Source organism: Nomascus leucogenys, chromosome 1a, assembly GCF_006542625.1.
Source record: "Nomascus leucogenys isolate Asia chromosome 1a, Asia_NLE_v1, whole genome shotgun sequence".
Classification (NCBI taxonomy): Eukaryota; Metazoa; Chordata; class Mammalia; order Primates; family Hylobatidae; genus Nomascus; species Nomascus leucogenys.
The window spans coordinates 29,128,887-29,417,244 of record NC_044381.1 but is presented as its reverse complement, the minus strand read 5'-3'; the positions used below and the strand labels follow the sequence as shown (position 1 = coordinate 29,417,244).

The 288,358-nt window shown below is 40.0% G+C and overlaps 1 protein-coding gene across 4 annotated transcripts; it reads left to right on the top strand.

Annotated features, from left to right (window-relative positions):
- The first annotated feature begins 77,601 nt into the window (after positions 1-77,601).
- SLC44A1 (solute carrier family 44 member 1) lies at positions 77,602-279,540 on the top strand. Of its 4 annotated transcripts, none has more exons than XM_030826507.1 (16): positions 77,602-77,907; positions 133,885-133,974; positions 144,338-144,480; positions 176,385-176,521; positions 189,256-189,349; positions 196,673-196,842; positions 198,801-198,890; positions 201,651-201,790; positions 203,282-203,468; positions 205,000-205,165; positions 205,937-206,093; positions 206,806-206,889; positions 215,094-215,231; positions 223,792-224,028; positions 226,114-226,194; positions 279,317-279,540. In XM_030826507.1, exons 1-16 carry the CDS (start codon positions 77,872-77,874, stop codon positions 279,329-279,331), a joined length of 1,965 nt encoding a protein of 654 aa, XP_030682367.1. In that variant the 5' UTR covers positions 77,602-77,871; the 3' UTR covers positions 279,332-279,540. The 4 variants fall into 4 exon arrangements, with proteins under 4 accessions (XP_030682367.1, XP_030682317.1, XP_030682270.1 ...); XM_030826457.1 differs by lacking the exon at positions 279,317-279,540 and adding an exon at positions 229,730-232,098 and having other exon boundaries at positions 77,610-77,907; XM_030826410.1 differs by lacking the exon at positions 279,317-279,540 and having other exon boundaries at positions 77,610-77,907; positions 226,114-227,314.
- Positions 279,541-288,358: the final 8,818 nt, after the last annotated feature.

Here is a 288,358-nt window from a genome sequence, read left to right as displayed (position 1 = left end):
TGTAGCATTCTTTGTTTGCGTAAGGCAGAGACTAGAGACTGTTAGGCTCATCAACCTCACCAGTACAACAATTCAAGTGTACTGCTAACGCAGATCAAATTTGAGTCCCAGTTAAATGTTCTAGGGAATCCAGCACTGAAGAGGAGGGCTTTATTCAGGAGTCTTTGGGTTCCAAGTGAAAAAAAATCCAACTCAAACTAGCATGGGCAAAAACATGGTAGCCAAATTCAGAAAGAATGATAGCCAGCTGGGCCTCAAGGTAAGACTGGATTTAGGGACTCACATACTCTTAGCCCTCCCTTTCTGTCTTCCATCTCTACTGCTCTCTGCTTTGTCAGCATCTTTCTCAAGCCACCTTTTTCCAGCAGGAGAATGGAAGGGAAAAATGACCCCAAGGAACTCTAGGCTTACAACCAGAAGGGAACCAAGGGTCCTTTCTCACCAGCTCTACTTAGGAAGATTTTACGGAAGCCACTGAAGTACTAGCACAACCAGGCTTGTGCTTTTAAAAGATGCCCCTGACTGCCGCATGGAGAATATACTGGGCAGAGGCAAAAATGGAAGCCCCGCTTGACCCTGCTGTTCCTCAGTGAAATCCTCTCTTCTCTTGCCTTCTGAGACATAGAAACATTCCTGGTCTCTGGTAGAGGCTAAGAAGCCCTTTAGATTCATTTCTGTTGTTACCACAGAACACCTCCTGGGTACTTCATGAGTTGCACACACTGGGGAAATAATTCAGAGTATTACTATGCTGATTCTGAAGCTGGAACTCAAGTGGAAAATTTACTCAGACTGATCCTCAATATCGCTTCTTTCCATAGGTAAATCCAAACCATATTGTTCCAACCTACTTTTCTCCTGAGCCCGCTGTTACTACTTAGTTCAAACATATCCATAGCTCTTCAAGTTTATTGATTTAAATACAGACTTCTCAGGCTCTCCACAACACTTCCCTGATTTCATTTTCTAAGCAGTTTTTTTTTCTTTTTGGAGATGGAGTCTTGCTCTGTCGCCCAGGCTGGAGTGCAGTGGTGTGATCTTGGCTCACTGCAACCTCCGCCTCCTGGGTTCAAGCAATTCTCCTGCCTCAGCCTCTTGAGTAGCTGGGACTACAGGTGCCCGCCACCACACCCGGCTAATTTTTTTGTATTTTTAGTTGAGATGGGGTTTCACCATATTGACCAGGCTGATCTCGAACTCCTGACCTTGTGATCCCGCCTCGGCCTCCCAAAGTGCAGGGATTACAGGCGTGAGCCACCACACCTGGCCTTTTCATTTTTATTACCTAGATATGTGTGAACACCTTTTCATAGAAGACAAATTCAGAAGTGTACAGAGAAAAAGGTGGCAGCTCACCTTTAGCCTTCCCCATCCCCTCTCCGGAGGTGACCACTCTCAACTGTTTGGCAGGTATCTTTCCAGTCTATTTTCAATACATTTATCATGTATATGTATGAAAATACAGATGTCTCTTTTTATAAATATAACAAAGATAAGGCAATATGTACTGTTCGGTCAGTTGCCAAATACTGTAACATACATAGTATTATTACTTAACAATATACCTTTCCATTTCAGTATATATAGATCTAGCTCATTCTTTTTAAGGACAAACTAGTATTCATCAGGTAGATGCATTAAAGCACAGATCTACAATCCCTTATATGCAATTTTAGATCCAAAACATTCTGAAAACTGAATGTTTTTGGTACATTTACAGCAAATTCATCTGGTGGTAAAACCTGACCTGAACTGACATGAAGCTATTTGGAGTCTTCATTTATCCCACTTAGTGAGTATTCATAATTTTCAATGCAAAAATAATGTGTTTCATTAGGGAGGTTTTCCCCATACCCCACTAGTGTTGTTGTATAATATACAACCCAAAATTCTGAATTATGAAACTTATCTTCCCCAAGAGCTTCAAATAAATGATTGTGGATCTATAGTTTTGGGATTGGATATATACATGCTTTCACTTTCTTGAGAAAAGCTTATGAAATATGTAAAACTACTACTAAAAATAATTAATACTTATCAAGTGCTTATTATATACCAAACATTATTCCAATACTTTACATAAACTAAGTAATGCAATCTTCACAATACTGTCAATAAGTATTATTATGATCTCTATTTTATAGTTGAGAAAAACTGAGTCACAGAGAGACTAAGTAATTTATGCAATTTCTATAGCAGTTTACTCAGTCAAAACTGAATCTAAACCAGTCTGGCCCCTGAATGTGTGCAGTTCATCCATTGTGCCATTTTACCTTTATGCCCTCTGGGAATAATATAATAAATATCTAGTTAGATCTAAGCATTTTTCCCCATTTCTCTGACATCATTTAAAAAAAAATAAAACCTGGCTGTGCATGGTGGCTCATGCCTGGAATCTCAGCACTTTGGGAGGCCAAGGCGAGAGGATCACTTGAGGTCAGGAGCTCGAGACAGCCTGGCCAACATGGTGAAACCCCATTTCTACTACAAATACAAAAATTAGCCAGGTGTGGTGGCACATGCCTATGGTACCAGCTACTTGAGAGGGTGAGGCACAAGAATTGGTTGAACCTGGGAGGTGGAGGTTGTAGTGAGCCAAGATCGTGCCACTGCACTCCAGCCTGGGCGACAGAATGGGACTCTGTCTCAAAAAAAACCAAGCCAGACTGGGCACGGGGGCTCATGCCTGTAATCCCAGCACTTTGGGAGGCCGAGTTGGGTGGATCACGAGGTCAGGAGTTCAAGGCCAAGATGGTGAAACCCCAGCTCTACTAAAAATACAAAAATTAGCCAGGTGTGGTGGCGGGCGCCTGTAATCCCAGCTACTCAGGAGGCTGAGGCAGAGAATTGCTTGAACCTGGGAGGCGGATGTTGCAGTGAGCCGAAATCACACCACTGCACTCCAGCCTGGGTGACAGAGCAAGACTCCGTCTCAAAAACAAACAAACAAAACAGAACAAAACAAAACAAACAAAAAACCTTACAAATGCAGCTGAACCACCGTGTACTCCAACCGAAACCCATTCCCCTTCCTTCAGAGAGGTAACCACTGTCTTGAATTTGGTGTTTATTATGTTATGCATGTTGTTTAAATGTTTATTCAACAACATATATACTTTTTTTGTATTTTAGAGCTTACATATAGCAGGAAGAGGGACATAATTGAGAAAAGGACATCAAATGGGACATCAAATTCATAAAACTCCAAGTTACTACTAATCACTAATATTCTGTTTCTTAACCTAGATGGTGTGGGTGTGAGTATTCATTTCATGTTACTCTTTAAACTGCACATGTACTATCATTTTGTATTTTATACATACCATAATTTTAAGTTTTAAAGGAAATTTAATATTCATATAAATAATATAATATTTTGTAAATGTTGAAAAAATTTAAATCCCTCATTGGCCTGGCTTGAATATGTTCCTACCCCTCAGGTCAATCACTATGCCCAGAAGCGTGGATGCTTGTTAGCTAAATTAACTAACAAGCATCATGTATCCATTCCTGTGGCCAGGGAGTGGGATTTATTGCTCAAAGAAGGTAGGTTGGACAATGTTAGACAAACCAACAAATATAAAACAATGGCCATGGTGGGAGCCAGAAGTGTTGGAAAATATTAGAGAAGAAAAATGTCATCCAGACTCCCTTATTTAGAATGTCCATTACCTTCCCCACTGCTACCCAGATGGATACACTTTCTACCTGTCCCTTAAACGTTAATTTTTAAATGAAAGCCAAGACTCTAAAAATTAGAAGAATAAAATAATCCAAACAAAGCTATTCTGGAAAAATAAAGAATGAAACTTCCCTCCCCACCACTTCACTCCCTCTACTCCATCCCAGACCACAGGGCAAGAGGATAGAGCCAGCCAGGCATAGTGGCTCAAGCCTGTAATCCCGGCACATTGGGAGGCCAAGGTGGGCGGATCACTTGAGGTCAGGAGTTTGAGACCAGCCTGGCCAACATGGTGAAACCCCATCTCTACTAAAAATACAAAAATTAGCTATATGTGGTGGTGTGCACCTGTAATCCCAGCAACTTGGGAGGCTAAGGCACAAGAATTGCTTGAACCTGGGAGACAGAGGTTGCAGTGAGACTCTGTCTAAAAAAAAAAAAAAAAAAAAAAAAAGAAGAAGAAGAGGATAGAACTTTGTTTATGCCCACACAAGCAAATTCAAGGGTTTCACTGTCTTTAGGTAATCTTGGTAGTGGCCATCAGGTAGCATGTGGTTCTCTAATGGACACAATGTATTATTTCTGGCAAGCTTGACAAGAGGCAAAATTTTGAAAGCAGGAAGTGGCCTAATGAAAGACATTAATATTCCTCTACAAAATAATGAGAAAGATCAGCTCCACTGTGGGCAGTGGTGGATTTGCCAATCATGAAGCAGCTCATAAAACATGATACCCTTCTTTTTTGTAGGGTTGATCTGTACCTTGGTGCTTCCCCCAAAATGGAAGGAGATTAGGATGGTAAAGATTTAAAGAAATAAACATATCTTAGGATGAGATCAAGAATAAGAACTGGTATTAAATGCCAAAGTACAATGCACCTCCCAATACTTTTCTCCAGAACTTAACCTACCAATATAGTCACAGAAAGATCTGGACAACCATCATTCTTTTCCAATCCCATCTGACGCAAAGGCTTACTTTGTGGCAAAGAATACAGAATGCATGCATTCTCAATTATCTATTAGTTTAGGAACTGAGAAACCAACAGGTGCTCAACCACCATGCTCATCACAGCAACACTTTTGCCCAAGATCACTAATCATAGAAGTTCCTTCTCATCCCTTGGGAATAATGAGTAAAGAAACACAAAAAATACTCTACATGATTGTGGAGTAGAAATGTCTTCCCCTCTACAGAAACACAAGAATTGAGGAATAAATTGATCTCATCTCCCAAATCAACTGTAAATTTCTCAATATCAGGAAAATATGACTTATATTAACTTATGCATTGATCACAGTTCCCAGTGGAGAGCTGGGCATATAATAGACAATAAGCAAATTTGAGTCAATTTGACCATTTGCATTAGTCAGGGGTGTCCAGAGAAACAGAACCAACAGGACATAGTGTATTAGGCTGTTCTCACGTCGCTATAAGGACATAACCAAGACTGGGTAGTTTATAAAGGAAAGAGGTTTAATTGACTCACAGTTCCAAAGGTCTGGGGAGGCCTCAGGAAACTTAAAATCATGGTGGAAGGGGAAGCAAACACATCCTTCTTCATATGGCAGCAGCAAGGAGAAGTGCTAAGCAAAAGTGGGAAAAGCCCATTATAAAACCGTTGGATCTTGTAAGAACTCACTCACTGTCACAAGAACAGCCTGAGGGTAATCGCCCACATGATTAAATTATCTCCTACTGGGTCTCTCCTATGACACGTGGGGATTATGGGAACTACAATTCAAGATGAAATTTGGGTGGGAACACAGCCAAACCATATCAGATAGTTGATAGATAGTATGGATAGATAGACAGACAGATAGATAGATAGATAGATAATTATAAGGAATCGGCTCACAGAATTATGGGGGCTGAGAGCCCCAAAATCTGCAGTCCACAAGCTGGAGATACAGATGAGCCGATGGTATAGTCCCAATTCAAGTCCAAAACACTGAGAACAAGGAGAGTCAATGGTTTAAGTATCTGTCTGAGTCTGAAGGCCTGAGAACTAGGAGAGTCAATGGTGTAGATACCAATCCAAAAGCCAGCAGGCTCAAGACCCAAGAAGAGCTGATTTTTCAATTCAAGCCCGAAGACAGGAAAAGACTTATGTTCCAGCTCAAACAGCCAGGTAGGAGGAGCTCCCACTTCTTCAGACCTTTTGTCCTATTCAGGTCTTCAATTGATTAGGTAAGGCCCAGCAAATTAGGGATGGCAATCTGCTTTTTCTTTTTTTTTTAGAAATCAGATCTCACTCTGTTACCCAGGCTAGAGTGCAAGTGGCATGATCATAGTTCACTGCAGCCTTGAACTCCTGGGCTCAAGTGATTCTCCCACCTTAGCCTCCTGAGTAGCTGGGGCTACAGAGGCACATGCCACCAAGCCCAAACAATTTTATTATTTTTTTAGAGACAGGATCTCACTATGTTGCCTAGGCTAGTCTTGAACTCCTGGACCCAAGCAATCCTCCTGCTTCAGTTTCCTGAATAGCTGGGATTATGTCAAATGTAAATCTCATCCAAAAACACTCTCACAGACATGCCCAAAATAATGTTTGACCGAACACCTGGCTATCCCATGACCCAGTCAAGTTGACATGTAATTAATCATTACACTATTCTATACTCTGTGTGTATATGTGTGTGTGTGTGAGAGATGAGGACTAAATGTAATTTTAATGTATTCCAATTATACCTAATAGTTGAGCAGTGCTCTACAGTTTATAAAACATTTCCATATACATTACCTCATTCAGTCTTCACAGCAGTCAGTATTATGAGTATGGAAAATGAGGCTCAAAGGGGTAGCATAACTTGCTCAAAGTCACACAGTTAATAAGAAGTAGAGTTGATACTTGATCCACGTGATCTGACTCAAATCCAATTCTGTCTGCATCACACCATAGCTGCTTTACTGTTGATATGTATTTGTTAAGCATTTTGACCTCCTTAAAGAAGAAAAGGCTGTTGCAAATGAAGTCTGGGGCAGCAGCTGTATCCCCAGCTGTCTGAAATGCCTCCACCAGGTTTGGCAACAGCTGTCTTAGCTTGACATCTCACTGGGCTTCTGTCAGAGCCCCACCTTAGGGAATGACAAGTTTAATGAAGAAAAATCCAACCTTCCACCTGAACTCCTAGTTTTGCAGATGCAACTGACATCTGACAGGCTTGGAGGCCCTCACTGCAGGGAATGGGGTGACCCCAGCCTCCCAGCTCATAGATTATATGTTTGGCAGCTTTCTCTGCAATTGGTTGGCAACATTTGTGCCTTCTCCAGATTCTACTCCCTAGTCTCAATACTAATTTAGATGCAATTCAAACAAACACTGAGTATTTCATATGTGCCAGGCACTGGGGATATATAAAAAGATGAGTAACACATCATTTCTGCCTCAGGGACACCCAAAGTCCTACAGAAGAGTTAGAAACTTTATATTGTCAGTATGTCTATGGAGACAACACCATTACCATGGCAAATGGATCCCTTTTGAACAGAGAAACTCTAAGGAGATTGCTCAAAAAGTTAAATACCGACCGGGCACAGTGGCTCATGCCTATAATCCCAGCACTTTGTGAGGCCGAGGTGGGTGGATCATGAGGTCAGGAGTTCAAGACCAGTCTGACCAACAGGGCGAAATCCCATCTCTACCAAAAATACAAAAAATTAGCTGGTCATGGTGACACATGCCTGTAATCCCAACTACTTGGGAGGCTGAGGCACAAGAATCATTTGAACCCAAGAAGCGGAGGTTGCACTGAGCCGAGATCATACCACTGCACTCCAGCCTGGAGTGCAGAGTGAGACTCTGTCTCCAGAAAAAAAAAAAATTTAAATACCATGTTAACAATTTCCTTTGGGAGGAACAAATTCAAATGCCAGCAAGAATCTCAGAAGGGCAAGAGCTGTGGAAAGGGCACTTCAAAATCTCAAACATCAAACACCTTTGTTCATGGGTACATAGGTGTTTGTTATTTGAGAACTAGAACCTCATTTTTTATCTTGCAAAACAAGACAGTGGTCAGCATGTCAAAGGTCACATGAAAGCATGATATGTTAGGGGACAAAAAAAGCAAAGCCACGTTATTTGGAGGACAGGGTACACAGAGGACAATGTCAGGAGGTGAGATTAGAAAAAGGGTGGTGAAAGGGCTGGGTACAGTGGCTCATGCCTGTAATCCCAGCACTTTAGGAGGCCAAGGTGGGCAGATCACAAGGTCAGGAGTTCAAGACTGGCCTGGCCAATATGATGAAACCTCATCTCTACTAAAAATACAAAAAAATTAGCTGGGCGTGGTGGCGCATGCCTGTAATCCCAGCTACTTGACAGGCTGAGGCAGAAGAATTGCTTGAACCCGGGAGGTGGAGGTTGCAGTGAGCCAAGATCGCGCCACTGCACTCTAGCCTGGGTGACAGAGCGAAACTCCATCTCCAAAAAAAAAAAAAAAAAAAAACAGAAAGAAAGAAAAAGAAAAAAAGGTGTGAAGAGGCTTCAATGTCATGCCAAAATGTTTAGAATATATCCTGAATGGAGCCACAGAAGATTTATAAGTTGGGGCTGGGGTTAGCATGTTTTGATAATGTGATTTAGAAAAGTGATGCTAGTACTTAGCAGAGGAAACAGCCATTGGAGACTAGTCAGAGGGAATATTAGAATGTCCCAAGTGAGAGATGATGAGGGTCTTAACCAAGGGGGTGGAAATGGAAACAGGGGAAGGATTGGAAAGATCATTCAGAAGTGGAATAGTCAGCTCTGGGTAAGGAGAGGTATACAATATCTAGTTATGAGGCAGGGTACTGGAGAAGGTATGAAAGAACCCAGAAATAGAAGTGGAGAGGGAGAAGGTTCAAGAAGAAGTTGTGGAGTTTGGCTGGGGCTGGACATGCTCAATGTGAAGGGTTTACAGACCTCCAAGTGACAATCCTTAGTGGACAGACAGAAAGGATAGCCTAGGAAAATGGAGTGGGCTCACAGATTAAGCCATGGGAGTGAATGAGACCACTCAGGAAGGCAGCATAGAGAGAAAGAAGATGGTGAAGAACAAGGCCAACCCTCAGGAACACTGACATTTAAGAGCCAGACCAGGAATCAAAAACTGGAAATGGAGAGCAGTCACAAAAGATAAAAGAACTAGGAGACAGCAATGGCAGATTGGCAAGAGTGAGCAATAGTAGCACATGCTGCCAAGAGATTACAGAAGATTAGAACTACGATAGAATCTCTAGATTCCTCTGGAATTTGAAACGTCATTAGATTTAGAGAGAAAAAAAAAAACAGTAGGGGAATAGATCAAATAATAGTGGCAAAATGTCCATCATTGTTGAAACTGGATCATGGGTACATAGATGTTTGTTATAATGCTATCTCTACTTGTGCATATGTTTGAAATGTTTTCCAAATAACAAGTTGAAATTCTAAAAACTAATACATTAAAAGGATAAAACAAGACCTCATGATGAGCTTCTAAGATAAGGGTTTCAGTTTAAATAGCAAATGGGAAACAAATGGGGGCAGGGGCAGCTGGTCTCAAGTGTAGTATTTTGAACTTTTCCTGACAATATGACATGGCAGTGGGAATGGGCTGGGCCCAGTGCTTGTATCATTCATTCAGTGTCAGTACAGGAAACAGCTGACACTCAAATTAGGATGGTTCCCTGAGGGCTTAGTAAAGGGAAGATTTATGGAGTAGAAGCAGAGTGCAGCGAAAGAACAAGGAGTACTGCAGGGACGCCTGTGCTGGTGGCAGCGGATGTCACCAGCTTTCTCTCATGCTCGTGGTGGAATGCAGCTATAAGCATGTATTTCTCATGGGCATGCTGGTAGACTGGAGGTCAGCTGGGGGCTCTGTTTCAAGCTGGTGTCCACCTGCGCTTGGCTCCTCTTTGTGGATCAAGCTCTGGGCTACTCCACATGTGTTCATTCTGGGCCCCAGACTAAAGAGGCAGCAGTTGCCCAGGGGAAGCTCTTCCCGTGAAGATGACAGGCACCAAAACAAACCCCATGCAATAGCTTTCCTCTTAATGCTAAGGCTTTTCCTTAAGGCTTAGGCTTGAAACTGGCTCAGATGGTTGGGTGTACCCACAACTCATGGGCCAAAGCTAGTCATAAAACCAAGCCCAAATGCAAGGGGCAATATATCCCTCCTTTTTGGCGGGGAGTAACTACAAAGTCATATTCAGGCAAAGAGCATGGAAACCAGGAGGGGTGAAGAATTAAGTCCAATAATTCATCTGCAGCACACTCTGAAAGCAAGGGAGGGAAGCCCGTAATAGAATCCAGAAAGTCATGAGAAGACCCCTTGAGAGAAGGCCTGATCTTCCATCTGAAAGAATGTGAAGAAATCCCACAAGGAGGATGCTAGGGGAATACGTGTCCTGACTCCCTCAGGTCTTCTCTCTGGCTGCTCACTCCCTGAACCCAGACAGAAGCCAAAAAGCAAAAAAGCCCTTTGATCCTTAAAGGTCAGGCCCCCAGGACAGGTAGCAGCCTGGAGAACAGCAAGAGTGAGTCTGTAGAGCCAAAAAGAGGATACAGGCCCACACACACAGTTCGTAGTAAGCAGATGAGCTGGGACATGAATTCTGGCAGTTTACTCAGAATACATGCTCTTGATGACTATAATGTAACATCCTTTCTAATCCTTGCTTGGGGGTCCCACTTCAATCTTTTTTTCTTTTTCTGTTTTTGTTTTTTTTTTTTTTTTTTTTTTGAGACAGAGTCTTACTCTGATGCCCAGGCTGGAGCTCAATCTTGGCTCATGGCAACCTCCACCTCCCAGGTTCAAGCAATTCTCTTGCCTCAGCCTCCTGAATAGCTGGGACTTCAGGCAAGCACCACCACACCTGGCTAATTTTTATATTTTTAGTAGAAGTGGGGTTTCGTCATGTTTTGGCCAGGCTGTTCTTGAACTCCTGGCCTCAAGTGATCTGCTTGCCTCGGCCTCCCAAAGTGCTGGGATTATAGGCGTCAGCCACTGCGCCCGGCCCTACTTAAATTTTTTGTGGTCTAATAAAGCAGGTGAGCCCTGATTTTAGGCTCTGGACATACAAAACTTAGAATTTAGTTTTAGGGGCTCATTCCCTCTACCCCATAGAAAGTATTCTTTGCTTATAAAAGAACTTACTGCTACTAGAGCAGGACCAAGTGAAGGTGGTGTACAGGCTAATAGCAGAGACTCAGTGTGTGAACAAAACCCTCATCTCCCTCCAGGTCCAGCCCAGGAAAATGGGGAACCTGTGGGATCAGAAGTTGCAGATGATCCTGTAGGTGGCCTGGACCGCTACCTGGGCTTCTGATCCAGGGGGATGGGCAGTGCACCGAGAGAGGCTTTTCCACCCACAAGGAAGAGACACAGCTGGAGGTGGAAACAGGCAATTAAGACTGATTGTCTGACTCAGCAATCAAATTAGGCTGTGACAGCTATTGATAGTCAAGAGGAGGCAGGTTGCCGGTGGGAGTTGAGAACAGGCAATCAGTGCAGATTGACGCTTGAGAGGATCTGGGAGCAGATTCTGTGTCCAAGGGCTCTGGGGAGCCACCTCCCAAAAGGGAATACTTTGCTGAGACCCACCAACACTCTCCTGGTAGGCTGTAAGGAAGCTCTCAGTGTTTGTGCTGATTGTGTTTCTTGGAGGCAAATTAATGGCAAATGAAGCCAAAGTAATAATAATTGGCAGCATTTTTTTTAAGCAGTAAGTTGTTCTTTTATAAGCAAAGAATCCTTTCTTTGCTTATAAGGGTGGAAAGGATGAACCCCTCAAACTAAATTCTAAGTTTTGTATGTCCAGAACCTAAAAAAAGGACTCACTTGCTTTATTAGGCCACAAAAAATTGAAGTAGGTCCCCAAGCAGGCAATAGAAAGGAGGATGTTACATTATAGTCGTCGAGCGTGGATTTTGAGCAAACTGCCAGAATTCAGATCCCAGCTCAGCTGCTTGCTGTGAACTGTGTGCGTGAGCTCAGACAAGCTACGTGCCTCTGTGTCCTTAGTTTCTCCATTTGTAAAATGGAAGCAATATTCATACAGCCTAGAGTTGTGGATTTAATGAGTTAATAGATGTGAGCACTTAGTAGTGTTGTATACATAATGATATTCAAAGGTTAGTTCTTGTTATTATTGGCCCCAGTAAGCAGACTCAGGGACAATCCCCTGTCCCACATTCAGGCAGCGTCCCTACCTTCTACCGCTGCACCCTGTGTCACAGTTGGGAGCCTGGGAAGAGAGCGGTCCAGCCCTCTACCTGAGCCTAACTTTCAACTTGATCTTACCCCAGCACTGAATACAACTGAGACAGGATTGCTGTCATCACCTAAGGCTAGGATCCAGGGGAAATTTCCTTTCTCAGTGAGTGCCCTGACCATTCCATCCACCATTGACTCAAGTTGATGAGAACAATTAAAGGAAAAGGTGCTAGCTGCAGAAGGAAATCAGTAGCTTAATGAAAGGCAAAACAAGCCTACTAGAAAGACCAGTCCAAACAAAAAGAAGGAATTGACAAAGGCAGCTTAGCTTCTTACCGTGGTGCTTCAGGAGTTATTGAGTCCCCTGTCTCCCTGAAGTTTCTGTCCCTGTGTTTTCACAGGGTGGCGTCTCTCTCCTCCTTCACTTTTTTTTGTTTTTTTGAGCAGATTCTCACTCTGTCGTCCAGGCTGGAGTGCAGTGACGCGATCTCAGCTCACTACAACCTCCGCCTCCTGGGTTCAAACGATTCTCCTGCCTCAGCCTTCTGAGTAGCTAGGACTACAGGCCTGAGCCACCATGCCTGGCTAATTTTTATACTTTCAGTAGAGATGGGGTTTCATCACTCACGGTGGCCAGACTGCTCTAGAAGTCCTGAGCTCAAGTGATCCACCCACCTTGGCCTCCCAAAGTACTGGGATTACAGGCGTGAGCCACAGCACCTGGCCTCTTCCTTCACTTCTTTTCTCTTCCTCTCCCTCTCACTTCTCTCTTTCTCCTTCACTTTCCCTCTATCCTTTCTCCTTTAGCTTCCTCACTCTCTCTCTTTTTAAAAGCTGCCTTATGACAGTTTTTACATGTATTTTGCCCTTGGTTGTCTGTGGATCCATAGCTCTCAGTACAAATACACGGGGTTTTTTTGGCCTTTCAGTTAGGACAGCTTGGATCTATTTCACTAGATCCCCTGTATAATTGTCAGCAATAATAACAGCAAACACATGTTACAGTTAATGCACATCACTGTGGCCGGGTGCGGTGGCTCATGCCTGTAGTCTCAGTGGGTGGATCATCGGAGGTCAGGAATTCAAGACCAGCCTAGCCAACATGGCAAAACCCCGTCTCTACTAAAAATACAAAAATTAGCTGGGTGTAGTGGCATGCACCTGTAATCCCAGCTACTTGGGAGGCTGAGGCAGGAGATTCACTTGATCCTGGGAGGCAGAGTTTGCAGTGAGCCGATATTACTCCATTGCACTCCAGCCTGGGCAACAGAGCAACACTCTGTCTCAAAAAAAAAAAAAATGTACATCACTGCATCACTCGCCCTTCTAAGTTCTTTCTGTGTAATAATAACTCAGTTGTCAGGACATCCCACAAGGGGGTCTTTTATTATCATTATCATCACCTGTAGTAAACTAGATGCCTATTCACCAAATACTTTGGGTTCCCTTCTTCAGAATTCTTGCTGGTAGGAGGTTTAAACCATCTCCACCCTGTCGAACAGGGGAGTGACCCCATGACTTTCTTTGGCCAATAAAAGTCATAAAGGGTCATGTGACACTTCCAAACAAGAAGCATTAAAAATCAGTGAGTGCTTGGCTGTGTTCTCTTTTCCTGTGCCACGATGACTGGCAGTGTCCCAGCTAGTGGCTGCACTGTCTGAGGATGAAGAATGCTTGGAATGGGCCAGATGCGGTGGCTCACACCTGTAATCCCAGCACTTTGGAAGGCTGAGGCAGGCAGATCACCTGAGGTCAGGAGTTCAAGACCAGCCTGGTCAACATGGTGAAACCCCGTCTCTACTAAAAATACAAAAATTAGCCGGGCGTGGTGGCACGTGCCTGTAATCCCAGCTACTTGAGACACTGAGGCAGGAGAATCGCTTGAACCTGGGAGGCAGAGGTTTCAGTGAGCTGAGACCATGCCATTGCACTCCAGCCTGGGCAACAAGAGTGAAACTCCGTTTCAAAAAAGAAAAAGAAAGCTTGGTATGGAGCCATGGCCAACTCATGAAGGACAGAAAGTATGAACAAGAGATAAATGTTTGTTGTTATCTGTCTTGGAGATTTCTGGAGTTGTCTGTTACCACAGCATAACCTAGCCTATCCTGACTGATAAATCCTCATTTTCAGGTAAGAGAACTGAAACACATTTAGAGCGTGTCTTGCAATCTGGCTCCAAAGTCTGAGCTCCTAAATACTATTCTATTTTACTTCTATGAGCCTCAGTTTCTGGTTTATGAAGCAAGGTGATCTGTACCCTAGTTGAGAGTGACAAATGCTGTTTCTTTCAGTCTTGTCTATTTGATTCTCACTCATTCCATTTCCTGCTTTTTTTTTTTTTTTTTTTTTTTTTTTTTTTTTTTTTTTCAGTTTGAAACATTGCCGGCATGTTTCTTTTACCGCTGATGGCTGTAAAGGGAACTAGATGGGAACATTTGTTTAGGACCAGAGACTCCTACTACCATTGTTCCCAGCTCAGAACACCCTGAGGAAAGAATTCCTAAACCTCCTCTTCTCCCCACCAGGTCTCCTAACTTTGGTCTTCTTGGAAGGATGATAATAATTGCTTTCATTTATTAAGTAGCTGCTATGCTGCAACAACTATACAAACATTATTTCTAATTCTTAAAGCCGTACTATAAAGTAGGTATTATTCTCATTCTTTCTGATGAGGAAACAGGCCCAATAACACTAAATAACATGTCTAAGGGCCGGACGCTGTGGCTCATGCCTATAATCCCAGCACTTTGGGAGGCCAAGGCAGGCGGATCACCTGAGGTCAGGAGTTCCACACCAGCCTGACCAATGTGGTGAAACCCTATCTCTACCAAAAATACAAAAATTAGCCAGGTATGGTTGCAGGTGCCGGTAATCCCAGCTACTTGGGAGGCTGAGGCAAGAAAATCACTTGAACCTGGGAGGCGAAGGTTGCAGTGAGCTATCATGCCATTTCACTCCAGCCTGGGCCACAAGAGCAAAACTCTGTCTCAAAAATAAAAAATAAATAAAAAAATAACATGTCTAATGTCATATACCTAGTACATTTAGACTCCTGATTCCCTTTCAGAGCCATCTGACACAAAAGTTCTTTCCACCAGGCTGCTTGTTGTAGAAACCATCGCTCCAGTTGATCTTCTGGTACATTCCCTTTTATTATTTGTGACCTCAGAGGTATCTGAGTCTTTCAGTATATTCTATGTTAAATAATATTTAAAATGCCCCAGGGGACACAAAGAAGAGGCTTCTGAAGAAGGAAGCAGAGGGACGGTTAGCTGGATCTAGGCAAATTCCTGAGGAAGTCTTAATGTAGCGACAACAACAAAAAACAGAGAGGCTTGAGAAATAAAGTGAAACAGACTAAGCAGTTTGAGGTAGGTATTTAAATAAGGCCAAGCACAGTGCTGAGGAGTCTGATTCCAAGCTTTCTGAGCTCTCAACCAGATATTAATGAAGCAAACCTCCAAGGGACACATCCCAATTAGAACTGTTTTCCAGATGATCGACTAGGACCCCAAAGTCCGATTCCTGTCCCTGGCACTCATCTTGGAACAAAATTATCCCTGTTGAGAAGCTATGCACCAAATCCCGCTTGTACAAATAACTGCCTGATTTTTACAACAGGCCTATGTCTTAGGAATACTTGGCTGCCACTGTAGGATAATGAGCTCATTGATCATTGCTGTGTTTCAATAAATATTTTTTCCTGATAATGAGCCAATTTATAATCTAAAGCCAGACATTGTCAGGCCTGGGATCTTTTATAAAAAATGTATCATCATAATTGTTGTTATTTGGTATTGCCATCTGGGTCTCATTTCACAAAATAAAAGGCTTTCTTGTGCTTCTGGAAGCCACTTCTTCCGGGATAGTGTGTCCTCAAAACACCCCCTCACAGCATGGCCTTACGAAGAGCGAGTTGTTCATGCAGCCTCCTCCAAACACTTTCTCCTTCGTGATCCCATTTTTAACAAAACCCACAAATGATAATACCCCCTTATTCAGGCAGCTGCCATTTATAGAGTGCCTACAATATGCCGGGCCTAATGCCAGATGCTGTGGAGAATGCAAAGCTGTAGAAGACACAGCCTGGCCCTCAACACTCTGTCTGAAAGGCATTAAATAAAAATTCATACAATTGCGCGATGTTAAAATTTGGAAGCCGTGTTAGGATATTTTGCTTTCTTGAGGAAAATCAAGGTTCTATCACACCATCAAGCCTCATTTTACCCCACCATCAAGGAACAGGATGTTGATATAAATCAATCAAATTTAGTATTTCTTGGCCGTGGCTCAAGCCTGTAATCCTAGCACCTTGGGAGGCCGAGGGGGGTGGATTATCTGAGGTCAGAAGTTTGAGACCAACCTGATCAACATGGTGAAACCCCACCTCTACTAAAAATACAAAAAAATTAGCCAGGTATGGTGGTGGGCACCTGTAATCCCAGCTACTTGGGAGCCTGAAGCAGGAGAATTGCTTGAACTCAGGAGGTGGAAGTTGCAGTGAGCCAAGATCGCACCACTCTACTCCAGCCTGGGTGACAGAGAGAGACTCCATCTCAATCAATCAATCAATCAATTGATCAGATTTAGTATTTCTTGGACCACTCTGCCAGGAAGTGGTACTTTGGGTATGAGAAGAAAAGAAGCTAAAGTTCTATAGCCCTCTGAAAGTTCTCTTCGGCCCCTCTCAGATACCTGTTTTGCTGTTATCTCTTCACAGTCTTCTCTTTCTTGCTAGACTAGGGAGAGAGAGGCATGGAGCTACCTCCCCACTGGGAATGACCTTCTGTTTCCTTGAGTGGAAACAAAGTGAAGCCTAGGGAGAGGCCACCAGGTCGACACAGGCTGGCAAAATGCTCTCTTGCAGTTTCATAGGAGGTGACATTGGGGTATGACATGGTAAGAAAAATACCCAAAACATTGGTTCAAGAGAGTACAACCTGTCCTTTATTTATTTATTTATTTATTTAGAGACAGGGTCTCCCTCTATCCTTCAGGCTAAAGTGAGGTGGTGAGATCATAACTCACTGAATCTTTGTCCTCCTGGGCTCGAGTGATCCTCCCATCTCAACCTCCCAAAGTCCTGGGATTACAGGCATAAGCCACCACACCAGGCCTCTTTTTTATTTGTTATTTAAGACAGGGTCTCGTTCTGTCACCCAGGCTGGAGTACAGCGGCACAGTCAGCTCACTGCAGCCTCAAACTCCTTCACTCAAGGGATCCTCCTGCCTCAGCCCCCAGAGTAGCTGGGATTACAGGCTCGAGCCACAGCACCTCGCCCTAAAGCTGTCCTTTTATGACCTGCTGAACCATTCATTGTTTAAAAGGCTCATCCAAGAATTATGTAACATGCAGTGAGACAGTATCATCTATGACTTTGCTATTTACTATTAATTAAGGTTGAGAATCATCAGTGATGTTGCATGTTAATTTGTAGATTTTTGACTAGCAGAGAAGCAAATGATTTCTGAAAAGTAGAAACTCCAAAGGTTATAGTGTATTGCCCCGTAGGATATTAACAGCCCAGTGACCTTACTCTGATGTTCTTTTTTAAAATTGCCTTCAAAAAGCCCATTCCTCAAATAGCCTTGTCAACTTGCTGGGCCATGATGCCCAAATATTTGGGCAAATGTTATTCTGGATGTTTTCATGAGGGTGTTCTTAGATGAGATGAACATTTAAATCGGTGAACTTTGAGCAAAGCAGATTACTTTCCATAATGTGGGTGGGCCTCATCCAGTCAGTGAAAGGTCTGAATAAAACAAAAGACTGACATCTCCCCAACAAGAGGGAATTCTGTCAGTAGACGGTCTTCAGACTTCATCTGCAACATTGGCTCTTCCCTGAGTCTCCAGCCTGGCACCTTACCCTACAGATTTTGGACTTGCCAACCTCCATAATTGCATGGGCCAATTTCTTAAATCTCTCTCTCTTTTTCTCTATTTATATCCTAGTGGTTCTGTCTGTCTAGAAAACCCTGACTAGTACATTATCTTACCGGTTCCTTCACTAATTAATGAGTTAAATAACATCTTTAATACATGTTTATTCTGTTGTTTTATACAAGTCATATTTTTATTTCACTTTTGAAATTTATAATTTAACAGAGGGTAGAGGCTGATCTAGTGATAATAAAGGATTCCTTTGTCCTGGCCTTGTCCTCTGGCAGTTATCTCCCCTGGGAACCTCAAGGAGGGGAGGCTGAGGCACAAAAGGATGCCGGTGCATGCAATCTTAGATCTTAGCTAAATACTACTTCCTGTCATCTCACTGAGAACGCAAGCCACACATTGTTAAGAAGCAGAGATTTGAAATAAAATTATACACAACAAAATAAAGTAGTATTGGGCTGTCATCCAAAATATAGAATAAATATCCATACATTAGGCTTGGTGCAGTGGATCATGCCTATAATCCCAGCACTTTGGGACACTGAAGTAGGCGGATCACCTGAGGTCAGGAGTTCGAGACCAGCCTGACCAACATGGTGAAACCCTGTCTCTACAAAAATTAGCCAGGCATGGTGGTGCATGCCTGTGATCCCAGCTACTTGGGAGGCTGAGGCATGAGAATGACTTAAACATGGAAAGTGGACATTGAAGTGAGCCAAGATCACAGCACTGCATTCCAGCTTGGGCAACAGAGTGAGACTCTGTCTCAATAAATAAATAAATAAATATCCATATGTTCATACAGATAGAAATAAATGATTGAAAAATAAATGGGAGAAGGTTCAAATCTGTGCAGAAGTACCAATAGTTTATGTAGATACTCCACCCTTAAGGAAGTGGAGCATAACTCCCAACTCTTTCAGCACAGACTGTACATGTAACTTTCTGCCGACAAGTAGAGTATGAAAATAGGGAAGATAAAGAGGAACTTGATGGTAGACAAACCTGACAAACACTAACTCAGACAGGCCATCAAGGTTAACGTCAACGGTGACAGTATGTACCCTTGCCATGATATAATGAAAATGGCATTTTTAACTCTGGTTTTCCTCTCAAAAACACATAGCCCCAGTTTACTCATGAAGAAAACATTAGGCAAATCCCAGCAGAGGGACATTCTACAAAATACCTGACCAATGCTCCTCGAGATATTCAAGGTCATCAAAAGTAAGGAAAGTCTTCTCCAGAGGAACACAGGGAGACACTCTGACTAAATGTAATACAGTATCCTGGATGAGATCCTAGAATAGAAAAAAAAAGGACATTAGGAAAAAACAGAGGAAATTTGAATGAAGTATGGATTTTTGCCAACAATAATGTATCACTATGGGTTTATTAATTGTGACAAATACACCATGCTAATGGCAGATGTTAATAAAGGAGAAACTAGATGAGGGGTATATGGGAACTCTCTGTACTATCTTCATGTGTTTTTTTTTTTTAAAGCAGTCAAATGAAACTGAAGAGGAAATATATTCTATTTTGCCTGGAAAAATATCTCCTTTGCACCTTCTTGAAACTCGTTAGCAGTGCCAGGTACAGGGCCCACCCCGAACAAAGCTGAATAAATGTAACCTCAACACAGTTTCCAAAATACAGCTCTTAGTGCCCTCCCAGTTTCTGAGGTTCTTGGCCTACTAAGAACAAGGGGTGGTGTGAAAGATGTAGCTGAGCTTGCCTGTGCTTGCAGAGCAGAGTAAAGCCTAAGTGAGGTATATGTAGGGTCCGTCCTCACTTAGAATATACCTGAGGGAGACTTTGAGGGTTGATTTGCCAAGGATACTGAGCCAAGCTTCTTCCCAGGAGCTCCTGTTTGAATGAAATGTTAAATAGCACACACAGGGCCCAGAGTTAGTGGGGTGTAGCTTGCTGGGCAGAACTGGATTACTCCCTGGCGTACCTCCCTGATCCATGGATGAGGCAGTGGGAGGATGTCCCTCCTAAGCCGTCCCTTTTTATTAAAAAGAAAAAAAAAACTTTTAGGTTTGGGGGTACATATGAAGGTTTGTTACATAGGTGAACTCATGTCATGGAGGTTTGTTGTACAGATTATTGCATCACCCGGGTATTAAGCCCAGTACCCAGTAGTTATCTTTTCTGCTCCTCTCACTTCTCCCACCATCCACCCTCAAGTAGACCCCAGTGTCTGTTGTTCCCTTCTTTGTGTTCATAAGTTCTCATCATTTAACTCCCACTTATAAGTGAGAACATGAAGCGTTGGTTTTCTGTTTCTGTGTTAGTTTGCTGAGGGTAATAGCCTCCAGCTCCATCCATGTTCCCACAAAAGATAGGATCTCATCCCTTTTTATGGCTGCATAGTAGCCCATGGTGTATATGTATCACGTTTTCTTTAGTCAATCTGTCATTGATGGGCATTTAGTTGATTCCAGGTCTTTGCTATTGTGAATAGTGCTGCAATGAACATTCAGGTGTATGTGTCTTTATGGTAGAATGATTTATATTTCTCTGGGTATATACCTGATATATGCCTGGGAAGCAGAGGTTGCAGTGAGCCAAGATCATGCCACTGCACTCCAGCCTGGGCAACAGAGCAAGACTCTGTCTATAAATAAATAAATATCCATACATTCATACTGATAGAAATTCCAAATAATGGAGTTATCCATTATTTGGAATTATCCATTATTTGGAATTTCTATCGGTATGAATGTATGGATATTTATTTATTTACTTATAATGGGATTGCTGGATTGAACACTAGTTCTGCTTTTAGCTCTTTGAGAAATTGCCATACTGCTTTCCACAACGGTTGAACTAATCTACACTCTCACCAACAGTGTATAAGTGTTCCCTTTTCTCTGCAACCTCTCCCCATCTGTTATTTTTTGACTTTTTAATAATAGCCATTCTGACTAGAGTGAGATGGTATCTCATGGTGGTTTTGGTTTGCATTTCTCTAATGATCTATGATATTGAGCTTTTTTTCATATGCTTGTTTGCCACATTTATGTCTTCTTTTGAAAAGTGTTTGTTCATGTCCTTTGCCTACTTTTTAACGGGCTTGTCTGTTTTTCTCTTGTAAGTTTAAGTTCCTTATAGATGTGGATATTAGACCTTTCTCAAATGCATAGTTTGCAAATATTTTCTCCCATTCTGTAAGTTGTCTGTTTACTGTGTTAATAGTTTATTTTGCTGTACAGAAGCTCTTTAGTTTAACTAGATCCTATTTGTCAATTTTTGGCCTGGTGCAGTGGCTCATAGCTGTAATTCCAGCACTTTGGGAGGCCAAGGTGGGTGGATCACTTGAGGCCAGGAGTTTGAGAACAGTCTGGCCAACGTGGTAAAACCCCGTCCCTACTAAAAATACAAAAATTAGCCAAGCATGGTGGTGCACGCCTGTAGTCCCAGCTACTCAGGAGGCTGAGGCATAAGAATCGCTTGAACCTGCGAGGCAAAGGTTGCAGGGAGCTGAGATCTTGCCATTGCACTTCAGCCTGGGTGACAGAGCAAGACTCTGTCTCAAAAAAGCAAACAAAAAAACAAAAAATGCTTTTGTTCCAATTGCTTTGGGTGTCTTCTTCATGAAATCTTTGCCCATGCCTATGTCCAGAATGGTATTGCCTAGGTTGTCACCCAGGTTTTTTATAGTTTGGGGTTTTACATTTAAGTCATTAGTTCATCTTGAGTTGATTTGTATATATGGTATAAGGAAGGGATCCAGCTACAATCTTCTGCATATGGCTAGCCAGTTATCAGAGCACCATTTATTGAACAGGGAGTCTTTCTCCATTGCTTGTTTTGTCAGCTTTGTTGAAGATCAGATGGTATTAGGTGTGTGGTCTTATTTCTGGGCTCTTGATTCCATTTGATTGGTCTATGTGCCTGTTTTTGTACCAGTACCATCCTATTTTGGTTACTGTAGCCCTGTAGTACAGTTTGAAGTTAGGTAATGTGATGCCTCTAGCTTTGTTCTTTTTGCTTAAGATTGCCTTGCCTATTTGGGCTCTTTTTTGGTTCTATATGAATTTTAAAATAGTTTTTTCTAATTCTATGAAGAATGTCATTGGTATTTTCATAGAAATATCATTTATTATGTAAATTGCTTTGGGCAGTATGGCCATTTTAATGATATTGATTCTTCCTATCCATGAGCATGGACTGTTTTTCCATTTATTTGTGTCATCTCTGATTTCTTTGAGCAGTGCTTTACAGTTCTCATTGTAGAGATCTTTCACCTCCCTGGTTAGCTGTATTCCTAGGCATTTTTTTCTTTTTGTGGCAATTGTGAATGGGATTGCCTTTCTGCTTTGGCTCTGAGCTTGGCTGTTGTTGGTGTATTGGAATGTCAGTGATTTTGTTGTACATTGAGTTTGTATACTGAAACTTGCTGAAGTTGTTTATCCGCTGAAGGAGCTGATAAATAGTTCTCTTTTGGGCCGAGACTGTGGGTTTTTTTGAGATATAGAATCATGTTTTCTGCAAACAGGGATCGTTTGACTTCCTCTCTTCCTATTTGAATGCCCTTTGTTTCTTTCTCTTGCTTGATTGCTCTTGCTAGAACTTCTAATACTATGTTGAATAGGGGTGGTGAGAGAGGGCTTGTGCTGACTTCAAGAGGAATGCTTCCAGCTTTTGCTGATTCAGTATGATGTTGGCTGTGGGTTTGTCATGGATGGCTCTTATTATTTTGATGTATGTTCCTTCAATACCTCATATATTGAGTTTTTAAGATGAAAAGGTGTTTAATTTTATTGAAAGCCTTTTCTGCATCTATTGAGGTAGTCATGTGGTTTTTGTCTTTGGTTCCTCTTGTGTGATAAATCACATTTATTGATTTGTATATGTTGAAGAAACCTTGCATCCTGGGATGAAGCCTATTGATTGTGGTGGATTAGTGTTTTGATGTGCTGCTGGATTCAATCTGCAAGTATTTTGTTGAGGATTTTTGCACGAATGTTCATTAAGAATATTGGCCCAAAGTTTTATTTTTTTGTTGTGTCTTTGCCAGATTTTGGTATTAGGATGATGCTGGCCTCAGAGAATGAGTTGGGAGGAGTTCCTCCTCCTCTGTTGTTTGGAATAGTTTCAGCAGGAATGGTACCAGCTCTTCTTTGTACATCTGATAGAATTCAGCTGTGAATCCATCAGGTCCTGGGCTTTTTTTGGTTGCTAGGCTATTTATTACTGATTCAATTGTTGATCTTGTTACTGTTCTGTTCAGGGAATCAATTTCCTGGTTCGGTCTTGGGAGATGTAGGTATCCAGGAATTTACTTGTCTTTTGTAGGTTTTCTACTCTGTGTGCATAGAGGTGTTTGTAGTAGTTTCTGATGATTATTTTTATTTCTGTGGGGTCAGTGGTAACATTCCCTTTATTTCTAATTGTATTGATTCTCTTTTCTTTATTAGTCTAGCTAGCAGCCTATCTTATTAATTTTTTTCAAAAAACAAACTCCTGGATTTGTTTACCTTCTGAATGGTTTTTTTGTGTCTCAATTTCCTTCAGTTTAGCTCTGATTTTGGTTATTTCTTTTCTTCTGCTAACTTTGGGGTTGATTTGCTCTTGCTTCTCTAATTCTTTCTGTTGTAATGTCAGGTTGTTAATTTGAGTTCTTTCTAACTTTTTGACATGGGCTTTGAGTGCTATGACTTTCTCTCTTAATACTGCCTTAGTTGTGTCCCAGAGATTCTGGTATGTTGTATCTTTGTTCCCATTAGTTTCAAAGAACTTCTTGATTTCAGCCTTAATTTAATTAATTACCCAAAAGTCATTCAGGAGCACGTTATTTAATTTCCATGTAATTGCATGATTTTGAATTATTTTCTTAGTCTTGACTTCTATTTTTATTGTGCTGTGGTCCAAAAGTGTGTTTGGTATGATTTCATTTCTTCTATATTTGCTGAGGATAGTTTTATGTCCAATTATGTGGTCAAATTTAGAGTATTTGCCATGTGGCATTGAGAAGAATGTATATTCTGCTGTTTTGGGGTGAAGAGTTCTGTACAGGTCTATCAGATACAGCTGGTTCAATGTTGAGTTCAGGTCTTGAATGTCTGTTAATTTTCTGATCTGATTATCTGTCTAACGCTGTCAGTACAGTGTTGAATTCTCCCATTATTATTGTGTAGAAGTCCATGTCTTTTTGTAGGTCTCTAAGAACTTGCTTTATGAATCTGGGTATTCCTTTGTTGAGTGCATATATATTTAGGATAGATAGGTCTTCTTGCTGAAATGAATCCTTTACCATTATGTAATACCCTTCTTTGTCTTTTTCAATCTTTGTTGGCTTGAAGTCTGTTTTGTCCAGAATTAGGATTGCAACCCCTGCCTTTTTCTGTTTTCTGTTTGCTTGGTATATTTTCCTCCATCCCTTTATTTTGAGCCTATAGGTGTCATTACATGTAAGACAGGTCTCTTGAAAACAGTGTACCATTTGGTCCTGCTTCTTTATCCAGCTTGCCATTCTGTGCCTTTTAAGTGGGACATTTAGCCTGTTTAAATTCAAGGTGAGTATTGACATGTGTGGCTCTGGTTCTGTCATTGTATTGTTAGCTGGTTATTAGGCTGGCTTGTTTGTGTGGTTACTTTCTAGTCTGTGTGTTTTGTTTTGTTTTGTTTTGTTTTGTTGAGACAGTTTCGCTCTTGTTGCTCAGGCTTGAGTGCAATGGTTCAATCTCGGCTCACTGCAACCTCCACCTCCCAGGTTCAAGGATTCTCCTGCCTCAGCCTCCTGAGTAGCTGGGACTACAGGCATGCGCCACCACGGCTGGTTAATTTTGTATTTTTAGTAGAGAGAGGATTTCTCCATATTGGTTGGGCTGGTCTTGAACTCCTGACCTCAGGTGATTTGCCTGCCTCGGCCTCCCAAAGTGCTGGGATTACAGGGGTGGGCCACTGTGCGTGGCCTTGGTCTGTATGTTTAAGTGTGACTTTGTATTAGTTGGTAGTGGTCTTTCTTTTCTATATTTAGTGCTCCTTTCAAGATCTCTTTTAGGCAGGCCTGGTGATAATGAACTCCCTCAACATTTGCTTATCTAAAAAGTATCTTATTTCTCTTTCCCTTAGGAAGTTTAGTTTGGCTGGATGTGAAATTCTTGGTTGAAGATTTTTTTTTTATTGAGATGGAGTTTTGCTTTTGTTGCCTGGGCCGGTGTGCAGTGGGCACAATCTCGGCTCACTGCAACCTCTGCCTCCCAGATTTAAGTGATTCTCCTGCCTCAGCCTCCCGAGTAGCTGAGATTACAGGCATGTGCCACCAGGCCCAGCTAATTTTTGTATTTTTATTAGAGATGGGAGTTTCACCATGTTGGCGAGGCTAGTCTCGAACTCCTGACCTCAGGTGATCCATCCACCTCGGCCTCCCAAAGTGCTGGGATTACAGGTGTGAGCCAGCATGTCTGGCCCAAGATTTTTTTGTTTAAGAAGTTAAATATAGCCCTCATTTTCTACTGGCTTGCAGGGTTTCAGCTGAGAGGTTCACTGTTAGCGTGATGGGGTTCCCTTTATAGATGACCTGTCCTTTTACTCTAGCTGCCTTTAATATTCTTTTGTTCATTTTGACCTTGGAAAAATCTGGCAATTATATGTCTTGGGGATGGTCTTCTTGAGTGGAATCTTGCAAAAGTTCTCTGAATTTCCTGAATTTGACTGTCGGCCTCTCTAGCAATGTTAGGGAAGTTTCCTTGGCCAATAACCAGAAATATGTTTTCCAAGTTGTTTGCTTTCTCCCCCTCCCCTATGAATCATGCCAGTGAGTCATAGATTTGACCTGTTTGCATAACTCCATACTTCTAGGAGGTTTTGTTCGTTCCTTTTTATTCTTTTATTTTTTTCGTCTGATTGTCTTCTTTCAGAGAGCCAGTCTTCAAGTTCTGAGATCCTGCTGTTGATTTATTCTGCTGTTAATAGTTGTGATTGCATTGTGAAATTCTTGTGTTGTGTTATTCAATTCTGTCTGGTCTGTTAGGTTTTTTTTTTTTTTTTTTCGAGACGGAGTTGCCCAGGCTGGAGTGCAGTGGCACGATCTCGGCTCACTGCAAGCTTCGCCTCCTGGGTTCATGCCATTCTCCTGCCTCAGCCTCCCGAGTAGCTGGAACTGTAGGCGCCTGCCACCACGCCCGGCTAATTTTTTTGTATTTTTAGTAGAGATGGGGTTTCACCGTGTTAGCCAGGATGGTCTCGATCTCCTGACCTCGTGATCCACCCTCCTCAGCCTCCCAAAGTGCTGGGATTACAGGCATGAGCCACTGCACCCAGCCTAGGTTCTTTTTTATACCAGCTATTTTGTCCTTCAGCTCCTGTATTGTTTTATTGTGGTTCTTAGTTTCCTTGAATTGGGTTTTCGCATCCTCCTGCATCTCAATGACTTTGTTCCTATCCATATTCTGAATTTTATTTCTGTTATTCTTGCCAGTTGAACCTGGTTAAGAACTCTTGTTGGAGAACTGGTGCAGTTGTTTGAAGGACATGTGACACTCTGGCCATTCGAGTTACTAGAGTACTTGCATTGGTTCTTTGTCATCTCATCATGTGGATTTTCCTTTAACTGCAGTGTAGATTGAGTACAATCAGTAGACTTCTTTTCTGGTTGTTTTCACTGGGCCATAGCTTTGTGCAGGGTCTTTACTTGAAGCTGGCTTTTTGTCTCTGGTTTCAGAGGAGGGTATGTTAGTGAGGTGTTTTTTGTGTTGAAGCTTTGAGATGTAATCCAGCAGGTGGCACTTAAGACTTATTGGTCAGTTGGTAGACTCTTGCTAAGTTGTACGGCCCCTAAGTTTCCTCACAGTTGCAGCCATGTTCCCTCTCAATGTTCTGAAAGTGGCTCTGAAACTGTGGGTTCTTCTCCCCCTTGAGCGCTGGCTGCAGATTATGGCTTGACACTGCTGGACTGCCCACTTCAGCTCTGGGATTATCTCCTTCCCCAACTTGGAGGTAGGAGAGGAAGCGACCTTAGTAATGGTTGTGGTCAAGGGTCTTTTGCTTGTCTGTTGGGGGCTCCACCCCAGAGTGATGCAGGTCAGCAATCGCTCAGTGCAATCACCCCAGGATGGAGAGTCTATGCTGTGGGACAGGGGTTCCCTGTCTAGTGACGGGCAGATCAGTGGGGAAGGGGTTCCTGTGGGAGACGGATTGACCTCCTCTCCTTGGGTTGACTGCAGCTTGCTGGAGGTGTGGATGAGGCACTTAGAGTCTTTGCTCCTATGTTAGTCTGAGGGTAGTAAGGGCAGTTCCATTGCACAGGTGGTGGCAGAGAGCTTTCAGTTGCCCCTGAGGGCTCTGTCCAGGGAGTTGCAGAGCTTCCATTGACTCGATAGCTCTGGTAGCAGGGTGGCTGGAGACCCAGGCCTGGAGGACCTTCCCAGTAAGGAAGTATGGGAACGGACACCCATATAAGTTTGGCAACTTTTCCATAGGGCTGCTGCAGTATGCTGAGGGCCTGCTCCAGTCCCTAGTCACCTTGGATTTTCTAGAACCTGAAGGTATCAACAGTGAAGGCTATAAAACAGCAATGACAGCAGCCTTTCTCTCCCTCTGGGAACTCTGTCCCAGAGAGGTACAAACCTGTTGCTGGCCTGAACATACCTGTAGGAAGTGGCTGGTGACCCCATCTGGGAGGTCCCATCCAGTGAGGAGAAACAGGATCAGGGACCCACTTAAAAAATAGTTGAGCCACGTTTATGTAAAGCCATTGTGCTATGCTGGGGGACTGCTTCTGCCCCAGGTTGGCTTGGACTCTCCAAAGGCTAGAATGGCTAAGTTGCCCAACAGCAAAGATGGTGGCCCAGTTCCTCTCTGGGAGCTCTATCCCAGGGAGGTCTCAAATCTTTGTCAGCCAAAGAACACTGGCAAGAGTGGCTGGAGACCCTGGTTGGGAGGTCCTGCCCAGTGAGGAGGAATGGGAACAGGAACCTGCTTTAAAAAGCAGTCTGGCCACATTTTTGTAGAGCAGCTGTGCTGTGCTGGAGGACTACTTCCGTCCCCGGTCAGCCTGGACTCACCAAAGCCAGGGCTGGAACAGCTAAGTAGCCAAGCAGCAAAGATGGTGACCTGCCCCTTCCCCTGTGAGTTCTGTCCCAGGGAAGTGCAGCACTGCTATTGGTGTCTGACTGGAATTCCAAGCCAGTGGGTCTTATCCTGTGAGCTGTCATGGAAGTGGAACCTGCAGACTGTCGCTGCTCGGCCCCTGGATTCAGCCCCTTTCTTAGGGGGGTCTAACCTCCCACTTTGCTGGAATTGCAGCTACTTTTGTCGGGAAGCCCAGAAAGCCCAGGTATCTAAGGCTCCTGGGTCTCTGCATGTACCTGAGCAGCTGCTCTGCCAAGACTCCATGTAGCTCTGTGTGTCAGACTGAAGGCCCTGGTGGAGTGGGTTCACGAGGGGATCTCCTGACCCAAGGATTGCAAAGATCTTTGGGAACAGAGTGGGTTCCCAGGGTCACATATGCACTCACCACTTCCCTGGGCAGGGGTAGGCTCCCCTGGCTCTGTGGCACTCCCGGGTGAGCTACTGTCCTGCCCTGCTTTTCTCCATTCTCCATGGGTCGAGTTGTTTCCTTGATTAGTCCCAATGCATGTACCTGGATGTTTCAATGAAGGTACTGTATTTACTCACCCTTTTGGTTCCTCTCTGTGAGAGCTACGCACACTACCTGCTTCTAGTCAACCATCTTGGCCACCCCCTGCCCCCAGCAGTCCCGTTTCCCCTTTTTTTTTTTTTTTAAAGATGGAGTCTCAGGCCAGGCGCGGTGGCTCACACCTGTAATCCCAGCACTTTGGGAGGCCGAGGCAGGCGGATCACGAGGTCAGGAGATCGAGACCATCCTGGCTAACACTGTGAAACCCCATCTCTACTAAAAATCCAAAAACTTAGCTGGGCATGGTAGTGGGCGCCTGTAGTCCCAGCTACGGGGAGGCTGAGGCAGGAGAATGGCATGAACCCAGGAGGCGGAGCTTGCAGTGAGCCGAGATCACACCACTGCACTCTAGCCTGGGCAACAGAGAGAGACTCCATCTCAAAAAAAAAAAAAAAAATACAAAGATGGAGTCTCACTCTGTCACCCAGACTGGAGTGCAATGGTGTTGTCTCAGCTCACTGCAACCTCCACCTGCCAGATTCAAGAGATTCACATGCCTCAGCCTTCCAAGTAGCTGAGATTACAGGCATGGGCCACCACACTGGGCTAAGTTTTTGTATTTAGTAGAGACGGGGTTTCACCATGTTAGTCAGGCTGGTCTCGAGCTTCTGACCTCAGGTGATCCTCCCACCTTGGCCTCCCAAAGCACTGAGGTTACAGGCTGAGCCACCACGCCTAGACTCCGTTTTCTTATCCTGTTATTAGTCCTGTTGTGTTGCTGTGTGCAATACTCGTTGCACATTTTAGCGGACTTTAAATGTGCTGCAACCGTTGAGTTGGATCTGCTATACTCTAAAGAGGAGAGAGTCCTCTACTAGATTGGAATCAGTATTTCCACAGTTTCATTAGTGAGGATTCAGATGCCCAGATCCTTTCTCAAAAAGGGAGTTGTACTCACAAATGCCTGTTTATAGAGACCTATACCCATATTCTAGGAATGCCCTTTTTCCTCGTGCATACAGCTGAGTAATGGGTCTTCTCAACTGTTTTTCTGAGGAATGAAAGAGGAAGGTGTTTGTATTTGTTCTCTATTGCTACATAAAAATTACCACAAATTTCGTGACTTAAAACGACACCCATTTTTCAGCTCGCGGTTTTGTAAGTGGAAAGTTCAATGCTTTCACAATCAAACACAGGAGACAACAGTGGGTCTATCTGCCCAGGAGGAGTGATCCGGGAAACTAGGTCATTTTACACCAGAGCCATGACCTTGGCTAGCCAACTCTTTAGTGCTACAGCCACTTCAGTCAAGGAAAAGAAAAGGACAGGATTCAGAGTGCTTTTGAAGAGCGTGAGAAAGCAGCTGAATTGGGGTTTTGCTAGGTTTACAGACTTTCCTGAGTGTTCCTGAAATCTGACTTCAGATCAAAATTTCATTTCCTATGACAGGATAGTTGGGACTGTGTTGGATTCATCAGCACACTGAAATTTGTCTAAGTCTCCAAAAAAAAACCCCTCCTGAATCTATAACTTTTCTTCTGTGGTCTGGACTCCCTTCAGGCTGCTCTTAAACTGTTCTCTTTTCCAAGGTACCCTGAAAGAAAATGAATCTCTCAGGGCTTCAAAATGCAAAAGCAGCCAAAATCCTCCCTTTGCTTCCCATTTTTTTCTTTTTACTTTGAGACAGGAGTCTCATTCTGTCACCGAGGCTGGAGTGCAGTGGTGCGATCTTGGCCCACTGCACCTCTGCCTCCCGGGTTCAAGTGATTCTCCTGCCTCAGCCTCCCGAGTAGCTGGGACTACAGGTGCATGCCACCATGCACAGCTAATTTTTGTATTTTTAGTAGAGACAGGGATCCCCATGTTGGCCAGGCTGGTCTCGAACTCCTGACCTCAAGTGATCCACCCACCTCGGCCTCCCAAAGTGCTGGAATTGCAGGCATGAGCCACTGAGCCTGGCCCTGTTGCTGTTACAATAGACTTACAGGCTTCGCTTAGGCTTAAAAGAGGACACCTGAGCAGAATTAGGGTTAGTTTTACTATTCCTGTCTACAAGACAGAATTTGAAGCCTGCCACCCTCTTACTTTCTCTAACATGCTGCATTTTCACTTTTAAAGAACAGAGGCAGCTAAAGGCAGGTCTGTGTTCTTTCTCAGTTGGAGACATTTTTTACAATCAGTTTTGTTAACCAGTTAGAAAGCCTTCTTTTTTATCTGATATTTAAGATTTATGTGGCTCAGTTGCTTGAATGTAGTGAAGAATCATGTGCATTTGAATAATATGCTTGGTTCTAAGATATCAGAAGAGGCCAGATACTGCTACGGCTCTTTGGGATCCAAGATACCAAGCAGTTGCAAGAAGAGGAGTGTGTGAATGGGCTGTCCAAGAGAAATAGCAAATGCTCCTATTTCTGATTCTTTTGGTAATAGTCCCACTTAAAGGATATGGTTGTTAATCTACGACAGTAAAGGGACGCTAAATCTGGTGAAGAGTGAAGAAGATATTACAGTGAGGAAAAAGGAATTAACCTATAAAAACTATGTGGGGAAAGGCTTATTACTTTGAGTTGACGTTGAGACATTTCCTCGCCTACTTCTGGGCCCCCAGCTGGCTTCACATGGACAATAAACTTCTCCAAAATACTTAGTGTAAAGTTGTTGTTGTCTTCATTAATTTACCCTGGTGACCCCGGGTGGGACATTACTCCATAGAGGGTAGTACAGTCTCGGGATAACCCTAGCCACCCACTGAATTACCAAGGGCCAAATTGTCACACATAGCTGTTTACCCACTGCTTCCCTTTTGGCAGCCTTCCCTGTGGTTATGATTGCCCTCCACATCCCTAGCAAACCCAACTTTGTCTTTCTCACTTTTATCAGTATCTTTCCATTCAGCAACCAAGCTATCCTGGACCAATGGCACTGTCTAGTCCATATGCCTAACACATGGCAGGCACTTAAAATACATTAACTGAATCCAACACTTCCTCCTTTACTTCCAAATTAACATATTCTTTCAAATGGATGAGACTTATCTCTTTCTTATTCTAGATGCTGTTTTCCCTGACTCTGTACCAGGACAGCCAAATGACTATTCCTACTTTCAGAGATATTGCCCCACCTAGATGTCACCTAGGTGTCACGGATCCTAGGCATTCATTTTTTTAAATCCACCTTGAGAAGGGTTGTACATTAAATTGTTGCTCCTTGGTTCCAAATGGCTTATTTAGGGCCTTTTTGACAAGTAGCTTGTCAAAGCATTTGGCTGTTTCCTTTATTGACAACACAACCTTTCTCTTGAAGGTTGACACCGGAGAAAACACTAAACTTTCAAGTATCTAATCTTTATCCAAGTTCCAGTTGCAGAAAATAATATTTTTGAAGAATTACCTGAAGGATGTGTAGTTCAACCATTCCTCTGAGCCATCAAAATGTTATCTTTGGATCAAGTCAAACCATCAGAGAAAATTGATTTGGCTTTTGCTTGTTGTGGCTGGTGTTTTGACATTAACCTACAGGGAGGGAGATCATTTTTAAGAGACCATAAAAAAATTTTGTTAGACATGTTGTCAAAGGCTGTCACAAAGTATTTTCTGGAGGATTACCCAAGAGAAGTTTCTCTTCATTCTCAGTTCTAGGAATTTGACTTTATTTTATGTACACTGTGAATAAGTCCTCTTTGCATTCATTTTAGGAAGCTCAATTTTAAGTTGGTGGCCCATCTTTAACAATGCATAGGACCTCAAAATTCTGTATGCTGACCTTACCTCTGGCTTTACTATAATTTGCTACTCTTTACTACTTTATTGTAATCTGGCTACCCTTTGTTTTTTTCTGTTTGCTCAGATTTCCCTACTTAATTTTTTACTCTAGTATACTGTATATTTTTGGAAGCTGCCACAAATCCTTTGGAGAAGAAGGCAGACATAAATATATTGTGATTTTTACTAACTCAAGGATTTATGTAGATCAATCTCAAAACTATATTATAATCAAATAACATTATACAATAACCAAAGTTGATTATTAAAAAAGAATTCCATTTTTACTTGCCATTTTTTAAAACTTTGAGGTAAATCTACATATATAGCATACAGCACCACTTACTAAAATTCTGTTTCTTCATCTATCCGTTTTTCTCGGTCTCCTCTAGTATCTTTCTCTTCCCACACTTCACAAAGCTCATCCAACAACCCTCCATTCCCAACAGCTATTTCCTCCCCTTTCCCTCTCTCTTTGCTGTATTTACTTGTTATGTGACTTCTCTTCATCAAGCAAGATCTCATCAGTTTTTGAAGAAAGGAGAAATGAGAAAATGTGGCTGGCCACTTGAGGACTCCTTTTGCTGGGGGAAGAGAGTAAAGCAAATAACACTCTGAAATAAATAATTTGTCTCATTACACATAAATAATTACTTCATTTTAAAAAATGTATCAGTCACTAAAGCTTTATTAGGCTTTACTTAAGGTATCATCCAAAAAAGTCAGTACTTCTGGACACATAAGGGCTGTATTAGTCTGTCTCACACTGCTAATAAAGACATAGCAGAGACTGGGTGATTTATGAAGAAAAGAGGTTTAATTGACTCACAGTTGCACATGGCTGGGGAGGGCTCACAGTCACGGCAGAAGGCAAACGAGGAGCAAAGTGGCAGGCAAGAGAGAACTTGTGTAGGGGAACCGCCCTTTATAAAACCATCAGATCTTGTGAGACTCGTTCACTATCTCTAGAACAGCATGGGAAAGACCCGCCACCATGATTCAGTTACCTCCCACTGGGTCCCTCCCAGGATACATGGGAATTATGGAGCTACAATTCAAGATGAAATTGGTGGGGACACAGCCAAAGTATCTCCAGGGCCCTGAGTACTTCTGAGGAGAGAGAGGAGGGAAAGAAGAAAAGATGCCACATACTCGAAAGGATGAGCCTATACTGAGAAATAATCCCAAAATAGGAAAATGCCATGTACAAGAAAATATTCTTGGTATTCCTGCCTTTCAAAATTAGAGCAATCTAAGGGTCCACTATTAGAGAAATGATTAGGTAAATTACAATCTATTCAGGAAATGGCATATTGTTCAGCCATGAAGTGTTTATTTTTTTTGTTGTTTTGTTTTATTTGAGACAGGGTCTTGCAGCTCTGTTGCCCAGGCTGGAGTGCAGTGGTACTATATTGGCTCACTGCAACCTCTGCCTCCCGGGTTCAAGTGATTCTCATGCCTCAGCCTCCTGAGCAGCTGAGATTACAGGTGCTTGCCACAACACCCAGCTAATTTTTGTATTTTTAGTAGAGATGGGTTCACCATGTTGGTCAGGCTGGTCTCGAACTCCTGACCTCAAGTGATCTGCCTCCTTGGCTTCCCAAAGTGCTGGGCCAGCGTGCCCCGCGAAGTGTTTATTTTGAAGAATGTATTGCAGCAATGAAAAACGTTTAATAATAAACAAAAAAAAAAAAAAAAGAGAAAAGCTAGGGGTGGAGTTGGGGGAGTCAGCTCAAGATAGAACCCTGAGGAACACTGACATTTATGGTATATTCCAGGAAGGGGTACCTTCAAAGGAGACAGAAAAGATGAAGCAAAGAAGCCATGAAAAGGGGGAAACTGACAGCATGACATTACAGAAGCTGAGAGAAGATGGCGCATCTAAGGGGTCTGGCACTTAATGTCCATTACCACATTTAGCCCTCACAAAAGGCTTGGGTGAAAAATCTTGCTATACCATTTTTGCTATAAGCAAAGTAGGTTTCAAGAGGCTGAGCAAGTTGGACAATATCCCAGAGTAAGGGAGAGATGGGATTTGAGCCAAGGTCTGCCTCTAGGTATAAACCAATAAGTATCTGAGGCAAGTCTCAATCAATTTATTAGGTTGGTGCAAAAGTAATTGCAGTTTTTGCCATTATAAGTAATGGCAAGTTTACTTTGCCAAGGTTAAGGACACACCTGTGACACAGACTCAGGAGTTCCTGAAGACACTTGCCCAAGATGGTTGAGGTACAGCTTCCTTTTATACACTTTAGGGAGATATAACACATCAATCAATTGAACCATTTACATTGGTTCAATCTGGAAGGGTGGGACAACTCAAAGAGTGGGGTGCTTCTAGGTCATAGGTAGATTTAAACGTATTCTGATTGGCAATTGATTGAAAGACTTAGTAGAAAGAAATGGCTGGGTTACAATAGGGGTTGTGGTGATCTAGGTTTTATACCTCCAAGTAGCAGGCTTTAGAGAAAATAGACTGTAAATATTTCTTATCAGACTTAAAGTCTGTGTTGATGTTACTGCTGGAAGGGTATAATGAGGCATGTCCAACCCCTACTACCCATCATGGCCTCAACCAGTTAAATTTTAGGGTGCCCTGGCAAAGGAAGGAGACCATTCATATGGTGAGGAGGGCCTTCAACTTTTATTTTTGGTTTACATTCGCAAAGCATGTGCTCTTTGCTTTATACCAGGCTGCCCCCCTGCCATGTTAGAAAGATCTTCTGAATTTATATGAGGTCATGGTTTAGGTGGGATTAGTCAGTTGTATTTTCTCATCAACACATGTATTTTTATTTTTATTTTTTTTGAGATGGAGTTTCAGTCTTGTTGCCCAGGCTGGAGTGCCATGGTGCAATCTTGGCTCACTGCAGCCTCCGCCTCCTGGGTTCAAACGATTCTCCTGCCTCCGCCTCCCGAGTAGTTGGGATTATAGGCGCCTGCCATCATGTCTGGCTAATTTTGTTTTTTAATTATTTTTAGTAGAAACAGGGTTTCGCCATATTGGCCAGGCTGGTCTTGAACTCCTGACCTCAGGTGATCTGCCCGTCTTGGCCTCCCAAAGTGCTGGGATTACAAGTGTGAGCCACTGTGCCTGGCCAATACATGTTTTTTCCATTCAATACATATGGGGGTTCATTCTCTCACCCCTTATCAGAACAGAGGTCAGGGAGGAGGGGAATGGACCCGCAGGGTGATGGATTAGTATGGGGATTGCAAACTCCATTCCCTACAGGGCAGTTAGGGTAAAAGGGGAAGTAAAATTAGAGCAGGCACATACTGTCAACAGGGGCGGGAATGTAGGAATGCGACCCACTGTTTTCAGATATCCCAATTTGTTTAGGGGAGCCCAAAATCTGGATTTTATCTTTCTTTGCAAAATTGTTAATTTTTGATGTTGGGAACTAACTAAAAACTTTTTTGTTTTGTTTGTTTGAGATGGAGTTTCACTCTTGTCACCCAAGCTGGACTGCCATGGCGTGATGTTGGCTCACTGCAACCTCCGCCTCCCAGGTTCAAGTGATTCTTGTGCCTCAGCCTCCTAAGTATCTGGGATTACAGGCCTGAGCCACCATGCCCAGCTAATTTTTGTATTTTTAGTAGAGACTGGGTTTTGCCTTGTTAGCCAGGCCGGTCTCAAACTCCTGACCTTAGGTGATCTGCCCACCTCGGCCTCTCAAAGTGCTGGGATTACAGGCGGGAGCCACCATGCCTGGCCCTAACTAAAAATATTTTTAAACACCGTGCAGACTAAATAAATCTGTGGAGTCCATAGGGTCCAGTTTTAGACCCCTGGCTGAGCTCTCCAATGACAGAGTTTGTCTTCAGGGAAGCTTACCCTCAGTGGTGCTGATTCTATGGAAAGTCAATCCTCAGGCAAAGAGGAAATCCCTCCTGGCTGCAGCTAGGGAAAGGAGCAGGCCTTGGATGGGGCGCTTCTCTTTCCATCTTCCTTCCCCAGCTAGTCTCATTGGGCCCATCAGTCAATTTTCCATGATGAATGCTTTGTTGGGTTCTGTTCCATGGAGTTAAAGGAAGCATGGAGTGTCTCTCATCACAGCCCCTTTTCTAGGAAAATAAATGGCCAACTCCCTGGAGTTGAGGATTTTTTTATGCAATGACTTTCCTCCACGAGATTTATTGCAGCAGCTTTGTGAGAGATTTGTAGTAAGTAGTGTTCAGGCTATAGGTCTTAAATCCTCAGTGCCACAGTCATAATTCTCCAGGAAGGAAATGATAGAAGATCACAGTAGCTAATATTGCATTATGATGATACTGTCTTCCCAGAAATGATTGCAGTCTTGCTGCTGCTGTCTTACTTAGGAAACAGGAGCTCTTCAAATGTGCTTGAGATGTCTGTCCTGGTGGTACTTTGCAAGATCCAGGAGAAGCTACAGACGAGGGGAAGAGAGCAAACATTTATGAGCACCAACCATACCTTTTTCACATATGGGGAGACTGAGGCTCAAAGAAATTAAATCATTTTCCCAGGATCTCTAGCTATAAAACCTCTGATTCGAAAGCAGATCTTGTCTACTATGCCACCTGTAACATGTTTTAATTTTAGATATCTAAAAGAATATTGAGTCAAAGTTGATAGAGTGAATGGTAAAATATTTTTATTATTTTAGGTTATCGTCAATCTCTTTCACTCTTATACTTAGTCTACAGTGTACAATAAATAGCTTAAACGATACCATAAGGAGACAATCAGACAAACCCAGGCTATGAAAAAAAGACAATTGTCCTGCTCTCTACAAAAGTCAATGTTATAGGGGAAAAAAAATCTGGGAACTGTTTTCTCTTAAAAGATATTGAAGAGACAGCTGAATGTAATGGATGAACCTTAATTGGATCCTTGCTCCAAGGGTGCCAACAGTGTAAATCATTTTGGGGGCCAGGCACAGTGGCTCATGCCCATAATCCCAAAACTCTGGTAGTCTGAGGTGCGCAGATCGCCTGAGGTCAGGAGTTCCAGACCAGCCTGGCCAACATGGTGAAACCCTGTCTCTACTAAAAATACAAAAATTAGCCCGGCCTGGTGGGGGCGCCTGTAATCCCAGCTTCTCAGGAGACTGAAGCTGGAGAATCGCTTGAACCCAGGAGGCAGATGTTGCACTGAGCAGAGATCGCACCATTGCACTCCAGGCTGGGCGGGCGACAAGAGCGAAACTCCATCTCAAAAAAAAAAGAAACAAGGTCATTTTGGAAACAACTGAGGAAATGTGAATATGAACTGGATGTTAGGTGGTGTTTGGGAATTATTATTTGTTGTTTTAAGTTATGACAATAGTATTGTGGTTATTCAGGAAAACAGTTTTATTGTTAGGTGCTAAAGTATTTAGGAGTGAAATATCATGATGTCTGCTGTTTAATTGCAAATGACTGAGAAAAAACTATGCATGTGTGTATATGTAAAACCTGGCAAAATGTTATTCATTGCTGAATCTAGGTGGTTAGTGTGTATATATTCATTATCCCCTTCTTTCAACTTTTCTGTGTGTTTAAAACTTTTCATAGTAAAAGGTGAAAATGTACAAATAAATATTTAATTAGATTAAACTGCCTTAGAATGATAGGGAGGAAGATACACTGAATAGGGTAATTGCATTTTGAAATTCCTGCAGAAGATCAAAACTATGGAATAGCTGAAAATATGTCTTCATTATAGTAAATGTAAAAAATACTTTATAAGGTAGGCACACAATATTACAGCCATATAAAGGCACATTTGCAGGTGGACAAGCACTAGAAATACATCAGTTTAGTGGAAATAGAGGTGATCTTTTTTTCAAAATTACTCTTGTTTTATCATCTTTTCCCTTAATAGAATCATCAAAGAGCATGTTCATTGATCAAGGCATTAAAAGATCATAACTCTTTTGCTATGTGGTAGAGTTATAGCTAAGTATCTTTCTTTTATTTTTATTTTTTATTTTAATTAATTTATGTTGTTTTTTGAGACAGGGTCTTGCTCTGTCACCCAGGCTGGAGTGCAGTGGCCAATCTCAGCTCACTGCAACCTCCGTCTCCCAGATTCAAGCGATTCTCCTGCGTCAGCCTCCTGAGTAGCTGGGATTACAGGTATCGCCACCACGCCTGGCTAATTTTTGTATTTTCAGTAGAGACAGGGTTTCACCATGTTGGCCAGGCTGGTCTGGAGCTCCTGACCTCAGGTGATCTGCCCGCCTCTGCCTCCCAAAGTGCTGGGATTACAGGTGTGAGCCACTGCACCCGGTCCTAAACATCTTTCTTTTAAAAGTCATCCTTGGCTGAGCGCAGTGGCTCATGCCTGTAATCCCAGCACTTCAAGAGACCGAGGCACACAGATCACATGAGGTCAGGAGTTCGAGACCAGCCTGGCCAACATGGTGAAACCCCATCTCTACTAAAAATACAAAAATTAGCCGAGCATGGTGGCAGGCGCCTGTAATCCCAGCTACTCGAGAGGCTGAGGCAGGAGAATCACTTGAACTGGGAGGCGGAGGTTGCAGTGAGCCGAGATCATGCCACTACACTCCAGCCTGGGAGGTAGTGCAAGACTGTCTCAAAAAAAAAAAAAAAAAAAAAAAAAAAAAAGTCATCCTTGAAGCCCACAGTAAGGAAATATTCTATATCTTTATAATCAGTAAATGCATTGAATGTATTGCTTTACTAAAAACAAATCAGTGTGAGAACTTCAGCTCTGTGAATCTAATGTGGTTAACAAGATCTGGGGAAAATAACAGTAAGTAAAAAAAAAAATTACAGTTACAAATAAAACAGACTCAGAAAGTTAGCTCAGTTTATGAATGATCAAATAGTTTCAACTGAATTATAAAGAACAATTGCCTAAAATGGCTCCAGAAACACAGGCCAGCCACCTGGTTTTGTGAATAAAATTTTATGGCGTTCTCATATTTACATGTTGTCTATGGCTGCTTTCATGATACAATGGCAGGGTTGCGCAGTTTTAATAGAGACCATGTGGCACAGAAAGCCTAAAATATTAATATCTGCTTGTTAAAGAAAAAGTCTGGCCAGGAGTGGTGGCTCACGCCTGTAATCCCAGCACTTTAGGAGGCTGAGGCGGGCGGATCACCTGAGGTCAGGAGCTGGAGACCAGCCTGACTAACACGGAGAAACCCTGTTTCTACTAAAAATACAAAGCTAGGCAGGCATGGTGGCACATGCCTGTAATCCCAGCTACTCGGGAGGCTGCAGCAGGAGAGTTGCTTGAATCCGGGAGGCAGAGGTTGCAGTGAGCCGAGATTGAGCCATTGTACTCCAGCCTGGGCAACAAGAGCGAAACTCCATCTCAAAAAAAAAAAAAAAGAAAATGTTTATTGACTCCTGGTCTAAAGGTATATATAGGCATGTATATAAAAAAGGATCAAAAGAGAATATAAAAAAAAAGTTGATTTATTATGGTGGAGAGATTATATATGATTTCTATTCAAATTTTAAATTTTACATTGTTACAGTGTGATTTGTTAAATATTTTTAAGAAAAAATAATTGAGAGTTTTTACTGTTTTTACAATGCATAGAATGATGATGGAGAAACAAATAGCAAATATGTACTATAGAGTTGTTAAATCCTGACTTGGAAATTCTAATACTCAGAATTGAACCAGAGAAAATAATCAGAAATGCAGGGGGGATTAAAAAGGTAGTTCTCATGGGATTGTTCATAATAACAAAAACGGAAATAACAGGGTAACCATTACCCAAATAATGGTATATCTCTATATGATGGAATATTACACAACCATAAAAAATACTTTAAAAAAAGCATTTCTTACGTTTGTAATCAGAAAAAAATGTTTAAAGGATGCAGTACTACTCACTGGCATGGAAAACATTAATAATAGTGATATTGAAGTAAAATAAATTATAGAACATTTCCAAATACTTATTTATAAGTGTTATCTACATGCACTTACAAATACACAGAAAAATATGTCTGGAAGGATATTAAACTACACCATCAACAATGGTTTAGGTCGTAATATTTGGGTGGACTTTTCCTTTCTCTCTAATACAATTATATTCAGTGGGTTTTGTTTTTATTTTTTTTACAGTGAGCATATAAACCAAGAGAAGAAACATATGCATATTTTCTCTCTAATGGTTATTACAAGCTATTAAATAATTCAATTAAATGCATATGAAAAGCTGAATACAAAATTACAGAAGGAATATAACCTCAACTTAAGGAAGAAAACATGCCCAGGAAAAGGATCTAGAAAATGTCAAAGCATTTTATTGCCTCTGGGTGATGACATCATGTATGATTCTTGCCTTATCTTAATGAACACATATTACTCGAATAATCAGGAAAATTTTAAAGTACAAATTTGTTAAAATAACTTTTAAAAAGAAAAGAATATTGTTACAGTCTTTACCAATCCATATTGCTCTCTTGAATCCCTTTATATCTGTCTCCGTTTCTCTCTCTGTGTCTCTCTGTCACACACAACCACACACACATAGAGTTTGTTCATGGCAAAACAGTGACTTTTTGTGGGGGGGGGCGGGGGTGGACAGAGTCTTGCTCTGTTGCCCAGGCTGGAGTGCAATGGCATGATCTTGACTCACTGCAACCTCCACCTTCTGGGTTCAAGCCATTCTCCTGCCTCAGCCTCCCAGGTAGCTGAGACTACAGGCGCATGCCACTACACCCGGCTAATTTTTTTGTATTTTTAGTAGAGATGGGGTTTCACCATGCTGGCCAGGCTGGTCTCCAACTCCTGACCTAAAGTGATCCGCCCGCCTCAGCCTTCCAAAGTGCTGGGATTACAGACATAAGTCACCAGGCCTGGCCAACAGTGACTTCTATCAAACAGATTTTCCATTTCTGTTTCAAATGTCCTGGCCTCCTTCCTTCACAACTCACCAAAATCCCACATGTCATCTGAACTCCACATATAAGAGGGAAAGGAGGAAGAAGAAGACAAAAGCACTCAGGGATATATTACCTGCAAGGATCCTCAAATTATGGAAAGAATAAAATACCCAAGTCCTTAAAATGGCTTACAAGGCACGCACGTGCACACACACACACACACACACACGCACACACACACCTCTCTAACCTCATCTCTCACCACTCTCTCTATAACTCTTATATTTCCTTCAGTTCCCAACTCAAATATCATCTAGGAGACCTAACTTTAGCTTTCACCAACTTGGTTTTGAAACCAAGTTTGACTATATTTGACTATATCTTGAGGTTTAGTCTAAACGTGCTTTATTAAATTGGAATGAAATCATCAGAGCAAAAGATCATGTGGCAGTTAGCTTCCAAGATGGCCCCCTGATAGTCACACCCTTGGATAGTCCCCTCCCACACTAAATAGGGCTGATCTGTTAGCCAATAGGACACTGCAGAAATGACAAAGTGTGGCTTCCAAAGCTAGGTCATAAAAGTCATTGAGGCTTCTGCGTTGCTCTCTTAGATCATTCGCTCTGGGGGAGTCAGCCACCATGCCAAGAAGAACACCCAGGATCCCTACAGAAAGACCCATGTGGTAAGGAACTGCGCCCCCACCTGCCAGCAGGCTGCATTAACTTGCCATTCATGTGTGTGTGCTGTGTTGGAAGCAAATTGCCTGGCTCCAGTCAGATCTTCCTATGACTGTAGTCCTGGCCAACATTTTGACTGAATTTCCTGAGTCACCTTGAGCGAGAACCATCCAGCTAAGCTGCTCCCAAATTCTTGACCTACAGAAACTACAAGAGATAATAAATGCTTATGTCATTTTAGCCAAGTCTCAGGATGAAACAACTCTCATTTCTGCTCCTGTTCCTGCATGGGGACCCACGAAATTTGGGCTGGCTGTACCTTCCCTACCCTGACTGGGGAAATGCGGCAGAACAGTTTCTATCTAAAGTTTATCTGAACAAGTCTCCCTTGGCCTGTTTGGTGGGTCAGATTTTGCAACCCAAACTATTACTATGGTAGGTGACAGCCCCATTTCCACAAAGAAATGATGATTTCCAGGTAGAGAGAGTCATTCTTGACCACATGCCCTGACCGCTTCGTCACCATTGTTCCTTAGTTCTCTCTCAGCACTTTTCTGCCTCCATCAACCAGCTCAAATTCCACCAAGAAGCACTCTCAGTATATAAAGTATGAGCCATAATTTTAAGAGCATGTATGCTATGTATGTATCTCTGTACATATGTTGTATGTGTTCATATATCTCTGTATATATGTATGTTGCATGTATATCTGTATATATTTTGTGCTTGTATGTATGTTGCATGTGCCTATTTTTGTCTTGCTGCATGCACATGTGTATATCTGTATGTTGTATGTATCTATATGCATGTCGTGTATGCATATCTTGTGTATATCTGTATCATATTCTAAGTATATCTGTGTGTTGTATGTTGTGTGTGTCTAATGTGTGTGTGTCTGTATGTTGTGTATATCTGTATTATGTTGTGTATGTATCTGTGTTTGTGTAAATATCTGTATGCATGTTGTGTGTGTTTCTGGTGTGTGTGTGTCTGTATTTTGTATATGTTTATCTGGTGTGTGTGTGTGTGTGTGCATGCATCTGGCCTTTACTATCCTGGGATTCATACAATTTCCCTTCATAAGAACACTATCAATACAACTGATTCTTAATTTTCATAAGTGTGCTACAGTTATATAAGATGTTAACATTGTGGGGTGGGGGGAGGGGGGAGGGATAGCATTAGGAGATATACCTAATGCTAAATGATGAGTTAATGGGTGCAGCACTCCAACATGGCACATGTATTCATATGTAACAAACCTGCACGTTGTGCACATGTACCCTAAAACTTAAAGTATGATAATAATAAAATTTTTTAAAAAAAGATGTTAACATTAGGGAAAGCAAGTGAGAGGTATAGAAGAACTCTTTTGTGAATTAAAATGTTTCAAAATAAAGAGTTTTTTTAAAAAAACAGCTTTCCGGATTAGTAGGAAAGTCAACCTTCCCCTTTCTTAGATCTAAAACATCCCAGGAGTGCTTAATATTTGTCCAAGGCACCATCCTGATTGTAATTTCCTTTCCAGTGGAGCTGGAGTCAGGCCTGATGGTTTCACAACCATAGCCCAGATGGACAACTCTCTAGCTTGCCAAATGGACATTCCTATTTGCTGAACCTACAGGGTGACTGCCAGCAATCCAGATCCCCTTCCAGACTTGTGTCCTAAAACACTTAAAGGAAGATAAAAATAAAAGAGAATTCTTAGAAAAAGGCAAGGAAAGAAAGAAAAACTGAAGGAGCCGTGGCTAATTTGGGCAGAACTGCATGTTTAAGGACCCAGGGGAGGGGATTTGAGGCCTCTGCCTGATGTCGAGTCTCCAGATCTAGGGTGGGCTGAGGGAAGGGTCTAGAGGAAGAGGCGCAGAAAACTGAATGGCAGACTCAGACCTTAGATATTCAAATCCTGCTTAGGACTGTGTGTGTTGCCATGGGCTCCACATTTTACAGATAGCTATTTGGGGTTTAAATATTCTTCCCCCTTCACCACTCCACAAATCAACTAAGACTCATTTGGGCAGGAGTGGATCTGCCCTGCCCTGCCCTGCCTTGCTAGGCTGGAAACAACGTGCTCAGCTCCTGGGGAGAGTGGGGTTTGTCCTTGCTCTCCGCTCACTAAGCAACCTGTTGATGAGCTTGTAATTACTAGAACTGTGTGCTACAGAATGAATGTTCTTGGAGATTTTAATGATCGAAGTGAATGAACATGCTTCAACATTTGGAAATGTGCTTGAGAAGAATAATTGCTTTAAAGTGCTTCATAAATTGTTGCTAGGAGACCACATCAAGATAGGCCTTTTTACTTACAACTTGAAGTTCAACTGGCAGGAAATTCACCCATTCAAAATATAGATACGCAAATAGAACAATTCAAAAAAGGAAGAATGAAAGACAGAAACCTGCCAGCTATTAGAGAAAATCTTCCACCAAAAACGAAATGGAGAACAAGAGCCAAGACTACGTTGCTGGTCTTTATGGATTTGCATCTCCGTTCTTACGGGTTATGTGTTCTTGGGCAATTTCTTTGCATGTCTTCTATTTTCAGTTTTCTCACCTAAAAAAAATGGAGATATCAATAGCTCACTCATAGGATTAGAGATGACTCACATGTGGATGTATCCAGCACATAATGCTCAATATTTAGTGATTTACACACACTTGTTCCAAAGCGTTTTGAGGTCACTTACAAAATTATTTCCTGACTAGTTTGTGTTGCCCCAAAAGCAGGCTCCGACACAATAAATTGGGTTTAGGTGGCTTACTTGGGAAGTGATCCCAGGAAACTTAAGTGAAATAGTGGAGAAAGGAAGACTGAAAAGGAACAAAAGTTCAAAGTTGCATCAGTGAGCAGGAGAGTCCAATACCAATAAATCCTACAGGGAACCCTCTGAAGCTCCTTGGAGGACATGCCGCAGGATTATCCTGCCAAGGCCATGGGGAAGCTGAGGGATGTGTCCACTGACTCTCATTTCTCAGGGGTCAAGGGTTGCACCTGAGGACCTTAAGTTCCTAGCACCTCCACAATGTCCTGAGCAGTCTGATAATTTCTGGTAGAACAGGAGCAAACCCTCTGGGAGAAGAGCAGGGAACCACAAGCACATGAGGCAGGCACCTGTCCACGTGGCCAGGAGCTGACCCACTCAAGCTGCATGCGAACTCAAAGGTGGGCCAGAGTGATACAGGGCTAGGTATCAACAGAATCTGCTACACTTAGGATTCAACGAGGTAAAATTAGTTGATGAAGAAATTGAGGTCAAATAGAAACAAATACTCTGTGTTACTGAATCTTAAAAAAAAAAAAAGATTATTTTGTAGAAAGGCTGGCTATAATGACTGATGACTTTTTTTTCTGTTTTCTAGACTTCTAATCAACACACTAGCCTGGGAGCAAGGATTCAATATTGCTGTGGGCAATATATGGTTAGGCAAATCCTTCACGTGTGTCAGTCCCATGTTGACCGAACTCTAGGGAATCTGGAACATTTTTATGGGGTTCAACTATGTTTGGACTTTAGGCCTGAAGCATTAAATTTGAAGTTTGGGCACCAAATAATAGTTGGAAATTACATTCCCATTCTGCATGGATCAGGAAGGAAGTACATCAGCTACTTTCCTATCCAGCAGACCCTTCCCTGCTGGATAGCTGTTTGCCATCTGAATCAATAGCAAGCCGTCAGGGCTCAGACTTGGCATTCCCTAATATGGAAGAAGAAAAGCAATAAAAAATGTTAACCTCTAAAGTTTTTTCAACATGTCTGTTCCCCCCTTAGCTCTGGGAACGGCATTAGCAGCACCATCATGCCCCACAGGAATGGAAAGCCATGTTGATGGCATAGTCCATCAAGGGAATAGAGCAACGCAATATGACAGGAGCAGGCAGAAAGGCTGGCAATCCCTCTGCCAGACCCCCAACCTCCCAGCCCCCTTTCCAGGAATCATAAAGGTGAGATATGAAAATCTGAGAAAGGATGAATGAAAAACAAGCAGCAGAAAGACAACCAGATATTATATGCCCCTGATGGAAGAACACAACACCACTTATGAAGTAGTCTGGCTAAAAAATTGAACCTGGGTCTGATATAGACTCTAGTTTTAACTCCCAATGAACAGGAAATGCAAGGAACAAAGGAACATGTTAAATACCATCACAGGGATGAATGCAAAAACTCCAGACTGTGGAAAACTACTGAATAGAATCAGGTTTCCTCAACAAATACAGAGAAATCTATAGATTAAAAGAGACCTAAAAGATATATTGACTGGCTGGGCATGGTGGCTCATGCTTGTAATCCCAGCACTTTGGGAGGCCGAGGTGGGCCTATCACGAGGTCAGGAGTTCGAGACCATCCTGGGCAACACAGTGAAACCCCATCTCTACTAAAAATACAAAAATTAGCTGGGCGTAGTGGTGGGTGCCTGTAATCCCAGCTACTCTGGAGGCTGAGGCAGAAATGCTTGAACCCGGGAGGCAGAGGTTGCAGTAAGCCAAGATCGTGCCACTGCACTCCAACCCGGGCGACAGAGCTAGACTCATCTCAAAACAAACAAAAAAAAGACATACTGACTAATTGCAATGTGTGAATCATATTTAAACAATGAGAATTATTTCAATCTTCCTTCAAACAAATTATGTAAAAGATAATGAGGCTGGGGGTGGTGTGGGGTGTGGTAACAAATTATGTAAAAAATAATGAGGCTTTGGGAGGGTGAGGCAAGGGGATCCCCTTAGCCCATGAGTTCTAGACCTGGGCAGCATGGTGAAACCTTGTCTCTACAAAAAATACAAAAATTTGCCAGGAATGGTAGCTTGCGCCTGTAGTCCCAGCTACATGGAAGGCTGAGGTGGGAGGGTCTGAGCCTGGGAAGGTCGAGGGGCTGCAGTAAGTGGTGATTGCACCACTGCACTCCAGCCTGGGCGACAGAATAAGACCCTATCTCAAAATAAATACATAAAATAAAATATAATGAGTTTAAGAGAAAGGAAATTTAAACACTGGCTGAATATTATGATGATATTATGAATAATATGATATTGTTAATTATTTGGGTCATATAATAGTGGTCTTATTTAAAAATTGTTTTTATTTCAGTAGCTTTGGGGGTACAAGTGGTTTTTGATTACATGGATGAATTGTACAGTGGTGAAGTCTGAGATTTTAGTGCACCCATCACCTGTGTAGTGTACATTGGACCCAATAGGTAGTTTTATTTTTTTATCCTTTGTGCCCTCTTACACCCTTCTCCTTCTGAGTCTCCATAGTCCATTATATCACTCTGGATGCCTCTGTGTACCCATAGCTTAGCTCCCACTTATAAGTGAGAACATATAGTATTTGATTTTCCATTCCTGAGTTATTTCATTTAGAATAATGGCCTCCAGCTCCATCAAAGTTGCTGCAAAAGACATTGTTTTATTTTTTTATGGCTGAGTAGTATTCCATGGTGTATATATACCACATTTTCTTTATCCACTCAATAATGGTACCTTTTTTTTTTTTTTTTTTTTTTTGAGACACAGTCTTGCTCTGTCGCCCAGGCTGGAGTGCACAATCTCGGCTCACTACCGCTTACGCCTCCCAAGCAATTCTCATGCCTCAGCCTCCCAAGTAGCTGGGATTACAGGCCACCATGCCCAGCTAATTTTTGTATTTTTAGTAGAGATGGGGTCTCACTATGCTGGCCAGGTTGGTCTCAAACTCCTGACCTTAGGTGATCTGCCCACCTTGGTCTCTCAAAGTGCTGGGATTACGGGCATGAGCCACCGCATCCGGCCTAATGGTACTATTTTTAAATAAAAATAATCTTGCCAGTGTTGGCCAAGTGCAGTGCCTCACACCTGTAATCCCAGCACTTTGGGAGGCCGAGGCGGGTGGATCACCTGAGGTTGGGAGTTTCAGGGCAGCCTAACCAAAATGCAGAAACCCCCGTCTCTACTAAAAATACAAAATCAGCCAGGCGTGGTGGTACATGCCTGTAATCCCAGCTACTCGGGAGGCTGAGGCAAGAGAATCACTTGAATCCAGGATGCAGAGGTTGCGGTCAGTCAAGATCATGCCATTGCACTCTAGCCTGGGCAACAAAAGTGACACTCTGTCTCAAAAAATAATAATAATAGTAATCCATATATTTAAAAGATTGATTCTTAAATATTAATGGTGAAATTATATAATGTCTGGAATGTTCAAGAAGAACATGGACGGTGGGGATGGGTGGGCAGCTTTGTTCATGGTCTAATGAGTAACACCTGGGGTTCTTAAAATGATTTTGTCCACTTTTGTATCTATTTCAGATTCTCAAGAAAAAGGTAAAATACAAAACAAAGTAACAACAAACCCAACAGGTAAGTGGGCTGCCTTCAAAACATGCCCAGCAGGCATATGAAGTCTGTTTCACCAGAAGGCGTATTTTGGATGTGGGGATGTGTTCTGCTTTTGAGGAAGCTTTGGCTTCTCAGCTCTGAAAAGAATCAGGAAAAGGTCCAGAGTGGAGGAAGCAAGATGCTGCTCCTTAGATTGATGCTTGATCTCAAGGATCCAGCCCCCGCCACATGGCTCTCTCTGAAAGGACTTGCCTAAGGTTCTTCATTAAAACACATTTTCTACTGCAGATGCATGAGAGAGTGCTGTGAGTTACTCCTGCAGGCATGGCTACATTCATGATTATGATTGAGACAGAGTGGAATTAATAAAACAATTTGGGCCTGGCACAATGGCTCATGCCTGTAACCCCAGCACTTTGAGAGGCCAATGCAGTTGGATCACTTGAGCCCTAGAGTTTGAGATTAGCCTGAGAAACATGGCAAAACCCCATCTCTACAAAAAATACAAAAATTACTGAGGCGTGGTAGTGTGCACCTGTAGTTCCAGCTACTTGGGAGGCTGAGGCAGGAAGATGGCTTCAGCCCAGTAGGTTGACACTGCAGTGATCCATGATCACACCACTACACTCCAGCCCGGGTGACAGAGTGAGACCTTGTCTCAAAAAAATTAAAAAACAATAATAACAATAAAATAATTTGGAGCCATTTAAGTTTTACTACACTGAAACTACATCATAAAGCTAAAAACGATTACCAACAATAATAATAATGGCAGCTAACATTTATTGAGAGCTGACTTTAGGCTTTGAGTGCTATCTCTGATTTACAGATAAAGAAAGTGAGACATAGAGAGGTTATATACCTTACCCAAGATGGAAAAGCTGAGATGTGGCTGAACTGGAATTCAAATCCACTGTGTTAGTTTTCTAGGGCTTCCATGACAAAGGAACACAGATTGGATGACCTAGACAACAAAAATTTATTTCCTCACAGTCTTGGAGGTTAGACAGCTGAGATCATGGTGTTGGCAGAGTTGGTTCCTTGTGAGGGCGATGAGGGAGGGATCTGTTCCAGGCCTCTCTCCTCAGCTTGTAGATGGCATCTCCCTGTGCCTTCACATACTCTTTTCTCTTTGTGTCTGTGTCCACATTTCCTATTCTCATAAGGATACCAGTCACATTGGATTAGGGCCCACCATAATGACCTCATTCTAATGTAATTACCTTTTTAAAAACTCTATCTCTGGCTGACTGTTGGCTCATACCTGTAATCCCAACACTTTGAGAGGCCAAGGCAGGAGAATTGCCCAAGGCCAGGAGTTTGAGACCAGCCTGGACAACATAGGGAGAGCAAGTCTCTACAAAAAGTATAAAAATTCACCAGGTGTGGTGGTGCCCACCTGTAGTCACAATTACTTGGGAGGCTGAGGTGAGAGGATCGTTTAAGCCAGAGGGAGTTGAGGCTACAGCTGAACCATGATCATGCCACTGCACTCCAGCCTGGGCAACAGAGTGAGACTCTGTCTCAAACAAACAAACAAACAAAAATCCTATCTTCAATTATGGTTGCATTCTGAGGTACTTGGGGTTAGGATTTCAACCTGTAAATTTTGAGACAGTACAGTTCAGTCTGTACCCCTCTGTAGCCTACTTCCAGAATGCTCAGCCCTCACTCTTTTCACCAAATTCTCTACCACGAAACGGACAATGGCCTGGGTAAAACCGCAGGAGCACTCGCTCATATTTTGAGTCATAGGAGTATGCCAAGTGTGTCCTCTCAAAGCATTGTTGCTGTCTGTTAAAAGTCCATGGGTTATGGTTGAGGGAGCCTCCTAACATCTTGTGATCTGAGTGAAAAGAAACAAACATTTATTTGGGTGTTGGATTGACAGGGTGGTTCTCCTGCACATGCCTTTGTCCCAGTGAGGTTATGGTCGGTAAATCCTCAGGAACCTTGCCTTCTCTGTTATCTTCATCTTCTTCTTCTTCTTTTTTTTTTTTTTTTTGAGACGGTGTCTTGATCTGTTGCCCAGGCTGGAGTGCAGTGGCAGGATCTTGGCTCACTACAACCTCCACCTCCTGGGTTCAAGCAATTGTCCCTGCCTCAGCCTCCTGAGTAGCTGGAATTACAGGGACCTGCCACCAGGCCTGGCTAATTTTTGTATTTTTAGTAGAGACGGGGTTTTGCCATGTTGGCCAGGCTAGACATGAACTCCTGACCTCAAGTGATCCACATGCCTTGGCCTCCCAAAGTGCTGGGATTACAGGCGAGAGCCACCACCTTGGCCTTCTTCTTTTTCTATATCTTCAGTCTCTCACTCTCTACTCCCTTTCCCCAAAAGCCTATAAACATCCTTCTTAAAGACAAAAGCAAGTTTGTTTACCACATGTTCCGTTGTCCCCCTCCAGTGACTGCTTCTTATTCTTCACTTCTTATACAAACTTTCCAAAGGATCCATCTGCATTGACTCTTCCCACTGTCCTTCCTCCTGTTCAATCCTTGACTTCTCACAATAAAATCCCCTCCCACCTTGCTTCTCATGTCCTAATTTCTAAATCCACTATTAGTCACTAATTGATCGTTTTTGCTTTATTTCTTTGTCATATTTGGCCTGCCCTTACTTGAAACTCTCCTCCGTTGATGATATTGGTCAGGGTAGACTAAATTATTTAGCAGTAACAAATTAACCCCCAATCTCAGTGGCTTAACACAACAAACATTTACTTCTCACTCATGCAAAAGTGAATGGCCTAGGGCTTTCCATGTGGTTACTCCATGATCCAGGTTACTTCCATCTTGCAGTTCTGTCAAGTCAAAAACAGGCCTCTGGGCCAGGCGCGGTGGCTCACGCCTGTAATCCCAGCACTTTGGGAGGCGGAGGCGGGCGGATCACGAAGTCATGAGATCAAGACCATCCTGGCTAACACGGTGAAACCCCGTCTCAACTAAAAATACAAAAAAATTAGCCGGGTGTGGTGGTGGGCAACTGTAGTCCCAGCTACTCGGGAGGCTAAGGCAGGAGAATGGCGTGAACCCAGGAGGCGGAGCTTGCAGTGAGCCGAGATCATGCCACTGCACTCCAGTCTGCGGGACAGAGCAAGACTCCGTCTCAAAAAAAAAAAAAAAATAAGGCCTCTGTGGTTGCTATGACAGAGGAAGATATAGCTGGAGGGTCACACACCAGCTCTTAAATGCTTCTATGCAGAAAAGACACATATCCCTTCTACTCAGAGCACATTGCCAGAACTAGCCACTTGACCCTACCTTCTAGAAGGGGAACTGGGAAATGTGGAAGAGCTCATGGAAATGCAGTGAAGAATAATTATTTCCAGCTGGTCGCGGTGGCTCATGCCTGCAATCCCAGAACTTTAGGGGGCCCAGGTGGGTGGATCACTTGAGGTCAGGAGTTCGAGATCAACCTGGCCAACAAGGTGAAACCCCATCTCTACTAAAATACAAAAAGTAGCCGGGCATGGGGGTGCGCGCCTATAATCCCAGCTTGTCAGTAGGCTGAGGCAGGAGAATCGCTCGAACCCAGGAGGCGGAGGTTGCACTGGGTCGAGATGGCATCACTGCACTCCAGCCTGGGCGACAGAGCAATACTCCCCCTCAAAAAAAGGAAAAAAAAAGAATAAGTATTTCCATTATAAGAATTTCTGTAATAATTTTTTATCTCCTAATTTTCTTCCTACATCTTCAACTCTTTCTTCAAGAGCAACTCTTTTCCATCTCTACCTCACAAATGTTAGCACTTTTCATGGTTTTATCCTCCACCCTCTTCTACATACTCTCCCTATAAGAGCACATCTACACTCACATCTGAAAGATCATCTGTAGACTTATTACTTCCAACCCACAGTCTCCATGTTAGAGATCTAGGTCTATAGTGAGCATAATCCATCCAGTAGCAGCCTGATAGGTATCTCTTCTGATGGTCCATAGGCTACTGAAATTCAGGGAACTGATAATCTCCCTTTCCCCTCTAAAAACAAACCTCTTCTTCCTCCTGTTTTTCATAGGATCCAAGCTGTTGCCTAGAACAGAAACTCGGGGTCATCCTTAATACTTTTTTCTAACAATTTTTTCAACAAACGAATCAATCACCAAGTCCAGTAAATTCTACTTTATAAGTATCTCTAGATTAGGGTCCTTCTCTCAATCCCTATTTGCCATTACATTTTCCTCAGGCTTTCACTATCTCCATCTTGATTGCTCTATTAACCTCCTCACTCATTTCTCTGTCTTATTGTACCACCCTCCAACTGTTCATTTCTGGATAGGATACTTTTTTAAAAATCCACTGGCCGGGCACCATGGCTCATGCCTGTAATCCCAGCACTTTGGGAGGCTTAGGCAGGTGGATCACCTGAGGTCAGGAGTTCAAGACCAGCCTGGCCAACATGGTGAAACCCCGTCTCTACTAAAAATACAAAAATTAGCCAGGCGTTGTGGCGGACACCTGTAATCCCAGCTACTCGAGAGGCTGAGGCAGGAGAATCACTTGAGCTCAGGAGGCAGAGGTTGCAGTGAGCCGAGATCGCACCATTGCACTCCAGCCTGGGTGACAAAGCAAGACTCGGTCTCCAAAAAAAAAAAAAAAAAAATCCACTGAGGTCAGACGTGGTGGCTCACACCTGTAATCCCAAAACTTTGGGAGGCCTCAGTGGGCGAATCACCTGAGGTCAGGAGTTTGAGAGCAGCTTGTCCAACATGGCAAAACCGCCTGTCTACTAAAAATACAAAAATTAGCTGGGCATGGTGGCAGGTGCCTGTAATCCCAGCTACTCAGGAGGCTGAGACAGGAGAATCACCTGAACCCAGGAGGCAGAGGCTGCAGTGAGCTGAGATCACACCACTGCATTCCAGCCTGGGTGACAAGAGCGAGACTCTGTCTCAAAAGAAAAAAAAAATCCATTGAATACCTACTATGTCCCCTGGACAATATACTATGTGCAGAGATGAAAGATACAGCTCTTTCCCACAAGGTGTTCACAATGTAGTAAGGTGGAGAAATAAACAATTGAGGCCGGGCGCAGTGTTTCACGCCTGCAATCTCAGCACTTTGGAAGGCCGAGGCGGGCGGATCACGAGGTCAGGAGATCAAGACCATCCTGGCTAACACGGTGAAACCCCATCTCAACTAAAAATACAAAAAATTAGCCCGGCATAGTAGCAGGCGCCTGTAGTTCCAGCTACTCGGGAGGCTGAGGCAGGAGAATGGTGTGAACCTGGGAGGCGGAGCTTGCAGTGAGCCAAGATCGTGCCCCTGCACTCCAGCCTGGGTGACAGAGTGAGACTCCGTCTCAAAAAAAAAAAAAACTGAAACACTGACAGGTTAATACTTTGAGAGCCCAGAAGATGGGCATGTAAACCAGGGAGATCTTTATAAGAGGCAAATTTAGTCATGCTTTCCACCAGCTTTAAATTCTTCCATGGTTCCCCAGTACCTTTAGATGAAGTTTAGAGTCCTCAAATGGCAAGCAAAGCCATTCAGATCTTTGAGACCCTCATCTCCTGCCTCAGTTGCCCTGTACTCTCATGCCTCTGCCTCTTCACATAGGCTAATCCTTCTGCCCAGAAAAACCTCTCTTCACAATCTTTCTATATACTCTTCACCTTTCAAAGCTCATAGCAAGAACCACGTCCTTGTGCAAGCCTTCCCTAACCTGCCAGCTTCTTCTGAGCTTCCTACGACCATAATTTTATGACTGTATTCTAATGATCTCTCTCCAAGTGCAAGGGGGTGCAGCATCTTACTCCCTTTGGAATCTCCAGCACTGGGTCAGTCACACCACGGAGCTGAGAGAAATTTTCAGCCATTTGCTCCTCTACCTCACTCAAATCCCACAGCACAGGCACACACCCCGAATGGTGATTGTGTGCCTGGACTTTGAACACTCCCTGTGGCCTTGTCCTCCAGCCTTTATAAATTGTTGATTTCCATTGTCTAATCATCCTCTGACTTGTGGCTGCCCAAGCCCTGGGCACCATGCCCGTTTCTGCAAGCCTGCTGATACCCTCAGCCTGCCTGTCATGTCACAGTGTGATAGAATAATTCTCCTTTTACCTGCCTCTACCCAGTGCTCTTTCTGTATCACAGTGTGGGGGTGGGTGTAGTGTGTGTGTGTGTGTGTGTGTGACAGAGAGAGAGAAGGGAGGTTGTGAGCCAAACTTCAGAGATAGTGTTCAGCTTCAGTCCAGATAGCAAACTCAACCTCTTCACAAATCTTCACAGATAATCATGCATACTAGACATTCATTAGCTTAGTATATTTTATGAGAATTTGTGCATTGACACAAAAGGTTCCATTGTGCAGCAGATATCTTTCTGCCGGTGTTGTGGTTGCATTCTTTCCCCCATCTCCCTGTCCTCCCCCTTCTTCACTGTCTCTTAGGAGCAATACAATTCCTCTCCTTGTCTCATGCAAAGCAGTTTAGCAAACATTTTTTTCTCGATGGAGAAGGCCCTTGAGACTTCACCTTCCACCCCAAATGTCATTTCAAAGTATTTCTTCTAATCAAATAAAGGGCTCTCCCTCAGAGGGTTCTGGTAACCAACATTTTCTCCACCTCATTACTTGCAAGTCTTCACAGTTCTGCCATTTGGCTGTGGCTAAAGTTCATCCCTCAGGCCCCAAACAAGAAGAGTTGACAATTAGTAGAGTACAGGGCTTACTCACAGGACACCCATCTGTATTAGTCCATTCTCATACTGCTAATAAAGACATACCCAAGACTGGGTAATTTATAAAGAGGTTTAATTGACCCACAGTTTTGCATGGCTGGGGAGGCCTAAGGAAACTTACAATTATGGCAGAAGAGGAACCAAACACATCCTTCTTTACATGGTGGTAGGAGAAAGAAGAATGAGAGTTTTATAAGGGGGAAGGCCCTTATGAAACCATCAGATCTCGTGAGGACTTACTGACTATCACGAGAACAGCACAGGGGAAACCATCCCCATGATTCAATTACCTCCCACTCTGTCCCTCCCATGACACAGGGGGATTTGGGAACTACAATTCGGCAAAATCCTGTCTCTACCCCCCAAAATATAAAAATTAGCTAGGTGTGATGGTGCATGCCTGTAGTCTAGCTACTCAGGAGGCTGAGGTGGGAGAATTGCTTCAGCCTGGGAAGTGGAGGTTGTAATGACCAGTGATCACATCACTGCACTCCAGCCTGGGTGACAGACTGAGACTCCATCTCAAAAAAAATTTATCTCTGATTAAAATCCCTCAGGTGAGATTTTGATAAGGATTTCAAAGTACTGCATAGCCATCTTTGGAGTGTTAAGTCCTGATGAGAGAACTTCAAAAGCTAACTTATCTGCCCCAGGATATATATTAGAGGTCACTCGAGCACATATGTATCATGCCATGTATTAAAAGTATTTGCAAATACAAGGCTGGGTGCGGTGGCTCATGCCTGTAATTCTAGCACTTTGGGAGGCTGAGGCAGGCGGATCACCTGAGGTCAGGAGTTGGAGACCAGTCTGGCCAACATGGTAAAACCTCGTCTCTACTAAAAATACAAAAATTATCTGGGCATGGTGATGTGTGCCCGTAATCCCAGCTACCCAGCAGGAGAATCGCTGGAACCTGGGAGGCAGAGGCTGCAGTGAGCTGAGATCGCACCACTGCACTCCAGCCTGGGTGACAGACCAAGACTCTGTCTAAAAAAAAAAAAAAAAGAAAAAAATCTTTTCAAATACAGACAATGTAACGTTAAAAAACAATATATATTCCATGATGGGACAGGAACTGTAGAGTTATAAGGAAAAAGTAAAAGTCCCCTTTTGGTAGTGGCAGTAGTAGCAGGAATTCAAGTGGGAGAACACTAAGGGGAAAGGGGAGAATGCACAGGTGGGGTTGGAGTGTAGCAAAAGATCCAATGATCATCTAGAACTTTCCTCCGCTTCAACATGAAATGATTTGTGTTTGTTTTTGTGTCAGAGGCTGTTCTATCATCAGTGGACTTGAAAGAACTAATTTCAGCTCTCTTTTTATAACGCCTCATTTTAGAAGGAATGGTTTCTTCTGCTGTCAGCACAAATGTAAAAATTAGGAACGTATCTGATTGCACCTGTAGTTACCCACTTGCAGCCACAATTAGCCATAAGCACCATCTGAAAATGGCAAAAGCCATTAAGCATGCCTGCAATTAAGTAATTGTGGGCATCATTAGTTGCACCGTTAGTCACATGAGTAAGTTTTCTGGTCACCATGGCTACCTCTCGATACCAAATTACCCATCCAACAAGGGAGCACTAGAGCTGCAAGCTGACCCCTCTTCCTTCTCCAATTTTGTGAAAATTGCATGTTTTTTTCCAATTATTTCACACAAATGAATGGGGAATGTTTGCAAATACAAACTATGTCAAGCAAAAAGAAATGGTCACCCTGGGTTCTGTGTGTAAATTGTTCGTCTTTTGTTGTTGTTGTTGTTGTTGTTGTCATTTGACATACAACAAAGCAAAATAAGCTATCTTTTTTTTTTTTTTTTTGAGACGGAGTCTCGCTGTCACCCAGGTTGGAGTGCAGCGGCGTGATCTCAGCTCACTGCAGGCTCCGCCCCCCGGGGTTCAAGCCATTGTCCTGCCTTAGCTTCCTGAGTAGCTGGGACTACAGGCACCAGCCACCTCGCCCGGCCAATTTTTTGTATTTTTAGTAGAGACGAGGTTTCACCATGTTAGCCAGGATGGTCTCGATCTCCTGACCTCGTGATCCGCCCACCTCGGCCTCCCAAAGCGCTGGGGATTACAGGTGTGAGCCACCACTCCTGGCCAAAATAAGCTATCTTTTTTTTCGGGTAGAATAACTCACTTGTGGTATATAGGTGACAATATAATCTTTCACTTGTACATTTCTTTATATAGTTTATTTCACATCATAGTTATCATTTCCCAATTTGAATATCTGCTACAAATTTTCAACTAGAGAGCTTTACATCCTGTTAGAATTGAAATGTTTAGATCTTTTTCCCAGAGGATTTTAGTCTGGAAGGAAAATGGGCCCAGAGATCTAGGAAGATAGTCTGCCTAGAGAATGATGATCTATGGAAATGTCATTGAGAAATGTATTCTTAATGAATCACTAGCCTGAGAATGAAACATAATGTTCTTCTAAATCCCAAAGAAATATATACTCATATAACAGATCAGAGTAGGGCAGAGAGATGCATACTTTAATTTATATTTATTTATATTTTATGTTCAAGGGACTTGATACGACAACAAATTAATCATCCTTTTCTAAGTAGCATGTTTCAGATTTACCCATCCCAGAGATGAGTAGCTAGGCCCTATCAATTCCATTTAAGAGTTTAGAAAGTATGGAATAGACTAAGTAGCTCTGTCTATTGGCCTCATTTGCCGTTTGGAGAGAGGAAGTATTCTATCAGACTTTCTGACCCTAGTAACCTTAGACAAAAAAAGGGAAATCTGTCTCTAGAGCAGTGCTGTCCAATGAACTTTTTGTGATGATGGAAATGCTCCATGTCTGCACTGTCCAACACACAATCACTAGCGACTTGTGACTAGTGTGTACTTGAAATGGGACTAGTATGGCTGAGGAACTAAATTTTTAATTTTATTTATTTATTTATTTATTTTTGAGATGGGGTCTTGCTGTCACCCAGGCTGGAGTACAACGGCACTATCTCAGCTCACTGCAACCTCTGCCTCCTGGGTTCCAGCGATTCTCCTGCCTCAGCCTCCCAAGTAGCTAGGATTACAGGTGCATGCCACCACACCCGTCTAATTTTTGTATTTTTAGTAGAGACAGGGTTTCACCATGTTGGCCAGGCTAGTCTCGAACTCCTGACCTCAGGTGATCCACCCGCCTCGGCCTCCCAAAGTGCTGAGATTACAGGCATAAGCCACAGTGCCCAGCCATTGATTTTAGTTAATTTAATGTTTTTTTTTTTTTTTTTAGACGGAGTCTCGCTCTGTTGTCCAGGCTGTAGTGCAGTGGCATGATCTCAGCTTACTGCAACCTCCACCTCCTGGGTTCAAGCAATTCTCCTGCCTCAGCCCCCCAAGTAGCTGGGACTACAGCCACACACCACCATAGTTAAATTTAAATAGCCTCAGGAGGCCAGCAGCTACTGTATTGCACAATGCAGCTCTAAAATACATGGCTACCGTCAGAAAAAGGGGCCAATTACAGTGGATCCAAATCTGATCAAAAGTGTGATAAATGGGTGGCAAAGTATTTAAATCCAAATTCACAGGCTGTAGTCTTGGCTTCACTGCTTACTAGCTACATAATCTTGGATGAAACATTTCTCATGTTGCATTTAAAGCTATCACGTTGGAGGTAGTGTGGAGATTGGAGAGAAATCAAAGATGACGGTGAACCAGCTTGTCTTCCTTTTGCCTGGATGTCTATGCTGTGTACCATAGAAAGCTGTTCAGGGGAAAACACTGAAGGCCTTCCACCTTTATATATGATATTGCTTATAAAACAGACCAGAGATTATTTTCCACCAGCTGGTTCTGAGATATTGGTATCCTTTAATTATTGTACTAAGAATGGACATTGATTCAATTTCTACTTGATTGAATGACTTCAGTGGCAGAGTTCCCAAAGGACATGCATTCATGCTGATAATGATGCTTGGAAACTCCAGATACATTCTGCTGGTTTGCTTTCTTTACTCTCTGCTATTCTAAGGAGAAAGAAAGGATTGGGCAGTAGAATAGCTGTTATTTGTTTATTCATTCAACAACATTTATGACACTACTGTGTCTTAGAAATGGCGGTTGGTGCTGCAAAAGTCCATCCAGAAGCCAGATGCTATACTACATGGGAGCATTGTGGGTAAAAAAACAAACAAACAAAAAAAAGGCACTGGGCTTCAAGTCAGAAGACCTGAGTTCAAGTTATGACTTTGCTGGTAATTATCACTGTGATTTGGAGACAAAGGCCTCATTTGGAAAATTACTGAAATTCCCTTGCGCTGGAAAAAATCTCTGATTCCATGAAAGGTTAGATCTCCATTAGCATGACTAAGGCCTGCTGCCTGACCTTTGAGAACTATGAGTTGTCCAAAAGAGAAAGAAAAGTAGTGACTAAAGAGGTGGTATGAAAATGGAGAAATAACGACCACATCTTTTGTTTATCATTGTAATTCTAGCACCCAGCACATGGTAGGTACTTAGTAAATACTTGTTGAATGAAAGAGTGACTGCTACCCACCTAAGAATTAAACCTTCACATTATCAAGCTTCTCATCCTTGACTTCTCTTTTGCTCTATTGCTGGATTATGGTAAGACTTGTTATGTGGAAACGCTGAAAAATTATAGTAGAAATTCTAGTATTGGAAGAAGCCTTTGTGTAGGCTGACATGAGTCACCTCATCTGAGCCAGGAAAGCTTTTCAGAAGATAAAACATTTGATCAGGCCCTGAAGTGTGACACTGGTGATGCCATAGAGGAAAAGGGGGGAAATCTCCAACTCTGCTATGTTTTCTTAGTCAAAAGCAACATTTTAATTAGCAGAAAATCTCTGGAATGTTTGTCACATTTATAATTCCAGGAAATTTATCTGTTTCCTTTCCTTGGTGTCCTTAAAATGTAAACTAAGAAGGTTAAATTAGCTGATCTGTACGCATTCAGCAGCTCTAACACTTTAAGAGTCTATGCATCTATGAATGAAAGTCTGCAAGGAATAAATAATGAAAGGAACAAAATGCTCTTCCTACCTGGATTATGTATTGTTTCCTTTTTCCCCTTGAATTTCACACACATAAAATTATAGTCTAGAAGAGAACAGATAAAACATAGTTTTATTGAGCAAATAATCACTATTTTAGTAATTGGCAAAGATTAAAACATTTCAGCGACATCTTTTTTTTTTTTTTTTTTTTTTGAGACAGAGTCTTACTTTGTTGCCCAGGCTGGAGTGCAATGGTGTGATCTCCGCTCACCGCAACCTCTGCCTCCTGGGTTCAACTGATTCTCCTGCCTCAGCCTCCCAAATACCTGGGATTACAGGCATGCACCACCACACCTGGCTAATTTTTTGTATTTTTAGTAGAGATAGGGTTTCACCATGTTGGCCAGGCCAGTCTCAAACTCCTGATCTCGTGATCAGGAGGCCTTCCAAAGTGCTGGGATTACAGGTGTGAGCCACCGCACCCGGCCCACTTCAGCAACGTCTAAATGAATAAACACAAGTCCAATCTTCTGCCTTCTTCCCGTACTTATTTGATTTCAAATAATAATTTCCATTTTCAAATGCTTTAAAAATTTTTGGTGGTCAATGGATTATTTGAAACTCATTAAATATATGAGCACCCTCTGAAACACACATAGAAAAATATACATACCCTCAAGTATCCATGCAACTTGAAGAGGTTTCCCAAACCCTAAGGGCCCTGGGTTCCAGAGGAAGTTTATATTGTAATTTACAATTTAAAAAGGGCATTTTGTATCTTGCTTAACACACAACTCTGTTAGTAAAGCAATATTAACTTCATCTTACATATGAAGAAATTGGAACTTAGAAGAGTTTATCATTCATCTTTTTCCAGGAAGGTAAGAGAAAGCACTGATGCTGCTTTTTTTCCCAGAGTGCTGATAGCCTCCCATGGCAAGGGGGATGAAAATTAAAGCCAATGTCTTGTCCAAAATAGAATCTCTAAGGAGGGACCCCTTTACTCCAATGAAGGTGGGGTCCCAAAGGTTTATACCTCTCCCCTACTCCAAGGGCTACAAGAAAAATACTTTGTTGCTGAGCCTAAGAGAGAGGGAAAAGGACCGAAAAGTTTCGACAAGTTAATCATCACTCAAATTTGCAGCCTACAGACACATCACTGAATTTGATTAGTCAAAAAAATTGTCAACTTCTGAATTTATATAAAAATTGTTCTGAATTGTTAATGCCTTTGAACACCAAATAATCAAATATATATCCACTCTAGAGGAAAACGCCTTTATCCTAGATCAGAAAAAAATCCCACATATCGTTTTTCAAATAAATGAGCAGCACACAGTCAAAAATAATCAAGCACACAAGCAAGACACCATGAGCAAGAACCTTTAGAAACCACAGAACAAATAGAAAATACACCAGATTTTCACATATTTCTGATGTTGGAATTATGAGACTTAGGCTATAGAACAATATACTTAAAACAACTATGCCTATTTTTTTAATAGCTGGGGAAGGAGGTTGTGTGTGTGTGTGTGTGTGTGTGTGTGTGTGTGTGTGTTTTAATACTTGGAGAAAGCTCACTTCTGATTGGAGAAAAAGTATAAGGGATAAAGTAACCTAACAAATTTGAAAAAGAACCAAAATCAATGTCTATAAATACAAATTATAATAACCAAAATTAAATACTGAATAACATTAAATATAACTGAAGACAGAATAAGTAAACTAAATGTAGGTTAGAAAAAATTATTCACAATATCACAAGAGATAAAAATATGCAAACTCTGAGCATTCAGAGACATGAAGTGTAGAACAAGGTCTGATGTACACTCCACTGAAGTTCTACAAGGAGAAGGAGACAGAATGGTTGTTAATTTTCTTATGGCTCTTTATTTTTTATTATAAAATTATTTAAGCATACATGAAAGAAAAAAGTAGATAACAGTACTATAAACCGTATATGCCTATCACCCAGACTTCACGGTTATCAAGATTTTGACACATTTGTTTATTTTCTTTCTTTATTTTTATTTCCTTCTTTGTCAAAATATGTTAAAGCCATTCCCAGAAGTCATATTGTTTTGCTTTTATAGGCAATATTTGAATATTGAATTGCTAGGAATTTTCTAAGACTAATAAAAGGTACTACCCACACAGATTCAAAAATCCCAACCATTCCCAAGCAGGATAAGCAAAAATAAATCCACATCTGGACACTGTACAGAAACTTCAGAATATCAAGACAAAGAGAAACTCTAAAAAGCAGCCATGGGTTTACATAACTTGCTCAAGGCCGTGTAGCTAATAAATGACAGAGTCAAGTCTCCTTTCAGGGTCTATTTATTTCTAAATTCAGCAACTTCCCTTAATAGTACACTAAACCTCTATACTAAACTCATTGCTTGGGTATCATTCAGAGAATTGATATACTTACCTTAATAAATATATCTCTCAGTATATTTTTTCTTTTACACTAATTTCTTGTAACCTATTTTTAGTTTTCTTATTCTGTCTTCAGTTATATTTAATATGTTATATTTACATTCTCCTTCAGAATTGGGACCAGAAAGAACTAACATTCAGTCTCTTACTGGTGGGTTTTTACCTAAGGATTAAGAGTAGGCAGAGACCCTACAGCTCAATGACTTTAAGTCTTCATTTTATAGGTGAGAAAACTGAGTCCTAAGTGAACAGACTTGGCTGAGGATAACAGCTAACATATCATTGCCCAGACATACAGGAAGCTTATGCTTGTGATGGAAACTGCTAACCATGTCCAAAATTTCTAGAGAGAGCTAGCTACACAGAAGGAATTTTTTTTGAAGTTAGAAAAAAATATTTCCTCTGATCTGAAACAGTTGGGCCTGTCAATATTTCTTTAATTTCCTAATGAGAGAAATAAACTAGTTATCCTTAAAACAAGCAGTTGTAGAAGTAAATGAATGCCTTCATCCTGGTAAGGTTGGGAGCAATCAAAGAGTTGGTGGAGTAAAAGCCACTAACAATTGAGGATTTAAGGAACCGTGGGAGAAAACAAAGTGACATTTAATTCCAGCCTAGACCAGATATTGTTGGAAAGCATGAGCTGTACAGAATATTTTAATCAGACTTTGTAACTTTGTAACTGATCAGGATTCAGTGATTGGTGAGTTGGAGATTCACCAAAAATTACCAACATTTTAAAAATAACTTCTTTTTAATTTTTAGGAGTTATACATGCTTATTACAGGAATTTTAGACAATACTGAAAAATGTAATAAATAATAAAAATTTAAAAAGATATATAAGAAATGTAATTTAAAGTGCAATAAGACTGGGTGCAGTGACTCACGCCTGTAATTCCAACCTTTGGGAGGTCGAGGCGGGTGGATCACCTGAGGTCAGGAGTTCGATACCAGCCTGGCCAACATGGTGAAACCCCGTCTCTATTAAAAATTCAAAACAAATTAGCTGGGTGTGTTGGTACATGCCTGTAATCCCAGCTACTTGGGAGGCTAAGGCAGGAGAATCGCTTGAATCCAGGAGGCAGAGGTTGCAGTGAGCTGAGATCGTGCCATTGTACTCCAGCCTGGGCAACAAGAGCAAAACTCCATCTCAAAAAATAAATAAATAAAAAATAAAGCGCAATAAAATAAAAATAATCTATAACTCAGTAAATAAAAGTTATATCAGTAACTAATGATACATTGCTAATGTATCATTGTTTTCTTCTCATCTTTCTTCTATGCACATAAATACGTTTTTACTATCACTGTGATAAACACCCTCATTCATAAATCTTTGACCATAATTTTGTTTATTTCCTTTGAATAAACTCCTAGAAGCGAGGTTATAAAGGTAAGAGCTTTGTACAGTTCACGATATATTACCAAACTGACTTTCAGAATGGTTGTAACAAACTACATTTCTAAGAACTTTATTCAAAGTGGAGTCCCACAGAAGAGGATTTGTTTGTTCAGCTATGGTAAAGCATATGATGGACTATTATGTAGCCACTGAAAATCATACTTTTGAATCCTATATAATGATGCGGAAAATGCTTACACTGTAACATTAGGTTAAAAAGTAGGATACAAAACATTATAAACAACACGATGCCAATTTTGTTCAAAAAACTACATATACATTTAGAAAACACACATACGTATAAAATAAACTGAAAGGCAAAACACCAAAATATTAATAATGGTCAGCGGGGAACACAGAGTTGTTGTAAAACAGCAGAGTTGTTAACAGATTAGGCTTCCAATCAAACAGAGCTGTGTCTGAATCCTGGCCTGCCACTCACAAGCTCAGGTTTACAACCTTGGGCTACTTCTGCAACGTCTCTAGGATTCAGTTACCTCCTCTAAAAAAAATATGAAAAATGTGGCTGGGCGTGGTGGCTCATGCCTGTAATCCCAGCACTTTGGGAGGCCGAGGAGGGTGGATCACCTGAGATTGGGAGTTGGAGACCAGCCTTACCAACGTGGAGAAACCCGGTCTCCACTAAAAATACAAAATTAGCCGGGCGTGGTGGCGCATGCCTGTAATCCCAGCTACTCAGGAGGCTGAGGCAGGACAATCGCTTGAACCTGGGAGGCGGAGGTTGCAGTGAGCCGAGATAGCGCCACTGCACTCCAGCCTGGGCAACAAGAGCGAAACTCTGTCTCAAAAAAAAAAAAAAGAAAAATGTAAAACCTGAAACTACTTCATAGGTTCACAGGAAGGATTAAAATAAATGGAATGAATGTAGGACTCCTGAGATAGAGTAATCAATAAATGCTTGTTATTTTTGTCTTTTGGATAGCATGACTATAGGGGGTTTTATTGTCTTTGGTATACTTCTTTTTAAATTTTTTTAATTTTTTGGAGACAGAGTCTCACTCTCTTGCCCAGGCTGGAGTGCGGGGGCACAATCTCGGCTCACTGCAACCTCCACTGCCTGAGTTCAGGCAATTCTTGTGCTTTAGCCTCCTTAGTAGCTGGGATTACAGGCATGTGCCACCATGCCCGGCTAATTTTTTTTATTTTTTAGTAGAGACAGGGTTTCACCATGTTGGCTAGGCTGGCTAGGAACTCCTGGCTTCAAGGAGTGATCTGCCCACCTCAGCCTTCCACAGTGCTGGGATTACAAGCGTGAGCCACCTCGCCCAGCCTCTTTTGTTTACTTTTAAAAACACTTTTGTATATTTTCTAAATTAAAAGTCACCAAAACTATTATCACAGAAAAAAAAATTTTTTTAAGATAATACTACTTTTTTCTTTTTTTTTTCAAGATGGAGTCTCACTCTGTTGCCCAGGCTGGAGTGCAGTGGTGCAATCTCAGCTCACTGTAGGTTCAAGCAATTCTCCTGCATCAGCCTCCCAAGTAGCTGGGACTACAGGCATGCGCCACCACACCCAGCTAATTTTTGTATGTGTAGTGCAGATGGGGTTTCACCATTTTGGCCAGGCTGGTCTCGAACTCTGGACCTCAGGTGATCCACCCACCTTGGCCTCCCAAAGTGCTGGGATTACAGGTGCGAGCCACCGCACCTGGCCTGATAATACCAGTTCTTTATTGGAGAATTAAGTCATATTTCCATGTCATTGTTTCTCTCTCTGCAAAAAAAAAAAAAAAAAAAAAGAAAGAAAGAAAAAGTAAAATTCTAGGAACCTCTCAAGTTTTAAAAGACCTGTAGTGAAATAATAATAGTTTACAGGTATGGAGTTCTTGCTATCTGCCAGGAACTATGCAGTGGTATTCCAAGGGCAGAGCAGCGGAAGAGCCTAGTCTGGTGCAACATTAGGGGGTGAATTGTCTGCAGAGGATGTGAAAAAGCAATAAAACCTCATCTGTCTGCTTTCTATTATCACCATGTGCCCACAATTTTAAACAATGTTGGCCAGGCACAGTGACTCATGCCTGTAATCCCAACACTGCAGTCCAGCCTGGGCAACAGAGCAAGACCCTATATGAAACAAACAAAACAAAACAAAAAGCAATGTCAGTAATAAAAATATTCTTCCTTAAAAAAATCTTTGGTTGGTCTACCTTCAAAACTGTTGAATTTTAATAATGTGGTGTGTGTGTGTATATATATATACTTATAGATATATGTTATATATATCTAATACTTATATTTATATGTGTGTGTATATATGCTTCAAATTAGCAAATATTACTTATATCTTACTAAGCATTATATTCTACATGGAAACAAATCCAGACAACCACTAGTTATGCATCCACCCAGACACAGGTGGACATAGCTGCATGGGGTTGCTTCAAGAGTAAGTTCATAATGGTTAGGAACTGTTCAAATTCATTGAGGTCATTGTTCATGTCTCAAATCCCTGTCGTACAATATATCTCTACACTTAAACAGTAGATATAAATAATGATAGCACAGTGGTTCTCAAGATGAAGAAGTAAAACTGGATTAATTCAATTTAATCATGCTATATGACAATTTGTACATTTAATTTGGGTTTAAAAATTTAAAAAGTGAAACAGTATAAACTGCAAGGTGTAATACCTTGTTTAGTGAGTATAAATTTCAATTCATACAAAACATACATTTTCATTTTTAAAAATTGAAATGTGTTATTTTAAATTGTTCATTGCTTCCAACTAAAGAATAAGAAAATGATGATTACTGTTAATAATTTTGTCATTCTCGTGTCAAGCATGCCAGATACACCACTGTAACCTTGCAAAGTGCTCTCCCTCATTTAATAATCATGACGCAATGTCATAGATGAGCAGTTCAGAGAACTTCTGTAGCTTGGGCAGGGTCCCACAGCTAGAATTTGCCGGACTGGTTATCAATCCCACATTTGTCTCACTCCTAAGCCCAAGATTGTAACCAGTGTGTCAGGATGTTTGAGTTGCTAACAACAAAGGCAAAGTGAGGAATAAAGGTTTTTGAGCTTCAGGTTCATTTTGAAAAAGGAGCCTTGCTTCAAGGAAGTTCATTACTTTTGCCAAGAACCTTGGTTTTTAGATTGTCAATTATCTGTACCAATACTCTCCTAAGCAATTACCCAGGGGCCTGAAGGAGTTTATGCACCTTTCCATAGGAAGCAATTTACTTTCCTTTCTCAGGACAAAGAAAAAAAAAAAAAGAAAAAAAGGCCCATTAGCCTTCTAACAAAGGCATTTTCTCATGTCACATAATAGAAATTTAATTTTTCTCTAAATAATATTAAAATAACAAAGAGGATCTATTTTTGGAGTTGAGACAAGGATGTAATAATGAGCCAAATGGGCTTTCTCAATAGGTTAATACCTGAAGGCACTGGTGCTCACTCTGTATTACAAGTGCCTTGACATTTACTTCCTAGAGAGGTGCCAACATTTACAGTGTTTTTAAATGCAAGACTGCTCTCAAGCCACAACTTTTAATTCCAATGTGACATTATCCTTTCCTTTTCCCTGAAGTCATGAATGAGTTGTGGTTGGCAACACATGCAGAAAATTGCTGATATCAGGAAAAGGACTGGTAATAGAATCAGAGCTTAAATGCTGGAAGTGTTGGGATCAGGTTACTAAAGTCTTTCCTCTGGCAAAATTTCAACTAGAACTTTCAGCAGAAAGTCTCACTATGGAAGGCCTTACATTTCCAGGAAGGTACTTGTGTTGGCAGAAAGAGGGGCTAGAAGAAGAAATAAGAATTCAGACCTCAACATTCATTGAGGGTGTGTTATATGTCTTGAAGGCTCTCATACTTTTACCTTCACAACAATCTTATGACAGTTCTGTTTGTTCCTATTTTATAGACAGAAAAAGTGATTTTTTTTTTTTTTTTTTTTTTTTTTGAGACAGTGTCTCACTCTGTCACCCAGGCTGGAGTGCAATGGCATGATCATAGCTCACTGCAGCCTCAACCTCCTGGACTCAAGCAATCCTCCCACTTCAGCCTCCTGAGTGGCTGAGACTTCTGGCATGCACCGTCATGCTGGCTAATTTTTAAATTTTTTCTGCAGATGAGATCCCACTATATTGCCCAGGCTGGTCTTGAACTGGGCTCAAGCGATCCTCCCACCTCGAACTCCCAAAGTGCTGCTACTGCAGGCATGAGCCACTGTGCCTGGTGAAAAATTGCTTTTAGCAGAGGCTGAGGGACTTGCCCAAGGTCTCATAACTAGTAGGTGGTAAAATGGATATGTTAGCTCAATTGTCTCAAGTCTAGGGCTTTTCCCATCATGCTACAGCTGCCTCTCCACACTATGGCCACTTCCACGTCCAACATGGCATTATCAAGTTATGAAAAGAAATCACATGGACTATGGCATCAGACAGCTTGAGTTTGGATGCTAACCTTGCTACTTAATAGCTATTGGACAGTGTACAAATTATCTCTTGGAGCAGTGACAATGGCAATGCTTACCAAATAATCCACTTCTTCTACATTTCATCCCCCTTTCATAATGTGAGGACATGTGACTACTACTAACCAGTAAAATGCAACCAAAAGTGGTATGTGTCATTTCTAGGCTGAGGCAGTAAAAATTCCATGGGTAATTATCCAACACTCTCTTTCTGCAGAGAGAGGGTTGGAAGACTTCAAGTTACACAGGGTGCAGCTAAAATACCTTAGAAGGCCGGGCGTGGTGGCTCATGCCTGTTATCCCAGCACTTTGGGAGGCCAAGGCAGGTGGATCACCTGAGGTCAGGAGTTCAAGACCAGCCTGGCCAACATGGCAAACCCCTGTCTCTACTAAAAATACAAAAATTTGCAGGGCATGATGGCATGCACCTGTAATACCAGCTACTCAAGAGGCTGAGGCAGGAAAATCGCTTGAACCCTGGGAGGTGGAGGTTGCAGTGAGCCAAGATCATGCCACTGCACTCCAGCATGGGCAACAGAGTGAGACTCCATCTCAAAAAAAAAAAAAAAAATACAATATCTTAGAGCCTTCATAAGCCTGGACACCTGAATGACTATGTAAAGCAGACAGTATTATTGCCATCTCTCCCTCTGGACCAACTGCTGTGTCATACATACTGTGAGGGAGAAATAAACCTTTCTCCTATTAAACCACCTAGGTTTGAGAATTAGTTTATTATAGCAACATAATACAGTCTATCAAGACTTTTATATCTCATTTTACTAATCTCTAAAATAGTAATAATAATTTTTACTTAATAGACTTACTGTAAGGATGAAGCGGGACTTTTATATGTTATACCTGAATACATTATCAATCTACCAAGAGGTAAGAAAAAAGTTGAATATATGGCAGTCTTGGTGACCTGTTATCTCTCTATTTTTTTCCCAAAATTATAGGAAACTGGACTACATGATCTTCAAAGATTCTGTGCCAGCAACTGCAATGTTCTGCTACTTCTCAACTCTAAATTTCTCTTTGACCTCAGAATTTGGTAATTCAGGTGTTCAACCCAGATTTATCAGTGATTATTCTCTGTCAAATGCTGTGCTGGGAATTGATCTCAAGAGTGGTCTATAAGAAGTGACAACCAGGGCCGGGCATGGTGGCTCACGCCTGTAATACCAGCAATTTAGGAGGCTGAGGCAGATAGATCACTTGAGGTCAGGAGTTTGAGACTAACTTGGCCAACATAGTGAAACCCTGTCTCTACTAAAAATACACACACAAAAAAAATTGGCCGAGCATGGTGGTGCACACCTGTAATCCCAGCTACCTGGGAGGCTGAGACAGGAGAATCACTTGAACCTGGGAGGTGGATGTCGCAGTGAGCCAAGATCGTGCCACTGCACTCCAGCCTGGGAGACAGAGCGAGAAAAAGAAGGGACAATCTGGATTTCCCCCGAATTTAAACTGAAGACAGGGTATGCATTTTTGGGGGATGGAGAGAAGATGGTCTAGAGAAACTTAGCATAGTTTCTCTTTCCTACTTTTGAGGAAGCCATAAATGAAACTCTCCACGAAGAAGCGTAGGGAAGCTAGTGACAGTCATGAGCAGGCCCTTCGGGAGGGGAACAGCATGTCATTTTGCTTTAGTACTCTTTGAAAATGTCTTTCTACATCCCTGCAACTAGCTGAGGGGGAGTAAGAGAGCAAAGCTGTCAGACCAGCAGCATCTTAATTATGGAGATTAGAAATATTTTATGCAATTGACACAGCCTCTCCTAAACTACATAGTATTAGGGAAAACGACTCTGTCTAGCACCAATGAAAAAGGAAGAAAGGACATCTCTGAGAAAGAACAGGTGGATTTTGACAGTTTGTCCAATAAAATAATAATAGGGAAAGAAACTTCAAAAACCAAGCTAATAGCACACTTTTCATTGCCTGACACAAATCTCTTAACAGGACTTGAGGGAAGCTGGGAATGATTGTAGCTAAGCTTCAAATTGCTAGTCCAGCAATGTGTGCAGACCCTGTAGCCTGCTCCCCCTCCCCATTCCTCCATGTTGTTCTGTAGCACCACACTAGGAGACAAACTATTGGAGCACTTGGGAAGTAAGTAAGTTGGTGGTCAAGTCAGGCTTAATTTCCAAGGAGTCTATGTCCTTTGCTCAGTGGGAGAAATATCAGTTAGTATCCCTGAAGTGGTACCTTGGTATTCTCAAAAAGTTCAATTACTTCCCAAGGCCTAGTAATTTCCTGCCAGGCACAGGAGCATCTGGTTCTATAAGAATTGAGGCCCATTGAAAGCATTCCGAAGAATGAAGGCTTTGGTAAGGAATATGGAAGACTCCTGTCAATCATACTTAGGTACCATTTTTCTGAATTGAATAGGGGAGGTGATGAGTAGGGGCATAGCTCTAGCACCTACTATTTTTATTATTTAATCTTTCCTCCCTTTAGTCCACCCTGTAAGATACCACCATAGTGATCATTTTAAAGCAAAAAGCCTACTGTATTACTACTTTACTCAAAACCCTCTGATTCCTCTTATCTGTAGGAGGTACAAATTCCAAGGACTATGAATGCCAGAGGGTAATGTAGATAGGAAAAACTAGCCCCTGTCAGAAGAGACTTTAGAGAGTGTTTGAAACTGTGACAAACAGAAGAGCTCAGGCCAAGATCTCCCAACCTACATGCTGTTCTTACAGTGTGACATTGATATTTCCTCAAGGGTAGGGTTTGGAGAGCACCGATGATCCCTTCCCTTGAATCTGAATGGGCCTGTGACTATAGCAAAAGTGATGCTATGTGCTACCTGAGGCCAGGTTATAAAAGGTAATGCAGGCTGGGCACAGTGGCTCACACCTGTAATCCCAGCACTTTGGGAGGCTGAGGTGGGCAGATCGCCTGAGGTCAGGAGTTCAAGACCAGCCTGGCCAACATGGTGAAAACCCATCTCTACTAAAAATACAAAAAATTAGCTGGGCGTGATGGCACATGCGTGTAATCCCAGCTACTTGGGAGGCTGAGGCATGAGAATCACTTGAACCCGGGGGTGGAGGTTAGAGTGCTCCAAGATCACGTCACTGTGCTCCAGCTTGGGCAACAAGAGCAAAACTCTGTCTCGAAATAATAATAATAATAATAATATTATTAAATAAATAAGTAAAAGGTAATGCAGTGTTAGTCTGGTCCTCTAAAGATGCTCACCCTGGCCAAGTGTGGTGGCTCATGACTGTAATCCCAGCACTTTGGGAGGCTGAGGCAGGTGGATCAGCTGAGGTCAGGAGTTTGAGACCAGCCTGGCCAACATGGTGAAACCCTGTCTCTACTAAAAATACAAAAAGTGTGGTGGCAGGTGCCTGTAATTCCAGCTACTCAGGAGCCTGAGGCAGGAGAATTGCTTGAACCCAGGAGGTGGAGGTTGCAGTGAGCCCAGATTGTGCCATTGCACTCTAGCTTGGGTGACAGTGAGACTGTCTCAAAACAATAATAATAATAAAACAAATAAAAATAAGAATAGTTAAAAAAAAAGATGCTCACCCTTAGAACTCAGCTACCAAGCTGTAAGGAAACCCAGGTCACGTGGCAAGGCTCCAAGTAGGTATTCTGACTGATAGCAAACAGTATCAACCTCTAAGCATGAGGAAACTTCAAGATAACTCCTGCCTCATAGCTAACTGCAATCACGTGACAACCCTCAAGCGAGAACCGCTTAGCTGAGCCTACTCTGTTTCCCCAACGGTGAGAGTTGATGACTGTTGTTGTTTTAAGTCATCAAGTTTTAGTTTGGTTTGTGATACAACAACAGATAACTGGAACATGCAACAGATCTTATTGATTTCTAAGCCTGCACCTTTGCTTAAGTCATTTTATACCTGAGAGTTCTCTTTTTCTCCCATCATCTTCACTTATCCAAAGCTATGTGTTAAGGACCAGCTGAAACACAATTTATGAAGCCTTTCCTAATCATTGCATTTGTGACCTGTTCTTTCCCTGTACTCTGGACACTGTATATGTTCTTCATGATTAACAGGTCATTCAGGAGAACCCCCTCCCTGTCCTTAATAAAATAAAAGGTTTTATAATATTAAAATATTTAAATATAGTTTTTTTAAGTACATGCTTTTGTCAAAACTACAAAAAAATTCAAAAGTTATAATTCAGAACATGTCTGTCTTCTGTCTTGCTCTGTTTCACCACGATTGTAACTGCTGTTAATAGATTGGTACATATTCCTCACAACCTCATCTCTACAAACATGCACACACGTGCTTGCACACACACAATTTACATCACACACACACATGATTGACATGAACAGGATTCCATCATAATCCTGTTTTGTAAATTACTGTTTTTAGTTGATGGTATATTTTAGTTATGCATAGCCCATGTCATTAAATACAGATTGCTCTTACTTTTTAACAGTTGCATAGTGCTTCCTACTATTTAAGCAATTACTTAACCAATCTTCTGTTTATGGAAATTTAGTTTTCTCTCAATTTTTCCTTATTAAAAACAAAATTGTATTGCTGTTGGATATTCTCAGGGTAAGAACTGCTGGGTTAAAAGAATATACCTTTTACATTTTGATACAAATTCTTAAATTTCTCCCCAGAAAGAGGGTAACTATTTATATCACCATTAATCATGTATAGAGTACTGCGACCTTCTCTCACACTGGTTATTATTAAGCTTTTAAATCTTTGCCAATTTGCTAGGTGAGGAATGGTGTCTCCTAATTTTTAAGCTTACAGTTTTATTATTAGTAAGGCTGAGTAACATTTCACGTTTTATTAGTTCTTGTATTTCTTTTACTGTGGATTTTGTCTGTTATGTCCTTTTCATATTTCTGTGGAGTGGGTTTTTTTTTTTTCCTTTTTCTTTTGGTTTTAAATAGGAGCTTCTTGTGTATTATGTAAACCTTTATATAGACTTTGCAAGTATTATTTATCTCTTTGTCATTTGTATTAATTTTGTAGTATCTTTTGCATGTAGGAGTTTTAAAATGTTTATGTAGTTAATCATATCTGTCTTTTACTATGGTATTAGGCTAGTGTTATCCAAAGAAAAGCCTTTTACAATTCCGATATTAGAAAAATTATTATTATTTTTTGACAAAATTTGGCTCAATCGCCTAGGCTGGAGTGCAGTGGTGCCATCTTGGCTCACTGCAACCTCTGCCTCCCAGGCTCAAGCCATCTTCCCATCTCAGCCTCCTGAGTAGCTGGGACTACAGATGCACACTACGATGCTCGGCTAATTTTTGTATATTTTGTAGAGACAGGATTTTGCCATGTTGCCTAGGCTGGTCTCAAACTCATGAGTTCAAGCGATCTGCCTGCCTCAGCCTCCCAAAGTGCTGGGATTACAGGTATGAGCCACTGTGCCCAGCCAGAAAAATAAACCTATTTTATACCAGAAGTTTTACAGTAAAACAACAACAACAAGTATTTTAAAAAAGTAGTAATTAATATTTAAGACAAGCTTTCCTTTGAGACATTCTAGGCATTTATAAATCTAAATACCTAGGGACTCATTGACAAAATTCATTCATTCATTGAATAAATATTTATGAAACATTCTTGGATACCAAACTGTTTTCTAGGCTTTTGGTACACAGTGGGAACTTGGCTAGTGGAGGTAAGAACGGGTTAACAGGGAAAAAAATGTAACAGCATTTTTTAAATAAAAAAAAAAAATCAATCTTTGTGGACCTCCTTTAAGCTTATATAGCATGTGGACTTTTCACTTTCATTACATTTAAACTATACTCTGCTCTTGGTTTAAATATCTTTCCACCCCTTAAGAATGATCTAAAGGCAAGGAGTGTACTTCGTCTTTGAATCCCAGGCACCCAGCTAGGTATTTGGTTCATTATAATGGCTCAAGACATGTACTGTTAAACAAATAGATTTCCCTACTTTACAAATTTCTTCTTTCCTTCTCAAATTAATGCTCATAACCCTGCTTCCATTTCCTTTCCTTCCTCATCCCAGTATCCCAAAATGAAAAACCAACACTAATTTTATGTTGGAAACAGCTCAAATCCCTGAGGACTGATGCTTGAGCACAGGCTACTTAATCAAAATCAAACATGCTTAGCTCATAGAAAGCAGTCAATATAAAAATTATTAAATGAATTGAATGACTACAGTGTTTAAAAAAGTCATTCAGAAAAGTAGTAGGAGGAAGATACACCCCTCTAAACACAAGTTCATAATAAGCATTTTAAAGAGAATTCATACATTGTTTGACCTTGCAACAAAAATCCAAGTGAAACGACAAATAAAAGCCAGAGTTATTAATAAATATTGGAGGAACATCAACTTACAAGTGTGACCAGAAACAAAGTTGCAGAGCTAAGGACTTAAGAATTGCCAGCCTTGCTGAATACAATGTTGTCTTTTTCTGTTGCATGCCTGAGTTCGGGAAAGCTCTCTTCAGGTAAAGTGGATTTCTAACTTCTGGCTTAACTGGGAGGCTGAGATACATTTCTGCCTTCTCAAATAGAGACTGCTCTTGCCTCTCTGGCGATGAATGAACAGTTACAGCCCTTGGTTACAATTAGTTTTTGCTTTTGGAGCATCTCCCAGGGGTGGTATGTGAATGCTCAGGAGAAAGAGGTTGTGAGGCAAATCTGGAAGCTAGGGCTCTGCTGAAGCAAATATGCTCTTGTGGGATGTGGCTGTGAGCACAGTATGTGCTAAAATGTAAATAACACAGCCACAGCACCAAATGCCACGGTTTTTAAATTAAGAGGACTATTCTGAGCAGTTATAGACATATACATGTAGAGATGCATTTGTATTCCTGTTACCCCAAAACCTGAAATCATGTGAACAACGACTCAGGCTTTATAAAAATCAATGGAAAGACCATTAATTCAATGTTTTCCCTCAGTGAGTGACCAGCACCAAGACCTGCATCCGAAGCTGGAACCCTTGGAATTCACACAGCCAATTATGCAATACCAGACCACTGGGAAGCATTTCTGGCTGGCTCAGCTGGTGATCCGATTTTACCCTGCAGCACCAAGATTGATAGACCCTATAATTTTATCCTGGTTAGCGCAGATGGTTTTTACATAAGTTTTTAAAAACCTCCTTTCTCCCAAAAGAAAAAGAAAAACAACCTAAGCCCCTCCGAAGGGGCTTGCCCTGATAACATCTCACCATGGTAGATAAGTACCCTGATCACTGGTTTTAGAAAAAAAAAATCCCTTTTGTGATTTCTGAGTTTGCAGTGGTTTAATTTCATTGAATGCTGTGTGTACTTGTTTATAAGAGTGAAAAGGAATAGTAATTTGCCCCTCTCTAAATCACTCCTTTTACAAGGCTTTTTTTGGGCGTGAGGGGGATGGGAAAGAGACTCATTCTTAGAAGGTACAGCATATCAATGCAAGAGCCGTTAGTTTCCCTCATGCTAACGACGAGGTATAATTTTGAAACATCACATTCATATGCATATATGGTGCATACATACATAATTGGTGTATTTACAAAGCACCTTGCAGAATCTTAGAACTCTTAGTTCTATTAACCCTTAAAGGGAAAACCAGAGTTCAGATCAGTCAAGCACAATGGACTGTGCTTGCTTTCAATTATATTCACCCATTATCTATGTCTAGGAAAGAGATCTCTAAAAAAGTAAAATACATTTTATGAAGCACTGCCACAGTCTGTTACGCATTTATCTCCTTCTACAGTTCCAATTACAGAATAAGCACTAGCTACTACACGGAACAGTAGCACTAGCCAAAAAGATTTTTCTAATCTGAGAGAAATGCTCCCATATTGACTCTGCAAAGAGAAACAACTCCCCTTTCCTTGACTATAAAGAAGGAAGACAGATGGCTTCTTGTTTAGGACTGTAATTTTACTTTCAGCCTCCTCCCCGAGTTAAAAACAAGATGTACTTTTCTGGCTTTGAGGGAAAATCTCAAGGGAATGTTTTTTATTCTTGGCTGCACTGAATAATTCAACAAACATTTGAGAGAGCTGAGGGAGATACAAAGGAGAAAATACTTTTCCTTGTTCTCAGGGAGTTTACAATCTAATTCTGGAGTTTACAACCAGAATTGGGACTAGAACCATTAATTTTATGTCTTCACTTGTATTTATTGGTTTAATGGTTATGAGGAACACATGTAGGATTCGCCAGCTCCGTGGTATGGTGGACCCTCTGATTAACTTGAAAGGAAACTAGAATGAATGCAGAAGAATTCAAGATCTCAAGCAGTTGAGTACTTGCTGACCTAGCAGCACTTTCTTATGTTATTTAATCTTGACCACAAGCCTTTGCAGTCATCCCTGCTACCAGCATTTCACAGAAGAGGATAATGAGATTTGAAGAGATAACTCGTCCACAGTCTCGAACTCAGGAAATGGCACAGGAAAACATCAATTAGGAATTCTTCTTCTCTGGCCCTTTCTGTAGCTGTCCCCTTACAGGCTACCATTCCGACTTTCCTTGGCTTAGATTCCCTTTCAGTGCATGTAAAGTCAATTTAATTCTGTGTTCTTTTCTTCCCTCTACACTTTAAGTAATGTTTAAAACTTGATGTCTCATGTTTGGTGAATTAGTCCTTTTGGAAGTCTCACTCCCTTGCATCTTTGCAAATAAAGTTTTTCTTTTCTTTCCTGTGGCTGTCTTTTGAGACATTCTTTGACAAGATGAAATGACATATGAAGGCTATAACAGTGCCTGATAATGTGGTTTTTTTAATATTAATCATTATCTTTAGTTTTATTTCTTTCACTTTTTAACTGTTTTCACCTCATACTGTATTTCCTAACGACTCTTTCGGAATTGTAAATTTCCTGAAGGTAGTTACCACGTCTACTCTAACTTGTTGCTACTTCCTTGAGTCTTACTGATTTAGCAACAGGAACTTGGTAAGTCTCTTTTGTTCGTCTCTTTATTCCCAGTACCAGTTACTGGAACGTAGTGTGTCTTTAGTAAGCATTTTTAATATGAATAAATTAATGTCCCCTAATTGTTTTTTGTAGACTATCCTGTATAAGAAAGTTTAGCTTAGATCCAGTATGGCTTTGACTTGCGAGCCTGGATAACTTTTTGCCTTTTTCTCATTTCTGGCTATTTATTACCATTTCAACTTTGGGGACATTTCATTAGGTTCTTGGTCCCTTTCAAGGCTCAGTTTCCACATCAGCAAAATGGGGAGAGTAGCAACAGATGCTTGTTTCTTCCCATCTTCTTATTACCTATTCCTTCTCCAGGAAAGGTTTCTTGTGTACGCTTTCCTCTGGAGAAAAAAACAGCCGACGGAGCGGTTAGAAGCCATCAGGATCCTGAGTTGTGCGTCCAGTAGGGAGAGGGAAAATTCCCGCGTGCCTCCTAGATCTGGAAGCAATCCGGCACCTTTTTGGCAGCGAGTTGGCCCGGTCTTCGGCTGCCTCAGACCGCGTTGCCCTCTAGCCTCGAGGCAGAGAGCTGCCTCGGTGCCACCGCTAAATGAGCCCGGCGCCGCGCAGCCTCTGACACGCGCAGAAGGGCCCGGCCTTGTTCTGGCTGCCGCCGCCCTGCAGCCCGCACGGCGCTGCACTGGGGGCGGGGAGTCTGATGGGAGACGCGCGCGGCGCTGAGGACGCGGCGGCCCGGGAGAGGGAGCGGGAGAGGGACTGGGCGCGGGAGGCGGGAGGCGGGGGACAGAGGGAGGCGCCGCCGCCGCCGCCGCCCGCCCCTTTCCGCTGGAGAGCAGCTGCTGCAGCAGGAGCAGAGCAGGAGCCGCGCAGCCGCCGCCGCCGCCGCCGCCGGGGGATGTGGCTGGCGCCTGCCCCTAGCCGCGCCGCCTCTTGAGTACCAGCCGCCGCTGCAGCCGCCGCCGCCGCCGCGTAGCCGTGCGGGGCCAGGCCGCGCCCTCCCCGGGCGCCCGCCGGCTCGCATGCCGAGGGGCTCCGGGGCGTAGCTGCGCGCCCGGCGCCGCCTCCGGGCTCCTTCGGCCCCGCCATGGGCTGCTGCAGCTCCGCCTCCTCCGCCGCGCAGGTGAGGGGCTCCCGCCTCCCGGCCGCCCGCCCGGATGCCTCCCGTGCGCCGCGTCGCGCCGCGGGCGCCCGCCGCCCGATACCTCTCGCTGTCCCCAGCCTCCCCTGAGCGCACCGTGCAGTCCAAAGACCCCCCACTCCGCCTTTCCCTCCCCCGGGTCCCGCCGAATCCCGCGCGCTGGCTCCGCGGCTGCCGACTCGCAGGCGCCTCTGCGCGGCCCCTAGTGCGCCCTCAGCTCTTCCCGGACCCTTCCCCACTCGGCCCCCTCCTCCCAGTCACACCTGAGCGGCCCGTCCCGCCCGCCGGCAGGTAGAGGCTGCACTGGCGCGGCGCCTCCTCTGCCCCAGGTGGCATCCCCTTCCCTGTTCTTCCGGGCCTGGCTCCTCTCTTCCACCTCCGTGGAGTCTCCCCGCCATCCGCCGCCTGTTTTCTGTGCTCCTCGCAGGTGTACCCCCAGCAAGGGCTCTTCACCTCTCCCACCGAATTCCAGTTTCTGCTTCATTAGATATTCTGTCCCTTTTCTCTTGCCCGCTGCCCCCCCGGCTGGGTTCAGATGTTTCAGCGGGTCCCGGAGCCCATCCACGGCCCGCTCCGCAGACCTCGCTTGCTCGCTTGCACCCCATCCCCCCTTGGTGCCGTGACCCGGGCCCCGCGGCCTCCCCGCACTCGGAGGTCCCTGCGGGAGCGCCGACTCTGGGCTGGGAAGGAGATTGGGCACCTGGTGGGTGACGGGAGCGTTACGGAAACTCCCTCTTTGTTGCCAGTGTAACAGGAGGAAGAGGTTCCGAATTTAGTTTTTCTGTGGGCACTGGCTGAATGTTGTCGCTGAGGGCTGAGATGCAGAGATTTCTCCCAGCTTCTACCCTGCCCCCATCCAAATTTCGCCAACCTCTTTCTCTCGGTTCCGAGCCCTTAACCTGGGTGGAAATGTTTAGACAAGTGTATGAGGATCAAATGTAATAGAACTTGACTACTGTCCACTAATAACTGAGAGGACCTGTTTGTAAATTACCTAATTTAGTGGATTAGTGAGTGTATTTACAAATACTATAAAAAGCAATCAGGAATACTGCATCAAACTGTCTTGTGGTGGTGTATGAAAAATAGGCTCTGACAACGCCTGGGATGTAATCTCACAGTTTCATTAGCGTAGAATTTAACTGTGGTCTGTGATTTGTTTGTTTTAGGGGGCAGAAAAGGGCTCTTGTTTTTAGAAATAATGGATGGTTGGTTCTTGGTGAAGAAAAATGCTAGTCTGGGGGAAAAAAATTCCTCCAGAGATCTAGCATCTGTGATAATGCCAGAAGTGTTTTTGCTGCTGCTAAATGACTATATATAACTCAGTTTTAAATAACCTGCATACTTGTTCTGAAAATCTGAGATCTGTTAGAGAGAAAATGACTTGCAGATGAATGGGGGACATTTATGTTTTATTAGGTATCCATCCTATCATCCTATTCTTCGAGTCTTTTTTTTTTTTTTTTGAGTGTTTGCTTACCCGTTTGCTTTTTTTTTTTCTGCTAGCATTATAGTCAGGCTTTTTGGTGTAGTGAAACATTCCTATTCAGTTATAATAGCAAAGAAAAACTATATGTAGAGGTGTTAGGAAGGAGAGGCTTGGTATATCACAGTTTTCATATTAACATATAAAGGTGTAGAATTGCACATAACTTTCAACTGGTTAGGAATGGGGGGGGTCTAGTTGGGTGCACTTTAATATTTACTTAAATATAAATTTCACCAAAAAGGTGTTTTTCAGATTGCCTTTCTTTTCAGAATTGAGTTAATTTACATTCCCTTTTGGTGGTGAAATGCCTTTAAGACAGAAAAGTACTGATAGTTTATGGATAGCTTGTTCAGTGCATGAACAGTTAAATTTTGGAGGGATGGGTGCTGCATCAGAACTCTGCTTTAAAACAGATAGTGGGTCTTGCATTTGTCTAGCTCCACGATATACTTTTCAGAACGCTATCATATACATTTTCTTTTTTTTTTTTTTTTACCTCCTCTCACTGTAGACCATGCCTTGTTCTACAGATAAGATGCATGTCATGCACCCAAGGGGTGCATTTTTTTTTCCTGTGGATTCCTATAATCAATCAACAGCTGTCACATGCTTTTAAGTTCAGCTTTAGGGGCTTGTAGTGTTCAGTGGAGCATTGAGGAGCAGGTTTTGTGCCAAAGCTGGTCATTTTTTTTTTTCTTTTTTGAGATTTTTGGCATCCTTTTTCATTTGTGAAATGTTACTAATCGGCTGGTATTTTAACGCTCCTTTCAGGAGCATCACCAGTTTTAGAATACTGTTGTTCCTAGATGTGTTTTTAAACAAAATAGGGTTGCAACTCCACATCTTCTCCAGCCTCTCTTAGGGGTCTCAAAAGTATTTTCTTCTTCTTCTTTTTGTTTTTTTTCAGACGGGGTTTCGCTTTTGTTGCCCAGGCTGCTGGAGTGCAATGGTGCGATCTCAGCTCACTGCAACCTCCGCCTCCTGGGTTTGAGCGATTTTCCTGCCTCAGCCTCCCAAGTAGCTGGGATTATAGGCATGCACCACCTCGCCTGGCTAATTTTGTATTTTTGGTAGAGACAGGGTTTCGCCATGTTGGTCAGGCTGGTCTTGAACTCCTGACCTCGGGTGATCTACCCACCTCGGCCTCCCAAAGTGCTAGTATTACAGGCATGAGCCACCGCTCCCTACCAGAAAGTATTTTCTCAAATGTATTTTCACTCAGAATATGTTTGTTTCATCCCTTTTAATGGATTGTAAGCTTCTTGAGCACAGGAACTGTTTTTGTTTTCCTTATTTGTGTATCTACTGCAGTGCCTCACTGTACCTTGTACTTAGTAGTTGCTCAGCAGTAGTCACTGGAGGGAATATGTAGACATGTATTTGAACCTCTGGCTGGCAAGTGGCATTGAATATGAATCTAGACCTGACCCATCCACTGTTTGAATTCTGTGGGCTGGTTGATTAATTTTGCCAAGCCGTCCTCTTCTAAACTCAAACCTGGACTGTTTAAGTTAAAATTTACCTGCCTTTTCTATATCCCTCCCTGTTCTTCCAGTGGTACCATCAGCTTGCAAAATTGTTCAGGATTTTCCTTTGCTCCTGATGACCTGCTTAATGTGTATGTTTTAGATGGAGCAGTGGCTACAACATCTTAAAAGAGCTTGTCTGCAAACTCTAATGATAACCTATGCAACACATGAAAACAGGTGCTTTGAGGTAATCTGCAGTTTAGTTTAGCTTTTCTCAGCATTATCTTCAGCAACTTTAAAGCTCTGGCAGGTTTTATCAATGTAAATAAAGGGCATTTTCTTTTTGTAGCAGGGCTTCACTTTTGAAATATAATTTATTTTCCCTTACAGTCTCTTGCTATGTTGTAGATTCTCATAAAAGAGTTTGTGGTCTTCCAAACTTTGATCTCTTGTAATCTGTCCTGGTATTATTTTCATTTTCTTGGCAGTGTCTGGGTATCATAATTTTCCATCAAAATAATTATACTGTTTTAGGATTTAGATCAAAGAAAAGTGTCACATTCTATACTAGTATTTCATTGCTAGAGGAACAGATTATTGGCAAAATAATTTGTGCTGTATCAGCTATGTACATCTAGGATCTTAAAAGTGTCTAGTGAGTCAGGGCTCTTAAAGAACTTTTTAAATTATTTTTTTAAAAATTAGTGACCATTACAAGTTGTTTACTAATATTGGTAATTGCTCAATACAAACGAACACATGATAGTCTTTGCCTAAAAGTCTTTTGAGGGAAACGTAAAAGTAAGATAGTCTTGAGTTTCTTTTTACAGTACTAATCCTCCCTAAGGCTCTTAAAATTTATTCCCATCTCCCTATAATTCATTTGTTCTGGTATAACCTGACATAATTTCTATCCTTGTAATGTTAAACTTAAAAGTTCACTTGTAAATCTTCAGATTTATTAAATGCTCTTTCCCATTGACAAACCAGTTTGAATGAATCTTTTGAAAGATTACTTAGCAAATTGCCATAAGTCTTTGTCCTTCATGGCTAGATGATTATTTCTCACAGCAGTGCTTTGGAGGCCAGGAGATTTTGCAAGTTCTGTGAAGTTCTGTGTCCTTCAGTTCTAACCTTAGATGTTGTCAGAGGGATGGAGGAGAATCTTTCGAGTTGAACAAACTGCCCGTTGTCAGTCTAGCTTTAGGAGACTTTTGTCCACTGTCTCATCCCACTGTCTTCAAATTGAAGGCTGTATATTTAACTGTCTTTTTGTAGCGCTCATATTCTGTTTTGGGAGTAATAAAAAACAATCAGAAGCGATTTACAAATGCTGGTTAATATTTGCATATGCTAACTGTGCTTTCACAATTTTATTAATGCCGTCATCTATATCAGCTTTGTGGAGTTTGAAGTGAGATGGTAAAAATTAAATTTGAAGGATGTAGTGGGAATTACCAACAGAGACTAAAGTTGCTCAGTTAAATTATGACCTACAAAGTAAACTTGATCTAACAGGAACAGAAGTCATTGCATGAAGCCTTTTTTTTTCCTTCATCTTCTGAATACTGTGCTGTTAGTATAGAGGATCTACTCCTCAAAATATGTAAATCAAAGTTAATTTCAAAATTGGAAAATAACATAGAAATGATAATTTTTTTTTTTTTTTGAACTGGAGTTTGGCTCTCGTCACCAAGGCTGGAGTACGGTGGCATAATCTCGGCTCACTGCAACCTCTGCCTCCCGGGTTCAAGTGATTCTACTGCCTCAGCCTCTAAAGTAGCTGGGATTACAGGTGCTCGCCACCACGCCCAGCTGATTTTTTTTGTGTGTGTGTATTTTTAGTAGAGATGAGTTTTCACCATGTTGGCCAGGGTGGTCTCGAACTCCTGACCTCAGATGATCCACCCGCCTCAGCCTCCCAAAGTGCTGGGATTACAGGCATGAGCCACCATGCCCGGCCAATTCCCAAATCTTAAATTGCAGTTTACTGATTTTCTTTTCCAAGCGGGGTCTTGCTCTGTCACCCAGGCTAGAGTGCAATGGCATGATCATAGCTCGCTGCAGCTTTGATCTCCTGGGCTCAAGTGATCCTCCCACCTCAGCCTCCTGAGTAGCTGAGACTATAGGCATGAGCTCATGCCTGGCTATTTTTTTAATGTTTTAAATTTTTTGTAGAGACAGGATCCCACTGTGTTGCCTAGGCTGGTCTCAAACTCCCAGGTTCAAACGATCCTCCCACCTTGGCCTCCCAAAGTGCTAGGATTATAGGTGTGAGCCACTGCACCCGACCTACTTTTTTATCTTTAGAAAAGGTTTACTTTTCTAAAGATAAAATTCTGAATTAAGGAATTTCCAAGTTAAATTTCACACCACCATTTTAAACTTTCTACAGTTGCCATCTGGAGAGTAGCATGGTACAGCAAAGCTAGTCCACTTAGAATGCTTCCAGGCTTAACAAATACTATACTATCAAATACTATTTGATGTATTAACAGTACAGTCATTTAAAAATGTTTTTGGCCTGGGAAAATTATTCATAAAAATATATTCTACTACCAGTAATTGGTTGATAGTTGTTTTTCTATGCTCCCCTTTCCCCCGCTCAAATTGCAAAGAAAGAATGAAATATTTCAATTGTGTAATTTTGCTTCAGATTTTTGGGACTATAGGGGATATACGAGATAAACCTACTATCACTTCTCTGTTGATCTAAACTAGAATGTAGAGATATGAAGTAGACTGAGGTCAGACAGATACATTATGAGGTAGCTCGGATTAGAAACCTGCTTAGTGTCTTAATCTCTTGTCCTTTCTGTAGTACAGTACTATTACTTCTTAATGTCTTAGGCTTTCTTTTCCTTTCATCCTTGGCTGCACATAGGAATCACTTGGAGAAGTTTACAAATGTTATGGAAGTGATGCCTGGGTCCTATTCCTGGAGATTCTTATGTATTGGTCCAAGACTGCTGGCTGGGCATCAAAAAAAATTTTTTTTCCTGTTTTATAAGTGCTTCTTGCAGAGCAGGGCTAACCCATAGTAGTACACCCAGAGTAGCCAGCATCAAAACTTTTAAAAGTTCCCCTTGTAGCCCTCATGTGGCACCAAGTTTGAGAGCCACTCTTCCTTACCCTTTCTCTAGGTAATTTTATCCCTCGTATGGCTTCAGTTACAGTCTGTATGTGAACAGTTCCCAAACTAAATTACTGTCCTGGTCACTGATCCTTATATCCAACTGATTAATTAGCATTTACACTGGAATATTGTACAGGCAACTCAAACTCAACATGTTTAAATCTGTCCTCAAAATCGTAACCCTCACCCCCGGCTTTTTCAGTACTTTATCTCTGGTTCATCGAATGATACCAATGTCCTGGTTGTGGAAACGAGACTCGAGTCCTGTAGGGAACCTGCCTCTCACGCTTCTATATCTAGTCACCACATCTTGCCTCTTTGACTTTCTCAACGTCACTGCCAGCACTCCGGTTTAAGCCTCTGTCATCTCCAGCCCAGTACTGTGGTTACATATCTCTCTGTAACTGTTCATGCTCCCTTCTAATTTTTCTTCGTATTGCAGTCTTGGTGATCTTTGAAAAATCCCAAGCTGATTGTGTTCCTCTCCTACTTAAAACCCTTTAATGGTTTCCCATTGCTCTTAGGACAAAGACCAGAACACTTGACCCTGGACAACAAGACCCCATGTGTGGCTGATCTCCATCTCCCTATAAGGTCACCTTGTGCTGTGCTTTTCTTTGCTCATTGCACTGCAGCCTCACAGATTCTTCAGTTGGTTGTATTCCTTCCTCTTAGAGGGCTTTTACATATGTGGTTCACTTGTCTAGAAGGCTCTTTGCTTTGCTCCCTGGCTTTTGGCTGGTTGCTTTAAGTTTCAGCCTGAAAGTCACTTCCTTGGAAAAGCCTTTTATGATCCCTTCAAACTAGGCCATGTCTCCTCATTAAACTCTTATAGCCTTGTGTGTTTTCCCTGTGAGCGCTTAAAGCAGTAAACACGTAATTTTACAGTTAATATTAATGTCTAGACTAGGTGGTGGCAAACTACAGCCCATGGGCCAAATCTGACCTGCTACCTGTTTTTGTATGGCTTGCAACCTAAGAATGGTCTTTACATTTTTAAGTGGTTGAAACAAATCAAAAGAATATGATTTCATGAGAAATCTATTTCATAAATTATGAAATTTTAATTTCTCCATTCACAAGGTTTTATTGGGACACAGTCATACTAATTCATTTACTTGTCGATAGCTGCTTTCATATGACAGTGGCAGAGTTGAGTAGTTGTGACAGAAGCCTTATGGCCTGCAAGCATAAATATTTACTCTGTGTCCCCTTACAGAAAATGTTTGCTGACCCTTGCTCTAGGCCGAGTTGATGAAGAGAGGGGCCATGTTTGCTTTGTTTATTGCCATCTTGGTGCTTAGCTGGTACCAATACATGGTAGGTACTCATGAAATATTTGAATGAATTAACAGATATTCTGTTTCCCTCCATGGATAGAGGTGATTGAACTCCTACCTTAGAACACTGGGGTTTTAAAATTCATTATAAAAATTTTAAAAAGATTCTTCTTTGGAAGATTCTTAACAGAATTTTCAGGAGCTCTCTTAAGCAGCTTGTCTGTTGAAGGTATACATGTCATGTATGGAGCAAGTATACTTATAAAGGTGTAAGTTACTGGGTGAAGGTGGATGGGAAAGGGCTAGTGCACTGAAGTAATGGACCAGTTAGATTTACAGTGCTGATGTTTTTATAGCAGGCACAAATGGGTGAGACTTTATGGCAAACGTTGTAAAGAAAACATGTTTGAGCTGGTGAAAAATTTAAGTCATTAAAGAGTTAGACATTGTTATCTCTGCTGTGGGAATTCACTCTGTGAAGATGGTTAAAGTTTTTGACACAGTAATATTTCCTCCTTTTTGGTACTTTTTGTTTTCTAATTTATTTGGAATATAGCCTAGCATAATGCTCCAATTTTGAATTTATGCATTGTACAAAATTTAGTAATTTTTTTGGCAGTTTAAAAAACAGATTTACATTTTTCAGTATGTTTTATTATACTCAATAGAGGGATGCCAGTTTTTCCCCTCTGGGGGACTCCTTTGTAATTGTATAATACGATAATGTTGTAAAATAGGATTCATTTAACAAACATTTGGTTGATAAACCCCTGGAATTTATTTTTTTGTGAAAATATTATTATTCCTTTTAGTTGCTCTCTACAATATCCCGCAACCAGATATTTAGACTTTCATTTAGTAGGGAAACCCTTAAAAGCAACTTTTATTCCAATTTTTAAGGTTGCCAGAAATGCTGAAAATTATTAAATGGAAGTGTTTGACTTCTGGATATGTTTATAATATGTAAAGTAAAAAAACCAGCAGGAAGATGGAAAAATTGAAAACATGATTACTTCAAGATATTTAAGTAGCAGGGAAGGTATTAAAGTTTGTTTGTTTGTTTTTGTAGATTTGTGATAATATAATCATGATTATGATCTCGGAAAATTCTTCATTATAATGTTACAGCTGTAAGAAATAAAAAAGCTGGGTTTGGTGGCTCACAAGTATAATCCCAACACTTTGGGAGGCTGAGGCAGGAGGATTACTTGAAGCCAGGAGTTCTAGACCATCCTGGGCAATATAGTGAGACCCATCTCTACAAAAAATAGCAAAAAAAATTAGCCAGATATGGTGTCGTGTGCTTTTGGTCTCAGCTACCAGGAGGCTGAGGTGGGAGGAAGATCTCTTGAGTCTGGGAGGTTGAGACTGCATTGAGCTATGATCGTGCCTGTATTCCGGCCTGGGTGGCAGAGCGAGACCCTGTCTTTTATTTTTTTTGAGACAGAGTCTTGCTCTGTTGCCCAGGCTGGAGTGCAGTGGTGCAATCTTGGCTCACTGCAATCTCTGCCTCACGGGTTTAAGTGATTCTCCTGCCTCAGCCTCCAAGTAGCTGGGACTACAGGTACCTGCCACCACGCCTGGCTAATTTTATGTATTTTTAGTAGACACGAGGTTTCTGTGTTGACCAGGCTGGTCTCGAACTCCTGACCTTATGATGTGCCTGCCTTGCCCTCCCAAAGTGCTGGGATTACAGGCGTGAGCCACTGTGCCTGGCTGAGACCCTGTCTTAAACAAAGAAACAAACAATAAAAAAAAAACGCTTAAATCCAAATAGCTAAAACATTAAGGAAAATTGGTTATCTCCAGTAGGTCAAGGTGTAGGGTAGCTTTCAGGTTGGTTAGTTCAGTGGCTTGATGATGTCAGCAAGGACATAAGTTCTCTCCTTTTTCTTTTTTGTCATTTTACGGAAGGTAGCTTTTTCTTAATTAGCTCCCCTCAAGATCCCAAGATGGCTATGGCTCTTCTTACCGTCTTTTGCTGAGCTGACAATCTCCAGTGGTTTTCCTTTCATGGGAATTAGAGAGGGCTGCACACTCATCCCTAAACAAGCTCTAACAAGAGGAAGGCAAAGGACTCTGCAATTGGTTTAGACTAACCAGGACTTCCCTCTGAGTCAAGTGAGGGGCAGAGCAACACCAGAACAAAAGGAGGACTTTGCCAGCAAGGCGGCGGCAGGGATGCAGGAGCAGGCATGGTGGCTGGGTAGGCAGCCAATACTATCTGCTATGGTTTTGCCATTTTCTTTTGTCTTTAAATCAGACTTCTATAGTGTTTCTAACATTTTACTTACAGCCCCATTATGAACTTCACAGTTCGTAGTTCAAAGTCACACAGTTAGTTATCTTCTTGTCCTAGTGATGCTGTTCAAGCCATTGCTGAAACCCCTGTCTGTCTTTTTTGCCCACTCCCACTATATCTTTCCCATTCTGAGCTAAGGACAGCTTCAGATGAAGAAGAGCATTTGAGGTTGGAATAATGGTTAAGTAGTGAGTTAGTATTCTTGCAAGCCATGGTCCCTCAAGAGCACCTTGGGTGTTAGTATAACCTCTTCTCTCTCTAGCTCACAATCTCCTTTTCTACCTCTTTTGAAGTCTCACTTCTGTCTGTGTTTATCTTTGTTTCAAAATTGAGTATCAAAAAATTGATAGTTTTTATTTTCCTTATTTTTCTTTCCACCTCCAGCTAATACACTTAAGGAGCTGTAATACTGAGTAGAATATACTAAAGAGGGAAAAAGAGAGTGCCTCTGTTTTCTTTTGTTTTTAACCTGCTTACTTTCAGGTTTGTTTTTTTTTTTAAATAATTAAACTGAAAAGTCACGTCATTATTTAGAATATCTCTGATATAAAGAGTTCTCACAGTGTATAAAATGCATCCTTGCAATGCATAATTTACAGAAGGAAATAAACTAGTGTGTAAATACGTTCAATCTTGTTAATAACCAAATTAAAGCATAGAGGCATCCTTTCACATCTGTAACTTTGGTAATAGTTAACAAAATAATAATAATTACCCAAGTGATTTTCTTAATAAAATCTATTTGAATTTAGTCTGTTATACTTCCTCATTGCCAACTAAATCATCTTCCCTTAGTCGTTGAGTGGACTTTTGCCTTCGTCAGAAGTCCTTTCACTATTTCTTCTCTAAACAGCTATTAGAATCCAGAGGATTGAACATTATTGTGTACTGGCAGGAGGGTGGGCTCTATAGCCAGACTATATCAATTTGAATCCCACCTTGTCACTAGTTGAGTTATTTGGGCCACATTCTTTAACCTTTGGTGCCTGAGTTTCACCGGCTGTAAGATATAAACAATAATAAAACTTGCCTCAGAAGCTTTTAGCAAACTGCACAACTCATGAATGTATCTCAGAAATTACAATATTAATGTAAACTAAATCTCCCTGATGTTCTAATAACCATTAATCCTTCCCTTAAAAATGTTTTTGTGTTTGAGTTTTGGAAAGGTACCCTGACTTCCAAAAATTTTATTTTTATTTTTGAGACAGGGTCTTGCTCTGTCACCCTGGCTGGAGTGCAGTAGTGGATCTTGGCTCACTGCAACCTCCACCTCCCAGACTCAAGCAATCCTCCCACCTCAGCCTCCCGAGTAGCTGGGACTACAGGCAGGTACCACCATGCCTACTAATTTTTGTGTTTTTTGTAGAGATGGGGTTTTGTCATGTTGCCCAGGCTGGTCTCGAACTCCTGAGCTGAAGTGATCTGCCCACCTCAGCCTCTCAAAGTGCTGGAATTACAGGCATGAGCCACCACACCCAGCCTGGTTTATATTCTTGTGGTAATTTTATTGTGAGACAGAGTATCATTTAAGAGTTAGATCCAGCTGCATACGACAGAAAACTGAAAGAAACTAGATAAACCAGATAAAAATGTATTTCTTACCCAAAGTAAGTCCAGAAGTAGTGTTTCAGGGCTGATATGAGACTCCTTGTTTATCAAAGACCCACTCTCCTTTTGGTTTCATTATGTAAGCATATGGTTTTCATTCTTAAGATTACAAAATGGCTGGAAACTTTTCTTTTTTTTTTTTTTTTTTTTTTTTTGAGACAGGGTCTCTCTCTGTCACCCAGGCTGGAGTGCAGTGGTGAGATCTCAGCTCACTGCAGCGTCAGTCTCCTGGGCTCAAGCTATCCTCCTGGCTGAGCTTCCCAAGTAGCTGGGACTATAGGCATGCACTACCACACCCAGCTAATTTTTGTATTTATTTTATTTTATTTTACATTTTTTGAAATGGACTCTTGCTCTGTCACCCAGGCTGAAGTGCAGTGGTGTGATCTTGGCTCATTTTAACTTCCACCTCCCAGGTTCAAGCATTCTCCTGCCTCAGCCTCCTGAGTAGCTGGGATTACAGGTGCCCACCATGACACAGGGCTAATTTTTGTATTTTAGTAGAGGCGGGATTTCACCATGTTGGCCAGGCTGCTCTCGAACTCCTGACCTCAGGTAATCCACCTGCCTTGGCCTCCCAAAGTGCTGGGATTACAAGTGTGAGCCACTGCGCCTGGCCTTTTTTTGTTTTTGTTTTTGTTTTCTTTGAGACGGAGTTTCGCTCTTATTGCCCAGACTGGAGTACAATGGCATGATCTCAGCTCTCTGCAACCTCCGCCTCCCAGGTTCAAGCGATTCTCCTGCCTCAGCCTCCCAAGTAGCTGCGATTACAAGCATGTGCCACCACGCCTGGCTAATTTTGTATTTCTGGTAGAGATGGAGTTTCAATCAGGCTGGTCTCGAACTCCTGACCTCAGATGGTCTGCCCGCATTGGCCTCCCAAAGTGCTGAGATTACAGGCATGAGCCGCTGTGCCTGGTCTGTGTTTTTTTGTAGAGACGAGGTCTTGTCTCCCTGTGTTGCCCAGGCTGGTCTCAGATTCCTGGGTTCAAGGGATCCGCCCATCTTGGCCTCCAAAGTGCTGGGATTACAGGCATGAGCTACCGCGCCTGGCCCCTAGATTGTAAACTGTGTCTGGAAAATGAGTGCAAAGAGAGAAACAAACATAAATAATTAGAGGCTAAATTGGGTGGAGAGGAGTTCAGGGGATGGGGAAACCAAGAGAGGAAAGAATAGTTGGGGAGTGGGCTTCCTGAAAATGATTCTCCAGCCGAAGATCTCGTCTGGAAGAATGGGGTTTAGAAACTGAAGGGCAGACAGATTTTAGTAGAAAGCAGGGAGAGAAGGCATTCCAGTGTAAAGGAACAGCTGGATCAAAGGCAAGGAAGCAGACAATAACTTGCAGCATGTCAGTATGGAAAGGAGACCTGACCAGAGTAGAGTGAAGAGATGTTACATGTGGGGAAGGCATTCATATTTGAAGGGGAGGAAAATGGGCAGCCATGGAGGGGTTTTCAGAGTGGTTTAAGGAAGATTAATTTGACAGCGTACCTGCACCTGAATGGGAGAAATAGAAGGCAGAGGCCACCCAGGAAGCTGTTCAGTAACTCATACCAGTGTAAACAGGAAACAGAGAATAGTTATTGTGGAGTCAAAATAAAATAGACCTTCCCGACTTAATCTGGATATGTGGGATGAAAGAGAAGGAAAGAACAGGTGTTTTGAACGCCACATCACGGAAGAAGGGTATTATAATGGCTAGACATGATAGTTGAGATGGGGACTAGTATGTGGAGAGGGGAAGATGAATTCAATTTTGTATGGACTGACTTGAGGTGGTACTGATATTAATACCTCCAGGTAGTATTTTCCATAGGGAATTGAAGACCCAGAACTGGATTTCAGAAAATGCTTTAAGTCATGAGCATATAGAATATAGAGAACACCAATCATTGCTGGAGATTTACTGTGTGGTAGCCTCTGGGCTAAGCGCTTTACATGCAGTTCTCATTTTATTCTCATAACTCTCAGGTGGGTCCCAGTTAGCCTCATTTTACAGAGGAGGAAACAGAAACTCAGAAAGGCTAGGTACCTTGCCTAGGATCGCCCAAGTAGTGTAAAACTGGGAGTAGTTCCAAGCCTGTGCACTTCCTGCTGTATTTCCCTCTGCTGTTCCGAGAACTACTATATTAAGTGGTAGATTGAATGTACCTTAGATACCACTTTTTTTGGTCACTTAATTTCGGAGATTGTGTTTGCTGTTTGTTGTTTCGTTTTTTTTTTGTTGTTTTTTTTTTGGAGACGGAGTTTTGCTCTGTTGCCTAGGCTGGAGTGCAGTGGTGCGGTCTCGGCCCACTGCAACCCACACCTCCCGGGTTCAAGGGATTCTCCTGCCTCAGCCTCCCAAGTAGCTGGGATTATAGGCGCCCACCACTACACCCGGCTAATTTTTTTTTTTTTTTTCTTTTGGTAGAGACGGGGTTTCACCATGTTGGCCAGGCTGGTCTCAAATTCCTGACCTCAGGTGATCCGCCCACCTCAGCCTCCCAAAATGCCGGCATTACAGGTGTGAGCCGCCGCGCCTGCTTGTTCTCTCTTTAAAGTCTGTGTGTAGGTTGGTTTTAAATCAGTGCACCTCAAACTATAGAGGCCAGGGTACGACAGTTTGGAGCAGAGTCTGAAAGTGGTGGTTATAAACTTCAGACTCTTAAGTAAGGACCAATGGCTACTGTGCATTTCCTCCAGGGCCCTTCCATATTTTCTTCTAAGAACTAAGTCTGAACAAGTCTGTCATGGCAGCAAGTTTACTACTTGTTACTATAATTGTGTTCTTTCCCCATAATTCACCAATTCCTGAAAATACACTTTTAAATAAGTAATGGATATTTATATGTTTAGTCAGTCTTTGGAGATTCATGGCCTTCGAAAGGGTTAATGTAAGTGATGCTTGTGTTATTAATATTGAGTACCAACAAGGCTCTGGAGAGCAGTAAGAGAGTGAAAGGTGAAGAAAATGGCCTCAATAAAGTTGACTCTGGAGCACAAATGATTAGTGTGCACATTAAGATCAAATTACAAAGACAGAGATTCCTACCATCAGAGCAAGAGCCGAATTTTTAAAATAATGAACTTCATTTTAAAAACTCAGCATATTTAAGAGAGTTTTATTCCTTGCTTGCTAAGTCTCAAAGTTTTTCCAAATCTATTTTGCATGTGGTTTGGTATTTTCATGACAATTCTGAAACCACAGGTGTTGGAAGACAATTCTAAAGATACCAAGTTTTAAATATATTTTGACATATTTTGAAACTAGCCATACTTTTCATCAAGAAAAACATTTTTGAATATACATTGCTGATAGCAGATTTCATTTATGAAAGTTTGGAAATAATACTTTAATAAGGCACTTCATTTTAAAACTGAAAGCAATTCTAGTTTGCTGCTAGTTTAAAAAGTTTATAGTTTAATGTAATCTGAGGAAGTAAACCAAGACCAAGTGGAAACACTTATTTATCTTGAGGTTGCAACAAGCAAATTGAGCTGGGAGCCTTCTGGGTGAGGAAGGATCTGCTACTTAAATCAGGCTCTAAGATATGATAGATGGTGCTCTACATGCCATCGCTTTTAAAGATTTAAATGTTTCTTATATAAGAATATCTTAATTAGGATTTCTCCCAAGTATGTGCTTCCAAAGCACCAGGGATACAAGGTGTTCTGCCAAAAAAAGGGTTCTGAGGTCAGAAAAGTTTGAAAGGTTCTTCTTACTCACTTCATACCACCCCCTCACTGGCCCCCCAACCCCATTTGAAAAGTAATCATGCATATTAACATATTTAGGGTCATTGCCCTGCCTCCCAGGAAACCAGTTTAACTTTGCTTAACTGGCCTTTATCGGACTTATCTGTCCTTTAAAATTTTTTTTCACTGTATCTTGAACTGCTCTCCTACACAGCACACTTTGAGTAACACTGCTTGAAATACTGCTTCTCAATTTCATTCTCCTAAATGACAACAAAAGTGATTACGGTGAAACCAGAAGCAACAATAAGGTTGTTGGATCAGGTGACTCTTAACTAAGAATCACTCAGCGCTGAAACTGAGTTTAAGTGCATCACAAACTTCATGTTCTTCTTTAAAATACTGGCAAAAGTAGGTAAATTTCAAGTCACTCAAGTATATTATAACTTAAAACCCTTTCACGTGAATCATTGTTTCTCAGATTAGTGATTTGAGATCTCCAAGGGATATTAGGTAGGGTAAATGATTGACAAAAGAATCCTTCAAGTTTGAAACTTGATAATATGAAGTGCTATGGGGTCAGCTGGGCCAGCAGCAAGAAGGGGAGCCATCATCTGCACTGGAGGATTTTCTCCTTTCTTCAAGTCTGCTGCAGCAGAGGGGCAGTTACAGTCATCACTTAAACTCCAAATGGCCATCCGGAGATGGAATGCTATCTTTGGTTGGAGAAAGAATTGAGGATAGGGATGATGGGCCAAGCAGATAATAGATCCTCAATAAATGTTTATTGAATACATATGGAACAGGGATGGAGTATTTGGAGACTAAACATTTATTTTGTGGTGCTGATACTTGTCAAGATTATGGTTAAAACAAATATAACTTGCCAATGGAGAGAAATGGGAATGAACCTGAAAATTAAAACTAGCTGCCATTCAAAATGTTTAATTCTGGTGGGCTTTTGAACCCTACCTTGCCAGCATGTGTTCCTAGGTTATAATGAAGTCTTGGTGAATACATTAATATTAGCCAATCAGGAAAAAAGGCACATCATAAGCTAGAACCCTCTGGGCCTCACCAAAACCTCAGTATGACAGGTAATCAGCACTGGACGATAGATTTATTATATAAGAATGAGGGCCTTCTTTCCCTTCTGCCACACCCCCTTCCCCCATTTCCCTGCAACACACCTCTTGTTTCTGGCCCACAGAGCATAATGAAAGCTCTTCTGGCCCATTTTCTCAGTGCCTGCCTGGGAGTAGACTGGGTAAAGCTCCAGTCTTAAGTATTTTGTTCAGAGTGTGACCTGGAAGATGACAAGCAGCACTGCTTCTGCCCAGTGCAGCAATGAGGAAACTCAGGACAAAGGGAAGATGCTGAAAAGTAAAATAAAAGAACCAAGAATATCGGTAGAATAAAAAGAGAATCCCAAGCTGGCTGCATGCTTTGGTTCTGTTCAATGTTTATGGGCTGGTGTGCTGTCAGGCTAAGTACTGGGCTCAATAAAGAATGAGACTTTTCCTTCTGTGTGCAGTCTGTTACGGGAGATGCTACGGAGGGGTGTAGCTTTGTCAGTGTGCCAGAGCCCAACTGAATCTGTGTTTCTCTCTCTCTCTGTCTCTCTCTCTTTTTTTTTTTTTTTGAGAGGAAGTCTCACTTTGTCGCTCAGGCTGGAGTGCAATGGCACGATCTCATCTCACTGCAGCCTCTGCCTGCCACGTTCAAGTGATTCTCCTATCTCAGCCTCCCAAGTAGCTGAGACTACAGGCGCCTGCCACCATGCCCAGCTAATTTTATTTTTTTATTTTTAGTTGAGACGGGGTTTCACCATGTTGGTCAGGCTGGTCTCGAACTCCTGACCTCAGGTGATCTGCCCGCATTGGCCTCTCAAAGTGTTAGGATTACAGGTGTGAGCCGCCGTGCCTGGCCCTGTGTTTCTTATATAGCTAAATATTAGTATAGTTTACAAGGTGTAAAACACTGATAATTCCTTGCTAGATTTTAAACTAATTTTCAAAACTAAAAACTAGAAATACAAAAGTGCCCTAAAGGAACATAGATGTTATTTTTGAAGTTTGGTTTGTGTTTATGCTTCACTGGTAAGGATGAAGTTCAGTAAACTTTAGGATAAAGTTATTGTGTCTGTAGGCATGACAGCATTTTATTATACAGAGTGAAAAAAATACTGTCCTTGAGTAAGAAAGTAACAAAGCTTCAGATGCCTGTATGCAAGTCACAGTGACTTTTGAGGCAGTCCCATAGAAAAGATTGTACCTATAATATGGGTAATATTTTAATTTTCATGTTGAAATGACCAGCTTTTAAGCTAATAAATGAGTTTTCTTCTTTGATAGGGCAGATTCTAGAAATTTAAAAAAAGTATTCTTCTATTCATAGTTATTGACTAACCTATGGTGGCTCTTTTGTTGCTCTTATGTGTTTATGACTTAGTCATGTATCTCTGCCCTGTTACCCTGCCAGGAAATCTACCTGCTCTTGCCATAGTCCCAAAGTCTCATACCTAACTGGGCGCAGTCACCTGTTTAGTGTTCCATGGCCATGAACTACAAGGTCCAGAATGGATTCAGGGACACCCAACTCTTCAATTTGTTTCCTACCACTACATCAGACCACCTTCTCATTTATCTTCCAGCTTTCTCCCATTCAGACATACATTTTCTCTTTATGCTCTTTAAGTTTTTGTATCTCATTTGGTTCCAAAAATGTTTTAGGTAATTTTTTTTTTTTTTTTTTGAGACGGAGTCTTGCTCTGTCCCCCAGGCTGGAGTGCAGTGGCGCGATCTCGGCTCACTGCAAGCTCCGCCCCCCGGGTTCACGCCATTCTCCTGCCTCAGCCTCCCAAGTAGCTGGGACTACAGGCGCCCGCCAACACGCCTGGCTAGTTTTTTTTGTATTTTTAGTAGAGACGGGGTTTCACCGCGTTAGCCAAGATGGTCTCGATCTCCTGACCTCGTGATCCGCCCGTCTCGGCCTCCCAAAGTGCTGGGATTACAGGCTTGAGCCACCACACCCGGCCGTTTTAGGTAATTTTTAATAAAATGTAAATATATTTAAGACTTTTGAAATCAAAAGCCAAAAGCTGAAAGGAGGTGGAGGTGGGATAAAAGGAAAAAGAAGCACAAGTGTACTGAGTGCCTGAGCTTCTTCACCTACCAGTGTTTCTAGTCCTATTTTAGAATGATACTGATTCAAAGAAAATTGTCACATGGAATCCTTTTACAGAATTACACAACTGTCAGGGGCTTAAGAGGTCTACCAAGGTAGCCATGAATTTTATATCACATCCTCTACATGGATTTTGTTCAGTCTTTGTTTAAACACTTCCAGCAACAGATAACTGACTGCTTCCTGAGACATTTGTTCTACATTCAGGCAGTTATTAGAAATTTCATTTTGCACTACTGAGCTCTGTGTCCATGTAACTTTATTGTTCTGATTCTGCACCCATTAGCCAAACAGAATAAAAAACCGAAATTGGCCTTTAGTGTGTGCCAAGATATGTGTGTGTGTTTTAAAGTTAAACACCTTTAGTTTTTACAACCATGTCTGAATGTCAGTCTTTCAGAACTTTTACTGTTCTGGGCCACTTCTTTACTTTCCTTTTATGCTTTCATGATTAAATCTATATAATTTTTATTTTTATCAGTTACACATATATGTATTTTATTTTATTTTTTTTGAGATGGAATTTCACTCTTGTTGCCCAGACTGGAGTGCAATGGCACAGTCTTGGCTCACTCAACGCCCGCCTGTCGGGTTTAAGTGATTCTCCTGCCTCAGCCTCGCTAGTAGCTGGGATTACAGGCACCTGTCACCATGCCCAGCTAATTTTTTATTTTTAGTAGAGATGGGGTTTCACTATGTTGGCCAGGCTGGTCTTGAACTCCTGACCTCAGGTGATCCGCCCGTCTCAGCCTCCCAAAGTGCTGGGATTACAGGTGTGAGCCACTGCGCCCAGCTCATATGTTTGTATTTTAAAGAGTTAAGCATTTCTAGGGCTTGTTATTTTAAAAAGCCACCCCCCCCCCCCACATTTTCTGCTGCCCTGAGACCACCACTTTTAAATCTTTAATTCTTTGGCTTTTCCCCCATATATCTTTAATATGCTTATACTGCTACCTCCTCGCTTTTCAATTTTTGACATTAATTTTGGACTCCACTGTAGAAGATAAAGATTGAGCTGTCTTCCAACACCATCCTCTGCCCTACCCCGTGCACCTACTTCAGGTTGCCCTTATCCTTCTGCTGCAGATACATCATCATAACTTTGTTTGGATCAATGTTCAGTCTTTTTTTTGTTTGTTTGAGATGGAGTCTACTCTGTCACCCAGGCTGGAGTGCAGTGGTGTGATCATAGCTCACTGCAGCCTCAACCTCCCAGGCTCAAGTGATCCTCCCACCTCAGCCTCCTGAATAGCTGGGACCACAGATTTGCACCACTGTGCCTAGCTGAATTTTAAAAATTATTTTGTAGAGATGAGTTCTCATTATGTTTCCCAGGCAGATCTCAAACTCTGGGGCTCAAGCGATCCTCTTGCTTTGGCCTCCCGAAGTGCAGAGATTACAGGCGTGAGCCCTCGCACCCTGCCTAATGTTTAGTCTTCATCTTATGACTAAGTGGTTGCTCTTAACAGCTGAGTCATGTAATATTTCATCATTTGTCACTCTTGGAGATCATGGTTGTCTTGTTCTACTGTCTACCCAGCTTTCTATTAATATGCACTTGTAACTAATTGGCTTATAAACTCTCACCTAGTCGTGTGAATCTCCTTTGAGTAAGCTCAGATACCTTAGATATTTCAGTTTCAATTTCCTGAATAGATCTCTCGCATACCTCCAAACTGGGCTGGACACTCTTCAGGCCTGCTTTTTTACGAAGCTGTCAATTTAAGATCTCCCTTCATATCATACCTGGAATTTTTTTTTTTTTTTTTTTGAGATGGAGTTTTACTCTTGTTGCCCAGGCTAGAGTACAAAGGTGCGATCTTGGCTCACCGCAACCTCTGCCTCCTGGGTTCAAGTGATTCTCCTGCCTCAGCCTCCTGAGTAGCTGAGATTACAGGCATGCGCCACCCACGCCTGGCTAATTTTGTATTTTTAGTAGAGACGGGGTTTCTCCATGTTGGTCAGGCTGGTCTCGAACTCCTGACCTCAGGCAATCTGCCCGCCTTGGCCTCCCAAAGTGCTGGGATTACAGGTGTGAGCCACCGTGCCTGGCCTGTTCTTTCTTGTATTGGATTCCCAATTATCTGGATCCCATGTGCTTTCTTAGTTTGTTTTTTAATTTACATACGGTACAATTCACTTTTTGTTCTACAGTTGTATGAACTTTGACAGATGCATGGCCTTATGGAGCCACCACCACGAGTAGCAAGATACAGAACAGTTCTCGCTTCCAAAAATTCCCTTGAGCTGCCCCTTTGTCATCAGATCACTCCTCTACCCTTAGCAACCACTGATCTATTCCTGTAGTTTTGCTTTTTCCAGAATGTCATATAAATGGAATCATACAGTATTGTAACCTTTTGAGTTTGGCTTCTTTTCTTCAGTGTAATGCATTTGAGATGCATCCATGCTATTGCATGCATCAATAGTTTGTTTTTATGGCTAAGTAGTATTCCATTATATGAATATATCATAGTTTATTCACCAGTTGAAGAACACTGGGTTGTTTCCCAGTTTGGGATGATCATTAATAAAGCTCCTATAAACACTTATATGCAGTGTGAATGTTTTCATGTATCTTTGGTAACTATCTGGGAGTGGAATTGCTGGGTTGTATGGTAAGTGAATGTTTATAAGAATCTGCCAAACTGTTTTCCAAATGGGCTGTACCATTGTGCATTCCCATGAGCAGTGTATAAGAAGAGTTCTAATTGTTCCATATCCTCGTGAGCACTTGGTATTGTCAGTGTATTTTTTAAATTGTTGGCATAGACGTTTAGTGATATGCTACTGTGGTTTTAATTTGCATTTTCCTAGTGACCAGAGATGTTGAACATCTTTTCATGTACTTATTTATCATCTGTATATCTTTCTTGGTGTTGTATCTTTCGAGTTATTGCTCTCTCTCTCTCTCTCTGTGTGTGTGTGTGTGTGTGGGTGTGTGTGTTAAGAGACGTGGTCTAACTCTGTCACCCAGTCTGGAGTGCAGTGGTGCAATCATAACTCACTGCAGCCTCAAACTCCTGGGCTCACAGTCTTCCTGTCCTAGCCTCTCAAGTAGCTAGACCTATAGGTGTGTGCCACCATACCTGGCTAATTTTTATTTATTTTTATTTATTATTATTTTTTTTATGTAGAGACAGGGTCTCACTATGTGCCCAGGCTGGTCTCAAACTGCTGGCCTCAACCGATGCTCCTTTCTTGACCTCCCAAAATGCGGAGATTACAAGTGTGAGCCACCATACTTGGCCTTCATTGCTTATTTAGTGGAGGGAGTTTTGTGGTGTAAGTGGGTTTGCTTCTTATCTTTTCCCACCACTGGCTCGGGAATGAATTATGCTTTTGATATCATAGCTAGGAACACTGCCTAGTCCAAGGTCACAAATATTTTCTCCTATGTTTTATTCTAAAATTTTCTAGTTTTACATTTTACACTTAGGTCTGTTATCCATTTTGCCAATCTTTATATAAGGTTTGAGGTACAGGTTGAGTTGGTTTTTTGTTTTTTTGTGTGTATGAATATCCATTTATTTCAGTGCAATTTATTGACAAAGACTATGTTTTCCATTGAATTGTCTTTGTATCTTTCTCAAATATCAACCATATATGTGTGGATCTATTTCAGAACTTTCTGTTCTGTTTCATCCATTTGTTTGTCTGTCTTAATACTAGTACTGTAAGGTCTTGATTATGGTAGCTTTATAGTATATACTGAAATCAGGTTATGTGAGTCCTTTAACTTTTTGCTTCCTTTTCGAAGTTATTTTGACTATTGTAGTTCTTTTGCCTTCCCCTATACATTTTAGAATCAGCTTGTTAGTATCTACAAAAAATTTTGCCGAGATTTTGATTTGGCTTGCATTGAAATGCATGGATCCATTAAGGAAGCATTAATTGTCAAATAATACTGAGTCCTCCAATCTATGAATGTGGTGTAGTTCTCCATTTATTTAAGCCTTCTTTGAGTTTTTTTTTCTCTCCATCAGTGTTTCTGTACTGGTGTTATTTTTCTTGGTTTATTCCTTTGATTTGATAGACCACCTCCTTCAGTGGCTTACTGAGAAAGGCTCCATGAGGGAAGTTTTTTGACACCTGGCATGTTTTTATTTTTATGTCACATATGTAAAAGTTTTTTTTTTTTTTTTTTTTTGAGATGGAGTCTCACTCTGTCGCCCAGGTGGAGTGCAGTGGCGCAATCTCGGCTCACTGCAAGCTCCGCCTCCCGGGTTCACGCCATTCTCCTGCCTCAGCCTCTCCGAGCAGCTGGGACTACAGGCGCCCGCCACCACGCCCGGCTAATTTTTTGTATTTTTATTTAGTAGAGACAGGGTTTCGCCGTGGTCTCAATCTCCTGACCTCGTGATCCGCCCGCCTCGGCCTCCCAAAGTGCTGGAATTACAAGCGTGAGCCACTGCGCCCGGCTGTAATAGTTGAGTGGATACAGAATTCTAGGTTGGAAATTATTTTTCCTCAGAATTTTAAATGCATTGTTCCATTGCCTTCTGACTTCTAGAGTCGCTGTTGAAGTCTGCTATTCTGATTCTTGATTCTTCATATTAAACTTATTCTCTCTCAAACCTTTTAGGATCTTCCTTATAACCCACGTTCTGACATTTTTCAGCGATGGGCCTTCTATCCATTATGCTGGATACAGTATGGGCTCTTCCAATCTGGCAATTTCTGGTTTGCAGTTGGGAAAATTTTTTCTTAATTCTTTCTTGGATTTTTTTCCCCCATTTCTTCCCCGTTTCTGAATTTTCTTACCTTTTAGAAGTATTTTTGAACTCCTTGTCTTTTCTCCACATTGCAATAGATTTCCTTAATTTACCTTTTAGTATTTCTATTGCGTTTTTATTTCTGCTATGATTTCTAATTTCCTAGTGGGTGCTTTTGTTCTCTTCAGTATTCTGTATTGTTTTTACATCATCTTGTCTTATCTCTCTGTGTGTGTTTTAATTTCACTTCTCTTTGCAACTGCATCATCTTTTTCTTCCAAGTTATTTTTTCCTGTTTGTCATGGTAAAAGATTCCTTAAATGTCTTGTCATCCTTAGCTATCTAGTTATTATTAATATTTAGGAACAGGGCCCTAAAAGATTGTTTGAAAGCATTGTATTATTTGGGTATGGGATTGCTGGCTGTGGCATTTTCTGTAGAGTGGTCTGGCTCGCCTTTTTCTTTGGGAAACACTAAGTGTCAGTATCGTTTGGTCATTTCTCTTCTACTCATCAGATTTCCCCAAACAAGTCTCTTCTGGGCTCCTGGAAAGGATATTAGTCTGGCTGCCAGAGTCCTGGGACTCAAGCAGGGAAAGAAGGTTGGGGTGGGTGTTGGTTTCAATATTCAGTGTATAAACTTCCACTTCATCCTTTTGTTTTCTGTGTGGTACCTGTGTGTGGTCCAACTCTTCTGGGTAGAAGAGGGGCAGTTGTCCAACTGCACAGAAGATCGGAATGCTCTCATGCAGCCCAGTGAATCCTTCATTTTTAGCCCCATTGTCATCTCCAGTTCCAGAGATGTATTAAACCACGAATTCCTGAATTTTGAGGGAGTTTTGTGGTGTAAGTGGGTTTGCTTCCTATCTTTTCCCACTGCTGTCTTGGGATTCAGCTTTTTCGAGTGTACTAGGTCAATTTATTCTCCCACCTGCTTCGGAGTTCCAAATGTTTTAAATCCCTCTATTATTTCAGTGGAGTTTTGGAAGGGAGCAGAATTCAGTGCATGTATTCAGTTAGTAAACATTTACTGTAAGTAGACTATCCAAATCTCTTTCATTGGTCTTAGTTCTGTTTTAACAATCTTTTTTTTTTTTTTTTTTTGAGACGGAATTTCGCTCTTGTTGCCCAGGCTGGAGTGCAGTGGCGCTATCTCTGCTCACTGCAACCTCCACCTCCTGGGTTCAAGCAATTCTCTTGCCTCAGCCTCCCGAGTAGCTGGGATTACAGGCAGGCACCACCACGCCCAGCTAATTTTTTGTATTTAGTAGAGACAAGGTTTCACCATGTTAATCAGGCTGGTCTCAAACTCCTGACCTCAGGTGATCCACCCGCCTCGGCCTCCCAAAGTGCTGGGATTACAGGCAGGTGCCATCGTGCCTGGCCAACAATTTTCTTAAAGTGGGGTACGAAAAAGCAACTCACTAAATTAGATATAGGTAGTCCTTTTTCTGGATTCTTAATGTTGCCTAACATTGAATTCGCTTTTTCAACAACTTCACTTACATTACCTTGCTGTTCACCAAAAGCCCTTAAGAAAGCCAACTTTCCCTTTTGTGCTGTTGTTTCTTGTAGAATTTTAAAAACATAAGTATGAAGTTGGAATTTTCCCCAAGAAATTTAAAGCTGGTTGATTTTTGCCCAGCTTTAATAAAGACTGTCATGAGCTTTTATTTTTATTATCCGGTGTATGTGCTCTTCCTTTCCCAGGTTTCTATTATCTGATTAATAATAATAAATTTATGTCTGCATATTAATTTAGGGAACACCTCCTAATTGTGGCGTTCACTGTAGGGTGGCCTGGCTGGCCTGTTTGCTTGAGAAACCCCTAATGGCAATATCTTTTGGCCTTGATATTATTTATCATTTTGTTTTTATTTTTAAACATTTCCTTTCAGATCCTCTCTTTAGACAGTCACTCTCTTTCACTGATCACCTCTTTTCTCAAGACCATTTTGGCAGTTTCCTATACAGCAGCTGACCTGTACTTTAGTCCATTTCCTCCCATGTTATCCCCTGAAATATTACTAGAGTTAGGATTAATAAATTTTAATAAAATTCAGGTATATCATGTATTTCCCAATCTCCATTCTTCTATCAAAAAAGGACAAGACTTTAGCCAGGAATGGCCTACTCAGGTGCATGTGTTGGCTCTTACTGGTCCCCTCTTTCTTGTCTAAGTGCCCACAAACCCTCCCTTTGATATTCTGTTGTACAGTTCTACTTGGAGTTGACATTATGCTCAATTGCTAAGTGGGTAGCATTTACTTTCTTCCCCCTTTTAAAACCATGGATGCTGCCATGTTCCTTTCTGTGTTATATTGCTGTGGTTCTCTACAGTTGCTTGAAGGTTACTGACAGCTGCCAGCAGTCTTCTTTGCACACAAATCCTCTTGGTGTTTGTTCAGACGTGTGACTTGTCTGGACCACCAGGGTGCAAACTCTAACTTGGGAGACAGGAGAGGCAGGTCTTAACTCTCTGTTCTTAGTGTGCCACACTGGTAACATGTAGAAGACACTCAGTAAATGTTTCAGTAAGCTTGTTTGTTTGAAAGTTTACTCACCTACTAGAGCTTCAATGTTTATAGACCAATATTGAATCCCATCCCACTAAACTTTGGTTATACCTGTAAGGTGCTTTCTTATGTTAAAATGTTAAAATTTATTGAAAAAAACATCTTTTCCCAGTACCTGCTAATGTGCCAAGCGTCGTGCTGGGCTTTGGAGAGATCACAACACGTGACAGCGCTTACTTTCATGGAACTCAGTGATGTTTCGTGTGTGATCATCCACTCCACTTGTTTATTGACATTGGAGGTGGCATGTGTGATGTCCCTTTTTCTAAAAAATTTTCTCCTAAGACTGTCTGTGGTCTTTCTTTACATAATCATATCTGACATGGGTCAACTTTGTTGCTGCCACCCTAGCCCAACTCATGGTTGTCTTGTGCTTAGCTGTCTACAGTCCTTTCTGCAGTCAATAGCCTGAGTGATCAAAAAGGTGATTCAGACTCCACATCCTCTCCCCTCCAGAGGCTTCCATCACACTTAAATATAATATCCAGACTTCTTCTCTACCTTACTCTGGCTCTGCCTCCCTCTTCACCTGCCCACTACCAGCCTTCTCATTTATTATGTTCTGGCCAAGTTCATTGTTGTCAAACACGTCGAGATCCTTCGTCTTTCAGGGCCTTCCTTTTCTCTCTGGCGTTACCGTTAGATTTGCCAGACTTCCTCCCTCAGTTCTACACCTTGTACCCTAGCTGTCATTTTCTGTTTCTTTACTTGGCTGTATTTTTTTCAAAGCTGATCATCACGTGAAATCATTGTCTATTTTTTTTTATTGGCTTTCTCCCACCATAAGCACTAGGATTTTGTCAGGTCTGTTGACTGCTGTATCCCCAGTGTTAGAACAGTGCCTGGTCAATGTTTGTTGAATGAATGATGCAGTAATTGTATCAGCTGACATTGTTTCTTTCTACCTCTCCATTTTTAGTTCAGAGCCGTTTGGATGAGACAGGCCAGTTTCTGAACAAAGGCATTCTTCCAGACTTAATTAGGTTCCCTCTTCTAGGGTTAAGTGCTTAATCTTTGCAGCATGTTAAAACGGTAAAAACTAAATTCTGTTCTTTGATGCCATCTGTGTAATCAGTGGTTAACTTTCACACACTTCTTTCCTGTTGGACTAATAGATGAAAAGACCAAGCGTGGCTTTAAGTCCTTCTGTTTTATAATTCCTGGACACATTTCTCAAATTTCTGCTGCAGGTTTTCTTGTTATCCCATAATCTTGACAGGTTTTCTCTCACCTCTTGGATTCCTCCTGTCAGACCTTGTTAGGCATGTTAATTTTCTGTATAGCATGGAATGAAGGTTTTCTAGAAGGTTCTGACAAATCCTTACTCTCACTTATCTTATTGTTTCTCTGGTACAGAATCTTTCATTCCTCTCCTATGTTCTCTTGTATCTTTTTTCACCCTAAATTACCTCCCTTAATTCCAAGTGGGTGGAAGGAAAAGGAATGGAATTTGGTCTTAAAGCATGAATAATGACTTCATTGGAATATCAGTAAAGGAACTCTAGTCTGCAGGAATGGTACGAGCAAACACATAGAAGTGTGAAATGTGTAATGTGTTTGGCAAAAGTGGTTTGGGATGGCTGGAGTGTGTGTTTATCTCTAGTGTGAAGTCTGGCCAGAAAGGTAGATTATGATCTTTTTCTTTTTTTTCTTTCAGACAGAGTCTCACCCTGTCGCCCAGGCTGGAGTGCAGTGGTGCAATCTCAGCACACTGCAACCTCCACCTCCCAGGTTCAAGTGATTCTCCTGCCTCAGCCTCCCAGGTAGCTGGGATTATAGACATTTGCCATCACACCTGGCTAATTTTTGTATTTTTAGTAGAGACGGGGTTTTGCTATGTTGGCCAGGCTGGTCTCGAACTCCTGACCTCTCAGGTGATCCTCCTGCCTCGACCTCCCAAAGTGCTGGGATTACAGGCGTGAGCCACTGCGCCTGGCCTGATTGTGATCTTAAATGCTAGCTTTAGGGTTATGGAAGTCTGTACTTTGGTCTCATAATATTTTTGTTTCTCTGGTGTAGAAATTATTTTGTTATGTTTTACATACTAGTTGAAAGCAAGAGTCTATTTTTATTTTTTTCCTCATCTTCAATAGTATCTAATAGAGTAGCTTGCATATAATGAGTTCAAAGTTGAGTTGAATTGAATTCTGATAAAAGGGTTTAATTTTCCCAAGAAAATCTAGAAGGCTGGACTCCTTCTACTGAATTAATCAAAAGGAGAAAATACATAATTTTTTAATTGTACACCTTACATGAGTCTGTACTGTGGATATTCATTTTTTTTGTCTTCTTTATGTCTCCTACCTCACTTTTCCTTTTTGTAATTATGTAATCACCACAACAGGCAGTGTCAGGATCAAGGAGAGGGGCTTGGGAGATATTTAACTCCTCAGTATCTCCGTCAAGTCCCCATTCTTTGATAGGACAGTTAATCTTTTCATAATCTTCAATGCAGTGCTATGCAGAGGCATGTTCATGTACCTCCTTCCAATCAGAGAACTGCATGTGTCCCTCAATGCAGAAAATCTGGAACCACCATCAAGAACAAACTTATATACCTTTGAGAAAGGCTGAGAGAAAAAAAAAGCCATATGTATTAGGTATCACTATTCTCTTTACAGGTGAAAAAGCTGATTCATAAAGGTTAAAGATCTAAGATTATTTAGCTAGTAAGCAAATGAATTGGAATTAGAACACAGGTCTTATATTATTTTCTTTCCTCTATTTTTTAGGTATCCCAAATTCCACTTAAGGTTGATGAATGGCCTACTGGTCAGTTGAAAAAATTCAATTTGTGCAGCATTGGCTAGCACAAATGCTGAAAGTAGGTCTCCTCATCTGCTAAGGGATATAAGCAAATTCAAAGCCTCTAGCATTTCTTGTGACACATGCATGAAAGTAGGTAATAAAAAGAAAAGTAAATATTATTTTATGACACATTAAGTATAATGTTAAAATAATTTCATTCAGTACGTTTAATTTTCTTTCATATATATCTATATAATTTTTTTTTTCTTCCTTGAGATGAAGTCTTGCTCTGTAACCCAGGCTGGAGTGTAGTGGCGTGATCTTGGCTCACTGCAACCTCCGCCTCCCAGGTTCAAGCAATTCTCCTGCCTCAGCCTCCCTAGTAGCTGGGATTACAGGTGCCCACCACTACACCTGGCTAATTTTTGTATTTTTAGTAGAGACACAGTTTCATCATGTTGGCCAGGCTGGTCTTGAATGCCCGACCTCAGGTGATCCACCTGCTTCGGCCTCCCAAAGTGCTAGGATTACAGACATGGGCCACCGCGCCCAGCCTGATAATTTTTATTACAGTAAGTTTGATTAGAGTATGAGTGACCAAAATCTATTCCTAAAACATAGAGTTATTGGTGAATTAGAAGGGGGTGGATGTTATTCCTTATTGTCAACATGGTTCATGTAGACTGTGGAGATGAGTGGATTACATTTGGCTTTTATTAATGCTTACAAGCTGTATTTTTCCTTTTTTGCTTTTTTCTAGTTCTTATTGAACAGGATTGATTTGAAAAATTCATATGTAAACTCAGGATGCTGGGCTCTTATATCATTTCATGGTGGATGATTTGTGTAAAATTGCAACTGAGTGAATTTCATTCAAGCAGTAGGAATCTTGAAGATGTGAGTCCATTACTAGCAAATGTTATGTTCTGTGTATATTGTCTGAGTTTATTTTTTTACCTGCAGTCACAGAGCAGTGACAGTTCATACCATTGTACATAGCCATATCATACTTCGTTAAGCAGTTTTGTATTGCTCTAAAATCACTGTTTTTGCTTTTTTCCTCAACAATATATGTCTGATTTTTTTTTCTCTTAGTAGGATTAATAATAATCTACTTTTCCTGGCTGTGATGCTCTTTAGAGATGAAACAGCATTTTTAAGTTGCAAGGAACCTTCCACCCTGTTGTCTTCTGCTTTTACACACCCACACAGTCACATGTTAATGAATATGATAGTTCTGTAGTTTATTATTTCTTTATGCGTATAAATATGTTTCATGGTACTTAAAGACAGGGTAGGGTAGTAATACTGACATTGATGTTAGAGGGAAAAGTAGGGAATAAAGCCAATAAAAAAATGAGTAAAGGATATATCCATCAGCGAGGTTTTGCTTATGCTCATTATAGCAAACTCTTTATTCATTCATTCACTAGATAAACCACTAATTCGCATTTTACCAGATGTTCCCCTTAAGCAATATGAAGCTACTCCTTTTCCACTTTGATTCTGTTTTGCAATATATCTTTTCTATCAGCATTAGATTCAAAGATCCCCCTGGACTGTGCCCTCAGTTTATTCATCTGGCCTTTGTCACTGAACAAGAATTGTACTGGTGGAGGTGTATTGGCCTTTTTGAATGAGCATCTTCACTCCTGCCTCACTGCTTTTACTTATGATGTTCTTGTTTGGAATTTTTCTTCTTCCTATCCGAATCCTATCCTGATGAGCCAGTTCATATTCCCTCCTTTCAAGAAGCCTTCCTCTTCAGTCTGCACTGACCACCCCCTTCTCTGAACACAGCATAAATTACCTTGGGTATTGTTACCTAAGTGTTTCATGTCACCTACCTGTAGAAATACTGAATCTTTTGAAGCATAGGATGAGGCCCTATCATTCTGATCATGAAACAAGTTCTTCTGCCCAGAATTTAATAACATATTGTTGAACAGTATGGGTAGAGTAAATAACAGTAACACAACTATGTATCCATTGTTTGCTTATTTGCTATATGTAGTGATACGTATTTTACATATACTGTGGTTAAGCTCACAACTATTACAGGTGAGGAAAATAAGGCACACATAGGGTTAAGTGATTTGCCTATGTCATGTAGTAGCTTCTTTGTAGTAGAGCCGGGAACTCTTAGTTATCTCATCCATTCCAGTCTGTGAGTTTCTCAGGCATTTTTATCTTTCATAACCTTGATCCTATTGAAAAGTAAGCACCTGTACTTTTAGAGCAATGAATTATATAATTTGAAATCCACACATGTGGACCCATGTGAAGTTTAAATTCTTAACAATAATGATATAAAACAGTTCAATAGTATTATGATTTCAAAATTAATTTGAAGTCAGTTTGAAAAATAAAAAATTTTTTTCTTCAGAAGTACAAAGTTGAAGGCTTGGAGCTAGTCTTGACAGGAAAGTGGTGTTTAAGAAACAACGATACTCTACAACTGTAGCATGTATTAGGGAGGACTATCTCAATTTGTTGTAATGGTAGATTTACATCACAGATGGTAGCTTCAGCTTTGATTTCAGCTCTTTCATGGAAAATAATGTGTTTTACAGCATCAGGGGTTGTAAACACGTTGCAAAGTTGAGTGCATGTCAGAAGTTTTGGGATAGCTCTAAGCTTAGTAAATTCATCTTCAGAATGTCATGAATATTGAGTTTTCGTTGGTCATATTTTGCTTTCAGCTCTTGCATTTTGTTCATGAAAATGTGAGCCATGCGATGGGATAAATGCTTGGTAATTCAGGCCTGTCTCTGAGGGATCCACCTTGGAGGTAAACACAGACAATGAAAGTTTGATTCCTTATAAAATTTGTAACCTTCTTTTGAAATTGAGTTCTAGGAAATATTCTCTGAGTTTTAAATATAGTGATTCTGTTGAGTTTGAGGGTTGGTCAGCTTATGAAAAATGAATGCAGTCTCCACTTACTTGATACACATGTCTGGTTTGAATCAGAACACTTGTGTTTCCTTGATCATATCAGCAGTGCTACTGCTTTTTCCCCCTGTAGTTTCAGTTTTGGTGTGTTCAGATGTCTTGTCACATCATGGAAGAACAATTTTTTATTTTTTTTATTGTTGAGACGGAGTGTCGCTCTGTCGCCCAGGCTGGAGTGCAGTGGCGCGATCTCGGCTCACTGCAATCTCCGCCACCTGGGTTCAAGCAATTCTCTTGCCTCAGCCTCCCTAGTAGCAGGGATTACAGGTGCCTGCCACCATGCCCGGCTTATTTTTGTATTTTTAGTAGAGACGGGGTTTCACCTTGTTGGACCAGGTTGGTGTCGAACTCCTGGCCTCAGGTGATCCGCCCGCCTCAGTCTCTCAAAGTGCTGGGATTACAGGCGTGAGCCTCCGCGCCTGCCCCTGAGCCTCCGCGCCTGCCCCTGAGCCTCTGCGCCTGCGCGCCTGCCCGGAAGAACAATCTTAGAGTCACCAGGGGGTCTGACAAGTTGAGCCACTCCAAGCCCTTTAATTACAAGTGTCCTTGATCTGAGGAAGCAGCTTAATAAATCTCTTGAACAGGTTTTCACAGCCTAGCCGTATGACTGCATTAAAATAAAGTCAACTTCTATACACCTCTTCAGATATTTCTTGGATTTGTGAAGATTAAGGTGACTGAAGAGTCACAATCTCAATCTGTCACTGCTTTCATCACATCATGCAGTGAACCTGATTCATTCATTCAGTAGGTAGTTTTTGAGATTTCTATGCCCTAGGAACTATTCTATGTACTGGGGATACAGCAAACACCAAGCTTATTTTTTAAGAGTACTAAACAGAGACACAGGTAAAATATACAGTATAGCGGATGAAGATATGTATTGCTTTGGAGAAAATTAAGTTAGGAAACGGGGATGGGGAGCTGTGTGTGTGTGTGTGTGTGTGTGTGTCTGCAGTTTACAATAGGGTTGTCAGGAAAAGCCTCACTGGGATGAGGGGGCAAACAAACTAGATATTTAAGAAAGGAACATTCCAGGCAGAAGGAATAGCAAGTGCAAAAGTCAGGAGGCAATCCTGAGAGCTCAGTAGCATCAAGAAAACCAGAGTGGTCTGAGAAGTGGAAGGAAGGGAACAGCAGCTCCAGGCTATTTTGTGCCCAAGCATCTAGGGTGTTGTTCCAAGCCATTATAAAGACTTGACTTTTGCTCTGCATGTGACAGGAAGATATTATGGGGTTTCGAGCAGAGGAATAATAAGATCTGACTTTCTGATCACATTATTGAAACTAGTGTTGAGGGGACACGGGTGGAAGCAGATAGAAGGCTATTGCAGTAATAGAGGTGACAGATAATGGTGACTTGAACGAGAGTGGTAGCAGTGGAGAACTGATAGGACGTGGTCAGATTCTGGCCGTATTTGGAAGACAGAGCCATCAGCATTTTCTGATGAACTGGATAGATGCTGTGAGAAAGTGGCAATAAGGTTTTCAGTCTGAACACCTGAAGGTGGAATTACTGTTTACTGAAGTAGGGAAGGCTATTGGTGGAGCAGGTTGTGTAGAATATCAGGAGTTGGTAATAGATGTGTATCGTGGATGAGACAATGGAACTTGATTGTGGTCAGCCTCGTCTCTCAAATACACTTCAGAAATTTGCACACCCCTCACTTTGGCTGCAGTTACTCCATTCATGATAATGATTTAAACTTTTCAGTGTTTAAATCAAGTGTCTTAGATTCCCTGATGGCAGGTACTCGTGCCTGTTAGCTAACTGGGTTTCAAAGAAAATCTCAAATCTCAAGCAGGCCACACTCTGGTCAGCAGGTGGCACAAGATCCAGTGGTTCTGTGGGGACCCAAATGTTTCTGCTGCCACACCGTATAGGTGAACCTGGAAAAAACAAGCAAACAAAAACAGAATAAAATGGAAGCCTCAACAATAATTGAAAAATACAATAAACAACCCATGCTTGCAAAATCAGGCGCTGAAAACAATAGGGCTGATGGGAGTTGGGACGGACCAATTAAAACTGAGGAACTTTGTAAACCATGTAGCCTAATAGGGCTTGGTCCTTCCCATGTAACCAAGTAGTGCATGGGAAGTACTCAAAAAATGTTAGTGGCAGTTCTGTTGTTGACACAAGAGTACTAAAAAACAAAATAAAACAAGAGCCAGCGCAGTCAACTCTAACTGGTACTTGTTTCCAGTATCACAGTCAGAAAATTCTATGTAGCTGTAAGCCCTGGGGCTCATGCTTTCTTCTTTAATAGGTGTTAGAGGGTATTTTGCTTCCAATAGAGACCATTTGGATAAAAATTGAAAAGTTGATCCAGCATATAGCCTTCTTAATCCCTTGTTTTAATAGAGGGAGGAATGTATTTGCAGCCTTCTTTTTTTTTTATTTTGAGACAGGGTCTCACTCTGTATCCCAGACTGGAGTGCAGTGGCGCTGTCTCCACTCACTGCAACCTCTGCCTCCCAGGCTCAAGCAATTCTCCTGCCTCAGCCTCCTGAGTAGGTGGGATTATAGGTGTGCCACTACCGCCTGGCTAATTTTTTTTTTCTATTTATTTATTTATTTATTTTTGAGACGGAGTCTCACTCTGTCGCCCAGGCTGGTGTGCACTGGCGCGATCTCAGCTCACTGCAAACTCCTCCTCCCGGGTTCATGCCATTCTCCTGCTCAGCCTCCCAAGTAGCTGGGACTATGGGCGCCTGCTACCACGCCTGGCTAATTTTTTGTATTTTTAGTAGAGACGGGGTTTCACCATGTTGACCAGGATGGTCTCGATCTCTTGACCTCGTGATCCACCCGCCTTGGCCTCCCAAAGTGCTGGGATTACAGGCGTGAGCCACCGCGCCTGTCCTTTTTGAATTTTTAGTAGCGACTGGGTTTCACTATGTTGGCCAGGCTGGTCTCGAACTCCTGACCTAAAATGATCTACCCGCCTCAGCCTCCCAAAGTCCTGGGATTACAGGCATGAGCCACTGTACCTGGCCGTATTTGCAGCTTTCTCATCTGCATTCGCAGCTTTGCCAGATAACTTAGAAGGAAAGTATAGTGGTTTTTGAAGCCACTGAATCAACTACCACATATGCTAAAGTAAGTCACTTCTGTAGACTTTCAGCTTTTTTTTCCGCCTTTAAGGTCATCTTATATTGCCAAGGCTTTCTCTTTAATCATGAGAAAACTTGTCTCTGCTTGAAAACATTATTATGCTGAGAAAAATTGCACATGAGCCAATGTGACTTCACCATTATGCCAACAGCATTCATCTGTTGCCAGTCAGATATGAGGTAATGCCTGTCAAAGAAACACACTGCAGCAGAACAAACTGTGCTGCTGACCTAGGACTCCTTAGATTTGCCCTTCAACCCGGGAACCAAACTCAGATCTACCTCCTTATTGATAGTCTAGGATTTTTCAGTTTAAAATAGGTATTCCCCGGGAGGCGGAGCTTGCAGTGAGCTGAGATCGCACCACTGCACTCCAGCCTGGGCAACAAAGCAAGACTCCATCTCAAAAAAAAAAAAAAAAAAAAAGGTATTCAGTAAGAACAACCTTAAGGTATTTTAATAATATACTCAAAAAAACATTTGAAAAACTCAACATCTATTTTTTTAAGCCATTTTAAAACTAGGAAGAGAAAAGTTTATCTTTTTTTTTTTTTTTTTTGAGACAGAGTCTGACTGTGTTGCCCAGACTGGAGTGCAATGGCACAATCTCGGCTCACTGCAACCTCCACCTCCCGGGTTCAGCTGATTCTCTTGCCTTAGCCTCCTGAGTAGCTGGGACTACAGGTGCACACCACCATGCCCAGCTAATTTTTGTATTTTTAGTAGAGATGGGGTTTCACCACGTTGGCCAGGATGGTCTCAATCTCTTGACGTCGTGATCCACCCACCTCGGCCTCCCAAAGTGCTGGGATTACAAGGCGTGAGCCACTGCGCCTGGCCGAGAAAACTGTATCTTTAATAAGATCCACTGTCTTAAACCAACAAGTCAGTCTTGTACTCAACAGTGATACAGTAGAGCATCTTCAGTTTGCACCAGGAATATATAAACCTTCTATCACCATTAACATTGTTCTAGAAGTTCTAACTCGTGCAGTAATCCACAATACCAAAGTAAGTATAATGATCTGAAAGGAGATAAAATACAAAAAAAAGAAAATCAACTAAAAATTATAAGTGCTGTATTTGGTAAGTATACAAAAATCAGTAACTTTCTCAAGTGTTAGCAATAACCAGTTAGAAACATGTAGGGTAAAAAAATCCTGTTTATCAAAGTTTTAGCAAATATAAAATTAGAAATAACCCTAACAAATATGTCCAATTGAAATGAAGAAAACTATAAAACTTTTCTTGAGGTTTTTAAAATAAATAAATGAACTAGAGGGACATAACGTTGTTTCTGAATTCAAAAACTAGAATATTGAGATGTCATTGTTCCAATTAAATTTAACATGATTTGAGTAAAATTGACAAAATGATTCTAAGCAAGAAGCATAAAGGGAGGACTAATATAAAATAAAATTTAAAAATAGTGGTCAACACTGTGTTGCAGTTTAGCAGTAATGGTCATGAGTTGAGATATTGGAGGTAGAGTACAGAATTCCAGGTATAACTATGATTTATCAGCCACCTGACTATGGCCCAGGTACCTAATCTCTTCAAGGATAACTTTCCTCACCTGTAAAGTGTGGAATTAAATGAGATAAAGAGTTGAGCAAATTGCTGGTGCATGGGAAGTACTCAAAAAAATGTTAGTTGCTGTTTTGTTGTTGACCCAAATTAATGGAAGATAATAGTCTAACATAGACCATAGTATAAATAAGAATTTATTATTTGTTAAATCAGCTATTCTGAATTAACAGTATTACTCACACTATACATCAAAATAAATTCCATGAAACCATAAACAGATATTAATAGAAGAAAACAGTATTAAATAGCTGAAGAGCTTAAAAGCATTGAGACAAGGTCTAAAGTCAAGTTGATTTGGCTGTACAAAAATTTCTGTTTCCACAAAAAGAAAAACAAATTGGGTAACAAACTGAGGCACAAGTAGTGTTGTATTGGTGTTTAATAACCAGCTCTCCAAGTGAAGAAAAGAAATCCAGATTTGCTACATTTGCTGACTTCCATGGTGTATATACTCCCACTATGACTGATTTTAAGCTACGATGTAAAATCCATGAGCAGAAGTTAGGAAGAAATGTGCAAGGTTGTCTCTCATGAGCTGGTGTGAGCCATTGTGAGCTCACTGCAGCACACAAATGACACAGGCATGGCAGAACATGCTGAGAAACCCTCTCAAGATCACCCAGCCCACCGAGGTGAACCTGTGACTCCCAGGCCAGAGCACATTCCATTTTGTAGTTGCCTTCCCCAGGAAGCATAAGGTAGACATAACAGAGCAAAAAATTCACTGTTGTCGTGGAGAGCACCTTGACAGGGAGCTGGACCTGCAGATGCTCTCAGTAGAGAAACCCCTGTAGGGTGGCTGGGGCCTACCCTAGGAGCAGCCTCTTTGGGAACAAAGTCATACAGTGGCTGAAGATTAAGGAGAGGGGTGTTGCTAGGCAAATGCTCTGGACCAGAACAGAGATGTTCCTCTGGTGGCTTCTCTTTGTGAAACCTATGATATTCTTGGCAGTGGCACATGTCTCTTCCTTGGTAGGGTGCTTATAGTCTTTCTCTTTGTTTTTTACTATCTTTTTCATATTGTTTAATTATTGCCTATAATAGTTTTCATAAATGTGGTCACCAGAAAGATGAGTCATGGAGGCAGTGGTAGTATATGAGTGCATGAAGGGTTGTGTCTAGGAGTGATGACTCAGGTGATATCTTTTTGTAAAGGATGTGTCTCATAGGGGCCAGGCAGACATGATATCGTCAGGAAGGGAGGTTTGAAGGTATAGAGGCTTGGGGTCCTTTGCCATGTTTGTTGACATAGGGCTTCCATCAGGGGCTTGCACTTTTTATTCCACAGTGAATGAGTACTAGCTGGTCATTTGGTAACCCAGGCTTACATGTGCCATCTTAAAATGGGTTGTTCCTTTGTGATTGCATCTGTAGTTCTAATAGAAGATCAGCTTATTCTTGGGTGGACTTTGTGGAAAGAAGCAGGATTTAACTGGGTTTCAGAGTAATAAAGACTTTGTGAATTTGGGAGCCATATTGTTTAAGTTGTATAGTTATTTGAAGCCTGTGATCGAGAATCATTACTTAGGGCAGTACAGAAAGAACCAATTGACATGGAGTGGGATGGGGTACAGAGACTTAGGAGAGAAGAAAATAGTTACTTTTGTGGGATTAACACAGATTAATTTTACACTGTGAGAAAAGTAGCTGTAACAGACACATAGAAGACTGGCTGGTGGGCAAGATGAATTGCCGTAATTGTAATTGTATACAAACCAGTCAAGGTCTGTCTGAGCTTGGGACCTGGCTTTACAAGTGGGATGTCTTAATGACTCATTGGGTGTGCAGGTTTACAGATACCTGTGTTTTTAGAGCATTTACTTATTCATGTTAGGCTTATTAGCATTCATTTTTCTTGGTTCCTTTTTTTAAGAACAAGTTTAGTATCTCTCATTTGTAGAGCTATTAATTTGATGATTCAGTGTTCCCCCTCACTTATTTGAGTGTGTCTAATCACTTTTGATCTTTAGCTGGTTTTCCTAAGCTCAGCTTCTGGTGTGCCCATATGTTTTCTTGTGAATGTTTGCTGATCATGGAACCATTGAATGTCAAAGTTGGAAAGGACTGCAATAGTCTTACTGATCAGACTGTCAATTTGATGTTTGAGTCCTCTGTATTATTTTCTTCTCTACTTCCTTCTTAATAATAGATTGGGTCTTGATTTTTTTTTTTTTTTTTTTTTTTTTGAGATGGAGTCTTGCTCTGTCAGCCAGGCTGGAGTGCAGTGGTGCGATCTCGGCTCACTGCAACCACCGCCTCCTGGGTTCAACCAATTCTCCTGCCTCAGCCTCCTGAGTAGCTAGGATTACAGGCGTGTGCCACCATGCCCAGCTAATTTTTGTATTTTTAGTAGAGACGGGGTTTCACCATGTTGGCCAGGCTGGTCTTGAACTCTGACTTCATGATCCACCCCCGCTCAGCCTCCCAAAGTGCTGGGATTACAGGCATGAGCCACTGCGCCTGGCAGGTCTTGATTTTTTAATAGTTGGAATTTGCAAAGAAGGAGGATTTGGGGGTTTTGTGACAATATATCATCTTCATATACAGCAGTCACTTGGAGATAACCCATTGGTCATACTTAGGGGTAGCTGAAGGTCAGCTGGTTATCTGATGCTGAAATGCCAGTGCACATTCAGTGGCCCCTGCTGCAGGGTACTTCAACCTTTAATTTTAAACCTTGGGCCACAGGTGGGAGTTTAATTGGACTTTGGACCCAAATTGTAAGGCCAGGTTAAACTCAGCACTCTCATGTTCCTAGGACTTCCTCCATGGTTCTGATCTATTTCCGGGCATGGAGAGGGTGCTGAAGGTTGGTTGATTGTGGAGAAACAACCTTGTTTTATCCAAAGATAGTAAGGCAAGCCTGCAGATCTAAGAGCTGCTTATTTGTAAATTATACTGAAATGCTAGGAGAAGTTCTCTGGAAACGGTCTAAATTGTAGTTCTTTAATATTTTCTGCTTGTGGAATTTGAATGGGAAGTACTTGGTGTGGTTTAGGTTTTACCAAGGAAGGCCAGCTGATGGCTGTGAAGAGGCTCTACTAAGTGTCGAATCCACAAAGCTCTGGGTCTTTGGAGACTTAGAACTTAATTTTGCTAGATTTAAAGTGTACTCTTCTCTTAATGTAGAATTCATGTAAAACTACATCATAAGACGCAACTATCAACCCAGAAGGCTAATTTATTAAAGAATCAACTGACAGGCAGACCAGAAATTTTTTGTCAGTTTGGTAAGCATGAAAGTAAAGCCAAATTATTATTATTTAAGAACTATTACATTTATTCTTAATAGAAAAGTAGTATGGTTATTTTTTGAAAAATCCAATCCCAATATGTATGAGTCCTTTCTCATTCCACCTTATGAGATAGCAAGTGTTAGCAGCTTAGTCTGTATATATTCTTCCCAACTGTCTGTAATTGCAATAAGCTCCATTGCTCTATTGCTTTATTTTTCTATAGCTCTCTAGTTATGTTGTGCACTCTACTTGTCAACCTATGGAAGGCAAGAGCACAGTCAGAAGGTTGCCTGATGACATGGAATCAGATGAAGGGAACGGGAGTAGGCTGGATGACCCACGGTGCAGCCTTAGTTCAGTAGCCTGAATTGTCTATTCAGCAATAAAAGCACGTCTGCATGAGAAGCTGGGTGCCAGAGTTCACTCTTCTAGTACCCTTTCCCCAACACAGTTTGGAAGGGCAGTATCTTTTTTGTTTTTTTTTCTTTTTTTGAGATGGAGTCTTGCTCTGTCGCCCAGGCTGGAGTGCAGTGGCGCAATCTCGGCTCACTGCAAGCTCCGCCTCCCGGGTTCACGCTATTCTCCTGCCTCAGCCTCTCCGAGTAGCTGGGACTACAGGCGCCCGCCACCACGCCCGGCTAATTTTTTTGTATTTTTAGTAGAGACAGGGTTTCACCGTGGTCTCGATCTCGCGACCTCGTGATCTGCCCGCCTCAGCCTCCCAAAGTGCTGGGATTACAAGCGTGAACCACCGCGCCCAGCCTGGAAGGGCAGTATCAAGGTTTATCTGTCACACTTTTATTTTTCACTATAACTACCCAGGTACAAATCCTGGCACCTAATGGGTGCTAAGTAAATAGTATATGTATCTACCTGCCCTATCCATTTCCTATTTTCTGACAAATACAGTCTTTTTTTTTTTTTTTTTTTTTTTTTTTTTTTTTTTTTTTTTTTTTTAAGAGATGGGGTCTCACTTTGTTGCCCAGGCTGGTGTTGAACTCTGAGCTCAAGCAATCCTCCCACATCAGCCTCCCAAAGTGCTGGGGTTATAGGCATGAGCCACTGCACCCGGTCCTGACAAGTACAATCTTTCTGTAGCTGTGTTTATACTGCAGTCTGGTTTTGCCTTGTCACGTGAGTCCTTTGGTCTCTATAAGATGATTTTTCTAACTCAGATCTATTTTATGTTATATTTTAGTTGTCTGCAACATTATTTACCCTCTTCCCTTGTGTTGCCTACAGAGGGATTGAAAGTCAGCAGCTTATCTAGTAATTCTAGTAACTTCTGATTTCTCAGAAACATGCTTTTGTTCATCAAATTTCATCATTACCCAAGTCTTTACCTTAAAGACCTTCCACTTTCATCTCGTATATCTGATGCGGTAGCTGCATGAAAAGTGTTCATATGGAGTCTGTCATGAAGTCAGCAGAACTCTGCAGATGAAGTGGCCAATGTGGACCCTTTGAAGTGTTTTTTTTTTTTTTTTTTTTTTTTTTGAGACGGAGTCTCGCTCTGTCGCCCAGGCTGGAGTGCAGTGGCGCAGTCTCGGCTCACTGCAAGCTCCGCCTCCCAGGTTCACGCCATTCTCCTGCCTCAGCCTCTCCGAGTAGCTGGGACTACAGGCGCCCGCCACCGCGCCCGGCTAATTTTTTGTATTTTTAGTAGAGACGGGGTTTCACTGTGGTCTCGATCTCCTGACCTGGTGATCCGCCTGCCTCGGCCTCCCAAAGTGCTGGGATTACAAGCGTGAGCCACCGCGCCCGGCCTTGAAGTGTTTTAATGTGATTTCTTTTATACATATAACAAATTTATTGAGATATAATTCATATACCATACGAAATGATTTTTAGTATGTTCATAGAGTTGTATAGCCACCGCCACAATCAGTTTTAGAACATTTTTATCACCTCAAAAGAAACCCCATACCCATTAGCAGTCATTCCCCATTGCCTCTCAACTCCCACTTTCTGTCTCTATAGATTTGTCTATTCTGGGTATTTCATATAAATTGAATTATATAATATATGGGTTTTGTGCCTGGTTTCTTTAACTTAGAATGTTTTCAAGGTTCATTCATGTTGTAGCATGTATTACTACTTCATTCCTTTTTATTGCAAAATTATATTCTATGGCATGGATGTACCATATTGTGTTTAATCACTCGTCAGTTGATGGGCATTGTATGTGATTTTTTTTAATAGTGGCACTTTAAGTATTATTGTTTTTGAAATACAATCAAGTGTTTTACAGAATTTAGGTGGAAGTTACAGATGGCTAGGAGGAAACAACAGTTTGTTTCTACCTGTTAAATATCACTGCAGGTGTTTTCTTCAAATATCAAGAGTAATATTTGGACATTTGGAAATTACCTTTGAAACCAAAAGACAAAATATGTTAATAACATATTATTCTTGGTTCTGACCTATAATTTTCCTGTAAGAAAAAGTTAACCATGTAAAAAAAAAAAAAATAATTTACCCACTGTCTCACGCGTCCGTGTGAAGAGACCACCAAACAGGCTTTGTGTGAGCAACAAGGCTGTTTATTTATTTATTTATTTTTTATTTTTTATTTTTTATTTATTTTTTTGAGACGGAGTCTCGCTCTGTCGCCCAGGTGGAGTGCAGTGGCGCAATCTCGACTCACTGCAAGCTCCGCCTCCTGGGTTCACGCCATTCTTCTGCCTCAGCCTCTCCGAGTAGCTGGGACTACAGGCGCCCACCACCACGCCCGGCTAATTTTTTGTATTTTTAGTAGAGACGGGGTTTCACCGTGGTCTTGATCTCCTGACCTCGTGATCCGCCCGCCTCAGCCTCCCAAAGTGCTGGGATTACAAGCGTGAGCCACCGCGCCCGGCCAAGGCTGTTTATTTCACCTGGGTGCAGGTGGGCTGAGTCCGAAAAGAGTCAGCAAAGGGTGGTAGGTTATCATTGGTTCTTACAGGTTTTGGGATAGGTGGTGGAGTTAGGAGCAATGTTTTGCGGGCAGGGGGTGGATCTTATAAAGTACATTCTCAAGGATGGGGAGAATTGCAAAGAACCCTTTTAAGGGTGCAGAAGATTACAAAGTACATTGATCAGTTAGGGTGGGGCAGAAACAAATGACAATGGTGGAATGTCATCAGTTAAGGCTATTTTCACTTCTTTTGTGGATCTTCAGTTGCGTCAGGTGATCTGGATGTATACGTGCAGGTCACAGGGGATATGATGGCTTAGCTTGGGCTCAGAGGCCTGACACCCATCTGGCCAACATGATGAAACCCCATCTCTATTAAAAATACAAAAATTACCCAGACATGGTGGCATGTGCCCATGGTCCCAGCTACTTGGGAGGCTGAGGTGGGAGAATCACTTGAACCTGGGAGGTAGAGGGTGCAATGAGCCGAGATTGCACCACTGCACTCCAGCCTGGGCGACAGAGTGAGACCCTGTCTCAAAAATTTTTTTTTTTAGATAAGCTGTAGAATGTACTGCGATATTTTTGCTGCGATTCTTATGCCTCTCATTTTCCTCTTTTCCCTCCTTTTTTCCACATAGTTCATTCCACAGTGTCTACACAGGATATGCTAACCACAGTAAACAGAGCACAGCAAAGTGTCATGGGTCCTGGCCCAACTGTCTGGTTCACATTCCTGCTGTAGCACGTACTGACCATTTGACTTGGGCATATTACTTAACCCCCTTATTCCTCATCAGTAAAATGGGAATAATAACAACATCAACCTCATAACACTTGTTCTGAAGAATAAATGAGTTAATGCAGGCAAAATGTCTGGCACATGGAATATGCTCAACGATATTAGCTAAATCTGTCTCTTTGTATGGTATTATGATTTAGTGTTACCCAGTCACTTTAAGTACTTGTATAAAACATTTTGGTAACAGTCTTAATTTTGATTGATCTATAATCTTTTTCTACCTTAATATGTGCAGCTTTTCCTATAATTTCGCCAACCCTCAATTACGAGCTCAAATGGGTTGTGTTATAAAAGGGAGGACAACCAGGCACAGTGGCCCATGCCTGTAACCCAGCACATTGGGAGGCCAGGGCAGGAGGATCACTTAAGTCCAAGAGTTTGAGACCAGCCTGGGCAACATAAACGCGACTCCATCTCTACAAAAAATAACAATATCAGCCAGGTATGGCAGTGCATGCCTGTAGTCCTAACTACTCAGGAGGCTAAGGTGGGAGGATTACCTGAGCCCAGAAGTTTGAGGCTGCAGTGAGCTATGATCGTGTCACTGCATTGCAGCCTGGGTGACAGAACAGGATTCTGTCTTTAAAAAATAAATAAAATAAAATATGAAAGGGAGGACAGAAAAGGTAGAACCCAGAGATAAGGAAGGTAAATTAGCAAGAGAACAGCAGAAAGGTGAAAGTAAAGTAGCTGAATCTCTTAAGCTTCAGCACCCTTCCTTTCATATGATAATAAGTTATTTATTGAATGAATGGATTTTTAATAGTTTGGTTGATTACGGGTTTCAGAATTGAAGTTTCCTTCAACTTCCTTTAAAACTTTAAGACCTCCCTGTCTGTATGTTTATCAAAACATCATGTTGTACACCTTAAATATATATACTTTTTACTACTCAATTATATACCTCAATAAAGCTGGGTGGAAAATTTAAGCTATAAAAAAGGCATTTCAGTTTTTCTCATTGTATTGTCATTTGAAAGTTACTATTAATTTGTTTCTTACACAATTGCCTATAAAACTGTATACTCATTCATTTCTTCTGGTTGTATTTCCCTTACAACTAGTTTTTCAGTTTTCAAACACACATTTTATAATATGTACAGTATGGGAACAACTTAAAGATGTTTGAGATGAATATTTGTGGGAACTCACTTTTTTTAATGCTTCATAGGGAAGATTTTCCTGTATCCCACTAGGAAAGGACGTAACAATGATTTAGGGCCTAGTCCTAGGAACTTAAAATCATTTATCCTGAAAACAATGCATGGTGTAGGGTAGTTGTCCTTACCTTGCAGGTAGGGAGGTCAGTTCAGCTGATCATACTACTATTTAGAAGACTAGCTAGAATTCAAGCCCAGGTTTGTGTTCCTTTCCCTCTCCACATCTGTTTACCTCTCTAAATTGCCAGTTTTCCTGCATTCTTCAGGAGAAATCTTGCTCCTACTTGGGTCATTCTCAGCATACAGCTTTCTAAGGAAGTTTGAGGTGTTCTAATCTCCCATCAATAAGTGTTAGGTAAAATGACTTAAACATTTTCTGGTGGTTGTGATACTGTATCTTTTTAAAGGCGATATAATGAGGAAGTAGAAAAAGCGTAATCTGGATAAATGGGAGCATGTATTATATATATATGTTATTTCTTTCATAATTAAATAGCATTAATGGAAATCAGAATGGGAAAAATGCATTATAAATCAAACTACTTAAAAATTGCATCATCCCTTTCTAGTGCTTACATATTTGCATATTCTCCTTTGCATATTTGTATAATCAGAGCATAGATACAATTTCAAACCATGTTTCTAACACAACTGTTTATTATAATCGTTTTTATATAGTATTATACAGTCTTCATAATTATTTTTATGACTGTTTAATATCCCAGTTGTAGATTTATTTTCTATTATTAGATAGTTAATTTGTAGTTTCTTCTCTCATAATAACATTGTATTGAACATGTGGAGCTATTTTAATGTTTTTTTATTTGTTTTTTGTTTTGAGACAGGGTCTCGCTCTGTCGTCCAGGCCGGGGTGCGGTGGCGTGATCACGGCTCACTGCAGCCTCCACTGCCCGGGCTCAAACGATTCTACCACCTCAGCCTCCCAAGTAGCTAGGACCACAGGTGTGTGCCACCACACCTGGCTAATTTTTAAATTATTTATAGAGACGAGGTCTCACTATGTTGCCCAGGCTGGTCCCAAACCCCTGGGATTAAGTGATCCTCTAGCCTCAGCCTCTCAAAGTGCTAGGACTGCAGGCATGAGCCACCATGCCTGGTCCTATTTTAATATTTTGGATTATTTCCTTGGGCTTCTGAAATGTATTGCCAGATTACTTTCTAAAAGTGGTTAACCAAATTACATTGCTTTCAGTTTCTTAACCAGTGTTATCAGCATTCTGAAAGTTTTTCAGTGGGAGTAGTATCCTAACTATGAACTCTTATTGTCTGATTTCGAGAAATATAATGAGAGAGGTCAGCATTGTCTGCAACCACTTGCCCCAATGGGTGTGTGACCAAATATGTTTTGGAGAATCTTAAAATAAAGGCTCAAAGAAATCCTGCTTGAAAGACTGGACTTCGTTAACCTGCATTTCCAAAACTTATTTAAAATGGGATTAATGTTTCTCATATAATCCATTAACAAACATCTTTGGGAAATGCCAGCCATATAATATCTGCGGGAAAAGGAATCTGCTTATGATGCAATAGATACTTTTTGGGTAAAAAATCTCATGCAAGAGAAGCAGTAAGGCTGTCTGTTCTAACATCATGCCACTCCAATGGTAAGAGACCTAGCCTGGTTTATTTATTCACTAAATAAATGTGCTGAGAGCCTATTTATGTGCTAACTGCGGTAACTGTTGGGGACATAGGAGTTAACAAAGTCAAGTCCCTGTCCCCAAGTAGACAATAAAGTGGGAAGACTGAACATTATATATGCAGCCGTTTAGGGGAAGCTTCTGTACACATTGTTTTGCATGGAATAGGTTTTCATTTGAAGAATATTTGAGTGCTTTCTATAAACAATGTTAATCCCTGGGTTAAACAAAAAATAGACACATTACACCTACCATCAAAAAGGTCATCTACTGGGAAAACATAAATAATTATAATATGGAATGATAATTACTGTGATGGTATTTACATAGTGTGCTGTAGAAACACAAAGGAGGGGAACCTAGTTCACCTTATGGGTTCCTCTGGTAGGGATTTGGTTCACTTAAGAGTTTTATGCCACTGCCATAGAACTGAACACATAATTTGTTTCAGTGCGTGACTGTGGTGAACTAAAAACATCTTAATTGGCAAAGATACCTAATTTTGATTTAGAACATAAGTTTACCAAATTCTGCCCACCTATTTGCTATATTATGATCAGTGCAATCTTTATGTTACTTCTGTATAAGTCATTATAATTCAGTTCTCAGTGTTTTTTTTTTTTTTTTTTGAGATGGAGTTTTGCTCTGTTGCCCAGGCTGGATGCAATGGTGCAATATCAACTCACTGCCACCTCTGCCTCCCAGGTTGAAGTGATTCTCCTGCCTCAGCCTCCTGAGTATCTGGGATTACAGGTGCCCACCACCATGCCTGGAGAATTTTTTTGTATCTTTAGTAGAGACAGGGGTTCACCATGTTGGCCAGGCTGGTCTCGAACTCCTGACCTCAGGTGATCCACCCTCCTTGGCCTCCTAAAGTGCTGGGATTACAGGCGTGAGCCACCGCACCTGGCCTATAAGTCAATTTTTATCTGTTCCATCATGGAAAAGAGAGCAAGATTGGAGTAAGAATCTTATATTGCAGCCGGGCGCGGTGGCTCAAGCCTGTAATCCCAGCACTTTGGGAGGCCGAGGCGGGCGGATCACGAGGTCAGGAGATCGAGACCATCCTGGCTAACACAGTGAAACCCCGTCTCTACTAAAAATACAAAAAATTAGCCGGGTGTGTTGGCTGGCGCCTGTAGTCCCAGCTACTCGGGAGGCTGAGGCAGGAGAATGGCGTGAACCCGGGAGGCGGAGCTTGCAGTGAGCCGAGATCACGCCACTGCACTCCAGCCTGGGGCACAGAGCAAGACTCCATCTCAAAAAAAAAAAAAAAAAAAAAAAAAGAATCTTATGTTGCATATGCATGAAATTTTTAAAAATGGTTACAGCATAGCCAGAAAAGTCAATACACCCATTAACAGTCTGGAAACTGACTATACTGTAGCAGATGGGAGGTGCGAAGTAGAGCTTTGGTCTGTCAGTCTGTCCTTGGTATCATCAAGTACTGAAGAAATTCTGACCCTTGTAGGATGTGATAGGAAAAAAATGAAGCCCATGAAAACTATAATTTTAAAAAATTAAATAGTAATTTTAAATTATAAAGGTTGATTACCACTGATTCAGGAGAAAGACAAGATAGAGATACTGTTTGAGGATTGCAGGCAAGGTTTGTCTGTATAATTTTGATTGTTTCTTTGATAATAGAGGTAAAATATGTATTAGCTATGTTGCAGAGCAGGATTAACTTGGCCTCTGCCCAGTAATTATCATGTGTTCATATACAAGAAGGACAGTCATTGAGAAGTCTGATGCAAGAGAGACATCTTTGTAACAGGCCCACAATTATTTTTCAGGGGAACTGGAGGCAGAATGAAGTCATTGGCAATTTATCTCTCTGTGATCTTTCTGTCACTATATAAATACCTAACTTACAAAGCAGCTCTAGTTGCCATTTGCCCCTTTCTCCTTAAATGGATGCATGTTTGTGATTTAGCATAAAGTTCATGAACTAAGAAAAGCAGTTGGCCACAGAATCCTGTATCTTTCCATGCAGTGTATCTTATTACCTTTAACTGTCTGTTAAAATCATGCTTTTAGTTTTACCTTTCCATAATGAATTGCCATCACCAGGCTTAGCAAATGAAACAGATTACTTATGGTAACCGTAAGTAGTTATGCACTCCAGATCCTTGACAGAGCCTTCCCAAAGGACAGGCAATGTCTTTCAAAATCCTATTACAAGATTTTATTTGCAGATGCTAGGAACAGAAGGCTAGAGCCTCCATAGTTTATTGCTACTCAACTTCATCAGGTCTGCTCACTCTATTGAAAACTGTGGCAAAAATGATATACATCAGCTCTTTTATTTTTTTGTTACCACTCTGTGCAAATAAAAGCATATTGGGGAATTTAATGAAGCAGTATGTCCTTGGAGGGAGCTTTAAAGATTCTGAATGTATAACTATTTGTCTTTAATACTGGAGGTTTCTGTGTAAAGCTGGCAGGAGCAAAATAAAGTCTTCACAGACCAATGTTTGCCACATACACACTTGAATAGCACAAATATCTGTGCAGCGGCGACCTTGGAGATGGATGCATTCAGTGACTATTATAGTGGCTTTTGAGGTGTGTCAGGGAGTAGTTAGGACAGTGAAAACTGCAGCAGAGCTGCTGGAACTGTGGGACTGTTTTGGAGATGGTCGGCTACCTCAGGAAGTGGAGACTGTGATGTTCAAACAAAAAATTGGGGGAGGGGTTGATTACTCAACAAATGACCCAGTTCAACCCAAGGACACATTCTGGACTCCGTGCTTGATGAGAGTACATCTTAGCTTGCTTTGGCCTTCTCAGGTGTAGTTGGCTTTTCATCAGAATCTGGGAAAAGTCACAGTGATGGATCTGTGCTGCAAAGATCTAGGCACACAGGAAGAATAGCATTCCTGTGCTTGTCATGAGGTATAGGCTTCAGGTTATATGGGATTCCTGGCCTGCCAGCTTAACTCTCCTTACTAGTGACCTGTAAGAACACAAGTATATGTTGATAACCTTGTCAGAAGGATACTCTTGATTTTGCTTAAATTTCTAAGCTTCAGTACTTTGTTAGTAGTTAATACTTTTATACTTCCCAGTTGATCAGACAAAAATACAAGAATATGAGTGGTGCTGTAATTGTGAAATGGCAGCCCAAATGGTATTGGAATCTATAATGGTTGGTCTCTTATTTATTTGCAGGCTTAATCCTGCCCATATACCACTTCTCTTCCCTGGGACCAGCCTCCCAGGCTGCTATTTATTGTTACTTTGAATGTCAGAGAATGCAGTTCTCTGGCTTAGTCTAGGGAAATGCCAAAGGAGCATGTAGTCCTTTAGCCTGTCAGAAATTCCAAGTTGCAGCACCTCTAGATATATGTGACCAGATAGTACTTAACTCATTGTTAGTAGGAATCTCACCAGTGATATCTACATGAAAATATTATTCCAGTAGCTTAGTAAATATAACCGTACACAATAAGTGTCAGAAAACAAAGGAAGATATTTTTTGTCATTTCTGAGGCTGAAAGGCCTCTTCCTAACTGGAACCACAAAATCTTTAGTGTATAAAAAAATCTTGATATGAAGTGAGAAATGGCTGATTTTTTTTTTTTTTAAAGCAACTTAATGTCCTGTTTGCTACTAAACATTTCCGGGTGTAATAATTCTAATTTAGTAGTCAATATTTCCCCATGGTAGCAACCAAGAATTTTTAGAATGTTTTGGGGGCACAAAACACATTCTATTTTAGACATTGAAAGATCATTTTAATGTTTGCCTCAGAATATAAGCTGCAAAAGTTTATGAGGTAATTTCAACAGTTCTCACAATCGTTTCCTTAATGTTCCCCATGTCTATTCCTGCAGTACCTTTTCTGTCTCTATCTTGGCAAAGCTCATGCTATCATAGTACTTGGTTTGTCTCTTTCCCACTTAAACTAGAGCTCAGGGGCTGTCTTACTTGTTGCATCTCAAGTATTTCATGTGGTGCCCAGTATTTATTTGAAGAATCAAAGAAATGCTTAAGAATATTTTCCGAAGCTGGGTGTGGTGGCTCACGCCTATAATCCTAGCACTTTGGGAAGCCAAAGCTTGATCCAGGAGTTTGAGACCAACCTGGGCAACATGGTGAAACCCAATCCGTTTTAAAAAAAAAAAAAAATAACGGAGCGTGGTGTTGTGTGCCTGTAGTCCCAGCTACTCAGAAGGCTAAGGCGGGAAGATCACTTGAGCCTGGGAGATCAAGGCTACAGTGAACCGTGATTGTGCCACTGCACTCCAGCCTGGGTGAATGAGCAAGATCCTGTCTCAAAAAAAAAGAATATTTTCTGAAAATCAAGCAACTTCATATAATTGACTTTAACCTTTTTATAGCACATTTTCCATTATTTTAAAACCTGGTGTATGAAGGACAGATGGATAGCAGTAGGTAGTACACTTATTATATTACTTATAAGAATCTTTTGAGAAGCTTTGTACTTCTGTCTTAGTTAGGATAAAGTCATACAGGCAGTAAGTGCAGAGTATGAAAAGGGAGCAGGAATATTCAGTCTTTGCCTTTAGATATTACCCAGATGTCTTCTGACTTCCAGGGTTTTGGACCCTACCTGCCTCCATATTTGAGACCTAGTTAACTCTTTTTGTATGTAATCTGGATCGTTGATAATGCTTATCTGATCTTTTGATACCTTCCTAATCCTGCCTGCCTGGCCTGATTCTGTGCACTTGATGCATAATTGCCAGACCTTTTCCTACTTAATTGGCCCCCTGGCCTTGGCCCACCCTGCCTGCCATATTACTGTTGATCCCTCCAGTGATGGCTAATTTGACCTAATTGTTTATTACATATCAGTTACCAAAACCTCTGTGTTTTACTATTACCTACAAATACATTTATTCAACAACTGTGTCTTTATTTGCAATAGCGTGGAAATTTAGATTAAAACATTTTACAGATTTATTTACTAAAAAAAATACACCCTTACTATAGCATATCAAATTCACCAGAAGGTCTTGGGTTTAGTTATTAGGGCTCATAGTGAATGTGGAGTCTAAGATATAGTAGTACTATGACTTCTATAAGAGATACCATGGAAGCTAAAAAATTAGATATCTATGCTGTACAAAATATAGGAAGGCATGTGAAGGTGTTACACATTGTTCCTCTCTAACTTTAAGGATATAAATGTACAAACAAGAGGTATATGCCAGCTGTGGTCTGACTTAGAATTGTTCTTTAATTCTCCAGTAGTAGTATTAGAAATTGTAATTCTGCCTTCTAGATTATTAACCTTGTGTATGTGTGCAAAAAAAAGCCTGTACATGTTCACACACTTATTTTTAAACATTAAAAAACTTTTTATTATGGAAAATCTCAAACCTTCATTTTAGCCATTTTTGGAAGTCTTTTAAATCTTTCTTTTGTACCTCCAAGTTTGTCTGGTATCAATTCCTTGTGCCTGAAGAACTTTCCTTAACATTTCTTACAGTTCAGGTCTGTGGCTAATAAATTGTCACGTTTTTTGGTTTGAAAAGTGTTCATGTCTGAGAGATATCTTCTGTCAGCATAGAATTTGGGGTTGGTAGTTTTTTTTTTTTTTTTTTCGTTTTCCTTTCATCCATTTAAAGATGTCATTCTGTGGTTTTCTACTTTTTATAGTTTCTAACAAGAAGACTACTGTAATCTTTGTTTTTCTGTATGTGATGTGTCTTTTTTTACCCCTCTGGCTGCCTTCAAGAAGATCTTTGTAACTTTGGCTTTCAAGGGTTTGAGTATAATAGGTGTAGGGGGTGTGTGTTTGTGTATTTATTCTGCTTGGGATTCTCTGAACTTCTTGGATCTGTGCTTTGATTTCTTTCATTATTTTTGGAAAATTTGCATTCATTTTTTTCAAATATTTCCTCTGCCTCATTCTGTCTTCTTCTTGGATTTCAATTACACATATGTCACATCATTTGTTATTGTCCTATAGTTCTTGGATGCTCTGTTCTGGTTTTTAAATTTTGAGTCTCTCTCTGTGTGTGTGTGTGTGTGTGTGTGTGTGTGTGTGTGTGTGTGTTTCAGTTTGGATAATTTCTGTTAACCTGTCTTTGAGTGTACTGATTTTTTTCCTTGCCTGTGTTTAGTACACTGATGAGCCTGAGAAAGGCATTCTTCATCTTTGTTACCATGTTTGTTTGTTTGTTTTTAGTATCCCTGGATCCTGTCTGATAGTTTCTGTTTTTCTGCTAGAGTTTGAGGACTCAGGTTTCAGACATAGATTTTCCACTTGTTTTCTTTGATTTTTGTTTTCCTATTCTATAAAATAGAAAAGTCAGGAGTATATATATAGTAATTAACAGAATTGTTTTAGGAATCAAATGCGGTCATAGATAATATAAATGTATGCCCTTGGGCAAGCCCCTTCCCTTCTCTGGGTTTCAATCACTCTCACTAAAGGCTTCGATTATATGATTACTTTGGTACTATTTAGTTCCTAAACTGCAAGATCCTGCGAAGGGGAGAGACCTAACATTTACTGAAAGCCTGGTATTAATCTCATGTAGAATCTGAGAAAGGGGTAAAATCACATTTAAAAAGTGCTGTTGCAAAACAGTTTACTTTTGCTAGGTCTATGTAGAATTTTAATTGGAAGAAACAGCATTAAATCCTGTTGCCACTTGGTTAAATCTGTTAAAGAATTATTAAAAATTTTCAGCTCTTGGGTTTTCTGACTCACTTGAGAAACTTCATGGCTCATAACACATCTCACTTGCTTTCCCTGTACCAACAGGATTTAAAATTATTGAGTTGGCTCCCAAATTTTTCAATGTGAGGAGAAACTAATTGAGGTTATTGTTTTTTACTAACTAGTGCAAATAAAAAATAGTCTTACTGGAATAGGCTTTGGAGTCACAGACTTGGGGGAGGGACAAAGACTGATTGTGCAGGTGTGAAACCTTAGGCTGATTATTTAACTTCTGAGCCTGAGTTTCCTCATCTGTGAAATAGAGACAATACTTACATGAGCTGTTTTGAATGTAGAAGACATAGTGTTTGTAAAGCTTTGAGTCTAATATCTGATTAATAGTAATCAATAACTGATGGCATTAACAATGGCAGCTAAAATGAAATATGCCACCATTAAGTCAAAATTTTAGTAAGTATAAGGGAAAAAGAGTTTAATATTCTTTATATCCTTTTTAATGGGAAGGTCCACTTGGTAAAAGGATATTTTAGTAACAGAGAGAGGGTTAACTGAAAAGTATTGATGAACAATAATAATAACCAAGAATTGAGTGCATGCTGTGTGACAGGTGCTGACATTTACTTCTCAAAACAGCCCTGTGAAGTAAGCCACCCCTCCTCTGCTAAGTGTTCCTTTGTCCAAGTGAGGGTGATCACTTTTGTTCTTCCACAATATTTTTTATATGTAATATATACATATTTTTTATATGTCAATATTTTTTATATGTAACTCCTACCCTGTCTCCACTTCTCATTTCCAGTGAAAGAATTTCTGTGTATTTGGCACAGAAGTGACCCACAGCAAGTTGAATGGACTGGTTGAGATGTTGAATCTTTGTATTTTTCTGGTCAAAAATGAACTATCTCTGTATGTTATAGATGAAAATTTAGGCATTAATGAACTGAATGTTGGTCTAAGGTAAAAATACTAAGAAAATAGTTGGGGATAAAGAAACTACACAACCAACCTGAGGCTTCTCCCTTTCTTCCCTCCCCATACATGCTGTTTGTTAAGATAAACAAATACAGCATTTCAAAGTAGCTTTTGCTTTATAAATTACCATGGAGTAAATACAATGAATATCAAAGATGTGTCCAAATTCTCTGTTTGGAAGCAGTTTTACTGTAATGGGTATTATTCAAGACTGAAATTATTTAATACAAAGAAACATTCTTTATTCACACTGTGAACAACTGTCTTCCAAAATACAGACCACAATACAGGCATTCTTATATGACTAATACAGAGAATTATGTCAAATTATTTTGCAGTTTTTCTTAGTCATAACAAAGTTTCCACAAAAGTGCATTCTTGATCATAGATTTTAGAGTTGGAAGGAACCTAAGAGATCCAGACTAACTCCTTTCTGCCACCCAGAGATATGAAGCAATTTATCTAAAGTCATGTAGCTAACTAATGACACAGCCAGGGAGAGAACCAGTCCTTCATCTATTATGCCACAGTACTGCATTCCTCTGGAAAAAAAAACTGCCTACTCATTCTTGGTTTTTAATGCTAGTTAGAGTCTTAGGGTAAGGTTTTTTTCCATGACTAACTAGTGCTCTTTTGTTTTCTGTGTGGGTGTTTGGGAACAAGCTAACTGGTTGTGTTTTTTGTTTTGTTCTGTTCATAACAATTGTACAGTGTAAGGCAATAATAAAGCATTGGTTTAACACTTTAGGGGTTAGGAAGAAACTGTTTTATCTCCAATTCTCTGCCCTCATTGTTGATAGGCAGATATTTTAAAGTTGTGTTTTTTAATCTGGGGTTTGAATTCCCTAAATTCTTATGAAAATTATGTGAATATATGCTTACTTTTTTTGTTTGTTTGTTTTTGAGATGCAGTTGTGCTCTTGTTGTGCAGGCTGGAGTGCAATGGCATGATTTTGGCTCACCACAACCTCCGCCTCCCGGGTTCAAGCAATTCTCCTGCCCCAGCCTCCCAAGTAGATGGGATTACAGGCATGCACCACCACACCCGTTTAACTTTGTATTTTTAGTAGAGACGGGGTTTCTCCATGTTGGTCAGACTGGTCTCGAACTCCCGACCTCAGGTGATCCACCCGCCTCGGCCTCCCAAAGTGCTGGGATTACAGGCATGAGCCACCGTGCCTGGCCTATGCTTACATATTAAGAAAAGAATCTGTAGTTTTCATCAGGTTATCAAAGGATACGTAGTTCAACACTATGGTTTTAGAGGGAGAGAGAACTAAGCCTGGTTGCACTCTCTATATACTAATTGTACTAGACGGCTCCCTTATCTCCAGCTCCCTCCTGCTGATGCCCTTTCCTCCTGACAAGCCTTTTCCAAATAGCTTCCTGGATCTTGTCATGGAAGCCACTGGAGGCCTGAACCTTCTCAGAGGAACCTTTCCCATAGGTTTCCCAAGGATACCTTCTTTCTCCCTTCGCTGCTTACTTTTTCCAGGAGAAGGTGTGAGACTCAGGGATTTTTGTTCATTAGAAAGCTCAGGGGGGGTTATTTCAGTTAGATTTCCATTAAAAGGGATTTGCGAGCTGACCCTAGATCTTAAGACTATTGAAATAAGAAAAAAAAAAATGCAGTTGGAATTCCAGTCAATACTTTGCAAGTTAACTTTTAGAATGCCGCTAGTTCTGTAGTTCAGGATTCTCTGTGTTTGATCTAGAAACTAACATTTTCTAGGAACAAAATGAAAATGCATGGATTGTTTAGGAGTTGCACAGATCTGTCTATAGAAACTGAATTTTTTTTTGACTTAGAAAAATCTACCCCTGAATAGGAATCCCGTTTTTTTTGTTTGTTTGTTTTTTGTTTTCGAGATGGAGTTTTGCTCTTGTTGCCCAGGCTGGAGTGCAGTGGCACGATCTCGGCTCACTGCAACCTCCGCCTCTTGAATTCAAGCGGTTCTCCTGCCTCAGCCTCCCGAGTAGCTGGAATTACAGACCACAACCATGCCTGGCTAATGTTTGTATTTTTAGTAGAGACGGGGTTCTGCCATGTTGGCCAGGCCAGTATCAAACTGCTGACCTCAGGTGATCTGCCCGCCTCAGCACCGCAAAGTGCTGGGATTACAGATGTGAGCCACGGGGCCCGGCCTGAATAGGAATCCATTTTGGTGGGCATCTTTTCTACATGAGAACATATATATAAACAGCACATTCTAACTTTTTTTTTTCAAGTTTAACATCTGGACACACAAAGAAAAAGCTAGCATTAAGACTGAAGTTGGAAGAGTGTATTCATTTATTTATTCATTTTTAAAAAGCCCTCACTGAGTACATATTATGAACCCTCAGGCATCATGTTAGATGCTGAGAAATAAGCCTGGTCTCTTCCCTTATGAAACTCACAGTCTGCTGGGACACAGCATAACAAATAAGAATGACAATTTAGCCTGCTAAAAAACTCTAATATAGGGACTAAAAAAGCGATGAACTCAGTACCAGGCCTGGCCAGGAAGAGGGGTGGGAGTAGGGCCAGTGGAGTTTTTAGCTGTGGGGGTTAGCATAAACGTCACAGAAAAGGTGACAAATATTTGAGTTGTTTCTTAAAGGTTCAGTAGAAACTTGTTTGGCAAAGAAGGGCTCTAGCTATAGCTGGTGTATTTGTGCCCTTCTAACTTTAACTAAACTTAACATTTCACACTCTCTTATTTTGTATTTCCAATTAGAGCTCCAAACGAGAATGGAAGCCGCTGGAGGACCGTAGCTGCACAGACATACCATGGCTGCTGCTCTTTATCCTCTTCTGCATTGGGATGGTAAGGAAACTCTCACAGATGGTCCAAACTGGACTCATGATCCAAGGGAATGACGAGGAGTTGGTTTAATGAGGGCAGTTGTGGAATATACCAGTCCTTATACAATTCAGTGGTATTTTGTGTCCCTATTGATTTGTTTTTCTACATGAAAACTGAGCTCAAATTAAGGAGCAGCTGGGACTCATATGCCATTCAGTAGACCATTTCAGAAAGCAAATCATTTGTCGTAAGTCTCTGAATGTTGATCTTGATGGAGTGGTGAGCAAAACAGTGACCATGAGTCACAAGCCCTGCATATTCACCCAACCCAGTCACACCAACTTGTTGGTTATCTTTAGGGCAGTCATTTCCTCTCAGGGACTTGGTGTTCCACAGTTCTTCCTAGATGGGAGGCTGGTTGCTCATTGCTCCTTCTTCTGCCCATGCTAGGCCCCTGCTGCCTTGTGTGTCTACTGTAATGAGTGGCATCTTTCGATTGGAGATGAAGGGACCTGGTGGTTTTCCAATGGCCCCTGCTGCCTGCTGTGTCTACTGTAATGAGTGGCATCTTTCGATTAGAGATCAAGGGACCTGGTGATTTTCCAGTGGGTACAGAGAATAGAGGAGCAGAGTTGCTGGTACAAGGTATTAAGGATGTGCACATTCAATTGCATACCCACTCTGCCCTACAAGAGTTTCTGACACAGACTTCAGTGGCATTAGAGTCCCTGCCAGTGTGCTAGGCTGGAAAAAAGATAGAAAACTGCTATTTTTAAAGCAGTCTGATATTTAGAAGTAGAAAGGACATGGAAATCCTCATCTAGTCCATCGCCCTTATTTTACAGATTAAAACATCACACTCAGAGATGGAAATTACTATCCCAAGGCCACACTGCTAGTTCATGACAGAGCTGAGAACAGAGTCCAGGTCTGTTCACTTCCAGGTCAATGCTGTTTTCTAACACCCCATTTCCTCTTCCTCAAGGGGACTCTGCAGATACATTATTGCTGTCTCTTTCTTAGTCTTCTACAATTCAAAATGCAATTACGCTACCTCAGGCAGCCTTGTTCTTACTCATGTGTATTTTTAACCCCCTTCTTACTATACCTTTTATAGAATTTCTTTAGGAAAATCTTGCTCTTTGTCTCCTCTGACTGCCCACCAGGCCAGCGCCATTTGTGAATCACAGAACAACTGTAATCTTGGCTAATAGGCACAATTGTAGGTACCAGTTCTGCCTCTGAGAAAAGGAAAATAAGCAATACATTTTAATGAGATATGATAAATCCAGTAAAATAAGGAGTGTTTATTTTAAAGATAAAAGCACAGTTTCACCAAATTTAGGATATTTAGGAAAGTTCAAAATACCCATCTCCTAACTTAATGAGTTATAAGATACTGCTCAAAAGTTTACTTAGTTTAATGGAATGGCAGCTGAAATATAACATGCATGAATGTTTATGCAGCGTGTGGAGAAAAAAAATTTCTTTTTTTTTTTTTGAGACGGAATTTCGCTCTTGTTGCCCAGGCTGCAGTGCATGGTGCGATCTCGGCCCACTGCAACCTCCACCTTCCAAGTTCAAGTGATTCTCCTGACTCAGCCTCCGAAGTAGCTGGGATTACAGGCATGTACCACCACGTCCAGCTAATTTTGAATTTTTAGATGGGATTTCACTGTGTTGGCCAGGCTGATCTCAAACTGCCAACCTCAGGTGATTCACCCATCTCGGCCTCCCAAAGTGCTGGGATTACAGGCGTGAGCCACCGCACCCTGCCATAGAAAGATTCTTTGATAACAGAATTAGTCCACAGCCTTTCCCCACTCCCTGAATGTAACCCTGGGACAAATAGCAGCTGACCTTTCAAAATTGTTTACAAAAACATATACCATGCCACCCGAGGTGCTTTGGATTTTCTGTGCTAAAATAGGTCAGGAAAGTGCAGTCATTAATGTTAATAGGCTGATTTGGGAGTGACTTGAGACTAAGGAGTTATTTGTTTACTGAAACATTTTAATGCAATGGTAATTAATATAATGTTGATTTCAGTATGATTGTAATTAAGACCCACTGTGTGTACTTTTAAATGTTGGCATAGTATTATTTGTTTTCGAATGATTCTTTTAACGGATTACCTTCATGGAATTGAGCTAACACCGTATTTTGCCAAGTGGAAATAAGAAATCTCAAAGTTCTATTCCCTGGCACAACAGAGATTCAGCATTTTTTGGTTTCTGAGTATTTGTTTTAAACGATTTTTAGAAGATTTCTCCCTCTTTGGATTTCATTCTATAGTACTTTTAAAATAAACATTTAACAAACATTTGTTGGGCATTAATCTATGCTCAACACTTTAGTGTGTGTGTATATATATATAGATCGGTATGTACCTTTTTAATTTTTTTCAATGAAATAGGTTTTATCCCCTGCTTATAGACAAAGTATAGCAAGGTTAAATATTAGCTTGTCTAAGAATATACTGTTGAAAATAAGTGGCGAAGATAGAATAGGAACTGGAACTTTCTGGCTATGTCCTTTTAATCGAGTGGCCCAGCTGTCTGCTTCTCTTACAGATTATTTCCTCTTAGTAATCTTGCAGCCTGACACTCAAACCATACCTTTATTCTCTGACTTTATTTGCAGTTTTTTGCTCATTTTTTGATACTTATGGTCTAGTTCTTAAGTATTCTAAGATCTTGTCATCTTTCACTCATCTCTACCATTAAATCTTATACATGTTCATCTCTTCATCAATATTTGTACTTCTCTTTTATTTCTTCCCTTAGTTTCAAGGTTTTTCTAATGCTTGAGTTATCTAGAACTTGGAGCGTTTTTCAAAGCAAGTTGCTATCAGCCTTCTTAAGTGCTATCTTCTACATTTGAACTTTCATCACTATTTTGGAATTACTGGGCATATACTTAACTCTGCTCCAAAAAATTACTTGTAACATTGCACATTTGTATAAATGTACAAATATAAATTTGTATATTTCATTAAGGTAGTAAACAAGGGGTTTTTAGCCCTAGCTGTACATTGGAATTAGCTGGGATCTCTTCTTTTTTTCTTTTTTTTTTTTTTTGAGATAGAGTCTTGCTCTGTCATTCAGGCTAGAGTGCAGGTTGCGATCTTGGCTCACTGCAACCTCTGCCTCCCAGGTTCAAGCGATTTTCCTGCCTGGGCCTCCTGAGTAGCTGAGATTACAGGCACCCAGCACCACTCTTGGTTAATTTTTGCATTTTCAGTAGAGATGGAGTTTCACCCTGTTGGCCAGGTGGTCTCGAACTCCTAATCTCAAGTGATCTGCATGCCTCAGCCTCCCAAAGTGCTAGAATTACAGGTGTGAGCCACTGTGCCCAGCCTAGAATTAGCTGGGATCTTTTCTGAGAAAAAACAAAAAACAAAAAACAAAAAAAAAACCTAATTCCTCAGCCCTACCTCAGTGATTTGCATATAATCTCTGCAAACCTGATGTTCAGCCAAAGTTGAGACCCTCCATTATAGGCACAGATAGACCACTGAAAAGTATTGAGCCAGAAGTGATATGAGTGGGTTTAGAAAGATGGCGCTGGCAGCTAATGTTAAAGATGGCTTGGAAGGTGGAAAGAGGTTTCAGGCAGATCACTCTGGAGGCTGATGTAATGGTCCAGATAAGAGGTGAAAAACCTGAAATAAACTAGTGCTAAAGGAGAGGAAGAGAGAGATTGAAGAATTAGGATCCATAACATTTATCAATGGTGTTATCAGTGTTGCAGACAAGTGAGAGACAGATAAAGGATGACTAAGAGGTTCTTGTGTTAGGGGTTCAGGATAGGTTTCTCAGCTCAAATCCCACCCCACCTCCTCCTGGGTTCTCAACCACGGTTTCTGTACACATCAGGAAACAAGAGTGGGATGGATAAATAAAGCACCACTTTATTAGTAGATACCTGATTACGCCCAATAAGGTACTCCCTGGTAAAAATAACTTGTGGAATGAAGCTTGGGCCCAAAAGGCTAAAGTTCCTTCCCATCTAGGATGGTCTGACTTCATTCTGTGTCAAGGAGAGGTATTTGTCAGAAAAGGAGAAGAAGAGAGAATGGAGATCTACCTGGATGAACTCTGCCCAGATCAGCTTACCACAAAAAGGCAAGAAGGGAGGAGGCTGGATGGCCCTAACAAGAGTGCTTACCATGGAAAATAGAAGATACAGAGACCCCCTAGAACTTACTTACCCTAGTAGTTATTGCTGCTTACTATGAGCTAGACACTGTTCTTAGCACTTGACATATAGAAACTCATTTAATTCCCACACCTGCTCAAGGACATATACACTGTTGTTGTCACATTCCCATTTTGCAGAGAAGGAAACAGAGGCATAGAGATAAGCTCAATAACTGTCTAAGATTACATAGTGGCAGCACTGAACCCAGAAGAGAAGAGGGAGAAGGGGAGACCTCAAGAGGTAGACCCCACTCTTGCCTGGAATTGAGGACAACAGAAAAAGTTGTTCAGAACACGTACCTGTAGGACACAGTAACCTTGCTTGCCAGTGAAACGTGGTCTCATCAGTATCTCAGGCTCTGACCAAATCGCTTGGCATCACCTCTTCCTCTAGTGTGGTGTTAGGAAGCTAGGGTGAGGGGCAGAAGCATGGAGAAAGGAGACTGCAGTCTTCCACTTCGTATCTTGTGTGTGCCATCTAGTAGATAAGTGGTGCCACCAATGGAGATAGAGTATATGGAGGAAAGGGAAGTGTGGAATGAGAAAATGAGTTGTGGACATGTAGAATTTGTGAGTAAGGAGAAGCAGTTGGAAATGCAAAGTTGGAATCTTGGAGAATGATCTGGACTAGAGTTGGATTTAGGGGACATCATCTTATAGTCAGACTGCTTTCAAGGAAGGACCTTTTCTATTTTATAGCATTGGTTTACTTCCCAGGGCATGATGTTTCTACCTCATTAACTATTGTTGAGCATGCAGAACAGAGTGAGAGATTCACTGCAGTATTTAGTCACCTGTTTGATGGGCTGTTCTTTGCTGGGATCACAGAAATAAGAACAACAACGTGCCAAAAATTACCATAAGGTTACCTGATCCAAATGACTTTCCACTTTCTATTAAGTCTGTTTCCTTTCTTTAATATTGTGATAATTACCTATTAATGTACCTAACATAATATTTACCATTTTAACCATTTTTAAGTATGTAGTTCAGTTAAATTCATTTGTTTTTAATCTGCTTTTGCTTTATTTATTCTCAGTCACTGTAGTAAACCAAACGGGTGTGAACTTCTCCCTGCAAGTATACTCTTAAAAATTGTACTCTGTGTCTGCTTTCCCTTAGAATCGTAATAGTTTTGAAGAGGAAGGGCTTTAGAGATCCATCTAATTCTATCCTTGTGATGATAAGGAAACTGAGGCTCAGGGAATAAAAAGTTACTTGCTCATGATGGTAAGGAGTGTTCATGGCAAAGTGAGGGTCAGTTTCCGGTCTTCTTTGTCTGTGTTCTTTTCATTGTTCTAGCTGCCCATGAAATTGAACCTATGATTTCACTCCCTCATACCCTTTATTTTCTTCCCTCTTGAGAACATTTCAGTTCTTTTAGGGTAAACCTTGCATTTGTATGTGCTCAATAAATGCTTATTGAGTAGTTATTCCCTAGACTTTCTATCATTCTTTTTTTTTTTTTTTTCCCCAAAGTCAAGGTCTCACTCTATTGCCCAGGCTGGAGTACAGTAGCATGATCATGGCTCACTGCAGTCTTGAACTCCTGGGTTCCAGCAATCCTCCTGCCTCAGCCTCCTGAGTAGCTGGTACTACAGGCATGTACCACCACGCCTGGCTAATATTTTTATTTTTGTAGAGACAGGGTCTCACTATGTTGCCCAAGCTGGTCTCGAACTCCTGGCCTCAAGTATTTCTCCCACCTCAGCCTCCCAAAGTGCTGGAATTACAGGCATGAACCACTGCTCCTGGCCTCATTGTTTTTTTTTTTCCTTCTTCTTTCCTCATTCTTAGAGAGAGCCATCCTATTACATTTTTTTAAAAGAGTGGAAATCTGACAGATTGATACAAGTTTATAATTAATTTTGTTTCATTTGTTTACATAAATATTCACTCTGCATCAGGCCTTTTCTAGGGCAGGATACTAATCCTGCCCTATCTGCTGGGTCCTAATAGCCCTCCATATCTTAAGGCTCTCAAAAGAGGAGAAACAGAAGGCAAATGTTCCAAGATTTTACAAATCAGTTATTATGAGCTCAAGCCCAAGCACTGATGAGATACGGGCTTTATAGAGGTGAAGTGAAGGAGGTGGTATCTGAGAAAAAGAGAGTCAATATATGTTTTCATTAATTCCAGAGGAGAGGGCTTTAAGCAGAACTCCTTTTTTCCCTATCTTTTTATTTTGAAACATTTTGCCATATTCATACACCATCTCCCACCCACTCTATACATGTTTTTATTGACCATTTTTTTCAAAACTAAATTTAGCCCTTCTGCTTTGCTCAGTTACTTAGTAAAAGCTCTATGTGTAAAATTCAAACATGCTTGTGAAATAAAAGTGTGTCCTGTTTTTTTTTTTACTAATAGCAAATAAAACTAAGCAAAAGCCCTTACTTAGGTACAACTAGACCTTGTGATATGAAGGGAAATGAGCACAGTTCATTAATGAGCAAATTGTCTTTCTCCCACTTAGGCAGTCGGTACTTATGAGTTGCCAGGTCATGCCTCTGACCCACCATCCCTGTATGCCTTCATCTGATTTGAGTCACCTCCTATTTGTGAATAAATTTGTCTGTTCCTCTTCTCTCTCTTAAAATAGCAGTGCTGAAAGCACTTCCATAGCTCAGTCATTTGAACATTTTAGCCATGGTTTTCTTCCTTGCTAATAGTCTTACTTTCTCTCTAAGATTGCTTCCTACTCCATGCTTATGAAAGCCTTCCTTATCCCCTTATCATTTGCTTCATTAATGTGATTTTTCCTTCTTTTGAATGCCTTTTCCCTCTCTCTCTGCTGAACCATTAAATTATTGAGTGTATTCTGTAAAGTTTCTCTCACCCCACTTTAATTTCATGTGCCACATTTTTTCCTTTCTGAAACCATATTGCTTCCCACATTTGGATTTTAGAATTTTTCTTTTTAAGGAGATTGTATTTTTAATTATATTTGGCCTAGTTCCCCATTGTCAGTGCTTGTACCATATGAGAAGTCCCTAGGATAATAGTCATGGTTTCTTCCCATCTTATTAGCTTATTATTCTCCTTGCTCACCCCCCACCCCTGGCAGCTTCCTACCCTCTCTAATGCTTCTGGAAGCTGCTAAGAAGTTTAAGTGGCCTATGTGAAAATATGTCAGTGTCCCATTTTAGCATATATATGTAACATTTACAATTTATACCCCTGCCTATATCCGAGAGGGTTGTGAAGTGGCTTATGATGATAAAGAAAAAAACCCACATGTCCAACAGTACTGTTAAAAATAGTCAGAAAAGGAAATCAGAAACCGCTTAAAGGAATCTGTAACACAATGTACTTATCAAACATAAGAAGAAAATTCCTATAAAAAGTAAAAGAAGAACATAACCTTTTAATTATGTAACAACTTTGCTATTTTAGATTAGTAGTGAAAGAAGATTATAATTGTGGTCTGAAAATATTTTTGTACGGTAAGAAAATTACTGACATTCTCACTGTTCCCCCTAGAAATTTTTGTTCTAAAATAGAGAACCAAAGGGGTTTTTGTTAGTGTCCAATTACTGTTGTTAACCTCTTCAGTCTGACTTTCCCATTCAAATTCACCACTAACAGCTACCATTTATTGATCACCTGCCATGTACCAGACATTCAGCTAGGGATTGGATATGCATTATTTCATTTAGTTCTCATCATTAGGCTGTGAAATAGATGGTATTACTCTGTATTAGAGATAAGGAGGGAACAGAGTCTAAGTATGTAATTAGATCAAAATTACACAGATAGTAATTGGCAGAGTGAGGGTTTGAATCCAGGTCTTCTGAATACGAAGTCCATTCCCTTACCATTAATCTGAGTCTTCTTGTTAAAACATGTGTTGGAGGCCACGTGCGGTGGCTCACGCATGTAATCCCAGCACTTTGGGAGGCCAAGACAGATGGATCACTTGAGATCAGGAGTTCGAGACCAGCTTGGCCAATATGGTGAAACCCTGTCTCTACTAAAGATACAAAAATTAGCTGCATGTGGTGGTGCATGCCTGTTGTCCCAGCTGCTCAGGAGTCTGATGCAGGAGAATCACTTGAACCTGGAAGGCAGAGGTTGCAGTGAGCCGAGATCACGCCACTGTATTCCAGCCCAGGTAACAGAGCTAGACTCCATCTTAAAAAAAAAAAAATGTGTTGGAAAGGTTAGCTATTAAACCTCCTAATACTTAACCTCCTTTTCTACTTTTTACTCAGCACAGGGCTTCCTAATTTGGAATTCAAAGATATGCTTAAAATGGCATGCTGATTCACACATGTAAATATGCAAATATGTATGCAGAGGATTAAATATTTTTTTTCCATGTCTTAGTATTGGGTTGAAGTTCTGAGGTGGGTTTGATTGCCCTACAGTGTCCTTGGAGGAGTCAGGAGAGGGGGAGAGGGGCAACAGGGTGAGTGTGAATGAGTAAGTACTGACCAGCTGTGTCTAACCCTACTGCTAGCAGTTTGTGCTGCTTGGAGGCAGAAGGAGACTAACATGTATTGAGACATGCACTTTACATGTAACATGTATTATTTCATGTAATTCTCACAGCACCCTTTGTGGTAAGTGATTTTAACTTTAGCTTATAGATGGCAAACTGAGGCACAGAATTAAGTAAGTTTGTCCAAGGTCACCCAAGAAGAAAATGTCATCAGTATTCCATTGATAACGCAGGCTTTTCTGACCCCAAAGCCCACCATCTTTCCCTTATAGCATATTCTCATTTCTAATAATAGTAGCTAACAACTCTAATAGCTAAGACTTTATTGAGCTCTTACTATATGCCAGGCAGGTTTTTTACCACTTTACTGGATTACATCATTTAATCCTCACAATAGCCCAATAAGCTACAATTATCTCAATTTTACAGATGAGTAAATTGAGACAGAAAGTTGAAGCTAGTGAGTAGCAAATCAGGGCTAGTCCCTACTCTCAGTCTACTTTTTTATGAAGTATAGCTTCAAGAAGTTTCTACTGACTGTAGCTATGCTCTCTATTCTTTCCTTGTAGCTCCCTTACCTGCACAATGAAAGTACATGGCTTATTTAGAAAACAGAATATTTAAAGGGAAAATACTTTTCTCTGAGGAATTGCATGAGTATAGTATTTTCCACTGTAGGCCTTGGATCTAGCAGGGCTATTTACATAAGTACTACTCATGATACTTGGCTGTGATTAATTAAATAATGATAGTCTCTGCCTTCTTAGCCAGTTTACTAAAGATAATAAAAACGTAACCTTTTAATGATCAGGTTGAAAGAATAGTTCTTAACCTCAGTCTTTCCCCCCAATACAATCAATTTATCAGTAGTGATTCACTTTCTGTTCTTCTGGCTAGTAGCTTGCTGTCAAGCGTAGGCTTTTATTGCTTTGTTTTAGTCAGTGCATGCTTGACTTAGCAAGGCATGATGTGCTTCTGAAGTATCTACCATTTGCCTTTAGTACTGTGATGAAGCATATTCCCATGAAATGAAGTGACCTTTGCAGTATACAAAGCCAGTGCCTTACTCTCCTCCAGTCTTCAATATGAAGAGCATGGCAGTGCTTCACGATGTAATTCTTTGACTTGTATATAGCTTTATTGCAGGAAGGAAACAGAAGTATTGGGTGCACTGAAGCGATAATGATTCAAAACCCACGTTCCTATTTTTCTTTGAATTTTTTTCTTTCATCCTTTGCTGATGTTCACTTAACGGAACCCCTTTACAACCAAATGAAACTAAAGAATGAGGGAAACTGGGTTTGATTCTATGCTCTGATCTTTACTAGCTTTGATGGCCTTGGATAACTTGTTTAATGTCTCTAGGCCTCAGTTTCTTCATCATGAGGATTAGAGATAATGTACTACAAGCACCTATTAAGAGTACACGGACTGGCACAGAGCAGATATTCTGTATAGGGGAGCTGCTATTATTACTATTATTATTATAAAATTCAAAGTTGACCTCATGATGTAAAGTTTGGGATTTGTTTTGTTATGGTAGTAAATAGTGTTTCCCTATGGACTTCTTTGTACTGCTTATGTGCAATCCAAGGAAAACAGTGGAATAGTGTTTGCAGTAAGGAAAGATAGCTCTTTGTTCCCTTCAGCAGACAAAAGAAGCTCATTATCGTATCAACTAGTGACTGTTGGCTATTGAAATGGTTTATTTGTATGTTTTTTTCTGTTTCTTTCCTAGGGATTTATTTGTGGCTTTTCAATAGCAACAGGTGCAGCAGCAAGACTAGTGTCAGGATACGACAGCTATGGAAATATCTGTGGGCAGAAAAATACAAAGTTGGAAGCAATACCAAACAGTGGCATGGACCACACCCAGCGGAAGTGAGTAGACTTGCTGAATGATGAACACATGGAAACTTTGAAAGAGGCACAGAGAAAATCCTGCTGTTCTTACTGTTTTAAAGATAATATCTTACCAAATATTATTTTTATGTGACTTCTGTTGGTGTGTTTGATTTTTTTTCACTGAACCCTTGAATGATTCTTCTTTTTGGTCTACAAATACATTCTTCAGGAAACAGAATTAGCTACCATGTTAAAATGGGCTACCTTTACCCATGTTAATGGGTAAAGGCTTGATTTGAAAAGGTTATTCTTTTACTCTTTTTTTTTTCGTTAGCCTTTAAGTTGTACACTAGTTTTAACCCTGTAACATTTTTTCCTCTAAGATTATACTTAATGGGAGAGAGAGGGATGATAATGGATTTTGAAATATTAACATTATAAAAAATATTTTATGTTGTATCATTTATAAGTATACATCAGTTTCCAACTTTGTAAAAGATACATTTTGTCAGACTTTAAAATTTGCTTTGGGTTCTCAATATTCATCTTTTAGATTTCATGAAATTCCTGATTTAATTGACTTTTTCTTCAAAAGAGCTATCATTTTGTTTTTAATACCTGTGGGGAAAATAGATTTCATCTAGCATATTTTATGTATGGTGCTAATATATTTGTACAGACTATATATTTATGCCCCATGAAACCTTATTAGGCATTTTAAGTATCTAACTTGTTCTTCAGAATTAATAAAACTAATTTTAAGGTAGTAGGCTAACTAATCCAGTTAATGCACTTTATAGGAAAAGGCTAAGCAGGTATCATTTTTAAGGTTATAGGTCTATTATAAAGCATTTTCCAGGAAGGTAGTATGTAATAACTGTATTTATTATTATATAAATCTGTCAATTAAATCTGGGCCCCTAGTGGGAAGTATAAGATTAATCTGATAATGTCACAACCCTGAAGAAATCCAAATAATTTCTCAGCATTATTCCTCCCATTAATGAAGATAAGATAATGCAGTTTTTTTTTTTTTTTTTTTTTTTTTTTGAGAGGGAGTCTTGCTCTGTCGCCCAGGCTGGAGTGCAGTGACGCAATCTCGGCTCGCTGCAAGCTCCGCCTCCCGGGTTCACGCCATTCTCCTGCCTCAGCCTCTCCGAGTAGCTGGGACTACAGGCGCCCGCCACCACGCCCGGCTAATTTTTTTTTGTATTTTTAGTAGAGACGGGGTTTCACTGTGGTCTCGATCTCCTGACCTTGTGATCCGCCCGCCTCGGCCTCCCAAAGTGCTGGGATTACAAGCATGAGCCACCGCGCCCGGCCAGATAATGCAGTTTAAATAAACAAAATTGTAAATAACAACAATGAGTGTTTGTATAGCATCCCAAAGTCAACTAGCATGTGATACCACCCTGTGAAGTAGGTGAAACAGAGGCTTGGAAGATTGAAGTAATTTTCCCGAAGTCACATGTCTGGTGGGCTGTAGAATATCCAGCCCAGAAGATGAGTTTTTCTCTTGATATGTACCTGCATCCATTGAGAGAAGTGAAAGTTGGACTCTTAGCAATTTGAAGAATTGTTACATTTCTTCTTCTTTATGATTGCTTCATGAAACCAATGCAAATTTTAGACTGTATGTTATTTCTTGTAGCAAGACTACCATTTTTTTGTTTATTTTTATTTTGAAATAAATTTAGACTCATAGAAGTTGCAAATATATTAGAGTTCCACAGTACTATTTTTTTCTAGATAGCATCTACTCTGTAAAATATTATTTAATTCTTTAATGCTGCTGACATGTATGAAATATAAAAATTACAATTTAGATAATTGAGGAGATAAGAAGAAAAGGGATCTGCTCCCTCAGGTCTTCTGCTTACATGGGATTGGAATCATTTTTATGGCTCCTTTCATAACTTGCTGTGACTCCAAGCCTGTTCTCACCATAAAGTTTGTGTAAATGCCACTCTTCATATTTAACCTTGTGGTGATTCATCTGTTCAGTGGAGCAGACTGCAAATACTTGGATTATTCTATGTGCCCTTCGGCCTCTTCCAAGAGAGGATACTTATTATTCTGAAAAAGTGGTCACTATTCCCTGAATGTTTAGCATAGTCAAGAGCCATTCATATAGAGGGAAAATAGTTTCCCAAGTGTAGCTGTTCCTTAATTCATGTACACATGTTTAAAATTTATTTTTGATTTCTACTTCATCTTCTCTTACTGTACGACCTTTTTAGTGCTAACCTACTTAAGTATTTCTGTCTATTAGTGTTTTTGTAAAAAAATGAGCATTCTCTTTTTTTACCTTTCTCAGATAAGTCTATAATATTTCGATCTGAAAAGAGACAGAAAAGCAGCAGTCTTTGTGTTTGTCACCTTCATTCCATCCTCTTCTTTCTCCTGAAAATGCATTGGTTTCCTTCCTTTACACTTATTTCCTCATACTTCTTTGCTTCCTTATGAACTGTAGGCCCTTGTGTAGCTATATAGTATTTTTACACCTGTTCTGTCTGCTAGTACTTCAGCCTAACCTTGATCACTTTCTCCCGTACTTTACTGTCAGCCGCTAGTACAGTAGCTGGTCTTACTAGGAGCTTTATACATATTTGTTGAAAAAGTCAACAAATGAGTCCTCTAAAAATCTCAACTATAACTCTTTCTTGCCTTCATGAATATTGTTTCTTCCATCAGAAAAAAAAATTCCTTCCAGTCTGCACATGGCTAAACTCTACTCATCCTTCAGCTCTCAGCATAAATGTCACTTCCCAGAGAGGTCTTTTTGTTCTCATAATTTAAATCCAATATTCAAAAGTACTCTCATTGTGTCCTGTAATATGTGTAATTATATACTTATTTTTTGATTATTTGTTAAATGTGTATTCTAAGTGCCAAGAGAGAAGATATGAGATATATTGGATTCACTGCTATGTCTCAGATCCTAGTTCACTGCCTAGAGCATAGTAGGCACATATTTAAATGCTTGTTGAATGGATAAATCAATTTATTTCTTTAGAATATGTTTTAAGAAGTAAATTAGTGAGTCTGAGGATTTGTATATTTTAAAATTATTAATGCATATTGCTGAATGGCTTTCCATAAAGACCGTTCCATTTATATTCCCACCAACAGTGTTTGAGATTGCTTTATCTTTGCTAGTATTATTAGTTTTTATTATTTACTAATTTTTTTAGCCAGAAAATGGTGTTTTATAGTTTTAATTTGCATGACTTTGATTATTAATGAGTGTGAACCTTTTTTCCCCATGTTTGTTAGCCTCTCATGAAGACTGTTGTGCTAGCATATCTATTCTTGGTCGTCTTATCTCTAATCTGCTCCATCCTTTATACTGTGATAAAGATTAAGTTCTTTAAAATAGGGCTCTTATGTTGTCGTTTCCCTCCTCAAGAGCCTTTCCTTTGGTGGTGTTTATAGCATCAAAGAAGAGCCCACTCAGCCCTGCCCTTTCAGGACTATTGTGATCTGGACCCGTTTCACCTATTCAGTCTCCTCCCACTGTTCCTCAGTGTGATGTTCTTATTGTCTGGGACATTCAATTGATTCTTACCTCTTTGCTGTTCCTTCTACCCTCTGCCAGTCGGAATTCTTGAAACACTTAAGACGCGTCTCATAACTAACCTCTGTATGTAATGTTTCAAAACTAACCTTATCTGTAGTGAGCTTTCCTTTAACTGAACTTTCCTATATTATACTTGTTATTCTACTGCCTTCGGTTTGCACTCTAATTATATTGTGTGTTTCTCATCTGTCTATTAATTGGCAGTTGCTAGGCAACAGTATTACTGTAAACTTAATGGCTTAAAACAAGACACATTTGTGATCACTTTCTGTAGGTCAGAAATCTGGATGTGGCTTACCTGGGTCTTCAGCCATAGTCTTCCATAAGGCTGCACTTAAGTTGTTGGTCAGGGCTGGGATTTCATCTGAGGCTCAATGAGGGGAGGTTCCCCTTCTAAGCTCCTGTGGTTGTTGGCAGCATACAGTTCCTTGAGGGCTGTTGGACTGAGGGCCTTTGTTCCTTGATGGCTGCCATTTTTTTGATGGTGGGGATCAGGGTGGTAGTAATATATTTTGAACTCTGATTGGGAATTCCAAAAACATACTTTTTCTGCCACATTCTAGATTGTCTACAATCTTTAGGTCTATAATATATAAGTAGCCTTAGAGTATATATGTCAATTTTAGATAAAAAATTATTATTATTATTATTATTATTATTATTATTATTATTGGAGGCAGAGTCTTTCTCTGTCACCCAGGCTGGAGTGCAATGGCGTGATCTTGGTTCACTGCAACCTCCACCTCCTGGGTTCAAGCGATTCTCCTGCCTCAGCCTCCTGAGTTAGCTGGGACCACAGGCATGCACCACCATGCCTGGCTAATTTTTTTTTGTATTTTTAGTAGAAACTGGGTTTCGCCATGTTGCCCAGGCTGGTCTCGAACTCCTGAGCTCAAGCAATCTGCCCACTTCGGCCTCCCAAAGTGCTAGGATTACAGGCGTGCGCCACTGCGCCCAGCCTTATTACTATTATTGTTATTATTGCCAGAGAGGAAGCTCGCTATCTTCCATATCAATTTGGACAGAGCAGAGACGGTCCCATTTAGTTGCAAGATGCCTGAATTAGTGAGTGTGTGGACTGAGCAGGGACAAAAGGTCTAGCTTTGTTTGCCTCTGGGGAGAAGATTGGGGTGAGGGCAGGGGTGTTGTGCTTCTATCAAAGATGCTCCCATGTGCTGGGTGCCTGAGATGGGAGAAGATAAGGCAAAGTGGTGGTAGCTCTTAGTAAGCATAGGTCATCATTGTAAAACTGGGTGACAGTAAGTAAGGAACTGCTCTTCATCTTTTTGACATAAGTATTATATCATTATTAGAACTTTTCCCTCATTCTTCAAACAGTCCTAACACAGAGCTTAGTGTCTGCTTTCTTTGTTACTCCAAGAAGTTTTCCCAGTGTATCTCACACATCAGTATCAATTCTTCCACAGAGGTTTTAAAGATATATTTTTGCACAAATCTAATTTTCTTTTTTATCTTTTTGTCTTTTTTTCCAAGGAAGCCATTTAAAGTCCCAATCACTGATAAAGTCTCCATTGCCCTAAAATGCCTCTCCAATTTCAGATAATCTGTATTAACAGGATGTAAAGAAGTAGAGGTCTGCGGAGGATGACAGCATCTATGTATGAATAAAATCTATAGGGGGTGCATTTTATTTGAGCTCTTTTCAATTTCCTGCATAATCTTTACCAGAGTACCTAGTAAAAACGGAATCAGAGTGTGAGTTTTACTTCTTTCTCTTAATTGTTCTCATTGGCAAGGTACTCAAAGCTTAAAATGTTTGTGCTAAAACGATCCTTGAGATCATATTACAGGTGAAGAAACTGAGTCTAGGAAACATGAGTGACTTGATGGAGATAGACCAGTCGGTGCTCTTTGCATCATACACTAAAATAGATCTGGTGAGCTGTATGGTAATTCCAGTTTCCCACCTTTTTTGCTTTGGGAGTTTCTCCCTCCCAACGTTTAAAGATGAAAGAAATTTTTAGGGGAACTTGATGAGTCCCCATTCACATTAAAAAAACTTTGAAAGGAACCAAAGCCCTTATACAATCTAGGAAGGCTTTGAGGAATTTGAAGGCAATTTTGTCTATTTCTTTCTCTGTCAAAGAATATGAATTGTGATGATGAACTGCGTTTTTGTTTTGTTTTGTTTTTACCATTTGTATGTTTTCAATATTTACTGAAAAATACTTAGCTTCAAATTGATAGTAGGGTTTTTTTAAGTAAGATAATTGATTGTTTAATAAACAGTGGTCTTATTTTAAGGAAATTCCATTTTTATAATATCTACACATACACAGAATAGGACTTTAGTGGCCAGTGATCACCTTCTTTAAAGTCGGAGTCCTGTATCTTTAGTGTCTCTGGTTCAGTCTACCCCACGATCACATATTAACTTATGCAGAGTATTATTTAGGGGATTGTACCAATATGAAGACTGTGCTCATGCTTTAAATGATTGCAAAACTTTCTGGGCCTATACTATGCCACATAACCATCTATTTTAGGGAGAATATTATTCTTTAATTAGTTAGCATGTAAAACATGCCTCTTTTGAAGACTTTTTAAAGAGTTATTGAATCTTATCGACTGTGCATACCTGTTCCTCTTTGAAAAAGAACTAGAAAAATACAGATAAAATATGCTAAAATATTTGCATGGAAGGTCCTCTTATCAGCTAAGTACTTGTACATTTTTTCATTATGTGACTAGGACTTCTCTTCCTCGTGATGAGTTAAATAATATTGCTGTTTACTGAGTGACTATCCTTCACCATTTTTGAAAATTATGTTTATTATTTTATTTAGCCCTCAGCAAACATTTATTGAAAATCAGCTGTGTGCCTACAGACCACTATTACGAATACTAAAATAACAAGCAACCTAAGTGGTTGAAAAAAGGGTTTGGTTAAATTCATTCATTCATTCATTTGTGAACTCAGTTTCCTGGCCATATTCTTTGAGTTATGCACTTGAGATTATACTCTTGAGCAAAATGAGCATACTTTTTTTTTTAATCTCATGGGAATTACAGTTTTGTGGAGACATCAATAAAATCATCATACAATCACAAATTATAGCTATAGGAAGTGTTTTGAAGAGAGCAGTGTAAGGGTATGAGAGAGGTTATAATGGGAAGGCCATGAGAGAGGTTACAATGGGAAGTCCTGGCCTGGTCCGAGACACTGTGGAGTCAGTAAAAATGATGCTGTAGAAGTATGTCCATTGCATGCAATATATGCATAACATTATTAAGGGAAAAATAAATTGCAAACCAGTACGTACAGCATGATTTTATTTATAAATGTAAAAATTTACATGTACATAGAAAAGCATAGAATGACATGAAAATGTTAACAGTGTGATTAGCTGTTGAATTGTGGATGGTTTTAATTTTATACTTACCTCTTTTTTCCTAAGTTTCCTAAAATCAATATATATTACTTGGGTAATGAAAAAAAAAAAGGATGAAAAGACATTTGTAGTCCCTGTCCTTGAAGACCTTGCATTCTACTGGGGAAGACAAAATACATAGAGAAATTATGACAGTTCAGTGATGGAACGTCATGTAAAAGTGTTGTCTATTGAAAGCTGAGTGACTCCACTTTCCTGAGTTCCTAACAGTAGGCTGGTGGGCAGAGGAAAATAAGGCAATTTGATAATAGTACTGGAACCACCATTGCATTAGTTTCCTAGTGTTGCTGTAGCAAATTACCATAAAGTAAGCAGCTTTAAACGACGAAGTTCTGTAAATCAGAAACTGAGGCAAATTCGTTGCTTTAAACAACGAAGTTCTATAAATCAGAAGTCTGCACAGCGTGGCTTAGCTGGTTCTCTGCTGTAGGTTTTGAAGGCTGAAATCAAAGTGTTGGCAGGGCTGTGATTTTTTTCTTGAGGCTCTAAGGAATGAATCCTCTTCCAAGCTCATTCAGGCTGTTGACATAATTCAGTTTCACGTGGCTGTAGGACTGAGTTCCTATCTCCTTGCTGGCTATAAACTGAGAGTCATTTTCAGCTTCTAGAGATAACATATGTTCTACAGTGTATATTCTATGGCTCATGACTCCCTTCCTCCAGCAAAATTGGGTCAGATTCTCAGTCGTGAATCTCTCTGACCTCCCCTTCAGGGCAGCATCTTGGTTGCAGGTTGTACATGTCAGTTGAAGACTCTCAGCCAGTGACAGGGGTTCAGGAACAGGGTAATTTTAGGCAGAGTTTTGGAGCCCCATTTAGGTATAAAGATGCTAACTAAATTTTCAGAAGGTAAGTTTATGGAGATGTCTTTGAAACTATTTTTTGTCATATTTTGGGGGTTCAAGGCAGGGCTTGCATTTTATCAGGGTAAAGTCAAGTAAAGTCGGCTGTGGAAGGATGGTACACATAATGGTGATTGGATGAAGAGGTGAATAGATGGTTATGAGGGTTTGGGGACTGAGAGGTGGCTCCAAGAGCCCATCTTCTGGTGAAGATGGAACTCTGATTAGAATACCAAGCTTGGTTCTCACCGTCTGAGGAATAGTGTGGCTGAGTCTACAGGTTGGAATTCTTGTTGGCCATCCTAAAGCCCAGAGAAGACTGGCACACACAGGAAGGTGCTCCTGACTCTATCTTGTACTCCTGACGCTATCTTGTGGAGTTGTAGAAGCTCAGAAGAAGAGAGGTATACATGTGTCCATTGGACTAATTCTTAAGTTTTAGAGAGTATTCTTCTTACCTGTTGTCAAGGTATTCCTCAGAGCAGCCCAGTAGATCACCTGCTTCTTCCCACACTTAGGGATACATTTAAACAAATGGAGATGCTCTAAGCCTTTGATGAATTTGGCTTTGCTTTGAGGGAAAGCACTCCTCTCTCTGTCTCCTGTCAATACTCTCTGATTCTAACTCTAACCTACTATCACTCCTACTTTAGCATAAAGTGAAAAAGAGCAGCCTAGATAGATACCTCACATAAACTTGTATTTGAGAACTTATTTCCCCCCAAATTTACAAGCACTTGGAATTAGTAACATCTGTGATGTTCTAAATGAAAACTTATTGTATTATTTATACAGTTTTTTTTGTTTGTTTGTTTTTTGAGATGGAGTCTTGCTCTGTCACCCAGGCTGGAGTGCAATGGCAAGATCTCAGCTCACTGCAACCTCCGCCTCCTGAGTTCAATAGATTCTCCTGCCTTGGCCTCCCAAGTAGCTGGGATCACAAGCAACCGCCACCACACCCAGCTAATTTTTGTATTTTTAGTAGAGATGGAGTTTCACCATGTTGGCCAGGCTGGTCTTGAACTTCTGACCTCAATGTTCCCCCCACCTCAGCCTCCCAAAGTGCTGGGATTGTAGGCTTGAGCCACTACACCCGGCCTATACAGTTTTTTTCTAAACTTTCATTCTCTCTCCTGGAAAATATTAGAAGTCATAAAGACGCTAACTAAATTTTCAGAAGGTAAATTGATGGAGATTTTTTGTCATATTTTGTCACCACACTACTCTTTAGCCTAAATTTTTAAACTCTTTACAAAGGTAACATCTGTATTGCTTGTGTAATTCTGCCTTTAGGATAATACTTGCTGTGGAAAATACTGCTAGCAATTTGGAAGAGGAGATCCAGCTACATACCTTAGAAAACGCAGGAGTTGAAAGTCAAAATGTTTTGCCAATTCTAAACAGGGAAGTGAAAAACTGTTTAACAGAACTAGGTGACATGTATGCAGCTAGGCGGCAAGGAGGGGACGATTGGTTTTTCTCCTTGGTGTTTGACTAGGTGTATATATTTGGCATGTCTAAGTTAAACAGCTGATGCAAATGCTCAATCCGAAGTCTCACTGCTTGAGTTGATTCTAGGTTACCTGACACCTGTAAAGGTTTTTATAAGCTTTAGTCATTGTTCACGAGCTGATAGACGATGACCTTTGTAATATACTTCAGGTAATTATTAACTGCTTCAACTATGAGTTTGATGGTGATTGGTTTGCCACCCACTTGTGTTTACCTGGGTGTAAGAGTTGAGGGCACCTAAGAAGTTAGAGGGCACACAGTCCACACACAACCACCCTTACATCTGACCCAATTTCAAGATCAGGGGTCCATAAAACCACCTATTTCCTGGCAAATAACCACCTATCTCCAGCTCCTCTGGTCAGTTTGATACCATGTGATCCCAAACTCCTAATCTAAACAACATTGTTGGTCTTTCTAGGGTGGTCGACGCCCACCCTAAATACTACGTGGAATGGTCTACCCTGACCCTAAAACACATTGTTAGACTTCTGTGACCCAAGAGCACCAAGTAAACAAAGACACTCCGATAAGGCTTAGAAATTAACTCCCGGAAGGGAAGGGCAAAGTCTAGATCTCTTTCTGAGTAAGGTTAAATTCTTACTATACACTGGGGCTCATTAAATTAAATTGGATTTTGTAAAGTCGATTTTCAGGAAGAAATTTAAAAATATTTCATTTTTATAGTTTTGTTGAGTTATAACTTACATATAGTAAAATTTACTCATTCAAGTGTAGTTTGAATTTGGTAACTATATACAGTCACACATCCTCCACCACAATCCACGCTTCTTTTGCTCTTAGAAAATTATCTTGTGCCCCTTTGTAGTCAGTCCTTGCCCCTATTCTTGTCCCTAGACAATCACTGATCTGCTTTTCATAGTATAGTTTTGTTTTTTCTAGAATGTCATATACAAAGAATTATACATTATGTAGTATTTTGTGTCTGCCTTTTAAAACATATCATAATAATGCTACTGAGATTCATGCATGTTGTTAAATATATCAGTGGTTAGTTCCTTTTAAATTACTGAGAAATATTCCATTGTGTGGATATAACACAGTTTATCTGTTCACTAGGTTTTTTGCTATTTGGGTTATTTCAATATTTAACTTTTTTTTTTTTTTTTACTATTGTGAGTAATACTGCTTTAACAATTTGTGTATGTAATTTTATATATTTCATTTTTCTTGGAGAGTTAGATATATAGCATTGAGATTGCAGAGTCATGTGGTGAGGATGTTTAACTTTATAAGAAATTATCAAGCTGTTTCCCAAAGTGGTTGCTGCACTATTTTGCATTCCCACTACAAAAGTAGGAGGGTTATATTTGCTTTACTTCCTAATATTTTGTATTATGGGACTTTTTGTTATTTGTTATATTTTATTTTATTTTATTTTTTTAGAGATAGGATCTCACTATGTTGCACAATTTGGAGTGCTATGGCTATTCATTGGCATGATTATAGCACACTACAGCCTCGAATTCCTGGCCTTAAGTGACCCTGAGGCTCCCAAATAGCTGGGACTGTAGGTACAGATCACCATGCATGTCTCTGTTCTTTTTATTCTTAGCCATTCTAGTGAATCTGTAGTGGTATCTCATTGTGGTTTTAATTTGCATGTTTCTAATGACCGATGATGTTGACCATCTTTTTAACTGCTGGTTGACCATCCATCTGTTTTCTTTTGTGAAATATTCATATCTTGCATATTTTAAAACAAACTGGTTAGTCTTAATGAGTTATAAGTACTAAATCTGTATACAAGACCTTTGTTAGGTAAGTGTTTTGCAATTATTTTTTCTAATCTTTGGTTTGCTTTTTGTTTTCTTAATGGTATCTTTTGATGAGCAAAAGTTTTACATTTTGATAAAGTTGAATTTGTTTTTATTAATGGCTCATGTTTTTTGTGTACTATCTGAGAAATTACTGCCTTACCCCAAATTCACAATGATTTTTTTTGTGCTTTCTACTGAAAATTTTTTAGTTAGCTCTTAGGTTTATATATATGATTCATTTTGATTTAATTTTTGATTATGGCGTGAAGAAAAGGTCAAGGTTTCTCTTTTTTCTCCCATACAAAAATACAGTTATTCCAGAAGCATTTATTGAAAGACTATCTTCACCATTGAATTACTTTGCCACCTTTGTCAAAAATAGATTTTATTATAGGTTTGATGGCATGAAAGGAGGCTGATGGAGTTTCTAGTAATAGCAGCTACCCATATTATGGAGAAATAGAAATAGTTTACCGCAAATTAAATAAGCAAGGACATCATCTTTTTAATAGCAGTATTTTAAATAACTAGTTGCAGCAAATCATAATAAAAGAGATAAATAGAATATGTATAGGTGGTTAGAAAGAAAAATAATACTATTTGCCAGTGACAAGGGGCTATAACCTGGAATGTTTAGGAGATTCAACAAAAACATATCTTGAAATGAGGCACTTAAATTATAGGTTATAAAACAGATGCCTTACTAAAGTCAGTCGTTTGTCTTATCAATGCACAGAAAATACAATGAAAAATATAATACTCGTTTTATTAAAATAAAATCTAACAAGATATATGTGGGACCAAATACAGAGAGTTATATTATTTTAATTAAAAAAAAAAACAAAACAAGAGAGATACAATCTACTCCTGGTTGAGTAGTCTTAATATAGTAAAGATGACAATACTAACAAAGTTAATTTATAGATTTAATAAAGTGCCAGTTAAGATCCCAGTAGGATGTGCATTGAACTTGATTGATAGTATAAATCACAGAGTAAAGGATCAGGGAAGAATTTCAGAGGGGAAATGTTTTTAAATGGTTTCTCATTCACAAAATAATTTGAAAGGATTAGAAGTAGGTGCATATATTGTAAGACAATGAAATGGGAATAAAAAAGATCAGGAGGCACACAGTGGAAGTGAAGAAGAGATGAGACCAGAAATCTAGGCTAAGTGTAGTTACTGACATTAAGCACTAAATTAGCTGTGAACTTTCTGGTTTTGAAGGCAGGAAGGGAAACATTTGGTTTTCACCATGGGTTGGGTATAAGACAACAGGGAATATTGGACACTTTGAACTTTATATGTGTGTGCCCCATGTAAAGGAGATAGTTGCTGATTGGGGTGAGTTTTGGCATATGGGTAGATGGGGCCAGTGATGCTAAGTTTTCAAAAGAAGCTGGAAGTCTGTTAATGAGAAGAAGAGTGTATCAGTCTTAAGATTTTTAAATGTTGGCAGTTAGCGTACTAGCCAAATAAAAGGTGGGAGCGAAGGGTTACTCATTGTGGGAGTACAGATCGTGTATCTATAGTTGTCATTATCTAATTAATAATTGTGTCACTTAGAGGAGAATGAAAGGGGTATTGCCATTCTAGGCTGAAACCTGTTCCAAAGGACAACAACAAGACTACCTGGACATAGGTTAAGAACAGTGATGGGAACAAAATAGACTACTGTGAAAGTAGTCAGTGTTTAACAAAAAATATTGGGTTGAGTGAGACTGTGAAGAAAGCTACATTTAGATCTACTTTAATCTCATACCATGCAAAATAAGTTCCACATGGGTTAAATATTTTAAAATCAATGTTCTACTTTGTATAATTGAATGAATATTATACTTTAATGGTTGTTATATTTTGTATAATTTCAATATTAGAAATGAATATTATACTTTGTATAATTTCAATAATTGATACATTGTTGAGGCAATAAAGAAATTAAATAAGGCTGGGCACGCTGGCTCATGTCTGTAATCCCAGCACTTTGGGAGGTCAAGGCAGGCGGATTACTTGAGGTCAGGAGTTTGAGACCAGCCTGGCCAACCCCCCTGTCTATTAAAAAAAAAAATACACCACCAGGCATGGTGGCAGGCACCTGTAATCCCAGCTACTTGGAAGGCTGAGACAGGAGAATTGCTTGAACCCAGGAGGCAGAGGTTGCAGTGAGCCAAGATCACGCCATTGCACTACAGCCTGGGCAACAGAGCCAAACTCCGTCGCAAAAAAAAAAAAAAAAAAAGAAATTAAATAATACCAAGGTAGGCGTGTTTGATTATCAAAACTTTGATTCTCTGATATAAAAGCAATACAATGGGAACAACATTTAGAGTTTTTCTATAATAGGTAAGATTTTTCATGCAATTGGGGATGTATCTGTATGGGTAGATCCAGTAGGCAGATAATCAAAGGACAGGTTACACTGTTGAAAATAACAACAGTAATGTTTGGCCTAAAGATCTTCATTTGTAAAATGAAAATAATAGCAGTACTTCCTTGGGTGTTTTAGAGGAGTAAAGATCATAAATCATGTATACTCCTTAGCACAGTGCCTGGTATCATGAACGTTAACTGTTGTTTATTATAATCATCTTCATTATCATCATCCAAAACAAGCTTCAAAGTTACTTATCAAGGCTTCATCCCTTTTTAACCTAGATGGGGAAAACACAGCTATTTTAACCAACTGTTACATTTATGTAGTTTACAAAGCACTCTCACATATTCTGTCTCATTGATTCTCACTATCCCTGGGAACTGCTTAAATTTTTTTCTCAGGGGAGGCTTTCAGGGTTCCGTTTTTCATAGACACAGCTTGGTCTTTGTCATCACCCTTAATTGTTCTACCTATAAAATCAATTCAGAGTAATTCTAAACTTCCCCCACTCTCACCATGGGCTTCTCTCCTTCCATCTTGCATTGCTTGTCCTTTTTTGCCCACTGCAGCCATTCTTTGACCTCTAGTCCTTTGACTCCTGTACTTTCTCCCAAGTGCTTTTTTTTTTTTTTTTTTTTTTTTGACAGAGTCTTGCTCTGTCACCCAGGCTGGAGTGCAGTGGTGTGATCTAGGCTCACTGTAAGCTCCGCCTCCCAGGTTCATGCCATTCTCCTGCCTCAGCCTCCCAAGTAGCTGGGACTACAGGCGCCTGCCACCACACCCAGCTAATTTTTTGTATTTTTAGTAGAGACGGGGTTTCACCGTGTTAGCCAGGATGGTCTCGATCTCCTGACCTCGTGATCTGCCCACCTCGGCCTCCCATAGTGCTGGGATTACAGGCGTGATCCACCAGGCCCGGCATTTTTTTTTTTTTTTTTTAAAGACAGAGTCTCACTCTGTGGTCTAGGTGGGAGTGCAGTGGGGCGATCTCGGCTCACTGCATCCTCCACCTCCTGAGTTCAAGTGATTCTCCTGCGTTAGCCTCCTGAGTAGCTGGGATTACATTTGTGTGCCACCACACTTGGCCAAATTTTTGTACTTTTTTTGTAGAGATGGGGTTTCACTGTGTTGGCCAGGCTGGTCTCAAACTCCTGGCCTCAAGCAATCCACCTGCCTCGGCCTCCCAAAGTGCTGGGATTGCAGGCATGAGCCACCGCTCCTGGCCTCCAAGTGCTCTTTTTACTCTACTGTCATCCTTGCTTTTTGTTGTAATATAATTTTTTCATAATGTTGTGACAATATCTAGTGTATGTCTGTGCCTTACTCTGTCTTACTCAGAGATCTGAAAGAAATCTGTGATAGGCAAAGGATTCCAAGGGACATTTCTCCAAAACAGCTATATGAATGGCTAACAGGCACATGAAAAGATAGCAAACATCATTAGCTATTAAGAAATGCAAATCAAAACCACAATAAGTTACTATTTCACATCCACTAGAATAATTATAATAAAAAGGCAGTTACAGATGTTGGTGAAGATGTGGAGAAATTGGAGCCCTCATACGTTGCTGCTGGGAATGTAAAATGTGATAGCTGCTCTTGTAAACAATCTGACAGTCCATCAAAATATCAAACATAGAGTTACCATACGATCCAGCAATTCCACTCCTTCGTATCTACCCAAGAGAACTAAAAACAGATGTCCCCACAAAGACTTGTACATGAACATTCATAGCAGCTGCAGCATCTAATAGCCAAAAATAGAAAACAGCACAAATGTACATCAGCTGATGACAGGATAAACAAAATATGGTATATCCACACAATGAAAAGTTATTCAGCCATTAAAAGGAATGAAGTGCTTATATATGCCATGGCATGGATGAACCTTGAAAGTGTTATACTACATAAAATATGCCAGCCACATATTGTACAATTCTCTTTATATGAAATGCATAGAATAGACAAATGTATAGAAACATAAAGTAGATTAGTAGTTGCCTAGGGCTGGGGAGTAGGCAGACATGGAAGGATCATGTATTCACTTGTTTTCTGTTGCCTACAGCAGAATACCTGCAACTGGGTAATTTATAAAGAAAAAGGAATGTATTTCTTATAATTATGGAGGTTAAGAAGTCCAAGATGGAGGGTCTACATCTGATGAGAGCCTTTTGCTGGTGGGGACTCTGTGCAGAGTCCTGAGATAGCTCAGGGTATCACATGATGAGGGGGTCGAGTGTGCTAATATGCTAGCTCACATCTCTCTTCTTACAAAGCCACCAATTCTCCTCCCATGATAATCCATTAATCCATTAACAAGGACGGAACTCTCATAATCCAATCACCTCTTAAAGGCACCACCTCTCAATACTGCCACACTGGGGATTAAATTTCAACATGAGTTTTGGAGGGGACAAATATTTAAACCATAACAGCTGAGGAGTAATTCTAATGGATAGGAGGTTTCTTTTGGAGGTGACAAAAGGTTCTAAAATTAGATTGTAGTAATGGGATGAACAACTCAGTCAAATATACTTAAAACATTGAATTGCACACTTTACACAGGTGAATTTTATGGTATGTTAATTATATTTCAAAAAAGCTGATAAACTAAAAAGAAAATGAAATTTCTGGCCATTGGCCCATGACACATATTATTTCTCAGTATGAGTGCTGAAACAAGTTGATTTAGGAGTGTTCTTTCAATTTATTGGACTAAGTAGAAAATTGTTTTTTTTTTCATGTGAAATGTTCTTTTTTAAGAGACCAGGTCTTGCTTTGTCACCTAGGCTGGAGTGCAGTGGTACCACCTTGGCTCACTGCAGCCTCGACCTCTTGGGCTTAAGTAATCCTCCCACCTCAGCCTCCCAAGTAGCTGGGACTACAGGCGTGTGTCACCGCATCTGGCTAATTTTTGTATTTTTGTAGGGATGGGGTCTGGCTATGTTGCCCAGGCTAGTCTCAAACTCCTGGCCTCACGTGATCCTCCTGCCCTTGTCTCCCAAAGTACTGGGATTACAGACGAGAGCTAATGCACCCAGCTAAAGTTGTTTTAATTTACTTTCTTGCCTCAGTTTATTCTAAGTAATATCATTTGCTATAAGTAACTCTTGGTTGCCATTCTGACAATTATGTCTCTGTCTATGGTACATGGATAAGCAGGAGACAGGCATTGTAGCTAAATAGGAGAGTCTTCCCCCGTGCTTTTCCAGTTCCATGCCTTTGCTTTGCAATGTTAGTATCTTCTTTGGCTCTTTCGTCATCTTGCTTTTTACTCTTACGAGGCCTTTGACAATCTATTCGAAACTATGAAGTATAAAATCTGTCTTCAGAAAAATACATATGGATTTGCACATCAGATTTTGCTTATGATTTCTGGAGGCTCACAGATTTCACCCAGGTTGAGAATCTTAACCCTACACACTGACTTAGGTGAGCTCATGCACTCCCAGGGGAAAGCTACCATTTATATGCTGATTATTCCCAAATCACTATTGCCTGTCCAGATTTCTCTGCTAGAACCCTACAGCCAACTGTATAGGTCCATTTGGACACTTCATGGGCATCTCCAACTTAAATTGTCTGCAGTTGGAACGTAATCCTTGTCCTTCTATACTCTGCTGCTCCTCCTGAGTCCCCTATCTTACAGAATTGAGCAGGATTCCAAACCAGAATGTCCTAGCCATTTAGTCTGAGATGCTAAGCATTATCTTTAATTTTTTTCCTTTCCCTCTATGTATAATCAGTCATAAAGTTTTCTTCATTCTGTCTAAACTTTTGAAATCTCCTTTTTATTCGCATTCCCACCCTAGTTCAAGTCATCATTTCTTGGTAGAAATTTAGTAGCCTCCTGGCCAGTCTCTTTTCTCTTGCTTGCCTCTGACTCATTCTGCACCTTGCAGCTGGTGAGCTCCCAGTGGCTTCCCAGTGTCTTTAAGATGAACTCCAAACTTTCTAACATCTTTTTTTTTTGAGACTGAGTCTTACTTTGTCACCCAGGCTAGAGTACAGTGGTGCAATCTCAGCTCACTGCAACCTCCACTTCCCAAGTTCAAGCAGTTCTCCTGCCTCAGCCTCCCAAGTAGCTGGGATTACAGGCGCACACCACCACACCTGGCTAATTTCTGTATTTTTAGTAGAGACAGGGTTTCACCATGTTGGCCAGGCTGGTCTTGAACTCCTGACTTCAAGTGATCTGTCCACCTCGGCCTCCCAAAGTGCTGGGATTTACAGGTGTACCATTTATAAGGCCCTGCATGATCTAGCATCAGCTTGCCTGTCCAGCCGTCTATGAACCATCTTGACCATTTTCTTGTTTTCAGCTGTGCCATGCTCCCTTTTACCTTTTTGCCTTTGCCTGCTCTGTTCCTGCCCTGTTCCTACCCCCTTTCATCCACACTGGTTAACTCTTACTCATTCTTTAGGTCCCAGCTTTAGATATCGCTTCCTCAGGACACCTATCTTGATTTTCCATTAATGGGGTACGTTTGATGCCTCCTCTGTAATCCTGTTTTCCCTGCTCTAGCACTAGCACACTGTTTGTAATTGTCTTCTTACTCTCTGGATTGTGAACACTAAGAAGGGGGATACTTACTTGTGTGGTCTTATTTATCATCATCTCTTTAGTACTTATTTAGGCCTGCACCTGGCAGAATAGGTGTTTAATAAAATTCTTTTGAATAAACGAGAGTATTTCTCTATTCCTGAAATATCTTCTTCCCTACCTTCACTCCCCTCTGGCCCCACTTAGCAAAATCTTATATAATTACCATCTGTTTATTAATTTGGGAAATATGCAGCTTCTTCTTTATTCCAGGCATCATTTTAGGCACTAAGGATGTAGGGATGAATTAAGCAGTCAAATATCTCTGCCCTGTTGGAGCTGATATTCTACTAGTGGTGGTGGTGGAACATAAACAAATAAGTAAAATACACAGTGTGTGAGCGAGTGTAAGTCTGAGGAGAAACAAAGCAGGAAAGATGAAGGCACATCAGAGTAGAAAGTTGGCGTTTTAGACAGGCTGGCCAGCGAAGGCTTCTCTGAGAAGATGTCTTTTGAATGAAGACTTGAAAGGAGGGAAGGAGCTAGCTCTGTTGCTATCTAGAAAAAGAACATTCCAGGCAGATAGGCAGTGCAGCAGCCCCAAGGTGAGAGTGTGCCAGGTTGCTTGAAGAACAGAAAGGAGACCAGTGGGAGACCAGGCGAAGGTGAGGTTAGAGAGGTGCACATTCTCTGAGTATTGCTGTCTTAGTCTGATCCTTGGGCTTCCTCTGCAGTTTAAAGTTATTTTCAGCTCTCAGTGCTGTGAATTACCAGAAAGGGCCATGGAAGTTTCTCTTCATACCAGTTGCCTGTAAATCAAGGTCTACAGAAGTGCTGGTGGAGGAGGCTGCCATGCTGTTTAGAATTCAATTGTCTCTTTGGGGGTTGGTGAGATGGATCCTTAGGTTTTAGTTTTAACAAGTGGCATCTCTTCCTTAGGAGATGTTTGCCTCTTCCTAATTAGGATTGAGGAAGCAGTGGGGAAAGGCACACCCCTGTCAGCAACCTCATGGGTTGGGTTTCTTGGTTTCACCAACTCTGGTGTGCTGCCCCATATTTCTCTCCTAGTATAACAGGGCTCTTCTGGGGGCATTTGGGTCCCACCCCAGATTAGATGACTGGACTTGCCTTGCTGGCACCCCAACACCAGCCCCTCTGGAAATAAGAGGCTTCCTGGGCAGAATTCCACTGTGGGCGGAGTACAGATCTGTGGGGCTCTCTGTAGCCTATGTTTAGCAATAACAAGCCTCCGCTAGGCTGTCATGGTTTTCAGTTTGGTATGATTCACTCACGGCAACACTCTCTGTGGAAAGGGGCTATAAATTGTAAATTGATATGAGGTAATAATTGGAAAAATGATCAGACGCCATTTTATTCCCCTCTGGGGAAGACACATGTCAGGAATCACTAAAGCAGAAGGTGACAGAGGGATTTTTCAGCCAGCTTTCTAGCTTTAGTGCTGCAGTGCTCCCATCCTGATTAGAGAGGAGAGCAGCCAAATTCAGCAGGAGGCAGCCAAATTCGGCAGGAGGCGGCCAGCAGACCTAGTATCTGCTTGCCACCTTTTGCTCCAAAAAGCCTTGTCGCAGAGTTGCCATGGCAGCAGGAGGCAATTTAATGGCAAAGGCTCATCTCTGGAGCAGCGCTGCTGTTCCCCAGCCATTCCCTCTCTAGCGTTCAATTCGAGGGGCTGGCCATACCAGGGTATCACTGTTCCGTGGCCATTTGAGTACATGTTGCCTAATGAAAGAGCTGTAAGATCTTCCAGATTCTAGGGATGGCTACATCTTCTATCCCCTGCTTCTCCTTGGTGCATAGCTCTTTGATACCCCATCCTATAGTCGACTTTATCAGATTATTTGCAGTTCCTTAAATATGCTCCTTCATGATTCTGTGCTTTTAGACATGCAGTTTCCTCTGCCTAGAGTGCTCCCTTCCCCATCTGTCTGGAAAATTCCTACTCAATTTCAAAATATGGCTTAGATACTGCCTCCTCCTCCTTAATGGTTTTTCTAACCCCTTATCCTCCATGCAGAATTACACAATTTCCACTGCCATCTCAGCCTTGCCTCCTATCACATGGTTTTTAAAGGACTGTATATATTTTTGTGTGTTCTTCTCTAGACTGTAACTTACTTGTATTCAAGAATTGTATTTTATGAATTTGGTATCCAAAGGGTCTAGCCCAGGAGTATACACCTAGTAATGTTTGTTATAAATGAAGTTTTTCTTATCCTATTTAATTCCTGTCACGTGAGTGTTGCATACCGCATAGAGTACAGCCCTATATCATGTACAGGTAGGGCTTGGTCTGCCAGGGATCCCAGAAGATTAGGGATCTCCAGGGATCCCAGAAGATTGCACTGATTTAATCAACTGACTTGACTGGTCTGTAACTCACTTTCCTTTACATTTATTCTCACTTTACAGTTGGAATTGGAAAGTTAGGTTAGTCACCCAGCTTGCCAGTCAGTTCCATCATTTGTTGAATTAGGATGTTGTGAGGCTAAAGCCTGTAATGCTTTGTGACTCAAAGTAAATTATTGGTGAATCTTATTTTCTTTACCTTCTCCTATCTTCAGTAAAGAAAGTAAAAGCAAAACAGGAGTTTAAGCCAGTTTTAAACCTTCTGTGGCATCGTATCATTCATTTTCATCTTGCTTTGAGTGCAGCTTTAAAAGTCACTTCTTTTGTGGCTCTTATCTTTTTTCCGGAGTTTCAGTGATATAATGTCCCACCTTTGTCTCTTTTCCCTGTTTTCATCTTTGGTGCATCTGTCCCCCTCGTTCACCTCGTAGACAGAGCATTTTATTCAGACATCTCTCCTTTTCCTGCCTTTTGGGATAATTTGTTACTGTATCTCAAAAATATCCATTTAAAAATAAACCTTTTTCTCTTCCTCAGATGATTTCTGGAAACCACCCCAACTGTAATAAATACACATTTACATGCCTTACCTGCTGTCCTCTGTAATGTTTGCTTTGCAGTTTGGTCTGAGCATTTTTCTCCATTCCCATCTACCTTTTAAGTTCAAAGCTTACCTAGGCTGTTTTGCAATTCCCTTTGCAAATGCATTTCTGTATCATCTGATCATGCTATGTGCATATTGTATATGCCAATGCCTGCAGGTGTCTAGGCTGTTTTGTTTAGAGTATTTTTCTCTTACTGCTTCTTGTCTTTCATTCTCACTTTTGGTATTTTATTTATTCCTGTTCCTCTAAAGGATATGAAACTTAAAGCTGTATTTAAGTTATTAATAAGCTCAGTAAAAGATTCACTGAAGATAACAACGACAAACTTGCGCTTAACTTAGGTTTATGGATTATCTGTGACATGGGCTCTCCACCTTGGAGATGGCATAGAGAAGGAAGAGGTATGGAGGCCAAGGCACATAATCAGAGTTGGCCTGAGAAGCTTTTTCAAAATGTATGTGCGGCATCTCTTTCCTGATCCTTGCCCTGTTGGGAGTGAAAGTAGGCAGATACTGCGTGTTACCCTCTCAGCTGAAATACTCATCTGTAGTTTTCAGTTACAAAAATCTGGTCAATACCATGCTTATTATGATTATTTGTTTCATTGTCAAAAGATAAAAACTATCAGTTCATTCTGTTTCAAATGAAAACTGAAAAACTAATGTAAGCATTTATTTACCTGGTTAAGGACGTTTTCCAATGAAAAGGCAACAAAGTGCAGTTTTAATAAATCATAAATTGGTTGGATACAAGCACTTGGCCTCCTCTGTAAATATTCAGGTAAATATGAATTAAAGTATAATTACTTGTAAGCATGTTGCCATGGATTGGATAAACTTCAGAATGCTGGAAACAATGTTCAAAGTTAATAGAGAACAGTTAAAGTTACTAATAATATTTGTAAGAAATATTTTGGAATAGTGCAGAATGGAAACAGTGAAACTCAGAATCAGAGGTACTAGGTTTGAATTCATGCTTTGGCACCTACTAGCTCTCTTGGGCCTGGTGGTTAGGTCTCAAGGCCTGAGTTTTAACATCTTTGGAATGGTTAACCCTGCCTCACAGAGTTGTTGCAAAGATCAAATAAGGTCTTGAATGTGACAGTGACTAATACCTACACACCCAACAAATGTTAATAGAATCTTAACCTAAGGTCAAGGTCTCTATGTTATTTTTAACTTTATGTGTGTGCATTTGAATATGTGAAATGCATAGAGAATTAAGCTTAATATCTTTTCTTTTCTTTTCCTTCTTCCTTCCTTCCTTCCTTCCTTCCTTCCTTCCTTTCTTTCTTTCTTCTTTCTTTCTTTCCTTTTTTTTTTTATTATACTTTAGGTTTTAGGGTACATGTGCACAATGTGCAGGTTTGTTACATATGTATCCATGTGCCATGTTGATTTCCTGCACCCATTAACTCGTCATTTAACATTAGGTATATCTCCTAATGCTGTCCCTCCCCCCTCCCCCCACCCCACAACAGTCCCCGGAGTGTGATGTTCCCCTTCCTGTGTCCATGAGTTTTCATTGTTCAATTCCCACCTATGAGTGAGAACATGCGGTGCTTGGTTTTTTGTCCTTGTGATAGTTTACTGAGAATGATGTTTTCCAGTTTCATCCATGTCCCTACAAAGGACACAAACTCATCATTTTTTATGTCTGCATAGTATTCCATGGTGTATATGTGCCACATTTTCTTAATCCAGTTTATCGTTGTTGGACATTTGGGTTGGTTCCAACTCTTTGCTATTGTGAATAGTGCCGCAATAAACATACGTGTGCATGTGTCTTTATAGCAGCATGATTTATAGTCCTTTGGGTATATACCCAGTAATGGGATGGCTGGGTCAAATGGTATTTCTAGTTCGAGATCCCTGAGGAATCGCCACACTGACTTCCACAATGGTTGAACTAGTTTACAGTCCCACCAACAGTGTAAAAGTGTTCCTATTTCTCCACATCCTCTCCAGCACCTGTTGTTTCCTGCTTTTTTAATGATGGCCATTCTAACTGGTGTGAGATGGTATCTCACTGTGGTTTTGATTTGCATTTCTCTGATGGCCAGTGATGATGAGCATTTCTTCATGTGTTTTTTGGCTGCATAAATGTCTTCTTTTGAGAAGTGTCTGTTCATGTCCTTTGCCCACTTTTTGATGGGGTTGTTTGTTTTTTTCTTGTAAATTTGTTTGAGTTCATTGTAGATTCTGGATATTAGCCCTTTGTCAGATGAGTAGGTTGCAAAAATTTTCTCCCATTCTGTAGGTTGCCTGTTCACTCTGATGGTAGTTTCTTTTGCTGTGCAGAAGCTCTTTAGTTTAATTAGATCCCATTTGTCAATTTTGGCTTTTGTTGCCATTGCTTTTGGTGTTTTAGACATGAAGTCCTTGCCCACGCCTATGTCCTGAATGGTATTGCCTAGGTTTTCTTGTAGGATTTTAATGGTTTTAGGTCTAACATTTAAGTCTTTAATCCATCTTGAATTAATTTTTGTATAAGGTGTAAGGAAGGGATCCAGTTTCAGCTTTCTACATACGGCTAGCCAGTTTTCCCAGCACCATTTATTAAATAGGGAATCCTTTCCCCATTTCTTGTTTTTGTCAGGTTTGTCAAAGATCAGCTAGTTGTAGATATGCGGCATCATTTCTGAGGGCTCTGTTCTGTTCCATTGATCTATGTCTCTGTTGTGGTACCAGTACCATGCTGTTTTGGTTACTGTAGCCTTGTAGTATAGTTTGAAGTCAGGTAGCGTGATGCCTCCAGCTTTGTTCTTTTGGCTTAGGATTGACTTGGCGATGCGGGCTCTTTTTTGGTTCCATATGAACTTTAAAGTAGTTTTTTCCAATTCTGTGAAGAAAGTCATTGGTAGCTTGATGGGGATGGCATTGAATCTATAAATGACCTTGGGCAGTATGGCCATTTTCACGATATTGATTCTTCCAACCCATGAGCATGGAATGTTCTTCCGTTTGTTTGTATCTTTTATTTCATTGAGCAGTGGTTTGTAGTTCTCCTTGAAGAGGTCCTTCACATCCCTTGTAAGTTGGATTCCTAGGTATTTTATTCTCTTTGCAGCAATTGTGAATGGGAGTTCACTCATGATTTGGCTCTCTGTTTGTCTGTGATTGGTATACAAGAATGCTTGTGATTTTTGTATGTTGATTTTGTATCCTGAGACTTTGCTGAAGTTGCCTATCAGCTTAAGGAGATTTTGGGCTGAGACAATGGGGTTTTCTAGATATACAATCATGTCATCTGCAAACAGGAACAGTTTGACTTCCCCTTTTCCTAATTGAATACCCTTTATTTCCTTCTCCTGCCTGATTGCTCTGGCCAGAACTTCTAGCACTATGTTGAAGAGGAGTGGTGAGAGAGGGCATCCCTGTCTTGTGCCAGTTTTCAGAGGGAATGCTTCCAGTTTTTGCCCATTCAGTATGATATTGGCTGTGGGTTTGTCGTAGATAGCTCTTATTATTTTGAGATACGACCCATCAATACCTAATTTATTGAGAGTTTTTAGCATGAAGTGTTGTTGAATTTTGTCAAAGGCCTTTTCTGCATCTGTTGAGATAATCATGTGGTTTTTGTCTTTGGTTCTGTTTATATGCTGGATTACATTTATTGATTTGTGTATGTTGAACCAGCCTTGCATCCCAGGGATGAAGCCCACTTGATTATGGTGGATAAGCTTTTTGATGTGCTGCTGGATTCGGTTTGCCAGTATTTTATTGAGGATTTTTGCATCAATGTTCATCAAGGATATTGGTCTGAAATTCTCTTTTGTGGTTATGTCTCTGCCAGGCTTTGGTATCAGGACGATGCTGGCTTCATAAAATGTGTTAGGGAGGATTCCCTCTTTTTCTGTCGATTGGAATAGTTTCAGAAGGAATGGTACCAGTTCCTCCTTGTACCTCTGGTAGAATTCAGCTGTGAATCCATCAGGTCCTGGACTCTTTTTGGTTGGTAAGCTATTGATTATTGCCACAATTTCAGAACCTGTTATTGGTCTATTCAGAGATTCAACTTCTTCCTGGTTTAGTCTTGGGAGGGTGTATTTGTTGAGGAATTTATCCATTTCTTCTAGATTTTCTAGTTTATTTGCATAGAGGTGTTTGTAGTATTCTCTAATGGTAGATTGTATTTCTGTGGGATCGGTGGTGATATCCCCTTTTTCATTTTTTATTGCATCTATTTGATTCTTCTCTCTTTTCTTCTTTATTAGTCTTGCTAGCGGTCCATCAATTTTGTTGATCTTTTCAAAAAACCAGCTCCTGGATTCATTAATTTTTTGAAGGGTTTTTTGTGTCTCTATTTCCTTCAGTTCTGCTCTGATTTTAGTTATTTCTAGCCTTCTGCTAGCTTTTCAATGTGTTTGCTCTTGCTTTTCTAGTTCTTTTAATTGTGATGTTAGGGTGTCAATTTTGGATCTTTCTTGCTTTTTCTTGTGGGCATTTAGTGCTATAAATTTCCCTCTACACACTGCTTTGAACGTGTCCCAGAGATTCTGGTATGTTGTGTCTTTGTTCTCGTTGGTTTCAAAGAACATCTTTATTTCTGCCTTCATTTCATTATGTACCCAATAGTCATTCAGGAGCAGGTTGTTCAGTTTCCATGTAGTTGAGCGGTTTTGAGTGAGTTTCTTAATCCTGAGTTCTAGTTTGATTGCACTGTGGTCTGAGAGACAGTTTGTTATAATTTCTGTTCTTTTACATTTGCTGAGGAGAGCTTTACTTCCAACTATGTGGTCAATTTTGGAATAGGTGTGGTGTGGTGCTGAAAAAAATGTATATTCTGTTGATTTGGGGTGGAGAGTTCTGTAGATGTCTATTATGTCCACTTTGTGTAGAGCTGAGTTCAGTTCCTGGATATCCTTGTTAACTTTCTGTCTCGTTGATCTGTCTAATGTTGACAGTGGGGTGTTAAAATCTCCCATTATTATTGTGTGGGAGTTTAAGTCCCTTTGTAGGTCACTCAGGACTTGCTTTATGAATCTGGGTGCTCCTGTGTTGGGTGCATATATATTTAGGATAGTTAGCTCTTCTTGTTGAATTGATCCCTTTACCATTATGTAATGGCCTTCTTTGTCTCTTTTGATCTTTGTTGGTTTAAAGTCTATTTTATCAGAGACTAGGATTGCAACCCCTGCCTTTTTTTGTTTTCCATTTGCTTGATAGATCTTCCTCCATCCCTTTATTTTGAGTCTATGTGTGTCTCTGCACGTGAGATGGGTTTCCTGAATACAGCACACTGATGGGTCCTGACTCCTTATCCAGTTTGCCAGTCTGTGTCTTTTAATTGGAGCATTTAGCCCATTTACACTTAAAGTTAATATTGTTATGTGTGAATCTGATCCTGTCATTATGATGTTAGTTGGTTATTTTCCTTGTTAGTTGATGCAGTTTCTTCCTAGCCTCGATGGTCTTTACAATTTGGCATGTTTTTGCAGGGGCTGGTACTGGTTGTTCCTTTCCATGTTTAGTGCTTCCTTCAGGAGCTCTTTTAGGGCAGGCCTGGTGGTGACAAAATCACTGAGCCTCTGCTTGTCTGTAAAGTATTTTATTTCTCCTTCACTTATGAAGCTTAGTTTGGCTGGATAGGAAATTCAGGGTTGAAAATTCTTTTCTTTAAGAATGTTGAATATCGGCCCCCACTCTCTTCTGGCTTGTAGAGTTTCTGCCGAGAGATCAGCTGTTAGTCTGATGGGCTTCCCTTTGTGGGTAACCCGACCTTTCTCTCTGGCTGCCCTTAAAATTTTTTCCTTCATTTCAACTTTGGTGAATCTGACAATTATGTGTCTTGGAGTTGCCCTTCTCAAGGAGTATCTTTGTGGCGTTCTCTGTATTTCCTGAATCTGAATGTTGGCCTGCCTTGCTAGATTGGGGAAGTTCTCCTGGATAATATCTTGCAGAGTGTTTTCCACTTGTTCCATTCTCCCCGTCATTTTCAGGTACACCAATCAGACGTAGGTTTGGTCTTTTCACATAGTCCCAAATTTCTTGGAGGCTTTGTTCATTTCTTTTTATTCTTTTTTTCTCTAAACTTCCCTTCTCTCTTCATTTCATTCATTTCATCTTCCATCACTGATACCCTTTCTTCCAGTTGATCGCATCTGCTACCGAGGCTTCTGCAATCTTCACGTAGTTCTCGATACTTGGCTTTCAGCTCCATCAGCTCCTTTAAGCCCTTCTCTCCATTGGTTATTCTAGTTATCCATTCTTCTAATTTTTTTTCAAAGTTTTTAACTTCTTTGCTATTGTTTTGAATTTCCTCCCGTAGCTCAGAGTAGTTTGATCGTCTGAAGCCTTCTTCTCTCAACTCGTCAAAGTCATCCTCCATCCAGCTTTGTTCCGTTGCTGGTGAGGAACTGCGTTCCTTTGGAGGAGGAGAGGTGCTCTGCTTTTTAGAGTTTCCAGTTTTTCTGCTCTGTTTTTTCCCCATCTTTGTGGTTTTATCTACTTTTGGTCTTCGATGATGGTGATGTACAGATGGGTTTTTGGTGTGGATGTCCTTTCTGTTTGTTAGTTTTCCTTCTACCAGACAGGACCCTCAGCTGCAGGTCTGTTGGAGTTCGCTAGAGGTCCACTCCAGACCCTGTTTGGCTGGGTGTCAGCAGTGGTGGCTGCAGAACAGCGGATTTTCGTGAGACCACAAATTCAGCTGTGTGATCGTTCCTCTGGAAGTTTTGTCTCAGAGGAGTACCCGGCCGAGTGAGGTGTCAGTCTGTCCCTACTGGGGGGTGCCTCCCAGTTAGGCTGCTCAGGGGTGAGGGACCCACTTTAGGAGGCAGTCTGTCCGTTCTCAGATCTCCAGCTGCGTGCTAGGAGAACCACTACTCTCTTCAAAGCTGTCAGTCAGACAGGGACATTTAAGTCTGTGGAGGTTCCTGCTGACTTTTTGTTTGTCTGTGCCCTGCCCCCAGAGGTGGAGCCTACAGAGGCAGGCAGGCCTCCTTGAGCTGTGGTGGGCTCCACCCAGTTCGAGCTTTCTGGCTGCTTTGTTTACCTAAGCAAGCCTGGGCAATGGCGGGCGCCCCTCCCCCAGCCTGGCTGCCGCCTTGCAGCTTGATCTCAGACTGCTGTGCTAGCAATCAGCGAGACTCCGTGGGCATAGGACCCTCCAAGCCAGGTGCGGGACACAATCTCCTAGTGTGCCGTTTTCCAGGCCCATTGGAAAAGTGCAGTATTAGGGTGGGACTGACCCGATATTCCAGGTGCCGTCTGTTACCCCTTTCTTTGACTAGGAAAGGGAACTCCCTGACCCCTTGCGCTTCCCGAGTGAGGCAATGCCTCGCCCTGCTTCGGCTCGCGCACAGTGCGCTTCACCGACTGTTCTGCACCCACTGTTTGGCACTCCCTAGTGAGATGAAACCGGTACCTCAAGCAGAAATGCAGAAATCACCCGTCTTCTGTGTTGCTTGGGCTGGGAGCTGGAGACCGGAGCTGTTCCTATTTGGCCATCTTGGCTCCCCAACTCGAATCCTTTTTTTTTTTTTTTTTTTTTTTTTTTTGACAGAGTCTCGCTCTGTTACCCAGGCTGGAGTGCGGTGGTGTAATCTCGGCTCACTGCAACCTCCACTTCCCCGGTTCAAGCAATTCTTCTGCCCCAGCCTCCCAAGTAGCTGGGATTACAGGTGCCTGCCACCATGCTCAGCTAATTTTTGTGTTTTTGGTAGAGATGGGATTTCACCATGTTGTCCAGGCTTGTCTCCAACTCCTGACCTTAAGCAATCTGCCCGCCTTGGCCTCCCAAAGTGCTGGGTTTATAGGCTTGAGCCACTGCGCCTGGCCAGCTTAATATGTTCTTAGACTATGGAGGGCAGGTAAGATACGGAATGTAAACATGTGATGTATGTGAGTGTGTATTTCTTTAAGATACCATTTCAAATAAGTTTTTAGATCTTTTCAAACCATATACACGGGCTGAAAAATGTGCAATGTTAGTTTTACAGTGTTGTAGTCATGGTAGCATTCTTCTCACCCTCCTGTTCTTGTTTTCCTTGTGCTGGATTTGTTTTGGGGGCCTACTTGGTTCTCAAGGGTAATGACCTTACCCTTAGTCATGAATACTCCTACACAGATTTTTTTTTTCTAAATGAAAACTGAATGTTAGTATTGTATCCCTGTTTTATGCCCATATAAGAAAGTGTTGAGTTTAGTTCCTTACTATGAAATGTAAAATGTATGGAAAACAAATAGTATTCTTAATGGTAATGACACGAATCACTGAGTGCATACTATGTTAGTTGCTTTATGTATATTATTGATCACATTACAACAAACTATAAAATAGGTGATATGTAATTTTTCAGATAAGGAAACTGAGGCTCAGAAGGATAAATATATTTTCCAAGGTCAGAGAACTATTAAGAGAGAACCAGAAAGCAAGTTCACATTGGTCTGACTAAAGCAAGGGATAAGGTTGCTGCCCAGTCACTAGCATAAATCAAAGGAATATGTTTTAAGGTATAAAAGAAGTTAGAAATATAATAGGGATACTTTTGCCCTTGGAAGAGGCTGAAGCCTACAGGACAGACAGTGCATCTATTCTCAAGAGGTTGTCATTGATCCAGACTAGGCCCAGCAGCAAGGCCCTGGCAGCTTCTGGCTTTTTTTTTCCTTTTTCCTAAGCTTCTTTTTCTACTGTGATGTGATTTCCCCAGATGGTTCTCAAGGCATTGTTCATCACTTAAAACTGTGTACTCAATGCCTGTCTCCCATCCCAGTTCCACTGCCCACCTCCTGCCCCATAGAGAAACACACAACAGAATTACTGTGAGAATTAAATGAGTTAATACATGTAAAGGGTTTAATACAGTGTCTGATAAATAGTAAGTACTCAATAAAATTGGCTATCATTTTTAAAAGTCTTTATCATTAAGTATTATTAGGCCAGGCGCAATAGCTCATCATACCTGTAATCCCAGCACTTTGGGAGGCCAAGGCGGGTGGATCACCTGAGGTCAGGAGTTCAAGACCAGCCTGGCCAACATGGTGAAACCCCATCTCTACTAAAAATACAAAAATTAGCCAGGTGTGGTAGTAGGTACCTGTAATTCCAGCTACTCAGGAGGCTGAGGCAGGAGAATCGTTTGAACCTGGAAGGCTGAGGTTGCAGTCAGCTGAGACCACGCCATTGCACTCCAGCCTGTGTGACAGAGCAGAGCTCCATCTCAAAAAAAAAAAAAGTATTCTTAGTAGTGATGGTGGTGGTGATGGCAATGGTAGCAGTGATAGTGGTGGTGGTGGTGGTGGTAGTGGTAGCAGTAGTGGTTGATTCAAAGGTTTTATGACACTTTTCTCAAGGACCTGATTGTTCCCTGTCCAGAATCTGTCTTCGTGCAATTCATTATGCAGGGTCACAGGCATAGACATGCTTAGTCAGACGCCCAGGATAGAAGAAGGGAGAATTAGTAAGAGAATGCTTGTTTCTACTCAGAAATTGCCAGAAACAATTCTCTGTGTGCCCTGCTTCCTTGTTATCAGCCATGGAAACAGTCCCCAAAACCTACTTCTAAACCTCGTCTTTCTTCCTGGCTATTTTTCTTTCCTTCTATCTGTATAGATAGAACATTAGTGGGTTTGGAGTCACGGATAGGGTCACACACACACATTTTTTTTTTTTTTTTTAGTTTGGTAAGTTATACCTGACCTTCATGCCGGGTTCCCAGTCCCCTTGCTGCGCTGAAATGTGCAGTATTACTTGATCTGCAAAGGCCTCTGTGTAGTAGCCCTCCTTTTTTTCCTACTTATTTTTTTTTCCTTTATAGTTTCCATTTTAGCATATGTATTGACTTTACCTTTTCTGCTTTTCAGTTTGTTCTCCTAATTTTTATATTAGATTATATTTCCTGTTCCAGATTTGAAACCACATTTTGCATAGCAACAGAGTTTAACTGTGTGAAAGGCTATTGACAGGTGCATGATTTTATAAAACTTCCTATGGACTCAGTGGAATTGAACCCTGGCTGGAGATTCATTTTAGGTGGAAGCATTCCTTGTACTCCCTTCCTTGATCCGTATTATTGCACTTAGCTTATCTCAGTTGAGAATGTTTAGCCCTTACTTTCTCTTTGAGCAAATGTTAGCTTCTACAATCTTTGTCATCTCATCTACTTTATAACATTAAAAATACATGCTTTAGTGTGCTTTCTAATTAATCTTCCCTTTCCTAAAATACAAGTATACATGACTTAAAGGGTATAATTTCAGATTTGGGGATTATTTTGTCTATCTGTAATGGACAGTATTTAAACTATTAAACAATATTTACTGCAGTTATATCAGTTCAAAAGTAATTGGCATTCTTTCTAGAAGATGTGGATTCTGAAAGGTAAAATAAATTAAAAATCACTTTATTTTAACACCCAGAGATGACTGTAGTTGAAGTGTTGGTGTATTTCCCTCTTGTCTCCATTTAACTTTATATATTCAGTTGTATATATTCATTGATATCTATAATATATATTAATTTTTGGAATTATATAATTCTATTTATATGAATTATATATAATGAATGAATTATATTTATTAACTAAAGTTTACTGTTTATATGTAAACTTATTCGTGCTATATTATATAGCAGTATTATGATATTCCAATAATTTTTTTTGGTACAAGTTTGACAAAATAAGAAAAAATTAATGATTTGAAGAAAACTAAAATAGATGATTTCTGATTATAAAATAAGCATGTACACAATACAAACATTTAAATATTAGAAGAATAGATCATGAAAATTATAAGTCCTACAATTCCCCAATTCCCACTGTTAGTCTGTTTATAAGCAATTTTTAAAAAATGTATTGATGATGAGATTTTTATCGTGGAGGAATGTGGAATAGATGTTCTTTGCTCTAGGCTTAGTCAAATATGCAGGGAGCCACAATGTGTTTTGTGAAATAATATCTCAGTTTTTTTCTCCATGCTTTAGGTATGTATTCTTTTTGGATCCATGCAACCTGGACTTGATAAACCGGAAGATTAAGTCTGTAGCACTGTGTGTAGCAGCATGTCCAAGGCAAGAACTGAAAACTCTGAGTGATGTTCAGAAGTTTGCAGAGATAAATGGTGAGACATTAGGCCATCCAAATCTATGACCTGTCACCTTGTTCTCTTTGTTAAATATAAATTTGCCCTAGTGTTAAATAAATTATCAAGGAACCTTAGATAATTGAAGTAATTTTGGACTTCCTTGCTAAAAAATATTATAGTCACCCAGGGAGCTTGTTAAACTCCAGATTCCTGGGCCCCACCCAGTGAAATTCTGACTGAGTGGGTCTTTGTGCTCTGGAAGTTAGTATTTTTTAAATAAATATCTCAGGTGACTTTGATGTAGTCTATGAGTATTTGGAAATTACTAAACCACTCTATGTAAAATTTGTTTCTTCCAAGTATTGGTTAAAAGTTTTTCAATTCACATATATATAAATTGAAACAAATTTTATATATTGAAATAATATGTGTGTGTGTGTGTGTGTGTGTGTGGTGTGTGTGGTGTGTGTGTGTCTGTGTGTGTGTATATATATATATACACATATATATAAAACCCTGGTTAGCAATGTAACATATGCATATTATAGGAAATTTGAAAAGTTCAGAAAAAATAAGAAGGAGAAATTTAAATTCCAGCATTAGTAGTTTTTCAATGACTAGGTGTGTATATAGTTTTGTGTTTTGCTTTTTAAATTTAATGTTCTGTCATAGCTCTTTTTCTGATATTAATTGTGAGCAGCTTTGAGGCTAAACATAGGGGAATTAGCTGAGAAAACTAACATAGTTTCCTGAAATCTAGCTCTGTTCTCTGAGGCATTTTATCTCTAGGTAACATCCTCAGGTCCACATGGCTTGCCTCGGTTCTCTTCAGAGAATCGTCTTTTTAACCACCCTTTGTAGAGGTCCATGTTTTTGAATTTCCTTGAGGTTTCATGCTTGTATTTTGTGTGTAGGAATCCTCAGAGCTGCCTTGATCCTGCCCAGATCCACAGCCTGGTGCTGGTTGCTTGGAACAAGGACCGACCCAAGTATCCAGTGGGTACAACTTCTAGCTGGGTGGATAGACAACCTGGAACCATAGCTCTACACACACTAGCATGGCTCCAGTGTCTTCCAGTTGAGGATGCTAGCCTGCTGAAGGCAGGAGGACTGCAGCCTTCCAGTCTGGCAGTATCCCTGTTCCATTGTTCCATGCCCTCAGCATAGGATAACATGGGTTGATTTGGGTCTGGATTCCAGTGCTGACTATCACTGACTTGCTCTGTAATGAGGGTAAAGGGTAAAAGTTCTCTGAGCCTAGGTTTCCTCATCTGAAAAAATGTGGATTAAAAATAATACTCTCTCATAAGTTGTTATGAAGATTAACTAAGATGATGTATGAAGAATGCTGGACACTTGGTAGGCACTTGAATAAAGAAGTGCCAACCACTCTTCACGATCTCGTTTTTTATTCCCATATTGTATCTCCACATGTGTTGTTGCTGAGCCTCGTACCAGAACTACCAGCCTCATCATTATAAGGTTTCTTAGGAAGGGGTGAGCCCTTCCTTAAGGGTTTTTCCAGAATTTTAGACAATGTGAGTATACTCTGACAAGTGGTGTGGTTGAATGGTTAAAAGCATATACTCCGGAATCTGATTCTTTGGGTTTAGATGTTGCTCCTACCACTTACTGGCTGTGAGACCCTGGGCAAATTACTTGACTTCTCCTTGCCTCAGTTTCCACATCTATGAAATAGGGACAATATTCGTACCTAATATACTTCATAGGATTGTTATGAGGACTTGATACATAAACAGCTTAGAACAGTATCTGGCAAATGTTAAGTTGCTAAGAAAAATTATTGGCTGCTGCTATTATCATTATAATTATTAATATTATTATTCCACTAATGGAATGTAATAGTCTTTCTGCCTCCAGTCTCTCTCTAGTTTTAGCTCTCTTACATACTACTGACATATTAATATTCCTAGAGCTTTAATCAATGCTAACCCCTTGCTCGGAAATTATCCATAGTAAAAAATAAAAGTCTGTATGTCTTATACTATCATTCAAAGCTATGATCTAGTCTTGAACTGTCTTCCAACGTATCTTCTCAAACCCACTGGATGTGAGTCTTGGTCCCTTGAACCTGAGCTGTCATCTGGAGGGCTAGAAGAGAACTAGGTCCTTGTTGTCTGTGTGGCCTGCTGAGATGTTCACTGGAGGAGAAATGCCCTATGGTCCCCTGCTGGTGTGCTTTGTTTCCAGGCTGGTATCCTTCTAAGTGAATATGATACCGACTGGCCTGTTCAGGTCTAGTTAAGAAGACCCTCCTGGTGGGTTTTACAGCTTTGTATTTCTCACTGTATCTTGCACAAAGTGGGTGCTCAAGATGTATTAATGAATAAACATTATTTCAGCAAACAGACTTCTTAAATTGGTGCCTAGCTACAAAGGTACCGTTAGGGTTTTGTGCCAGCTGTATGAATAATAAGTCAATAAGCTAGCCATAAAAAATGACAGCATCCAGAAGCACAACAATGGAGGATAGAGAAGACAAAATTTTAACAGGCAAATAGAAAAGCTATAAAATTCTATCAGAGAGAGAGCCTTTGGTATAGGGGCCTAAATACCTTATTTGAGTAGCAACCCTAAGTTGAAATTTCTGAATTTCTCAAAAGAACCTATGCTGCTGTTTAAATTGGTGACTTAAAACTAGACCTGGTAAGATTTAATTCCAATATTATCCTTATCACTGAGAGAATTATTTCTCTGCTTTTTGCATTATTTTTCCTCCTTTTGTCTTTTTAAGTTATCTGATTTTTTTCTTTTTCTTCCTGCTTAAAAGACAGGCTGAAGTGCAGTGGTCTAGGCTGTAGTACAGTGGCACAATCATGGTTCATTGCAGCCTTGTACTTCTGGGCTCAAGTGGTTCTCCTGCTGCAGCCTCCTGAGTAGCTGGGACTACAGGCATGTGTCACCATGCCCAGATAATTTTTTTACTTTATATAGCAGTGAGGTATTGCTATGTTGTCTAGGCTGGTGTCAAACTCCTAGCCTTAAGCAATCCTCCCCCTCGGCCTCTCAAAGTGCTGAGATTGCAGGTATGAGCCAGACACCTGGCCATTCAGTTATCCTTTCTATCATTTGAGGTGCAAGTTGATTCAAGAGTAGCAAATAATTTTTATTAGAATCTATGTCTGCATGTTGTTACAGCATATTTCTGTTAGAAAATACACAGACCCTTTAGCCTCACATATATAGACCTCAATCATTAATTTCAGAGAGGAATATCTTTAATATATAATTCAAACTTAAGTGGGAAATTTTCAAATCAGTTAAGAGGGGCTAGTTAAAGGTCCATGAAAGAGCCTAAATGTAAGAGCTAAAACTGCAAAAACTCTTAGAAGAAAATGTAGGAGAAAGCTGCGTGGCCATGCATTTGGCAATAATTTCTTGGATAGCACCAAATTGCACCAAAAGCACAGGCAACAAAAGAAAAAATATGTAAATTGGATTACATCAATTTAAAACTGTACATCAAAGGACAAAAATCAACAGAGTGAAAAGTCAACCCCTAGAAGATATTTATAAATCAGATATCTGGTAAGCAGTTAATGTCTAGACTATCTGAAGATCTACTATTAAAAAAACACCAAAAATCACACAAGTGTTGGTGAGGATGTAGAGAATTGGAACCTTTGTGTACCATTGATGGGAATGTAAAACAGTGCAGCTGCTGTGGAAAATTGTATGGAGGTTCCTCAAAAAATTAAAGATAAAATTAGCATATGATACAGCAGTCCCACTTCTGAGAATATATCCAAAAGAATTGAAAATAGGATCTTAAAGAGATATTTGCACAATCATGTTCATTGTAGCATTACTCACAATAGCCAAGAGGTAGAAGCAACCTAATGTCGATAGACCAATAAATGGATAAAGAAAATATGGTGAACTGCCAGTCGTGGTGGCTCACACCTGTAGTCCCAGAACTTTGGGAAACTGAGGCAGGAAGATCACTTGAGTTCAGGAGTTCAAGACCAGCCTGAACAACATAGTGAGATCTCGTCTCTACAAAAAATAAAATTACCCAGGCATGGTGGCATGCACTTGTAGTCCCAGCTACTCGGGAGGCTGAGGCAGGAGGATCACTTGAGCCCAGGAGGTTGCAGTGAGCTGAGATTATGCCACTGCACTCTAGCCTGGGTGATAGAGTGAGACCCTGTCTCAAAAAAACCTCGAAAACAAACAAAAACAAAGAAAATGTGGTGTATACATACAATGGAATATTATTTTAGCCTTAAAAAAGGAGGAAGGAATGTCATATGCTACAACTTGCATGAAAATTGAGGACACTATGCTAAGTCAAATAAGTCAGTCATAAAAAGAAAGAGACTGCATAATTCCACTTACATGAAACAAAAAGTAGAAGTGTGGTTGCCAGGAACTGAAGGAGAGGGAAAAACGGAGTTGTGGTTCAATGACTAGAGTTTCAGCTTTACAAGATGAAAAAGTTCTAAAAATCTGTTGCACCACAATATGCATATAGTTAATAGTGCTGTACTGTACACTTAAAAATGGTTAAGACAGTCAATTATATGTTATGCATTTTTTACCACAATAAGAAATAGGAAAATAAATTCTGACACGTGCTATAACATGGATGAACCTTGAGGACATTATGCGAAGTGAAGTAAGCCAGTCACAAAAGGACAAATACTGTATGATTCCACCCTGGAGCAGTCAAATTTATATAGACAGAAAGTAGAACGATAGTTGCCAGGGTGGCAAGGAGAGTGGAATGGGGATATTGTCTAATGGGTGAAGAGTTTTAGTTTTGTAAGATGAAGAGAGTTCTGGAGATGGATGGTGGTGATTCTTGCACAACAGTTTGAATGTACTTAATGTCACTGAACTGTACACTTACAAATGATTAAGGTAGTAATTTTATGTTGTCTTTATTTTATCATAATTTTTATTAAGTTCATGAAAGAGAAGAGTCCCGTTTGAGGCAGTAGCAGTTTAAGTGCTAATCTTATACCTTATTTTAAGATGCAAGGCAATATAACATGTTTCTTACTAGAATGAGAAGATAATATAAATCCTTTTCAAAGAATTTTAAGTTTCCATGACAACATTTGAAAGTACTTTTTAGCACTTACAACTATCCATTCACATGAAATTTTATTACCTCCAGAAATTAAAGGGGAAGAAGCTCTTGGTTCCTATGGTGGTGGTTTTAAGAAATGTATTTACTAGGCAAATAAATTATTTCCTCAAATCTTTGTTTCTTTTAAACAAGAAAAAGGAGTTGTTTTCTTGGGCACTTACAGTTTGTGGAATGCCCCTGTCAAGTATGACTACAATAGAGAGTTTGGAAGAAATAGCTGGAAATTAGATTGGTATTGTGGAGATGCTGTCATATTACAAAGAGCTTTGAAAGACAGGCAGACAAATATAAAAATGTGAGGGCTGGCCAGGTGCATGGCTTACACCTTTAATCCCAGCACTTTAGGTGGCCAAGGTGGGTGGATCACCTGAGGTCAGGAATTCAAGACCAGCCTGGCCAACATGATGAAACTTCATCTCTACTAAAAACACAAAAATTAGCCGGGTGTGGTGGTGTGCACCTGTAGTCCCAGCTACTTGGGAGGCTGAACAGTAGAATTGCTTGAACCTGGGAGGTGGAGGTTGCAGTGAGCTAAGATCGTGCCACTGCACTCCAGCCTGGGCAACAAGAATGAAACTTCATCTCAAAAAAAAAAAAAAGAAAAAGAAAAAAAGAATATAATAATAAAAGAACTGTGAATGCTAGTACATGAGTTGGGTGGTAGGGGTACAAATGTGCATTTATTTTTATGGTTCATAATTCATATAACAAATATTATAAATACATAATGCTAGAGAAGAAAACAGTTTAAAATTTGCCTTTAAAAAATTGAAGTTGCCAAATACCATAGGGACTCAGTATCAAACGTCTTGCAGTTATGTATGAATTTCCTAGGGGCAAGCTCATGCTCTATTCATCTGGGAAATATCCAGGCCCTAATATAGAGGCTCACATAGTAGATAAGTAGATATCCATAAATGTTTTTTGAAAGAATGATGGGCTGGATTTCCCTATTCTCCTCTATTGCCACTTAATAATTTCTCATTCTCACAGAACACTTTATCCTCAATTCTGTATCTGTGTGAGTTGACACCAGCAGGTGAATTGTTCTCCAATCTAACCAGTATTTCTGTGAAATCAGTTCTTTTTATTCATCTCTAAATAACTCATTTTATTCATTCATTTATCTCCCTTATACATACTATCCAAGTGATTATTCGTATCTCTTCTTCTCTTAAGCCCTCTTGTTTGTCCTCTTTCCTAAACTTATGCCCTACAGAGAAAACTGAAACCATCTGGTGAATGCTCTCGTCTGAGTTCTTATTTTCAGCAGGGAATGAATTCCATCTTACTTTCACTTTCCTTCTCTTCAGTCTGATGAACAAGCTACTTTCCTCCTTATTATCATTATTTTTGCAAATTCAAGTAACACATACAGTAGTTCTCCCTTATCCATAGTTTTACTGTTCGATTTCAGTTACCCATGGTCAATTGCAGTCTGAAAATACTTTATGGAAAATTCCAAAAATAATTCATAAGTTTTACATTGTGCACTTTGCTTAGTAGCATGATGAAATCTTGCACGGACCTGCCCCATCCCACCCAGACACAGATCATCCCGTTGTCCAGCATATCCACACTGTGTATGCTACCCACCAGTTAGTCTCCTAGTAGCCCTATCAGTTATCAGATCAAAAAGACATAGCATATAGAGGGTTTGGTACTATCCACAGCTTTGCGCATCCACCGAGGGGTCTTGGAATGTATTCCCGTGGATCAGAGGGAACTATGTACATTGTAGTGGGAGAGAAGAATCTCCCTCCTTCAGCTTTCATCTCAACCCAGCCATACCAAGACAGGTGGTGAAGGGAAGGGGAAGACAATGCCTGCTCAGACAGTTCTTCTCCCTTCTCTCCCCCCTCTAATTCTGATCCAGCATCTCTGGTCCATAGATGATCCTTCACTTCACTCCACTGTCCCCATTGTTCAGCACGGGCATCTGAATTGGAATAGAAACATCAGACTTAAGCCCTGAGTTTTGTTTCAACATACCATTTATTGGTAGCTATTGTAGGCCATGGACTGCACCAGTGCTTTGCATATTGTTTTGATTTTTGCACTTGCTATCTAAATTCTAAACGGCAGTTTAGAAATGAGCACAATCTTCGAAATGTAGTGATGCGTGCCTGTATTCCCAGCCTACTGAGAGGCCAAGGTGGGAGGATCACTTGAGCTCAGGAGTTCAAGGCCAGCCTGGGCAACATGGCAAGATCCCTGTCTCTAAAAAAAAAATAAATAAATACATAAATAAATAGAAATGAACATAACCTGTGAGTAAGTTAGGGGCTGACTATAGATTCTCAGTGCTACTAGTTCACTTGGAATTGTTATTACCTTTTCCATTATTCTTATCAAAGTGTTTTATAATACATGTTTTATCTTCCCTAACACAGTAGTAAAGTCTGGCAGAAATCTTATTTTCCTTTTGTTTGCCTCCCATTTATAGTATGTGGAAAAAGCACTCCCATTTATGAGTGCTTCTTCAATGTACTATATTTTGAAAAAAATTTGAGAGCTTTATAACCTGCCCTTGAGACAGTGTTCACATTTTGAGTAGAGCCATGAAGCTTGTGTTTTCTTAATGATTGCTGTTTAGCCATTAAAAACTTTAACAGATTATGTGATCCATTCAGATAATGCTAATTGTGAATACTAATAAGTCTTTTTGATTATTGTTATCTGGTTGTTAGATTAATCAGTATCAATAGATGATTAATCAGTATCAATAGATGATCAGTATATTACCCTTTTTCTTACCAGTCAGTATGAATAAAATTTAAACCCCAGAGTAATTATGTATTCTTTTTGGCACAGTAAGTCAAAAGATTTGACTTGATATCATTTATAAATGAATGAAATGATCAACTCAAGCAACTGAATTAATTGTCTCCAAGTCAGAGATCAGCAATGTTGCTTGGTTGTTTAAAGAGAAGGAAAATCCTTACGTTTGATAATGCAGTTTAAACTAATTCTTTCATTCACCAAATACTTAGTACTCATTAAGTGTGTGCATCAGATACAAAGTACAGTCCCCACATTTAAGGAGTTTGCAGTATAGTTGAGTCAGAATTCTCCTTATCCTCCACAACACCTAGTAGAAGTCTTGTACGTAGATGTTCAAAATTAATTCACTCATCAAATATTTATTATGTGTGCCTAGTGTGTGCTAACCGTGGTTGACAGACAATGCCACGTTCTTACCTGGCTAATTTCTGTAGGTGGATGCTGCTTGGGAATTGCAAATATGTCCATATTTTTCATGGGTTACTAGGAATTAAAATTGGAAAATTATCTTCCATTCTCCCAGCATATAAATAGTGTTTCTTAATTAGTGAAAAAGAGGTTAAATTCATTAGACATCACAAGGCAATGGAAATCTTTCATAATAAAAACTGTTCTGCATTGAGAGACTTTCTTATTAATTGCAAATTTTTAAATCATGGTTTAAGGAATATTTTTCCTTAATTTTAATCTATCCTACAAATATCATTATGGTGGTAAATTAAACAAAATTTTAAAGCAAGAAAAATTAGCCCCCAGCATAGAAACTCTTTGTTTTGTATCTTTATTTCAAATAATGTGATGTTTTAAACCATTGGTTCACAATTAAAAGTGCTTTTGCCTCCTCAAAGATAATTGGCAATGTCTGGAGAAGACATTTTTGGCTGTCACACTGTGTGAGAGCTGGGGTGGAGACTACTGGAATCTTGTGGATAGAGGCCAGGGATGTTGCTAAACATCTTGCAATGCACAGGACAGCCCCCTACAACCAAGAATTGTCCAGCACAAAATGTCATAATACCAAGATTGAGGAATGTTGTTTTAGGTAGTATATTTGTAGCAAATGGTGAAAAGCATCCGAACATTGTATATAACATATAACACCAAAACATATTAAAAGCAGTTATTTCATTTTATCTCCACTCAGGATATCTGTTTTATTCAACAGAAGGCTTTTGGATGACATCTGTGTATCAGGAAATATAGGTTCCAGACATTTCAAAGGCATAAGGTTCGAGTTCTCAAAGAGTTCACATTGTAAAAATAGAGATGATATATAAACAAAAAATTACAAAAGAATATGCCATGTTTTATCATAGAGCTAAGTAGTAAATAGCTTTGTTGGGTGGGTCAGAGAAGGCTTGACAGAAGAGATGAAGTTTGAATAGTGTGTAGAAATTCTGCTCAGACGTCAACACTCAGGTGCTAGCTGGGAAAGGACAGCACAAGCAGAGGGAACAGCATGTGTGAAAGCCTGGAAGCTTGTTAAACAGCAAGCATTGATTGTATGTTGTTTATTATGTTGAGATGAGTCTGGAGTTTTAGGTAGAGACCTGCTTTAGGAGGACCTTGAATCCAGGATAGTTGGACTTCATCCTGAGGATAGGGATATGATATGACTAATCTGCATTGTACAAAGACCATTCTGATGGCTATATGCAGAATGGAGATGAGAAACACTTTACAGTATTTTAACTGACACAGTAGGAGATCATGAAGGTCTGAGATAACATAGGAAGGTCTAATGTCAGGATGTGGTATCTCTTGAATGGTATAGGAAAACAGTAGATAAAAAAGATGTAGGATAACTTGTATGTTTCACGGATGATGGAACCATTAGCCAGGACAGAAAATATAAAATCAGAAAGTACATGGTGGAACTAATTTTTCTCCAAAGATGTTCTTTTTGAGGTATCTGTAGAACGTATGTTTTTTGGCCCAGGAGTTTATTGAATACTTGCCCAATTATGAGTATTAGCAATGGTACAAAGGAAGCATGGCAGCTTAGGGGCAAAGAATTCCACTTCTAAATATGCCAGTGATTGTGTTTAAGGCCTTGGAAGTATTACTTTTTTTTTTCATCTGCAATGTTTGGAGTGTGGTGATGGAAACATACCTCTTAGGGGAGTTGATATAACTGATACTGAGCTAAAGAATAACAAATTAAGACTAAATAATTGACTATTATACAGCATTTGAAAAATTGTAGTAGTTAAATATTCTGGGGGCCATAGCAACTATTTGCCATGATAAATGTTTATACACTAAAGTTAGGTTCCTAAGATCACTCAGTTTGATAGTCTTTGAGTAACATCGGCTGAGTTGCATGGATTGCCTCCGGTGTGCTTTAGATAAGCTTTTGTTCTTAATTTTCTACTTTTCATTACTCATGTATAATTTTTACCTGCTTTTGCGTTAGAAGGAAAACTTTGTCTTGCTGGTTATATCCAAACCTCTTGTGCTAAGTATTTTTTATACTTTCACTGAAAAAACAAAAACAAAAACAAAGAAACACATAGTACCTTCAAAATGTTAGCTGAAAATGCCTTAGCTAATGAACATGAAAAGAAAAACAGTTGTAAAATGTTTGCTGTTACTGCATTGTTTTAATGTTCTTCATTGAGGCTTCCCTGTTCATAAACCCTTTGAGCAGGAAGCAGTATAAGGTTTCTTATGATTGTTACTACTAACACATTGTAAAGATCTTTTTCCTTTAATCTATTTAGTACAGGATCTATTTAGTACTGGCCTGTGTCCCAGAATACCATCAGAGATAAGGCTATTATCCTTTCATTGAGTATTATCCTGGGAAAGTATTTATAAAATTGAACTCCGTTGCACCTGCTGACCTCCTTTTTTAAATGAAGAAAGGGTGGGGATAGAGATTATGCTAACTGAATTCAGATGAAGCAGTGTATTTGGCAGCACTGACACAAAGTGCTTTAGTTAGGGCCTTTTGTTTTGTGCAAATCGATTCCATCTTGGACTCTGAAAGAAATAAGTTGAGAATTCAGATCAGGAAGTTGATAATCACATTGGGTGCTCTGCACTTATTGGCACAGTTGCTATTTTTCATGAGCAATTCTATACTAAGACTCCTAGCTATTTCAGGATTCTAAAATGTTTGCTTGCCTTTGTTGTCATGTTTTCTGCAAAATTGCTATAAATGTAATCTAGTGGCATTATATTCAAGTATGAAAGACAGTACTCTTAGAAGATTTAAATATTTAATATTCATGCTTAGCTTTTTAAAAAATAGATCATTAAAATGGAAAAGAATGGTCAAGCACAATTTTTAAAACTTAGTTTCTTATTGAGCCTACCTTAAGCTTGAAAAGCTTGAAGAACAGTGCCATGTAACTTGTAATTATCGCTTTAAAAATATTTAGCATTGTCAGATTACTCAGATTATCGTTATATAAAATATATGCTACATGCACTCATTTCAGTATGCTATTAAGGCTCACATATTTAATCACTTAGGTTTTTTGCTGGTTTGGGGCAGCATTGTTAAATTAAATGGTGGTTTGTGCCTTTCTAAAAATTATTTTGATTGATAGGACAAGATATAAATGAAATAAATTTGCTCCCAATTTTGTTGTCCCATTAAATCAAGCTATATTCTTTTTTCTATATTCCCTTCCAGTTCCTTCTCATATGGTCACATGCCTTTTCCATAATTAACTCAGTGTTGCAGTCTGCTGTTCACATTATATTTTAAGCTTTTTCCATGGTGGTACAATATAAAAGTTCAGTATCATCATAATACAAATGCAAAGCTATTCTGTTTATTTAATAATAAAGTATTTGACCAAATTAGTAATCTGGTAGGAACATCAGTTAATCAAATATAAACAGTTTATGTGATGAAATGCAGCAAAATTAGAACTGGAGCCTGGGTCTCCTCACTTAACAATATATTATACAATGAACCTTCCAGTATTCTAGTTGCTGTATTTTAAAATTAACAGATCAGGAAAATACGACTTATATTGAATTTAGTGGACTTTATCCATCTCAATTTTCTATACTAAGGAAATCAATGTATATACCAGCTTTATAGAGTTATAGTAAATTATATAATATATAAATGTATTATGTAAATTTTACATTGTGTACATTTTACATATATTAGATGTGTGTTGGCCATATAATCAGAAAAATTAATTTTTTTTGTATAACCAATCTAAAGTTAAATTTAAGCTGTCTTAAACTCTGAAAACTAGGAATCACTTTTACCAGTTTATCAGTTTTATCAATTTGTTCAGTGTATTTACAGTTAGGAATGTTTCCTGCTTTTTAAATAAGTAATGTATTATCTGAATTTACATGTGTTATATGCAGTAATTGTAAACATTTAGTAATGAAAAGCATAGGAAAAATGGCATAATGTGTAGTTGAGCTCAGGCTTTGTAGTGAAAGAGATGTGGTGTTTAATTCCAGTTCTACTCCTACTAGTTCTGTATTCTTAGGCAAGTTATTTACCTTATCTCTTAGCCTCTATTTCCTTCTCTCTAAAGTAGGAATTTAGATAAAGTATAGAATTTATAAAGTATAGAATTTATATAGTAAATTGTATAATACATAAATGTCATCTTGCAGAGAACCTGACACTCAATAAAGGTAGTTCTAGTACTTATTATTATGACCTTTAATATTAATTAAAATTTGTACGTGAACTACATTAATAGTAAGTTTAGAGAATAATCAGTTTTAAATTATTGAGGACTTATAATATGGATCAAATCAGTTTTTTATGAATTCTATAATGTTTGGAAAGTTGCATATGTTGAATAATACAAAATTAAAATGAATAGTAAGAGAATTTTTTCAGACTGTTCTGCCAGCTAACATACAATTTTTCTTTCAACAGGTTCAGCACTATGTAGCTACAACCTAAAGCCTTCTGAATACACTACATCTTCAAAATCTTCAGTTCTCTGCCCCAAACTACCAGTTCCAGCGAGGTAAATTTTATTTCAAAGTTGTTAACTTGTGACTGTTGTTTTTGTAGGTAAATTTTAAACAATATATGTTATTCTGAGAAAATAGTCATTTGATACCTGTTGGCCAAGTCCAATACTTCTATAAAAATTTTTTTAAAGTAGCAATAGAAATGACATTATATATTTAATATTTAAAAACAACACATAGGCAACCAACTTTTCTTGTTCTGAGATATTTTAAATTTCTTTTAGGGGCTTGCTTTTTTTGTTTTTATTTTCATGCCATAATTTTTAAGTACACAAAACGACTGAATTGCTGTAAAATCTGCAACAAACTTAGAAACCAAGTCTCACAATCTCCAAAGAGTTTTTTTGATTTATCCTAGTAATATTTACTGGGATTGTTTTAAATTTACTTTGTAAATTTAGAAAGTCTGCCAGTGATTATTCCCCATAGTTTCTTTCAGGTTATATTTTTTAGGTAACATTCTCTGTATTACGTTGTTTGCTGTAGCTTATCCAAGGTCTTCTTCAACAAACATTTATTAAGTACCTACTGTGCATAATGGATACAAAGATGAAACAAGAAATGTTCTTTGGAAGGATCTCAAAGTAGTGATGAGTAAAGCAACATTTAAAATTATAAATAGGTTTTTTGAAAGGAAATGAATTATCAAGCATTGTAAAATATATGCTCAGAATTAGGTAGGTGTATGTATCTGTATATGTGTGTATGTATATTTGTGCACACACACACCCCCACACACTTTGGAGTGTTGGTCAGATCACAACCTTAGTGTATATTGCCAACTGTGTGTAACATGAGTCAACTTCTCCAGGAAAATGTACTTGAGGCCACTTTAATTGTATCTCAATATATTATAGGAAGCTGTTTTATAAAAAATCTTGAGACTCACGTCTACTTTCTTTTGGATTACTTATGGGTGTAACTTGGGTTTTATTAACTTGAATTTGAAATTTTCTGTTGAAAGTAGAAAAAAGATACATCAGTTAAATATATTTTCACCTCATTAATCTTGTCAAGTTGCTATTGAAAAATCAAAATTTAAAGCCTGTAGACATAAAACTAAAGGGACTATTTTAAAAAATAGTAAGAGAGACCTACAAATTATGGCCTTAAAGCAACAGTTACGGAGATTACATTCATATAAATTGAGACTATTAGGGAGGCTGTGGCAGTAAAGAAAACGGGATCCTTTGAATAGTCTTAGGAGAAAATTTATCCATATAAAAATGAGAAAAGCTCTATACCCTTATCTATCCAATTGGTAAAGTCTGTTTTAAATATATACTTTGAATATAGAATCATGCTCTCAAGATTAAAACATTATGACAGGATAGCCAGAAAGCCTGGGTGTGAGAGGGAGGTCTCTGCTCTTGTGTAATGGGGGCAGGATGTCAGTTGGGGGCAGCTCAGCTCATCCTGCACATCCTTCCCCACCTCTGACCTCTGATGCCACTATGTTGAGGACTGCCTGTTCCTGGTTATTTTGGGTTTTCCAGTTTTTGGTACACACATGCATCCCACAATGTCCTAGGGGTATTCACTGGAAGACAAAGAATACTATTAGGGGAGAAGATTTTAGAGATGGACAGAAATGGCTTCTAACAAGGTCATCATCTAATATCTCACTAATCTAAAATGCAGTGCTGAACCTATAGCATCTGAAAACTGACTGCATGCTGTGTTTATGCTGTGTTTAAAGATCCTTATGTTTTACTTATTTTAGTACATCACAGTCTAAGTATATTATCACTTTTGTCTGAACTAAGCCAGTTGGAAAGTAAAAGAGAAGAACAGTTGATAGAAAGAAGGCAAATCTTGTAAATACCAGAGCTATATAGTATTAGATAAACAAACTGCAAGGATCTGAGAATAAGAATAAATTTCTTTTAATAAAAAGACCTGGGGCATCACTCCATTCCACCCATCATTGTATTAGATACCAAGTCTCCAAAGATGAGTAAGACCTAGTCTCTGCCTTTAAACTCATAGTCTAGTAGGGACTTTGTTTTTGGTGACTTTTTTTAATGGCAAAAGACCAGCACCAGGCAAAACTATGAGGCAGGCAAGTACCCCTCAGCATCCTTCACATCTCTTTTGGTGTCCTTCTAGGAGCATACTACTGGGACAGAAGGACATGAACTTTGAGATAAGTCTGGGGTGAATTCCATATAATTACTTTCTATTTGTCACCTTGAGCAAGTCTCTTAACCTCTCTGTAAACCAAGTTTCCTCATGTGTGAAGTGGGAATAGTCATACTCCCCTCGAGGAATTGTAAGAATTAAACAAGATAATATACATTAAGCATCTCTGTGCTTGGCACTTGACTTAGGAGGTATTTCTTTAAACTTCTAGAGCGTCTTCCTTTGGCCCATCTTTCTTGGGTATCCAGGGGCCTTCTACAGCTAAAAGCAGCACCTGTTTTAGAGAAAAGCAATTGTAAACTAATTTTCAAGAAGCATTAGTGACACATAATAACCAGATGATTACCATTCCTAAAAGCTTTTGAATTTTAAAAACAAATGCCTAGAAAGAGTTGTATTTTATCCAAATTCATAACTCTCTATTGGTGAAATGCCAACCATGGTGGCAATATGGGGAATAGCTAGCCAGTATGCTTACAGTGCTTTTAGAAATAGCCAGAGAAAACAGCAGTAGTAGGAACAGATTACTTAAATTCAGTTTATTCATCATGTATTTGGGCACCTCTGGATGCCAGAAAGGTTACTAGTTGCTGGGGAATTAATGATACAATAATGTAGAGATGACAAATTAATAGCCAAAGGCCAGATGCAGTGGCTTATACCTTTAATCTCAGCACTTTGGGAGGCCAAGGCAGGTGGATTGCTTGAGGCCAGGAGTTTGAGACCAGCATGGCCAACATGGTGGAACCTCATCTCTACCAAAAACACAAAAATTAGCTGGGCACAGTGGTGCATGCCTGTAATCCCGGCTACTCAGAAGGCTGAGACATGAGAATTGCTTGAACCTGGGAGGTGGAATTGTAGTGAACCAAGATTGTGCCATTGCACTCCAGCCTGGGCAACAGAGCAAGACCCTGTCTCAAAAAAAGAAAGAAAGAAAGAAATTAATAACCAAGAAAAAAATGTTATCTGTTCATACTTTTCAATGGAGGATTCAAGGATAAATTAACATTTACAAATCATCTACTATGTGCCAGCTATCCCACAGTATCTCTCATATATATTATCTCATTTAACCTTCACAAAAATCTGTCAAGATATTGCCCCCAACTTGTAGACGAGGAAAAAGAAGATGAGAGAGGTTAAGTTATCTAAAGCCATATAACTAATTGTTGCAAATTGGAATTTGAATCCAGGATGTTGTAGTCTATACCACAGTGAGTGTTCAACAACAACAAAGAGTATAGGAGTGAAAGAAGGCCGGGCACAGTGGCTCTTGCCTGTAATCCCAACACTTTGGGAGACCAAAGTGGGAGGATCGCTTGAGTCTGGAAGTTCAAAACCAGCCTGAGCAACATAGCAAGACCCTCTCTCTCTATAAAACATAAATAAATGAATAATAAAAATGTTTTTAAAAGGGTGAAAGAAGAGAAAAAAGAAACACCACTCCATATTTAGACTCGTAATTCCTGCCTTTACTGTACTATAGAGATATTGCCAGAATACTTTATTGTTATACTTACTTAAATAAAACTTTGGCTAGAAATCATGTGTAATTGTTTATTTATAACCTGAGGTTCTAAAGTAATTATATGAGATGCAGACCCTGCCTTCTTGTGAAGGCAAATGGGCAAGTGGTATTAGGCATTGTTTGTCATCATACTTTAGGGAGCTTATTAACTGTGATGATCTGAACTTAAAGGTAAATGGACACTATGTTTGCCAAGGTAAGATATAATTTTCATATGAGGGACTAATGTAAAAATTTTTAAAAGACTCATTATAAGTTTGTTTTGTTCTTGCTGACTGCTTTAGCAAGTAAAACAGCATCACTTCCTAATGTGACTACATCGAGTTATTAAAGATTCAATATTTGGTGGAAGGTAGAAAAACTTACTGTATATAGAATACTTTATGCTTGTCCTTTTAATTAAGAAGCACAAAATGTGTCATTTAGGTAAGATACTAAAGTAGAAATGATCTCATAATACTAGCTCTTCAAAAGTATTATTTTCTCAGAGGTATATGAAATCGGTGAATTCACCTCCCCTAAATTCATTAAATCACATGGGATTTAAATGCTAAAATATAAAACAAACCATTTCAATGACACGATTATTACTTAATTTTTTTGATAAGAAAACAATTCAAGTATCAACCCTGTGGCTGGCAGAGTTGTTTTTGTTTGGGGAAAAGTTGAGAAAAAGAATGACAAATAAGGAAATCTAGTTTGTTTAGATTTCAAACAAGGGAATCTAGTGCTTTTTACTTTAAAGCTAAGTGTTTCATCTTATTTTTGAATAATGTGCCTATATATTATTTCTTCTTATGTTTGCCTTCTATTTTTGTTATTCATTACCACTAGGAACAAATTTTGACTATCAGCTAGACAATGTAGTTAATCAGCATGTGCTAATTTTATACCTTTAAATTTAGAGCATCAGGTTTTTTTTTTTTTTTTAACTGACGTAGATTGAATTTTGGTGCAAAGTACTGTTGTTATTTTGCTCCAGTTCTTTGAAGAATACTTATAAAAGTACTCTTTCCAATTGGCCAACTGTTAATAAACAGTGTAAAAATGTTTGAAAGGTTAAGTTCAGAGCAGATATTACCCAGCATTTCCTCCTAAATAAAAATGAAGGATTTTCATTTTGAGAGTTCTGGTCATTCTCTTTTAAAATCATCTATTCTCATCCTAAATTTGAAAAGAAAAAAAACACTGAACATATTGGACATCCTGTTCCTATATAATTTTGTATCATCGATTTATGGGTGCCCTCTTGGATGATGATGATGATCTGAAGAGACTTACAGAGTGCTTACTCCTACTCTTTCAGCTAACCAATGGAGAAAGTAAGAGAGAGAGATGGAGTTACAGGCAGGGTGCAAGGTTAGAAGAATTGGGGCTTTTATAGTTGCCTAGCAGGAAAAAGAAAACAGGAAGGCAGAGCTGAGAAAAATAGTGGGTACTGAAAACAAGAAAAAGACATCAGTATCCTTAAGTGAATATATTTTATGTTCAAGGTTGGAGGCAAGTGAGTTAAACAGAGACTAAATCACAGATGATAGAGTAATAAATAAAGAGGATGGAGTTATAGATAATCATGAAACAGAGAGGATTTTAGTTTTGAAGGATAGAGAACCAGGCTTTATTTTAAAAATATGGTTAGAAGAGTCCTTAGGCAGAGACATTAACTTGCAGAGATGGCATCTGGACAACATCAGAAAAGAAGCTTCATCATGACCAAGTTGTCAGTTTAAAGGTTTCTGTCACAAATCAGCTTCTATTGACTTAGAAATTTGCAGTTAATCCTTTTTGATTCTCATAATATTTTTAACTAAATCTACTTCACTTAAAGGTATTCCATAATTTAATATCTTTTTGCATCATTAGTGAAGCACTTTTTGGTTAAAAAAAAACAATGATTTGAATACCTATAATTCAAGCATTTCTTAGAACGCTGTGGCTTTGTGCGCTTTCTGATACAATATCAAACCTTTGGCATTAACTTTCACCAATACCATTTTGGAGGTTAACACAAATACACAGGGATCCAAGAGGCAATTTTAAAAAACGCATATTCATGTCATATTGTTATGTTATCATTTTTTGATATATTTACTAAAGCAAGACTAAGGCAAGGCTAGATCTTTAAAATTATATTATTTTAACGTTCTACCAAATATGACGGCATGGAAGATGTTACTTATTCTTACCACCAATGGTGCTCATTTACTAACATTTAAGGGAAACTGATACACAGTGTGCTTATATTCTTATTTGAAAAGAAACATTTTTGGAGGAAGGAAACAAGGATAGTGTTTTGCTTCAGGTCATACAGAGTTGCTTTGCTGAGATTAGAAACCTTGTAGTGCCCAACCATGTAATTTTATCCACTCATTGGACCAAAATACAGTGCCAACCACGATTGAGAACACATTTGTATCATTCCAGTTAAAAATGTAGTTGTAGCTGGGACTTAAAGTTCTATGAACATATTTTCATGGATACCATTTTTAAAAAGTTATAAGAACAATTCTGGAAATGTGGGATTCATGTTAACGATGGCTAAATTTTAACATAATGCACATGTAAGTGTGTATTTATGCATGGACATACGTATGGCTCTCTTAGAATCCAAGTAAATCACAACCAAAAGCATATTCATAGTTCTTTGCTTAAAATCTCTCATTGATTAGTGTATACTATCCTCTCAGAAGTTGAACCATGTTGTAACAAACCAGATTAATGTCAGTTTACACATAGCTCTAGTCTTTCACAAGTAAAATTTTCAGTCCATATAAGCCTAATATAAATGACTAAGTAATTGGTTATTTTACATCTTTTTAGACACAGATAATCTTAGATGAATAGTAATTGATAAAAAGAAAATAGTGATCTAGAATTCTGTGATCCTAACAAGTCCAGTATTTTTCACTTGTTAATTATTTTCTGTTCTCATGATTATGTGTAATCTTTTATGCAGAGGTATCACATTAGATATACTTTTCCCCTTCTGTTATTACATTATAAGCATTTCCATATATTAGTACTCATGGTTACTGTTTTAAATAGCTGCCTATTATGTACGCTGTTTGTTGTTGTCTCAGCATGACTTTGTTTATATGAGAGGTATTAAGCTTATGCTGTAAGCACCTTTATTAATCTGAGATTTTGTATGCTGTTTTGTTAGAGGAAACATTCTATTAATGGTGGCAGATTTCAAGTAAAAGCATGTGCTTTTTATTTTTAAATCGCTTATGGCAAAAATTCATTTTCAGTTCAATAAAGTATGTGTTTGTAAGCTTTGTCATCTGCCCCTTGACTGGTAGATGTGCAGGCTAAGGAGTTTTAAGTGTTTGGTTTTGCTTTTGGTAGTTGTGTGTGTGTATGTATGTGTGTGTGTGTGTGTGTTTCTTTTCAGAAGGGGAGGGTAATGTCTTCTGTTGGAACATGCACTCCACCCTCTTTGATAAGGCTTGTGGTAAGATTTGCATCACTACCCATGACAGTCATCCTCATAGCATTAAGCACACAGCTCTTAGCTCCCATAATGATGTGTGGAGGGTGGAGTGTATTGCAGCCATATTCACCTTTCATTTGTGTGTTTGATGTGGCATTTATATTAAGTAGGAGTAATTTTTTTTCTGATTTTTTTTTCTTGTGTCACCAGTGCACCTATTCCATTCTTCCATCGCTGTGCTCCTGTGAACATTTCCTGCTATGCCAAGTTTGCAGAGGCCCTGATCACCTTTGTCAGTGACAATAGTGTCTTACACAGGCTGATTAGTGGAGTAATGACCAGCAAAGAAATTATATTGGGACTTTGCTTGTTATCACTAGGTAATTGTTTTTCTCATTATTAGCTATTGCATAGTATTGCAGTAGAAGACTGTTTTGTCTTTTAGCCAAAATATGAATACAACTGGGGATACTTGTAAAATGTTTAACTTCCCATAGCCAAATCATTGTTTCAGATTATATATAGTTAAGAATATGTACATATAAGTATGTATATATATATCTGAAACTCATTCCCTTCTTTTTTTCTTTCATTGGAGAAAACTGGTGTTTTACCAAACATTGGTTACTAAGTCTATAGCTACTTTAATATGATAGCAGGAGGCTTCTTTTAATGAATCAACAACCCTCTGTTTTTAGTTATGATTCCTAAAAGGTATATTTACTTATACAGGAGGCGACATATTCTCTTATATATTCACATCTAAGAACATAGATTTCTGATAGATTACTTTTGAAGTATGTAATTTTTTTTTCATTGCTACAGTGCATAGTATCAGTGTATTTCTGGAAAAATTAGGAAATCTCCACCTATTAGTGACTGAGTTTTCTAGTCAATAAATAGATAATAAATCAAACAAAAATGTTATTTCAAGATTAAAACTCCCTATATTATTCTAGAACTATATGTACTTTATCAGAATGTATAGGCCTTCTTAGTTGGGAGAAGTAAACTATGGTAGGAACCAACAGCTATTTCATTATATAAGTAAACTTGGTATTTATGCCTGTTAACAATTATAGCCATTGAGAAGATACAAGCTGTATTTCCGTCTTTCCTGTCATTAGAGAGTATTTTCTTTTTGCTTAGGTAGTACTTGACTCAATTGAAATAATGCTGTCCATATGAAAATCTATTTCTGTGATATTTGAAAGGCTCCCATCTGTTTTTGGTTCCTGTACATTTATTGCAAAAGTGAGTACCTTAATAATGTTACCTAGACACAAATCCCAACCATTTATTTGGCTTTGCAAGTGGCCCAAAGAAACTTAACTGTTAGTCTAGCTTTATATCAAAATTATTTGGTTTTTGAAATAGTTAAAACTTTAACCAAAAACTAAAAATCCAATTAAAAAATAGTGCCAATAATGTTAAGCCATCAGAATTCTATTTTTTATTAGAATGATTCTCTTTTGAGGCTTAAGAGTGTAATATAAGCTTAAAAAATCTTTGTTCATTTGTTTGTGGAATGGGCCTTTAGATAATTAAGAAATTTATAAATTATTATTTCAGAAATATATTTCCCATACAAGGGTTAAATCTTTCCTTTCTTCTTTAAGATTTTTACTCAGGATTATAGCACATCAGATTTAGCTTGGGGCAGGTAGAAGAATTGGCTGTATAACTCAAAACAGCTTTGCTCCTTTTTGAGGAAGGTCTCCTCACCTGGGACCCCTGACCTCAGTTGAGAAATTAGACAGAGGAAGTTCGGCCATAGTAGGCTTCAGGATGTTATTCCACAGGGTCAGACCATCCTTTGGAGTTCTAGAGGAGAAACAGCCAGAAAAGGATAAGATGCCATTTAGCTTCTTGACCGTCAGAGAAGTTAGTTGCTCCTGAAATACATAGACTACTCAATAAAGCGTAGCTCCTAATTTAACTGATCTCTGTCTATGTGTAGTAATTTTTCTTGTCACCAACATGACATGTCATTCTCTACACTTTGTGTGCTGGCATGTATGTTTGCATGTCTGATGTCTTCCTTGTGGTGAATCCACAACAGTCTTGTGCTGTTTTTGAGTCACCATGTGCATTTGCATGTATTTTTTTTCTGTAGTTTATAAACCCACAGTTAGGTGACTGGTTTCAAGTGATGCTATTTAAGTGGTACAGGTAGCAAAGTCAAATACAACAGCAGCCAGTTTCCTTCCTTATCTAAATTGTGGTCAATAGCAACAGATTATTTCCCTGGGGAAAAAAGCAACCATTTAAAGGGTTTTTATTTATATTTACCTGAGTTTTCAAATAATATTCTATATGTTCTCTATCTTCCCTGCAGTTCTATCCATGATTTTGATGGTGATAATCAGGTATATATCAAGAGTACTTGTGTGGATCTTAACGATTCTGGTCATACTCGGTTCACTTGGTAAGCTATTTATTTCTTTGTTTTCTGCCTCAGCCTCTTAACTACTTTGGTAGGAAATAGAAATATAAAGAAGAAAATAAATTTTATTTTCACAAGCTATATCTTCAAGGAAGACTGTTAATTTTTGCCTTAAAATGTCTCATAATTATATTTGCCCCTCCCCTCATTTCATCACTGTTGGCATTTGAAGTCCAGACCTTTTTTCTATGCATATGTATATGAATATATATAGTTAAATTTTACCAGCTGAATATGAAACCTTTTAGTAATGGAATTTGTTCTCATTACATTTATAATCTTCACTGGTATGTTTGGTCTTACTGTTCTCATCTATTCTGTCTTTCTTGAAATTCATTCTTTCTTGTTTTCTCTCTTTCTACACGAACTATGTTTTCTATGGTTATCTTCACCCTTGCTTTGATGGTAAACGTTACATTTTCACTTCTAAGTTGTTTTCAGAAAATATTCTTTAGACTACTGTGATTATTAAAGTCAGAAATAAGATGATATATGTTGAGTTCTTCCCTGCCTCCCTTAAATTTAACATAAACTTTCCTTCCTTTCATCCCCTACTCTCTTCTGCTCCCTCCCACTTTTCACCCTTGTTAAATAGTCTGAGCTTTTGTACTCTGGTTATAATTAAAGTTTAAATATTATTTTCACCTGCTGTATCTTTTTAAAAATCTTGTTAATCTTTGCCTTAAAAACTTTTATAATTATATTTACGTTTATGTTTTCCTGGACTAGTTTTAGTAGGAACTACTGGTCCTTCTTCCATAAAGTAGTACAGAACTGCTAGTAAGGAAAACTAAATCAGTTATTTGGAAATAAATTTGAAGAGGTCTTCCTGAATGTAAAGGAAAATTACCAAAAAAGTAAAATGGTAAGTTAGAAGATGATAGCAGAAGAATAAACAATGACCTTAGGAGAAAAAAACCAATGGAACAGAAACAATAATCAAATACAGAAATAAAAAATTTCAGAATTGAAAAAAATTCCCCCAAAAGATCATAGGCAAATTTAATTAAGATTCAGAATTAGACAAAACTTTAAAACTCTAGATATTAATAGTGTTGTGATGATTAAATTAGATCACATCTATAAAGGACTTAGCACAGTTCCTAACACAAATTTAGATGTTTAATAATAAATACTGTCTACCATGGCTATTGTGAACAGCTTCCTCCTTGACATCATTATTTCAATTTCATTCTATTTTTTTAACTTCAGCTTTTCTCCTATAATTCATTTCTGTACATAGGAAACATATTTTCTTCCATTTTCTGAATATATTAAACATTTTTCCAAACAATTTTCATGTACCTGCAAGATTTCAAAATGGAAACATTCCCCTTGCTCTAAAATGTTTTTCACCAATTTCTGGTAGTTTTGATTTGTTTCCTCCTCCTCAACAGATGGAAAATTTGTACTTGGTATTTGCCAACAAATAGGTAATGGAATTTGCCTTTGATCTCATTAACTCTTGAGTGCAGATGTTGATGTACGTCGACTTTACTTCAGTTTTTTATCTCCCAGACATTTATCATATCAGCCACACACACACATATCTCTACTCTGAATCATCCATTTTTTCACTGTGACCTACAAGGCCTTACAGTGCGGTCTGGTCCCTAGCTACCTCTCTGCCCACATCTCTAGCACTTTCCGCATTGCTCATTGCAGTAGCCACAATGATCTTCTTTCTCTCATACTAGGCATGGTTCTACCTCAGTCTCTTTGAACTTTGCCTGGAACTCTCTTTCCTTAGATAGTGTCATAGATTGTTCTCTGTCTTTAATTCCGTTGCTCAGATGTCATCTTACTAATACCAATGAGGCCTTGCTTACCCATCTTATATAAAATTGCAAAGCTTTCCCTACCCAAACACTCTGTATCCTTCTTACCAGGAGATAGTTTTTTCTTTAGACTTAATATACTGTATTTTTCTTTGTTTTCTTATTGTTTTGTTTCCCTATTATTATATAAGTTCCATGAGCAGCAAGAGTAAGGACTCGGCTTTGTTTACTGCTCTATCTCCAGCTAGAACAATAGGTGCTGTAGCATTCAAAATGTTTGCTGAATGGGTTGAATGTAGGTGTAAAAGTCAGCTCTCATATGTGGAGGTAGGTTTGTCTCCTCTTCAGTCTGGTTCTTTGAATCTCTCAACCAGTGTTGGAGATTTAAAAATGCTCATCCCTAGCACCCACCACTATCAGAGATTTCCTCTTTGTTCCTCCCTTTGGTGGGAACTGTTCTTTTGATTTGCATTTATTCGTTGTACAAGTACTTAATCAACTGCATTACTGTGTCAGTGCAAGGCACAGAGGTATCTGTGATGAGTACAACAGAGAAGATCCTTGCCCTCTTCAAGCTTCATTGATGTTTTCTGTGATGCTTATTTCTTCCCTCCAGCCTCCTCAGCTTAAATGCTGAGGCTTTTTCTTTGTGATCAATTCCTGTCAGGGGTGTATGTTTCTACTGGCTTGCTCTTAGCTTCATAGTCAATAATAAATACATTTGAAGGAAGCTTATTTGGTACACTGAAGGATTTATAAGTGCTTAATGTGGATGATGATAATAGAGTAATGGACACTTTCTTTATGCTGGCAAAAAGTTATAGCTATGTACTTCCCAGCCAAATGGATTGTCACTGCATTAGTCCCATGATGATCTGTAGGAAGGGTCAAGAAAATTGAGAATTTATGTTACACATTTTCTTATGCTAATTATTGCATTAACAATTGGGTCTTTTGTCTCTAGGAGGCACAGGTGTACTATGGTGGCTGTATGCAAAGCAAAGAAGGTCTCCCAAAGAAACTGTTACTCCTGAGCAGCTTCAGATAGCTGAAGACAATCTTCGGGCCCTCCTCATTTATGCCATTTCAGCTACAGTGTTCACAGTGAGTTTAGGCTTTGGCGTGTCTTTCGGTTTTGTGTTTTTATTTGCAGGAGATCATTAATGGAGCAGAAACTCAAATCTAGCTTTTGCATTCCTAACCCTGATCTCCAGTAGATAATATCTCTGTCCCATAGTGTATGAAACACTAAAAAGTCTCTTGAAGGCTTCCCTCGTGGATGAGTGCTATTTGATGAAACATTTTTCTACCCTGTCTTCTTTTTGAGAGAGGATTTTCACCTAGAATATTTACATTACCATTTGCTGACAAGAACATATTTCTTATTGTCATAAGACAATTACTTTTTAAAAATGATTCCCTTTACTGTAGAAAAGTATGTTAAAAAATATATCATTCCATTTACTTGTTCACTAATTATCTTCCCATTTGTCTTTCAAACTTTTCATTTAACAATATGGCGTTATTTCAAAAATATAGGTGTGGTCAGGTACAGTGGCTTATGCCTATAATGCCAGCACTTTGGGAGACTGAAGTGGGAGGATCACTTGAGCCCATGAGTTCTAGACCAACCTGGGCAAGATAGTGAGACCCTGTCTCCACAAAAAATTAAAATCAGCTGAGCATGGTGGTGTGCACCTGTGGTCCCAGCTACTCAGGAGGCAGAGGTGGGAGGGTCACTTGAGCCATGATTGTGTCACTGCATTACAGCCTGGGCAACTGAGTGAGACCTTGTATCCAAAATATATATATGTGTATATGTGTGCGTGTGTATGTGTGTGTGTGTGTGTGTGTGTGTGAGAGAGAGAGAGAGAGATTTGCTGCTTAGGTATTAAGCAATAAAATTACCAATTAACATGTGGTTAAATAATTTATATGTATATCTTTGGTTCATCATCGTCTTCTCTCTGAAAAAAGAAAAATCAGTCTACTTCTAAGAGCAATCCCAAGCTTTTTATTGAGCATCAGAAACAAAAAATAAAGCCACCATGAAACCATTGGTGCCAAAAGATATTTGTTAGTTATTGTTATACAGATATTACAACAAAATATGAATGAAATCTCATTTTAGGTACAATTTGCTGTGCCAGCTGCTGAAAATGGGACATGGGGGTGGGAGGAGGTAAAGGGTGAATCTGACACAGGTCCCACTTTTAAGGAGCTGTTGGTCTAATAAGTAAGATGCAAATAAAAACCTCGTTTTTGTGGTGTATCTGTTTAAGTAAATTAAGAGTCTCATCCTGACTGACTATATGTTTTGATTCATAATGAGTGGCAAAGGGACAAGGAAAAAAATTCTAGGATGTATTAATAAGTTGAGAAATCCTTTTATGTTTTGCATTAAAGAACACTTGGTAACCATAATATAAAATTGACAATAAATATTGCAAGAGAGATACTTACTGATAAAGTATTATTGAAATTCAAAGGATGCTACCTCCAGGTTTGGGGCTAAAGGGTTATGTTAAAAATTTCCACTATTTTCAGTTTCTGTTTTCACTACTTATAATAACTGAAACCATTCTCTCCATACAGGTGATCTTATTCCTGATAATGTTGGTTATGCGCAAACGTGTTGCTCTTACCATCGCCTTGTTCCACGTAGCTGGCAAGGTCTTCATTCACTTGCCACTGCTAGTCTTCCAACCCTTCTGGACTTTCTTTGCTCTTGTCTTGTTTTGGGTGTACTGGATCATGACACTTCTTTTTCTTGGCACTACTGGTAAGAAGATACGCTTCTTTCTCTTAGTGACAAACGTGATTTGCATTCCAGTATTTTAGAATATCAGAGAGAGGTAATTCTTCAGACATTTATTGATGAAGGTCCAATAGCCATCAAAACTTGTAGTGGTTGTGGCTCTTTGACAACGTACTTCATATTCGTCTTTTTTTCTTTTTTGAGACGGAGTCTTGCTCTGTCACCCAGGCTGGAATGCAGTGGTGCTCTCTTGGCTCACTGCAACCTCCGCGTCCCGGGTTCAAGCGATTCTTCTGCGTCAGCCTCCTAAGTAGCTGGGACTACAGGCACATGCCACCATGTCCAGCTAATTTTTGTATTTTTAGTTGAGACAGGGTTCACCATATTGGCCAGGCTGGTCTCGAACTCCTGACCTCATGATCCGCCTGCCTTGGCCTCCCAAAGTGTTGGGATTACAGGCGTGAGCCACCGCACCTGGCCTTTTTTGAGGCAGTGTCCCTCTGTCACCCAAGCTGGAGTGCAGTGGTGCGATCTCAGCTCACTGCAACCTCAGCCTCCCAGGTTTAAGCGATTCTCCTGCCTCAGCCTCCCGAGCAGCTGGCACTACAGGTATGCACCACCACGCCTGGCTAATTTTTGTGTCTTTAGTAGAGACAGGGTTTCTCCATGTTGCCCAGACTGCTCTCTAACTCCTGGCCTCATGTGATGCATCCACCTCGGCCTCCCAAAGTGCTGGGATTACAGGCGTGAGCCAGCGTGCCCAGCCCATATTCATGATTTTTTAGAACATCCTAGCAATGTCAGTCTAGATCAGGGAAGGCCTGAAATTGCATTCTAATTTTGAAATGATCATGAATTTGAAGTAAGTTCTGGTACTGACTCAGACATTTAGATTCATTCTAAGATGAACCAATGAATGCAATGTCACTCAGGAGTTACCTCAAATCCCAGGTATAGCCAAGGATCTACTTACTTCCTTGGGATTTTCTAGTTTGGAAATGATCTGACCCTAGCTAGAGCTCCAAGTGATGATATAGTTCATAGTTAGACACTCAGACTTTCTTACAGCCATACTCAATATCAAAGGTTAAGCTTAAATGGAACTAATTGTAAAGAGTATCATAAGGATAGTAAACTTTTATGTAACTATGTAACTTATCTGTCCATTCAGCACACACACTTAGCAACTGAATATAATAATTTCTGTACTTTGCTAAGAAATCTATAATGATTAGATAAATAATAGGTCTTGAAAAAAACTGAAGTGTTTAAAAATTCATGCTTAAACTAAATAATTGATAATATAAGAAGAATTTTATTAAATAGAACAACTTTTAAAAGCTTTATATGATGACTTTGAGGACATCAAAATGCATAATTGTACAATTCTTAATTTCACAACTTTTCAAGTGATAGTTATTTTTGTCCCTTTATGAAATACCACACGGATCAGAAGGTTTGTGGCTTGAGGTAGGGCCCTATTGCCTTCTATTTAACTGCCATATTTCTGGATTTGTACTTTATGTGCTTCTTTCCTTCCTTGATATTTTCCTAGGCAGTCCTGTTCAGAATGAGCAAGGCTTTGTGGAGTTCAAAATTTCTGGGCCTCTGCAGTACATGTGGTGGTACCATGTGGTGGGCCTGATTTGGATCAGTGAATTTATTCTAGCGTGTCAGCAGATGACAGTGGCAGGAGCTGTGGTAACATACTATTTTACTAGGTGAGAATTTGTTGTTATTAGAAAACTCAAGTTCATCTAAGGGATGGTGTCCGCAGGCTGGAGGGGAAGGGAATCAGACTGGGGCTGGCAGGAGTTTCATTTCTTTAACAAAATAATTAGAGATGAATACGACAGAGTGTTATATATAGTTGATAATTCTGGGAGGTGGTCAAATGAGAGATTGTTGTTTTATTCTTTATACTTTTCTGCAGTTGTCTCATAAAATTTATTGTGATGTCACAAATTGTATTTAGCAGAAGAATAAATCTTATAGTGGTGCCGTATGTACTTTTGCTTTATATAAAAGTCCATCAAAGGACAACAAGTCTTTTTAGTTTGTTTAGACTGGAACAAATGTGATTTCCCTTTGCTAACTTTAGAGTCAAATATGAAAGCTTTAGGCCTCATAATTTTCTATTATAATTAGATGCCAAGTCTAAATTGAACATGTTTTTAAATTCTGTTTTCTGATTATATGATTAACCCCGTAAGTATTCACTAATAAAAGCTTTCAGAGCACAGTTTTATTTAACTTGAAGTATTAGAGCATCAGAACCCCATGAAACTACCATAGAGCAATGACATTAATTTTGTATAGCATGTCTGTAGCATTTGTAATAGTTATATATCACTTGGCCATTTTATCATAAAGCTAAAATAAGAATGATGAGCTGATTTTTTTTTTCACTGCATTGGACTCTAAACCATACCTGTGTTTCCATCCTGATCTAGGCTTTGTTTTAATTGTCTTTTTGGTCATTTTTTAAATAGGGATAAAAGGAATTTGCCATTTACACCTATTCTGGCATCAGTAAATCGCCTTATTCGTTACCACCTAGGTACGGTGGCAAAAGGATCTTTCATTATCACATTAGTCAAAATTCCGCGAATGATCCTTATGTATATTCACAGTCAGCTCAAAGGAAAGGTAAGGGGAAAATGCATTTCTGTACTTTTTGTGGGCACATTCCAGACCTCAGTTCTGCATGTAGTAAAGCACCCAATAATGTTAAATACAAACTTGTATTTTCTTCAAAGTCTTTACAAGGCAAAATCCAGCCCTTCTCCCTTGTCTCCCACTCATGCACTCCATATGCTCTGGCAAAATTCATCCAATCACTAGTAACTAAAAGTATCCTGTGCTGCTCTTCCTCTCTGTTGACTCACATACCTTCCTCCTTAGAACTTCTTCCCTATCCTTGACTGGGAATAACATGCATTTCAACATAGGTTAGCTCAAATTCTACCCCTTTGTAGAAGCCTTTCCTGGTTCCTCCCATCTCCCAAACAATGCTGTCTCTTTGTTCTCCACTGTCATAACACTTAGTATCTATACTATATTCTGATTCTAACCTTTTTTGTGTTTAGTATTTTTTTATCTCCTACTAGATTGTAAGTTCCTTGCAGGTGTTATAAACTTCACTGTATCTTATATGCAATAGAGACTAAATAAATATTGAATTGAACTTATTAAAAATAATTCAGCCATTATGTTTTAAGGAGGAAGTGGACAAGTATGGAGGCTTTGAAGCATAAATTGTAATTTTTAAATTTTTATTTATTTTTCTAATGTTTGAAGTCTTCTATATGACAGTTTGATTCTTTGGTTTTTTGATTATTTCCATTTTTCCCCCATGCAGGAAAATGCTTGTGCACGATGTGTGCTGAAATCTTGCATTTGTTGCCTTTGGTGTCTTGAAAAGTGCCTAAATTATTTAAATCAGGTAAAATATTTTAAAAATAAATCTAATATTTACTTTCAAAGATAGGTTCATTGTTTCTTCTCCAAGATAAAATAAACTTAATTGAAAAATGTTATGTTTTTCTTGTGGTATTGTACATTGTACCTTGATAAAGTATGTCTATTTCAATCATATTCTTATTTTTTAAATTAATGTATGTGCTTACCAAAGCTCATTATTATTTTAATTTTTTCCAACTTTTAGGTTTAGGGAGTACATGTACAGATTTGTTATATAGGTTATTATTTTTATTTTAATAAATAGATAAAACATCACTAGGGTTCGTCTTTCAGGAAGAACATTTATCTCTTATCCCTTAATTCACATTCCATCATTTTTTAAGTTTTCCCTAAGAATCTGACTACTGTGGCTATTATTACCCTTTCATTTTTGAAAATGTTGTTTGAAAACTTCAGTGTAAAGCTGTTGTGACACTATCCCTCTTTGCAACTAGCTACTATCATTTGAACTAGTGTGCCCTCTATGCTGATACTTTTTTTTTTTTTTTTTTGGCCCAACTGCTAAACACTATGATATTGGCCTGGGAAATATTATCAAAGGAAGTACTACTTATAAGGTTGAATGGAAGAATTGATATTTATAGGATAAAAGGGCTTAGGGGAATGGGTTAGTCCTCTATCTTTCTGTATCTGAGGATCTAGGAGTCTCTGTGGGGCACTCCTTCCTTCTTTATTTTTTTAAGTTACTTTTCCATTCCCTAAAAATCAATTCTAATGTATTAATGCCCTCATCTAATAGGCCAGAGATAAAATTGACTTTCTCACCGTTTACTGCTAAGTGATTGAAGAGTAGCATTGCACTTTCTATTCACTCCAAGATAGTCACAAGTTGATAGTTCTATGCCCATGGTAGTGAGCATGCTTGGACTTTCCTTTATTGGGTTCTATGGTTAATATGAGAAAGTAGGTATGATGTTTCATTAGCAAAATACATTCTTATAGGTCATAATATTCCCTATGGATATGCAAGTGTTTGGAAGCTCATTCTTAAAATAATTAGTAAGGCCATAACAACCTGAAAAATTGTATTCTTTAAAATTGGTTTGAGGCCAAGTCATCTTTATCAGAAAGTTGATGGATACACTAAAGATGATCATAATTGCATTTTTATACCCATCACTCAATAGCTTATCCTCGGAGAGATATGCTAAGCCCAGATCTCTAGTCTCAATCCTACTGCCATCCCCCAGGCACCTTTTGCTTTTGCAGTTTTCCAGATGTGCCTGGAATGACTTCCAACACCTGACTAGTTCCTACTGAATCTTAATGATTCTGCCGGAGCGTCACCTCCAAGAAGCCATCCCTCTTCACCCCACCCCCTCTGCTGAGCTTCTAACATTAGGTCATACCTTAGTATTCAAATACTAACACTATATCAAATTATCTGTTAACTTTACCTTTAAACTTCTAGCTCCTTTAAAGTAAAGATCTTCTTTTTTCTTGGTCTCCTCAGAAGCTAGCACAGTGCCAAATATACAATAAGTGGTCTTTAAGTGTTTTCTGAATGAACCGTTAATTGTATTAGTGAATATTTAGACTCAAAAAGACTAACAAGGTGATATAAAACTATAAAAATCTTGAAAAGGAGATGTGCAGTTATACTGAAGGAAGAAAACAAATCATATGATATCAAGATAGTCGATAAAAGGTTAAAAAAATCAAAGGTTTTCAGCATATCCCAAGCTAAATATTAGTCAGTGATTTAGTACCAACAACCTTGAGATGTTGGTCTTTTTTGTACAGGTTTTGTCCATTTTGGATCAGCATTTTGTAGGCATGATGTTTGAAGTTTTAAGTGGAACATTAAAATAGTAGTAAATCAAACATGTGAGGAAAGGCTCAGGGAGAGTTATTCTGAACTCATACTTTGTAGTTCTGTTTGGGAATACAAAGTGTTACAATGTGGGGACTGATCACCTGCAGTGCTTCATGTCTCCTGGGCTCATAGGAAATGCCACATTTGAAATGTGGTCAACACAACTCTATAAGGCTAGCATTATTTTCTCATCTGTTTCATAGATGAGAAAATTGAGACTGGCATCTGTGGCAGATCACGAGACCTAAAGGTGAAAGAAGTTTTCAAATCATTTTGCCTCGCTCTTTCCAGTGTATCACACTGCTGCCATTATATCACACTCGTATACATATAAATATATACACATTTCTGAGTGGTGTAAACAAACAAAAATATGGTTTATTATAGAAAATATGCAGACATCTTAAATTTTAATGATTTCATTCTGTAAACTAAGACAATGATGTTTTTAAAGAAAATCTATTGAGGTCAGGCACGGTGGCTCACGCCTGTAATCCCAACAGTTTTGGAGGCCGAGGCAGGTGGATCATTTGAGGTCAGGAGTTCGAGACCATCCTGGCCAACATGGTGAAATCCCATCTCTACTAAAAATACAAAAATTAGCCAGGTGTGCTGGCTCATGCCTGTAGTCCCAGCTACTCCAGAGGCTGAGGCAGGAGAATCGCTTGAACCTGGGAGGCGGAGGTTGTAGTGAGCCGAGATTGAGCCATTGCATTCCAGGCTGGGCAACAGAGCGAGACTCTGTCAAGAAAAAAGAAAGAAAGAAAGCCTGTTGAAATTAAGATTTGCAACACACTTGTAATTTTTATGACCTTGAAAAAGTCTAAGAATTTAGAACAAAATTAGATAAAGCCTACAGTATGGGTTTGACTTTGTGCCCTGTCTTAATCTGTTCAGGCTTCTATAACAAAATACCATATACTAGGTGGCTTCTAAACAACAGAAATTTATTTTTCATAGTTATGTAGTTGATGAGAACTATTCCCATAGTTCTAGAAGCTGGGAAATCCAAGATCAAGGCACCAGCAAATTCAGTGGTTTGTGTGGGCCTGTTTACTGGTTCAGAGATGGTGCTTTCTTCCTGTGACTTCACATGGTGGAAGAGACAAAAGAGCTCTTTGGGGTATTTTTTTAAATAAGGGCACTAATCCATTCATGAGAGTAGAGCCCTCATGACCTAATCACCTCCCGAAGACCCTACCTACTAATACCATTACCTTGCTGACTATGTTTCAACATACAAACTTGGAGAAGACACAAACATTCAGACCATAGCATTCCCCTTCTCCCCTTTGCCTCAAATAAGAAAGGAATAATTGTAATTACCCTTTCATTTATTTATTTTATACGAATCCACACAGAACTGCACATACCCTATATTCCCTTAGCATTGCTGTCTAGCTTGCCCCTATTAAGTGAGTCATTATGTAAATATTTTAAACTTTAAGAGAATTTCTGGGTCCTTCACTAGAGAAAGGAAAAAAGATGTGAAAATGAAGAAGTTGTATTCTGGGACAGATGGCCACACAGGCCTGTTCCATGCATGGTGACCCTCTGCCCTAACATATTTTCTTTCACGTGATCAGTACTTTTTAACTGTATCCCGTCACACAAAAGTGCAGCCAGGGATTATGTAGGCTAACAGGCATCCTTTAAAAAGATTCCTGGATGGTGGTCATCCTTCATCTTGCTCCTGGGAGTTGAATATTCTCAAGCTTGTGTCCTGCCCAAGCAAATGTTGAGCGTGGGCTAAATGTTAATCAGTGATGGCTGTCTGTGGGCAGTTTAACTCCAGAGAAGGAAGGCTGTCTGAGAAGAAGGTGGGTGGACTCTAAAAGTCTCAACCAAGAAGTCTGAAGAAAACTCAGAGAATAGTTACCAGGGAAAGCCACAGAGGACTTCGAAATTCCTAAGAACTTAAGCAAGAATTCTTTTAGACTAGAAAGTATAGAAAAGGAGGGAATTTTCATTGGCCTGCTATGATCTGCAGCACATTTTTCTTCCTGAAGAGATCATCTTGACCTTTGTGTATCCAGTTCATCTTCCTACCTTGGGAGTGAGTGAAAGAGCTTGCAAAATATCCACCTACTTTTTTTCAGTTGGGTTGAATACAAAGGAATTGCATAGATCCATAGAAATATTGCCTTTTAAAAGGCTAAATTTCTGGACATTCGACCCTCACAGAAATTTCTCAGAGGGGTGGAGAAAAGAAATTATTGCTGCTTCTTTATCTACAAACAAATAGACTTCTGCCTAGAAGCAGATGGAATGGGGCAGGGTGGGGTGATAAGAAAGAAGCAAAAGAGGAATAATAATAATAATTCTCAAATGAAATGAAGCTTCTAAAAACTAATGAGGGAAACAAAAAAGCTTTTATAGTTTAGTTTGTAAGTGTTGGGCATTCTCCTCATGTAAGCTGGTCTGATAACAGAGGAGAGAGAATGGAGACATATGGGTCCTCTCTTGCTTCCGTCTCAAGGAAATTCATGGTGAACTGGAAAGCGTACAACACTATAGTTAAGAGTGAGTTTTTCCCATTGAGGGTGGGAGTGAACATAAGCTAGTACCTGGTTGATTTAAATGGCTTGTCCAATTTCCTTGATTCTAGACATTATGAAGCTATTTAGCATCAGGATGCATCTCATAATCAATATGTATATTTAATATGGTAGGATATTTTCTCCTGAAAACTTGTTATGAGTAACTGGCTCATTAGTCTCTTGATTATATCTTAGAATGTGGGAAATAAAGTATTTCTCTTCAAAGGAGTTATATCCCAGATCACTGAAGACCTTTGTCAATTAAATTGTTGAACTGAAGAATTACAGTAAAAGATGCTGAAAGATTGGAAGTTGTGGAGGAAGTTACTAAAACTTGAAATGAGCAAATGTGGTTTGTATTTCCAGTAAGAGGGTGGGTTCCACATACAGTAGATGAGGGAGTAGATGAGGTTGATATTAATCCTTGGCAGTACTCTAGATCAGGAGGTCAGCAAGCTTTCTCTGTGAGGGACCAGAGAGTAAATATTTTTGGCTTTGTGGGCCATACGGGATCTTTCATGACTGCACAATTCCATTACTGTAGCATGAAAGCAGCCATAGACAATATGTAAACAATGAGCACAACTGTGTGCCAGTAAAACTTTATTTACAAAAGTAATTGGCAGACCAGGCACGGTGGCTCACACCTGTAATTCCAGCACTTTGGGAGGCCAAGGAGGGCAGATCACAAGGTCAGGAGATCGAGACCATCCTGGCTAACATGGTGAAGCCCCGTCTCTACTAAAAATACAAAAAATTAGCCGGGAGTGGTGGCGGGTGCCTGTAGTCCCAGCTACTCGGGAGGCTGAGGCAGGAGAATGGCGTGAACCCGGGAGGCAGAGCTTGCAGTGAGCTGAGATCGTGCCTCTGCACTTCAGCCTGGGAGACAGAGCGAGACTCCATCTCAAAAATAAATAAATAAATAAATAAATAATTAGTTGGCAGGCCAGATATGGCCTGCAGGTGGTAGGTTGACCACCCCTGCTATAGAATAAATTGTTAACTGAGTGTTTTTTCTGAGTACTTAGGGAGCTGGTGTGAACTGGGAACCAAACTGTGTTCTTTCAGAATAGAACTGGCTGGGGCAGTTCTTCTTCATCGTTTTTCAGCAAGGTTAATGTTACACAAGATCAAAAGTATAGTTTATTTTTACTTCATTGAGGCACTTGCAGAGTATTTCAAAAGAAGCTTTTGTAGGAGATGGAAAAAAACACTTGGACCACTGCAGTTAGGTAGTTAACTCTATGGTGCCTGCTATCTTTTATCTGATAAGAAGCACTGACAGGTGACAATATAAGAGAGCAAGAAGCAGGTAGATTCTAACAGCAACACTTAGTATGATTTCTTTAAGATGTTTTGTATTTTAGTTTTTCAGATGAAGACTTACAAACATAATATAGTAATATATTCTGATGATAATAAACTTCCCCAGTTTGTATGATGGAATTCTATATACCAAAATCATGCTGTATTTCTGTTTTGTTTTTCTTTTTTTGGAGACGGAGTCTCACCCTGTCGCCTAGGCTGGAGTGCAGTGGTGCGATCTCGGCTCACTGCAACCTCCACCTCCCTGGTTCAAGCAATTCTCCTGCCTCAGCCTCCGAGTAGCTGGGATTACAGGCGCATGCCCGAATGCCTGGCTAATTTTTTTTGTATTTTTAGTAGAGATGGGGTTTCACCATGTTGGCCAAATTGGTCTCAAACTCCTGACCTCAGGCAATCCACCTGCCTCGATCTCCCAAAGTGCTGGGATTACAAGCGTGAGCCACCGTGCCCATCCTCATACTGTGTTTCTTAAAGAGCACCATAATTTATTTCCTACTGCCCCATTACTGAAAAAAGCTTAAGAACCACAGGTAGTGACCTGCTCAGTACAGTACTCTCTTTAGCTCTGAAATGTTCTGCGTTTTTAATCAATGAATTTAATCATATAATGGCAAGTTAAATTTTTGGTAATTCAAACCTCATCTTCATTACAGACTCCTAATAACTAACAAGCTTATAATTAGAATATTCGTAAATTGTAGACTATCTCTCCTGGGCTCGGTGGTTAAAGCTTTATAGACAACACAGTGTAAAGTAAGCCCTTTATCTCCAACAGTTTCGCAGCAATCCCCACATTTGGGACCTAAAGACAATTTAAGTCAGCACTAAACCCAAATTCCTCAGGACCAAAAGTTTTAGTCACAAAGTTCATATACTTTTCCTTCCTAAGACTCAAATATATTTGATGTTATAATACTTTTTCACATTTCCCAGAAAACATCAATGCTGTTCTAGAATGTAACATAAAAAAGAATGGAAAAAAAAATCAGTCTATGACTAGTAGGTCAAAGAGCACATGGGGCAGCAGAAGCAGGTATAATTGAATGAAAGCGTATCAGCTAGAACTCAGTATTTTAAGGAACAGAAAGCTCAGCTCAATCTGACCTGAACAAGGGAGAGGGAGGAGAAGGTGGAGCAGGGAAGAGCTGGGATTCTTAGCAATTTATTAGCTTCTATAACTGAAAAGTTCAGAAATCTGGCAAGTTCCCAATGTCCCACTTGTCACCAAGTTGAAGTACCAGGTTCTCCCTGCTCTGACTTCATGGTGTTGGCCTCACCCTCAGTTTTACACTGTGATCTTCAGCAGCTCTTCTCATTATGTTAGCGAAACAGCTATAGCCATTCATACCCTCACACCTTCAAGAGAACCTATGGAAGAGAAAGAAAGCCTTTTTTTCCCAGAAGCCCCAGGGAACATCGCTTTTGCTTTCAATGGCTCTGATTGGTTTATTCACCAATTCTGAACCAATCATTGTGGCCAGTAGGTATAGTATGCTAATTGGCTTATGTCAACCAAGACCCATCCCCAGAGCTGGAGGTAGTGACAGTCTCACTGGGACTGAGACAGGGAATGGGATAAGGCTGTTTTCTCAAAAAAGATTTAGGGTTCTGCTCCCAGGAAGAGGAGGGGTATAAAATGCCAGCCATCAAAGAGCTGTGTACTACAAGAGCTGTGAGAAGTGAGAGCATAGAAGAAAGCCACAAAGGAGGAGACAGTGGATGGTCCAGATAAAATACCACAGCAATCTGATGCCCACACCTACCTCTTCAGCTTTTAAATCATCACCTAAATGATTACAGTGCACTGCTGATGTTCACAGTCAAAACCCTGAGACAGCTAGGAAAAATTAAATTATGTTTGATTTACTAAGACAGGGAAGAAGTTAATGGATGTTAGAAAGGTTTGTGTATGTTTTTTGTTGTTGTTGTTTTTTTTTTTTTTTTTTTTTTTTTTGGAAACGGAGTCTCCCTCGGTCGCCCAGGCTGGAGTGCAGTGGCACGATCTCGGCTCACTGCAAGCTCCGCCTCCCGGGTTCACGCCATTCTCCTGCCTCAGCCTCCCGCGTAGCTGGGACTACAGGCGCCCGCCACCACGCCCGGCTAATTTTTTGTACTTTACGAGACGGGGTTTCACTGTGTTAGCCAGGATGGTCTCCATCTTCTGACCTTGTGATCCGCCCACCTCGGCCTCCCAAAGTGCTGGGATTACAGGCATGAGCCACCGCGCCCGGCGGTTTGTGTATGTTTTAATAAATAACAGTGTTTTTAAAGGACCAAAACTAAGCCAAATGGAAAGTTATTTTTACCATATGAGGCTTTAAATCTTATATTTTCTTGTACTCAGTCTCAATCTGTACCTCATTAAAGGGTGCCATGTGTTTGACTGAAATATTTTTAAAAGCTATGTTTTAGCTATGCTCAGTTTATATCTTAACAAAGGAAGTTTCAGTTGTTGATGAAAATGTTGTTTTTGCTTTTGTCCAGAATGCCTACACAGCCACAGCTATCAACAGCACCAACTTCTGCACCTCAGCAAAGGATGCCTTTGTCATTCTGGTGGAGAATGCTTTGCGAGTGGCTACCATCAACACAGTGGGTGATTTTATGTTATTCTTAGGCAAGGTAAGACCAAGTATTTTTTCTTCAACATACAGTAAAATTTTGTGTATATATATTTGCTCTTTTATTTTAAAAATATCCAGGCCACCAAAAAACTAAAAGTAATATATAGCAAGTACTTAGAAAGCCCTTACTCTGTGTCCAGCATTGTTATAAGTACTTAACATATATTCTGCTCATTTAATCCTCACAATAAATTTTTAAGATAAGTTCCATTATTATCCTCATTTTACAGAGAGGGAAACTGAGGCATGGAGCGGCTAAGTCATGTGCCTATGTTTCTCTTTCTGTGTTGTTTTTTTGTTGTTGTTATTTGTTTTTTTTTGAAACAGAGTTTCACTCTTGTCGCCCAGGCTGGAATACAATGGTGCTATCTCAGCTCACTGCAACCTCTGCCTCCTGGGTTCAAGCAATTCTTCTGCTTCAGCCTCCCGAGTAGCTGGGATTACAGGCGTGCCACCACGCCCGGCTAATTTTTGTATTATTAGTAGAGACAGGGTTTCCCCATGTCAGCCAGGCTGGTCTCTAACTCGTGAGCTCAGGTGATCCACCCGCCTTGGCCTCCCAAAGTGCTGGGATTACAGGCGTGAGCCACTGCACCCGGCCCTCTTTACGTGTTTTGAACTGTAAAGAATTAGGAATAGTCTTCCTCCTGGTTAGTGGTACTGCAACTGGAGCCTGACTGCCTGGATTTCAGTTCTGACTCTATCACTGATAGTTGTGTGACCTGGGCAGGTTAGATAAGGGAGTCATTCTGTGCCTCAGTTTGCTCATCTGTAAAATTGGAATATAATAGTGCCAAACTCCTAGGGTCATGAGATTAATGCATTGTTAATACATGTAGGGTATCTAGGAGAGTGCTTGACACATTTTAAGTTCTCAGTGAATGTTAGTTGTCATCATTATTATTATAGTATTATGTATAAGCGCCTTTAAAATAGAGCTGTTAGAGACGAGACTTATACTTTCCTTAGAAGTGTTGAAGAAGAGGCAGTTTATTCTATACTATTAAAATACTGCAAAATATTCAATAACATAATTAGATTTCATTCTGAGTATTAAACCATAAAGTACTCAGAAAATTTTTTAAATTGAGGAAAGAAAAAGGCTTGTACTACCACCATTATAACTAAATAACTTATTTCTATATAATTCTTCCCATGTTTTTTTAATCGGCTTGTATTTCTATAGTATAACAATCATAGCATACGTACCTGTTTGTCCCGCCCATTTCTCTTTACATCATATACATTTTCCATCTTGTTTTGATAATCTTCACAATTATTCATTATTACCATGGTAAATATCCACCAAATACTGTTTGTAAACTTTCTCTTACTATTGAACCCTTAGGTTGCTCTAGCCAACTGTATTTTTTAAATGTTTTTGTAAAGAAAATATGTTTGGCATGGAGAAGTATATATAGCATTGTGTGTGATGAAGTGGGTCGGTTCTCTACAGCTGATTCAGAATTCACCGTCTTTATTTTTATTTCTGTTTACGTATTTATAATTTATCCCTACAGCTAAGAAAGATATGAAGCAACTTAGAATAAAAGTATATATATGTATACACACACACACTACACACACCGCTTTTTTTTCCAGATGGAGTTTCACTCTTATTGCCCAGGCTGGAGTGCAATGGCACAATTTTGGCTCACCACAACCTCTGTGTCCTGGGTTCAAGCGATTCTCCTGCCTTAGCCTCCCGAGTAGCTGGGACTACAGGCATGCACCACCATGCCCATCTAATTTTTGTATTTTTAGTAGAGACAGGGTTTCTCAATGTTGGTCAGGCTGGTCTCAAACTCCTGACCTCAGGTGATCTGCCCACCTTGGCCTCCCAAAGTGCTGGGATTACAGGCATGAGCCACTGCCCACAGCGTTTTTTACAAAGGGAAATAAGCCATTTAGAGGAATAAGGGAGATACTAAGTGGCAATATTTGATGATGATGATTTTAGTAAACTCTGATTAAGATACTTTGGGTACCAGGCACTGAGTGAAGGGCTTTTGTTAAGTGTTACATTTGGTCTTCCCCTGTAAGTTGAGCTACTAGTATTATCTTTGGTTTCCTCTACTCTAAAATAAAGTTTAGAGAAAAATTAAATTGGCCAAATTTAGAGAACTAGAATGTGGCCGTTCAAACTCAGGTCTGTCTGACTTCTAAGTTATTAATCACTGTGTGCTATAATTGCCTCGGCTGGCATTAAATTTGTCCTTGGGCCTTTTAAAAATTTTTTTTAAAAGCCTTTTGACTCAGTAATTCTGAGTCAATGATAAGCCACTCCTGGTAACAGTAACTGCAAACAAATACAGCATTATTTATATAGTGACCAATTGTAAACAATCTGATGCCTAACAATAGAGAAATGGTTGGGAATAATAGTCAATAGACTGTTATTCACCTACTAAGCCATGTTTTTTATTAAGAGTTTACAATATGAAGAAATGCATATAATGTAATAAATGAAAAAGCTGAGTAAAACTACTAGGCTTTAGTAGTGTTTAAAAATGTTTATAAGAAAAAGAATGGAAATGAATATCTCAAGATATTAACAATGATTGCTTTTGGATATTAAAAATATAGATAATTCCAAACCCCTACCCCACTTTATTGTAGTAAGATAATGTTCTCTCTATTGAGTGTGCATTATTTTTTTAATGAAAAATAAAAAGATGGGTTGGGCGTGGTGGCTCACGCCTGTAATCCCAGCACTTTGGGAGGCCAAGGCGGGCAGATGACCTGAGGTCAGGAGATCAAGACCAGCCTGGCCAACAATGTGGTGAAACCTCATCTCTACTAAAAAATACAAAAAAAAAAAAAAAATTAGCCGGGCGTGGTGGCAAGCAGCTGTAGTTCCAGCTACTTGGGAGGCTGAGGCGGAGAATCGCTTGAACCCAGGAGGCAGAGGTTGCAGTGAGCCGAGATTGTACCACTGCACTCCAGCCTGGGCGACAGAGCAAGACTCTGTCTAAAAAAAAAAAAAAAGAAAGAAAAATATAAAGGTTATAAAACACAGTGTTCTAAAATTGGCTTTTTTTAGCAGCCTAGTGACCTGTTAAAACTTTTTCTTTATCGTATCTTTATAGAGTGCCTACTAGTAATGTGGTAAGGACTATTATAGGTCCTGGTTATATACTGATCAATACATAGAATTTAAAATCTAGTAGAGGGCCGGGCATGGTGGCTCGCGCCTATAATCCCAACACTTTGGGAGGCCAAGGTGGGTGGATCACTTGAGGTCAGGAGTTCGAGACCAGCCTGGCCAACATGAGGAAACCCCGTCTCCCCTAAAAATACAAAAATTAGCCAGGCGTATAGTGGTACATGCCTGTAATCCCAGCTACTCGGAAGCTGAGGGACGAGAATTGGTTGAATCTGGGAGGTGGAGGTTGCAGTGAGCTGAAATAGCACCACTGCACTACAGCCCAGACGACAAAGCGAGACTCTGTCTCAAAAACAAAAACAAAAAAAAACCTAGTAGAGAAGGCAGTTTTGTATCCCTCTTTTCACTTGGTGTTACATTATGAGCATTTCTTGTTTTGTTAAAACTTTTCTAACTATGGTTATACAACTGTTGTGTCATTTATTTGATCAATCCTCAGGTTTTCTGTTTTTTACAGTTGAGCTGTGCTCAATTTTTTACTAACCTAAAGTTTGTATTTGTGTATAAATCTTGCCCACATCAATCTTTACTTCCTGAGGCCAGAATCCTAGAATTAGAATTAATTAGGGTTCTTGATGTGCATTGCCAGATTGCTTTCCAGAAAGATATATTTTTAATAATGTAATATTTATAATATTTCAAATGACTTTAAGAACCATAAAAGATAAATACATTTTTTTAATTGAGAAATTCAGAAAAGAGAAAAATAAGAGGAAGAGAAATCTTCTGGGTTTCTAACATTTTAATAAAAATGTTCTTTAGTTTTTCTTTCCTAAAAATATAGTCCTGATCATAGAATACAGCAAATCTTTTGAAAAGAGTTTTTCATTACAATTCAATGGCTGCTAGCATGCAGAATTTGTTTCTAATCAGGTAGTTCAACTAATAGATCATAATAAACATTATAAAACATGATGCCAGAAATGAATTGTTCATATACATAGCAACTTGAATGAATCTTGAGGGAATTATGCTGAGTGAAAAAATCTAATCCCAGAAGATTAATTCCATTTATATAATAGAAATGACAACAGGGCTGGGCTCTGTGGCTCACGCCTATAATCCCAACACTTTGGGAGGCCAAGGAGGGTGGATCGCTTGAGCCCAGGAGTCCAAGACCAGCTTGAATAACATGGCGAAACCCCATCTCTACAAAAAAATACAAAAATTCTCCTGGCATGGTGGGGTGTGCCTGTATTCCCAGCTACTCGGGAGGCTGAGGTGGAAGGATTGCTTCAGCCCAGAGGCAGAGGCTGCAGTGAGCTGTGATCACACCGCTGCATTCCAGTCTGGGTGACAAAGCAAGACTCTTTCTCAAAAATAAAAAAGGTGAAATGACAACAGTATGGAAATGGAGAATGGATTTGTGGTTAGAGATCGGGTTGAGGAGGAGGGGAAATAGCTACAAAATAACAAAGTGAAGGGTTCCAGTGATGATGGATATATTCTGCATCTTCACAGTATCAATGTCAATATCATGGTTGTGACATTGATATGCTATAGTTTTACAAGATGTTATCATTGAAGGAAACTGGGTAAAGGGTACATGGAACCATTCTACTATTTCTTACAACTGCATGTGAATTCACAATTACCTCAAAATTTTAAATTCAACTTTAAAACTCTGAATTTAAAAATAAAAAAAGACGGGGCTGGGTGCGGTGGCTCACGCCTGTAATCCCAGCACTTTGGGAGGCCGAGACGGGCGGATCACGAGGTCAGGAGATCGAGACCATCTTGGCTAACACAGTGAAACCCCTTTTGTACTAAAAATACAAAAAATTAGCCAGGCATGTTGGCGGGCACCTGTAGTCCCAGCTACTCGGGAACCTGAGGCAGGAGAATGGCGTGAACCCAGGAGGCGGAGCTTGCAGTGAGCTGAGATTGCGCCACTGCACTCCAACCTGGGGGACACAGCAAGACTCCGTCTCAAAAAAATAAATAAATAAAAATAAAAAATAAAAAAAGACATCATTATGGGTTCCATTTGTATGGTACTCTAATAGTTTTTATGGAATGTGAATTAGATCTGTAAGGGACCTTAGCTCTTCTAGTTTAGTGACTTGTAACATATGGTCACTGGCCAACAGGGTCCTAAAGGTAAGAATAGAGATTTATAACCCAATTTAAATGTTTGTAAGTATTGATATTTGTCCTAATAAAGGTATCCCAAAACCCCTCAATCTCAAATTTCTTTGCTTCTGTGTGAAATTATTTCACCTCCATTTGGTAATATCTTTTCTCACACTAATTATATCTTCTAGTTGACAATTTATTTGACTTTGGTTAGTAAAAATTGAGAATATGAATTATTACTTATAAATGCTATTTTATTGGTAAATAATATCTTTCAAAATGTAGGTTCTCTAGAGAAAGAGCATCGTAAATGTTGCACTAAAAAGAAAGGAAGGGAGAGAGGGAGAAACATTGCCAGGCATTGCATTAAATACTTTTAGAATGCTTATTTTAACAATCATGGGATGTATGTATTATTATGTCTCTTTTAAAGATGGAAAAACAGGCTCCAAATGGTTAAATGAACTTGCTTAGAGTTACAAAACTAAGTACTAATTCTGTAATTCAAATCTACATCTTTCTGACTCCAAAACTAGTATCCTTTCCTTCCTGCTTCCCACATCCTACCTAAAGCATGAATCTCTTCTACGGCATTCCAGTAATTTATCCTCTAGAACAGGAATGTCTATTTTTTTCTTTTTTTTGAGACGGAATCTTGTTTTGTGCCCAGGCTGGTCTTGAAGTCCTGGGCTCAAGCAATCCTCCTGCCTCAGCCTCCCGAGTAGCTGGGACTGTAGGTGTAGCTACCATGCCCAGCTAGGGATCTCCTAACTTATAAAGTCATGCGCCCTATTAAGAAAAAAGTTTGATCACAGTTGTTCAATATATTTACATTTATTTATCAATTTTATATATATATATATATATAGCTGTTACTAATATATGCCTTATAAAGCATACTAAAGAAGACATTTTAAATGTATGAGAAATATAATAGAAGTCCCAGGTGATCCTGTTAAATACTCACTAGGATGTGGGTACTCTACCATGGAGATCAGTGATACAGACCAGTGCTTCTTGAGACATAGGCTTTATCAGCACCTGGGATACTTTTTAAATGCAAACTACTGGGCTTTTTCATGGATGCAGCCAACCAGACTCTGGGATTAGGGCCCAGGAATCTGCATTCTTAGCCTTTCTACAGTTTGAGAACCATTAATGTATCTGCTTGAATAAGTGCATAACACTCTTTCATTATATTTGGGAATAACTACTACTTTTTTTGGCTAAACATCACTAATTGTTGAAGTTATCTCTTGCATGAGAATATCTAACCTTCCATCTCACCAGCTTTTTGTCTCAACATCTAGTTTGTTTGAGCCATACCTTTTTTCTATAACTAACTTTACCATTTCAAATGGGTTTAACTTTTAATGGCATGGTGAGAGCATGAAGAACCTCAGCCCTCCAATAGGGTGAATGTGCAAGATTTGGAGAGTATAGGAAATAACTCACTCTAAAATTGAAACCAGGAGAGTGGAAGAAAATGGAAGTAATGACCGGGCGTGGTGGCTCACGCCTGTAATCCCAGCACTTTGGGAGGCCCTGGCGGGCAGATCACCTGAGGTCAGGAGATCGAGACCAGCCTGGCCAACATGGTGAAACCCTGTCTCTACTAAAAAATACAAAAAAAAATTAGCCAGGTGTAGTGACGAGCGCCTGTAGTCCCAGCTACTTGGGAGGCTGAGGTGAAGAATTGCTTGAACCCAGGATGTGGAGGTTGCAGTGAGCCAAGATCATGCCACTGCACTCCAGCCTGAGTAACAGAGCAAGACTCTGTCTCAACAAAAAAAAAAAAGAAGAAGAAAAAGAAAAGAAAATGGAAGTAATTAACCATCTATGGAAATAACCCCAGAAAATAAGTCACTATAAGAGAAGATTCATAAGTGTGTTGCTACAAAAATGGTGGGGAGTCTTCCAAAGCTTGGGCAGACCCAGATTTGCTCCCTAGAAGCATCTGAGAGAGGGATCAATTTATAGCTTAACCAATGTATCATCTAATGCATTTTAACTCCTAGTTAAGACAATGGTGAATGAGAAATGCCTTGATGTTGATAAATATTGGAGAAAATGCCAAAGAAGAATTCTCAGTCTGCCTATTCTTAATACTAGACAAGAAGAGGCTGCCATGATTCTAGGGGTCTCTTTTTTCCCTTTACTTAAAGCCTTATACAAGACAAAATAAAGGGCTGGGAAAGAGTGTGTCTAGAATTCAGTAGAATCCATTACTGCTGTGGGTCAATATCCACATATTTCTGAGTTTTTATCTGGAAAGAGCACTGGAGTTGACATCATAAGACCATTATTTGAGTAGGATCTATTCTTTTTTTCTACTCTTATGACCTTGACCTTGGGTCTACTCTTTTTTTTCTACTCAGGTCGGTTGGCATCTCTAAGTATGTTTCCCAGTCTATAAAATGGGATGATAATATTTGCCATAGACCATTCATAGGGTTATTGAAAAGCTGGAATAAAATGTATTTTAAAAACCACAAAAAATTTAAAATGCTGCATGTGAAATGATGAAGCATCAGAGTGGGTGGTTCTTGACAATAACTAAATTGGCTATTTCTTTTATTCTTTTAGCATGGATGTTTTTGGCAACCTCTTTCTTCACAGAGAGTCCAAATATACACTTTATGGCAAATTATATTAAATTTACCACATATTCTATGTGAAATAAAATATGAAACACAGAAAAAGTTCTAAGACTATAGATTTTTCTTGCAGAATTATTTATATCTGAAAAAAATATAAATCTCCAACAGTAAGAGAATGGTTAAATGTATTTTAAATCACTCATAAAATGAAATTATGTAGCTGAGTAAATATGAAGCACTTATGATGATAATTCTCTATATATTAATGAAAAGCTTATAGTGATTTGTTTATATAATACTATTTCATATATGTGAAAATGCTTAGAAGAAAATACATACCATTACACTGAAATATCACTTTTTTTCTGAGTGCTAAGAGTGTGTAAATTTTTTCTAAAGTATGCATACATTTATCTTAAAAATTGCCACAGATTCTAAATAGGTTAAGTTTTAGGGTGCAGCATAGCATTTGGAAAACTTAATTATCTTTAAACCAGAATCATTTAAAGTATGATTTTAAAATTTATATTGTATGATAAGCATGTATAACTCTAGGTGTATATGAGAATATGTGGATTATATTTCCTCATTTGAGATGGAATGGCCTCATGCAACCATCATTTATAAATAGTAGAATTTTAAGTCTGCAAATGGTGAAAAAAGAGTGGCTTTCTTCAGTAGGATATTAAATGTGATCTTTGTTCTCTCTGCTTCAGGTGCTGATAGTCTGCAGCACAGGTTTAGCTGGGATTATGCTGCTCAACTACCAGCAGGACTACACAGTATGGGTGCTGCCTCTGATCATCGTCTGCCTCTTTGCTTTCCTAGTCGCTCATTGCTTCCTGTCTATTTATGAAATGGTAGTGGATGTATTATTCTTGTGTTTTGCCATTGATACAAAATACAATGATGGGAGCCCTGGCAGAGAATTCTATATGGATAAAGTGCTGATGGTAAGTACCTCAAATGCCCTTTCCTATTTTAGGGATAAAAATACCAATAAAAATATTTTGTAAAACATTCTCTATATTTAATTCACATTATATGCAACTGAGTAATTTAGAATTAACCCCGTAGCACTGACTCATGAATGAAGTTAATCTTGGGTAAGTCAGGGAGGAAGGCTTCTTGGCATGGACAAGATCATTTCAGATCCACCTAGCTAGAGCAGTACTCATTAATAGTCCTAAGTTCACCCTATTCCTGCTGCCCCTCTCTCTGCAGTTAGATAGATTTGAATTGACTTTTTAAACTAGCTTCTAGCCTTTTCCTGAAATGGGGCGCAAAGACAAAATATCCTGTTTCCCAGGTCCTAGTGCCTACCTGTCTTTCTCTGTCCACCACTGCCCCAAACATTACTGCTGTCAACCCTGGTTAAAACTCATCATCTTAAATATGGTAGGCCAAATTGAAAGCATTTTGTGATGAATACTGATAACAGACCCATGACTGATAGAGTGTATAGTTATTTATTAGTCAAGATCTGAACCTTTACACAGATATTATATGCAGATTTTTCATATTAGAACCTCAATTAAATTTCTTTAAAAATTTGAAAACCTTATTAAATGGCTTAAGTACCGTTATAATCAGTGTTAAATGTTGCCAAAGTAAAGATGCTTTCTAAATAATAGTAGTTTGCCATTAAGCTATGAAATATTTCTATCTCAAAATGGGTAATACTGAATACTAAGCATTATACATTAAAATAACAAGTCATTTTCCAGGAGCATATTTTATCCAGTTAAATCTAAAATAAGTGTATTAATAAATAAGCTAGATTTTTTTTTTTTTTTTTTTTTTTTTTTTTTTTTTTTTTTTTGAGACAGAGTCTTGCTTTGTCACCCAGACTGCAGTGCAGTGGCATGGTCTCGGCTCTGCAACCTCCACCTCCCAGGTTCAAGCAGTTCTCCCTCAGCCTCCCAAGTAGCTGGGATTACATGCGTGCACCTCCACTCCTGGCTAATTTTTTATTTTTAGTAGAGACGGGGTTTTGCCATGTTGGCCAGGCTGGTCTTGAACTCCTGTCCTCAGGTGATCTGCCTGCCTCAGCCTTCCAAAATGCTGGGATTACAGGTGTGAGCCACCATGCCCAGCCTAGATTTTTTTTTTTTTTCAATAGCAAGAATTCCAAATGATTTAGCTGACCTATTTGGCATTGATTTTCTCTTTTTCTGGCAACATCAGCTAAATTATAGACATTTTCTTAATGTCTAAACTAATTCTAACTGGTTATTTTCTTAATGGAATTTGATCATGATTATTGCATCTCTTTTGTGATTAAAACATTTAGAAGAGTGTTACTGTTTTTTAAGTCACTGATCAAAAGCAGAGTAAAAAATAACTGTTTTCCACCCTTCAGTTTTCTCTGTAGGAATGGTGAGGATATTTAATGAAGGAGTGCCCCGTAAATGTTGACCGAATAGAAATGTTCCCTTTCGGCATATTCCCATTTCGACTACTACTAACCATAGGTTCTGGTTGATACACCCTGTCTTCCTGCTTTATGAAGTAATGTCATGGTCAGATTGACACTTTTTTAAAAAGAGTAGTTTGTTTATGGTTTGGTTAAGAAACAAAGCATTATGTGCTTAGCAATATCAATGTGTTCTTTTACCTTCTATGGCTATTTAAAAGTGGAGGCTTATGAAGTAACATGTTCTTGTTGTTTCATTTAACCTTGATGTAGAAAAAAACAACAACAACAAATAAAATGATATTCTGAGTATGAGAAAATAGCCTCTTAAAAATGTTAGGTATTTTCTCTTCCAGATAGAACTAACATTATCTCTTGGAGCCTTAGTAAGATTGTCACAATGAATGGATGGAAAGAAGACTTTTTTAATCAGCGGATTGCTGAGTCCATTCCTACAAATTTAGCAGCTCTCATGTGTGATACTAAACATTATTTATTGCTATGTTTTTAGGCCATCCATTTACCAAGATTGAGTCAAAAATGTAAATGTTCTTTAGAATTCCATCTACTAACAAATCTGAAAGGACCCAGGAATTTATTCAATATGGTCCATATTTTGCAGGAGTTTGTGGAAAACAGTAGGAAAGCAATGAAAGAAGCTGGTAAGGGAGGCGTCGCTGATGCCAGAGAGCTAAAGCCGATGGTAGGTGGAGATGAGGAGGTGGCTGCCCTCCAAGAATTTCACTTTCACTTCCTCTCTCTCTCTGTCTTCACTGACTGCACTTCTTCAGGAGAAGCTTTTGTTATCTGTATCACGCAGGACGTGCTGCTCTTTCTGTTTGTGTGCTTACCCATCACTTGGATGGCAGAATTCTTGTCACAACTGAGACCACCTTCTGTAAAAGTAAGCTGAAAGGAACAGCATCCTCGTCAGTGCTCGGCGGGGCGGGTGGGGGATGATAGTTTTTTCCCTAAGGTAAAACTGCTGTTGCTCTTGTTTCCTTTTTAACTGTCAGTATTTGGCTTTCATTAGACTGAACATTTTGGTATACACTAGAACTGACGGTTTGATTTTTATCATTTTGGAAGGTGATCATAGCAATTCCTTTCAACTTGCTAAAATTCATACTCCCCCTTTTAAAAATATGGTTCTGTTTACATTGCTGTCCTTTTCCCTTGGCTGACTTTTTCTTCTGTTGCCTAGGTTGTACTTTCTTTGTTTCTTAACCTATTTTTCAGTAGCAAACAAGGCTGTTTTCATCAATACCCACATTCCCACTCAGTGAGACAATCTAGTCTTCTCCCAGTTTAATTGTGAGATGGATAAATTATTTCTGGTAATTGATATTATATATGTATATATACACAAATATATCTCTCTACTCCACTTTTATTTGAAAAAAGCAGCTTAATGAGTGTAAGAGAACCTTGAGCTGCTTTTCACATGGGTATTGTCACTATAGTGTAGCAACAGATGCCTCTATCATATATTGGTCTAATTACTTCCTAATTTAAACACGTATTTTTTTAAATAACATGTTTATTTTCAAATATTATATAATTGCCTGCATCCTTAAATAATTTTAAACAATGTGTCCCCTGACTGCATATAATGTTCAAAAGTGTGAGGTAAGGACTTTCCTTTCTGTCTTCCTTATGCTTTAATAAGTGATTTGATTTATAGCAAGTTTGTCCAACTTGCTGCCTGTGGGCCGCATATGGCTTAGGAAGGCTTTCAACACAAATTCGTAAACTTTATTAAAACATGAGATTTTTTGCCTTTTTTTTTTAAGCCCATCAGCTATCCTTAATGTATTTTGTATGCGGCCTGAGACAATTCTTCTTCCAGGGTGGACTGGGGAAGCCAAAAGATTGGATACCCCTGATTTGTAGGTTTCCAACTTTAAAATATATAGTATAAAATAAGTTCATTTAAGTAGGCTGGGCAAGGTGGCTCATGTCTGTAATCCTAGCACTTTGGGAGGCCGAGGCAGGTGGATTGCCTGAGCTCAGTAGTTTGAGACCAGCCTGGGCAAAACGGTGAAACCCCGTCTCTACTAAAATACCAAAAAAAAAAAAAAAAATTAGCTGGGTATGGCGGCATGTGCCTATAATCCCAGTTACTTGGGAGGCTGAGGCAGGAGAATTGCTTGAACCTGGGAGGCGGAGGTTGCAGTGAGCCAAGATCGTGCCATTGCATTCCAGCCTGGGCAACAGAGCGAGACTCTATCTCAAAAAGTATATATCTATATATATACATATATAGATATATATATATGATATAAAATAAGCTCATTTAATTAAGAGTAAAGGAAATAGGTTTATTTATGGAGGGAGGCAGAGAGGCTATATGTATATTCAAACTAATCATGTATTCAACCTAAGTTAAAGCCTCAATAAAATATTTAGATATAAATCCTTTCCTCTGTAACTCTTTCCAGTGCCTATCTTGGTGTTACTCTTACTTAATAGCATGAATAATTATAAAATCAAATTTAAATGTTTAGATCCCAGAGCACAGATCACTCTAGTACCCACATAGCTCTGAATTTTAAGTTTGCATCACCTAGACATGGATTGCTTGGGCAGATGGAAGCTCACCAGCAATCTTCCCGTCAGGTTCCATGCCTGCCCTCCACACCTTTCTGCATCCCTCTTATTTCACAAAGGCTGAGGAGGGCAGCAGTGGAGATTCTGCCAACCCTATGGCAACATGGAGAAATGAGGAAGGCTTCCTTCCTTCTACTGCTTGGTAGTCCTAATTGTTCAGCAAATCGATTCTAAGCCCAAAACTTAAAAAGACATATGAAATCTTAAAATATAAACCAAGCTTTTCCCCCTTTTCTGTCTTTCCAGTGATTGAAGCTTTCATTACATCACTCAGTAATAAGCATTTAAAGAAAGGGAGAAATATTTCGAGGTTGAAGACTAGGTAATTTGGCCATGAGTTGGCACAGATTTCTATAGTATTCTTTAATGAATGGTAGATGAATTATAGTAGATCAGAATGCAAGTATACTTTCCTTACCTAAACTCCTTATTTATAGGTAATAATCCTGGGAGAATTGCCCAGGTTATGTGGCATTCTACCAGATGCCAAATATTTTAGAAAGAGTTCTTTCCTATTAGTATTTTCAGTTTTGAAATAGTGTCCCTTACTTCAAACAATGCATTAAAATCTTCATTTAATTTTTGCTTTCATTTTATGTTGTTCATCAGTTCATTGCTTGCACATTAATGGCAAAAACCCTCTGCTGCATCCCAAAATACATCTTCTATGTGCATTGTTCTGGTGCTTTGGACATTGTAGCATTGGGTCCCTAAGAATGATGTTTTAAATGGTTAAAAAGCTCCCACAAGACAAGTGTGAAATGCTGCTCACAGAGTAGTTTTATTTTTTCGGCACCTCAGTACCTACTTTATTTCTCTTCCATAGTATGCATGATTAGAGTTGGCCCCTACTAACGCCGTTCCTTTGCATGTGTTTCCAAAAAACTATTTGAGAAATTTCTACTGAAAGTTTGGGGATTGATAGAATTTAGGATTGCTTATTTGTATTTGCTTGATATAATTCACATATTGTTGCTGTAGATGAAAGTTCAACTATAAAAGAGCATCATGCCTATTTTGCAATAGCTCTAGAAACATTGCTGCTGTTTGAATTCACTATCTTCCTCCCTCCTCAATGAGATATTTTAATTTAGGCTTCATTTTTAGCATATAAAATAATGTTCAGTAAAATGAGGTTTTATATTTTCCTTTTGACAGGAGATCATTGAACTAAACATGAGAACTTCCAGTTTTGTTCTTGAACTTTTCCCTGAGAGAGGCGCACTAGTTAAGGAAACTTTAAAGATTTATGAATTTTTTTATGATTCTTTGAAAGTGATTTTGGAAAAATGTACCAAAAGTGAGAAGAGGTTTAGGAAAGAGATTTTCTGACTGTCTGCTTGCTATCATAGAGGAAAGAACTTAAAGAGAAAAGGGAGGAAAAATCCTAGACACTGTAGGAACGTGGGCTAGAGAAGTATGCTCTGTGTATCTCAGAGATGATCCTGGAGAAAGTGTGACTTTCAACATTCATAAGAATTTCAGCTCCAGGAATTCAGGGGAGAAGGATTCTTAGTCCATTTTGCCGTCTTGCTGTTTGTGACCATGTGTATATTTGTAACATCATTCATGATCTCCTTTTAATGGTAATTGTCTAAGATTATACTCTGTATGACTTTGTTTTCTAGGCTTCGGGAGCAAGTTCTGCTTGAACCTAGCCGACGGTTATGGAAACCCATTGACATTCCAAAACAATATATACACATAACTATGTATTTGTGTGTGTGGGTGTGTGTATATATGTATATGTATGTGTGTATATATGTATATGTATATACACACACACACATAAATCAGCCAAAATCAGAGAAAAGGAACAGGGATTTAATACCTTTTTTATGCTTATTTTTGTCAAACATGTACTCCTTTCATACGGGTGGCTTTTACAAGGCAACTTCCGTCATTTAATGTTTTCAACTGTAATTGTCTTAATGGAAATGTTAAAATTCATATGTGATTAACATTTTTAATAACTTAGAGGAGATTTTATCTTTATTTAAAAATAGGTAAAATTATTGTACCAAATTATGTCTAAAGTTTATTCAGGGGTAATTTCCCTGATGTGTGTATAAAATCAAGATCTTATTTTACTGATGCATAAGTCCTAGTGGGTCAAGACTAGGCATATGCTTTCAGATAAATAAGGAATTACTCCAATCAGTTTTCCCCAATCAAAGAAGCCATGTCATTTTACTTTTAGAAACATACAAGTGGGCCCAATATGGGAATTTTCATAATAGTTCATACATTTGTCAGCCAACATTAAAAGGTAACCAACTCCTCAGGTATTTGTAGTTTACCCTAACGCTTCTTTAAAAGAAAGTAGGTAAAAAAAGAAAAGGGTAGATAATCTTTCGTATGCAAACTTTTCCCTTATATTTTGTCTTTCTTTCCTTTATTGACTTTAGTAGCATCCTCCACACATTTGTGTGCCTGATTTGAAAGGAAGCTGGGGCACCCAGCGAGTTTAGCCTTTAAGTTTCTGTGTATTGATTTGCAGATTAAGTAATGCTGGGAGGAATAAAGAAGGGACAGAAACATGGAACATAAAGCATTGAAAATTCCGGTGCTTGGGCTTCGGCTTCAGAGTAACGTCAGTGGCTTAGGGTTAAACGGCCATTTTATTCAAATGCTTGCTATACAATCTGAAAACACACTGGCAGGTGCTCCTCTCCTTGGCAATTCTTTGAGTATCCAGAGTTCTACGATGTTTAACTGAAGAATTGGCTAATGTTTCGATCCTCCAGTGTGACTGTTGTTTTTGTTTGGGGGTGGGTTTGGGGTTTTTTGCTTTTTTATTCCTGAAGCTTACCAGATATGAATGGCTAATATTCCATTGTTCTGCTTATTGTAATGGTGAATGCTTTAAGAAAAAAAAGTGTAATTTGCTAAGAATAATTCATGATCTGTTTATGCGATAACTCCTTTTTGTTACAATTTTTTTAAAAAAAGCTATTTTTGTTAATGTAAAGTAAATATTTCAGAGCAAATTTTTTAAACTTATTGCACTAAATACAGGCTCTGTACAAAAAAAAAAAAGCCTCAGCATTTTATCATTCCATGGAAGGAGAATCTTTTGAAAGAAAGCATTGCCTCCTACCAGAACTAGACAGTGAATTAGATCGGTATTATGGAAATGCATACAGGTAATGTCACTAGGGCTTAATAAGCAGCTGTTTGCTAATGTGCTTCCTTTCAAAGGGTTGGACCTTTAAATTGCTGCAAAAGGTAAATTGTATTTTTTTTTTAAGTATTGGTGTTCTTTACTCTAGCTAGGCTAAAATTTGCTAAATGCCTTGGTTTCTTTTAAAAGTTCATGTAATATTTCTGATTTTTCAGAATATTTGCAATAAGAGTCTGGATTTTAAAAAACACATACATACACACAATTGAGAGCTCATGTCTTAGCAAGATCTGGGAAACCAACACTGCGAGAGTAGCTATTTTGAAAGAATAATTCTCCAGAAGTTAACATCTAACATCTAGTATCACCAAACAGTATCGCTGTTCTCTTTTATTCATTTGAAATGGAATAAATATAATTATGTAACTAACAATTGTCCAAATAGATGAGAGAGCAAATCATGTGAGAAAATTCAGAATACCATCTGTTTCATAGCCACACAGATTTTGGACTTTCACAAACATTGGGAACTAAATTTAGAATTGGCAAAAGTCTAGAAGATGGGTATCAAAACAGAAGACATTCCAGGAGCTAGCAACTTTAAGAGGTGTCCCTCCAAAGTGACCTGATGGAAGTCCTGAACTTGGAAATTAGGTTCTACTCACTTGGACATCCCTGCATCATGGACTGTTGTTGCTCCCTGTTCCATATGCTCGCAATCTCAGCTATTTGGAAGCCACCAGGAATGCTTTCTAATTATCATTTGCAACTAGAACTGTAATCAGAAAGAAATTTTGTATTTTTGTATAACTTGATTGTGTGCCATTTTATATAACAGGTCCTGTTTTACAAATAAATTTTGTTTTACTAACATTGTGTTTAGAAATTATAATCTATGTGTAACCATGTCATTTGAGTTGCAAATTAATTGCCAGGCTGTTTTCCTTAAGTAAATTCATGTGCCATATAGAAATACGCAGAGATGCATTACACAGGCACACACAGAGAGATATTTAATATGTGGAATATCACTCTCTCATGAGCTTGATTCCTTGATTAATTTGATAAAGCCTCACAGAGGATTTTAAGCAATATTTAAATGTGTTGAGGTTATGTTTGGATATTCCTGCTGCCTCTTTTCATTCATTTCAAGTCATTCTTCAGCTAGCTATGGGCTGCCTTATTGCTATTCGCTCACTGCTTCCATCTTCTGCCCAAGTGAGAAGAATAGATGAAGAACAGAAATTTCTCTGTGAAATGTGGATACCCGAATAATTTCATAAATCATTGATTCTGTGTGGTGGTTTTTGTCTTCTTCTGTGGTGAATCTTCAAAACTGCATTCAGGACTCATATTTCTAGAGTTTTAGTTGGGGTCCTCTATTGTCAATTGTAGTAGTGACCAGAGTATCATGGTTTCTGCCATCAGATAATTAAGGCTCTGGTGCAGAATTTAGACTTTCTAAGCTCCTGCCTGAAGAATAAGGTCTTCCATAATATGGAAGAGAAAAGTTATATTTCAGTGTAAATCCAAGAGACCCATCTTCTATGAGAGGCTTACCGGTGCATTAATAATAAAACATTAGCAATTTAGCTAGAGCACTGAGATTGTATAATCCTTGCATGGATGAGCAGAGCTCAAAGCCAGTTGTTCCTTTAAACCATTTAATGCAATGGCTAATGTTCAGGATTAAAGTTTTTATTTTATCCTATAAGATAATTAAGTCCTAAGTCACTACAACTTAAGTAGCTTAACTGTATGTTGGTCCCCAAACTTGTTCCATAATGGTTAAGGAGGAGGCACTTACTGAGTTTATTTTAAAGTTACACTAGAAATGGTTTTCTTTTGTAGAGATGCTGTCTCTCTCTCTTTTTTTTTTTTCCATGAAGGGCATTAAGCTGCTGATTGTAAGTTATTTCCAATACCACTGATCTTGGTATCTGCCAAGGGCTTCCTTGCCTTCCCTGGGCAGTTTTAGGATTTCACCCTGGTAGGGGGTGTGAGGCACTGACCCCTTTATTCTGGACCCAAACTGCTTTAGAGCAGAGTTAATACCTCTCCCTCCGTCTTTAAAACAGCTACAGGAACTGCAGGCACCACATATGTGTGAGGCCATGTCACTGCCCCTGAGGCTTCAATCATTTCCACCATGCACTATCACTAGCTACTAACAGCCATTTTAAGAGATCTCCTAGCCTGCAAGGTAGAATTCTGGGATCAGTTCCAAAACCAGAACTGCCAGTAATGGTGACTTGAATATTTTATTTGATTTTTGGTCAGTAACCTTGTCATTTAAATTGGACTTCCCAATAGCCTTAACATGGCCTCTGAGAAGTTTCCTCCAGAAAGGTCTTTAAGCTTTCACTTTTCAATAAGTAAGTTCTTTACTGCTTTTCTACTACTTTAAAAAACAACAACAACAAATAAAACTCTCAGAGTCTGGAGGCTTATCAGTGCACCTGCCACGGTTAATTTCTGTATTCTTTTCATACATTCCATCTGACAAATAAGAGTGCACTATAATGGCTTGCCTCGAATTGGTAAGAAGTGGTCTGTGAATATATATTGAAAAAATGTGGGTTCATAAGTAAAAGCATAACGCAGATATTTGTGTACTCTGTATTCACAGCATAGGCTGCCTTTTGCTTTAAATGCATATTCATGTATCTTTGTGTACTAAGAATGCATGTTAGCCCTTTTGAAAAGTAGGCACTATTCATACACAGTAGCTCCTTGGAATTAACTCATCTTTGTTAACTTAGTGGCACATAGTCCAAATTTTAAAAAAGCAAGACCCTTGAATATGCCAAGAGAAAATCTAAAGCTAGCAAACTTAAAAAACAAAACAAAAATTACACATGTTGTATACACTTATGAATTTAGAATAGCACACTTTTCCCATTCAGATTTCATACATTTGAGCCAAATTCTTATACTCCACGTTTTAATTTTAAGAGGATAATTTTAATCCAAGATTTAAATCTTTGAAAATATCTTTCTTATAGAAAACTTCAATGCAGTTTTTAAACTTACTGATTTCTGTGGAAAACCTTTCTTTTCTATAGAAATACTATAGTGCCCTTTCTTCCTCCCCATCTCGATTTTGTACGTATAAAGACAAATGATGATTCCGTTTCAATATTGCGTGAACAATTGCCACTTTGTAAATTATATAGACAGAATGTGTTCTAAGGAAATTCATTAGTAAATTTGTGAAAAATATGTGAAATTGTTCGAGACCTATTAGGCTATTCTTCAGTTTTGATGCTGTTTTACAACTTAAATGATTTTCTCCGGGACACGGAGCTTAGAACAATAAAGCTTTTATTAATGGTCTAGTGAAGATCTAGTTGAACATGGAAACATTGTAATTTACAAATGTCTCAGAAATTTCTCACTTTTATTTGCTAAGACCTGAATTTAATATTTGATACTCAAAAACAAGTTATTTTGAAGGGGCAATGGGTCTCTTTGAGCTTAAGAAAGCTATGGACTATCTTTCTTTCAAATGCACATCGCATGTCTGTGAACATTCAAAATGCTCATAAAATTTCAGGGCCCTCAGACTGCCAGCTCCCACCCCTGTACCCCCTCAAGGGCTAATGAATCCAAGTCAAAAGCCTGCTCCAAAGTTGTTCTGATAATGTGTTTTGAAATGAGGAAGTGATTAGGCCTCCACTAGAGATACTTCTGAGATGATGCTTACCACCTTCTGACCTGGAATCATTTTTATAACTTAAAGACTTTATGTAATTTAGTAGCAGGTTAGGGAATAGAAACCACACTAATCTGAAGGAATAACAAGATGATCAACACTGAATCTTCATGACAGTAAGATTTTCTTTCCTTGGAGCTATGAGGGGGTGTGTGTGTGTGTGTGTGTCCTGGGGGTTCTTTGGGGCAAGGTACCAGATTATTTGCAAAGAGCCAAAAAAAAAATCCAAGAAGAATTAAATAGGGAATCCTTGTAATTAATCCATCTACTAAAACACTTGATTCTTTTTACTGTAGCTCAGCTATGACATTATGTGGCTTAGTGTTATCAGTATACTACTGTCTTAAAATATATTTGTCAACATGTCCAGTTCCAACAACAGTTGAAGATGATGATAAATTAGCAAACTCAAGGGTAGTCCATAGTTGGCAAAAAATAAATTTTGTAGAAAGCTGGAGGAGCAGATGCTGAAGGTAGAAATGCAAAAGGTGTTTTTTCTCCCTGCATAAATCAGGGAGCTGTTTTCTGTTTTAGTGTTTTCCAGTCACCCACTAGAGCAGCTTCGGACCACTCTGCCAATAGAACTCCGCCCCCAGTCCCTTGCCTACTCTATCTTCTTTAGGGAAGCATGTGGATTTCTTCACATCTGCACCTTACCATTAGGTAAGGGTGTTGCATCTACATGGAAGGCTCCCTGGGCCCTTGAAAAAGCAGGCAGAAACTCATCAAGGGGTTTGAAGTTCTTGTGAGATTTGATCCCAGTGGCTCATGATTTATAGTCAGGCATCAAACCATTTCCTACATTTTCATGCTGAAGAAAGTGGAAATATCATAACTGGCTGGTGAAGAAAGGAGAAAAGTCAGCTCCCTACCCCGCCCCACACTCCTAGAAAAGTTTGGGGTTTTTTTGTTTGTTTTTGGTGTTTTTTGTTTTTGTTTTTGAGATGGAGTCTCGCTCTATCGCCAGCTTAGAGTGCAGTGGCGCAATCTTAGCTCACTGCAACCTCCACCTGCATCAGCCTCCTGAGTAGCTGGGACCACAGGCATGTGCCACCACGCTCAGCTAATTTTTGTATTTTTAGTAGAGACGGGCTTTCACCACGTTGGCCAGGCTGATCTCGAACTCCTGACCTCAGGTGATCCACCCGCCTCAGCCTCCCAAAGTGCTGGGATTACAGGCATGAGCCACCACGCCCGGCCTAGAAGAGTTTTAATGAACCTTCCACAGTAGTAAATGCAGAGACCACTGGTGGAAATTCCCATATTGGATAGAAAAGGGCCTAAGTCCAGTGTAAGTATCTAAATCTGATATGTCCTTTTGTCACAGAAGTGTAAGACTTCAAGGGAATATTCTGACCTTCGTGTGTGAATCTGATCCACCCATCCTGTCAGCTAGGATTATAATTTGAGCTGTCATTTCAGGAGCATGTATTAAATCATATGAGTAAAAAAAGTAGGCATTGAAAAGAAGACTTGGGAATAATTGGGCAGAGAGAGTGGGTTCCATGGATCATTCTACTTGCCACTAGAAAATGTGAGCTCCTTCATTTACCGTGTTGATAATCAGGTGATGACTTTTTTTTTCATAAATTGTATTAGATACCACACAGGAATGTGACAATAATAGGATGGCTTTGGGGGCTGGTGATTTGAAACAGGGACTGTTAAGTAGATTTTCCCCATCCTCTAGGTTCCTGTAGTCTGTGCTCAGAACTTGCTTTTTGGCCCCTATTGTTTTTGCCTATTTTGATTTTCAGAGATGATCACATGGGGACAGTTAACTTTTCTTCTGCTGTGTTGCCTTAGTGCTACTAGATTGTGTTGTGTTGTTGGAGTTTTCTGACTTCTTCCCTATATAAAGGTACTAAGAGCTCCATAATGAAAGAAGTTGTTATACTTTCTCAGAATATTCTGGACCACTGAATGCACTTCTAATAGGGCTTAAATCTAAAGAAGTTAGTTCAGTGGTTATTAACTGATTTTATTACAGGAGGAAAAAAACTTGAACAAAAAGTCAGGGAGAAAAGTGTGAAGGGCATCAAGCAAAATGACAGGGGCTTCAAAAAACAACCAAAGACAAAACCCTATCTTCTGAAGACCAAAGGTCCCACTTTACTTACTGGCTGGCACAGCCTTTCTGAACTCCTTGAGTTTAGAATAGAGCTCCTAGAATAATAAGGTGGCCAAATTTAAAGATCAGTCAATACAGTAGGGACCTGCTATTGATCTCTCAGGCACTGAGTCTTCACATCCAGTGTCAAGCCCAGCCCAGCATATGGGGTGATGTGAGCAGAAAACACACATCAGTGTGTCTTGATTTCTCGCAGCTGTGTAATGTGGCATGAGAAGTATGTTGTGGTGCCACATATTTCTCAATCTGATGACTTTTTGTCTTTTTTTTTTTTTGCCATTTGCATCCTATTTTGTAGTGCCAAAATGAATTTTTGTATCTTGTCTTGTCTTTGTCCATTATAAACTGGAGGATCACAGTTAAGCCTTCCATGAATTCATAGTTTGGAATCATTTACCTTACCATTATTTTGGATTTTTTTCTTATTACAGTGTCACTACACTGTATTCATGTGGGGGAACAAACATGTAGGTGCTTGAACACGCCCCACAGACACAGTCGTAGCCCTAGAATTTGTGACGGTCGTTATTGACACAGTGCAGACTTTACAGATGGAGCATTATGCTCTGAGAGGACTTTAAAAATATGTATATTAAGCAATTAACTTTCTGGAGTTGGAGTTATCAAATCTTGCTGGGAAATTAACTTCCAAGAGCTCTGAATTGGATGGAATTCCATCTGGCTTCAGAGAACAATCAGCCTATATGAAATGGAGCTTTGAAATGTTTTTCTTGTGCAGAAGTATGAACTAGAAAGAAAAGTGCTGATCTAATGCCAAGTTTTCTCTGTGTACTGACTCAGTTGCCAGAATTATAATGAAAACTGTATTTTAGTCTAACAAATGTATAGAATTTTTTATGTAATAAATAAAATTTTATAGGAAAGAATGTTATTGTCTACTGTGTTGTAACACTTCCCCATTTCCAGGGTGGTGACTGATAAAATCATGGGCAACATCTTCGTTTCAGATTAGGTCAGTATGCTGCAAGGGTGCCCCAGAATTTCCCAGCTGTTCCTTTCTGTCTCTCACAGCATGTTCTGGGGGCTTTGGAATAGCAACTATAAATGTACTAAAACCAATTTCTGAAGTACAAAGTTCATCCACTGCCCAGCCAGGCTTCATAGCTGGAGTCTGAGTTGCCATGTGAATGCTAAGATTGCAACTGAACTCAATCACCAGGCAGAGTAGAAAAGCCTTCACTGGGCCGGGCGCGATGGCTCATGCCTGTAATCCCAGCACTTTGGGAGGCCGAGGCGGGCGGATCACAAGATGAGGAGATCGAGACCATCCTGGCTAACACGGTGAAACCCCGTCTCTACTAAAAAAATACAAAAAAATAAGCCGGGCGTGGTGGCGGGCGCCTGTAGTCCCAGCTACTCTGGAGGCTGAGGCAGGAGAATGGCCTGAACCCAGGAGGCGGAGCTTGCAGTGAGCCAAGATCGCGTCACCGCACTCCAGCCTGGGGGTCAGAGCGAGACTCCGTCTCAAAAAAAGAAAAAAAAAAGAAAAGAAAAGCCTCCGCTGGACAGTGTCCATCATGGAAAACATTCATTGTGCCTGGTGCAGTGCCCTGCACATGAATTGGAGCCTGGATCTGTAATGAGTTTAGTGCGTTTGTGAAACTGTGTGTGGTGTGCCATCATTTAGGCAGTAGCTGTGCCCCATTTAAAGTTTAGAAAAATCAAGCTTTTTAAAAACCGATACTTTTGGGTAATATTAGGGACTAAGGAAGGGATGTTCTTCTTAAGTGGAAGACCTTTTGCAATACCGTAAACCTCTCCTGATTTGTTTTGTTATTTTGGATTTTTCTTGAGAGGCTGCACTGTAAACTGCCTTTTATTAGCAAATGTGAGTTGATGATAGTTCTGGTTGTTTACACCATCCTGCCAAAAAGAGTTGTTACAGAATAATTGTGAGGAGTCTTAAACACTGGAGGAATTTGAGATTCTGTAGAATATTAACCAATCTGGACTGTTCTTTCTTTTTTTGAGTGGTTCTGATGCAGATTTACGTAATTTCTATTATATAGACCACCTAATGATTAAAGAGCCTGTGAAAAGCCTCACATCTGAAAGGTACCTGAAAGTCTTTTCTTTCTGTTTGACTGTGGAAAGTGTACTCTGTATTTAACCTCAAACTGAAGGAAATAAAGAAAATCTAGAGGATCTTTCGGGAGGCACAAAACTTACGCACCCTATCTTAATATGTAAGTAGTGATTAAAATTTTAGCTGCTTTAAATACCTGTACAGCTCAAAACTCTTACAGATGTTGAAGGGTTCAGAAAGAAGCCAGTACCTCGAGAGGCTCTTTGGCCTCATATCTTTGATCAGATGCTGTGGAACTAACCCAGTGTGTTTCTGCTTCTACCAGGGGTGTCCAACCTTTTGGCTTTCCTGGGCCACACTGGAAGAGGAAGAATTGTCTTGGGCCACACATAAAATACACTAACACTAACCATAGCTGATAAGCTAAGAAAAAAAAAAAAAATCACACACACAAAAAATCTTTTAAAAAAGTATACGAATTTGTGTCAGGCTGCATTCAAAGCCGTCCTGGGCTGCATGCGTCTCGCGGGCCGTGGTTTGGACAAGCTCTACACATTGTTTTTTTACTTGTGGCAAGTAGTAGTGAAAATAAGAAATGCTTTATGCTTTTAATTTGATGTGCCTCATTTACTGTCCCAATTCCAAGAAAAATAATTTTAGCAGATTCACCCAGGTTAAATTTAGGATTCCAGAAAAAGTAAAGCTAAGCTATTAGACCATTTCATGGGCTTATCAGCAATTTCAATAGAAATCTTAAAGCGCTCTAGGTACTTACAAGCTCCCTGGCTAGGACTGTCAGACTAGAGAGGCAACAGTAAGGAACTGCCTTCAAGGCAAAACAAAGTGGCTTTCAGTCAGTCTCGGGTTGCATCCCGTAACCTCACACTGGGAGACAGGTCATTAGGTATTTAAGGTTGGTCTACTCGTAACTCCATCTTCCAGAAAGGATTCTCACAGCTTTCAACAAAATAAAACAATTTTAACACACACACACAAGTTGTGTAATAAGCAAATTGAAAAAAAATTGAGAAAAGGAGATTAGCTATGTAAGAATCCCAGGCTAGGCATATGACTAAATTCCAAGCTTCCTGTCAGTCCTGTCAAAGAGGAAATCAAGAAAGGTACATATTTAATGTTAAATTTTAAAAAGCATAAATAAAAGTTCAATAGGAAGGACTGGGCAGGCATTCACAATGATGTAAATAATATTTAATACATTGGATTAATGTTTATAATATAGTTAGTGAAGAAAGCAGGCACTCAAGCAATGCATGATCTCATTTATATGAAATAAATTTTCTTACACATCTTAAAATCAAGGTATAATAGGTGCTCTCTCAGTCCTGTAGGCACTGGTAGTTAACTGGTTAATTGAAAAATTGGGTTAAGGAGGAGAATCATTAAAAATGAAAATTGTTGGCCAGGTGCAGTGGCTCATGCCTGTAATCCCAGCATTTTGGGTGGCCGACGTTGGCAGATCACCTGAAGTAAGGAGTTTGAGACCAGCCTGACCAACATGGAGAAACCCCATCTCTACCAAAAATACAAAATTAGCCGGGCATGGTGTCACCTGCCTGTAATCCTAGCTACTCAGGAGGCTGAGGCAGAACTGCCTGAACCTGGGAGGCAGAGGTTGTGGTGAGCCGAGATTGTGCCATTGCACTCCAGCCTGGGCAGCAAGAGTGAAACTCTGTCTCAAAAGAAAAAAAAAGGCTGGGTGCAGTGGCTCGCACCTGTAATCCCAGCACTTTGGGAGGCTGAGGCGGGTGGATCACCAGATCAAAAGATCGAGGCCATCCTGGCCAACATGGTGAAACCCTGTCTCTACTAAAAATACAAAAATTAGCTGAGTGTGGTGGCGTATGCCTGTAGTCCCAGCTACTCGGGAGGCTGAGGCAGGAGAATTGCTTGAACCAGGGAGGTAGAGGTTGCAGTGAGCTGAGATTATGCCACTGCACCGCAGCCTGGTGACAGAGCGAGATGCCATCTCAAAAAAAAAAAAAGAAAAAAATTTTTTTAAACTACAACATGTAAATGTTTATTGGCCAATTGTTGACATAGGTATATTCTTCTTTCTGACGCCTGACTCTTCTGAAGTTGTCTACTGTCTTTGGCATTAAAGACACCAATAATGTAACCTCCCAAAAGTGCAATAATATGAAATATTGATTTATTAAAATGGATTAAAAAATTTAGAAATGCTTACAAAGCCCACCGAATATAGGTTCCCAGATTTTTATAGTTTTTATAATTTCTTTGCAATGTTTGTATTTCTCACCTACACATAACTTGAGAGTAGTAGTTTTAGCATTTACCTTTATTGAATCTTTGCAAGGTATTCAACTTTTCAAAGGGTTAATTTTTATAGAAACTACTCTTTTCATATTCATTGTTTTTCTCAATATACAAAATATTTAAATAATCCTGGCAGTAGCGTAACCACCACACCTGGCATAACATGTTGAAATATACACACCTGACCCTTGTTAGCACAACCTCCTGATGCTGAGAATGAGAACACAGAACGCAGGCCTCTGAGTGGAAGCCCCTCTCCAGGAACATTCAGTCATCAGCCAGTACATTCTACAGAAGCTTGGAAAAGATCAGTTTATTTGGCAAAATGGTGAAGTGAAAGCCAGCTATGAAAGCCATCTATTTACATAAAAATGATAATTATGGTTATCTCTGTTTTGTGGGACTGTAATTTTAGCTTTTTCTTTGCTTATTTGTATATTTAAAATATTCCTCTATACTTTTTAACAGGAAAAAATTATATTAAACACAAATAGCTGGGTAAGAGAATAAAATGATAGTAACTAAACCAGTGTGATAATAGACCAATGGAATAGAAGAGAAAGTCTCCAAAACAAATCGTATTATTTATAAGGGATTATACCTAAAATAGAATATACCTAAAGTGAATAAGGAAGGAAAGAGTCCATTTAATAAATTGTAATTTAGGACAATGGGCTTTCAATTTGAAAACAAATCTAAGTCAAATCTAAATGGATTTAGGATTTTATTATTATTATTATTATTAGACCAGGGAAAGGTCAGGAGAAGGAGTGAAGAGGATCTGATAAAATTAGAAAGATTAGAAGAAATAATAGAAACGATAGACTTGAAATAATAGGATGATGGAAATGATAGGTGGGGATTAGGAAGATGCACATCTCACATTTCGTGGAAATTGTGATGCGCGAGGCCCATTTCAGATGCATTTCCTAAGCATGCTCACAGCAGTGTGCGAAATGTATCCACTTTCATTCAACAAGCATTTCCTGAGACCTCTTCTGGTCAGCCAGAGTTATATTCTGGGAGCTCAGTTCTAAATACTCCCTGATCTTAAGTAGCTCACAGCCTAATGAGGGACGCAGAGAGCAGTGATAGTAGAGAGTGCTTTGGAGCACACAGGAAGGTGTTGAGGTCATTAGGAGAAGCTGTCTCAGCTGAGTCTTGAAGGCTAAGCAGGGATTAGCCAGATGATGAAGGGGTGGGAAGGTGATTCTACCCAGAATAGAAGCACTTTGGCACTCATATAGCAACATGAGGAACACAAGTCATTCAGGATGTCCAGAGCAAAGAAGATGTGGGTTTGCACCAAGAGGTGACCCTGGAGAGGATACAGGAGTCTTACATGTGTGTTCAGATCTAAAGTGTGAGTTGTGGGGAGCCTGTGACAGGTTCTAAGTAGAGGAGCAATCTAGCCATATGGAGACTGCATTGAGAGTGGAAATCTGGAAGAGAAAGACTTGGGAGGAGGGAAGCCTGAGCCAGGGCCTAAGAGGAAGACTGGAAAAGAGGAGGATTCCAGCAGGAAATCCAACAGGCTTGGTGACTAATGAAATTGGAGGGAAAGGGAAAATAAATCATGAAGGCCTATGCTCAGGATGATGTGTGCCATCTCTTCATTTAGAGATAGGGGCTTTTGCCAGATGGTCAAATTCATCTAAGCTCTGATTCTCTAATTCACTGAATATTGGAAATATTTACCTTTTCTGCTCCATGCTAACTGTTGTAAAATCCCTGTAGTCATAAGAAGGAGTCCATTAAAGAAGAGTTAGAGGTCCTGAAAATATTTATCTGTGCCAGCAAAAAATGTTTTCCACTCCCTGACGATGATTTCTGGTTTTCAGCTCCCCACATAACAATGGCGTGTGTCGCTTAGGTAGTTGCAGACAAACTTTCTCTCAATGACTCCAACTCTACTCTTCTACATTGTCACGCTAACCATTGGTGTGCTTCTATGCTAACAAGAAATAACATGCAACACGTTTTTAGTGTGTGTTTATACATTTATGCTGCTTTTGTTTTCCAAAAAGGCATATATACAAAAAGATTTTTTTTAACCCCAGGCTGGAGTGCAGTGATCCCATCATAGCTCACTGCAGCCTCAAACTCCATAGCTCAAGTGATCCTCCCACCTCAGCCTCTAGAATAGCTGAGACTACAGGCATGCACCTTCACACCAAGATTTTTTTTTTTTTTTTTTTTTTTGGAGAGGCAGGGTCTCGCTTTGTTGCCCAGGCTGGTCTCCAACTCCTGGATTCAAGCAATCTTCCCAACTCAGACTCCCAAAGTGCTGAGATTACAGGTGTGAGCCACCATGCCCAGCCCAAAAAGATTACTAAACTAAAAAATATAAAAGCAAAGACATAAATAGGAAGAAACAAATATGCTAGACTCTAGGACTAATATGGTGACAGTGCATTGAAGCCTTAAATTCTTTCAGCTTTCTTAGCAACCTGATAGGAAAGGAAAACACAAAGATCTATAGAATTTTATTCTCTGGTAGAAGAAGGTTTATGCATTCTTCAATTTATTGTGGAAGCAAAAATAACCCACATATGGCTCTTAAATTGGGATTTGGGGGGGGGAATGCTATGCTGGGGAAGTCCCAACATGTAATTTCCTGATGCTTTAATTGAAGTTGTTACCTCACACCTTATTTAGATCTGTTTCTATTATGAGTTACACGACATGGTTCTTGAGTGTAAATAAAACAGAAAGAAGTCTTCATTTATTTCGGATACATTCACTGAGTTCTGTATTAGCTAAGAATACCAGAATAAGAGACCCAGCCTCTGCCCTCTGAAAACTCACACCCTATTTAGGAAGCAAAGGAGTAAGCAGATGATTGTAACCTAGTGTGCCAGCCACTCTAACAGAATTAACTCAGGAGTAGCAGGGAGACCCACCTGAAGGTGGGAGGGGCAGGGAGGTGGGGCTGTAATAAGTAAATAAGCCTTTGGGGAAAGGGAAGTAGAGAGTGTTCCAAGGAGGAATAGCGTGTGTGAAGAAATGATGATGTATCTGTGAATCTGTACTGAGGTGTAGGTGTGGGGACGTGAAATTGGAGCGGTCAGTAGGGATCAGATCTCGAAGGTCTTGCAGGCCACCCTAAGGGTCTTGATTTTATGCTGCAGAAAATGAGGACTTGCTGAAAGATTTTAACCAAAGCAATGTTTGGAGATATTTGCCTTTCAGGGGAAAAATTGCCGTGACAACAGTGGGGAGTATGGCATGGGATGAGTTGCTTCTGGGCCAGGAAAACAAAGTGAAGAGACCATTGTAATATACCATGGGATTTCGAATGAGAATTCCAACTAGGGCACTAGCAATAAGAATAGAGAGAAAAGGCAGGAGAATCGCTTGAACCTGGGAGCTGGAGGTTGCAGTGAGCTTAGATTGTGCCACTGCGCTCCACCCTGGGTGACAGAGCAGGACTCATCTCAAAAAAAAAAAAGAATGGAGAGAAAGGGATATATTTAAAAGCTAATGGAGGGATAGAATCATCAAAAACGGATGATTGGTTGGTGTAAGGGGCCAAGTGAAAGAAAGACGGGAGTGAAGCGTGAATCTCCATGTCCTGGTTTGCATGCGATGCTGCATTGGAAAATAATTTACTTTTCACCTGGAAAGAACCACTTTCAGCCGTATTTACTTTAATAAACAGACAAGATAAAATAACAGAAAAAGCATTGACGTAGGATTTGGAGTATTTGGATTTATCGCCAGTGCCTTCAGTCCAATCATGGGTTGTTTGTCCCCTCTGCCTGTTTTCTTGACTATAAAATGGAATATGCTCAGCCTGTGCTGTAGGACTACAATGATAAATAAATGAACTTAGAGGGCCGGGCGCGGTGGCTCACGCTTGTAATCCCAGCACTTTGGGAGGCCGAGGAGGGCGGATCATGAGGTCAGGAAATCGAGACCACGGTGAAACCCCGTCTCTACTAAAAATACAAAAAAAATTAGCCGGGCGTGGTGGCGGGCGCCTGTAGTCCCAGCTACTCGGAGAGGCTGAGGCAGGAGAATGGCGTGAACCCGAGAGGCAGAGCTTGCAGTGAGCCGAGACTGTGCCACTGCACTCCAGCCTGGGCGACAGAGCAAGACTCCGTCTCAAAAAAAAAAAAAAAAAAAAAAAAAAAAAAATGAACTTAGGGGATAGGAATATGCTTCGAAAGCAGTTAAATACAACAGAGTTGTTATCTCCTTATTTTCTGATGCCTAAAGGAGACAGCATCATATAAGGAAGAGAACAAAGGTTTGGGATTATGGATATAGATTTGAATCTGTCTCTGCCGCTTGTTGTAGAAGCTGGGTAACCTGCGAAAGCCACAAAACCTTTTTGAGGCTCAGGATCTTCCTTTGTAAAATGAGAATAGTCATGTTTTATAGGGATTGTGTGAGACAATGATAATTTGTTCATTTCACTCATTCATTACCTAACAGATATTTAATGAGTACCTACTATGTGTTAGAAGCCAAGAATATAAAAGTGAACAGAACAAGCTAGAGTCTCCATTCTAGTTTTATGTATAAAAGCTAATGGTGGCCAGGCGCGGTGGCTCACATCTGTAATCCTAGGAGTTTGGGAGGCCAAGGCAGGTGGATCACTTGAGGTGAGGAGCTCAAAACCAGCCTGGGCAACATGGTGAAATCCCATCTCTACTAAAAATACTAAAAATTAGCCGGGCGTGATGGCGGGCACCTGAAATCCCAGCTACTCGGGAGGCTGAGGCAGGAGAATCTCTTGAATCGGGGAGGCGGAGGTTGCAGTGAGCGGAGATTGTGCCACTGCACTCCAGCCTGGGCGACAGAGCAAGACTCCACTAAAAAAAAAAAAAAAGCTAATGGTGGAATGATATGATTGAAATGGCAGAGCAGGAAATTCCAAAACTCCATCATTCCACAAAAACAGTGATCAAATTGGCAAAAACTGTCCAATCAATTTTTACCAAATTCTAGAATCTAACAAAGAACTTACACACCTAGGCAAATGCTAAATAAAGACATTTCAGTAAGAGCATTGAGGCATGTTAACTTATTTGCATACCATCTCCACTCACCAGCTTAGCAGCATCTGTGAAAGTGGTGGCTCATGTTTCTGATGTGGCTTGCCAATGCCCAAGTAAGCAATGTGTGGTTAGACCTTGTTCTCAAAAAAAAAAAAATTGTGGTGGTGTGTTTTGAATTGTCTGGTGGTTCCCTGAATGATCAACTCAGGGGTTTATCTTTGTGTCACGTGCCTCAGAAGCTTCTTAGGGCTGAAGTGATCTCCCAAGTGACATTTGTCAATAGCACTTAAAGGCTTATATACTAGCTGCAGCAACCTGTGGTGAGGAATAACAGATGCGGCTAACAGCAGACAGATGGAAGCCTGGGAAAGAAGAGGCTAGAAAAGGACATACACGGAGGAATAACAGCTTTCAAAAGCTCCTGCATATAGTAGGAAATGTCCAAGGCCACACACATGCCCAGGGCTTGACACAGGAAGGACCTGAGAAGACCACAAACGTTCGCTTCTGGCTAACCTTTCGATGCAAGAAGGAAGTAAAGGCTAGAGCAGAGTTGTAAACAGTCTGGCTAAGTGTTAAGCAGTGCCCCCATAAAGAATGAATGTGCAAAGACTAGAAGGTGATCTCTTTTCTTTTGTGGCTCCAGGTATTTAAGGAAAACTCTGTCAAATCACTAGCTGACCATAAACTAACAAAACAGAGACTTCAGTGACCACACACACACCAAAGAATACAGTCTCTACAAGAAATAGTTCAGAAAAGTCATTAAACAAATAAACAACTATAACCCACGATAAGCCAGCAACAAAAAACCCTAGGGAGGAGGAAGAATCTGATTTCCAGAGTTGCCACATTATAATATGCAAAATGTCCAGTTTTCAGCAACAAGAAATTACAAGGTACACAAAGAAATAAGAAAGTACAGCCTATTCACAGTAGAAATTAACAGAAACTGGCCAGATGTGGTGGCTCACACCTATAATCTCAATACCTTGGGAGGCTGAGGCAGGAGGATTGCTTGAGGCCAGGAGTTCAAGACCAGCCTAGGCAACATAGTGAGACCCCATGTCTACCAAAAAATAGAAAAATTAGCCAAACATGGTGGTGTGCATCTGTAGTCCCAGCTACTCAGGAGGCTGAGGTGGGAGGCTTCCTTGAGCCCAGGAGTTCAAGGCCACAGTGAGCTGAGATTGAGCCACTGCACTCCAGCCCAGGTGACAGAGCAAGACTTCATCTCTTTAAAAAAACATTTTTTAAAAAAGAAACTGTCTTTGAAGAAGCCTAGATATTTGATTTACTAAATAGAGATTTTAGATCAACTGTCTTAAATATCCTCAAAGACATAAAGAAAGTGAAGGACAAAGAACTAAAGAAAATCAAGAGAACAATGTTTTACCTAATAGAAAACATCAATAAAAATATAGAAATCATAAAAAAGGGAACCAAATAGAAAACCTGGAGTTGAAAATAACTGATATCAAAAATTCACTAAGAGGGGTTCAGTAGCAGATTTGAGCAGGCAGAAGAAAGAATCACCAAATTTGAAGATAGATCAACTGAGATTATTCAGTCTAAGGAGCAGAAAAAGAAAGGAGTGAAGAAAACTGAACAGAGCCTAAGAGACCTGTGGGATACCCTCAAGCATACCAACATACACAGAATGGGAGTCCCAGAAAGAGAAGAGAGAAAGAAAGGAACAGAAAGAATATTTGAAGAAATGTTGTCTTATAAGGTCTGGGCTATTAAAAAAAAAATACTTGAAGAAATAATGGTTGAAAACTTCTCAAAAGTGATAAAAACATGAATGCACATCTAAGAAGCTCAACAAACTCCACATAAAATAAATCTAAAGAGATCCACACTCAAACAGATTATAACCAAATTGTTGACAAAGAAAAATAGAAAATATTGATTGCAGCAAGAGGGAAGCTGCTCACTACATATAAGTGATCCTTAATAAGATTATTCCCTGATTTATCAGAATGAGGGATGATGTATAGTAACCCTGAAAGAAAAACAATTGTTAATCAAGAATCCTGTATTCAATAAAATTCCCCACCAAAACTGAAAGAAGGCCAGGCACAGTGGCTCACACCTGTAATCCCACTGTAATCTCAGCACATTGGGAGGCTGAGGCAAGCGGATCACCTGAGGTCAGCAGTTCAAGACCAGCCTGGCCAACATGGGGAAACCGTGTCTATACTAAAAATACAAAAATTAGCTGGGTGTGATGGCACATGTCTGTAATGCCAGCTACTTGGGAGGCTGAAGCAGGAGAATCACTTGAACCTGGGAGGTGGAGGTTACAGTGAGCTGAGATCATGCCATACTGCACTCCAGCCTGGACAGCAGACCAAGAGTCTGTCTCAAAAAATAAAAATAAGGCCAGGCATGGTGGCTCACACCTGTAATCCCAGCACTTTGGGAGGCTGAGGCAGGTGGATCACCTGAGGTCAGGAGTTGGAGACCAGCCTGGCCAACATGGTGAAACCCTGTCTATACTAAAGATACAAAAATTAGCCGGCATAGTGGTGGGCACCTGTAATCCCAGCTGAGGCAGGAGAATTGCTTGAACCTGGGAGGTGGAGTTTTTTATTTTATAAAAATAAAAAACTGAAAGAAATCAAGACATTCCCATATAAAAAAAGTTGAGGAAGTTTGCTTCTAGTAGACCTGCCCTATGCTAAGGGAAATTATTCAGGAAGAAATGAAACAACACAAGTAACTCTAGCTATACAAAAAAATAAAAAATAAAACCATCAGTAAGGAAACTACATAGGTAAACATAAAAGCTAGTATTATTGTATTTTTTGTTTGTCACTCATTTGTTGTTGTTGTGTTGTATTTGAGACAGAGTCTTGCTCTGTTGCTCATGCTGAGTGTAGTGGCATGATCTCAGCTCACTGCAACCTCCACCTCCTGGGTTCAAGTGATTCTCCCACCTCAGCCTCCTGAGTAGCTGGGACTACAGGTGCATGCCACCACACCTGGCTAATTTTTGTATTTTTTAGTAGAGACAGGGTTTTACCATGTTGCCCAGGCTGGTCTCAAACTCCTGACCTCAGGTGATCCACCCACCTTGGCTTCCCAAAGTGCTGGGATTATAGGCGTGAGCCACCGCACCAGGCCTGCCACTCACTTTTTTTCTGTATGGCTTAAAAGGCAAATGCATAAAACAATAATTATAAATGTATATGAATCAACACACAATATATAAAGATATAATGTATGACAATAACAACATAAAGGGAGAAGGTGGAGCTACATAGGAACACAGTGTTTGTACATTATTTAAGCTAAATTGGTTTTAATTCAAACTAAATTATTATAAATTTAGGATGTTAATTTTAACCCCCAAGGTAACATTAACAAAATAACTAAAAATATACATTCATAAAAGGAAATGAGAATCAAAATAATACACTAGAAAAATCAATTAAACATAAGAGAAGACACAGATATGATATAAAGAAAATAAACAACAAAATGGCAGAAGCAAGGCCTCACTTACCAGTTTTTTAAAATGTAAATGGATTAAACTCTTCAGTTAAAAGGCAGAGTTAGTGGGATAGATTAAAAAACATAATCCAACTATATAATATCTTCAAGAGACTCAATTTACATCCAAAGACACAAATAGGATGAAAGTGAAAAGATGGAAAAAGATGTTCCATGCAAATAGTCATCAAAAGAGAATTGGAGTGGCTATACAAATATCAGACAAAACAGCTAGTAAGACAACAATTATTACTAGAGAGGACATTTTATAGTCGTAAAAGGAACAACCCATCAATAACATATAGCAATTATAAACATATGTGGGCCAGGTGCAGTAGCTCACCCTCGTAATCCCAACATTTTGGGAGGCCAAAGTGGGAGGGTCACTTGAGCCCAGGTGTTCGAGACCAGCCTCAGCAACAAAACAAGACCCTGTCTCTACAAAAAGTTTTAAAATTAGCCAGGTGTAGTGGTGTGTGCTGATAGTTCTAGCTACTCAGGAGGCTAAGGTGGGAAGATCCCTTGAGCTCAGGAGGTCGAGGTTGCAGTGAGCTATGATCATGCCACTGCACTCCAACCTTGGTGACAAAATAAAAAATAAGCATATGTGCATCTAATAAAAGAATCCACTGTACATGAAACAGAAACTAACACAATTAAATGGAGAAATAGAAAAATCAACAATAATAGTTGAGACTTCAATATTTCATTTTCAAAATGGATAGAATAACTAGACAGAAGATCAAGAAGAAAATAGAAGACTTGAAGAGCATCATACACCAACTAGACATAATAGACATCTGTAGAGCACTTTATTCAACACTATTCTTCTGAAGTGCACATGGATCATTCCAAGGCTAAACCATGTTAGGCCACAAAACAAATCGCAGTAAATTTTAAAAGATTGAAATCATATAAAGTATATTCTAGGTCAAAATAGAATGAAATTAGAAATAAATAACAAGGAAATTGTCTCAAAATGTTATCAAAATAGCAAGGAAATTATCTCAAAATGGACCTAAATATAAGAGCTAAAACCCTAAACCTCTTAGAAGAACTCATAGGAGTAAATCTTCATGACCTTGGATTAGGCCATGGTTTCTTGGCTATGAAACCAAAAACACAAGCAATGAAAGAAAAATAGATAAATTGGACTTCAGCAAAATTGAAAAAATTTTGCCTCAAGGGACATAATCAAAAGTACAAAAAGACAACCCACAAAATGGGAGAAAATATTTGCAAATCATATATCTGATAAAGGTCTACTGTCCAGAATATATGAACAACTCTTACTACTTAACAACAAAAAAACAAACAACCCATAAGAGCAAAGGACTTGAAGAGATATTTCTTCAAAGAAGTTTTAAGATGGCCACAAAGCACATAAAAAGATGCTCAATGTCATTAGGGAATTGCAAATCATAAACCACAAGGGGATACCACTTCAAATCCACTAGAATGACTATACTCAAACAAATAGACAATAACAAGTGTTGACGAGAACACTCATACATTGCTGGTGAGAATGTAAAATGGTGCCGCCACTTGGAAAACAGTTTAGCAGTTTCTCAATAAGTTAAACATAGAATTACCATGGGATGCAGGTATATACCCCAAATGATTGAAAACAGGTGTTCAAAGAAAAACTTGCTCACAAATGTTCATAGTAGCATTATTCATGATAACCAAAATGTAGAAGTAAGTAATGTCCATCAGCTGATGAATGATAAGCAAAATGTTGTATATCCGTACAACAAAATAATACCCAGCTGCAAAAAGAAATTAGGTACTGATACATGCAACAACATGGATGAACCTTGAAAACATGATGCTAAGGGGAAAAAGCCAGACACAAAAGGCCACATATTGTATGATTCCATGTGTACGAAATATCTAAAATAGGCAAAATCCATAGAGACAGAAAGCATATTCATGGTTGTCAGGCACTGGGGAAATGGGGAATTACTGCTTATTGGAAATAGGGTTTCCTTTTGGGGTAATGAAAATATTCTGGAACTGTATAGTGGTGATGGGTGCAAAACTTTGTGGTTGAACTAAATACCACTGAATTGTACACTTTAAAATGGTTAAAATGGTAAATTTTATATATATTTTACCAGCATAAAAATAGATACAGAAAAGTTAGAAGAATAGTTCAAAGAATTTTTATATATACCCTTCATCTACATTCCCTAAATGTTAGTATTTTAATGCATTTGCTTTTTCTCCTCATTTCCACTCCTCTATCCTTCTTCCCTTCTCCTTCCCCTTCCCCTGCTTCCCTTTTCCTACCTCTCCCTCCCTCTCTCTTGGTCTGTCTCCATCTCTCTTGGTCTCTCTCTCCCTCCTTGTGTGTGTGTGTGTGTGTGTGTGTGCATTATACAGACCTTCTTTAAATTTTAACAGTTGTCCCACTAATGTTCTTTATGGAAAAAAGTTTTTTTTTCTGGTCAACAATCCAATCTAGGATCACACATTCCATTTTATTTTCATGTCTCTTTAATCTCTTTTAACTTGGAGTAATTGCAGTCTTTTATTGTCATTCATGACCTTGATATATTTGAAGAGTCAGGCCATTTATTTTCTAGAATGACCTTCAATTTCGGTTTATCTAAAGCTTCTTCATGATTAGATCCAAGGTATGCGTTTTTGGCAGGAATACCACGGAAGGCATAACTGTGTCCTTCTCAGTGCATCATATCAGGAGGCACATGATCTCATTTGTCCCATTACTGTGATGCTAACTTTCATCATTTGGCTAAGGTGGATCTTCGTGTTCTCTCCAATGTAAATGTACTGTTTCTTCCTTTGTAATTAAGTATCTTGTGGAGAGATATTTTGAGACTATGTAAAAATCCTATTTCTCATCAACTTTTCACATATCTATTCACGTTCTTCTCTGAAACAGCTGTTACTGGTGTTTTCATATAATGATGATTTTCTAATTTCATCATTCTTCCTATATTTATTAGCTGGTGTTCTACTGTAAGGAAAATCTTTCTCTTCTCACCCACTTAGTTTTTCATCAAATAAATATTTATTCATCAAATAAATGTATGTCAAATAAAGTTTTAATTACTCAAATACATATTTATTTGTTGAATAAATATTGATTATTCATCAAATAAATAAATATCAAATCCTAGATTGTTACTTTTTTCTGTTATCCTCGTTTATTTTTATGCCCACATTGTCTCAGATTTAGCCAATAGGAGCCCATTCAAGCTGGCTCCTGTATTTTGATCTGTCCCCATCATTCTTTGAGTACTTCCTTGTTTACTGACACAACCAGATGTTCCAAGCTCATCTTGTGCTTTCCTGGTCTCAACTCTGTAATCAGCCAAGTCTTCAAGTGAGCCCTGGTTCCTTTTAATGGAAACTGGTGTTTGGAAACCAAGGTCTGGGCACAATATGTGCTCTTTGTGGTAGCTATTTGATAATAGCGACCACATGGTATACAGCAGGAGAAAGGAAATGACTGCATTATTTATTTATTTATTTTTGAGATGGTGTCTCAGTCTGTCACCCAGGCTGGAGTGCAGTGGCACCATCTCAGCTCACTGCAACCTCTGACCCCTGGGTTCTAGCGATTCTCCTGCCTCAGCCTCCTGAGTAGCTGGGATTACAGACACCTGCCACCACGCCTGGCTAATTTTTTTGTATTTTTAGTAGAGACCGGTTTTCACCATTTTGGCCAGGCCGATCTCGAACTCCTGACCTCAGATGATCCACCTGCCTTGGCCTCCCAAAGTGCTAGGATTGCAGGCGTGAGTCACCACGCCCTGCCTGCTCTACATTACTTTTTATAGGTCAATCCACACCTGGAATATAAACGAATGAGAGTGTTTTCAGAGACAAGCTTAGAGAAGGTATCTACTGGGAAAAGAGACATCTTGGGGTAGAGAAAGGGAAAAGCAATGATTACTATATTCAAATATCTAAAGGGATGTTGTAGAAAAAATGGTGTCTGTAGTCATGTCCTGAGCCCCTAAAGGGTTCTAATGGTTGGAAAAAGAGACTTCTGTTTCATCAGTCAATTAATATATATTAATCACCTATTACTATCAGGCTGTGGCAGTGAGTGCTGATTGCCCTGCTGTTGATCTTCTGCCCATCTTTTTCATGAATATAACCCAGATATCATTCTGGTTAGCAAAATGCCTTACTAAAATACTCACCTTTCCATACTTCCCTGAAGCTTGAAGTGGCCATATGACATAGTTCTGCCCAGTGAGATACAAGCTAAAGAATAATGGCAATTTCCAAGAAAATTTCGCCTTCCCAATATAGGTGCCGCCCATCCTCCTGGTTTTCCCCTTCTCTGGCCTGTCTGGAATGCAGATATGATCCTACTTGACGGAACAAAAGACATATTACACCAACAAAACCACAGACCAAAAGATGGCAGAACCAAAAGATAGAAGGAGCCTGGTTCCCAGAAAGCATTCTTGCCTCATTTCTCCACAGCTGGGCTTGCTGTCTTCCGGGCTTACTGTTACATGAGAAGAGCGAATCCCTTTCTCGTTGAAGCCACTATAATAGGTTTCTGTTAAATGCAGCTGAGATGCAGTCCTAACCCAGGCACTATGCTAAGTCCTAGGAGGGGAAAGGCCACCTAGTGGAGTCGCTGGCTTTTCCTGCCTATCAGACAGAATGTGAGGAAGACTTCCTAAAAACTGGAACACTACCAAGACGGACTGAACTCCAGGAGAAGACGTGATCCCCGTGACTACGAAAGAATGTGTGTAGAGGCTGGGTGGTACTTTTGCAGCTGGGATGTTGTAAAGCAGGACTGAGCACAGAGTGAAAGTCTATTCTAGTGCAAACATTTTTCGAAGAGTCAGAAAGTTAAAAAAAGTAGACTCAGGGCATGCTAAGCTTTCGCTGGACAGTTAGTGTTTCTTTTTTTGTATTTTTGTTTTTTTGAGACGGAGTCCTGCTCTGTCGCCCAGGCTGGAGTGTAGTGGCACGATCTTGGCTCACTGCAAACTCTGCCTCCTGGGTTCAAGCAATTCTTCTGCCTCAGCCTCCCAAGTAGCTGGGATTACAGGCACACCTACCATGCCTGGCTAATTTTTGGTAGTAGAGATGGGGTTTCACCATGTTAGCCAGGATGGTCTGTATCTCCTGACCTCGTGATCCACCCGCCACAGCCTCCCAAAGTGCTGGGATTACAGGTGTGAGCCACCACACCCAGCCGACAGTTAGTGTTTTTTTAGCTGGAGTCTGCATTTGGATCCACGATTTTCATTAAAGTTCCTAAGAATGCATGCTCCCTCAGCACCCCCTGGGTAAACATATTATAGCAATTTTAAGTTTCTAATGAAATTTTTGTTGTAATTTATTTGTAGCCATCTAATTTATCCCTTTTTTACTACTAGAATTTTTATCTTGGATTTACGAAGTTAATATTGCCATAAAACATAGCAGCATTTTAATTTTTAGTTAGTAATGGATTTATTATTTTTATCTGTGTTTAAAATCATAGTAGTCTGGGCACCGTGGTGCACAACTGTAGTGCCAGCTACTCAGAAGGCTAAGGCAGGAAGATCTCTTGAGCCCAGGAAACTAGGCTGTAGTACGTGATGAACACATCTGTGAATAGCCACTGCACTCCAGCCTGGGCAACATGGCGAGACCCTGCTAGAACAAAAAAGAAAAAAAAGCCATAGGAATAAGATGCATTTTCACCACTTTGGAATGTTTATGTCCTATAAACTAACCATTAGGGATCCATTTATTGGCAGAGTTTCTGTAAATATATGAATGCTCTTGATGAGAAAAGATTTTTTTTTCCTCTCAGAGTGGAAGCCAGGTTCTTTGGTGGGATACTCACCCATCAAACATAAGAAAGGAAAGGTCAAGACTTTACTGGATTCTATGGTTGATCCCAAGCCTGAGATAGGAGGATGAGCTGCACAACTTTGTGAAGGTAGCCAAGGGTAACTGGGAAGCTATTAAGGGCACAATATAGAGGTTTATTGAGTGAATCAACAAATGAATCCTTTGGCAGCCTGATTGTTTCTGAGTAGAGGCTATGAGATGATTTTGAACAGTCCACACAGAATAGAAATCAGCGTTTCTCAAAATGCATTACAATAGGGGGTGCAAGGAAGGTAAAAAGGCAGTGTTCAAAACAGAAATTACTCAGGGTCTCACTTCTACCTGCTGAATCGGAATCTCTGCAGCCGGCAGGCAGAAATCTGCATTTTAACAAACCCCAACCCAGTCCAGAGGATTCTGCTGCATAATAAAATTTGAGAACTATGGACACGCATGCTGTTCCAGCTGAAGTTTCCACGGAGGGACGGAACCTTAGAGGGAGGCAGGAGTTCCACCTGGAGCAGGATTTTGGGGTGGTCGTCCTTGAGAGGGCAGCCATAGTACATGTGCTTGTCTCTAGCGCCACCTGCTGGTTGAGAGTGACAATTAACAACGCTGAAACTACACAGGTGTTTTCTCTAATGGGGCCTCCAATACTAAAGGCTTTTAGTGTTTGCATTCTAACAGCGGTAATTAACATACCCAAAGCTCCAGGTATGGGACATTAACTTTATATGTGTATCCTCTTTTCACTAGCTTTCAGCTAGAAGCAATATATACTTGAAGAATATTGCCCTTCGATTATCTTATATGTTTCTTAGAATGAATGTTCCTGTTTTACGTTCATTTGAAAAAAGACCAACTTTTGGATATTCTCTGAAAGAATATGCTGAACTTTTTTTTTTTTTTTTTGAGATAGTATCTTGCTCTGTTGCCCAGATTGAAGTGCAGTTGCGTGATCTCGGCTCACTGCAACCTCCACCTCCGAGGTTCAAACGATTCTCCTACCTCAGCCTCCCAAGTAGCTGGGACTACAGGTGCCCGCCACCATGCCCAGCTAGTTTTTGTGTTTTTAGTAGAGGTGGGTCTCACCATGTTGGCCAGGCTGGTCTAGAACTCCTGACCCCAAATGATCCACCCACCTTGGCCTCCCAAAGGGCTGGGATTATAGGCGTGAGCCACGGCACCTGGCCTACTGAACTTTTTGACTAGGGAATTTGTTCTCTGTTTTTTTGTTTTATGGAAATAAGAAGAAGCTAATTCTTATCTGACATCAAAGACTCCAGGCAAGATAAAAAAAGAAAAAAAAAGGTACCATGATATCTTAGAGAAAAACTGGTTTCTCTACTTTCCTGAGCACCTACTATATGCCAGTATTCCTCTCAGGGAGGCTCACAGTTGAGGGATGGAGAGGGGATAGGTGTGGTCAGTGTAGCAATGGAAGTGTGTATAATGTATCAAAGCAGTTGGGGGTGGGGGCAACAATTCATTCCACTGGGGTCGGTCAAGGAATAAGTTGAGGCCTAGGGGAACAGTGTGATCTTCTAAATCCTCCACAGGCATTGCCAGATTTGAAGTTCCCAAAAAAGAGACTGGTGTGTGCTAAGGCATAAAGGTGTGAAATAGCATTTGCGGCGTATGCACTTGGAAAGCAGTAACCTCCAAATAATATGTTCTTATAAAATGTGAGGCTGGAAATGATAAGAGATGAGGCCAAGGAGTCAGGCCACGTCCCACCCACCTGCCAAGAAGGTTAGATTTTATCCTGTAGGTGGTGAATAACCACAGAATAGTTTAAATTTAAGATTTGCTTTTTATCAGGTTGTTTATCCCACTGGAATATCAATGCACAAAGTATAGAACCTCCTATTTATCTGACAGTGGTCAAAACTGAGTCAAAAGGCCTAAGATTATATCTATTAATTGAGAATTTCATGCAGATTAAACACAAAAAGTCCCAGTCCCTTTGGAAAGTATCTTAGCATTCTGGTAATTACATTTGACCTGTGTGCTGTAAAAGGTTTTGCTTTTAGTTTTAATGCAGATATTTAACAGAGCTGAATTTCTGTTCCTTTTATGTGTGAGCTACTGCACTGCCTCCTCTCCTTGTCCTAACGGGGACTCACACACAGCATTCCCCTCACACAGACCCCAGAAAATCCCATCGGTGTCCTTACTGGGGCCAAACGCTGAGCACTGGTTCCTAAAACCTGAGGCATGAAATAAACCAATTCATTGTTTTCTGTGTAATTTCACATGCTTTTAAAATAATAAGTGATAATGGATATATTACCATGTTGCCTTTCACAACAGGGTAAGATGCTCACTTTGTGGTCATACACATGATCAGGACGTTCCCTCATGGAAAAAGGATAAAGAATCCCTTTGTTTCATCCTCCTCCCTGCTGCTTGGTCTTCAGCCATACTATGCATGTCTTTATGCACTTATCATGGTCTGGTGGAAAAGCACAGAATTTGGAATCTGATGGATTTGAGTTTGGATCTTGCCCACCCCATCACCTTGCCAAGTTCCTTAACTTCTCCTCTTTCTTTACCTGGCAAAAGGAGCTAATAATACCTTCTCTTGAAGATTGAGTGAAAAATGTGATTCCATCCTGAAACCAGTGCCCAACACGCAGCAGATTCTTAACAAATGCTAGTCCTTTCCATTCTGTTTTATCTTCCCCTTGATATCAGTGAGCCATCAGAAGGCCAGGAAGCAGCCAGGCATGGTGGCTTGCTTATACCTGTAATCCTAGCTACTCAGGAGGCTGAGGCTGGAGGATCACTTGTATTTAGGAGTTTGAGAACAGCCTGGGCAACATAGCAAGATCTCATCCCTACAAAAAAAAAAAAAATTTTAATTAGCCAGGTATGGTGGCATGTGCCTATAGTCCCAGCTACTCAGAGGACTGAGGCAGGAGTTTTGCTTGAGCCCAGGAGTTTGAGGTTACAGTGAACTATGATTGTACCACTACAGTCCAGTCTAGCCAACAGAATGAGACTCTGTCTCTAAAAATAATGATAATAGGCTGGGCGCGGTGGCTGACGCCTGTAATCTCAGTACTCTGGGAGGCCGAGGCGGGTGGATCACCTGAGCCCAGGAGTTCAAGACCAGCCTGGCCATGGTGAAACCCCGTCTCTGCTAAAAATACAAAAAATTAGCCGGGTGTGGTGGTGCATGCCTGTAATCCCAGCTACTCGGGAGGCTGAGGCAGGAGAACCCAGGAAGCGGAGGTTGCAGTGAGCCGAGATCACGCCATTGCACTCCAGCCTGGGCAACAAGAGCAAAACTCCACCTCAAAAAAAAAAAAAAAAAAAGATAATTAGATGTAAATAATTTTTAAAAGACCAGGAAGTTCACAGCCTTCAGTTCAGACTGCAACAGTAGTAACCGGCCATTAGATCATGCTGTTCAGTATTGTTCTATGGGGCTTACCTCTGGAACAGGTTAATTAAATAAAATCACTCTCCTTAGCTTACAGATTTTCTGTCTTGATGTCTTTGTAAAGATTTTGAGCTGTGTTGGGTATGGAGTTTGACAGTCATTAACTAGCCCCCACCCTTCCCACTCCCTTGTTGTCCCAGGAGGACCCCAGTTCTGTCAATATTTGCTCACCACTAGACATGGGCCACAACGCTGATGTGATTCCCAAAGCCAGGCTTTCCTGGCCTATGGGTTAAGCTGCCCCAATTGCACAGATAAGCAGCTTGTGCCTGAGTGGACTGCCCCCAAATCAGGAGAGGATCTCTTAGCCACTCGTGCTGAAATGTGACTTTCTTATTAGCAGATATTGCCTAACAGACTGTGGTTTCTTGCTCATTGGCCAAGTCAACAGCCTAAAGGACCTTACTCTCAAAAATTTAGTCAAAAGTTAATCTTTGACTTAGAGGGACAACATTTTTGGGGATAGTCTTCATTGCACTTAGTTTGCTCTGTTTGCACTCATCTACTCTTAATGTAATATCCTGGAAATGCCAAGATGTTGACAGATTGTAACTGAACAAAATTTGGCAGCGAACTTGACAATGAAAATAGAGCCAAGTGACAAAAGTTTGAAAAGACACAAAAGAAAAAGACTCACAAGCTGAAGAACGCTAGAGTTAGCATAGAGACATATGGTTATAAAAAAAAATGTGAGTTTGCAAAGCTGTAGCACAGAACAGCACTAATATAAATGCCTGCCCAAGTGTGGCTGCAAGACAAAGCTGGTGCCTGATATGGGGAGATAATGATGATCCTGAAATATTACCCTGCTGTATTTGTACTTGAAGGATTTTAAAGTATGTTCAAAGTAAATTTTATCTGCGTTTAATAAGCTCACAGGATAAGAAAGGGGATTGTGCCTTCACTGTGGTTTTATAAAGACAATATCTTCCAAGACATACACAAGACAGGAAAACCAGCCTTTGGAAAGACCATATGTTCCAATCTGAGAATTAGAAGGTTTGAACATCTATACTCCAAGAAGCCTCTTATTTGCTTTGGAACTCCCAACTTACAGGTATAGCCAACTGTTAATTATTAATATAAATTAATTTAGTAATTTCTACCTTCTACCTAGTTCAGAAGTTCTCTTAGAAGGCAATGTATTTCTGGCTGGGCGCGGTGGCCCACGCCTGTAATCCTACCACTTTGGGAGACCGAGGTGGGTGGATCACCTGAGATCAGGAGTTCCAGACCAGCCTGACCAATATGATGAAATCTCGTCTCTACTAAAAATACAAAAATTAGTCGGGCATGGTGGCATGTGCCTGTAATCCAGCTACTCCAGAGACTGAGACAGGAGAATCACTTGAACCCGGGAGTCAGAGGTGGCAGTGAGCCGAGATTGCACCATTGCACTCCAGCCTGGGCCATAACAGTGAAACTCCGTCTCAAAAAAAAAAAAAAGAAGGCAATGTGTTTCCATGCTGCCTGTTCTGAGAGTTGAGAGCAAAATCTGTTGCTTCCTACCTCCCATGCAGTGCTCCTTGCTCCGTCTTCTGGAACAGCAGGGTGCCTGTGCTGTTCAGCAGCCCTTCGAGTGTTTGATTAGAGGAAGCATTTGATTAGAGGTCTCTTTTGTTTGCCATTATTCAGAACAAATACAAGTCTCCAAGCCCTCCCCATCCAGGATCCCCTGACCCTGACCCTAGCACAGCGCTCCCTATTGCCTTGCATCACCCCGAGGTTTTGGCAGGAACAGAGGAAAGAGGCCAAATGTCCTATTTTACTTCTTGTTAGAGTCCTAGAAAGACCAAGGCAGTGAAAACACTTGATTATATAAAAGTCAGGAAAATTGGTGACTTTTTATTTACAAAATGTTAGCATCCTGTTGGGCTGGGAAATTGAAATTACAAACACTTTTTCCTTTGTCCTAGAGTCATGTGCATGGTGGGGTATAAGGGAGAGTTACAAAGACTCTTTTCTTTCACTGAGAATCATGCATCGCTTTTTAATATATCTCTTTCTTTTCTTTCAAATTAAAAATGTGCCAAAAAGTTGAGCTGATTTTGAGCTGATTATGAGTCAGTGCCAAGCTTATCCAAAATGGATGGTCTAGGCCGGGTGTGGTGGCTCACGCCTGTAATCTCAGCACTTTGGGAGGCTGAGGTAGGCGGATTACCTGAGGCTGGGAGTTCGAGACCAGCCTGACCAACAGGGAGAAACCCCCTCTCTACTAAAAATACAAAGTTAGCTGGGCATGGTGACACGTGCCTATAATCACACCTACTCGGGAGTCTGAGGCAGGAGAATCACTTGAACCCGGGAGGCAGAGGTTGCGGTGAGCTGAGATCACGCCATTGCACTCCAGCCTGGGCAAAAAGAGTGAAACTCCATCTCAAAAAAAAAAAAAGGACGGTCTAGATAGACGTGCTGTTGTGTTGCTTTGATGTCCTACTGAGTTAAGCACTGCAAGAGTCCATTCAGAAAGACACAGATATATAGCATAATTTTGATAAATAAAAATCAGAAAATGTTGAATAAAGTAACAAATATCCAGAGTTCCACAGGTTTAACCGTATCATATATTTTTAAAAGGTAGGTGTTAAGCCTTTTAAAAATTATTTCACCTTAAAATTATTTATTTTCCTTATAAAACAATACCTGGAAGTGGTTCCTCTGGTTTTCAAATATATGATCTGATGAATGGAATGCATTAATATTTTATGAATTAGATGTGCTGGAATGGCATACATAGCTGCTGGAACAGCCATCATTTACTGAACACTTTTTCTCCTTTTGCCCAGTAAGCAAAAGCCACTGTGCTAAGGGCTTTCTAGGCATTATCTTTAAATCCTTGTAAGAATCATGAGACAGAGAGTCGTTCCCATTTTAAAGTTGAGATCACAATGACTCAGAAACTTAAGTTATATTACTAGAGGTCAGAGAGCCTCTGGCAAGTTATTTAACTAAGCATTAGAGCCACAGTCATTAAAAGAGTTCTGGATTACAGATTACAGGAGTTTATATAGTAACCCACATTCAGAGAACAGAGCAACAACACTCATAATCCAGTCTTGCATTAGGTTCACAAGACTTCAGAAATCTCCTTTTTTTTTTTTTTTTGAGACAGAATCTCACTTTGTCACCCAGGCTGGAGTGCAGAGGCGCGATCTGGGCTCACTGCAAGCTCCGCTTCCTGGGTTCACGCCATTCGCCTGCCTCAGCCTCCCGAGTAGCTGGGGCTACAGGCGCCTACCACGTTGCCCGGCTAATTTTTTTGTATTTTTAGTAGAGGCGGGGTTTCACCGTGTTAGCCAGGATAGTCTCAATCTCCCGACCTCTTGATCCACCCGCCTCGGCCTGCCAAAGTGCTGGGATTACAGGTGTGAGCCACCGCGCCCGGCCAGGAATCTCCTTTGAATTACTTTAGCACACTGGTGCATTATCAGTAGATTTCAGTCTTGGACAGGCCTAACTTTTCCAGTAAGTTCGGACCTCTGGTAGAAGTGACTGCAGTACTGAGCATACTCAAGTGTTTCACTGAGTGCCAGTTGAGAGAGATGATAGCGTTAGGTTGGACTCTCCTACCTGATTTATGACAATAAGGAAGTCCACCAACTTCCTTTTTTCCTCAAGGTCAGAGTTACATCTAGCAACTTAGGTACTCAAGCCAAGTAGAAATTTCCCCTCAAATCAGCAGGGTGGAAGCTGGTCCCTCTGTACTGCACAGAAAGGGGCCCTCATGATCTCATGATGCGGGACTCCTGCCCTGACCTTGGGCTTCCTGCTTCCTGCTCCATCCTTTTTTTTTTCTTTTCTTTCTTTTTTTTTTTTTTTTTTTTGAGACAGAATCTTACTCTGTAGCCAGGCTGGAGTGAAGTGGCACCATCTCAGCTCACTGCAACTTCTGCGTCCCAGGTTCAAGCAATTCTCTTGCCTCAGCCTCCTGAGTAGCTGGAACTACAGGCACGTGCCACCACACCCAGCTAATTTTTGTATTTTTATTAGAGACGGGGTTTCACCATGTTGACCAGGATGGTCTTGATCTCTTAAACTGGTGATCCGTCCCCTCGGCCTCCCAAAGTCCTGGGATTACAGGCGTAAGCCACCGTGCCCAGCCCCATCCTTTATCAGCTGCCATGAGACAGATCCCCGGATAGGACAGACCTGCCTTATATGCTGGAGAATTGCTGTGACCATTTGGCTAATTAGAGGGCCAAATTTGCATTGTAAAATGGTACCCTCTAAATTATAATTCCCTGGGGGCAAAGCCTATTTTTTCAGTGTCCTACTTCTGGTCTGCGTGAAGTTGAACATTTTTTCTTAGAAACTCTCAGTGGCACCACAAATTTAAATAAAGAAGGAATTTTAGCTTATCTTGTCTGCTGTCCAGAGTCAAACAAGTTTGTGGGTAGAATATCCAAGTCACTCATATTAAAAACTCTAGAGTTCTCCATCACACTTCCTTCTCCCCAGTCATCTCCTAACCCCTAACAAGGAGCAAAGTTAGATTTATGTCAGGCCCTGTGTGGGACATAGTAGGTACTTATTGAATGAACAAAGGAAAAGTGGGAGGAAAGGAAAGAGAGAGGGAGACTTAGAACTTGAGTGTTTGAAATCTACTCTCATGTTAACAGTGTGAGGAAACAGCTCTTTTGAAAGTCATGTGGAAACATGTATTAAAAATCTCAAGAATAGGCCAGGCATGGTGGCTCACGCCTGTAATCTCAACACTTTGGGAGGCTGGGCTGGGCAGATCACCTGAGGTCAGGAGTTCAAGACCAGCGTGGCCAACATGGTGAAACCCCGTCTCTACTAAAAATACAAAAATTAGCCGGGTATGGTGGCACATGCCTGTAATCCCAGCTAGTCCGGGAGGCTGAGGCAGGGAGAATCACTTAAACCCGGGAGATGAAGGTTGCAGTGAGCCGAGATTGCCCCATTGCACTCCAGCCTGGGCAACAGAGCGAGGCTCGGTCTCATAAAATAAAATAAAATCTCAAGAATGTGCACATTTTTACCCAACAATTCTGTGTTTAGAAATGAAGGACATGTGAAAAGATTTTGCTGCAAATCAGACTATTGTTCCTTGTTATAAAATATTGCAGCCAACCTAAATACCCAACAATAGAGAATCAGGTGAATGAATTATAATACATCTACACCGCTTCTTCCTCTGACGTTTCCTATCTCCGTAAATAGTAACACTGTTAAACCAGTTGTTCAAGCTGGTAACCTAGAATCATTAAATTTCCCTTTCTTTCAACTTGTCATTTCGAGTCCTGTCATTTTCCAAAATATACAAAGAGTCATCTTATAGATGTATTAACTTAAGAAAGCAATAGATGTCATCAAGCCTAAAAGCCAATCTATCAAGAAAATCTGAATGCTTTTAAGGGTTTACTCACCATGAATATAGAAGGAAGCATTGTTCAAGTAACCAGGTAAGTGGGTGTTGATTCCAACATCATGGAAGATGAAATTAAATTAATTGAGAGCCATAGGGAGACATGGACAAGGAAAAATTAAAAATAATAATATAGGGCTGCGTACATAAAACATATGTACAGTATTGTACTTTATGGATGATTTAAGAGATTTTTTCAGAGTTAATTTTGATTAGATGCAATCAGTACAATCTTTAGATCCTGAACACCAGGCTCCCTGCTCTTGCCCTCCTCTCTCTTCCATGGGGTAAGGAGTCCACCATGGGATTAAGAGGACATGCCCACCCTAAGCCTAAGACCACTCTCCAGAAACCTAGGACCCTAGAACTCCCTCCCAAGACGAGGCCTGTATGAGTTTCTTCTCCAGGTACTTCTTCCTAAGGATGGATACTGGCTGTGATTGTAGCAGGGGATGTGGCTGGAGCTTGCCCTTGTGGCCTCAGGTGTCCACAGGTAAGCGTGAGCAGCCCCTCCTAGTGTGGGCTTGGGCGAGGAGTGGGAAGAGAATGGGAGCAGAGTCTTCCATTTGTCCTCTTGCCTCAGACCTCACTAATGTTAGTAGTCATCCTGAAAGCAATGTTTACTGCTAACTAGTCATACTAACTAACTCTCTCAGTCCCATATAGGATATGATCCCATTAGATCTCAACTTCAACTGTTATAGCTACAAAGGTGATAAACAATTAGTATTTTAAAAGATAAGCAAAAATAAGAAAATTGGTCGGGTACAGTGGCTCACACCTGTAATCCCAGCACTTTGGGAGGCCGAGGTGGGCAGATCACCTGAGGTCAGGAGTTCAAGACCAACCTGGCCAACAAGGTGAAACCCCATCTCTACCAAAAATACAAAAATTAGCCAGGCGTGGTGGTGCACACTTGTAGTCTCAGATACTTGGGAGGCTGAGGCAGGATAATCGCTTGAACCCAAGAGATGGAGGTTGCAGTGAGCCAAGATCAGACCATTGCACTCCAGCCTGGACAACAGAGTAAGACTTCATCTCAAAAAAATAAAAAAAAAAAGAAAGAAAGAAAATTAACTACACTCACATTTTGTTAACTTAAATAACCATGGTAGCACCTTGCAGATTTTTAAACACATATATTTGGAATATATGGTAAATATGTATGTGGTATATATTCACATTTTAAAAATAAAACTGATTGTATTACCATAAAACCTACCTTTTCACTTACACTTATATCATGTACAACATTCTATGTCAGTAATACCCATCGAACACACTATTTTTGATGACTAAATGGCATTTCATTATATAGATTCCTTAATGCACACGTACTATTGTACCACACAGTACTAAGCTTTGACATATACATTGTTAAACATGGTGCATACAGTTTGAAGGGGGAAACAGGTATTAACCAAACAGGAAAAAATACCTGAGCATAATTTGTGATGAAATGCCATAAAGCAAGAGAACAGAATACTATGAGAGAAAATAATAGGGGTACATAATGTAGTTGCAGAAAGATCTGTCTGAGGGAAACAAGTTTGGTCTTGAAGGATGACGAATTTGGCATGTAAAAAGCTGAGGAAGAACATTCTAGGCAGAAAGAACTGTATATTTGGGGCCAGGCGTAGTGGCTCACGCCTGTAATCTCAGCACTTTGGGAGGCCGAGGCGGGCAGATCACCTGAGGTCAGTTCGAAACCAACCTGGCCAACGTGGTGAAACCCCGTCTCTACTAAAAATACAAAAATTAGCCGGGCGTGATGGCAGGTGCCTGTAATCCCAGCTACTTGGGAGGCTGAGGCAAGAGAATCGCTTGAACCTGGGAAGGCAGAGATTGCAGTGAGCCGAGATCGTGCCACTGCGCTCCAGCCTGGGCGGCAGAGCAAGACTCTGTCAAAAAACAAACAAACAAACAAACAAAAAACCCTGTATATTTGGGAGCCTTGAGGCGGAAAATTCTTACTGGAAAGGTGGTCACTGGGACTTAGCGAGGCTGGGACAGATGAAGCTGGAGACCTTCCACGCCATGCAAGGTGTTTTGCATTTTCAATCTGTGTAAGTAACGTGATCTGATTTATATTTTAGAAAGCTTACTCTGCCTGTTCTATGTAGGAGAATGGGTTGGGGCTCTGATGTAAGATGAAAGACTAGTTAGACGAGTATTTCAGTAGCCCAAAGGAGATGATGGGGACATATAGGAGAATATTTGTGTAATTTGGCCTTTCTATATAAACCATTTAATACTTCAAAATAAAATCTCCAATTTTCTGGGCTATGTAATGCATCACTAATTCCACTAGGTGGCAATGGCATAGTTATTAAGCAACACTGGAGAATTTCCTGGGGTTACTCAGTGCACTGCATTATTTCTAAGGTTATATTTTTTCAATGTTTGATCCTTGATTTACATTGACATTTACATTCCCTTTAAGTTCCAAAAAAGTAATATATTTTACAGTCCTTGTTTTAAAATTATAATTTCAATAACTCCCTTGACTGGGAGAATGTGAATGTCTCTGCCCACACATTTTTGATTCCCCACTATTTCTTTGCATCTGCTTAAAAAATAACAATAATAAAATAATATCAATTGCTATTTCTTGAGCACCTTTTAGGAGTGAGTTATCATGCTGAGTATTTATATACATTACCTCATTTAGTCATGCAGAGTAGATGTACTTCTTCTCATTTATAGACAAGAAAACAGAGACTAAGGAAGATTGGTAATTTGCCCAAAGTCACAATTATTGTCTGCCAGAACCTGAATTCAAGCCCAGTCTCTATAAACAAATTATTAAGTGGATAAATTGGTAAACAAGCAAATAAATGAGTAAACAGGATGATTATACATAGATGAATTGAATAAATTGTTTGCTCATTATATATAAAATATTAGTTACAACCAAGTAAAAAATATAACCCAAAATATGCAAGCATGACAAAATAATATTCTCGTAACCCAAAGATAAAGACAAGATACATATTAAATAATTTCTATCTTCTGTTTTTCCATTTTTTTTTTTTTTTTTTCTTTGAGACAAAATCTTGCTCTGTTTCCCACGCTGGAGTACAGTGGTGCGATCACAGTTCCCTGCAACCTCCGCCTCCTAGGCTCAAGCAATTCTCCCATCTCAGCCTCCGGAGTAGCTGGGACTACAGGCCCACCGTGCTCAGCTAATTTTTTGTATTTTTTAGTAGAGGCAGTGTTTCACCATGTTAGCCGGGCTAGTCTTGAACTCCTGAGCTCAAGCCATCTGCTCGCCTCGGCCTCCCAAAGTGCTGAGATTAAAGGCGTGAGCCACTGCACCTGGCCTATCTTCTCTTTCCCTTAACATATTAGAATTTCACAATGGTATTAAAACTTCCTTGAAAGCAGGACTGAGTTATAATATTCTTTTATTTGAACGTACTATATTCTATTCAATAATTGTCCTATAATTAAATTCAGCAATTTCCTCTCAAAATTAAGGGATTATTAATAATGCTATAATGATCATCTTTGTATAGAAATTGTTTGTATCTCTGCCCATTTTGTTAAGGATGCTTCCCTAGAACTTAAATGTTTATTGGATAAAAACAAATTAACTTTTAAAATACTCTTGTTTATGTTATTTTTAACCTGATGAGTAAAGTAACACATTTTCCTTTAAAAATATGTAGCAAATATTCCCAGAAAAGAAAAACAATGCTGCATCCCTCTAACCAGAATAACGACTTTTATGATTTTTGTGTATTTATTTCCTGCTATATATACATATTTCTATATCTGTAATAATTATCTATATATACACCCATTTTCACAGCTATAATAAAATATATACACACAGAAACTTTCATATCTTGCCTTTGCCATTTCACAATATGTAAGGTTATAGATAGATATTTTATATTTTTTATAGATTTAGCTATAGATAGCTGAACACACATATATAATAAACATGTTCCATATCATTAAATATTGTTCAGAAATATGATGTCTTTAATTTATTTTTTTATAGAGACAGAGGTCTCACTATGTTGCTCAGGCTGGTCTCAAACTCCTGGGCTCAAGCAAGTCTCCTGCCTCAGCCTCCCAAAGTCCTGGGATTACAGGGGTGAGCCACTGCACCCGGCCTCAGAAATATGATTTTTAATAGTGGGAGTATATTCCCTTTTATTAAACTTTTATTTATAATCTTTTTATTATAGAGATATCTTTGACACCCTGCTAATTCTTTCCTTTAGATAGACTTCTGGAAAGGGAATTACTACATCAAGTGGTGAAAGTACTCTATGAATTTTGATAAATATTGTCAAATTGCTCTCCAGAAAGGCTCTACCAGTCCTTTGTACTAAAGTCTATGAACGTCACCATTTTCCACATCTGGCAGATACTTATATGATCATTCTTATCACCTTTAATAATGATGGCAAAAGATGACAGTCCCTTGTTATTTTAATTTGTATTTTTTAGTAATTTATTAGTCCTTTATGTTTTCTCTTCTGTAAATTCTATATTCATGTCCTTTGCCATTTTGTTATTAAGATGTCACCATTTTTCCTACTGTTGAATAAAAGATTTTTATGTATTAGGGATACTAGCACTTTTTCAGTCGTATTAGTAGCAAATCTTTCTCCTTCTTTGTAGTTTGTCTTTTAATTTTGTTGGTGATACTTTTACCTATAATCTGTACGATTTAAATTTTTGATAATTTCCTTAAGCCCCCAAATCAGTAAATTTATTGCTAATTCCCTTAAGCCCCCAAATCAGTAAAATAGTTACCTATATTTTCTATTTTTAAAAAATTATTTTCTTTTATAAATTAAGGTACAATTTATATTCTATTTTTAATGGTTTTCTTTTAATGGTTTTTTTATACTTATTAATAGCTAGAAATAATTTTGTGATATAATATGGAGTAAGGCCCATTTGTTATGTAATTTATTCCTTCCCCGATTGACTTGTGTGGATATGTTGTCGTATGGAGTAGATCTATGATATTCTAAGAAGTACAGTTGTTCAGAGTTTAGTCTCTGTGATAAACCACATCTGGGTTCAGATCCTAGCTCTGCCATCTTTTTGGTCCTGGGCAAGTTACTTAGCCCATCTAATTCTCAGTTTCCCCATCTGTAAAAGAAGGATTGTTGGGAGGATTCCATTATCCTGACTATGCAGAACAGTCAGCATGGGCTATGCTACCTAGGAAACATTCAGTACAGTATGCATTCACTACTAGAATCATGACTATGATATCGATGAAGTTATTCGTAACTTTTTTTTTTGAGATGGAGTCTCGATCCCATTGCGCAGGCTGGAGTGCAGTGGCGCAATCTCGGCTCCCTGTAGCCTCCGCCTCCCGGGTTCAAGCGATTCTCCTGCCTCACCCTCTGGAGTTGGAGTAGCTGGGACTACAGGCACGCGCCACCATGCCCAGCTAATTTTTGTATTTTTAGTAGAGACAGGGTTCACCGTGTTGGCCAGGATGGTCTTGATCTCCTGACCTCGTGATCCGCCTGCCTTAGCCGCCCAAAGTGCTGGGATTACAGGCATGAGCCACCGCACCCGGCCAGTTATTCATAACTTTAATAAATTCTGGTATTCTTGAATGGTGCAGGAATACTCACTTCAATCTTTTAATGAGTTACTGGGCATATGGTCAAAAAATAAAACAAAGCCACATTCACATCTCCACAGTGGCTGTTTGCTTGTCTCACTCACAGGTAAGTGATACACTTCCACATCCACAGGGCACACAATTTGTATCTTGCCTTAAAAGGAAGAACTGAAAGGATATAAAACCAGATTATCTCAAAGGTTAGAGTGATTTAGGAGTAGGGCTTTTCTGTATTACTTTAATCTTTTTTGTTTGTTTTTGTTTTTGTTTTGAGACGAGGTCTGGCTGTGTCATCCAGGCTGGAGTGCAGTGGCACGATCACAGCTCACTGCAACCTCCACCTTCTGGGCTCAAGCCATCCTCCCACCTCAGCCTCCCAAGTAGCTGGGACTACAAGTGTGTGCCACCGTGCCTGGCTAATTTTTGAATATTCTGTAGAGACGAGGTTTTGCCATGTTGCGCAGGCTGGTCTCAAACTCCTGGGCTCAAGCTATCCTCCTGCCTTGGCCTCTCAAAATGCTGGGATTATAGGCATGCACCACAACCCCTGGCCCTTCTGTATTACTTTAGTTTTTGACAATAATTATGCATACTGAGGGGAAAACAATAAAGATGTACCCTTGGAAAAAGTGCTTACCTCAATGAAGTTACAGATTAATCATCATCCAAGATTTAGAATTTATTGCAAATAGTAAAAACATTAACACTTAAATCTTCAAATACGGAGAAGCCTTTTAGGAACCATTTCAAGGTATGCAGAAATTTGGTGTGATCTCAGTTTTATTTAAATCTTCTTTCATATTTCTTTATGCATGTGTATACCTTAATTATAGGGTGTAAAATTAGAAGTATATATATTTTTTGAGACAGGGTCTCATTTTGTTGCTGAGGCTAGAGTGCAGTGGCACAATTACAGCTCACCACAGCTTTGACCTTTCCAGGCTCCAGTGATCCTCCTGCCTCAGCCCCCTGAGTAGCTGGGACTACAGGCATGCGCTGCCAATGCCCGGCCAATTTTTTAATTTTTTGTAGAGACATGGTCCCTCTTTGTCTCCAACTCCTTGGCTCAAGCAATCCTCTTCCCTTGGCTTCCCCGTACCTGAATTACAGACATGAGCCACCACGCCTGGCCTAATTATAGTTCTTATCATGTGGAGCTCAATCATCTATTACTAAATTATTTCATAGTTATTTTCTTTCTCTTTTTTAAAAAATTAAGATATCATTAACATATCATAAAACTGACCATTTTAAAGTGTTTACTTCATGGTTTTTGGCATATGCACAAAGCTCTGCAACTATGACCACCATCTGACTCTAGAACATTTCATTGGCCCAAAGAGGAACCCCACGCCTTTTAGCAGTCAGTGCCTATTCCCATCACCCAGACCCTGGAAACCACTATTCTACTTTCTTTTGCTGTGGATTTGCCTATTTTGGATTCATATGAAAGAAATTATACAATATGTAGAATTATTTGTGTCAGCTTTTCACTTAGCATGTTTTCAAGTTTCAATAATGTTGTAACATATACCAGTATTTCATCTGTTTTTATGGCTGAATAATGTTCTGATGTGTGATATATTATATTTTGTTCATTCATTCATCAGTTGATGGATACTTAGGTTGGATTTGCACCTTTTTTCTATTCTGAGTAATGCTGCTATGAACATTCGTGTACAAGTTTTTGTGCGGACATACGTTTTCAATTCTGTCGGTTATATACCTAGGAGTGGAATTCCTAGGTCATATGGTAATCCTGTATTTAACTTTTTGAGGAATGCCAAATTGATTTACACAGCAACTGCCCCATTTTACATTCCCACCAGCCATGTATGAGGGTTCCAATTTTTCTACATCCTCAACAAGTGTAAGTTTCCATCTTTTTGATTATAGACATCCAGTGAGTGTGAAGTTGTATCTCCATGTGGTTTTGTTTTGCATTTTCCTTATGACCAATGATGTTAAGCACCTTTTCATATATTCATTTGATGAAGTCAAATTATCTGTCTTTTCCTTGGTTGCTTGTTCTTTTGTTGTCATGACTTAGAAATCATTGTTTAATCCAAGGTCATACATATTTAGCCTTAAGTTTATCTTCTGAGAGTTGTATAGTTTTAGCTCATACATTTAGGTCATTGATCTATTTTGAATTTATTTTATATATGTCATATACGGAGTATATGTAGGTGTATATGTATGACATATTTGTAGATGTCCAACTTTCTTCTTTTGCATGTGGATATCCAGTTGTCCCATCACTCTTTGTTAAACAACTATTTTTTTCCAAATGAATGGTCTTGATGTCTTGTCAGTGTCCAAATCAATTGGCCATAGATATATAGGTTTATTTCTAGATTTGCAATTCTATTCCATTGGTCTACAGTTAGTTGAGCTCTTGATATATACTGGCGTGAGATGAGTATATTTCATTCTCTAACAAGTGCCTGGAGTATAGCTGAACATTAACTGGCCCATGCTGCTTACCTGTCAGTTGGCATGAGTAAGAGATTGACAGCCTCCTCTGAGACATGAGGATCATAAGAAGGGCATGCACCTGAAAATAGTTTGTACATCTGATCAGCTCCAAGAGTCTCCACAGAGACAAAAAGACAAATAAGGTCCGAATTCCAGTCCATATAGCTTGGCTAAAATAATTTGAAGCCTAGTAATTTTTAGGCAGGTATAACTCATACACTCATCTCAGCACCCTGAAATTCACCTGATAAATATTTATGGAGTCCCTATTCTGTGCTGTGTACAACAAAGCAGCTTTAATTTGAGGACTTTTATTTCCTGGCATTCTTCCAACAAACTACTTGCAGCAAAGTTGCCAAAGACAGTAAGCTGATTGTATGAAGGTATCATTATTTATTTATTGAGACAGGGTCTCACTCTGTCGCCCAGGCTGTAGTGCAGTGGCGCAATCTTGGCTCACTGCAACCTCTGCTTGCTGGGTTCAAGCAATTCTTGTGCCTCAGCTTCCTGAGTAACTGGGATTACAGGCATGCGCCACCACTCCCGGCTAATTTTTTTATTTTTAGTAGAGATGGAGTTTCACCATTTTGGCCAGGCTCGTCTCGAACTCCTGACCTTAAGTGATCCGCCCACCTCAGGCTCTCAAAGTGTTGGAATTACAGGGGTGAGCCACTACATCTGGCCTGAAGTTATCATTGTTATAGGCCAAAAACAGTTGAATGGTGGCTCTTATTTTTGAAAAGTTGATTTATAGCCCTTCTCTTTGTCAATAATTAGCCAGTAGACCAACTGTCTCTTCAAGCCACTCCTTGTTAAAGGTAATACAACCTTATCATTTGTGTATAACGGAATGTTTGGTCTTTCTATTTTGGTTTGTTGAAGGTAGGAGTGGCGAGATATCTGCAGGATTGCATTAAATTTATCCAAAATGATATTAGGTTAACATGCAAGTTGTAAAGAAGGGAAGCAGAGACAATTATTCCCTGGGCCTGGAAGCTTCATCTTTCTGCCTTTAGGGACCAAAGCTTTGTTGCCATATGGTCTGCCATAACAATCCAAGATTGATCCCTTTCTTCCTGTTTAGTGGTGCCAGAGATCCTAGAATAGCAAGATATAGTTTGTGTCTGGTAATGTTTAATCTTGATGACAGCTGGCACAAGAAACATAACCCTGAACCTTGGAACAAAGATGGTTTTCTGCTCAGTGCAAGTTCTATTGCAGCGTATTACAGCAAGCTCAGAAAGATAGCCAGACTTCTAAATTACATTATTTCTTTTTAAGTTGCTAAAATTGAGGCTGAGGCAGGAGAGTCGTTTGAGGCTTCCATTTGACACTGCAAAAAATAAGAACTTCAGTTCATCAAAAGGAACCATTAAAAGAGAGAAAAGGCGCCACAGACTAGAAAAGGATATTTGCAAAGTACATATTTGGTAAAGGACTCCAAACTAAAATTTATAAAAACTTTTACAAATCGCTGGGCGCGGTGGCTTACTCCTGTAATCCTAGCACTTTGGGAGGCCGAGGTGGGGGGGTGGATCACCTGAGGTCAGGAGTTCAAGACCAGCCTGGCCAACATGGAGAAACCCTGTCTCTACTAAAAATACAAAAATTAGCCAGATGTGGTAGTGCACGCCTGTAATCCCAGCTACTTGGGAGGCTGAGGAAGGAGAATTGCTTGAACACAGGAGGTGGAGGTTGCAGTGTGCCGAGGTTGCACCACTGCCCTCCAGCCTGCGAGATGGGAGCAAGACTCCATCTCAAAAAACCAAAGAGAAACTTTCCCAAATCAATGAGAAAATGGCAACCCAAATGGATGACAGATTTAAATGGGTATCCCACAAAAGGGGGTAGCCAAAAGGATAGAGCATATGAAATGATGCTTAACATCTTCAGACACCATCCCCTACTCTGTGCAGTCAGGCAACTGCCTTTTCTCATCCTCAGCAGACAGAGAGATATTCTCTGAAGAGGTTAAGACAGATCTTAAGGGCGGAGCATCCAAAACAGAGGTATCATATTAAGTCAGGGGGATTAAGACACTGCTCCCCCGCCCGCTGCCCCCCCACCCCACCTCCCCGCCGCCCCCGCTTCACCCCCCGGGCCCGAGACAGCTCCTAGAATTCTCGCAACCAGGCCTTCACCCACCAAGCAGGAAACTGAAAAATATTCTCCAGGGAATCTGACCAGCCTAAAGGAAAATGCCTGAAGATGCTCACACAGGGGGTTCTCTAGCTAGAAAGTCCAATCAAGTCGTTATACAGTGAAGCATTTCAATGACAAGATCTACCCACGAATAAAAACTTCCAATTAGTTTTAGTGCTGCTTTCTTAAATAAGAATTACCAGACCCTTGGGGCAAGGCTCTACCATGAAAAACAGAGATCAAAACAAAGAGAAAGACAACAACAAAGCAACTTAGAGGAAACAGACAATAAGGTAGAAGAAAACTGTAAGTTACTAAACTCAGATAATAGAAAGGATTGTGATCAAAAAACTAGTTTGCTATTTAGGCTGGTCGGTGGCTCATGCCTGTAATCCCAGCACTTTGGGAGGCCAAGGCGGACGGATCATTTGAGTTTAGGAGTTTGAGACCAGTTTAGCCAACATGGTGAAACCCCGTCTCCGTTAAATAAATACAAAAATTAGCTGGGCATGGTCATGCATGCCTGTAATCCCAGCTACTTGGGAGGCTGAGGGAGGAGAGTCATTTGAACCCCTGGAGACAGAGGTTGCAGTGAGCCGAGACTGCACCACTGCACTCCAGCCTGGGTGACAGAGCGAGACTCTGTCTCAAAAAAAAAAAAAAAGGAAACAAAATAGTTTGCTATTTAAAAGAGGAAGATTCAGAGAACAAATAAATTTTAAATAGAAAAAAGTGTAAAACTCATAGAAGGGTTGAAAGATTAATTTGAGGAAGTCTCTTAGAAAGTAGGGCAAAAATAAGACGGAAAAGATAAAAGTAGAGATTCATTCCAGGGGATTCAATATCCATATAATAATTCCTTTATACCATGTATTTATAGAAGGAAAACTTGCTTGGACCAGTTAATTAGATGTAGTCTTGGACTTTAAGTTGGAGAAGGATATCCTGGGCTCCCAAGGGATCTGACACAAAGAGAAGATTCAGGAAGCTTTGAACTGAATCTTCCTGTCACTCACTGGGATGAGCTAGATTATGCTGTGAGTTTTCATGTTCAAGGGTAGTAGGAAAGACACAGCATCCAAGTGTAATGAAATCACATTTATCAGACTGTATACTTTAGTCTTAAGGGTTGCATTTAGCTTTTTAAATAATATTTTAAAATTTAAAAATGGGAAGAGATCCAGTCACAATGGCTCATGCCTACAATCCCAGCACTTTGGGATGCCAAGACAGGCGGATTGCTTGACTTGAGCCCAGGACTTTAAGACCAGCCTAGGCAACATGGTGAAATCCCATCTCTACAAAAAATACAAAAAAAGTAACCAGGTGTGGTGGCGTGGGCCTGTAGCCCCAGCTACTCAGAGGGCTGAGGTGGGAGGATCGATTGAGCCGGGGAGGTCGAGGCTGCAATGAGCTGTTGTCATAGAACTGCACTGCAGCCTAGGCAACAAAGCAGGAGTCTGTTTCGAAAAACAAAAAAAAAGGAGGAAAGCTGAATATAATATAGTCTCCTGGATAGGATTGTGGAACTGAAAAGGACATCAGAGAAAATTAATGAAATCTGAATAAAGTATGTGTTATTCGTGCACCTAATTGAAGAGACTACCCAAACAGGCTAAGTGTGAGCAACAAGGCTGTTGCAACAAGGCTGGGTGCAAGTGGGCTGAGTCTGAGAAAGGAGTCAGCAAAGGGTGGTAGGAGCGGAACTGGTTTTACAGGTTTGGGGTAGGTAGTGGAAAGTTACAGTTAGGGGCCATTTTTTGGACAGGGGAAGAATGTCACAAGGTGCATAGTTATGAGGTGGGGGGAGGTCACAAGGCACGATATCACAAGGTTGATTGATTAGTTAGGGTAGGGCAGGAACATATCACAATAGTAGAATGCTGCAAGGTCAGTTAATCAGTTAAGGCAGGAACTAGCTGTTTCTTCTTCTTTAGTGGTTCTCCTGTTGCTCCAGGCTTTGTGACTCCAGGAGGCCTGTATGTGTGGGTCACAGGGGTCACAATGGCTCGACCATGGTGTAGCCTGTTCAGAGGACCTTACAGTATGGAGTTTAGCTAATAGCTGTGTACCAGTGTTGGTTCACTAGTTGTGACAAATGTATCATAATAATGTAAGATGTTAGCAATAGGGGAAACTAGGCATGAGGTAGATGGGAACTCTATATTATCTTTGCAACTTTTCTGTAAACCTAAAGCTATTCTAAAATTAAAAAGTTTATTTGGCTGGGTGTGGTGGCACATGCCTGTAATCTCAACACTTCGGGAGGCCAAGGCTGGCAGATCACCTGGGGTCAGGAGTTTGTGACCAGCCTGGCCAATGTGGCGAAATCCCGTCTCTACTAAAAATACAAAAATTGGCCTGGCGTGGTGGTGTGCACCTGTAATCCCAGCTACCCAGGGGGCTGAGGAAGGAGAATCGCTGGAATCCAGCAGCAGAGGCTTCAGTGAGCTGAGATTATGCCACTGCACCCCAGTCTGGGTGACAAAGCAAGACTCTATCTCAAATACAGAAAACATAAAAAAGTTTATTTAAATACAAAAATAGGAGGAAAGAACTTATATCTTAACATCAGACAAATCACAACTTTGGCATAAGCCTAGTGACTAGGCCACATGACCATAACCAAGCAACAATCAGTCAGATGTCAGTCTAATCATAGGTCCTATTATTTTCAGTAAAGGGGAAAAAAATCATGAAAGTTGAAACTGCAAGTCAAAGTATGTAAAATCATAAAAATGGAGTAGCATGTGGCATGGAGTTCCTATAGTCCCAGCTACTGAGGAGGCTGAAGTGGGAGGATTGCTTGAGCTCAGGAGTTTGAGGTTACAGTGAGCTATGATCATGCCACTGCACTCCAGTCTGGGTGACAGAGCAAGACTTTGTCTCAAATAAATAAATAAATAAAATGAAACTGATAAGACAGCAAAGTTTAGATGAGGTGTTGTGGAAAATAGGAAGCCATTGCTAATTTCTTGAGTGATGAACTAATGTGGCAAAAGCAACAATTTACGGATTTATTCTATCGGCAGCCTGCCAAATGGATTGAAGTTGGGAAAAATCTGAGGCGGGGGGATCAGCAATAACTGGCATGTACTAAAATCTCAAGACTAAAACCCTAAAATGAAACTTTTGGTAAGGGTTTCAAGCAGCGTTATTCTTAGTGCCACATGTGACCTGTTTTAAGCACCTGGAGACAAGCAGAGCCTCTTGTGGAGACAGAGGTATCAGATCTTCACCTGACTTCATTAGATATCTGAATCATTGAACTATTTCATATCCCCTTCTTCCAAGTCCAAGCTCTCCTGGCATCTTGTGGTTAGGACTGTATCTTGTTACTTGTGCTTATCCTGCAGTGGCTCTGGGCTTGTTTGATAATCAAACTGAGCCTACCCTTATTTTTAATTTTTAACCCATCCTAATGGGGCTTTCTTATTTGGAAATGATTTTAAACTTACAGAAAAGCTGCAAGAATAAGAATGGTACATAGAACACCATGCTACATATTGTTACACCTTTGTTAAACATGTATTTTACCCCATATGCTCATCCATTCTCTCTCTATATCTATCTATCTAGATCTCGATATCTATCTATAGATATAGATATCTATAGATAGATGTAGTTATATCTAGCTATTGAGATCTAGATAGATAGTATCTAGATTGATATAGATATATACAGAGAATATTAGGTCCATACTCTCTTTCTATATATATATACATACATATCTATTAGGTATATAGTATATACCTAATACTTTTGGGTCATTTGATAATAATGTATATATGTCATTGCCCTTTAGTCCTAAATACTTCAATGTGTATTTCCTAGGAATAAGAATATCCATTTAAAGAACCACATTATACTCCTTATCTTCAGTTCATTTACTTAGTCACTATTTCTTGAATTGAACCAAACTATTAGAACACCCATTACCCTGGTCTGACCTGACCCACTGCTAATGGAATTACAGGAGTGAAAAATTCAAAGTTTCATTTGCATTTCAGGTTTTGGTCTCTGAGAGTATCATAGAATCAAGTTTTGCAGATTAGCTTTGAGTTTAACTCATCATGGGTTTGTTTGATTCAGTTCAACTATTCTAAAAACCTCTTTGTCAAAGAATAATACTAATGCCAACAATGGCAAACGCTAATCTAGCCCTCCTCGCTATGTGTCAGGCAGTGTTCTAAGTATGTTGTGTTTACCAATGCATTTAATCCTTACAACAACCTTAAGGAAACCATAATTATCTCAATTTTATACATTGGGAAATGTAGGCACAGATTTTAAATAACATGCGCATGAATACACAGTTGATAAGGGGATCTCTCGGATATCTTTTTAAATTTGTTAATCTGTGTGTGTGTGTGTGTGCGTGTGTGTAGCCTTCTTACATTTCAATGTTTTCTTTAAAGATGATCCCACACTATTTCTACTTATTGATTGCTTCTCATTGTGTCGTGTTCCCCTAGGACAGAAGCATTCATTTTCTTGATGTGTTGATTTTTCAGCTGAAGAAAAGGTGACTGGTCTCATGAGCCCGGAAGAATGAACTCAGAGGAGGTTGTTTACATGAGGTTCTCCCACTCACCAGCTGTTGAGAGTCTGCGATTATGAAGAGCAGGATCTTATTACTTCAATGAAAGCATGTAACAAGGTTCTCAAACCACCAACAGCCAAGTGGATTTGGTACAGTGCGGCTGTCTAATAAATAATCAAAAGCATTTGATAGAAATCTGTCTTGCAGCACTGTCTTCACATTTAATGTTGCTTTCTCTTCTAGCCTCGGGGATGTTTAAATGATTCCTTTTTCTCACTCTAGTGCCAATACTGGCCTGAAGGCTAGATCCCCAGCGAAATTCTTGTTCAGGATGGGTCTGTCGACTTTGACTCTGCTATTTATAGAGCCAATGTGGGTTAATAACTACTATTTATTGAGTGCCTGTTCCATGCCAAGCATTAGGCTGGTGCTTTACATACGTTTAATCCTCACAATAGCCCTGTAAGGTTGCACCTATTATCTCCACTTTGACCACGAAGAAACGGAGACTCAGAGAGTTTGTGTGCTATGTGTAAGATCACACAGTTGCCAGAGTCAGGATTCAAATCTAGTTCTAACTCCAAAGCTCTCCACACTAACATTGTTTTGCTTATTATTGCTCCAAAGATAATTAGCCCAACACCTTATCAATGCTATACTTCCTCTCATGATGGCAGTGTATGTATGTGGGAACTGTCTGAGATGGAGGACCAGGGAGTCTTTAGAAGCACAAAAGAATCACAGAATTATCTTCCAAAAAAAACCACAATATTCTTTGAGATCAGGAGTTGATAAAATATGGCCCCCAGCTATTTTTGTAAATAAAGTTTTATTGGGAACACAGCCACACCCAATCCTTCATGTTTATGGCTGCTTCTGCCCTGCAGTGATTGAGTTGCATAGTTGTGACAGATTCCATATAGCCCCCAAAGCTTAAAATGTTGACTATTTGGCCCTTTCACAAAAAGTGTGCCAACCTCTGTTTTAGATAACTTTGGAAGAAAGTCAACCATCTTCATTCAGGCCAATGTATTATTTTTTCCATTTGACTGAAAAAGTACTTAAAGATTTATAATGCTAAGGTAACTACTGTATTCTAATGGTGGTGGTGGTGGTAATGGTGATGGAGTGGGAGGTGAGGCGGGCTGTAGGGATCTAACCAGGAAAGGGAAGGGGCAGGGAATAGGAGAGGTCTGGGCCTCTGGATCTGCAGTCAACTCCTCACCCCAGACTCCTCCCACTCATGTCCTTCCTATTTCTCCTGCCAAATCAACTGTCCTAAAATAACTTATTGCTCATAAACATGCAAGTGGCTTCCCCCACACAACATGCTCAGAACCCAACACCTTGGCCTGGAATTCAGAGACCATTACAGTTTGACCCCTATTAATCTCTCTCTCCACCCACTTTTTCCCTTTTCTTTTTTTCATCATGAAGAAATCATGCCAAATTTGAGTTTATATATCAAAGCCAATTTGCTTGTCTTTGATTCACTTTTATGTAGCAGAAAAATAAACATATACTATTTGTAGGTGTTTGTTTTAGTCCTTTCTGGTGGCTGTAACAAAATACCACAGACTGGGGGGCTTACAAACAACAGAAATTTATTTCTCACAGGTCTGGAGGCTGGGAAGTTCAAGATCAAGGTGCTGGCAGATTCAGTGTCTTGTGAACGGCTGCCTCCTGGTTCACAGATGGAACCTTCTCACTTCATGGAGCCCCACCTGGTGGAAGGACTGAGGGATTTCTCTCAGGACTCTTTCATTCATGCCATTCATAAGGGCTCTGCCTCTGACCTAATCACTTCCCAAAGGCCCCACTTCCTATTATTATCATCTTGGGGGTTAAGATTTCAACAAATGGATTTTGTGGAGACCCAAACATTTGAACCAAAACAGTGTTGTAGCCAGGCGCGGTGGCTCACACCTGTAATCCCAGCAATTTGGGAGGCTGAGGTGGGCAGATCACTTGAGGTCAGGAGTTCAAGACCATCCTGGCCAATATGGTGAAACCCTGTCTCTACTAAAAATACAAAAATTAGCTGGGTGTGGTGGTGGGCACCTGTATTCCTAGCTACTCAGGAGGCTGAGGCGGGAGAATCACTTGGACCTGGGAGCCAGAGGTTACAGTGAGCCAAGATTGCACCATTGCACCCCAACCCCAGGAGACAGAGAAAGACTCCATCTCAAAACAAAAACAAAAACAACACAAAAAAAAACAGTGTTGTATTTGATCACAGGAAGCCAGGCTGAGCTTTCATATATGATGTCACTTCACCTGAGCTAAAAGGTATAAACAAACTAAAAACTTATAAATGCATTGGTTACTTTTCTATAGTAGGCATTATCCAATTGTATTTAGAAAAATTATTCTAGGTATTTTTCGGCCGGGTGCGGTGGCTCACGCCTGTAATCCCAGCACTTTGGGAGGCCGAGGTGGGCAAATCATGAGGTCAGCAGTTCGAGACCAGCCTGGCCAACATGGTGAAACCCTGTCTCTACTAAAAATACAAAAAAAATTAGCCAGGCATGGTGGCAGGCACCTGTAATCCCAGCTACTCGGGAGGCTGAGACAGGAGAATTGCTTGAACCTGCAAGGTGGAGGTTGCAGTGAGCCGAGACCACGCCATTGCACTCCAGCCTGGGTGACAGAGCGAGACTCTGTCTCAAGAAAAAAAAAAAAAAAGAAAAAAAAGAGAAAAAAAATTATTCTAGCTATTTAAAAAATTTCTAATATTATAAACTCTCTCACTACTATATTTTTCTTAAAGATACTTTTCACGGCTGTAGAACATTTCATCTCCTATATGTTCTAAAGTCCTCCTAATGCTTCCCCAAAATTTGGGCACTGAAGATTGCACTTTCCACTCATTTCATCCCCTACCTCCATTTCTTGGGATTGTTCTTCCATTGTTGCCCATCTTTGCTCAGGCTGTTTCTTTGGCTTGGAAAGGATCCAATCTTCCCTTTCTATCTCCTTGTCTTAAGTCCTTCCCTTCTAGCATAAGTCCTATCACCTTTCTCCCTCAAACTCTTTGTTATGGAAAAGTACAGATTGACCTTCATAATGAAGGATGGATTTCAAGAGGCTTATTTTCCCCGGAAGTGCTGACACAGTACCATCTTCAGCAGCAGCAATGGCATTGCAGTACCAAAGGGCTCACAGACACTACTATTTCCTGGTGCTGTGCTTAGAAGAACAGTTTGTTTTAGAAAATGATAATAGCTCACATATATTATGCATTTTCTATATGTCTGCCATTATTCTAAGCATCTTATATACATTAAGTCATTTATCTTCATAACAAACCTATCAAGTAGATATTGTTAATACTCTTATTTTAGAAATGAGAAAATTGAGGTACAGAAAGGATAAGAAATTGCCCAAAGACACAACCGGCAAGACTTGGGATTTGAATTCAGACAGTCTGGCACCAGAGTCTGGGTGCTTAACCAATGAAATAGAAGTGCGGTGAATTTGCGATGGCTCTTTATCTCCCTAGTCTCAATGCGGCCCTTAACATTTTCAGAGTATATGCAGAGGGATAGGGGCTGCTGTGCAGTGTTCTTCCTAGGAACACTGAGTCTATTCCTCTGTGTTAGAGAAACCTGGCTGGGGGCCACCATGCTTTCACAATGAGGAGATTGGTAGGCAGATAAATTTGCTTTGTGCCTGATCATTCTCTGAATATGACGAGTTCAGAGGCATGACCAGAGCCACGGCAGGGTAGATTGAAAGCACTTGTGCCTTCTAGGCCTTAATCATCTCAGTGTCCCTAGTGCCAGCATAAAGTAGGCCATTACACATGGAGAAGGTATTGTGACACAATCACATCATAATGGCTAGGGTTTAATTAATTATCCCTCCCAGGAAGGAGTGGGACTTCTTGCAGTGGACCACATGGGAGTGAGGGTGGGGAGAGGAGATTCAGAGAGCCTTCCAAACATGAGTATAATTACAAAACTGAATCAGAAAGGGAATGAATGGTTTTGCCCTCCAGTTTAGAGAATGATGTAACCTCACAGTTCAGGAAGATGTTAAAAGTTATCTCTGCTGGGCACGGTGGCTCACGCCTATAATCTCAGCAGTTTGGTAGACCAAGGTGGGCAGATTGCTTGAGCTCAGGAGTTTAAGACCAGCCTGGACAACATGGTGAAAACCCATCTCTACAAAACATTAAAAAAAAAAATTAGCTGGGCATGGTGGCATGTGCCTGTGGTCCCAGCTACTCAGCAGGCTGAGGTGGGAGGATTGAGCCTGGGAGGCAGAGGTTGCAGTGAGCCGAGATTGCACCATTGCACTCCAGCCAGGGTGACAGAGCCAGACCCTGTCTCAAAAAAAAAAAGTTATTTCTACCAGGTACCCTTCCAGTGCCTGAATCCCCCTATGAATGCTCTGCTAAGCAAATGTCCAGCCCCTGCTTATATACCTGCACTAATGGGGATCTCACTACCAAACAGTCTAGTCCAGCTCTCTATGGCTCTGTCAGAAAGTTGGACATTTTGTTGAATGGAAATTCATCTTCCTGTAGCTTCCACCAATTGGGTCTAATTATACCTATGGGATGCTGGAGAACAAGTTAGCTTCATCTTCCACGCAATAACCCTATAGAAATTTGAAGTCAATTATCATATCCACTCTGAGTTTTTCCTTTCAGGCTAAATACTCACAGGTGCTTTAGTTGTGTCTCTTCTCACATGGTTTCACTAGTCAGGTTTATGTACACTGACTGCTTACCACTTGGCTTAGAGCTCTTCAAGTAGAGAGCACCAGCCCACATCAGGGCAGAACATTCTTTCCATCTGTATTAGTCTGTTCTCATGCTGTTGATAAAGACATACTCGAGACTGGGTAATTTATAACAAAAAAGAGGTTTAATGGACTCACAGTTCCATGTGGCTGCAGAGGCCTCACAATCATGGCAGAAGGTGAAAGGCACATCCTACATTGGCAGCAGGTGAAAGAGAGCGTGTGCAGGGAAACCCACTTTCAAAAAACCATTAGATCTCATGAGGCTTATTCACTATCATGAGAACAACACAGAAAAGACCTGCCCCCATGATTCAATTACCTCCCACCAGGTCCCTCCCATGACACATGGGAATTGTGGGAGCTGCAGTTCAAAATGAGATTTGGGTGAGGATGCAGCCAAACCATATCACCCTCCTGGGAGACTCTGTCTATAGTGAGTGCCTAGGATCAGAAATTTTTGATCTGACTTCCAAGGGATTGCAGGGATTTTGGGTGAGTTTGGGTTTTACTCAGAAAAGCACAGGAAAAGCAAGGCCAGGCATGGTGGCTCAGGCCTATATTCCCAGCACTTTGGGAGGCCAAGGTGGGAGGACTGCTTGAGGCCAGGAGTTCAAGACCACCCTGACCAACACAGCAAGACCATGCCTCTGTTAAAAAAAAAATCAGAGTTAATTAGGTTTCTATGGTTGGGAAGAGATGATAATAGCTAATATTTTTCGAATGCCCACTACATGCCAGACACTGTGCTCAAAATTTAATATGAATTATATCATTTACCACTCGACAACCCTTATAGGTGCTACTTTTATAATCCCTATTTCACAGCTAAAGAAACTGAGGCTTAGAGAGCCTTAGAGTCTTCCCAGGCTGGGTGGCAAATGCTAAGACTCAGGCCAGATATAGTAGCAGGGAGCAACGGGCAAAGATTTTGGGCTTCAGCAAAGGGCAGCATTTGACTAGTGATTATGCTCCAGAAAAAAACAGGTATAACAGGGAAAGGGGGAGTCGTGGTGAGAATAGGTCTTTTAAGGCCCCAAAGATCCAGAAGGAAAAAGAGCTGCGCAAGGGTAAAACAGAAGGACATGATGAGTAACAGAGTAATTATTAGTAACAGCTACCACTTGTTAAATAATACTAGCCAGCATTTGACCTACATAATCCCCTTTAATCCTCACAGCAACCGTAAAAGGGAATTACTACTATTCTGATCCGTATGTTACAGACGAGGAAATTGAGGTTTAGCAAGGTTAAGTGACTCATTGAAGGCTACGTTGCTGGTAAGCAGCAGCATCTGGATTTAAATTCAGACTGCTGACTCCTATACTGACTCCCAAAGGGATAGACTGCTGGCAACACTGAAAGGAAGTAAATTTCTCTCCTAAGAGATGGGGGAATTTCAGAATATACCAGGTAGCCCAGGGCTGCAAGCAATATCTGGCACCACTGAGAGAGGATACAGAACCTGGTTCTGGGAGAGACAGTTTTGCCAGACTCTCTACATCAGCCTCTCTATGAGGCTATCCTAACTTGAGGTTTCCTCAGAAAGAGGTTCCTGGAGGCCCAGAGACCTCAAGAGGATAAATGTCCATGACCAGATAGGCTTTTTAAGAATCAGAAACCTAGGTTTTGAAGTGATATTTTTATGCCTCTGTAGTCCTCTCCCCGACCCCTTTTTTTGTAAACAATTTGTTTTCTCTCAGTTCAATGGCTCTCAAGCTTGACGTTCATCAGAATTACCTAGAGGAAATGTTAAAACACAGATTTTTGGACTCTACTCCAAGAGTTCCTGATTCAGTAGGTCCAGGGATAAGGCCGGACAATTTGTACTTCTTAGAAGTTATGAGGTGATGTGGATTCAGCTGGTCCAGGGATCACATTTAAGATCAAATGCTTTATTTTATTTGCAAAACTACTTTTGAAAAGTCCTAAATGGATTTGGCTGTGAAAAAATAAGTACAGAAAAGGCAAAGGACTTGTCTATAGGCCAGAGGTACTGGGAGGGATTGGGTAGGAGACTTAGATCCCAGCTCGGTAGGTGGCTGTGATGGGAGAACTTGTACAAACTGAGAAAGACAGAAGTCACAGTCAGAAGGAACTAGCTGTTCCCAGATGGGAATGAGGGGAAGCAAAATGCCCAGGATGAGCTGGGCAGGAGAGCCAGACTGGCCAGAGACAGAGATCTGGTGAGGGCAGAAGTCAAATGGGGTAGAGATGTTGTCAAAAGCTGCAGTCTGCTGGCTGGGCTACAGGGAAAGAACTTGGGAAGCTGGAGGCAAGGAGCCAGGAGTGAGCTCCTGGGGTGTGGGACTGTGACAGAGTCTGGTGATCACATTTCAGCTGCAACTCACTGTCCCCAAAAGCCTCTTTCTTCTTTCTGTGGTGGTGCCTGTCAGTCATAAAGTGCCTAGGAATTGCCCTCTGACAGTAATGAGGTGAAGTCCTTGTAGCAAGAGAAGCGGGGACATCGCCAAGCCCTGTTTCCTCCGCTTAGTCGTGGGTCCCATAGTGGCAAAGGAGGGGCAGAGCCAGGAAGCACGCAGTCTGGTGATTAGACTTTAGATGTTCTCCAATCCCCAGGCTGCATTTCTCCCTCATGGGAAACTGACTCAGCTGCAGTACACAGTGTGGAGGAACGACCTTTGTGGCTGCAGCAGTGGGCTAATGGCTGGGCACCTGGCTGCACTTGTTTTTCCTCACGGAGTTGGGTAAGGTTGAATAAGAGGCTCTCTTCCCTTGGTACTAAGAGATGTTGGGCATCTCTTTGCAGGACTGCATGCCACTACTCCTTTCAGCTGGCACACATAGGCCCACCCTGGACCCCGGCTCTCTAAGCACTACCCACCTAGCCTTAGCCAAGCTCTTGCTTTTCCCTTTTGTAACTTTCATTTCTTGTACATCTCTGTTCAGTTAAAAAAGGATATACTAAGTGCATACTATGTGGCAGACTCTGAGCTGGGGATACAGATATGGGGTAAAAGAAATTCAGCCCTCAAAAAAAAATCACAGTACCGTCAGGGGGATCCATGCGGAGATGTAATGACAACATTGTAGAATAAATGCTGTTTCTCAAAAACAGAGCTCCTTCCCTCCACAAGGCCTTTGTATTTGTTGTTCCTACTTTCTAGAATGTTCTTCCCTAGATCCTTGTACAATTCATCTTCTCACTTTATACTCAGGTCATTTCCAAGAGAGATCTTCCCTGACATTTCTATGGAAAATTAAACCCTCCCAATTCTCTGAATCCATTTGCCTTATTTATTTATTTAGGAGCTGGGATCTCACTCTGTTGCCCAGGCTGGAGTGCAGTGGTGTGATCTAGGCTCACTGCAACCTCCGTCTCCAGGACTCAAGTGATCCTTCCACTTCAGCTTCCTGATTGGCTCTGGCTACAGGCTTGCAGCACCACGCCTGGCTGATTTTTTTTTTTTTTTTTTAAATTTCTGTAGAGATGGGGTTTTGCCATGTTGCCCAGGCTGGTCTCAAACTCCTGGACTCAAGCGATCCACTCACTGGGCCTCCCAAAATGTTGGGATTACAGGTGTGAGCCACCATGCCTGGCCTAATTTTTAATTTTAGCACCTATAACCGCCTAGCACGTTAACGTTTTTTTTTTTTTTTTTGGTTGGTCTTCTATACTAGATTGTAAGCTCTGTGAGAGAAATAGGGCCTTGCCCACTACTGAATTTTGTTTGTAGAACTGGTACAGAATAGGTACTCAATATGTATTTCCCTTTTATTCATTCATCATAAATACTGTCCAATTGAACTTTTGTGAGCCTCTCCAGAGTCATCCAAATGGAAGATGAGGCCTGTCTGCTTAAGGAAGAACTTTCTCAAGCCTACTAAATTCCAAGCTTTCTAAAATCTTCATTGACGCCTCAGGCCACACCGAGCATGTTCTAACTCCCCACTAAGAATGACTATAATGGGCCTGGCACAGGCCCTATAACCCACATCTGTAATCCTAGCAATTGGGGAGGCTGAGGTGGGCGGACTGCCTGAGCTTGGGAGTTCGAGACCATCCTAGGCAACATGGTTAGAACCAGTCTCTACTAAAAGTACAAAAATTTAGCCAGGTGTGGTGGGGGCGCCTGTAATCCCAGCTACTCAGGAGGCTGAGGCACAAGAATTCCTGGAGCCCCGGAGGCAGAGGTTGCAGTGAGCCAAGATGGCACCACTGCACTCCAGCCTCGGTGACAGACGGACACTCCATCTCCAAAAAAAAAAAAAAAAAAAAAAAAAAGAGAGAGAATGACTATAA

Excerpts from the sequence above, each read along its gene's own strand:
- SLC44A1 (XM_030826410.1), top strand. The coding sequence starts at position 77,872 with ATGGGCTGCTGCAGCTCCGCCTCCTCCGCCGCGCAG. Across the intron at positions 144,481-176,384 it reads ATGGACCACACCCAGCGGAA|GTATGTATTCTTTTTGGATC; the intron begins GTGAGTAGACTT and ends TCCATGCTTTAG. Across the intron at positions 206,890-215,093 it reads GCCTAAATTATTTAAATCAG|AATGCCTACACAGCCACAGC; the intron begins GTAAAATATTTT and ends GCTTTTGTCCAG.